The following is a 277,212-nucleotide window of genomic DNA, read 5'->3' on the forward strand; positions in this document are numbered from 1 at the left end:
CTCAGTGGTCTCAGCTCGGCTCTCAGTGGCTTGCAGCAGCCCTCTGCAAAACACTTTATCAGTTATTTCCCCTCTCCATGATTTTCCCTGCCAGGTTTTCTCTGGATGGCAAAGCTGAGTAGCTCTGCCTGAAATCAGAACTGACTCATGCCCCTAATGCCTACAGGAGACAGCACTTCTGTTCCACGAAGGGGGTCACTTTTCCACCAAATTCTCTTCACTTGGCTGTCAATATGTAGCTTAACTCCACTGTTTCGTTGCTTATCTCTAGAGCTGATGTGTTTTGCTAACGGGAAAGGCATCCTTCTCTTCTGCTGGGTTGGGTGGCCCACTGTGGCTATCTGAAGTACCATGAAATGTTAAGCTTGTACTGACTTTAATTTTAGGCTGTATCTGACTAGATGTTTACATGGTGATACACTCAAAATCTGTGCAAAATGCTCAAATATTAGCTTTACTAGCCCAGTGCAAAGTACAAGATTCAAACATTGTAACAACCCGGGAAGCGGTTGAGTCACCACCCCTGCAGGTATTTAAAAGACACGTCGATGTGGCACTTGGGGATGTGGTTTAGTGGTGGGCTTGGCAATGATGGGTTGTTAACTCTTGGACTCGATGATCTCAAAAGTATTTTCCAGCCCGATCGATGCCATGAATCTATGTCAAAAGCGACACGCTTACATTGCAGAGACCAGGTTGCCGGGTCCCTAGAGGAGGGTGGAGGATCCCTTGGGACTCTGACCGCCTGGGCAGCCTGTTCCCAGCTTTCGTGACTCCCCGCTCAGCTCCCAGGGCTGGAGTGAGAGGGTCCCCGCGCCGGGCGGGGCTGCCCCCGCTCGCACCGGGGCAGCTCGGGCTGTCACCCGGCTGCGGCCGGGACGGGGCAGCGCTCGCCTCCAGGATGCCCACGGGACACAGGGTAAAGGGGCGCACTAGGGAGTCTCCAGGGTGGGCAGGACCCCTCTGCAGCTTGGGGGACGCAGCACTGGCTCCGCGGAGAGCTCTTCCCCGGGGGATGATCCGCCAGGGCGAGACGCCAGCGGGGCCGCCGAGCACACACCCAGCAGAACACAGGTTTGGGGCGGCGCGGCGGAGACAAAGTTCCCCGGCGGGGCCGCTCCGGACCCCCGCCCCGCCCCAGGGTCGGGGCGGTGAGGGGCGCTGCCCGCAGCAGGGTCGCTGCCGTCCCCGCCGCAGGACGGCCGCCGCGGTAAGACCGAGCTCCGCCGGGGGCGATCGCGGGAGCGGGGTCCTCTCGGTCGGGAGAAGTTGGGCTGGACCCTCTGCCGGGGCTGCAGCCCGGCCGGGCATCCCCGCGCCCGGCTGTGCCGCCGAGACGGGCCGGTGCCCGCGGAGGAGGGAGCTCACCGGGCCGGAGCTCGGCGGGCGGCTCGAAGCTGTGGAGGGATGGCTGAGCGCAGGGGGATGGAGGCGCGACAGCAGCAGGGAGGTGTAGGTGGGACCCAGTTTGGGCTGCAGGTGCGGCAGCATCGCTGGGACGGGCCCCGCTGCCGCTTTGACGGTACCCGGGAGAGGTGGGAGCCGGTCCGGGCTGCGGATGCAACAGCGCGGTGTATGTGCAGGCGGGATGGAGTCCGGATTGTGGGTGCCGGAGTGGAGCTCACAGGTGGGAGCCGGTCCGGACCGCAGCCGCAGACACGCCGTGCGAGGGCTGCGGGCTCGGGCTGCCGCTGCTGGGTGCCGTTCGGTGCGGGGGCAGCCGCACGGTGCACGGGTGGGATGTGGTCCGGATTGCACGTGTAGGCGCAACGTGGTGCGGGCTGCAGGTGTGATGTGCAGGCGGGATGTGGTCCTGCTGTGCCTGGGGCTGGCACAGCATCTCCCAGCGCGGAGGGGATGGATGGCGTGCCTGCGTCTGCGCTGGGCCACTTTCAGGCTTTTATTTTGACGGATCCTGTTCTGTTATCCAGTGGTTTTCTGACAAGGTCTCCCAAGTCCTGCCCGGTTTTCCCACATAGTTCTCTCCAGCCTCATCCTCCCTTTTGCTCAATAACTCTGCAGTGATTAAATGGCTTCTTGCAACATCGGTATACAGAGCTGAATTCCAGAGCTCGTGGGCGGGGAAGGAGTGCTCAGACATACTGATTTTAGAAGAAATACCCCGAAACGGTGCTCGTGGTTGTCCCTCCCTGTACCAGATCAGCACTGTGAACTGTATGTTCTTTCTTTGGATTCTTAAGACTGAAGAATTTCTCCGGGTAAACACAGTGCAAGGCACCTCAGGCTCCCTGGTATACTGCAAGGAAACTTCTGGCTTGAGTTAGTTGAAAAGGAAAGTTGGAGTCAGCAGAGTTACAATAAGGTTGCCATCGTCCTACTGAACTTGCTCAGAATTTGGGCTGTCTGGCCACTAATCTCATTTCTCTTCCATCCACTTAAGCTTATTTTTCCACTAAACAGAGGCTGCCAAAACCAGAGGGCAGGGGGGAGGGGATCGCAGGAATCTGTGAGGATATGAGATTTTTTTTTTTGTCCTGTTATAAGTTAATAATCCCATTCTAGGCTGTCATCCAAAAATATTGCTGAAAAAATGCAAGCAGTGTACAAGACCCATTGTATAAAAGATAATCTAAACGTAGGACAGGAAGAGACCTGGCAGGTCAGCAAATCTAAACACAGAATGATATTATGCCTTATTGCACATGACTGTAATTCATTTGTTGCCAGCCTTCTGGGAAGGGGAAATTTCACACCTTAATTGAACTGATATTGTAATACTTTCTCCAATATGTGGCTTTTTCATACTTTGTATTTGCACTATGACTGCTTCGTTCTCCCTGTCTGGTGCTTTTCTCTTATCAGTGTAGAAATAGGAGTTGCATGCTTTTCTCTTTACTGTGCAATGCCAAACAAGCTACAACTTGCTGTCTGCTTTCATGAAGCAGGCTCCAGCTTCTGCTGATGCCTGGCACTTGTGAGCTGGGCTTCTTAATCTCTGAGTTCCCTGTGGATGAGCAGAGCTGCAGGGCTCAGAGGTCTGTCCTGTGCCTCTCATGTTTTGACGCCTCACCTAGAAATAAATCCCTCACCAGGTAGGTGCTGCAATTAACCTCCTCCTCAGGTTCCTCCTGTCCTGTGATTGGGGCTGGGAAGCTGGGATTTTCCTCTCCAGGTGTCCATCTGACTTCTGTTTTCTGCTGTCAGCTCTCATCATATTCCAGTCATTCCATTAATCCCATTTTTATTGCATATCCCCATGTTGTGTGCTGGTTCAGTATTCCCTCAGCTTTCTCCCACTTGCTCTGTCACGAAGGGAGAAGTTAAGTAGGGTGGAGTATCCCTCACTTGCAGTAGTGACCCCTGCTAGACTCAGACTGACCCCTTCCATTTCATTGCCTGTCTGATCCTTCTAGGTCTGTACCCTGCTTATTACAAATTTTTGTCTTTCATTTGCAAACTTCTGATTTCACTGGACTGCATAGCAAATGGCTTCAAATGTGTTGTAAGCTGAACTTTATCCCTGTCTTGTGTGCCAGGTATGCTGGATAGTTTTCCCAGAGTAGCTGAGCAGAAAATTTTTGTTAGCAAAGCAAGCTAAGTCGCATTTTGTCCTTCTTTCCACCCAATTTTCTTCCATGGCATCAGTTATTAGATGTGGGGTTTTTCTGCAGTGATTATTCTGTTGATGAGGATGTTTAATCCCACCATTGTACTGTAACCAGCTGTGAGCAGAAGATGGGTGTAATTCAGCAGTGGGGAGCAACACAGTGCTGCAGACTGGGCAGTGAACAACATTCATTGAGCTGAAACAGCTGAAGGAACTTCAGACAAACTCAGTGCTCATATCTGAGCTCAGGTTAAGCTCCCACTTGAATATTCTTGCTCTGAATATTTGCAGTAAGGTCTATCAATAATGATTCAGAGAAAATACCACTGAACCAACAAAGTCAGGTCATGGGGTTACACAGTGACACTGAACAAATCCAGCTCTGCTCAGTCCAAAATGTACTGCAATTGGTAGGTGCAGATAAACATAAGGGGTTATCCCAGCTCTGTTCATTAACATTGTACATTATTTTTTATATAACTAGGTGAAAAATAACAAAATATTTTGCAGAAGGTGGACTACAGCATGATACCCCTCGTGTTCAGTGCATAACATCTGCTTCTGAACTAATATATTATAATCCCTTTGGCATTATCCAAATGCCAACTCAAGCTCAAGTTTATTCCAGTGTTTCTCAGCATTGTCTGTGCAGCAGTTTATCATACAGTGTTCATGAACTTGGTCTTGCAGAGGCTGCCTTCATCTCCCAATGGCCAGAAAAAGCACTGAGCACCAAGCACTGCAACAGAGTGGGCAAACAATCTGTATTTTAATTTTATTGAGATTTCTCCAGTCCTGTGCTGCCAACCAAAATGCTAAGAACAAATTCAGGGCAGGAAACAAGTCACATCAAATTTTGAGTTTTGACTGTCTCCTTCTAGCAAAGGGCAGCTTCATGCTCACAGGTCTGGTGTAGGACTGTCACACCATTCCAGTGGCTCCAGTTCTGCAGGCATGCTTTAAGGACTGGACTGAAGCACAAATTGGAAATGCTTAAAGAAAGCATTCGGGTGACTTTTCAGTGCCTCTCAGATTCCTTGTCAAGGGCAAGTATCCTCTGGCTCCTTTTTCCTAGGAAAAAAATAATAATGAGCAGCAGCCAAGCTTTATGATTGCTACCAGAAAATGTCAGTGGTAGATGAGCTGATTTTATGAAACTGAATACGGAAGAAAATTGGGTGTGGGGTTCAAGCGTGGGGCCCTGAGTCATTGCCTGGCATCTACAGGAGTGCCCAAAATTAAAAGTTAGTGATTGTGTAATGTGGCAGATGAATGTTTGTTGCTGCTTTGTCAGCCAGCCTTTCACATCTGCAGAAAGCATCAGGAAAGCATCTAACAGCATGGTGGGTTTTCTGTTTGATGTAATGAACACGTATTGTTCATGGATTCAGCTGTTTCTACTATTTTAATACCTGAGCTGACATTTCAAAGTGCTGGGAGGGCTGGAGCCACAGATCAATGAGAATCTTAAGCAAGCAGCAGTGTTTGCAAAAAGCTCGGTAGCATTTGATGGTGTATTTCAAGGTCTCTGAAAAACCATCTGAGTTGATAAAGGACAACAGATAAAGCCAGAAAGGACTGAGAGACAGTGGATGAAGTCCTCATTCCAGCATTGGAGTCACTCAGCTGATTCCAAAATGTTTAATGACCACAAAAGAAGCAGCTCTCTTCAGAAGGAACATTGCTCCAGCGCTTAGTCCAGTATCACAAGAGCAGACAAATGAAGAGCTGCCAAATGCTGTAGTTGGTAAAGCCTGATGTTGAACTTGGCATGGTTGTAGTAGTTATCACCAGGTGGTGCTACTTGGCATTGGCTTCCCACTTGTTATTTTTACCAGGACCATTATTCAGCTGAGGTGTGAACAGTATTAATTTTGTGTAATGTTGGAGGCCAGAGCAGGGATTTGCTCTTTGCACCGCTGTTCCATTAGGGTCTGTGAGCAGGTGTCCTCAGTCACTCCTTGGTGCTGGGAGTTTCAGCTGATGGTTTGCATTGCTGCTCACAGAGTACCTACAGGCTCTCTGATTTCACCCCAAACCCAACTCGCAAAGCCTTTGTTGCCTCTGCTGCTCCCAAGCTGATGGCTAGTGCTAACATAGGACATCACTGGTGGCAGCTGGCCGCCTTGGAACTGTGTGGGTCTCCACTTTTCCAGATGGGAAAGCTGAGTCACATTTTAACAAGCAAGGACATCAGAGGAATTTGGAGATCACTCCAGGAAAGTGTGGGAAAGGAGGCATCCTGCAACCATAAAACCTCTATGTTTAGTTGTACTTTAAAATGGAAAATATTGGTGATTTTGGCATTGCAGAGGTCAAATGAGCTCCGCTCCCGTTTGCTCTGCACAGAGAGCCATGGCCACCTGTCCCACCCCTTCCCTGTGTTCCCCAGAGGGAGGGACATTCCAGCCCCACTGCTGTCCCAGGGACTGCAAGGCAAGCCCTTTCCTTGTGGGAGGCACAGCCTCTCCCTAGCACACCCTGGCCAGCAGAGGGGATGCAGGGAGGGAAGCAGCAGCAGCAGAGCCCCTTTCCTCTCTCCAGATCAATGAATGATGTTGGTTGGTATCATCTTGATTTCTTTCTTTATTTATAATTTTGGTGAGCAGCTCTGCTTTTGCCAATGCAGCAGGGGCATAACTCTTACACTCGCTCCGTGGGTTAAGTTGCATTATTTTTAATGAGGCAGCTATCTCCATGCTGCTTCTGTTCTGCTGGCTTCCCCTTTCTGGGAGCTGTCTGCTCTTTGCTTGTCCTGCTTTTCTGTTAAGTCATTGCTGAGCATGGGCTGGAGGCAGTGAGCTAAGCATTAGCTTTATTTTATGACAGAGGCCCCAGTTGGAAACAGAAGTTCCCATAGTACAGGGCAGCAGCTTTTTGTGAGCAGGGCTTTTCTTCCCAGTCTACCGAGAAGTCAAACTGTGGCAAATCAACTCATCCCATCGGCTGGCCCAGATCAAGGTACTTCACCTAAATAAAAGGATGGCCCCTGCTGCCAAAGGATTTACTGCCAGGAGTGGGTGCAGCTCTCACGGGCTGGATGTGCCAGCCAAGGGCTGCAGGAGGAGAGGCAAAGCCACACAGCCCTCCCTGGACCGTTCCTTGTGCGCGGCTCTTCCATCAGCACTGCAGTGCTGAGCCCATTCCCTCTGTCCCAGCAGGTCCCTTGGGGGCACAGGGTGGCTCTGGGGGGTTCTGGGGTGCAGCTCTGGGGTTTTGCCCCCCTTGCAGCCCACAGCTGTACACCCTGGGTGTCTGCCTTCACTGCATCAGCTGTGTGAGTAAGCCTCCCTCCTGCCCCAGAAACAGCCACAATCTCCTCTGTGTGTTTCTCACTCAGAAAAGGCTGATTCATTCTCTGAAGCAGATTAATTACTTCTGCTATTTAGAAAAGAAGAAAAAAAAAAGATAAATCCTTTAGAATTGGTCAGCTTAACTTTCAACTGCATGCACAATGCAGTGAAGCAAATCTTCTCTGAGCCAGAGCAGAAAAGTTCACACGGAGTAAGAAACTGTAAGAATGCAGTATTTACCTGTCATGTCAGCAGTGGGCTCTGCAATTTAGAAAGTATTTGTGAATGTGTCTTCTTCTTGACTTATATGACAAATGGTGCAGATGTGAGCCTGCCATGAAGGTGAACCAGGGAACAAATGTTTTTATTCCCTGATACATTTTATAACTTGCTTCCTTTCTGGTTTGTGTCATGCTGATGTGGCAGCAGGCTCCCTGAGTAGCTCTCATCTGAAAACTGGCTGAGCTGCTCCATTTCTCCCTTGGAAGGCTGCTTTCCAAGCCTGCCTGGCTGTGCTCACTTGTTTATGCACTGATGGGCTGTAGTTTCCCATTTCAGAACAAGCTGTCCAATATTCATGAGTTATTTTATATTTACCCAGTCCTGAAGCTTCTTTTATAAGCCTGGGGATAAATTTTGGGTTTTGTTGTTTCCATTACTGGAAATGGACTGAACCTCTGCAAACATTACCAAGCCTTAAATAAGACCTCTATTTATCTAGAAAGGAAGGGAAAGAACTAACACAAAGCTAAATTGATTTACAAGCCTGTAATTCCCAAACCTCTGTTCTGATAACACTTGTAAGAAAGCAAGCCATATGTGAAGAGATGAATCACTTATAAAATGATATCCTAATATTCATTGTATATTAACTTATCAGACAAATCTAGTGATTTTCCTCTTGAAGATTAATGACAGCCACATGTTCAGCTGGCATAAAGCACTGCAACTCGTTGGACTTTGCAAACCTGAGGATATGATTGAACAACTGATTTCTTTGCAAAGAACATAACAGTATCTAAAGTGATAAGGAAAAACTGAAAAAGGTCAAAACGATAATGATTAGATATTCTGCTTGTATAGGAAGGTCATTTTGACCAAGCATGAGACCTTTCCCATGATCCCCAGTTGGTTGGGCCATACTAAAATCTTTTCACATTAACACAAAGGCTGGGTTGGAACTGGAAAGTTAGGATCTAGGGGGACAATTTTAGGTCTTCTCAAAACAGCTGGAATGAGTACTGTAGCAAAATGAAAGGTAAAACTCAGTAATGTTTTAGGATTACTGTGTTATAAAATAGGCTCTTCAAACTTTTTTACCCAGCAGCAGGGAAAATACTCTGAAGGCATCTTTGGAGTGGATTAATGTTGAAATCATGCTAAGCCAGCCTTCTTCAAGCATTTGTTTTAAACAGCTCAAATGCTTAACTTCTTGAATTAGTAGCTGAGCAGGTTCTCTCATTAGCCTTGGTAATGTTCACATTCACACAAGCGAGCAGGAAAGTACCTGGGGTATCTGGGGCTGTTCTCCTTAATGTGTGCAATACCTGCTTCGCCCATGCCATTAGGAATCCTGGCTGTGGTCAGCCTTATCTGAACAAAAACACTCAGGATGTTTGCATTTGGGCTGTTCAGCAGATGAGATACCAGCCCCTGTGATTCAGCAGCAGCTGAATGGAAAAGCTGATCTCGGTAGAAGGGAATCGCATTTGCAACCTGTTTGGAGAACAGCTGGAAAAACACTTCTGCACCATTCTGGTGTCTTGGGAGCTCTGTTCAGAAGGGATGTCTGTAAATGTGGGACTGAGTAGCTCTTTAGCTTAGTGATGCCCTCAACCCTTTCTTCTGTGGACCTCCAGCATCAGACTGGTTTCTAGGGAAGAGCTACTGCCTGAAGATCTTCACCCTTGTGCAGGTGGGGAAGGTTTGTGCTTGTGCTGGAAGGATACAGCGAAACCCTGGGCAGGACCTGCCTGCCTCTCCCTCTGGGGCAGGGCTCAGAAGGTGTTTTTTCTGTAATTACATCTTTTTGCTGCCGCAGCACCAGCATGTGTACCAGGGAGCAGAGTTCAGCTGCCGTGGCACCCTTCATCCTGGCAGAGCCTAAGCAGTTCCCCTGCAGCCTTAGCATGGGTGCACCATATGTATGCAGGATAAACAATAAATATTAGCCTTCTTACCTATGCTTAGCAGCACATAAATCCTTTAGAAAGCTGTACATGGCCCTGTGCTCTGCTGGTGCACTTTGGGATTTTGGCAGAGATTTTTGTCAACACCTTTCCAAATTAAGCTCCAAGTTCCTCACGGTTCATGGATTAATCTCCTCAGGTGAGATGAATGTACTCATTTAATTTACCCATTTTGTGAGTAGTGTAATCTGTAGTCTCCCCAAAACACCCTCCCCATGTTTCTTTCTTGCAGAAGCTTCCTACCAAAAGAACTGCAGAGCAACCGTGAAGGATGTTTTAAGCAGATCAACCCCATTAGATACAAAGTTCCTGGAAATATGCTACTGGCAGTAGCAAAGTCCTTTATTTTTGTTATCTGAAGTATTCATCAGATAATGACTACTTCAGAAAGCTTTTTTTCCCTGCTTTTAACATCCTCTGAAGTGAATGCATTCAGCCACAAAGCAATTGGAGAGCTGGTCTGTGACAAGAGAGCTGGAGGGATGTCAGTCTTCAAGGAGAGTAGAGAAATTCAGTAAGAGCCAGCAGCAGTCAGCTCTGCAGTTCCTGTCTTGCTCCTGTGGTTTCCTGAAGATGCTCAGATGTCTCTGCTCCCCACAAGGGAGCAAACTGGCTGCTATCACTGTGCTGTCGCCATACCTGGGAAGGTCATCATTAGTTCACCTCATTTACATCCCAGTAGCTCTTCTGGCATCTCCTGCTGCCCTCCGTGTATAAGGTCGTGTTGTAAAGGCCAGAAGCAAATTTTACTTTGCTCTCTCCCTAAATTTGTATGTCTTCTTCCATGCCTAATTCTCCTTCAGTGTCATTTTAGCACTTTGTTTGACTCTGGTCCTTCAGCTTACTTAACTCAGAGTTCAGTTCTCAGATGAGCAGAGAAATTGAATTATCCAAGTTTATTTCTCTAATTTTTCCCCTGTAGGCATGTAGTAGTTATCACTGGCCCCATAGGTGCCAGAGTACCAGCAAAACCCATCACAGAGATGCAGAGGTGAATATTGCACCTCAGATTCTTAAATAACATCTGATGTTTAGTGATTTAGAAGGGAGTCATATGAGGCATTCTAGGCAGGATCACCTAGAAAGAGCCATTGCAGCAGACCTCTGGCTGGCACAGGTCTCCCTGCCAGCCCAAAATTAGCTGGGTGTTCCTTTTCCAAAACCCTTGACATGACTTCCTTGAAAAGACACTGGCATGGGAATAAATTTGTCACGGAAACATAGAGCAGTGAGAAGACACTGATTGCTGTAATTAGGAATAATCTAATTCCTAAAGGCAAATGGGTTGTATTTATGTCTGTTTAATTGAATTCCTGAATTTTGTGGACCAGCCATGTGGGCAGTCAAGCCATTGCACTGTGATTCAGAGGCAGCAGAGTGATACTCAAAAAGTAGAGGGTCTCTGCTATAGTTTACCTAAGATGGAACTAAACTCTTAGTTTGTGATGTAATCTGTTTGATTTTGGTGTAGTTACTATTCAGAGGACCACCAAATCATCTGCTAGAAAATTGGGGTAAAATTGGGCTGATTTGCTGGGGGAAAACCATTTAGCCCTCTCTCTGAGAAACTTGGAAGTTCATGTCCATGTGGCCTGCAGAGGAACAGTGCAGCCTGAGAGCTGGTTTTCCTGCTTTTCAGCCCAATTTCTCTGCTTCTGCTTTCTTGCTTTTGGTTTTTCTGGGGTTTTTTTGTGGTTTTTTTTTTTCATGCCAGAAATTATGGAACCTTTGTAGAAGGAGAAACATTTCTGTAATTTCTCGGATCCAGGCTTCAGATGAAACCTGATGGGACCTGACTGATAACCTTTTACATTGCTTCCATGGTTTTCAAGGACAGGAATTTGCACCATCACAATCCTTTCTTTGCAGGATTTTTTTTCTCTTACATTTTATCTTTTCCCCTAAAACCTGCTGTGAGCCTGGTCCTGCTCCCAAGAAACAGATTAGTGACTAATCTTTTGAGGCCTTGGGGATTACACTTCAGGGGTGCATGAGATGTGAAGGGACATTCATTTGCTGCTGTAAAACCCATCCTGAATTAACAATAGTCTTGGATTGTATGGGCACACCCCCAGAGTGTTTCCTATGGCAGGATGGGGAATTATGCAGAGTCATTTCCCTGGACATTACATTGTTATGGTGAAACTGTTTTAATTAGAAAGCACGTGGGCAGTTTGGCCTCTTAAAGGCCAACTGAATTTGGACCAAGGGGCAGACAGATCAGTGTATTTCTAATACTGGTGGAGTCGTGCTCATGTACACAAGGGTTGAGTTTCCCACCTAAGGCAGGAAGACTCTTGATGTGGGTTCCAACTTTTGATCTGGGAGGTTCAGTTCAGGGTAGAACCTCACAGAGTAAGTAATAAACATTTAAAGCCTAACTAACCCCTGAGCCAGGCAGGAGGCTTATGCTGAAATGGGCCATGTTGAAATATTCACAGTTTAATAATGACTGGGTTGCAGTTAACACCTCCCAAGAGGCTGAGTGGATGCATTTTGCAGCTGTGGCTCTCAAACTAGCTTTCACATTAAATATCAACCAGAAAGGCAGAGAGATGTTTTCTGTAAAAAAGAACTTTTAATGTCTTCAGAATCTGCTGAGCCCATAAAAGCTGGGCTGAAGCTCAGCAGGACCTCAGTGGTGCCCAATGAGAGCAGAATTCTTGTCAGTGAGCCCCTGTCCAGGGGACACTGCCTGAGCTCCCAGCCTTTGCTATGTGGCTCCTCTCCTAGGATGGGCAGCCTTGGGTGAGACATCCTCAATATTTTAATCTTTTCTGGTTCTTCCAGCATTGCAAAGACCCCGGAGGCCTTGCACTGTTTAAAGCTCTGGTGCCACAAAGCTGAAAACTCAGCTCAGCTTATGCAAGATGCCAGGGGCTGTCCCCACCCACATCCCTGCTCTCCATCCCACCGCCCTGACCACCCTGCATCCTCTTTTTTCCTTCTCATTCTTTTTCCTTTCCTTTGCCAGGTCGTTACCCTGCTTTGGTCATTTCCCTGCTTTGAGTCACCCCATGCCAGGAGTGCTTTTTCGTATTGGGCCACAGACATGGAGTGGGAGCAAGGCTTCCACCTTCCCAGCCCACGGGGAAGTGACACCAGCACAGGGTGAATGAGGATGACAAATGACATGCAAATACCTGCCCTGGAGGCTACAGAAGAGTCACTTCCTTGCACCTTTCCGGTGGTATTTGCATACTATCAGACACTGACATCCTGTTGAACTTTCTTAGAGTGTGTGGATTATAAAGACACTCCTTTGGGGATTTACAGTGTGTTGACTGAAGGTTGCTTGATGAGAGAAGGAGAAAAGGATCTGCCTGGGGAAGGGAGTGCTCACACAACTGGTTGAGAAGTATCCTTCCATGTGGGAGAGACAATGGAATAATTTGGCTTCAGCTCTGAAGTAGGAATTCTTCCCTCTGACAGTTTTCTTTATCCTCTTGGCATCCTGGGGAGGTTTCTAAAAACATCAACAAAAAAAAAAAGGCTATAAAAGGGTTTTGGCTGTCATATCTGCTTGTGTGACAGCTTCCCACAGAGCAGAAGCCAGGAGTCTTAGAAAGTTGCCACTGCACTGGCCATGTTGCTGGGTAACAGTTTCTGCTCCTCACATGACCCCAAATGATAATAATAAATTGCATCCCAAAATGCTGAATGGTGCTGAAATCACTGGCAGATGGAGCTGCTGCCCCTGCCTGAGTGTGTGGGCACTGGAGCAGGGGAATCTCCAGACCCACCTTATTCCCATCAGAGTTTTCGTGGGATCTGGATCTGGCTGGAGTCAGGATGCCCCTGTGGCTGCCATGGGGCTGCTGGCAATGGGAAGGACCAGGGTGAAGCACTGGTGCCTCTTTTGGTGCAGCACAGCTGGGGCTGGCATGGGGCCAGCTCTGGCCACCACCTCACATCCCTCCAGCGTGGAAGCTGCTGTGCCTGCCAAGGCCTGTGGTAGCACATGAGGGTGCCCAGGGTTCGTACCCACCATGGAAAGCTTCTGGTACTGGTTTGTCTGACTCACACAGATAAGCCACTTCCCCCCCCCCCCCCCCCCCCCCCAGTGGCAGTGGCCATTACAGAAACAAAATCTGACAGCTGCACCAGTGTGGTTTAAACCTGGCTCACCACGTTAAGGGAAGTGATTATTGTGTGTCTTCACACTTACAGCAGCAGAGTGGTTTCAAACCCATTTGAAGCTAAGCCCGTGGAACTTCTCATATAAATAAGGGTTTAGAGGCCACTGAAGATCCTGATATAAATGTCCTTGAGCATCTCACTTGAGCTTGATTTGTTTGTGGTCCTTTAGCAGCTCAATGAGAAATTTGTTTATTGACTGAGGAAGAATGCACCAGCGATTTTTTTTAATTTTTTTTTTTTTTTTTTTTTTTTTTTTTTTTTTTTTTTTTTTTTTTTTTACTGGTTGGGTTATACCTGGTGTAACTCCACCATGTCCATTCAATACATATTGAATGGACACATTTACCCATTTTGAGAGACATCACACAGTAGTATAGTTTGTAGTTGCCCGGGAGAGAAAAGCTGTGCTGGCACACAGTTGATAGTGCTGAATGGGACTGAGTCAGAACAACATGTTTTTCCTTTATTTGTGAAAGAATAAGCTATACTGGCAAAATACATACAAATTTATACCAGTATGGCCACTCTTTGTCTATGCACTGAAGTCCTGTTCTGGGAATTTGCTGCCGGCAGAAGCCATTGCCAGCCCAGTGCCAGGCCCACTCAGTGTGGATGGCACAGTTCCTGCCCACCAGCTGCAGCAGGGTGTGTGTCCATGCTCCCTCATCTCCTAAAGACAAAATATTCCCCATAATGGTTGCAGCTCTGCTGAGGCCACAGCTGACCTGGGCTGTGTTGTGAGAGCTCCTGTAGGCTGTGCCAAAGCAAAGCACAGTGTGCCAGAGACCTTCCTCAATGCTGAGGAGCAAGAGTGGGCACTCATCCCAAAACCTTTTCATTTTTTGATCATAAATCACACATTCTGGCCTCTGATACAGGTGATCTACAGAATATGTAGATCTAAAGACTGCTGAGGCTACTGACCATGGCAGCAGAAGGATGGAGCAGCACTTGCTGGGGCAAGGTCTGTTGTGCAAACCATGCCTTTGGTTTGCTTGGCTGAATTTCCCACCATGCCCTTATCCTCAGCTGTCCTGGGAGACTGAAAATGCTGCTGGTTGCTGCAGACACTGATGGGCACACACCAAGGGGTCAGGTTGCTGTCTAAAATAGAGATCTGTGGTTTCCCCCAGCTTGTCTTGGTGCATGGGAGGATGGTTTGTTGGCCTTTATGTGGGTGAGCTCTTCCGACACTGCACAGGAAAACAACAGCACAAATGAAAGCAAAACAAGAGGTGAAGGAAACACATCACACTTCCAGAAGTGACTTTGGGAAGCACAAAGCCAGGATGTTGATTCTTTTTAGGGGCTGAGTAGTCTGACGTGTTGCAAAATACAAAGGGTTGGCGTATTCCCAGCAGCAGAGGGAAAACTGGAGCTCCCCAGAAGCGAAACCTGTCAGCCAGGCAGAACAGGCTCCTGAGTGCCAAGAACAGGCATGGAAGGGAGGGGGACTAAGCAGCATAAAGGAGCTTTTCTCAGCCTGGCAGTCTTGTGGAGGGGAGCAGAGGGCTGGGAGGGCAGCATGTGTGATTGGGATGCTCCCAGAATTCTTCAAAGGGCAGCAAGGAGCTGCTGTTCCCCCTCACACACACCAGCCCCAAAGTCCCATTCTGCATAGGCAGTGGGTCTGCTCCCCAAAAAATCAGAATAGTTTTGACCTGCAGTTTTTCTCCCTTTTGTTTTCACTCAATTATACTTTGCTGCCCTGAGAAATCTCTTTTTACATGTCCTCCCCAGTCCTTGCTGTGATCCGTGTCATCCTGGAGGCATGTAATAATTTAGACTGAAAGCTGTGCTCTGCAGCTCTGTTCTCTGCAGCTTCACACGATGGAGGAAGTATTGATGTGTCCTGATTTATCTCCCACAGATGTCATCTCCCTAGGAGTGGACTTGAAGGACAGAGAGGCACAGAAAACTAAAGCTGGGAAGCACCTGATTTAGAAAGAAAGGAGGAGAAAATTTTACAGACCAGGTTGGATGGATGCAGGGAACATCATAACTTTGCAAACCCAGTGATCCAAAGAGTTGGCACCATGAATTGTGACGTTGCTGTTGCCACGTGCAAGAACACAAGCTCTCGGGATACCTTTATGTTTCCCAAAGGAATCTCCTAAAATTAAGAGTACATTTACATTGATGCTGCTTTAGACCTTCTAGCAACCTTCCAATAGTTAAGGGGCCCTACAGCGAACCAGAGGGAGACTCTCCATCAAGAACTGTAGCGACAAGGAGTAATGGGTACAGATTGAAAGAGGGAGAATTTTTTTGCTGTGAGGGTAGCTAGGCACTGTCACAGGTTGCCCAGGGAGGTTGTGGATTCCACAACCCTGGCATCCAGGCCAGGCTGGATGGGACTTTGAACAGCCTGGTCTGGTGAGAGATGTCCCTGCCCATGGTAGGGAAGATGGGTCTAAGTGATCTTTAGGGTCCATTCTAACCACTTAATATTCTGTGATTCCCCATCAGGGCTAACCAGCTTCTGAGGGTGAGAAGATGAGGAGAGGTTTGCATTTAAGGCATGCAGATGTGGCACTTGGGGACATGGTTTAGTGGTGGCCTTGGCAGTGCTGGGTTAATTGCTGGACTTCAATCTAAGCTAAAGCATTCTATGGTTCTTTGTTGTGGCTGTGAGTGTCCCCACAGCAGCGAGCACAGGCACGCTGCCAGGCTGTGCCCAAGGGAGCAGCACCCAGCCCCAGTGCTGAGCAGGCAGCTGGGGAGGCAGAGCGTGGGTGCTGCAGGCATGGTCAGACACAGGGTCTGGGGACATTGCTTCCACTGTCACAGCCCTGGGAAACAAAAAGCAAAGCTCCCCGTGGCCTTCTGCTGGCAAAAGGTGAGGTGTATTCAGCTGTCCTGTCTGGTTTTGTCAGGGCACTTTGCTTCCCTTGGCCAGCATAGTCTAAATAGCCCCTGTGAGGCAGCCAGGTAGATGTGTTCCATTTCAATCCTTGTCTGTCTTGCTCTGCTGAGGTCATCTACCTGCTAACAAGCTCCTGTGGTCAGAGATAAAAGGCAAAACCAGCAGCCCTTTAAGGATGTATCCGAACATCTTTGCATCACTTTGCTTCATGGAAAATATGGAAAGATGTAGCATTCACAATATATCACTCTTATCTGTGTTTGTAAACAGATTTATCACACCATCTGCAAAGTCGTATTGCCATCTCCTCCATATTCATTTCTTTTCCATTTATATAGTACAGCTCCTGTTTATTTTATTCCCTTTTTATAATTAGCTACATTAGCTACCTTTATCCTTTCCTACAAAAGGGGTGCACTCTCTGTGGGGAAGAATATTTAATCAGTCCAATTTGTTCATTTTAGTGCATGAAAACACAAGCCAGGACTGTTTGGAGAGGTGCTGCCCGGTTCTGTTTCTCATCTCTTCACATCTGTGCGGAGCAGGTGGGAGGGAAGGATAATTCAGAACAAATCTGCTGGTAAACAGGATGCTCTCTCGGTATTTCCTGCCTCCTGTTGCACTGGTGGAGCTTAATTTTCAGGAATCAGCTAAGCCTGAGGTCAATAATGCTGTTGTAATTTCTCTGACTTGCTGTAGCTGATACAATATAATACAAATACAATATAATGAGGCATTCGTACATCTGGGAGCAAAAAGTCAGCCTGCGTTGTTATCTGGCTGGATAAGAAATGTTTACACATGTTCAAATGAAAAAAGTGATTTGCTGGGTATAAATAAAGTCACACAAGAGAAGAGGAGCTGGCAGCCACTTCTGCAGCGGCAGACCAGCACCCAGGTCAGATGGTTCTCAGTACTGCCCCACACTGAAGGTCCAGCTTGACCCCAGCACTGGGAAGAGATGTCTGGGCTCCATGCACAGTGTGGAGCAGAATTTGACTGCAGGTGGACCTCTCCAGTCCATGGCTGTAGATTTGCAGTCACCATAACTGGTGAGAGGTGTAGGATGCTGCCCCATCCCCACGACTGTCAACCTGGGGACAGGAAACTTTTACTTCTCTCTCTCCAGTGAGGAAAGATTTCTCTTCTCCTTTGCATCAAGCCTAACCCAGATTCCTGGGCTTGAATACAGGGGAGGGACTGGGGTTGACTAATCCCAAAAAGAATTTTACCAAGAGTGAGTAAGGGCTCTGGACTGCAGGGAGTGATGACAAATCTTGGAAACTCAAGCCTGTGCTTTGGCAGGGAGGTTTGTTTGGGGATTGGTTGGGTTGGTTTTTTTTATGGTCCTTTTTTTCACTTTTCAGCTGTACAGTGTGTTCTCAGATGGTATATTTGCCACTTCATGGTTTTGGATCGTGACCATCATTTTTTCAGCTAACAGAACAGGGAGCAGCTGGGTGCTTGGCCAGCTTCTTTCCCATTGAAGCAAAAGAAAACTCTGCAAGAGGGTTTCTCCAGAGCTCTCTAAATGAATTTTCTGTCACCATATCCTGCTAACTCTCTGACCTCTCAATGCAGACTTTGATGCTGTGAGCTGCCAGAAAGTCCCACCATCACATTTTCTCAGGGAAAATTTTCAAGTGTCCTACCCCATCACACTTTGCATCTTTCCAAGAGGCATATTGAGGCCTATAATACCATGCCTGTCACTAATCAGTGAACAAATCTTTTGGCTGTATATTTGCCAAGGGGACGTTGCCAAAATGATTCTTTGGGTAAAATAGAAGCCATGCAGCTCTGCTGCAGGGAAGGAGCCAGGACCTTTCTCAATGGCACAGTCCCCAGGAAAAATCACAAGGCAGGCTTTAAAATGAGATTTTTTTTCCAACCAGTGTAAAGGGTCTATCCTTTATGTTGGCTTTCTGGAAACAAAACCTTCCAGAGATTACTTAGTTTAGATTTTTCAAGCATTTTTTCTAGTCACTGTTGGGCTAGAAAGCCTTGTGCTCGAGCTGGGAAGGGAAAATAAGAATCTCCCATAATCCCTTCAGTCCCCTAATTGCTGAATTTTGGGCCCAGCTGGCCCCAGGTTATTTTGAGCTCTTTGCAGGCTCAGCAGTCCCGGGGAACAGAGGTACTGGTGGTATGGCAGGACAGGGAGATAGCATCAATTTTTGTGGGCAAACTGTCATCTATGGGAGTAATTCAGCTTTGAAGCAGAATCACAGATCCACAGAATATTCTGGGTTGGAAGGGACCCACAAGGATCATCAAATCCAACTCTTAAGTGAAAGACCCATATGGGGGTCAAATCCACAGCCTTGGCATTGTTAACATGGTGCTCTGAGCTAATCTCAGTGGCCAAAACCATTGCATGCAGCCTTGAAAAGGACCTGCGTTGTGTGACTTGATCCCTGTGAGTCTGAAAAATAATAATCCTGCCTAAAACCATAAAATCTGGCACCAAGAGTTACACTTGGCTCTGCAGTTTCTGTGTGCTGAATCAGTTCCTGGCCTTCCTTGCTGCTGATGGCCTGGCTGGGCAGGCCATGTCCTCCAGGGAGACGGGCCATTGCTCCCCATCTCCAAAAAAGTGCTCTGCTGTTTCTGTAGCCAGCCTCCTGCTGCTGTACCTGCACTCACAGCCTGTCAGGCTCTCACTTTATCAGGCATAAACACCATGTGTACAAACATATTTGCTATTACAGCAGACAGGAAGGGATTAAGTGAGTGCTATAAAATTAACCTCAACATCAGTCAAAAGAAACAAAAGCGAAAAAGGAACAGGGTAATCAGATGCTCTTGTGAGCAGGATATGCTCAAAATTATTTCTCCATCCCATTACAAATGCTTAGAAACTGCACAGCCTCTCCAGCACAGTGAGATTTTGAAGTGGTTTAATGGGCATTAGGAGTTCAGAGCTGATAATGCTGCTTCCAACCTTTTCCTTTCACTGCATGAAAACAAGTAGTGGCAATTGACTGGTGCAAATTGGCTACTTTTAAAGCTGTATTTGCTGGCTTGGATGTGCTAAAAGTCTTTCCACAGAGTCTTAAGAGCCTGAAAGTAATGTGTGTGGTTAAGGTGGGGATATATAGAGTTTCTTCAACAGAGAACTGGTTCCAGTGTGTTCCCTGCATGCTGGAGAGCTGGGACCTGCTGTAGTTGGGCTTTACATCCCAGTTACTGGGTAAAAAGCAGGGCTACTGGATCATTTTTGTTCAGTCCAGACAAACTTCTCACTTTGGCTTTTCCTTTTCTTTCAGAACAAACATTCACCATGTCAGTCAAAAAGGAAGGTGCCCACAAGAAGTGGGCTGCCCTGAAGGAGAAACTCGGACCCCAGGAGACCGACCAGTCAGAGGCCAACCTGGAAAATGCAGAGCCAGAGCTGTGCATCCGTCTCCTGCAAATGCCCTCAGTGGTGAACTACTCCGGGCTGAAGAAGAGGCTGGAGAACAGTGATGATGCCTGGATGGTCCAGTTCCTGGAGCTGTCTGGGCTGGATCTCCTCCTGGAGGCCCTGGACAGGCTGTCAGGGCGAGGAGTGGCCAGGATATCCGATGCCTTGCTTCAGCTCACCTGCATTAGCTGTGTGAGAGCAGTCATGAACTCCCACAAGGGCATAGAATACATTGTGAGCAATGAGGGCTACGTCAGGAAACTCTTCCAAGGTGAGAAAACACCTTCCTACTTCATCCATCACATGCAGCACTGGGGATATGATGCATCCATTATCTCCATCATATGCAGATAACTTCCCTGTTGCTTATCCTCCTGCCCTGCACCAGGCTAGTTGGAAATAGTTGGTCGCAAGTGATTAATGAGATTGTTTTCTTCTTTAAAATAAAACTGCTATGAAATCACATTGCCATTTCCACAAGAATATTGTCATAGTTTGCTGTGAAGCTGGGGATAAACCCAGCCTTATCTGTATGCAGGCATGAGAAATCTTCAACCCTTTGGTTGTCAGCAGACATTTGCTATTCAGTCTTTGAGAGCCCCAAGGGCAGAGGAGAGGAACTGAAAGGGCTTGGAGTCTTGTGGCCTGTAAAGAGGAGGGAAAGTGGCATGTTTGGACTCAAGAGAGCCTGCTCTCTGTGCTGCTCACTCTGCTCCTCCTGGAAGATGGTGGGTAACACCACTTACATTCTCCTGCCATTCACTTGGTTCATCATTAGATTTGAAATTCATCAGGGCATCTTGTAAGACTTACTGTACAGCACTTAATGGTGCTGGAAGGATAACTTCTGTTCCCAGAAACCCTTATTAATAGCTTTTTAAAATGCATTTGGTTTGAAAGCTGACTTGCTTCCCCCTTCAGTTTTGAAGTCCCCTTCTTTCCTCTTCACCCTGTGTTTTCTTAGCTTATATAAAATATGGACCTGGAATTTTTGTATTGTGAAAATGGGGGTATATACTGGGTTTTCAGTGTTGGAGCTTCTTTGTGCTCTAATGTAGGAGAAATAAGACAGCCTAATGCACTCCCTCCCAGCTCCCAGGGCTCACAGAGAAATAGTGCAAAAAAGGAATACATGGGACCCACTGGAACAATTGCTCTAACTCATATGCATATTGAGCTTTTCTACACAAAAAATAACTGTCATTAATCAAAGAAAATTGTTCATCTGCTGTTCTAGAAAATACCCAGATGTGAAACTGGGAAATAAATTTCATGAGTGCTGAAAAATCTTGGCTGCTGTTGCAGCATGTCACTGGACATGGGAAAGATTAATAACTACAAGCTGCACCAAAATGCCAAAGGGATACCTGTAGCATTTACTGTTCCCACTAGAAGTTACCATCCCATAATGCTATTGGGATGGGATATCTGTACATTAAGATATTTCTCTTCCCATCTTCCATTGTAATGGGTCCCCTCCTTCAGTCTCTTTTCTACTACTGCTCATAATTCATGTAGCAGAAGACACTGAGATTCAGAACATTAATGTCATTTTAAAGTCTGCTTTGTTTTGTTCTGTTTTTCCTACAGCACTTGACACAACTAATGTCATGGTCAAAAAGCAAATATTTGAGCTCCTGGCTGCACTGTGCATTTACTCATCAGATGGCCACTCTTTGGCTCTGGATGCTTTGGACCATTACAAGGCAAGTGTTTGGTTGGAGCAGAAGGAATGGCTCAGCTTTGATCCATGCAGACAGATCCACATACCAGAGAAAAGGGTGGGAATAAAGCTTATTTTGCATTGTTTTGGTAAGAGAAGTAGGGGTTCATAAAGTGAAAGCTGTAGGGAGTTTTTTGTGGTCAGTGTAGGTCTGTGGTGCTGTTCTGTGACTTCTGTGGACAGATGACTGCCACCCTCAAGGTGCTTTCTGGCAGCAGAAGCACCACCAGATCAGCAGAATAAATGGTGCCACATCCACAGGTTTCACTGCCCACGAGCTCAGGTACATGCATCAGTTGCCAGAAAGCACAAAGGAATCCAAGAAGTGTTTTCAATCACCTTCTGTGCCAACCAGCCCCTGCTCCGTAATGGAGGAGTGCTGCTTTTACCCATGTCTGCCTGTCCTGTGCACAGTGGGATGAACTGAGGATTTCACATGCTGATTCCATCTGGGAGCCTGCACCACGCTCATGGGCATTTATGTCTGTATAGACCATCCTTGTCATAATATCAGTTGTGTTACCCACAGAGTGTGAAGAACCAGCAGTATCGGTTCAGCATCATCATGAACGAGCTGTCCAACACAGACAACGTGCCCTACATGGTGACACTGCTGAGTGCCATCAACGCCATCATCCTGGGCAAAGAAGAGCTAAGAACAAGGACACAAATCAGAAACGAGTTCATAGGTAAGGATGTTTGTTAGACCTTTCTCTGGAAAAAGTCAGTTACCAAATGGGTTTTTTTCAGATGAATCCATAAGGTGCCTGAAGAGGCTGGGGAGCAAAAGTGCAAATATTAATTTTCTTCTTTCTTTTCACCTTTATTCTCAACAGCCTTTCTGTGAGCAGATTTTTTTTTAAAACTTTGCTGCTTTTCCATAGCTTTGATCTTTTCTGGAATCCCAGCAGCACTGTATCACTTGAGCTTCTTCAGAATATTTCTATAACCAACCATCTTATATGGCCACATTTCCATATCCACTCTCTCCTTGTGAGAGTTGATAAAGTTTCTGCACTCTGTGTCTACTCAGTTGAGCCACAGAGGCTTTCCCATGGTTCAGAACTTTCCAACTGCTAGAATCCCAGGCTCCTAGGTACCATTGTTGGGATTCACCTCACATGCTGGGTGCATTTGAGTTGGTGAGCCTGGGCTCCATTTCTCTCCATGGGGACCAAGGAGCATTCCACTGTATCAGACTGATTTTAGATATGTCACTTGGACTGAGTGCCTCAAAAGTGCCTGTGTCACTCAATAACCCCAGGGGGATTGTGCAGTGGTTCACACAGGTGCTGCAGATGTGTGCTGTGGTGTCTCATCATTTACCAGATGACTCTGCCCACTTTGATAGATCCATCTGAAGATATTTTCACTTTTTCTCCCTACAAAAAGTTTTTATGAGCATAACATATATAAAGGTGTTAACAAATAAGTACCAAGAGGGTCATAATGCAACTATATTTATTTTTTTCACCTGCCAGGGCTGCAGCTGTTGGATGTTTTAGACAAGCTAAGGTAAGAATTTGTGCTTAAATTTTTTTAATAGAGATTCACAGTGAAGTAGCTTTGGAAATTTAATACTTATCCAGCCTTCTGTTGTGTGAAGTGCAGTGTGCTTGGGTGCAGTGGACCATGCTGGTATGCACCCATTCCATGGGAGCCAGAGGCATTTGGCCAGTGTTGAGATGCTCTTGCCAACCACAGTGTCACGGGGACAGCTGTTGGCACAGATGGCACACACACAGGCTCTGGGCACAGATGGAGTAGCAGTGTCCTCATTGAGGCTGTTTCAGACTGAACTGCAGCAGTGCTGTGGGCTCACTGAGCAGCTCACTGTGTTCAGCACCCCTTCACTGCTGCTGTTGGTCCCAGAAGCATCCAGCTAAAACAATTTACTAATGTATAGCTGAATGAAATTTAAAAATTATGTTCTATGGGAAACATCTGTGATAAATTCTAGAATGCAGTTTGTTTGAGTTATCCATGTAACTGAAATTGCTCCATCCAACACCATAAAAAATTAGGGAAGAGGAAATCTTTTATTAGGGCAGCAACTGTAAAATTCTAACACTGAGTAGTCTTGAGAGTGCTGAAAAAGTCAGTTTTTTAAAATCCAGTTTTGAATAACAGAGAAGGAGGTTTTTCAAATAGAAACATCATATTCCAGATTTGGAATTATTTGATATGATATTATATATTATAGATATATAGAGATATATTTATTTTTATTTATATATTTATATTTATATATAATATATATCATATGTATATCAAATATGTATCATGTATATTTGGAATTATTTGAAATTATATTATATATCATTTCCAAATTGTAGTCAAGACTAATTGACAATATTCCAAAATTGGAGTATTTTCAATTAGTCTTGGCTTTAAAAAAATTAAGGTGGTGGCCTGGTTTCGAAAAGGTTGGAATGCCACTCTGTTGTTACTACTCCAAAAATTCCATAGCAAGCCTGTGCTGGGCCAGGTTATGCCAGGAGAAGTCCCATTCCTTTCTATGTGTTGATTGTAGGAAGAGGTACATTCAGTTCAAGAAGGGATGCACTGGTGGCATCTCCTCCTTTATAAATCAGGCAGAGCTGGGTACTTTCAACACCAACTGGCTGAGTCTGAGAGGCAAAGAGATAAAAGCCATTTAACAAAAACAGTCATCTGAAAATTAGTGAAGGGCTCTCCACTGAAACGAATGCTGTAATATTGCAGAGACATCGAGGAGGAGGATCTGCTTATCCAGTGTGACACATTTGAGGAGTTCAAAATAGAGGATGATGAGGAGTTACTAAGGATATGTGATGGCATAAACATGAATGATCATCATGAGGTCTTTTCATCTCTCTTCAACAAAGTAAGTTGCCCCTCGCATGGGGTGCCCCTCACGCAATGGCAAAGTTAATCCACTTTGCTGGGAGCCAGCCCTGCTGTGACAGAAGCTGCTCTGTCTTCCAGGTGAGCCGCTCTCCAGTCTCTGTCCAGCTGCTGTCCATCCTGCAGAGCCTGCTGCACTTGGAACCCTCTCATCACTCCAGCCTCCTGCTCTGGGAGTCCTTGGATGCCGTAGTGAACAGAGCCCTTTTACTCGCCAATGACAGTAAGAATGACACATCCATCCAGCCTTGCACACTCCTCTTGTTTTCCCTTGTCCCATAAAAGTCTTTCCCCAATGTGCAGGAAGTAATCTGTGGGACTTGGTAAGAGCTGAACAGAAGCTGAGACAAAGCTATACCTTCTGTATAAGGTCAAGTGAATCTTCATCCCTGTGGGTGGCCACATTTAGCAGTGGGCTTGGGATTCCCAGTCTTGTTTTAATGGTTAATCCCTGAGCTTTGGCTCATGGGAGTCAGTGGGAATCTGTCCTCACTGGCCTCCTGCCACTGGTGCTGGCCTGTCTTGCTGGCAGGCATGCTATAAAGTGTTTGTGGGCTGGGCACATAGAAAGGAAATTGCCTGGAAGCCAGAAGTGTAATTGTGTAAAGTGACACCAGGAAATGGACTCTCCATGGCTCCAGATCTACTGCTTGGTGAGGGGTGAACAGCATGTACCAGCCTGTGGGCCTCATTCCCTTCCCTGACCCTGACTCATTTCTCTAGTCCAAGGGAACACAGTTGAAGAAGTCATTGAGAGGCTGCTGTCTATCAAAAAACATCCAAACAAGCAAAAGCGAGCTGAAAACCGCCTGTCTGGGAGTGCAGCTGGAGGTGTCCAGGCTGAGCCAGAGCCATGTGCACGTGCAGCTCGGTGTCCAGTGGGATCATCAAACCCCACCAGGGCACCAGCAACATCCTCAGGGCCACTGGTCAACGAAAAGAAGATCTCATCCTGCCAGTTCACAGCCTGCTGTGCTCTGCCAGAGAAATCTAACCCTCCCTCCAACACTGCTGCCAACCCGGCACCTCCAGCCCCACCACCTCCACCCTCTGGCACAGCAGCCATGACCCCCACATCCCCCATGACAAACACACCTCCAGCCCCTCCACTCCCTGGCATCCCTCCCCCTCCACCCCCACTGCCTGGCATGGGAAGTATTCCCCCTCCTCCTCCTCCTCCACCATTGCCTGGCATGGGGGGCATTCCTCCTCTTCCACCCCCACTGCCTGGCATGGTTGGTATCCCTCCTCCTCCACCCCCACTGCCTGGCATGGTTGGTATCCCACCCCCTCCACCTCCCTTACCTGGCATGGGTGGTCTCCCACCCCCTCCACCCCCATTACCTGGCATGGGTGGTATCCCACCCCCTCCACCTCCCTTACCTGGCATGGGTGGTCTCCCACCTCCTCCACCTCCATTGCCTGGCATGGGTGGCATCCCTCCCCCTCCACCCCTTCTTCCTGGCATGACAGGGGATCACATAGAAGCCGTGGTGGCCTCCCAGTACAGCTGCCCCCTGGGCTTGGGCAGGCCTCCCCACAAGGCAGTGAAGACACCCACGCTGAGAATGAAGAAGCTGAACTGGCAGAAGCTGCCCTCCAACGTGGTGAGAGGTGTGTGCTTGTGGCATAAAGTCACTGCTGCTTTAGGGGTGCTTTACACTGCTGCTTTTGCTTCCCAGGGGAAGAAATACTATCTTAAAGTTTGTCAGATGTGATTGACTGTTTAGATACAGAGCTTCCTGATTTCCTTTACTTTTGCCCTACAGAGCTGATATAAAAGTAACATGAAACTACTAATGCAATAGTAACTATTCCAACTGAATTAGTACTTTGGAATAGTTTGTTTATAACGAAAATACTTTGAACTTAAGAGAAAGGGATAGGAATATTTTCCTAATTCATTATGACGTGCCTTAGATCAGGCTCTGCTCTGACTTCCCCAAACTTTTATTATCCAGCTCATCTATGCTTGTATCTGGGTATATTGAAGTCATGAGTAAGAGTGCATGTGAGGATCACATCACATATCTCTTGATTTTTGGGTTACATTTCCCTCTACTAGTGGATTCAAAGTGGAGCATGAAATGTGAGAAGAAGCTTGGAAAAGCTGTGTCAGCTTTGTCCTAGACAAGCAAGGCATCCACTGCATGAAAGTAAGCAGAGGTGAAATCTAAATAAGGCATGTCTTCAATCACAAGAGCAGTAAAATGTTGGGATTATTTCAGTAGGGGCTTCTACAGGCATGTTAGGGTCATGATTTTTTGTTTTAAGATATAAGAAATTGCAGTAGAAATCAATTCAAGCAGTCTTATAGCCAGCATTATACAAGGAGACTTGAGTATAAAATGAAAAATGGAGAAGGACACAGTCAGAAAATGTCCCAAGTTGTGTCCAGTCCCTCTCTTAGGATGCAAGGAAGCAAAAATAATATCAACCAGGGAACTTGAAACAATATGTCATGCTGATCCAGTTTATGCACCATGGAGGAGAACACAGTTTTACAGGGAGAGATGGGGCTGTACAGCCCCTGTGTGCCCAGTGCTGCCTCCCCCTACCAGGTTAATTGCCCTTCAGCCCCTTTGGATCCCACCTGTAGCACTTGCCCCTCCTCAGTAATGACCATTTGTCCAGGACTAATATGGATAAATATGTCATATTAAGAGACTAATATGTCTCTTCTTGTTTCATTCACCTTCAGAAGAGTGTCCCTGCTGGCAGCTCACCTTGTCCCAGGCACCAGGAGCTTTCAGCCGTCCCTGCAGCCAGTCTGAACACTTTTTTTTTCTTTCAGAGAGCCACTCAATGTGGGCTTCTGTGAGCAGCAGCAGTGAGGAAACGATAGAGCCCAACTACAGCAGCATTGAGCAGCTGTTCTGCTTCCCACAGCCAACCCCCAAGGAGAAGACAGCAGCACCAGTGAAGGCAGAGCCGAAGGAGGTGAGGAGACCCCCTCGTTTTTTCAAGTAAAGATCCCTGCAGACAGCTTATCTAATATGAGATATCTTCTTTTTCTTTAATGAAGATCACATTTTTGGACTCCAAGAAAAGTCTCAATTTGAACATATTTTTGAAGCAATTTAAATGGTAAGATATGGCCAGTTTTCGTGACAGTTGACAAAACTTCGAGCAGGTTTTGCAGTATCTGGAAGGTCCTCATCAAATCTCTTCTAGCCAATGTGCTTTGGTGGCCCATGCTACTAAATCATCTGAACATTCCCCACTTTGTCCTACACTGTCTTTAAAATAATGAGTTTAGGTGTTTAATTATGTTTTTACATACAACTTTCCCATATGTTGGCAAAGGAGTTACATCTCCATTTTAGAGATAAAGTTGTGGCACAGACTCTTAGGGTGACACAGACTGTGAGACACACCTGGAGGTCAAATCCCTCCTCAAATCAGGGCCAATGGACATATGAAGTGTTCCATTTTCTTTTAAGTTAAAAAAATGCTCAGAGACAGGATCTCAGTTGCAGGATTCATCTCTGTCCTTGAATCATTTGATCAGGGCCAGAAATAAGATTTGGGTCATAGCAGGGATCCAGGTCCTGATTCTAAGTAAATTGTGGGGAGATCCCTTTCCTTTTGGATTATTGTGATTCTTTACTAGGGAAAGCACAGAGTGCTTGCACAGATAAATCTCTTGGTAGTGTATGATAATTGGAAAGTGGTCTTTGGTTGATGGCTGGCTCTGCTCCTCCTCCCTGCAGCTCCAATGAAGAGGTGACTGCCATGATCCAGAATGGGGACCGGACCAAGTTTGATGTGGAGGTTCTGAAGCAGTTGCTGAAGCTGCTGCCTGAAAAGCATGAGGTCAGGAGGAAAACACTACCCTTGGTTCACAGAGCTGAACACATAGAGCAGCCCTGCAGACTTGATTCTTTATTTCTCATTAGATAGAAAACCTGAAGGCCTTCAAAGAAGAGAAATCAAAGCTAGCAAATGCAGATCAGTTCTATCTTCTCCTCCTTCAGATTCCCAGGTAAGGTTGTTAGTCATTCAGCCCAATCTCTTTCTTGATTTACCTCTGGGAAGTTTAAATTTCTTTATAGGAGCCTCACAGACCAACACTGATGGATGTAGCTGGTGGATTCCCCCTTCCACCTTGGAGCTATCCCTTTCCCTCTTACCCTTGGATGAAGGGCTCTTCCTGATCCAGCACGTCCTCTCCCTCTGACGCAGCTGAAGCTGGCCCAGACTCAGGGTCAGATCTGCCCAAGGAGGCTCCATAACTTAGTGAAAGGCAGTGTGAAGAAGGGGAAACAGTGCCAAGAAGGGGAATCTCTTCTCTTTGCTGACCACAATGCACCAGCAGAACCCACATTCCTGCTGGTCCCCGGGGCCAGCAGCAGCCCCTCACCTCCCTCCACAGGCCACACCAGTGGTTTGGTGTGGATGTGGCTGACAGCACTGTGGGGTGGCATGGGCTTGCTGGTGATGTGGGCAAGGGGCTGCTGTGCTGGCTGAGATCCCAGTGCCTTCATGCTGAGAATCCATCTCCACCCTCAGCTACCAGCTGCGCATTGAGTGTATGCTGATCTGTGAAGAGACCACCGTCGTGCTCGACATGATTCAGCCCAAAGCTGAAGCCATCCGGAGAGCCTGTGAAGGTACAGATGACCTCAGCTTATTTCTGGGTCCGATTTAAGACAGGAAATTTTAACCCCCACAGAACTCCCGTGGAGCTCTGCAGTATTACTACCCAAACCCCAAAGAACCCCTGTGTGGTCCATTCACTGTTTGCTGCAAATGGGATGCAACTTTAGGTATCTCCACTGATGGTCAAAGCCTATAACAGGACCAAAGATTATATTCTCTCATTCTCACCCCTTTTTCTCTGCAGCAGATGTATTCCCCTGAAACACTTTGAATGGTGAAGTGCTGCAAGTTCAGCCCTTTCAAAGGAGCTGAATTTAGACAGCAGAGCTGGCCCTGCTGCAGCTAATTCATCCATCCAGCATTATTTCCCAAATTAAGAACTTCGTACAGCAATTTTCTCTTCTGCCAGAAAACTTCCCCCAAAAGCAGCGATGCTTTAGTATTTCTCTGCCTAGAAATGGAACCAGAAGAAAAAGGTTGTTATTTTGGGTTATAAATTGCTGATGCTCCAATATGCTGAGTACACAGAAAGTTTATGCAATAGATTTTGGCTTCCTATGGCAGAAACCTTTGGTCCCACTCCTCTGAGAGCAGTGTGCTCTTCTTGGCACTGTCAAGTGTCACCTCTCCCAGAGGGCCAGTTCCCCCAACTCCTGCTGGGGGTTTCTCCAGCTGGCATTACAGCTGTTTGCTGGGATAAACTGAAGCTTCCCCCGAAGTGACTTCCCAGCAGCCCATTTGTTCTTTTGGAGCTGCTCCTGCCTCAAAGCTGAGTGCTTCAGAAAGCACAGCACTGCAGCACCCTGTTGTAAGAGCAAGGACAGGGACTGTACTCTTCATGCCTGGTCAATAATCACTTCTACCATGAGACACCAGGAACAGGGTGAGCCTGTCTAGTTTTAGCAGCTGGCAGGTGATCGTAGTGCAGTCAGAACTGGCTTCACAGCAGCAGTTAAATAAAGATGGCAAGATTCAATTTGCAGCCCAGTTACCCTTGCCCACACTGGGAAACTTGGAAGGAAGGCAGGACCTTGATTGCTGTCAGTGAGGAAGGTCCAACTGCAGGTTATTTGCCATTAGGAAATGAGAGACCAGATGTAAAGAAAAAAACGTAAGTCAACAAAGACTTTGACACCCTATGGAACTGAATGTGCATGGAATCAGTTTCTCTGCCAGTTGGGCCTTGGGCTGCAAAGCCAAAATACCAAATTTGATTTAGTGGAATTCAGAATTCCAATTTCAATGCAGTTTAGGAAATGTTCTGGTGTAACAGAGGCTTTTGCTTAAAAGTCCCTTATGTTTTTCAGATCTTCTGACCAGTCATCGCCTGCCAGTCTTTTGTCAACTGATTCTTAAAGTTGGAAACTTCCTGAACTACGTAAGGACTTTTTTTGTCTTCTCCTCCCCCCATTACAGTCTGTGAATGATCTCCCTTAGGGTTGTAATTTGGATGGACACAGGAGTTACATCTGCTTTTTTTCTCTCTTGTAGGGAAGTCACACAGGCGATGCCGATGGGTTTAAAATCAGCACTTTACTCAAACTAACAGAAACCAAAGCCAACCAAACCCGCATTACACTGCTCCACCATATTCTAGAGGTACCACTGCCAAGTCCTGCACAGCAGGGAAGAGGGAGGGTTTTACCACAGATGAAACATTTCTCCTACTCTGCTGTTAGCTAATGCCACATGCTCATACTCACATCCTCTCTGGCAAGCCCCAGAGTGTCACAAGTCAGGAGAATTTGAATCACTTTGGTGACTCTGGTGGAGGCTGCTTGTGGGCACTACTCCTTATTTTAAGACTTGATCTGCTTCCCTCCAGCATCTTTTCCCACAGTGTCTGCAACTTCCTGCCATATTTGTGCAATCTGCACATCAGCAGCTGCAAACTACAGAGCACAAAGCTGTCCTGGCTCATCTGTACCCATTCAGCCTTTCCATGGACTTTCCCTTTTCCTCCAAACTGTGCTCAGGCTTTTCATGCTTCTCTCCAAGGCCCCATGGTTTTCCTATTCTCTGCAATGCTGTTTTTATCTTTTTTCTCCATGTTTTGCTCTACCATCTTCATTCATCAATGTCCCTTGGTTTCAGTAATGCATGTTCAAGCCCCGCTTTAGCTGGCAGTGGCTTCAGCAAGGACAGCTGTGAAAGTAAAGAATGCAAGATTCAAGGCCTTTTAGTGTCCTTCTGGGACTGTGGGAAGTGTCAGATTACATCAAACCATAGTCTTGCCTCCCTCCACGCTCAAGAAGAGCTCTGCTTTGCTTTGAACTACCAGTATTTCTGAGGGTTCAGCGCTCTTCTGTGTTTTTATAGCCAGGGGAAACGCCTTTCCTCTCTGAATGTGCAAACTGCAGACAGGGGGGCAGTAGCAGAACACAGCACAGTCATCCTTCCTGGACACTTCTGTCCATGTGCCTTTCCCCCAGCTTCCCCTCGGCTCCTGCCACACACCAAATAACATTTCTTTCTTTCTTCCTCTTCAGGAAGTAGAAAACAGCCACAAGGACCTACTGGAACTGCCAAAGGATCTTGAATATGTTTCAAAAGCAGCAGGGTAAAATTGTGTGTCACTTCCTTTGAATTAAAAACAAAAATAAATCCCATGCACATCAACAATGTACCAGAAATTAGGACACACACAGCTGGTACAGAGATTAACAAGATGGCATCTTACATAGTTATAACTGAAAGATTTGGCTGATGAATGTTGAAAGCCCTTTAATATATAATAATTCTACTACAGCTGGCAACACTTAGGGCTGAAATTTGCAGAGCAGTCAGTTAAAACTGCCTCCCAGACCCTTCTGAAATGTGCACTGCTTTTGTGGTGGTAGGAGCTGGTGGAGGTCAGCTACCCAGACAGTTCTGAAGTACCTCCAGGCAGGGGAAGTGAGCTAATGCTGAGCACAGGTGGAGAACAGCCTTTTGAGCAGCTGGGCTTTTTTTGGCATTCATCTACCCAATACACAGAATTCTAGGTAGGCCTGGCAGCCTTTCCATAAGTACTGTGGGAGGAAGCTGGTTTCCATGAGCTTGCACTGTATAGAAAGTTCAGAGCACAGGGTTCAGTTCAGTGAAGTGGTGGGAAGCAAAGGGGTGACCAAACCATCACTTCAGACTTATCCATTCCTTGGTCAGCTCAAGATGCTGGAGTGTCAGCTAATGGCAGGGTTCTGTGTGATTTCAGAATTAATCTTGATATTATACGCACGGAGTCTGGTACCAATTTAAAGAAGTTGCTGGAGCTTCAGCGGAAAGTCTTATCATCAAATGAGGATGTGAAACAACAGTATGAGAAACCCATCCAGGTCAGTAATGGAGCTGCCTTAGATCTCCCCCATTACACATTGAGAGGTGGTGCCTGGTACATCTGCAGCTGAGGAGCCTCACCAGAGGGGAGAAAATATTGCCACAAGACGTGCTCTCAAATTTGGAAATAGGCTGCAATGCTGCACAACCGAAATGTACATTTGGCAGCTGCACCCCAAACCTAGATACCTTTGGTGAGGCCACTTCTTAGGGTGTGTGCCCCAGCTGCTCTGTCCGTGCTTCTGTGTGACTCCTCACTTTAAGAGAAGATGGGCACCTTGTGTGTGGATCTCCAGAGTGGAGCCCTTTGCTTGGGATTAAGCTTTGCATGGAGCTTGCTCAAGCCAGACTGCCCTGTAAATTGGTACAGCACAGTTGCCAAGAGCAAAGATCATCTGCAAATCTTATTTCTTCTCACCTGCTTCCCAAAAGCTCTGCTGCAGTTAAAAGCCAGGACCCAGAGTCCTGCTCTAAGCTCTAATCCTTTCTCTGTGAGTGCACTTCAGTCGTTGTCCTCTGGATGGTGTTTTACTGTGTGCCTTCAATGCATTTCAGGACAGCATTGATGCCTCCAGAAAGCTGGAAGAAGAATTTGAAACCATTGAAAAGAAGAGAGAGGAACTTGCAAATTATCTCTGTGAAGATCCAAGCAAGTTGTCCTTAGAGGACATATTTAGCATCATGAAGACCTTCAGAGATCTCTTCATCCGAGCCCTGAAGGTTGGCACCTGCACACAGGAGCATCCCTAGTGCTGGAAGCTCTCTCCATTCCAATGAACAGGGGTGGGATGGGCACCCCAGTCCGGTGGGAAACTGGTTACAGCCTCCTCCTTTTGGCACTTGGCATCAGGTCTCCCAGGGAAGTGGTGTCTGATCCCTCCTCCACTGCATCCTCATGCAGTTCTGGTGCTGCTGGGCCTGGCCCAAACACCAGGCATTTGTGATTTTGTTGCAACTTTAGCTTTAGAGTCAAGTCACAAAGATGCTTTTGGGCCAAGTGTGCAAGTTTTAGAGAAAGAGGCTTACAAAACTTAACCCTTTGCTCCAGCCTGAGCAAACAGGCTCAGAGGGGGAATATGTAGTAAAAAAGCCACCTCTTTGGAAAATGCTTCAGTATCTCCCACTTTCACCTCAGCTAGAGGTCAGGCAGGTGAGCACACTGCAGGTAGCTGTGTGAGGCACATCACCACTGCTGCCTCTGACTGGGATGTGGCAGAGCATGGCCAAGTCAGCAGTCCCCTCTCACCATTTTAGTAAGACAGCCCTTATTCCCAATGCCCATTTTATTTATTGCACATGACGAAGCCAGGATTTCTCTTCCTTCATCTCTAGATCTCCTTTCTCTTCATCAGTTTCTTCAGCAGACATTTGCCCAACCTTCTCATGCCACTGTTACCTTCCTGCAGGAAAACAAGGACAGAAAGGAGCAAGCTGCCAAAGCAGAGAAGAGGAAAAAACAGCTAGAAGAGGAAGAGGGGAAGAGACAGAAGGGAGAAAATGGAAAAGTCAGTGAGTATCTGAAATGGCTTCAAAAATTAGAGATGGAGCCATAGGAGCTCTTTGGCCCTGCTTTAATGGACCAGTAGTGGTAATTTATTTTGTAGGTTTCTAGGTGCTGGCTGACTAAAGGCTTTTAGGTGTCTTACAGCCATAGCTAAGAATTGACTTTCCACAGTTGCAGCTGGGCAGAGAAGTTAATTTTAGGTTTGCTGACTGAACAGCAAAGAAGAAAGAAAATCACCACAAATTAAACATTTCAGTTAACTTTTCCAGTTTCTAAACATAACTTTTGAATCCCAAATCTAAAAAGAAACATTTGACTTATCCACCATCCAAGGTCCTCATATACACTTGAATAGTCTCTCTTCACCACAGTTGTCCCAAAAATCTTACATGTTGCTTAAATATGCCTTCTTCTGGATGAAAATGAAAGGCTGAAAAATGTAATTGGAAGAAGCTGAGAGGAAAGAAAAATCAAAATTATTTTTCCTCAAAAAAAAAAAAAAAGGTTCCCACCAACATTGATAACAAACAGAATATTTCACAGTCATGGAACAGCCAGGGACATGTCCAGGCAGAGCTGGTGCCAGGCTGTAGCACCTGGACTTGGGAGCAAATCCCTTGTGTTCACCAGGATGGGCTGCTGTGGGATGACAGAGTGCTGGCTGCTCCCAGGTCTGTTGTAGGTGCCTTGCTCCTGCCCGGTGGCTGCAGGAGCCGCCTCCAGCAGTGGCATCCCTGCAGTCTGCTCCTGGCCTGTCTCAGGGGCAGGTGTAACACCCATCTCTCTCCCCCAGTCAAGAAGGGGCTGGTGAAGCAGGAGGAGGTGTGTGTCATCGACGCCCTGCTCGCCGACATCAGGAAAGGGTTCACGCTGAGGAAGACGAAGAACAGACACGAGGCCGAGGCAGTTCCTAAACCCTTGTCTGCAGAGAGCCCAGAGGAAAGCCAGTCTGGTAAGGACACAGACCTGACTGTACCTGCAGCTATTCATTCCCATCTGCCTCTGAGCCAAGCATGCACCAGTGAGAAACTTCTGTGTTTGTATTTGGGGCATTTTATTTAAAAAGGCTTTGCAGCCAGTGCCAAGAAGAGGAGCAGAAAGCCTTGAGCTGTTGCTAGCCAGGTCTGTCCCAAAATTAGCAGGAATTTGGAGCAGCATGGCCCTGCATCTGTGTTGATAAACCCTCTGAGATGCTTGACCCACGTGTCAGCCATGGCACCATGCTGATGGGGCACTGCTGTTATACCCCACACAAGTTCCCTGCATGCTCTCAAATCTCAGTAGTACTGTGTTTCTGTCTTGGAGACTGCTGCCTCCCATCTTAGTCTACACTTGGGAGACTGAAGAAACCCTTTAAAAAAGATAAGAAACCCTATTTGCAGAAGTACCCAAGTCCTTTAGGTGCTTGTGAGGAGAAAGCTCATGGGTTTAGCTTTACTTTGGTCTCTTGACCTCAGTGTCTCATGTGCAGTTCGCAGATCCGAGGACATTGGTCTGTCCATGGCTCTCCTAGACCTGCTCTGCAAGGGCAGGTTAAGGCTGGCTGATGGGCAGACTTGAAGTCCTCACACAGGCAAGCCAACAGTCCAGCCTGGTCCAGGACCTCACAGGCAGGTTCTCTCTTCTGCTGTAGACTTTCAGGCTTCCTTGCAAGTCCCGGAGCCTCCATGGAAATCAGCCATTTTGTAGCAAAGACACATTAACAGCTGCTGAAAACAAATCAGGGGCTTTGCTGAGCTGGAGCCTGGACTCCAGCCAGGGTGACCACACGGGTATAAGGAGGGGAGGTACAGGGAGGATGAACTGGTGCTGCCTCTGCATAGCTGCTTTAGGGTCAGTGCTCCCTCCACAGGCAGCTGCTGACCTGTAACCTCTGCAGGGTAGCTGCATCTTGGCTCATTCCTGGTTAAACTTCAGCTGTGGCTGATTGTGTGTTTTCTGTTTAAAGGACAGAGCATGAAGGATCCACAAGCAGCAGGGAAGCAGATTGATGACAAGACCAAGCAAAACAAGGATGATCATCCCTCAGAAAACACTCCTCCCTCAACCACTGCCCCGATGGAGACAGGTGGAGGTGTTACAAATGCTTCAGCTTCAGGCCAGGTATCTGAAAACAGTGCTGGAGGAGGTCTGCCACTGGAGTCCCAGACCAAAAGCCCCTCAGAGAGCATGGTGGAAGCTGATGGAGCCAGTCAGACCACGCTGGGCCGTGGGATGGAGCAGTCCAACAACATGGAAAGCCTCCAGCCCAGCTCAAAGAGTGGCTCCCTTGCCTTCTCTGTGGCTGACATAGGCACAAGGATAAGCTTTGTGAGCAGCACTTCAGCCTCTGCTCTGAGAGACCAGCTCAGCTGGACTAACGGGTCCATGCCAGGAGGCCAGGACAAGGAATGCCCAGCTGGTGGCTCAGAGGGTGCTCAGCCTGCTCCCTGCAATGATGCCCAGCAGGCAGAGTCAAAAGAAATGACCAAGGAAAATGAAGACCCTGGTACAGACTCACTGTTGGACACATCTCAAGACAAGTCCTTCTCAGAGGAGCCGGCCACTGACTCCTCTTGCTCAGCAACACTTCCCCCAGAGCAAACTCACAGCGACAGGGAAAAGCAGAGGCCATCAGGGAAAAGGAAGAAGAAGAAGAGGCACAGCAAAAGCTACTCAGGTAGCCTATTTTATAAATAGCTCTCGGGGACTGACTTAAATGTGGGAACCTTCCTGATATATTTGTATACACCTGTTTCTTTCCACCTCAAGGCCCAATGCCCCCTGCCCCTAGAGTCACACTGTTTTATGCAGCTATTATATTTTTCAAACCTGAAAGAGCTTTAAAAAGAAAAACACAAGCATAGTTCATTCTGGTGACACATATAAGTAGTTTATAAAGGAGTAATGATGAATCAATAATTCAAAAGCCCATTACACATATGCAGTAAAAATGGCAATAAGCACATCTGTCAAGTGTGCTAAAGACAGCTACAAGGCATGGTTATGTGCAAACAAGAGCTCCATTAGGCTCCAGAGCAGTGATTAAGAGCAGTTAATACTTGGTACTTAATCAGCAATCACCCCCTCTGAACTACTTATAAACACATAAAAGCAGCAACATCAATGCTGCCTTGGGGTTGTTTGGTTTTTCCTCTCATTGCAGCAGCACTTTGCCTGACAACCTGCCCCAGGGGTACTTTAGGTGGCTTCTAAACATCAGGCCCTCAAACCATCACTGCAGAGGGAGGGGGAAAGGTCAGTCACTGAAAAAGAGCATCTTGCTGATGCTTCCACCAAGGATCCGTCCTGCAGCTGGGCTGCCCTGCTGGGGCTGGGAGGGAGCTCAGCTCCTGAAGCCACACAGGCCCCCCTCTTCTTACCAAAAGTCCTCATCCAGTCCTGGGAAGAGTGTCCAGGTCCTTTAGATCCTACCACCCCTGCGTGGGTACCTTAATCCTAAATTGGAGATGCCTCGTAGGGAAGACAGATGGGTCTGTAACCCTTTAGAACTTAAAATACAGTTTCCAAAGCCTGTTTCCTGCAAGATCCTGAGGTCAAACAAATGGGCAGGCAAATGGGAAAGTCTCTTTTTACCAATGCTTGATTTTTCCCTTTCAAGGAGAAAGGAAAGGAGGGTTTGAATACCCATTGCTGAGAAAGACAGCATAGGTTGAGCAGCTATCACAGAGGGACTTACCCTTTTAATGCAGCATGCTGCAGGGTTGTAGTAACTTACATTTCTAAACATGCCACTTTCCCCTAGTTAAAAGCAAGCCACAAATGAGAAGTGATTTCCTGTAATGTTGGTTCCTGAAGTTGCTTCTCCTGAGGAGCAGAAGCTGCAGCAATGGGAGCATCCTGTGCTCCCAGCCCTGGCAATGCTTTCCTGACATCTGAAATTAGGACTTCTGGCTTAAGAACTGACCCCAGCCTGCAAAAGCCACAGGGTTCCCTGGGCATCCAGGGATGGCATCAAGAGGGTTGGAACTAGATGATCTTTAAGGCCCCTTCCAACCCAAACCATTCAAAGATTCTGTGTTCTTAGGGACCTGTCTGCTACTAGATAGTATTTTCATCATAAACAATTCCCTGTTGTTACTCTGGCCTTGCCATGATCAGATACATTTAGTGTCTCTCTTTTGTTCAAAAGCAGAGGTTGAGACTGATACTGGAGATAATAAAACAAAAAAAGGTTGTGTGGCACAATGAGGTATGTAAACTCACGAAGATTTTTTTTTTTTTGTGAACTAACCACAGCACTGGGACTTCACAGACCTAATCAGTATTCAGCATATCACCTAAGCTTTTTGTCTTTGTGTCTAATCACAAACACATGTGAAATAAATTTGTTACTCTGATTTTTACTCTCCAGGGTGTTGATCTTGCGTTGAGTGGAGTCAGTGCTGATCTCCATTTGACACAGGGTCACAGCCCACATGTTTGTCCTCTGTGTCAGCAGCAGCCAAACTGCTTCTGCCTGCAGATAATTAAAAGCCATTATTCTAACCAAACAATCAGACTTCATGTGATGAACAAAGTCCTTGCTTTGATCACATTATTTTCTCAAAAACTGTAAAAATGCAATTTCAGTACCTACCTCCAGCAAAGAGCATTTGGTTTGCTTGTGGGTTACCACTTTCTATAGCACTGTTTAAATATGGGTATCTGGAAAGGGGAATAAAACATTGGACCCAGGGGCAAATACTAGCTGGGGCAAGATACCAGCTCCCACTCGAAGCTAAATTCAACTCCAGAGCTGCATCCTTCACTGATGCTGGCAACATATGGTTGCCCCTCAAAAGGAGTTCGAGGATGAGACTTTCATTTGCAAAACTTCCCCTGTTTTTACAGCAAGTGGAAAGAAAAGCAAGAAAAATAAACAACTGAAACACCCACTGTACTGAAATTGCATAGTTACGCCTTGTCCTTTCCATGCTGATGAGCATCTCTTATGGACTAAATCAATATCATTAAATCTCTTTGTCTTGCTTCCTGAAAGGAATGTATTTATTGTCCAGCATCCCCAGTTCCCTGGGGCTGGGAGCCCAGCTGGGAGCCGTGCTCCTGCACAGAGACAGGAGGAGTCTGTGCAGGATTTCCCCACAGGACTGCTTTTGTTCCTGCACCTGGAGCATCACTGCTAGCAAGTGAAAATGGGATATACTTTGGGTAGTTACAGTCCTCACTACTCCTGCCCTCCTTTTGGCCCTTTTCTTGCAGTACCATAGGAGTACCTGAAGTGGAAGTAGCTCTGTTGGTTAAAAATCTAAGGAAGATTTCCTGCAGGAACAGAAAATAGTAGCAATGGAGCATAGGTGAGAAGCACACCAGGACCAGTGGACATGCTGCATTGGAAGGGCAGCTGGAACCATGAGTTAAGCTTAACTCCAATTTTTTTTAAGCATATAGGCTTAAAAAAAGTCATATTTGAAAAAAAATACATGAAACACAGTTTTGTTTTGTCCTAGGAAGACACAGAAATGCAGCACAGACAAATGCATGGGCATACAATATCTTTATGAAGTCAGGCAGGAGTTTCAGTGCATCCTTGGAATGCAGTGCCTGGCATTGCACCAGCAGAGCCCACCTGAGCTTTGATGCCAGGAGGGCAGCAATGAGCTGCACTTCTCTTTTTCCTCTTCTTCTTCTGTATGTCAGCAAGGGCAGCAGAAGCAAAACCCCATTTACTTGTTTAAATCTCCTGCCAGAGAGCTTCCTCTCCCAAATGCAGCTCCTGTCTTGATGAGACAGATGAGACAGAATTCCTTGATAAGACAGATTCAGCAAGCCTGGAGTGTTACCAATCAATATTTTTCCCTAGGATCTTCCACCTGATTTTTTTTTTTCATTTTATGTTTTTTCCCAAGCAAACATAGTCTGTTCAGGTCTCCACTAGTTCTCTTTTGGTACAGGATATTTCTTTCTCTGGTGGATTTGCTGATGTGGAAGTAAATGTCTCAGTGAAGCCACAGAAATCTTCTTCCTTCTTGTGCAGATCCAGTTGCAGGGATCAAGACTCAAACTCCTTATGAGTTTTTAGAGCTTCCCTAACAGCAGCAGAGGGCAGGAACTCTGTGGTAATATTTCAGAGCAGTAAAAGACTGTAATCAGCTACTGAGTTCTGGCTTCACCTTGACCACATCTTGTTATGCAGCAATTTCTGTAATAATGTCTTTAAATGTCAGCTTTTACATCTAAAGAGTGGTATTCCACATTATCTTAATGTTCTTTAAAGAAATGGTTTAACTGTTTTTCCTCTGGAATCAAGGCACTGGTGGGCACCCTGTGTGCACCCTGGTAACATCTCAACTCATTTCCAACCATGTCCAGAAAGAGCTTAAAGAATCATTTTATAAAGGTGACAGTAAAAGAGAGGAGAGACTTTACAAACACGTGAACTCAAGACAGCTGCTCTTTGAGTGTGCCTGCCTTAAGCCCTAGAGAATTGCTACAGACAAATGTTCATGTCTGTTCGTGCAGCTCCCCTTTTCCTCCCCTCTGTCACTTGGAATGGTTAGGGGGAAGAAAAGCCTTGGAAGCACAAGTCCATGAGCAACTGGGCTTCAGCAACTGGGCTTTAGCAATTTCCTTTCTCACAAACCGACTTGATTTATTCCCTAGAAAGCAAAAGGAAAACCAAACCAGGAGTACAGACCAGCTCAGAGACCACAGCCTGGCGAGGAGGGAGGGAAAAGGCAGAAGGGCAGCTATGACCTGCACACAGCACAGTGGCACATCAACCTTCCCCTGCAAAGACACAGAAAGGATTGAGAGTCCAGGTTTTCCTTTAATTCTTGAGGGACAGATGATTCACCTTCCCTTCTGCAGACCCAATATTGTCTGTGGGCAGTTTTTAAACAGACTGTGAGAATGTCATCAATCTAATGCTCATCTTCCTACTAGACCTTTGCCTTCATGTCTGCCTTCAGAAATGGTATTTGATTCAGTTATGGAGTGAGACAGGCTACAGTGTGCTGCCCCATCCTTCTGACAGTCCTGCTAAATCCTCTAGATTTAGTTACCTCAGCAATTTAATACCTAGAAGGATACATGTTATTGGACTAAACTTAAAAGCACAGTTGCCCAAACTCTGGAGCATCAAGATTGGTTCTGGAAACATGAAGTTTTTATTAAGTACATCAAACTACCTGTTTTTAGATTATCTGAGGAACAGATGAAACTGATTTCCCTAGCAGCACCTCAACCATTAAATACATTAGCATGCAAAAACACCACTTTTGTTCATAGTTGCAAATAATTTGCTTTTCCCCCTCTTCCTGCAGGTGTCATGGCAAGGCAGAAGGTATGAGAGAACCTCTCATGTGTCCCTGGAGTGCTGCCAGCTTCTGGGACTCCAGGTTCTGCATCAATGAAATGCCACTATGGACAACTTCTTCCCCATGAAGACCCACAGTCTCTCCTCATGCCGCCTTTCACCCCCCTCCCCAGGACCTAAATAGCCTCCCCAGAGACTTTGGACCCCAGCCTGTGCCTTGCACTGGGCACCTGTGGGGGCAGGGGATGGTTCTGTGCATGGTGGTGGTGAAAGGGTCAGACCTGTCATCCACTGTCCTGGAAGCCAGATCTTTCAACCTGCTCTTAGGCCAAACTCCTCTTGAAATGACAGCTGAGTGTGGCCCAAGAACAGACTGCAGTGTTTAGCCCTTGAAGAAGTGTTAAAAACAGTAGTGCCTCAATTAAATTAAGGGTATGAATTAAGCAGTGGCTGTACCATCACAGGTGGGGGTGTGTTGTGTTAAGTCCCTCTTCTCATTGCCCACTGATGACTTATATTGGACCAGGTCCAAGACCCAGATTAGACAAATGTATTTTTACTCTCATTTGCTTAAAGCAAGGGAGATTGGTTACAGGGGAAAAAAAAAAAAAAAAACAAGTAAAAGAAAAAGTATGTATTTTACTAAGCATATGGCCATATAATCCTACATGATGCTTATGTGCAATTAAGTTGAAGTGCATCAGTAGTCTTAAGTAGTCTTGTCATACTCCCTGATGCATCCATCAGCTTTGGGAGAACCAGGGCCCTGGTTTCTCTTGCTAAAGCAACAAGAATAGGTTTTCCAGGGTGTTCTATTGGACACATTTTCAGCTTATCCTGTAGTAAATCTCTGGGTTTGACTTCCATTGTCAGCTGCTTGTACTCAAAGAGTCTGTGTCCAAGCTGCAGAACGTGTGGAATCATGTTACTTTGGCTTTAAAACTGGGACTGTGCAGTACTGTGTTTTCAAAATTCAGAGCTTTATTTCTCAAGTTTTGTAATAACACTGTATAATAATTTTGTACATAGCTGTCCATTTAAAATTATCTATGTTTGTTGAATCTATGGTGTGATATGTGCTGAAACATAAATCCAGTGGAAGAGCTGGGTACATTTCAGAACTGTTCATTTATATTGTAACTCACTGTGGCCAAACTAATGTGCAGGCTAAAGCTTATTTTGCTCTGCTTAATAGGGCTTGTAATGTCCTTGTTATACTGAAAAGTTAGAAGTGAAACCAAGAATTAAATCACTGGTTTGTTTAACCCAGGCATCACTATGATAATATTGAGAACTGGTCAACAGAAGCAGAGGTGAGTTGAGAACAGACACGTGGGCACGTTCAGTGCAGGAGACACTGCAGAGTACCACAGCCCTGTTGGAACAGAAAACTCCTTCCTGCTGGCAGAAGCAGGGATACCCCCAGCATTCCCTGGAGAACCATGTCACCCAGGTTTGGTTTGCAGGACTGTCTCTAGCACATCTACAGGTAACTCCCCTTTGTTCCCCTCTTTTCCAGTCTCAGAGCACATCACCCAAGCACCATATTTTTACTCCTCAGTCTAGCTCTGCTGCTCTCAGATTAGACTCCAGGCTGCAAAAACCTGAGTATTAAACACATTCTCCCAGCTCTGTGTCTCCAGAAGAGCCTGCAGCCCAGGCTAGCAGTGCACAGCCAGCCTCCTCCTCACCACCTCACTGTTTGATCAATAGGAACATCATCATTTGGAGATGCAGGAGTGGGGAACAAACAGGTTTTCTGGGTGTTACCTGGGGAACCTTTCTGCTGATGTCCCACTGGCTGCTCACTTCAGATACCACAGCATGTGTCCATTTCTCCATCTGGGTCTTTCAGCTTCCCTCATTTCCACCCAGAGAGAGCAGCTCATTGCCACAGCCAGAGTTTTTATTACTCTGTGTGCTTACCTTGGCCTTAAAAGAGAGGGGTTTTGGCATTATCTGTCCCTTGCTTTCAAGAGTTTACAAAGAAATGGGTTATTTTAAGCCACAAGAGGCTCTTTGTTCAGTAGTCATCTGTAAATTATCTGTTCAATCACATCCCAATCAGCAGCCTCAAGCACAACATTTATAATTTATTGCTCAGAGCAGCTCTGCTTCCATTACAGTGATTATTTCAGAAGAACAGAAGAAAAGAATCAGAGCAGGTCAAAGACTGAAATTCAACTGGGATATGCAGTTTTGTTCCATTTATGAGCTTGAAATAAAGCTCACGACCCTGAAGATTTTTCAGTGGTTGCAAGACCAAATTAATTGTTAATAAATTGTTGGTGAAAAGAATATAATGGCCAATTCAACAGAGCTTTTGTCTTTTAAGTCAACCATGAGTACAGACCTCAAAATAGAATTTCTGTGGTGTCTTACAGCAACTGCACACGGAGTCTGGTATGTAAACCAGGCTGTGACCACCACAAGCTTCTTGCTGCCAAATAAATGCATATTCTGTAATTAAGCATTGGCTATATGATGAAATGAAAGTACAGGAGAAATCAGCAGTAGTCTTTTCCAAATATTTCACATCAAAAATCAGATATGTTTAATGAGATGGATTTTCAGGGTTAGTTTTTGGGGAGTTTTGGTTGGTTGTTTTTTTTTTTTTTTCCCAATACTGAAAATATTTCAAAGTTTAGAATAAAAATAAATACTTGGTGAGTTTCTTTTCTCTGGTGGGATGGGGAAGACCTGTAATTCATGAGAATTCATCCATCAAAGTCCTATATTTTCCACATAGTATATAAAGCACCTAAGCATAATTGTCATATATGCAAATAATTGTCATATATGCTTAGTAATAATTACCAATTGTTTTGCTCTTCTGCCAGTTCCCTCAGTACCCTTGGGTGGATCCCATCCAGCCCCATGGATTTGTGAGTGCCTAAATGGCACAGCAGGTCACTGACCATTTCCTCCTGGATTGTGGGGGACCTGTTCTGCTCTGTGTCCCTGTGTGCCAGCTCAGAGGGCTGGTTGCCCTGAGGATAATTACTGTCTTACTGTTAAAGTCTTACTGTTAAAGACTGAGGCAAAGAAGGCAGCCTTTTCCTCATCTGTGGTGGTAGTGTTCCCCTCCACATCCCATAAAGGATGGAGATTTTCCTTGTCCCTCTTTTGCTGGCAGTATATTTATAAAAACATTTTTATCATCTTTAATAGCAGTGGCCAGATTGAGTTCTAGCTGAACTTTTGCCTTCCTAATTTTCTCTCTACATGACTTCTCACCATCCCTATAAATGTTCAAGGAACTACTTGATGTGACACTTAGTGCTGCAGTTTAGTTGGCACAGTGGTGTTTGGTCAAAGGTTGGACCTGATGATCTTGGAGGTCCTTCTCCAATGTTAATGATTCTGTGAAAAGAAGGAGAGATATAAATGGAGCTATATCTAGTTCATGAGCACCACCACAGACTTGCACTCTACCTGGAGCATGGCTGAAATCTCAAAGCTATGCCAGTATCTCTTGGGCTGAGTGTATCATTTGGTCCTCTCCTACATGCCATACAGCCAAGGGGGCTGAGAAATGCATTCTGTTCCAGTTAGAAAGAGGCAGAAGAAACTGAAAAAAAAGAAAAATGCATAAGCCTGTATTAGGAAAATTAACCAGTTTCAATTCCATCTTAATGTAAAACCTGGATCTAGGGCTTCATATTTCTTGTACACAGTGATCAAACAAGTACAACATGCAAACCTACCAAAGCTAAACATCAGCACTCTAGGAACCCTGGCTTATTCTGTCTCTGTCTCTCTTAACAGTCATGGCCATGAAATATGGGTGAACATGTTAGTCATGAGGTTATGTCCCCATAATGTGTCTGAAAGCAAATACAGCCGTGAACCAACTCCATCAGAAATCACATTTTGTTTGGTCACCTCACAATCAAAATGGGACAGGATATGATAAACAGCTTTCCCATTACTAGAAGAGTGACCACAGAGGGTTAAAAATGGGGTAGTGATAGTGACAGGACCTCTCTAGATGTTTGCAATTACTGCATAGTGTCAATCTTGCAAAATAACCGCATGATTTGCAGGATTTGCAACAGAAATCTAAAGAAGTAGTAGCAAAGAAAAATGTTTCCAATTCCGTAGTACAGAGCAGGTACTAGACCTTAAATACCAGGGGAGAAATTGATCATTGCAAGTTAATCAACATATTCAGACAGCTCTGTGAGTAACTCACCCCTTCATCCGTGCTGTGCTAGCACTTAATTCACATTAGGAACTCTCTAATGCTCTCTTTGCTGCAGCATAAACAACTCCTGCCAGAGCTGTGTGTGACAACTCACGCAGAGCCAGGTGTCTGTAGGAATTAGCAGGAGCCCTGTGCTTCCCTAATGGAGACTTTAGGCAGGCTCAGCTTGCATTAATCAAAGTCAGAAGACAAAAATCACCCTGTGGCAGTCAGCTCCTATCAAGTCAGTTTAGATACACTCCCAGCCTGTCAAAGTAGGTTTTTCTAAGATCAGCAGTCTTTGCTGATGACACCTACATTATTATGGTTATGGTTGGTTTGCCCTGCTCAGGGCATGCAGAACCTGGTGTGTTTTTCTGGTACTTATGTGGCTTCATACAGCATAATCTAGTCATGAATTAGTGATAATTAATGACCAAATCCATCAGTCAGAATAGATGAAGAAAGAGGAGAAGCAGAATCAGCGCAGGCAAAAAGAGTAACAGGTCTATGAAATCTGGTCCTGTAACCCTTTGAAACCCACAACTTGATTTTGTAATCTAAATGAAACCCTCAATAGCACACAATTCCCAGGACTCGTCCTTTGAGACCAAGAGGTTTTTCTGTACACTTTGCCACATTGTGTACCTCCATTTGTTCAGATTTTCACAGCTCACTTAGACAAAACCAGAGCAGCGATGATGATCCTCTGAAAGGGAGCTTGGACAAAACCATTTCCAGGGTCTTTCCCAACCAACGTTTTTATGATTCTCTGTTCAGCAATAAGCAGATACAAGAGAAGTAGAAAAGGTAGGAGTAATAAGAGTCCAGAAACCCTTTCAGGTCTGTGTGTTAATCCTCTTTGGTGAACCAGTGTTATACACAGACGAATATGCCCCAGGGGACGTGACTGCATTCACCATACCAACAGTACAAACCCATCCTGAGTCACAGACAAATGGTTTGTTTTTCTAAAATACCTCCTGAATTGGAGAGACCCCAGCAACAACAGCACAAGAAGGACGTTTTCTCCCTCCAAATATTTTCAACTGCTCTACCTTGGTAGAGGTCTAGAGGACAGAGAAGAGACCCTGATCTCCATAAGGCGTGTTCTGTGACACACACAGCTGCTGCAGAGGTCTGGTACAAACCATAGCACAAAGGTGTGTGGATCAAATGAGAGCCAGCACAGCAATCTCTTCAAACCATGACCCATCTCAAACCTAGCAAATATCCTAAGATTAAAGCTATTATGTCCTGCCTTTAATCCCTTTAGCTATACAAGGCCCAACTGAAGTAACTGTTGACATTTCTTTCAATTTTGAAGACTTCATCCCTGTTCTCTACAAATTCCTCTGTTGATCCTACAACACATCTCCTCCCAGCCTTCTGCTTCTCAGAGTCTGTCCCCATACTCTACAGACCCCTTTCCATGGTTCCTTGGACTCCTCACTGCTGCAGGGCCCAGAGACCAGCAAAGTGGTCCTAGCAGCAGTGCCTCCTAACATCTGCCGCCCACAGCTGCTGTGCTGGCCCCGGCTCCTTCTGCAGCACATCCCAAGGTTCCTGCCTTACCACCAGCTGCCAAAAAGTGGAGCCAGCTCCCTTAGAGGGCTTTTTCATTAACTCCATCCCTAGGGCAGAGTCCACAGTTTAAGCACACATAGTTCACAGCCACATTCCTGCCAGCAGCTGGGGCAGTTACGGAGTTAAAAGTGAATGCTTTCACTTTGCTTCCAGCTTTTTCCAACTGCTTCCAGTTTCCAACAGCTTCCAGCTTTTTGACAAGAGGAAATGGAGGCACAGCAGTAGCTGGATCCTAATGGGTGGTTCACTGCAAAGACTAAAGAGGGTTTTGACAGACAGAGCACTGAAATGAAATGTCAGCAACTTGGGCTACTGAGATTACTCATTTTCTGCCACTTTCCTAAGAGGCTGTGGGCAAGCTCAAAACCTGTGCCTCAGTTTCCCCATCTCTAAAATGGGGAGAATGGCTTCATTTGAAACACTTTGACAAACATTTATGAAAAATACCACAAGAGAAACATTGTTAGCAATAAGAAAAAGAAAATTCCCTTTTTCTCTTTACTGTTTGCAGCCATACTAGTCTCAAAACATAAGGAAGAGTGGAACTTGCAAGGAATTACTATTCTACAAAGGCCTCTCTGACCCTAGGTTGCAGAAAAACCTTGAAAACCCCTAGGAATTTATCTGAAAGGAAAAGAGTGAATCTTACAGTGAGAATATTGCTTGTGCAAGAAAGGATTAAGATTTCTATTTTCTCCTACTTATTTTTATCCTTGTAAGAATCATAACCATCACGAATAAATTACACAAGTTGCAAAGTCAACAGTGAGGCATATTACACCAGGAGCATCTTAATGCAAGTCAGTGCCTGAATCCAAAGCAGAGCAAGTGGAGCCCATCGGGAGCTAATGAACAACAGCTTTGTTCTAGTTAGGAAGCAGCTGTCTGCATAAACAAGTGACTAACCCTGTCCCCACTTGGGTTGCACCTCCTGCTGCTCAACTCCAGCCATTTGGTAAGAAATACATCTTCATATCCTCAAAACTGTCTTACAGTGCAGGTGTTGACTCTGTGCTTACACTTTTGGTGGTTACCTTGAATGTGTGTGGGGTACAGTTTTTAAACAACTTCCGCCTCAAGAGAAACCTTTTAGGTATTTATAGCACACAAGGGGAAATACCAGATCTTCTGAAACATTCATTGAAACCCCTGTTTATAGTGTAATAGTGACCAATGAAGGAAATTCCCATTACAAAGAAAATCAAATTTTATAAAACAAGGTAGCCCCACGTCAGTCCTTCAGCAACAGAAGCAGTGAAAAATTGGGAGTGTTTACATGATCCAAATTGCAGAGATAAGATTTTTTTTTAAATCTGACTTAAAATTCTAAACTCTATGTTGTCAAAATACAGCTTCTCTTTCAAGGCTAATGAGATGTGTGCCTATTTTTAGCATGTCAGTAGTCAGATAAAAAGTGGAAATGAAAGCCTGTTTGGTTGTGGTCCTCAAGCATCATCAGCTTTCCCCATAAAACAAAAGGTGGAGTAGTAGAGCACTGAAAACGGCTTCACAGTTAATTGCAAGTTAACTGATTCAACAGGATCATCAGAACTGGGCTGATGTATTGAGTCAATCCCTGTCCCCTGCCCTGCCTACGTGGTGCCAGTGCAAATGCTTGTCTGGCTGCACTGAGATGTGTGTTTATTTATGTATGTATTCACCGGGGACAGGAGGCTGCACTTTCTAAGGGGAAATTTCACACAGTGATTTCTTTTTAATATATACCCACAAGCTCATTTGAACATTATCAGCTATGTAAGTTACAGCTGCCTTGAAGTTAAACCAGAGCTTTAATCTCTTTAAAAGCATGGGGTTTTTTTACACAGTCTCTAAAGTATAATCTTTGGAGATACATTATTATAAGCCTATTTATCATTCAAAGCATATTAGCTGTTTCTTGTATAGTACTACTTGTTAGTAGGATTTTTAAAAATAAGACTTTTCTTTACACAAACCCTGTAGCAATTTAGATGAGCACTCTGTTTAAAAGAAAAAGAGCTTCCTAATTAATAGTCTTGCTGATTCTCCCTATAGCTTAATTAAAATAAACAAGCAGTAGAATTTTAACATGAGCATTTCTAATAAGATTTTTTCTTTTTAATCAGCTCATTTTACTCCTAATACTTTTAGCAAAAAATGGCTTATTTCTCATTAGGCTTTCTCATTTCTCATTAGGTTTTTTCATAGGGCTACATCCTTCACTTGTCCTGTTAGGGTAATTACAGACATATGTACAAGTTTATGTCAAAGATTGTGAAGTCCTAAAGGGGATACATTAAGTTGTTTACTTAAATTAAATGTAAGCCTGCTTTACCTTTGGGGAAACTTATTTGTGCAAAAAGAAATATGGAAACCAATGACAAATTAATTCAAGTAAACTGCAAATGTGGTTTACATTAATTTCCTATTATAGGCCTTTGACTTAGTTATTTTAACTGGTACCATTTAGTATGTAAATCAAATGTTATTTACTGGCTGATTTAACATTTAAAGCCATTTTCACTAAATTAAGGCTGAAAAAATATATCAAAATTTTATTGCTCTCTTTTGCCTTAGATGCATTGGTTCACAATTTTACTGGGGCTGTAAGAGCTGGAGACTGTCACCACTATGAGCTGCTAGGTTTCAAAGATAAACTGTTCCAAATTACAGGAGATGCTTTACAGGTATACTGTGGACTAGAGATGCATCCACGGCAGGTTTTAATGCAGCTCCCTTAATGAGTATTTTCTGTGTTAGTAACTGCCCAAAATTTCTGTGTCTGGAGGCAAATGATTCATAAGTGTTATGATACATGATAATATATCATCATTCATAGGTATTAACCTAGCTCTTTGAGAAAAAAATGTGGTGTATGTACCAAAAAAATCTCTCATGCTGCACTGGAAATGAAAATCCCCACCTAGTTAAGACTGCTGATGCTATTAATGTGTGTTTTCCTCAAGAATGGGATGACAGGGGGCTTTGTTTCTGTCTACATATAGTCCCTAAAAATGCTGCACCTACTGTGTCATTTCTGCAGCATTGATAGCTTGCTCACTGCTCCCCTTTCAGCACGTGCTGCTCCTGCCATTTTTGATGGTCGCTGCTGAAGATGTTATAGAGAGAGAAATCACACAGCAGCTCCGGCTACTGAGATTAAGTGTCCCAGGACACTGCTCATCCACAAGAAATGCAACTGTTTGCAAAGGCTTGCTCAGTCAAGCAAACAAAGCTAAGTCCTGAGCCAGCAAATGCTCCACTAACTTTGGTAGGACTGTCTCCATGATTAAAACTGGCCATACAGACAAGATAGGGACTTCTGCAGTCTTTTGCAAGAAGCTATGAGAGAAATTGTATAGTCTAAAGACAAATATAAAGACTTTCCCTAGATTAAAATTTGGTTTAAGGGCAAAATAGGAAAGATAATCTTATTCACTGAAATGCTTATAAGTCATTTCCATGTGTAGTTTTAAGTAGCTAAGCAGCTCATCCTGAATCCTCCCCCTCAGCTGTAGCTTGTTTACTTTATTAGGCTATTTTGAGAGTTTCTCTTTAAATCCCCCCGCACCCTTCTGCGCTTAAGGTAAATTGTGGCAACCTGGTTTTTCAGGGCTGACTGTGTCCCTGCTGTTTGAGATGTCCCCTCTATAGAGCAACTGCAGTAAGTTCTCCAGGAGGCATCTCTTCACCCCTTCATTCATCCCACCAAACAGCTGTCAACAGGGGAAAAAACAACGAGGTAAGGGTTTACTATGCAGCTAGAATTTGCTCTGTCTGTTTTTATGTATTATAACAAGAATGTAGAAAGATCAAGAGAAGTCAAAAATGAGCCTTATGGCCAGAAGGACTGCCTTGCTCCCTACTCACCAAGGTGAAACTTCTATAAGCTGTCACTTGTAAAGCAGTTAGAAATATTCCTGTTGCTCACCTTAATGTGAAGGCCACTGTTATTTCTGTGTCTCTGCAGGAATTAGAAGTAGAGAGCAGTTGTGAGGAACTTTGCTAATCCATGCATCCATCTTGTTGTCTTGTAGAGCAGGAAAATGGGACCGGGACAAGCCATGGAGAGCCTGCTATCAAGCATGCACTGCTCAAATCACCACAAAACAGTGCCTAGAAGATCTGTTCCAAAGGTGAACAAATGCACTGAAGTTAATATGGACTTGGAAGAGGAGAACCCCAGGGAAGATCTGAGCCTTTCTCCAACCACTGGCCTTTCTAGGAAGTCAGAGCATTGTCCAGGGAGCACATCACCTTCCCAGAAAGATGTTTCCTCTTCCTCCCAAGAACAGTCTGTCATGCCAGCTCTGCTACCACAGCTGCCCCCAGCTCCACCCCTACCCCCTGGGTGCAAGGTGCCTCTTCCCCCTGTTTCCATGCCTGGCATAAATGCACCATCACTCCCATCTCCTCATCCATGCAGCAATCCTGGGTGCAGCCATCCTAGCTGTGGATGTGGGGGGCAGCCCCATGATAGGAAGACACCATCACTGAGGATGAAGGTGCTCCACTGGCAGAAGCTCCCCTCTGACGTGGTGAGACGTACGTGCTTGTTTCTGACACTGGGCTGATGGGTTCGTGCGCTGATGTTGGGGGAATAAACCTTCACTCATAAGTCAGGTCACACATGTGGTCCCATTGCTTGCTCTCAACCATAATCACAAAATGAGTATGGAAAGGCAGTCCTCTGCCAATTAGTGGAGGAAATAGTAGTTTGGGAGGAGCTCTGGGCTGAGGCTCTGTGGCTGCTGAAGTTACCTTCTCTTAACCTCTCAATCTCTGTTATTTGTTAAAGGAATGTTGTGAGTCTGCACAGATAAAGGTTTACAAAACGCTCTGAGGGTGTGGAGTGGAAATATCCTTTGAATGGTCATGTTCTGTGGTTCTCCTTAATAAATTTCTGGTGCATCATTAGTGAGTAAAATCTCAGCTGATGGTTTTACTTTGCTTTTTATGTTCTTGCACAGCCAAAAGGTGCATCAGCCAAGATCTGAGGCTGAAAACTCTTGTCAGCAGGGCTGGGGAATGTGTACCCTCAGGATAGCCCCCAGCTTCATGTCATACTGACCACAGGCATGTGATTTGTGTGGTGCTTCACATACACACACAAAATTACCCTAAGAGTCTGTGGTTAGCATGTGCCAAAAGGGCTTGAAGGTCTTGTTCAACTTCCAGCAAAGAGGCTGGAAACACACCTCCAGTTTTGCTGCAGTTTTTAATGTTCAGTTCACACAACACAGATCTCAGTTGTTCTTCCTTGCTTATCTCCAGGACAAGGGGTCATAAGGGGCAAGAACTTGCTGCTATGACAAAATATATAAACACAGATGTAAAAAAACCTGAGCCATGGACCACTGTCTTGTGCAGAGACACAAACTGAGATTCATCCCCAATGCATTCAGTGTCCCTGTTGCAATATCTCCTAAAGCAAAAGGAGGTGAGATCGTGTCTTAAAGGTTCCCGTGTTGCACAAGATCATGTTTGGAAGTTCTATTTGTTTTTCAGATAGGTCCCAATGATTCTGGTAATAGTGTTGGGCTTGGGAGTCTTTATCTCTTGCAAAAAGAGATGTTTACCTAATTGGATGCACATCCCCTGTTTTGGTACCACAATCCTCCAATGTGTAGCTGGTCAGCAATAACAAAAACAATTTGGAGCAGCCATTAAGTTCATCTTCACTGAGCCTTCAGCTCAGTGAATTGAATGTGGCACTAATCTTCCAGGTTTAATTAGGCCTCAAACCTTTGGGATGCTCTCTGTGAGAGCTGTCACTCTTAAATAATTCACATTTGTCCAGGGCTAATGAGCATCATATTTCATTCATCCTCATTTTCCCTTTTACAAATCACACTGCCTTGAAAGTGCTCCTCAACCTCTGTGGTCCATCTTGAGCTTTTATTTTCTTGCAGGAAGCCACTCCATATGGGCTGTGATGCCAAGCAGCAGCAAGGAGCTTGTGGAACCTGACTATGCAAGCTTGGAGCTTCTTTTCTCTGTCCCATCAAGGGTCCCTACAGAGAAAACAGGACCAAAAATAAAGAAAACAAAAGAGGTACTTGGACTGCCCACTTTTTGTAGAAAATAGAAAAGTTCTTGGAAGTGAAAAGCCTCATTCTTTATTGTTGTCAATCATTTATAATAACAAAGTTTGAAATATTTTGAGATCCACTACCTGAGGCTCCATAAAAAAAAAAAAAAAAAAAAAAAACACAGGGAATGTTTAGAATGAAACAAGTTGAAGTAACTCTGCTGAAGGATAGGTCTTCATCTGAGGCAGGGAGGACATGGGAATTTCAATATGAATTATAAACTGGAATAAGCAAATCAATTTCCTTCTCTCTGCCTTTGCCTCTTTCTAAAACATATCTAATAGCTGTATTGTTGTCACTGGGATTTGATTAATGAAGGTTATAGATTATATTATTACCACAAAGGAATGAATCTCAACCAATAAACAAACAAAACCTCTAGAAAATCCATTAAATCCAAGGTAAATGTATTTCTAGCTGACTGATTTTTTTCCTTTTTACAGATCACATTCATAGGTCCAAAGAAAAGCCTCCTTCTGAGTATATTTCTGAAGCAATTTAAGTGGTAAGATTTGGAGGATAACTCTGAATTACTGATTTGATGTGTCTATGTGTTTATTGAGATATTAAATGAAATTAATTTAGCAGAAATACTTTACAAGTACTAGCTTTCTTTAGCAAGAAGTCAACTTTTTTCCTTTTTTTTTTAATAATGATAGGTGACAGTCTCTTTTCAGACAATATCATTTTTCAAATTAGTATTAAATCTAGAATGGTCTACAGATTCCTAAAGAGACAATGTTCATAAATAACAGTACAGTTATGTAGAAACATGTTTTTCTTTGGTATTATTGTCATAAATATCAAATTCTGGCAGGAACTGTTAGTAAAGATTGTTGAATGGATGTTTCAAGTCACTTCATAGCTTTTAAAGAGGCATTTCCAGGGGTTCAGATCCAAAATCATACATAGTTTTTATATGCAGTTTTTCTATAAATAGGAAACAGTTTGACTAATTAAACAAATGGAAATTTACCAAGTCACGGCCCTCCCGGAGGGGTGGGGGAAGAAAAGAATTTGTTCTAGTTTTTGGGAAAATATCTTTACTCTTAGGTTCCCTGAAACTATGGCAGGATGATGATGGATGTTCTGCTCTCCCTCTGCTCTTTTTGTCATGGCCCATGTTAAAAGGGTATCAAGAGGAAACTCAGCCAAGAAATCCCTTTTCATTAACAATAAATCAGAACGTGTCAGAGGGATGTTTTTAGTTACTGTTATTCTTTTTCCGACAAACTGCTTCTCAGTGGGGGAGAATGGTGCATAGCCTAATGCAGATGCTATTTCCTCTTCCTGTTTGATTCCCTGGGCAGTGGCTGAGCTCTCCTGGGAGCAGCTGGGATCGAAGAGCTGAGTCCCACTGCATTTGTGAGGGATGAGGCTGCTCTGGAGCCTGGTGCTGCCTCTGTCAGCTCTGGTGGCCGAGGGAGCCCAAACCACAGCAATCTGGAAGCATTTCAAACACATGTTGCTTGCCAAAGTTTCAGGCAAGAATTTGAGCTAAAACCTTCTGTGAGCCATTGGTTTTATCCTTGTCTTTGCCGCAGATTGTGGGGGAATTCAAATGTAAATACCTTCTCAGTGACACTGGACACCCACAGTAAAAGCAGAGCTTTGGGGTTTGCTGTGTAAATATGAACAAAGGCCAAAAAGCACACCTAAATTATAAGGAATATTGCTTTAGGCTTAAAAGAAAAAACCTTTGTATTTTCATATCTCCACTGTAATTTTGAGGACTATGATCCAAACTATAATGGGAGGCAAGCACAGTATGAGTTACTTCAGTTGCTCCTGGAGTGCCAGCAGAGAGATTGAGGTCTTTTTTGCCATGTTACTCCCCCAGTGCTCCACATAATTTCTCTCCTTGCAGCTCCAATGACGAGATTGCTGCCATGATTCAGAAAGGGGATAGATCCAAGCTGGATGCTGAGGTGCTGAGACAGCTACTTAAACTGCTGCCTGAAGACCAGGAGGTACCTATTAACGTGTCATTCTGGTGGAGTTCAGTGTTTTGTGTGCTCAGCCTGAAACACCTGCACTGCTGAAGCAAGTAGCTATTACTGCATCCCACATACTTCTGCTGCATCTAGGTCAATGAAATTCCAAGGCAGAGTGGTGGGAAGTCCATCCCAGCAACAGTCTGGCCTCTTCACACAAAGGTTGAGCTCTACACAGGTGTAGAAAAAGTTCTGCTCTCCATCCTGTTATTTTAATTAAGTGGATGAAGCAGAATAGGATTTGTAGACCTAGGTGAATAGAGAGCCTTTCAGAGCAAGTTTCAAAAAGGAGTAAGGGAAACGACCCATCTTTTTAAAGGGTTTCTGGGTAACTGTGCATTATAGCTTCCTGAATCTCTGCTACAGGTCAGGAATTCATACTAGGAGATGCTGTACAAAGGCAAAGGACCTTCCAGTCAAGACAAAAGCTACATGTTTGCCCTTGCAAACCAGTTCATATGTAGAATTTATTGTTCATCAGCTTTATTCCCATTGCCTATGCACACAGCAAGTTCAGAAAAGCAAGTTTCATGCCTGTAAGAAGAAAATGGCACCAGAAATGTTTGTGTGGTTATTTTCCTTGCTAAATTAAAATGTGTGGTTATTTTGCTCTTTTATTCCCTGTTAGATAAATAGCCTGAAATCTTGCAAAAAAGAAAAATCACAGCTGGCAAATGCAGATCAGTTTTATCTCCATCTTTTGGAAGTTCCCAGGTTAGCAAAATCTTCCTTGTCTCTTTCCATGAGTGTGGTTCTTACAAGACTTGTCCATAAAAATTAAGGCCTCTATTTCTTGTGCTAAAGGGATGTTCCTGACATCCAGTCTTCAGGATAAATCATCTGACTGCTATTTGTAGACCTTGTATAAGAATTATTTTTTTCCTTCCCAAAGGCCAGAGAGACTTTCAGACACCTTTGGCAAACTACAGTTAAAATAACCTTGGTATGAAAAAACCCTTGACTGTTGAACAGCTATTCCTGTGTGGCGTGAAGCTGCAGACTGAATCCTGTCACCAGGCTGCTGATTCACTCCACCCCTGGGCTACAGATCCCAGTTCACCCACTGGAGAGCCCACAAATCCCAGAGTGAATCACAGCAGTGCCTGTGCTTTCACCACCTCCCCAGTTTTTACCAAGTCAAATGAGGTGCACACAGAGAACTCTTTCTGCTGCTCACAAAAAGATGGTGATATATTATAATTAATAGCAGTAGCAGTCCATAAATCTGAGCAGTTGCCATGCCACAACCAGAGATACTTTTTTGAAAATGTGGTGGTGAAAATGGGGCTTTTCATTTTCTTAGACTTCTAGCTAGATTTAAAAGTACTTTAGAAAATATTTTCCTTTCACAATATTAATCTGTGATGAAGCATAAATGTCATTAAAGGACATCTCTGCCAAAATATTTCAAATTTGTTTGTGAAGTTAGAAAGAACTAAAATCCTGGCTGGTGTTGCCCAGGAATTGTAAAAAGTTATGGCCTCATTATGCAAGGTAGTCACTGCCAGATGTCAGTCCAGCATTGCTTTCTGAAAGTGGAGATGATAATAGTTTCTAGGACATCTTTGGAAATATCTGTGTTTGATTTATTTATAATCCAGCTCTCATATGAGAGCATTAAGGAGACCATAAGAATGTTGGTACTGCGCTTTGCCTAAAATGGATGATGCTCTTGCTGAACACAAGTCAATTAATCAGGCCCGTGGGATTTGTTTTTTGTGGTGTTTGTTGGGGTTTTTTCCACTGATCTCTTTTTAGCTACCAGCTGAGGATTGAATGTATGCTGATTTGTGAGGAAACAAAAATTCTGCTGGAGTGTTTGTGGCCAAAAGCACAAGCCATCAGGACAGCCTGTGAAAGTAAGTACATCAGTGCTGCACCAGTGCCCGGGTTCAGCCACTTTCTTTTACTTGATTAACATCAGTGGTAGCCTATGCTATAATCTAATCAAAATTAATCTTTTAATTGCTGAATGTGTAGTAAACATCAAAATGATTCTGCAAATTCCTGCTCCTAGAATACATTCTGAAAAACTGCAGTTTGTGCTGTTCTGCTCTGAAGTAGTAGTTCTGAAGAGAAATAAGGAAATTTCCTTCATCAGAGAATCACAAAATAGTTTGGGTTGGAAAGGGCCTTAAAGATGATCCTGTTCCAGCCTCCCTGCCATAGGCAGGAACACTTTGCACTAGACCTGCTTGCTCAGAGCCCTACCCAACCTGGCCTTGAGCACTTCCAGGGTTCACAGAATCATTTAAATTGGAAAAGATCTCTAAGATCACTGGGTCCAACCTTTGACCCATCAAAACCTTATCAACTAGACTTTAGCACGTAGTGCCAAGTTGTTTCTTGAACACCTTCAGGAATGGTGATTCTGCCTCCCTGGACAGTTCATTCCACTGCTTAACAACTCTTTCTGTGAATAATTCCTCCTGATGTCCAACCTGAACCTCGCCTGGTGCAGCTTGAATTCTCTCATCCTGTCACTGGGAGAAGAGGCTGAACTCCCTCTGACTGCAACCTTTCAGGGACTTGTCAACAGCAGTAAGGTCTCTCCTGAGATGGACATGGCAGTGACAGATCCTATCTGAATATACATTACATTTGTGTGTGCAGAGGAGATTTTTGTCCTTAACAATGAATCAATGCCAGTTTTTCCTGTAGCGTGCACTGATGCAGTCCAGCTTAGCTCTGTGGTGGAGCAGGACACAGTGACATACCAGAATCTGATGTGGCTGCCAGAAAAAGGCATCCCAGATGATGTTCACCAATATTTCAGGAGACCCCTCCACCCAAAATTAGCCCTGGTTTTAGTTTTAAGTTGTCTCTTTATTGAAGATACTCTTGCATTCCAGCTTCAGTTCAATGGTTTCAGAGAGTCATTGATCTCCTGTTAAACGCTTAAACTGCCAACTTTTATATTTATACAAAAAACAGGGCTCTGCCTGGATGTCTGATGTCAGTGCTGTGGTTACTCTTTACTGGGGTGCAATCAACAGCTCTTTGTAGTTCCACGCTGACATCCCTGCTCCCCCTCCATCCCATTGTGAGGGTCAGTGTTTCTGTTCTAATTCTGCCAAAAACTTTACTCTCACCCCAGATTCTCCTGTGAAAATGTGCATCTTTTGATCATCACTCTCACTAACAATGATAACGAGGCACAAAGCCCTTTGCTTTTCTTAACTAGAATAATATGTGCTGGGAATGAGGACTATAGACTTTCACAAGTTTATATACTTTCTTGTGTGTGGTCTTGTATTCTTCTTCATAGGGCTTCTGCAGGGTTGACGCATCTATACTCCAAACGTAATGGAAAAACTAGTTTTCCATCTACTTGTAAAAAAAAGATCACAATACAAAGTTATTCATTTGACTTCCATTCAGCTGATTTATTTCTGTACTGGTATTTTTCCAAATCCATAACAATGGCTTGACATAATCTTGGATGAAAATTTTGTTACCATCACTGCCAAACCTAATGAAAATCCTATTTCAGGTAATTTAATTTTATTTATTGAAAATGCCTTTCTTCTTATTCTTTAGCAATTCTTACCAGTCACCGACTGCCAGTGTTTTGCCAATTGATTCTTAAAGTTGGAAACTTTCTGAACTACGTAAGTAAAGTGATTTCTTTACTTCTTGTATTCTGAAGATAACAGAAAATAATGCAATACTTGAAAACTGAAGGAAGGAACTTTTTCATGTATCTTCCAGGGGCGTCACACTGGAGATGCTGGAGGTTTTAAAATTAGTGCCTTGCTCAAACTGACAGAAACAAAAGCAAACCAAAACAACATTACTCTGCTTCACCATATTTTGGAGGTACAACAAAACTGAGAAATTAATCTTGTGTGCATTAGTCTCAAATATTAATTCCCCAGAAGCTAAGAGGCTTTTACCTCAGTAATACCCCACTACAGGTACCTGGAGGGTAAGCCTCTGTGCTGGAAGTACCATGCAAACTTTTCCACAGCTCTCTGTGCAGATGAGATGACAACCATGCACAGTAATATTTAGGGAGGTAACACTAGGTTTCCTTCCTCAAGTTCACTTGACATGTCTGCTTGCTGTTTTCTTTCTCTTCTTCAACTGCTCCCTTGTGTTGACACATATCTCAAATGCATCTGTCAAATTAAATTTATTTTTGTGGTATGAAGACAAAAATCTCAGGTCAGCCTGCACACTGTGGCAGCCCATGGGATGTCAGCCTCAGCACTTAAAATGAGTCTCTTCCTTCTTTTTAACTCCCTGTGGATGCCAACATGAGAAAAAGAATGAACAAGACTAAATTTATCCCTACGTTTATAAGAACGAAACTGAAGTGTTAAGTTTTTAGTCCTGATGTTGTCCAGCTGAAAAACTTTCATGCTCTTTGACAGCCTCTATAAGATAACCATTTTTTTCTCTTCAATTTTAGGAGGTTGAAAAAAAACATAGAGATCTCCTGCAGCTTCCCAGAGATCTTGACTTTGTTTCCAAGGCAGTGGGGTAGGACATTATTGTTTGTTTTTGTCATGTATGAATTGCCAACCTCTTTAAAGCCAGCAAGTAGCTGAGTCATTTTATGATGGTGTAATAAGGTCACAGGTTTTCTCAGCTGTAGGAGAGAGTGGTTCCCTTCAGCACCAAACAGTGTTGAAATTTTTATAGTTCAACCTGGTTAAGACTTTTAGGTGGGGCTCAGTATGATTTTTCTTTCTGTGGATCCAGTACTACTTTAGAAGAAAACTTTGTAAACAGTGAATTTCCCTCATTTTCAAGGAGCAGAGTCCTCTTCCACATATTGCAATAGAAACATATCTTCCCTGAGGTTTCTCAGTCACTTCAAGAAGTGTTTGGACAATATTTTTGGGGCACACAATGTGACTCTTGGGGATGGTCCTGTGCAGGGCCAGGAGTTGCAACTTGAGGATCCTGGTGGGCCCTTTCCAATTCAGCACATTCTGTGTTTTTTAGGTGAATGTCCATCTGAAGGTACAAAGCTTATGTAAGAAGGGAATCATTGGGGTGGTTTACTGGCAACTGGGGGGACTTATCAGAGCTGACTATCAGCATGGGTTTCTAATACATGTGGGTAGAAAGTCAAAAGTCTCCAGAATCAGGTTTTTTTCCTTCTCCCATTGCCAGCTCTTTCTCTAACTCAAATGAATCACGTGTAGATATGTTCAATTACACCAATCAGAATCCACATTTGTAGCACCAGGATTAACATTTTTAATCCTGTTATGAATTCAGAGGATTCACAGGAACCTTGTAGTGATTTAGATTTCACTGTAACTCAAAGAAGAAGTAACTTTTAAATCTGCCAATGGATTGACATTTATTATCTAGCTGCTAAATAATTTTTTGAAAGTGTTTTAATTCCCATAATTAAACGGAAAAACACTGTGGCTTAACACTGTGAGTTAGCTTTGCAGAAGCTAAACTGAATGCTGTTTTTGGATTGTGTTATAACAGAAATTCTTTTCCTGACTGAAACTAGATCTTTCTGGCCAATGATATAAATGTACTCCTTCTATAATGTAATTGCCCTCTACTTTAATCAAACTCTCAAATTCACAAAATTGATTTGCTAATCAGCCTGTGGAGAACTGTGCATGGTGCAAATCCTGCAAGGGACTCTCCTAATGCTGCTCACATCTGGATGCACCATGAAACACCAAGCCAGGTTTTGCTGATTCAGTAAATTTTGTCTGGCCCAGAGAGAGTTCAGAACTACAGAAGATGTCGGTTTGGCAGTGGTTGTGTTTGGATCTCCACACAAGCTAAAGTAACACAGAGAGGAGATACAGTTTTGGACTATAAATAGATTGGGGAGAAAAGGCAAGGAGGGAAAAGAACCAGCTACATAAGGACAGTGTTGGCACAGGGGAGATGAGCTTGTGTTGCCTATGAATAAAAATAGGCTGGAATTTTTTTGGAGTTTTTTGAATACCCGGACAGTGAGGTTCTTCCACAGTCCATCCAGGGAGGTAGTGAGGGCAAAAGCATAGAGTCTTTATTAGATGATGGTTTGTGCACATGAAAAAGCATTTATACAGAAAAGAGCTACCTGCAAAAGCAGGTTCTGGGCTGGACAATTAATTCCATGTTCATATGCAGAGATGATAATGTTTATCATAACCTTTGAAGGGGTAAGTCTTTTGTTTGCATTAACTAAAATGTACTGTCCCTTTTGTGGACCTTTCAGAATCCACATTGACGCCATGCAGGCCGAGGCAGGTGCCAATTTGAAGAAACTGTTGGAAATAGAGAAGCGTTTATTTTTGTCGACAGATGATTTAAAAATACAGCATGGAAAATCTGTGCAAGTAGGTAATGTGAGTGTGACACGTTTCCCATCTTTCTTCCTAAGCACTCTCTTCTTAAAGGCAGTGTAATTCAGGTTACAACTGGATATAAAGCCCTATGGGAAAGGGGTCATTATACCCTCCCACTGTGCCCTGATGGAAGGAGTATCCCAGGTTTTCCTCCTTTCTGTAATGTGGTACTGGGATATGGAAACAGCTGAGGACCAGACAGATTTTTCTGTGAGAAAAAGAAAGGAAGGCCCTAAAAATGGAATGTAGGCTGCAACTATAAATGTGTATAGTGCAGCACAGAAACATGCTTTGTCTCTCTGTGCTTTGTGAGGAAAAAAGTGGATAGATTTGCAATATGCTTTTCCCTTTCCCCCCCCCCCCCCCCATCATATTTCCTAACATCCTAGATTTTTGTATGGGTCACTTAACTAAAGCTGTAAGGCAGAAATCCTGCATGTCCCTTGCTCAGTCATCCCAGGTTGTGCCACATTTACACATGGTTGTGTGATTAAATGAGGGAAAATGCAGATGATTCAATTCAAAAATAAACATCATACATTGTGAACCTATCTTAGCTGTTAGTTTTTAAAAAACTGACTGCTCTCTGTTAAGTGGCTGAAGTCTTCTGGGCAACTCAGAATATGCTACTTTTTAATATGTATAAATTGTGTTACAAAATGTGTCTCAGGGCAGCCTCAATGCTTCAAAGGACCTGCAGAAGGAATTTGCCACCATTGAAAAGAAGAAGGAAGAACTTGCAGATTATCTTTGTGAAGACCGAAAAAAATTGTCTTTGGAAGATGTATTCAACACGATGAAAACCTTCAGAGAGATCTTCCTCAAGACATTACAGGTGGTTTGCCCTTGTGACTGTTTAGAAATAGGTTGAGAACTATTTTTTTTTTTTTTAATCAAGCAATAACTTTTATTTCCTTCTACTCTAAACTGGGCTATGTAACCCTGGTTGCAGAAGTAAATGAAAGTAATGTGCTTGCAAACTGCAGCAGAAAATGAGTATGTGGGCAAATATAAAATTTGGGGCTTTTTTGTTTGTTTGTGGGGTTTAGTTTTGTTGATTGGTTGGGTTGTTTTTTCTTTTATTTTGGGTGGGGGGAGGAGGGGTTTGCTGTGGAGAACAGTTTAAGTAATTTCTCCCACTGAAAATTATTAACCAGACCTCAATGTAAGAGGACCTCTGTGGCATGTGAAAGAATGAGCAACCTGACATGCTTTATAGACTTTGCTGATAGACAAAAGGTAAATTTTCCAATATGCAAAGCCTAACTGGAAGGTGTGTTTATGTGTTGGTATTTCATTGTACTAGTTAGCTCCAAAGAGTGTGTTTTGTGTTCCACAAAACCCTTCTGAATGGATTACATTTCTTAACTTGTAGGACTTCACTCCTTGCAATAAGGAGTAAGAGAACAGCACCTTCACCATAAAAGTTGTGTAGAGCACCTTCCAATTTGTAAACGCTCTAGCAAAACTCTATTTCATTTCCCTTATAACACACTTCACACCTGGACTAACATACTTTAGGGTTTTCTTAATGCCAGGTGATAGTGGCTTCACATTCATACATATTTAACAGCAAGAATCACCCATTCCTGTGCTGACTCCAGGAGAGCCCCAGCTTGGATAAACCTTCTGTAGAGAAAACCATCTGCATTAGCAAGAATACACACAGCTCTGCTGCCAAGAGAGACTGGCAGCTGGGGCAGTCTTCAGGGCAGATCATAGATTCAGATGAAAACAATGAAATTTCTGAGGAAGTTCTAGAAGATGAAAGACAAAAAATATATCCTCTACTATTCCCACTACCTGCTTCTCCAGTAAAGCACTGAGCTGAAATTTTCCAAGCAATGCAGCTATCCAGGCTCTGAAATAATGTGATACTGCCACAGATAGTCTGGAAAATTAACCCTATAAACCACAGATGTTTTGGCAATATGCTTGATCCTTAAAGTTCCTAAAACTCTAGGCACCAAGGAAAGAACTAAGAGAGTCAAGAACATAATGGGTCAGCACCTGTGGAGAGCTATACTGGAAATTTACTGTGAAGGGTGATTTCAGCAATGGCAGTTCTTTCAAGAAACAATCCCAGTAAAGGTTATGGAGTGTCCTAGTACAGCTGCAGGAGATTCAAACTATATTTCTGGGTGCTTCTTGCTCACAGCCAGGTCAGAGCAACTAGAAAGAAGCTTCTTTTTATATCCCAAAATGTAAACTCCCTTTCATCTCATTTTGAGTTCCATTTCTCAGCAGCACCTCACCTCAAAGGTACCATAGCTAATAATAGCCATGTTGTCTGCACCTCTTTTCCACTGCAGACCTAGAATTAATCTCCTCTTCCTCCTGCCTTGCTTTCTTACTACTTCACCACAGTAAATACTATTTGTACTTGAAACAGCAACATGCTGAAAAGCTGAAGGTTTTAATTTCTAAAGCATCTTTTTATTCTGTGATTTTGATTTTTACACTAGAATCAGCCACAGGCATCATCTCTTCCCAGTGCCATTTATTTTAAGCTTTAATGCTAAGGTGTAACTTTTATTTTGAGATGAGTCTTCTGTGCAATGCAGGTCTCTTAGCACTGCCAAAATTGTTAGTGCTATCTTTCCATTCCCACATCAAATAAAAAGGGAAATAGTTTCGATAAATAGTGATTCTTCATTTCTCCTAAGCTTATCTACAGAGATTTGGGGTTTGTTACTTTGCTCAAACAAAATCTTTCTCCCTTCCCTGAGGGTTCTTTCTGACGTCTTGTCCTTCTGGTAACAAAAAAATTGAGTTACACAAATGGAATTACTTTAATAAGACTCTGCCATCTTTCTCTCCATCTACCTGGAGGAAAAAACCCCAAATCAACAAAGCCTTTCCAAATACCCAAATGATATCCAAAACTACAGTGAAAGGAAGCAAGGGAGCTGTTTTGTCACCCAGAGCTGATGACTCTTTCACCAGTTCTCAAAAAATAAAAGAAGCAGATGGCAGGAGGAAGGAGACAGGAAGAAAATAGCTCCTCAGCTCAAAGACAAAAAATCAGAAATGGAGTTTTGCTGAGAACTGAGTGGTAAAATTGTGGGGGAAAGAATCACTGTGTGATTATAGGGAATTGTGGGAAACATTTGATTTCCCTTAGCATTTGCAGCTGTTCATAGAAGGCACCTCCCAGCAAAGAGACGGTGTAATCTCAGGAAAAGGAGAAAAAAAAAATGTTTCACAAAATCTGCTCTAGGAAGTATTCAGTTGATGACAGAGGTTATACAGACAGCTCTGCACAGGGATAGCTCCTCTGTGTCCTCCCCTAGGATAACCATGCTGGAGCAGCTGCTCTTCAGGAGGGTGCATATGGTATTGAAACAGGATGTGCTTTAGATAGAATGGGGATAAACAGTTGTCCTGGAGCATCTTTACATTCAAAAATCAAGCAAGTATCTAACATCCCACAAAGTGCAAATCCAAAGTGACTCCCTCTTTCACTGAATCTCATCGCTGTAGCTGCCTTCACTAATCCAGGAAGGTGGAGAAGGGATTGTGAGTATTCATTTCTCTGCCCTACTACCACTGTACCTTTTTGGACTTTCTTGTGTTGAAAAAACTTTAAGTGTGTTTACATTGAATTGTTATGTTGTTTGGGTTTGGTTTTTTTTTTACAATTTTTCTGAAGAAAAATTTGGCTCAATTGATAAATTTATTCCTAATGTGTTTTAGCTTGCTCTCACTACTGTGTGTGCTGTTCAATTGGCAGAACAACATATTCCTGAATTCACCTCCTTTATTTCTTATGGCATATTACATATTGATTCTCCTGGGGCCCACAAATCTGCAAGTCTCTCAGCCATAGTATCTCAAAGATGTTATGCTAAGACAGCAGGAATTTATCAGGAAAGCACATAGGAGCCCTATACTGATGGAAGGCTTCTAGCCTCTCCATAAAACTTCCCATTTTTTCAGAAGCACCCTCTATTTGGGGCAAATGGATCATTTTCTTTCTCTGTCAAGAGTACACACTTTTTTTTTTTCTTTTCAAGGCACCCATTGACAGTTTCCACAACCTTGAGCTTCTAGTGCTCCTATATTTCAAACAGATTAACTCTGTTACTGCTCACAAGTTTTCTTTATTTGTTTGAAAGTTCCTTTGGACCAAAGGATCCTAGATTTTTGCTTTCTATAAAGGCTAGTTCTATAAACTTGTGCACATTTTCTTGGACTTGTTCAGCTCATCTTATGGAAATAGTGGCAGATGATCCATAGCAATCAAACAGATTTATCACTATCGTAGGAAATTGTATTTTTTGCTTCAAACTCTCTGCAAAGCAGACCACACATGTCTCATCAAAAATCTTGTCTGCACCAAACCGTCAGCATCTTCCTGGATGTCATTAGGTTGTGTGATATGACACAGCAGCCTGTTAAGTACTGATCTACTTGAAATGTGTGGATTAACTACTCACTGGTTGCAATCAAAAGCAGGCAAGCTTCCAGGTGGGATCGCAATGTTCTAGTGACAAATGCAGCTCTGGAACAAGAACTGCAGGAGCATTTAAGAAAATGGCTTTTATCATCTTTATGTTATACTACAGTTATCTCAGATGTTCAGAGCTACCTTCTCCCACTGTTGTGCTAGTTATCAAATGCCAGGAATACTCTTCCACTGAATAATTGTCTTCTTTTGCTAGCAGTAATCATTCCAATCCGTATTTCCTCCATTAATTGTACTATTCTGGTACCAGCAGCTCTGTGGAGACCAGAATCCTGCCTATCTACATAAATCCCAACAGGATTTATGCCATTCTGGCAATTGTATGAGTGGTACCAATAAACATCCAGCCTGGACTCTGGCCCTGAACTGTAGTGCAGAAATACTACTGGCAAATTTAATGAGAGCCTGAAGAGAAACTGTGAATTGCTGTTTAACACAGCTGAGCAGCTCCTGAAAATTCTGGTAGAAATTCCTGAATACAAACAAGGTTGCTACGGGATAAATCTCTAGAATGCTAATTAAGTTAAACTAATGTTCTCTATTGTGGACAAAGGGACTAATTAAGAAGAATGCATTTCAGTCCATAGTTGAAAGTTGCAGTTAAAGCTGATGAAATAGTTTGCTGGTAACATCATCACATGGATAAGGCCAAAGGGATTGACCAGGAACCTCTGTTCTGCTATTTACCTCAAACCCCAGCAGCTGAGAGTTTTAAGTGCACACAGGGCATGTTCAGAATACCTATTCATTGCAAACTGAGAGCTTCTTAACAAGCTTTTCCTTCAGAAACTCTTATTTATTGTTTTATTTGTCATTCTGTCTGAATGCAGGAAAATCAAGAAAGGAAGGAGCAAGCTGCAAAATCTGAGAAAAGGAAGAAATGTTTTAAAGGAGAAGATGCAAAGAGGCTAAAGGGAGAGTATGGAAAGTGTCATACATTTAGCAATTAATTGTTTTTATTAGCCAATCTTTTGTTAATTAGAAGGAATTTATGTTAGCTCTGGCAGATCTGATGCAATGAGAGTGACTTAGATGATGTAGTTATCAAGCAGATACATAGTGAGACATCAATTATCAATTTTCAAGTGCAAGTGAATGCTTGGAAGAAATCATGATAGGGATGTTAGAAAAAAAATACCACTCCCATTGAGCAAGTTTCTCCTACTTTGCTCAGAAGTGGAGGATATCCTGCTATTGTTCTGAATAGTTCTTGGGAGACTTTTAGGGTTATAGAAAGCTGCACACACTTGAACTTCATGCAGCACAGCACAGTGTTATTGTTACCACAACATCTGCCTTCCTCTGATCAGAGATCTGATTCCTTTAAAGGAGTTATGTCAGATCTTAAAGACGTGTCTGTGCTGATTGATGCAGAAAAGCACTTGCTGTGCTGAGCCTCCTTGGGTGTGAAGCATGTCCAGTGCTAATATTGGCATGTGTATATTTTAAATTTTCATTTTGGCAAAGACTTAGCATCCACTTTTATTGAAGGTTTCTGCCAAATAACATTTGGTTACAATTCTTGGTTCTTCAGAGCACCACTGCAAAGAAGCCATCAGAAGCCACTCCATCTGAGTGGAGTTCATGTAAATTTTATGCTAGATGCTCAACTCTTGGAAAACTGTTATTTTTCTTGTATCTGGTGTCTAAATAGATGGCTTCCTTTGAGATCCTTTTTCACAGATATTCACTTTTAGAAATATATTTTTAAGATACATAAAATCTATTTAAAACTGACCAAAACAAAGTTTTCAATATTGTCTTGTCAAGTTCTACCACAAATATGTTTTACATACTTTGTAATTATAACATACTTAATGTAAAGCTGCAGGTTAAAATAAAAAAAAAAAAAATGAAAAAAAATAAAAAAAAACCAAAAACTTTTTGCTACAAATACAAAAAAGTAACCTAGTATATGATAAAGTATATGAGAAAATAAAATCAGGAAGCAACATTTATCAGCTGTAAGAATTAGAGGTGTGCTTCAACCCGGTAAAGAAAAGGATCACCAAACCAGAAGAACCTTCTGTATTTCCAGGAGACAGTGTGGGTGGAACTGTCATTATTTTTGTTCCTTTTTGAGAAGGTGGATTTAATTCTTGGGGAGTATAAACTTGAACATAAAGAGCATTTAGAGTCTGAATTATTTTTCAGTACTGATTTTAGAGAACTTTGCATAGCAGTGGTGACAAAGACAATCTGGAACTTTTAAAATCTATTTTAATCTCAGTCAAAGTATGGTGACAAAATAGCAGAGGGTATCAGATGCTGAAGCTCATCTTAAAATTCTTCATTCTATGTAAAATAGGTTTTTTGGGGTTTTTCTAGTCATACAACCAGCAAGTTAAGGAACTCTTTTCTGAAGCACGAATGAAAAGACAGTAATCTGGTGAACCCCTATCAGCCTGTGCTTACAGGATTGTCAAGGCCTGGTTCCATAAAGAATGAAATAACCCTTTAACTTTCCAGGTATCTCCCTTTAATGCCAGTGCCACACAGCACACAGGGCAATCCTCTGCAGGGATCTTTAAAGGTCCCAATCCTGCAGTCTCTGAATCTCTGACCTTAAGTCCAGTCACATGCTCTGTCAGTGTGAATATCTGGTTTGTCCAGTTGTCTGAGGATCATTTCTCTGCAGCTGACAGATCTGCCAGGGACAGCACACAGCAGCAATGTCCCCTAGGGCCAGCAATAATGTCACTCTCTGGATTTCAAACAGGAGAGTAAAGTCAGAAGCACCCATTGCTGATGTATTCAGAGATTACAAGTGAGGGCTTCAGCTGCTGAGAACAAAACTGAATCAAAAACTGTTACCAAAATTCAAGTGGAGTGTACTATTTAGACAACCGAGCAATATCTTACTTGATTCCATACATTACAAACAACTTTTCTGTGAATAAGATTTAAGATAAGATTTCCAAAATAATTTGGTGACAGACTCATGCTGATTCCAGGGACTCAGGCATTCAAGGGCTGGGTTTTTTTTTTAACTCCTCTGGACATGTTTATATATGTTGGTTTGTTTTGTTTTGTTTATATATGTTGGGGTTTTTTTCTCTCCACATGCTTCATAGTGAAATAAGCAACTCCTCTGCTTTATTTTCTTCAGTTTCTGTTGCAGTAGCTTTCATTACTAGGCATTTAAATTCTTCTGGAGAATTTATCAGATAATTGCAAGGACTATATTTTATATGTTACTTCAAGAAAAATAACATATATTGTATATATGTTACTACAAGAGAAATAACATCTAGAGGTTTCTTTAGCTAACCGAGTGGAAAAATTGGGTGTTTCTAATGGAAATTTGGGGATACAGCTAATGACCAGAGTAAGCAACGGAACAAGAACGCTTAAGAACAAAACATGAAAATATGCATTTAAATATCTGCTGAGAATTTACATGTGCCACTATAATACTGTAACTGCAGCACAAAATGAAATGTTGTTAAAAGATAAAGAGCAGGTAAGTTTTGATGAACAGTACAGAAGTTCCAGAGCATAACTGCTATCATTACGCATAGAAAGCAACTGCAAAAGCAGACTCCTAATCCATTTCCATATATTGATATATCCAGGGTCAAATACAAGAGCTTTCTTCTTGCAAAATTCTTATTGTCTGTTTTTACACAGGACTTACTTGTTTGGCTGTAAGAAACAAGCTGATATATGATAAAATGTCACCAACACAAATTGCTCTTGCAACAGTAAAATCATCCAGTCTTCAAGAGCTGGCGGAATCTGCTGATATTCTGCTGCTAAAATCCTACTGAGTCATTGTTCTATTGCTTGAGTTGGCTTTTATAAAGCATGTTATAATGATTTAGAAACTGTGTATAAAGGATAAGTACAACTTTCAGTGCAGAGTTTACTTACAACTGCATTGTACTCCAGTATGTTTTTGTAACCCAGGATGAATTTTACTTTTGTATATCTTCATTTTAGTAAACAGAGCTAAACAAAATTTGTGAGGCTTATTAGTTTCAGATTTAAATGACATACTAGCAAGTGAGATCCTGAGCAAGTGCTGATAGTGAATACAGTAATGATATTTTTATTTTATTTAAGTGCAAATGACAGGACAGATTATCTGGATCTTAATCTCCTAAAAAGATGGGGAATAAATGAGGGGGGGGGAAAAGCTTTTTAATTGCATCTAGCAATATAAAACTGCTAAGCAGTTAAATTAATTCCCCGTGAGCTCTACAAAACTGGAAAAGTCTTTAAAATAATAAAAAAAAAATTTCTTGACCCTGTACCTGTAATCTTGTACGCTCTTGGGTGCCATTCTGTACCCAAGAGTTCAATGAGTGCCACAGTTTTTTTACCAAGAGCCTGGCAGACTTCAGGCCATGCTCTCACAGGCATAAATGAGCATAACCATACTGCAATGCTCCTTTAATTTCTTTTTAAATCTACATCCCCCTGCATAATCTCCACCTCTTTATTGGCTGGAAAGATTCGAGTTGAGATCATTTCATTTAAATGTGTCTTTAAATATTTCCACAGGCTTTATGACATCTTATTTCTGTGTATAATGTTTACTCAAATAGCTGAAATGATGTGAAGAAACCTCTAGTTTTGGTATCAGCTTGATTATTTGCTGGGCAGAGAGAAAGAAGTTATGGGTGTCCCTTCCCTGGGAGTATTCAAGGCCAGGCAGGATGGGGCTTGGAGCAACCTGGTCTGGCAGCAGGTGTTCCTGCCCATGGCAGAGGGGTTGGAATGAGGTGATCTCTAAGGGCCCTTCCAACCCAAACCATTCACCCATTAAAGGTTTCCATCTAGGATGCCAAGACAAAGTAATGTTCACATCTCTAGCTGGCAAAAAGAGATCTAAAGCAGCAATGTCTGTCACATCCCACCTGAAATCCTTAAATCCTCAGGCAATCTGGAGTGACAGTCCAAATACAGTTTTGTGGGGTATTTGCTCCAGTTTATACATTCAGTGTTCATGAGGGAGGGATTTGGCAGCAAAGCCACCTGATGTGAGAGCTTACAGCTGAATGGGGAGCACACTCCCAGTAAGTGAGAAAGTGATTGCAGGTTTAGGTGGCAGCTGAACAACTTCTTAAATGTTGCTTAACTGTTTGTCCCGGGCATCTAAACAGGTGTTCCTCTCAATGTACCTTTTGAGAGTTTGGGCCAATGTCTTTAGAAATTACCTACAGCTCTGGGACCTATATAGTTAGTAAAGTTGGTCTAACTCAAAGCAGTTAATGTTGAATCATTTCTACCTAAACTCTTCTCAAAAATACCCAAGGAAAACAGCAATCCTGAAATCTGGACAAGTTGCTGCTGTGCTCAAATGTGATCCTTATGAGTAGTGTTGGAGCAAAGATGGTCTTATTCACAGCTTTTTTTTCAAGCTTATTAAAGCTTTACACACCTGTCCATGCTTATCAGATTAGTTTGTTAATCTAATAAAACACGCAAACACTTTTCATTTCATCCTACATACCACAGAGAAAATACATTACCAGTCCCTTGTAATTTGCAGCAGGCTTTACATATTTGCAGGCTGTTATCATGTCACCTTTCCTCTCCTTTTTACTGGACTAACAGCTTTTCAGCCTAGGGCTTTTGTAGTATTTGCATCTCAGGATTTTCCACACCTGTGTTCATGCACTTGTGGATCTCTTCCTGATTTTCTTCAAATGGATCTCATCTTCCCCACTATGCAGTGCTGGATCTTCAGCAAGGTTCAGGACAGTGAAAGGACACCTGCCTGCATTTCAGAGATTGTTATTCCATCTCAGCAAGATATTTGGCTTCTTCTGCAACCATGTTAACATTTTGACCCTTATTCAGAGAGGTATCCTGCTCTCTAACATGATGCTTGTTGCTTTCATTTTCATTCACCTGCACATTCAATAAGTACACTTTTTTGCATGCTTCAAGTCTTTCATGGAAACGGGAAATAAAATGGAACCACAAATACTGCCTTTCTGATTTGATGTGTACTTTATCCAATTAATTAGTTCTTTATTACTTTCCAAGTATAGATCCTCATGAGCTTTTGCACCATTTTACTATTTTTATCAGGGATATAAACAAACAGGTGTTTGGTAAAAATGCAGTTCTGAAAAGAAACAGTATCGTTTGGGTTAATTTATTCTGAAGTAAATCTAAAGTGCACTGCTTTAATCACGTGCATGTATTTTGCTCTTATTAGTCACCCAGAACTAAAAAGCACTGCAGTTTTTTATCTGAGAAGGCAAATGCTTGATGTTTTCCCGTGAATTTGCAAAGGTCAGGTGTTGCCAGATGAATTGGTTTTAATGGAGGAGCTTTAAGGAACAGGGAGCTAATCTGAGACACCAATTCTGATTACTGAACTACCAGCTCATTCCCTTCTTTATCAGAGCCCAGCACCAGGTGACTCACAGGGGACAAGGCTACTGCCTTCCTGTGGCACTTACAAGTCTCATGCACTCTGCATGACCTCACTGTTAATATCTTACTAAATTTAAAAGTCAAACATTTGCTTTTAACTGAGCAAAATCTACCTTGGAGATCTGTTTGTTTTTTCCATTTCACACATCAAAATGTATTTAAATCCATTGATTTCAGTGGACTTAAGTTTCCTTTTCACTTGCTGTTAGAAGTGTGGCACTTGGTGTCTCGCTTCAGGTAATTAACCTGCTTCGTATTCTTTCTATGATTAGTTAAATCATTTGAATTTTTATAATGAGAAGTGTTCTCCTAGTTGATTAGTTTGCTTTCAAAGTGTCCAGCAGAACAGTTTACAGAAACAGAAGGTTTGGTATTGGTGGCACAAGAAAGAAAATAAAACTGGAATTTATGACCATCTCAGAAGGACAGTGAATGTACGTTTTTGGAAGATACATGGAAGTTATTCATTGTGGCTGAGGTCCACAAAGACCAAACAGCAGAAAAGTCTATCATCTCCTATCGAAAAGACTGGAGTCTGTCCTTAAGCAGGCCAATTTACACGTGGTCACCTCAGGATGATTTGCTTTCAAGAAAACCAGACCACAACTAAAACCCAACCAAATGCAAGAGCAACAATAACATTAATATGGAAAAATATCTGAGTCCTATACTACTAGGTATAGAGTACGATAAAGAGAGAAAAAAAACCAAACATGCAAGAATGGCAATGTTAATTATAAAAATAATAATAAATAGAACACCAGCATCCTCTCTGACTATAAAATGTAGCTGTAAACAGCTTCTTCTGCAGAGGAACACCACCAGGAATATGTATTTTTGAAGCAAAGGATGTATTTGTATTCTGTCTGTGTGGAGCTCGCAAGTCTTCAGTTTTGAGGAGAATTAGAGGAGAATCAGTGAGGGAACTGCTCAGTGATGCTACTGCTATATTTCACTGTCCTTGGGGCTCCTGTTTTCAAATTGTAAAAACAACCATAAACACAATGCCTGAAAAATATTTATTTCACAATGAGATGGCACAGTTTTTATTACTTTATGGACAAAATTATTTTATTATTAAATTGCAAAAAAAACCTCTGAAACATGCCAGAATGGTAAGGGAAGGTTTAGAAGAAATTTTTAAAGAAAATAAAGCCTGGAGGTGAATAAAACTGGGGTAAACTACAAAATGGAAAAGCAAAAGCCAAACCAGATCACTCTGGCAGTGGCTTCCTTTGACAGCTATCAAGACAGACGAAATGCAGTAGACATGGGCTTCATTAAGATACTCCATGTAGTGCAGAGTATGGGCTGAGAACAATTACAAAGGCAGCTAAAGAGAAGTCACTAACAATAACTTCTGTTGCTCAGCAGGACCAGACTGGCTGCATACATTTAAGGGGATGACAGGCCAGTGCAGAATGTTTTTAGATGAGGTCCACAAGCTGTCACTGTGTGGCTTGGAAGAGACAATGGCCAGTGCTGGGTGTTCCCACATGAGATGGAACAAGTTCAAGCTCGAGTGGTCTGATGTTGAGGACCCTTAGACTGCCTGGTACCAGGGCAAGAAGCCCAAAGAGTAAAGCCTGTGCTTGAGGAGTCATGGTGCATATTATACTGAAAGAATCAAATGTCTTAAAAGAATTCACAGTAACTAATTCCTGTATTCGGTCTGGCTGAGATGGAATCAATTTTTCCCATAGCAGCTCTCCTAGAGCTGTGCTTTGCAATGGTAGCTGGAAAGGTGTTGATAACACACCAGTGTTTTGTCTACTGCTGAGTGTTGCTTGCACATCATCATCTCTCCAACATTCCTCCCTTCACAAGTAGGCTGTGGGAGGGGACATAACCAGGACAGCCGACCCAAACTAATCAAAGGGTCTACTCAGGTAAAGCAAAGAGAAAGGAGGAAGGGGACTGTTTATTTTTTATGACATTTGTCTTCCAGAGCAACCACTAAATGTGCAGAAGCCCTGCATCCCAGGAAGTGGTCAAGCATCATTTGCTGATGAGAAGTAGAGAATCACATCTTTTTGGTTTTTCCTTTGCTTGTGTGAACATGACCTTTGTTTTTGCTTCAGAAAACTGCCTTTACCTTGACCCATGAGGGGTTTTATCATCTTATTTTCTCTGCCCCCATTCTGCTGAGGAGGGAAGCAACTGGCTCCAGCCAAGGTCAACCCACCACACATCCCTCAAACCGAAATAATGTTCAAGATAAAAATAAAGGTTAAAATTCTATAATGCAAAATTACAAAACCCAAGCTGGAGTCTCATCTCACAGGCCACAATACATCACACGTGGCATCTGGCTGTGAATATATGCATGAAATGCCAAGCAGCTGAATTGTGCATGTGAAGTGTGAATGGCAGAAAGAGTCAGCAGAATTTCAGTGTGTGAGATACCAGCACTGCAGTGAGGTGTGAGAAAGGAGCTGACTCTCACCACGTATGTGAAACTTGGCAAATCCAGGAATATCTTAGGTGAGATATTTCCATCTGAGAAGACTAATTGCCTGGTAGAAGGCAACAGGGAACTTGACATGGACCACAGCGTACAATTCTCTCTGCCCATATTCAAGAAACATCAAAAATCAGAACAGGTGCAGGGCTGGCAGGTGAGAATCATCAGCAGTTTGAGAGTCTGCCTTGAGAGAAGAGCAAAAAAACTTGTCTTTCTGCTGAACAACGTAGCTGGAGACTGGATGCAATTCTGTCTATAAATAAACACACAGGGAAGGGAAAGGAAGAAGTATTTAAGCTAAATGGCAACATCAGCATAGAACATATGGCTATAAATCAGCCAGAAGGCTGGAAATTAGCAGAGGTTTCTAACTAGAACAGCTCTGGAACTTATTCAATAGGAACAGCGAGGTGCTGTATGATTTCACTGACTGAACAAGCCTGAGAACTAGGCTCAAACACCAGGAGTTCCCTTCCTGTCTTCCATATTTATTATCACCACTGCTTCCTGCTACATACTCAGCTGGAGCATATAAGTGTTAAATTTTCTCTACCTCTTTTTTCTAGAAGAAACGCTCCAAATGCTAGAATTGAAGTAAAGCAAATGTCTCCTCCTTTTGCCATCATGAATCCCTACAAGGTGCTGGAGTCTGGATTATGACCTGTACATGCACATACAAAAACACATCCACGTATGTCTATAGCAATGGGTAGAGCTTTACATACCACATACAAGGCACAAATATGCATGTTTGAAGTGGGCTGTACACACTGGATATTTTTATTTCTCAGGAGTTCATTAGAGTATTCCAATAGTTTCTTTTCATCCTTCTGCCAGAGTAATAGGTTGTGGAACTACCCTTCTGTATTTTGACGACTGCACAAACTATGTGCTTGTGTAATCTCATAAATATCACAGCATCTCATCTGAGTCAGGGTGTAAGAGAGGGAATGTGCCACTGGAAAATGCTGAATTTCTGTCCCTTGCTCTCTTGGTAGGGATCACACACAGACAATTCCCAGGAGGAGCATGGACACAGCAGCTGGTGCAGTTCCCCCTGCAATGAAGCTGCAGCCTGGTATGTTCTGCTGTTTTGCCTCTATGCATGTGTGTGTACTGGTACATACAAGCATTTATACACCTCACACTAACACCAGTGCATGTGCCTCAGACTAGTCTGTTAATGCATTTCAACTCAGTTTTATAAAGCACACTGTGCCAACACGCCTGGAGCTACAGGGCATGTGCTGCAGAAAAAGCCAAGCCTAACCTGTGATCATGCATGGGGACTGGGTTATAGGTGACAGGCATGGTCTGTTCGCCTGTCACAACACAGAAGTGGGTGCTTAAATCTGTCCTTGTGACACAGCTCCACATGCCTCACTTGTTTATGTCTCTCAAAGGGATGGCCCTGTGGGGTTTGTTTTCGGGTCAGTGTGTGAGTGTATGTGTGGTTGTGCATGTGTGCCTCGCCAAAATAATCTCGAGCGTCTCAGGCCGTGGAACAGACTATTGTATGTGCCTATCAACAGGGTAAGTGCCAGTGCACTAACAACAGTCATATGTATTTTAGGCTAACGTGTGTGTCAGTCAAACTCAGAGTGCGCCTGCCCGCGTTTCTCTGGCCAGCGGCTGGATGTTTGTGTCTCATGATCTGTGTGTGCTGGAGCAGCTTGTGTGCTTGTCCCTTTGCTTCCAATTGTCACGTATCGCAGGGTACTCTGAGTGTACCTGTGCACATGCCAGGCTTCTCTGAGCGTCAATTCCCCACATGTCTGACGGCAACAGTCCCAAATGCCTCAGGGCAGCATCTGTCTTGCAGTGACAGCAGCCTGTGCTCCTCGGGCCAGTCTGTCTGTCAGTGACACAGGGTCATGTGCCTCAGGACTCTATGTGTGTGTGTCTCACAGGGACAACAGCTCCTGTGCCCCAGACCCTGACACCTCAGTAACAGTGACAGTGCTTGTGAGTGTCACAGTGACAGTCATGCACCTCAGTACGACGCGTGTCTGTACATCTGTGTGACACAGCCCCGCAGGCCTCAACCTGTGACAGACCGCTGTGACAGCCACACGCGTCGAACCCGTGTGCTGCAGCTCTGCCATGCAGCCCCCTGACAGAGTGACACAGCTTCAGACCCCTGTGTGAGAGCGCCTCACAGACTGATGTTTGTCCACCTGTATGTCTGTACCACAGGCTCATCTCAGACTCCTGTGTCTGCCTGAGGGTGACAAGGGCCTGCCTGCATCCCTCTGAGATGCCCGATACATGCATGCCCTGGGGCTGTGCACTCCTCACAGCTCCACAGCCTCTGTCAGCTGTGCCTGTGTGCAAGGGGACCGTGAGTGTGAGGGGACCGTGCTCGTGTGGGGTGCTCCGTGAGCATGTGTGTAAGGGGACAGTGTCTGTGAGGCACTACAGTGTGTGGGAGGGGACTTGGAGTGCGAGAGGCGCTGTGAAAGAGAGCGTGTGTCTGTGTGTCAGTCTGTGTGTCTGTCTGTGTGTCGATGTGTATCTGGACCGTGCGTGCGAGCGCGGCCGGGCGGGCGGCCGAGGCCGAGGCCGGGGGGCAGCGGCCCCGCACGTCAGCGCGGGGCGGGCGGTGGCGCCCTTAAATGCGGGCGGCGGCGGCGCGGAGCTGGCAGCGCGCAGGGCTCGGCGGCGGCGGGGAGCGAGGCAGCGTGAGGCGGCGGCTGCTGCTGCGGCCACAGCCACAGCCACCCTCCAGCCAGCATGTCGGGCACCCGAGCGTCCAACGACCGCAGCGGCCACCCCGCCGCCGGCGGGCTGAAGCGGGCGCGCAGCGAGCCGGGCGGTAACAAAGTGACGGTGGTGCTGGGGGCGCAGTGGGGGGACGAAGGCAAGGGCAAGGTGGTCGACCTGCTGGCCACCGAGTCGGATATTGTGTGCCGGTGCCAGGTGGGTGCCGAGCCGGCTCTTTCAGCCACTCCCTCGGCGCTTCCCCACGCTGCGTTCCCCTCGGCTCCCGCTTTCCCCCAGCTCCTCTCGGCCCGGCGCCCTCCTCCCCGTGCGGGTCCCCTCTGTCCCCCGCTGCTCCGCCTTTCCTCCCTCCAGCGCTCTCTCCTTCCAGCTGCAGCTCCTCGCTCCCGCCGCTTTTCTCCCTCCCCGCTCCCTGTCTGCAGTCCCCATCCCTCTCCCGCGGCGGGACGCGAACGTGCCGGGGCGGGCAGCCGTGTGCCGCACACATCCCCCGGCCCGGCCCGGCCCAGCCCAGCCCGCCTGCGCTTCCAAATGCCACTCGGAAAGAAACAAGCCCTGAGCTATAAATATAAATAGCTGACCCCTCACGATAAGCGACATTGAATCCCGAGGTGCCGGCGGGCGGGGGCCCGGGGAGGAGCCGCTCCGGGCGCTTCCCGGCACTTCCAGGCACTGGGCTGCCCCGGGAAGCCGAGCCCCGCGGCCCGGGGTGCGGTCAGGCTTGCGGGGATGTTCCCCCGCCTGTGGTGGGCTGGCTGGGTGTCTCCGGGCGTGCTGCTGCTCCGGGGAAAAGCCGGCCTGAAGGCCAGCCGTAATAAACCTCAGGAGTCTGCCGAAGTTTTACTGCAGGGGTTCTGTTTTGGATGGGCGGACTGTGCTCCCTGCAAAGCGCTTGGAAGTTTATTCTAAAAAATAAGTATAAAATTGAGCATGACTAAAATAGGGGGAATAATACAATTTACGTACAAATAAGGTTTTAGAGTTGCATGAAAACAGGAAACATCTTGCATGGCTTTGTTTATGGGTATTTTTGAGTTGAATACATTGTAAGGATTCCCAAAACAATGTATTTGCATAATATAAACGAAATTAGACACATACGTGACTCCAAATAGAATGGTAGAATGGGTTGGAAGGGACCTTAAAGATCATCTAGTTCCAATCCCCCTGCCGTGGGCTGGGGACATCCTCCACTAGACTGGGTTGTTTAAAAGCCCTATCCAGCCTGGCCTTGAACACCTCCAGGGACGGGGCATCAATAATGGTAATAACTTCTAAATAACTGTTTTCAAACATTAGTTATTAACATATTAGACCAATGCAGCTAATATTCTGTCTGTTGTCCCTTTAAACTATGTGAGCACATTAAAAAGTAGTCAGTTTTGTCCAGCTCAGCTGGTATGTACCATGAAATTTATTCTGCTTTAAAATGCATAATAGCTACTAAAAAGCTACAGACATCCTTGAATCCAAGGTAATAAATCCAAGGACGTTTTTCTAATTAAGTGTATTATGTAAATAAATGTTATCATGCAGGTTAAATATTTAGAAGGTGGAGGAAGTATTTTCGTTTGGGACATTAAACTCCCAAGATCTTGAATCACCTTGGGGAGAAGTTTCCTTGCAAAAGGTAGCTAATGAATATGCATTACCAGGACCGTACCTTTTATTTTTTTTCTATATTTATTTCCCCCTTGCCTCCTCCAGTAACATGTTACTAGGAACTTAAGCTTGGGTCTTGGAATTGCTTTGGTGAGAAAACAAAAAATTAAAAGTTTTAGCTGAGGAGGAGCATTTCATAAAGACCCCTGTCAAACAGTGAGTTCTCATGGGGTTACTGTTACTATTGCAAGGAGTTGTGTTGGTTCTTTTTCAGGCTCAGTTTTGCAGGGTGCCCTGAAGCTGCTTTCTGGATCTGCTTTCTTTGAAGCTGCCCTGGTTCTGCTGTCCATCCAGCAAGCTATTTTGCAAGCGTGGCCCCCAGGTGCAGCCTCAGGATGCCCTCTGAAGGATAGAGGAGTGTGTGTGAGCATGCCACAGGGGTTGGTGTGTTAGCAACAGGCTTAGATGGTTTAATGTGCTGCTGAGCACGTTGGATTGTCTTCCTGCAGCCTGATGAGGCCAGGATGGATGGAAGGCAGGTGGATCTAGAAAAGCACTGGGCTCTTTTCAAAAGTGTTCCCCAATACTGTGTGTGAGACTATAACAGGATTCCTGATACACTGGTTAGAAGGAGATGTCTTCAGGATTAGGGCCAACTAGAAAGCATTTGAAAAAGAAAATATGAGTCATGATTTACTTTTGAGTGGCAAATATTATGTAACTTTAAAGAGGACTGGATTTTTTGAATACTTCAGTGGGTGTTTTGTGCATTTGGTAATTTTAATTGTGCCATTTTAATAATTTAATATTTCGTATTTTCAAAGCCAATCATGCAAGTAGATAATGGTGTATGATTTTTGCCTCTGTTAGAAGTCTGTTAAGGTTTAGTAAAGATATGCACATATTTAAGGATGTGAACAGTACTGATGAGTTCTCTCAGTGTGATAATGGCAGGTCATTAACTTACAGATGTAATCAGTTTGAGGGGCACTTCATTAATCCTGTGTAGTGCCATGAAAAAGCTCAGTGTTTGGACCAGAACCTTGCTGCTTCACATTGCTCCTGGAAACTAAGAAAAACTTTCAGTGCCATAGCACTTGTGTATTAGAAGAAATTTCCGAAACAAGAAATACTGAATGACTGACTTATTAGAGATATTAGAGAAAATTTCAGAAAAATCTGCGCCAGACTTTTTTTGTCAGAATATGGTGATTGAAAGCATTATTTATTACCTGATGTCTTGTCCACTCAGTTTTCCAAGACATTGATGGAAAGGATGTTGAACAGCTTATTTTAGTCCTCAGTGAAATGGAAGCAGAGAAAGCTTGAAACTTAATATCTGAAAAACAGATTTTCATGTCTTCTGAAATCATGTCCCAGCTAGAGTAATTCTTCATCCTAGTAGAATACTCTTTGAGCTAACCTTTTAGAAAAGGTGGGGCTGCCCTCCTTTCTCTGTAGGGATTTAAATTCTGTGTAGGGATTTTCAAATTTGAGCTTGAAGGGGGTTTTAAAAAACAGTAATTCCCTAATGTTTCCATGAAAGGAAATAACTTTCATTAAATATTTCTCAAGTATTTTAGTGTGTTGGGTGCATAAAAATAATCTGTGACATCGGTTGCTGCAGAGGAAATGAAATTCTGTTTTCTAGGATACTAGAATAAAAGGCAAGCAGGTGAATGGCAACAGAAGTCCATCACAGGCACAAGGGAAGCTTTAAAGTATATGAAAAGAAAATTCTGCATTAAAACTCCAGCCTCTGTAATTTTCTTGAGCATTCAGAGTTTCACGTGAATTGATGATTTAATTCGTTGACCAGTGCTAAGATTATACAGCCTGAGATCAAAATAATTAGGTACACACCATTCAGTGACACTGAAATATATGACATAATTTAAATATGAAATATTAGTTTGCCAGAAGTAACTGATTTCATTTCACCTTTCTACTTGTAGCATTCTTTATGAAAGGGGGTGTTTCAGAGAGGATAAAAGATCTCTGAATGCTCTTATGGATGATGCTGTACAAAACTCTTCACAGACTGCTTTCATTAAGATACGAGATACACAGGCACACAAACCCATATAAAGCAGCAAAAAAGGTATTTCTAAATAAACTAATAACAGCAGGCTGTTAAGGAACTAAGTAGGTTTGATGGAAAACATCATAACATTTTTTTTCATGTAAACTGCTCTTTCAGCGAGCAAAGAATTTCAGAAGAAAAACATTAGAGGCAAATATGTCTTTCTTATTGTGGCCTCCTGGGGTATAGAGCTGTCACATGATGCCACACAATACTTTTAATCCCTGATATATTTTTAGGGAAGGGTAAAAACAAAGATTTCAATGGTAAATATTTCATTTTGATGTTTCTTTAAAAAAGAGGTTTTGCTTAATATTTGTTTAAAGCTTTTAACTAAAAATATTTGACATAAAGATGGGAGTTCACGTTTTATGTAGCCTCTTAGCATGTTGTCAGAGTATGAGATGAAGTAATTTGGATACATCTAACACAGGAAGAGAGCTTTGGTGTTGATCAAAAGCTGATTTCAGATTGTGACTTTATCTGTGATAGCTCTCATTCCAGATGTACCTTTCTCACATCACCTCATTGCTTGTTTTGTGTGTACCTTCAAAGCTAGAGCTGGTGGCTGGTGTTAGCTACCAGGGTTTTAATTAGCTGATTTCTCAGATCAGTTTTGGAGTATGATCAAACAGTCACCTGTCACAAGTGCCAAGGGGCCAAGGTGGTGTGCTTCCAGAGGGCCTGCTTGGACAAGAGCTGTTCCTAAAAAGTCACACATCATAAGTTCTCAGTTAACTGAGGCCAGCTGGTTGTCATGCAGTTCTAGCTGTTTCCTTGAGGTGAAACTACATAAGGTACACTGTAATAACAACTTTTCACTAAAAATGCCCCATAAACTTGATAAAAAAATTCGAAGGAAAGGAAAGATTTCCAAAAGCCTAAGGTGAAAGACAGAAATGCTATTGCTAAGTGTGTAGAGGCTCTATGATAATCACCTCTACCTGCCCCAGGTCACAGCATGGTTACTGAATAGATGTGTAAACCAGCTGCAACACGAATGCGTGCCTTTCCTCCCTTCGCACCAACAGCAGTGGCAGTGATTCAGCAGCAGGGACTAGGCCAAGGCAGCTTTTAAGAAATTTTTCAAGCTGTCATTTGGTGCTGCTGTTCCAGTGTGCCCATGACAATGCTGGATATGTCAGTCCTGTGACAATTCTGCCTTCTGGAAATCTGGAAACAACCTGCCTGATGTTATCTGCATTTCTTTAAGAACTGACTTGTAAGAAGCAACACAAAATAGTAAGACCGTGATTGCATTAAGAGCTGTTAGATTTCTTAAGCTTCTCTTATTAAGTTTCTGTTTTGCACAAAATATGCAGTCACTTTTTAAAATATTTCTCCTACCAAGTCTATGATTTCAGGTTAAGAATTGCTGTATTTTCAAAGATCATCTGATCTTTTGAGGCACATGGACAAAAATTACAGTTGATATTAATAGTGAAGAAAAGCTGAGGAGGTTGAAAAGAGCACCAGAAAAAATGGCTGTTAAGGTCTTTTGTGATTGAGTAGTTCAGAGTTCCTTGGACTGAGAGGTTTAACCAGGTCATAAATCAGGGATGTGGAGTGGCTTATTTTCTCTCTGTAGTGGATGTTAACAAATAAGATTGAGAAGGTTTTACCAGTAAGAAAATCCTGGCAATGCCTTGGGTTTGAGGAAAGCATTGCAACGTTAGGGAACAATTTAAGCAAGGGTGAAGGGATGTGCCCAGTGTTTCCAAACAAGTAACTGTTGTATATTATTGTAGGTTTCCCGATTTCCTTGTGCTAGTGTTTTAATGAATACAATGTCAATTTCATCTGTTTTAGTCACAGTGCTTTGAGGAATGCAAAGGAAAATAGTGTGGGCAAGCAATTGAATAATAAAACCCAAGCGTGGCAGAAATGACAGACCAGTAGTTTCTCTGGGTGCTTTAGGTGCGAGATGGGGAGGTTTCCTTTGTTCCCCTGTTGCTGCTGACAGGGCAGGGGAAGCAGCCACACGTTGTTGTGACATTTCCCTATTGATCATGGGCTACTGAAACTGTTTGCAACAGGGATTAAATTAGGGCAGTTTTATGTGATGATTATGTGGAGTTACAGGAGCTTGTTTGCTGCTGTTTTTCTCTGTGTGTGTCATGTGTTGCTCTCCTTTCAATGAGACTTAACTGTGATATTTAGTGTCATTTTTGCCTACAGGATAAAGTAGCATGGAAAGGCTTTAATCTCCTAATGATTTAGTGCTTGATGATCTTCAGTGAAGAGATTGATGACCTTGAAGTCATGAGTGTACAGTGACTGTTGTTTTTGATTTCTCAAATATTTGGGAAGGTTGATAATCCCATTTGCATGTACGCTCACACAGGTTTCTAAGTAATTTTTTACAAGATTCCCTGCAAAAACACAAGTAGGTTTTATTTCACTGTTCAACACAGGAGAGGATTTAAGTGTGAGTTGTTTCTTTAGGTACAATGAAGTAGTCCACCCTTCCAAACTTGAAAATTTTTTGTAGCAATTTGTCGCTTCTGCAGTACTTTATCCAATTTTATTTTTCATTATGCTTATACAAACTTACATGCCACACTATATCATTTTAAGCTTTAGAACAACATGGTGACACTGCTATTTTAAACTAGCCTTTCCTCTGGGCATCAGCAAGATCATCTCAGGACCACCAGGATTATAAATACTGTATGAGAAGGTCAGGTTTAAAGTTTCCAAATCTCCATAAGAAAGCAAGCTTAATTTTCAATCCCCTTTATAAAGCCTGATGAATTTATTATCCTCTACAACCATCAAAAGAAAACAGCTGAAAATTGCACTGAAATTATATCTGTTCTATTTCATTCCTGTTCTTAACTTGTTTACAGATATAAGAAAAGTTATGTTCATATCCTTGGATCATATTACTACCCACAGGGACGTGACTATGCTTCTTCAGCAGAGAGAATTAAAGGCGTGCAGACTTATCTAGGTTTTTTTCATGTTTGGTTTTCTTTTTTTTAATGTTCTGCTAGCATTAGAATATTTTTTTCCACTGTAGCATTTTCTAACAATACACCTTGAATTTATATTCTTTGCATCTGTTGCTGGAGTAAATATGTATTCTGTTATAGTGGTCTGTTGTGGTATGTTGTTTTGATGTGACTTGACGAAACAATGAATTCAGTTTGAGAGAAAATTGCTAGTGTTTGAATGTCTAGTTTGCCTGTGCTATTGTTGTTTGAAACCTGAGTTGAATTAGACTTGGCTTTTCCAGTTGCATTTTTCAAATGCTTAGGAAGACCAGGGCATCTGTATAAGTTAGGGTCATTTTTTGTTGTGAAGAAATAATACTACATTTTTGGTGCAGTATATGATATAAGCTTCAGGTTTTTTATTTGTGCTACAAATAATTTTATGTTCCTTTAAAGGGTCAAAAGTCTTGCTCAGTTCTTCTTAAGAATGTTTGTGTTTATAATCATACTGATTATCTCATGAGGTTTTAGAAGGTCTCCCATGAGAATTTGTGAGTTTTTGGAGAGATCACTGTTTTAGTTGGGACAGTGGGATCCTATGGATTTTGCTCCTTCTTTGAGACAGCAAAGGGGAACACTTGAACAGGGCAGGAGTCAGAGCAGTTCTGTGTGGAGTCATTTGTACCTGAAGTCATTACTGCAACATAGTCTTGGGAAAGAAGAGCCAAACAAACTAGATTTGGCTGAGGATGGTTGGAGTCTGGAGACAAACTCAGACCAGTTGTTTGTCACCACCACAGCTTTAAAAATCACCATTCCATCGGTTCTTGTGGTCTTAAGGATACTTCTGAATATTCCCAACCCACCTCTTCCCAATGGGTTGAGCTAAAAAATAAAAAAACTAAGTTATGGGCCACCTCTTGAAATCTGAGTTGGAGCAAGTTGGATGTTACTTGGCAATAGTTAAACTGGAAAAAAATAGTAAAAAAACCTTCCAGTTTTTACAGTCTAGTAAGGGAAACTAACAAGCAGCTGTGGCAATAACCTTTCAGCTGGAATGTGCACCACTTGCAGTCATTGACAGAAGTGTTCACACACAGGTGATTCAGTGACATTGTGTTGAAGGATCTACATCTACAAGCAGTTAATGTGTTGCAGTTGTCTGGCTGGATGTTTTTAATACCAATGATGCTCAAACCTCATTTGCAATGGTGTAAATAATAAGAAATCCCATGAAAGTCAATGCATCTATATTATTATAAAGTTCATGTCAGAGCCAGTCGTGCTGGTAGCAGTTATTAGCTACATTTATTCAAATTAGTTCCAGGCAGTTGCTGATGTAAGTTAGAAATAGCCATTGTTAATTAAATTGCAAAGAGAATAAACAATTTATGTAACAATTTTCCTTCTTGTTTATTCACATAAAAAATGCTATAATAAACTGAACAAAAATACTCAATTCAGGTAACAAAACTGAAGTATTTTGTAGCCTGCTTGATAGTATGATGAGAGAGGTATTTGGCCTGCAGATACAGTTGAATTTCAGAAAATGTTTTGTTCTGTTGATGGCTGGAATTAGCATTACTGGGACACTTATCACAGAGAGAGAGACAGGAGTCACAGCATTTGTTTTCAGATGAAGGCTTCCCATGCTGGTTTGTGGCTGGTATTTCAATTCATAGATTATAAATTCATATAATAATGCCAGAGGGGATCATCTTGTAATCTTGTCCCCGTACCAAGGACACAGTATTCTAGTGACAGTTGCACGACTGCCAAAAGGAGAGGTAATACAATCTTTCTACTCCTACTTGATATTCCCATTTATACACGCGAGGTCTGCCTCAGGCATGTCAGCCAGTACTGAAACTGTGTTCAGATAGCCCCATGTGCTTCGTAGCACTGATATCTCCTTGAACTACGTTTTTGTTTCTAATTTGTGTATTTAAAACCTAGTTGTGATGTTTCATGTGTTCACTGCATGTAGCAGTGACTAAGGAGCTCTGTGTGCTGCTGGTGTGTCACACCGTGGTGGTGTTGGCTGCAGATCTTCAGTAACCAGTTTCTCTTATTTCCCCATTGTTAACTGGAACAGGGTGAGATCTTATCACTGTGAGACCCATCAAAAATTAACCTATTTCTTGTTCACACTCTGGTTACAGCTTGAAACTATCATCCAGATTTAAGGTTTTATATGTGATCTGAAGATTTTTTTTATATTAATCTACTTAAATTGTGTTCGGGCATTGTGAGGAGCACTGGGCAAATGAAGGATGTGCCAACCAGGAGAGCATCTGGTAACACTCCTCCACACTACCTGCCTGGCAAGAGCAGCCAGAAAGACACATTTCTTTCCTGTCCAAACATGTATCATTAGGCTAATTGGGAGAATCAAGTTCCTGCTGCAGGTACCTGAACAGCCTCACTTCTGCTCTCAAAATAAATTCTCTGTCTTGGGATGTTTTGGCTACAGAAAATAAATAGATTATTTTAAAAACAACACAGGCCAAAGCAGCAGCCTTTAAGCAGTTTGGGAGGTGGGTTTGTTTCTTCATGGCTTTTGTAAGTTCTACTGTGAAGACAATGACTGTTCTCTGGCAACCTGTTCATAATAATTCTCAGTTCCCTGGTGCTGTTTATTCCAGCTACAGTTGTTAACACTGGTAAAATATAGCTTCTCAGTTTAGTGTATTGATACAGTTCTGGTGTTCAAGCACTCTGGAACAGTAATCAGTGTACATCAGTACATCAATCCAATACCACAAGTAGATCAGTATGTACATAAAAGCTTGGAAATTGATTTTTTTTTAAACAAAGTGCTGTACTGAAAAAAAGACTGTACAATGTTGCATGAGGTAGTTTAGTTCCTCTAGCTCCTTCTAGTACTGGGACAATATGTAATTTTGCACTTGAATTATTAAATTTCAGAAAATATAGATTAAATTCTTACAGAAAAAAAATCAGTTTTTATCTGAGTACAATGTATTCATTTTTAAAATATTATTTAAATATATACCCCAGATCCCACTGCACCTGTGGAAGGGACACACTCTGGAGCAGAGGAAGAGTGTGAGGAGTGTATATGGATGCCACTGGAACAGCTTCCCTCATGGGGCTTTCCTGGGAACAGCATTTCCTACAGCAAAATGGTTTAATGGGAATGCCTGGACTACACAGCAACTTATTGCTAGCCATACCATCATTTCACAATACAAGTCATGCCAAAATGGCACTGATGATTAATCCATTAGAAGCTGTTGCCTTAACATTCCCTTTGTTAGAGACGTTTTTTAAGAACTGAAGAAAGTACCATCTCTAGGGACCTAGGAACCTGCAAATGGTTGAAGATCAATTTCAGGTGGGCTCAGCGCTGCATGGCAGAGTCTGGATATTAAGTGGAAGTTTATGATGTCCTTGTGTTTGAAACAAGAGCCATGCAGAGGCTCCAAAAGTGTTTTGGTCTAAGAGGAAGGAAGCATCCTGAGTGTCCAGAGAACACTGTCACTTGCTGTTAGTGTTCACACCACTTGAATGAAATACCATTTGAGGGAAAGAGGGGAGCTCACACAGTTGCAGTGTACCAGGCAGTCCTCTGCACCTTCAAATGTGTAGTCTTCAAATAAACCCCATGGAGATTTTTAGGTTCACTTATATTTTTTTAGGAGAAGAAATATCTCATATAAGCCATATATTGACTCTCAAAACTGGAGTAAAATTAGAAAAGGAGTAGATGTCTCTAATATCTCAGATGTTAGGCTGCCAATATGCTGTAAGAATATCTATGTAACTGAACATGAGAAATTACTGAGGTGGCCAGATAATAAACACAAAATGTCTCATCAGACCAATGTAAAGTTTTGCAAGTGTGTGGTCATGTCTCTTGGGTAATTCAATGCTCTGCTATCACTTCAATTATATTTATAAAAAAATAATTAGTTAAGCTGTAAAAATATACCTGGAAAATACTTGTTTAGGAAACAGAGACCAACAGGAACAGTGCAAAATGCGGTTCCAGAGATGTCAACACTAGTTTTTAATTGGAGAAATGCTGGTTTAGATGGTCTGTCACTGAATTTTTGATGTGTGTTATCTATCCAGAGGGACTGAACTGTATCAGAGATTTTGGCCATTCAAGGATGTACAATATCTGATGATGTTTCTGTGCTTCAACATTTTTTATATGTGCCAACTTTCACAAGCTGCTTGATTAACATCCCTTTTTAAGCATTTGCTAAAAAAAGAGCATTTGTCTGGGTGTCAGTTGTTCAGGAAGTTTTCCAAAAGCATAAACTGTTTTTCATAAGCGTTCTCATACTAGTGTATCCACCTTCTGAAATTTTAGGATAAAAGAAAATACCTTTGACTGTAATTTAGGAATGCTGTTATCTCAGATTGTGAGTCCTCAAGCCTGACTTCATTTGTTCATATTCATGTTGATTAAGAAAGCAGAGTGTAACTATAGCATTGTGACAACAAATACTTTTGAAGCAGCCTGGTTCCCCATTTTCTGAGGAAAAGAGGAAATTGTTACTTGCAATAGAGGTTAAATTGGTGTTAAATGATGGAGTTAATTCTTTTTAAGTTTCCATCTTGCCATTGTCTATAGGGGAGCAGAAAAGGAAAGCTGGGAGTCCCAGAAGAAGTTACTAGCTTTTTTCTCAGCCTGATAATAAAATAAACCAGTATTTCAATCAGTGCCATCCACCAGAGTCAGACCTCTTAAATATCATGTAAAGTACTCTCCTGCCTGAGTAATTAACCTTCTAGATAACTGAGTGCTTTTAACTAGATCCAGATTCCTACAACTGATTTATTATATCTGGGAGGCAAGAAAAATAGCAAGGATTCTCTGGACAAGTTATAACTCTGCATTAGCAAGACATTTGGAAATCCTTCCTATCCCAAGGATGAGCTATCCCATCAGTTTTTCAGTCAAATTAAATCTGTGTGTACTATTTTTTCTGTTCTAACTCTTCAGCTCTCCCTTAGCAGGTTATCTCAAGGTTGAACTCAAAAGTTCCAAAGCATAAAAATTCTTTTTATCATGTTTGCAGACATATTTCCTAAGGTTCTCCATCACCCTGCTTAAAAAAACTTTATCTTTTTAAAACCCATAGTTCTTATTTTCTTAATGTTGTGTTTCAGCATTTATCCACATTTTGAAAGGATTTTTGCCATATTCCTGTGTTTTACATACAAGCAGGCAAATGAGTAAATGAAGAATAAATTAAGCTCTGCTTTAAAGTGTGTTCTACCATTCTTTTTCATAAATGACTGTTCTTTCTCAGCATTTTCGTGTAACTCCTCTCATTCATCCAACACTCTTTATTGTCTGCAAATTACCAGTGGCATTCTCAGTTCCCCTGCCAGTAGATGCCCTCTTTCTAGACAGTTTAAGTCACTCAGTTCTCATATCAAACACACAAAGATTTGCAGTCATTTGGGGAAACTGAAGGCCTGTAGCACCACAGCACATAAGCAGTCAGGTTTCAACCTTATCAGTAGAAGACAAACTTACATTAAGACACGGCAGGAAAAAACACTAAGCCTGCTGAGAAAACTGGACCTTTATTTCTTAATATTTCAGGTCAGATCAACTCATGACCTTGATTTGCTCATGTCTTTCCAAGTTTCTGTGTTGCCACATGATTCTCTTTTAAAAGAGTTTGTGGAAAAGCAGTTTAGTAAGTAAAATGCCAACTGCTGTTCTTGGTTCTGGTAGGTAATCATGTAAGTCATGAATTGTAGCAGACCATAAAGTGGTGGTGATGATGGTAAATGGGAAGATCATCTCTTGGCCATTTTCTGGGTTGGTCCTGTGTAGGGCCAGGAGTTGGACTGCTGTGGGCCCCTTCAAACTGAGGATATTCTGTGACTGACAAGGTCATTCAGTGTAGCATTCATGTCTGCACATGGTTCCAACCTGACACAGAGCCTCTGTCTTGAACACCAAGAGAAGCAGTAGCTGTTTGTGGTTGGGCAGGTGGGAGGAGCTTCTATTCAAAGGGAAATACTGGGCTTAAACTCAAGGAAATCTCCATGTACAGAAGATGCATAAAAAGGATGCACTTGTGTAGGCATGTCAGAGACAGGACTCCAAGGGTGGTAGTTAATTCCAGTTTCTTTTCCAGAAAGCTTTAGTTCTTGTCTATCTTATGCCACCACTCCTGCTATTTCCTGTATTAACTCCTGCTCTGCCCCAGCCCTGCCTTGACTTCATGGTATCCTTCTGCTTCACAATTCTACAGCCCTGCTGAACTCCTTTAACTCCCTCACTGTCCTGTTTGAGCCCTTTTTACAATGTTAAAACATGTTAAGAAACTGTAAAGTGGAGAAAGCAATGACCAAAGACGTGTATAAATAAAAAGAGATGCTCTTGCCAAATCATCTGCTTAGAGTTTAGATCATTATTCTTCACATGTTTCTTTCTCTTGCAGGGTGGGAATAATGCAGGCCATACCGTCGTTGTTGATGGGAAAGAATATGATTTTCACCTATTTCCTAGTGGCATCATTAATCCAAAGGCAATTTCTTTTATTGGTGAGACATTTTGGAAGTTATTATAAAAATGACATTGTGTATTGGATAGCTGGAACTGTACAGAAAGAAGGAAAGAAGAATTTGCTTCAGAATTTGCAGTCAGATTTGTTTTAGCTTCAGCTGTTTGACTTTCATTTCACTGCTGCTTTACCATGAAGAGTTACTCTACTTTCAGTGTCAGTTTAGTTTCCACTGTTAGAAAACTGAATGCAAGAACATCTTGTCATATCCTTTCTTATACTTTATGGTAAAATTTTGACCCCACCCTCTACTTGCACTCTCCTTTTATACTTTCAGAAGTATATGTGCTATTCTTTGAGCACACAAATGCCAGGACTTAGCTAAATAAATAATAAAAATTATCTCTCACATCTGTTTACTGACTTCCAGAAATAGGCCCCAAAATGCAGGACTCTACTTAGGAGGTCATTATCTAGTCCCCTTTTTGTTCATATCACCAGCTGTTTAGGGTGATGTTGTATTTTTCTATAAAGATACTTGGTGCAGATGGCATCATAAAAAGATTTGCAGTATTCACTGGACATTAAACTCATATTTAAATGGTAGGCAAATTTAAGCCTCTTGTCCAAAGTTTTGATTCTTTCTGAGAGAAATTATGTATAGACTGTTCAAGAAATGAGTGTAAGTTCTAGTGAGTCATAGAATTTCAGTTTTGTTCCATTTAATAATTTCCAAATGGATAACTAGAATCTATTAAACATTTTTTTCTCTCAGCTAAATATGGTGTGTTGTCTTGCTTTCCTATTTACTCCCTTGTCAATTAGTAATGACTATAACTTGAGTTATGCTAAATTTAGGCTGAGACAGGCTCTTGCATATATTTCTGACATTCCCAAGAAGGAGGCAGCAGCTGTTTCCAGCCCACTGCATCACTAATCCTCCATGTCTCGCCAGCACTGCTCTTTATTGCTCGTGGGTTCTATTTTGTAGCTCAAAAGCAGGGGGAAGGCATTGCTAATGTATCACAGCACTAGTTTGAGCTGGGGTTAAAACAGAAACCTGAATATTGAAGAAGATTTAAATATTTTCACCCAGGCTTGTCAGTGTGGTAAGGCCAGGGAGTTCTTTGAGCTTTTCCCTGTGAACAATTGAGGCTGAAGTTGCAGGGCAAAGTCCACCATGAACAAAGACAAGAATGCGCTTACCTCAGCTGGCTGTGCAGCAGCCTGGCGTTCACGCCTGAAACAAACCAGCTCTGCTTTTCCTGAGGTTAGCAGCCCAGCAGCTGCCTGCCCCAAGTCAGGATTTATCCAAAAAGTTCTCAGGATCTCTTTGTGTGAACTCTAGTTTTACTTCTTAAATAAAATTTTAGACAGCAAGTGTTTACAGGCCTTATGTCCTAAAAATAAGTGTCTTATTTCTTGCTTTAAAATAAATCATTTATGTTCCCAAAGGTAATGGAGTGGTTATACATTTACCAGGCCTGTTTGAAGAAGCTGAAAAGAATGAAAAGAAAGGTTTGTATCAAGTAATTTTTAACCTACCTTTATATTAGCAGCCAGATTGAGGATTTTTGTAAGCACTTGTTTCTGACCATAAATATGCAGTGCAGTAATAACGTTCTGGATTTTAAATGAGGAAACAGTATTTAAAATGTTGAAATGTGTGGTAGTCTTTAGACATATTTCCAAAAGCAGTCTTTTCATGGGTTTCATGGAGTTTTATGGCATTTAATGCCACATTGGAAAGAGAATAAATGCTGAAATGTGTGCTGAGCTTCCCTTGACCTCAAATAGGGATGATTTAACCAATAATTTTGTGCCCAAATATAAACTCATTTCTGCTTTAAGCAAGGCTTTAGACCCTATGACCTTCCAAGAGCCTCTACTTTTTCAATTGTTTTATATTTCTATGTAGAAATTCTCTATTTTCTGAGGCACAAATGGAGTTTAAGTGATGTATTGTGTAGCAAGTTAAGCAAGAATATTTATTTAAAGAATTTTGTGTAAGCCACAGCATTCTGGCATTTAAGAAGTATCTTTGTCCATACCAAAATGAGAAAGCTGATAAGTCAAAAATAAGAAAAGTTTCTCAGCAGAAACATGGCTGCTATTTGATATTTTCTTGTGGCTTATCCATTTTGTCTACAGTTATCTTAACAAGAAGCCATATAAACTAGCAAAAAGACAGAAAAAGTAAAAGCCAATGTCAAAGCTCAACCAGTCAGTACAACTAAAATCCTCCCTTTCTTCATCTTTTGACAGGTTTGAAAGATTGGGAGAAAAGACTGATTATATCAGATAGAGCACATATAGGTAAGTGAAGAGTGAAGGGGAAAAAACCCTCACAAAAGATTGCTTAGCTCATGAGGCTAAATGAAATTATTATTCCACAGAGCAGCTATGTATTTGATCTAACACAGCTTCTATTATGCTGTGTAATCTGAAGCATGATAATGGAGTCTGTGTCCCCTGAAGAGTGATGTTTTACATGTTTTCACAATGTTTAAGGACCACTCCCTCTGTTTTCACTTGAGGAGGCCTGTGCACTGTCAGTGACAGCAGAGGCACTTTGTCTTGAAATTATGGATGTCTGTGATTTAAAGAATATTTTTTCTCCTTTGTTCTCTCACTGTATCCATTTGATTTTCCACTGCAGTGTTTGACTTTCACCAGGCAGTAGATGGGCTCCAGGAAGTGCAACGTCAAGCACAAGAAGGCAAAAAGTAAATATTTTAACACCCTCATTTCATTAATAGTCACGCAAATTTGGAAAATTTGTGTCATTTTGGAAAACAGAAATGCTGTGTGTCTCTGAAGAGCCTTGTTGATGTTAATAATTCTGTGCTTCTGTTCTGTTCCTACTTATGTTAGTGAACAAACTGTCAGCCAGACTCAAGGCTTCATTAATTACTGAATACCACAAATATTAGCAATACTCATGCAAAACCTGAAAGGTGCTATATATTTTTTTATTATTATAGAGCTTTAATATGTTTTTTATGTCTCAGACATCCTGTCTGGTATATGATGTAGTGAAGAGCTTTGACAAAATTACTTGGCATATAGTGTACTTTTGCATGCATTTATATATTGAGGGGGGTGTTTCTTTTTACTTAGTATTGGCACAACAAAAAAGGGGATTGGACCAACATATTCTTCCAAAGCTGCACGAACAGGCCTTCGGATTTGTGACCTCCTCTCTGACTTTGATGAATTTTCTTCAAGGTACAACTATTTTCATTTGTAAATATTGTGTTAAAGACTGATACATTTTGCCTGACAGATTTGCTTTTAAGGAGATTTGCTTTTGGTTTTAATTTTGTTTTTAAATATGTGTCTGAATTTTGTATATAAATTGTCTAGAAGGAGAAGAAAACTGGAAAAAATGTGTGTGTGTGTGTGTATTTCCTGTACTTCACAGAGTTTCTCATAATTTACAATGGAATTTTGAACATTGGGAAATGCACTGGTTGAGGTGTCAGAGTCCTGAGTATTTTCTCCCTATAGTTTTCAGTATATATTGTGCAATTTCAGTATATATTGTATAATATAAACTGAGTTCTTGCCAAAGGTTCTGTGATTCTGTGACTATGTTCCTCATAGACACAATTTCAATTTTTACAGATTTAAAAACCTGGCACAACAGTACAAGTCAATGTTTCCCACATTGGAAATTGATACAGAAGGACAATTGAAAAAGCTGAAGGTAAGGGTTTATCACTTTAAATATTTATTTTCATTTTAAAAGATAAAAATGAAGTGTACTACTAATTGAGCTAATGTAGATGGAAAATGCATATGTTCATTATTATAAAAGCTTTTAATAAACATTAGCTATGCTTTGTAGTAGAATGTTCTCTCTTGCTGTAGGCATTAATGTAAGCTCTGTGGAGGATTTAGTTCTCCTATAATATTTTATTTTTTGAATGTTGTTTAAAATGACTGTTGTATCAAAGTAGTCAAGAGAATGCAGGGTGATGACTTCAGTTAGTGTCCAGTGTCAGTGGGACTTCCTTGCTTACTGAAGAATTGTTTGTGGAAGCATGTTTCAAGATCCTAGTATTGCAAGAAAATTATCTTTTTACAAATAAATACAGGAGACACTAGCAAAACAGCTTTCATGAATATGTATGAAAAGAGGATGTTAAAAACATCTCTTACGTTTCCCAAGTTTTTTTCTTATACTTTTTTAGAGCTGACACCCTGAGGATATTTTTTAACGTTCAAAAGGAGAGATATATATTTTTTCTTTTGGTGCTTGGACTAGTTCTAAGTCCCATTCTCAGTGTGGCTAGACTGCAGCACACTATCTAAGACTATAGCAACAAAATTCAGTGAGTTTACCACATCTCTTTTAACAGAAATGATACAGAAATGATGGCATTCTAATGTCATAATAAGTCATGTTTTCTTATATGAGTGGTTCAATAGATTGAAAGGAGTATAAACTAATGGTTGTATTTTTCAGGAAAATACAGTTATTGAGGCTGGAAGCTTAGACTTATCTGTATGTTTTGTCTTTCAAAAGTGAACACAGTGTTCCCTGCTTCCAGCTATTGTCTGGGGAAGCTGACATTTGTACTCAATTTGCAGGGATATGCTGAAAAAATAAGACCCATGGTTCGAGATGGTGTGTATTTTATGTATGAAGCTCTTCATGGCTCCCCAAAGAAGATCCTTGTTGAAGGAGCCAATGCAGCATTACTTGATATTGACTTTGGTAAGTTATATTCTAAATTCAGCTTAACTCCTAAGAGATCAGTTTTGTTTTGATTTGTGTTTATATTGACTTTGCAAACAGCAGGAAAATAGAGAAAATAGTGTTTCCTTAATAGGAACAGATCTCCCAGAAGTAAAGCTCATTAAAACAGAGATTGTATCATTAACAGGATTAGTGTTTAGGGTTTAAATATTGATTTTTACTGAAGTTTATTCCAGTGCAGCTGAAATTTCACTGCAGATATTCTTGTCTTGATTGCTTTTAAATGCGTGTGCACATTGCCAAACAATCCAGGTACTCATTGCAGTCAGTTTAGGTAATTCCTCTGCCAAGGGAGGAGGATTAAACTGGTGCAGCAACCTCTAAGCCTTGCCACTACAGTTGGTCTCTGTTCTGCTTTCTTACCAAAAGTCTAGTTAAATTAATGAAGAAAAAATTAAGGCTTGAAGAGATTCTCCAGTCCAGAGTCACTGTATAGAGATCATAAGTAACCTCTTAAGACTTAGACAATTTGTGGCAAATACTCAGAGCCACTTACACAGAGCACTGGGAATGCCAGTCTGTGACCTTTACACCAGGCTCTCCGTGAACGTAATGGAAATAATTTCTGTGATACACAGAACATTGCAAAAAAGCTTTACACAGCAGAAGCATCATATAATAGATCCCGTGCCTAATGGAGGTAGTATTGAGATGCTTTTGAATTTCTCCCTTGTGTGCAATCCTCGGTGAAAGTTGTAAAGGATGAATGACACATAATAAAAAGAATTTGCCTCCCTTTTTGGCTGCTGTTCCAGTTTAGCTTTAAAGCCAAACATAGAAGCGAAAACCTTCTTTGAACTGATAAAAACCAGTCTTTGTTTCTTACCGTTGCTGACAGAGGGCTGTGCTGCTGTGTTTTCCTGGCAGGCACGTATCCCTTTGTGACCTCCTCGAACTGCACCGTGGGCGGTGTGTGCACGGGGCTGGGCGTTCCTCCGCAGCTCGTGGGGGACGTGTACGGCGTGGTGAAGGCTTACACCACCCGCGTGGGCATCGGCGCCTTCCCCACCGAGCAGATCAATGTAGGTTTAGTGTTACAAAATGTGCTGGCAACAAGTAGCACTGCAATGGGGTAAGGGTTATTCCGCTGATAAATAAGCATGGTGATAATAATGCTGAGCAATTACACCCATGAAGAGAATATAATTACATTGTGAACTGAAGGTTTCCCATGAGAGGAGAGACACACGATTGTGATGATGTTACATTGCAGTGACCACACTTCTGTTGTAATGATCAATGTGAAAACAGATGTCATCATCTTATGTAACATCATTAGGTGTATTTCAGTGGAGAGAGTTTGTTGTGGACTGGAACTGTCAGTGCATCCCAGAAGAGCTTAAATTACAAGAACAACTTCTGTGCTTAACAGATTGTGTTCTGTGTGATTTATAGAATAAATGTGGTGTGTGTGTCAGCCAGTCATGCACAAATGGGTCGATAAAAAGAAGGGGAGGGATTTTAGTTGTTTTAGACTGTCTGCTGCATTTTCATTATCAAGAAACTAGAAAGCTCAGTATATTGATTAAGAGCTATGCATGCAGCAATCTCTAGGGCAGTGTTCCGAATCTAATTTAAGGACTTAGTCACTGAAATCCTTTCTCTAATGGCTCATATGGGTTGATGGTATCCTTTGGGTTTATGAATCATGAACCTAAAGTTTCTTCCTTCTTTATTTTTTGCCACAGTATAGCCACTGCCAGTCTGTGGAACAGCTGGCAGTCTCACACTGTGGTAGAAGCAAGGAGCCTTAGGTGTTTGACCTGGACATTGTACAAGCATTGGTCTTGTCCCAGGCATTAACAGTCTTGTCCCCAAAACCAAAAGATGTGTCAAAAGACCAGATGAAGAAACTACATGCAAACAAAATTTTATAAAGGACTGAATTGTCAAGAAAATCTTCCTATTGGATGAAGAAGTGAGAAAGGTCTCTCCTTGGAACACAAAAGTCATATCAAATACAAGATTTGAAATGCTAGTGATTGCAATACAAAAATCCTGTGCACAAGGGGATTTGTTATCTGCCTTAGTCCTCTCCTAGTAATTTACTTTTTCCTGGAAAATAACTTTCAAATTGGAACAACTGTATTTTTCTTGCTATTTTTCTATATTTGTTTGTATTGTTTTCCAGCCATGTTTTCAGTGAAACACCATCAGCATTCTCTCTGTCTTATTTTAGGAAATTGGAGATCTTTTACAGTCCCGTGGCCATGAGTGGGGGGTAACTACGGGCAGAAAGAGACGCTGTGGCTGGTTAGATCTTGTCATTTTGAAATATGCTCATATGATCAACGGATTCACTGCGTAAGCATCACAGATTTTGCGCTACATTTGGAAGTGATAATTTTGTGCTTCGCAGAATAAATATGTAGGTAACATTAATATAAGTCCAGTAAAGTGTCACATTTTAAGCAATGCAATAATGCACAGTGGGCAACTGAGAATTGTCTTAATCTAAAAATAATCTAATTCCTTTGACTTTTTTGTTTTTCACATTGAGTGATTTTGCAACATAATAGCTGTGATTTTTTTGGTACATGTTTTTACTTTGCTTTCATCCAACGACCAGTGTAGATTGGATCAATATATTGGTTTTCTAACAGTTTACTCCAGTGTTTTTGATCCAGTGCTTTCATACTGACTTGTGCCATGGTCTAAAACCTGTTGGGTTTGAGGTTTGGTTGACTAGTGGATCCTACTTGTAGGACCAATTCTACATCATTTGGCGCCACTGCCTTGAAAAGTGAAGTTAATGGAGTGATACAAGGGTACAGCAACTGGCACAGCTTTCATTCCAGTTTCAACAGGTTCATTTGTTTACAAAGGTGTAGTGAAATATTGTGTTATAAATTCTGCTTTTAAAGGGCTAAATTTTGTTTTCTTTGAGACCAAGTGGCTTCCTTGGTTGATGCATTCAGGCAAACTTGTCCATATATGCAAACATGTGACCCTGAGCATTTTAATATGTTATAGACTGAAACATGATTTAATGTCATTTATGCTACTGATATTACTATGGTCTTGTTCATTAGTTTATCAAAAGGGCTTTTTGGCTTTGGTGTTTTTTCTTAATTGGATTTATGTTTGCTTTAACTTATGCAGCTCTAGTTTATGTGGAAAATTTTAAGAAGTCATTAGGTTTCCTTCCATTTCAGCTCTGTACAATTACTGCACTCCTATCAACAAAACTATATCCTCTCTGATAACTGTGATAGCTAAAAAAGAAGGGGGAGATTTAAAAAGTTGAAGAACTGGCTCTATGGTGCTTCTTTCTCAAAAAGTCTCTTCACTTAATCCTTTCATTCATCATGTACTTTGTGAGCACATATAGCCTGGACTATTTTGCACATGCCTGTCTAAGTCCTTAGCTGCTCAGATTTTGTAGGCAACACCTAGAATATTGTTTTGGAGAATTTGACTAGTTTTAAAATGCAAATTTATTCAGATCAGTGAGTACTACAGTGTCTTCTTGAGGTTCCATTTTTGTCTACTGATGGGTTCATTCACAAAATTAATAAGGTTCATTAAAGTAACAGCACAGCCCAGGCACTGAAAGGCAGGATGGGATCCTTCCTAATGAACTGCACGTGTGGTTTTAGTAACTACACTATACTTGTTCTGTTATAAAAGTGTAATCAGTCACTAAGTCTGTCAGACAGTGGTTGTGAATCAGTAGGAACAACAGAAATAGTCCCTGTCAGTGATGTCATGTGTCATACCCATCCAAACCAGGCCCAGCAGGTGCCCCTTTCCACAGTCAGAGTGCATTTCCATGCACTGAGCTGAACACTGAGCTGAGCCTGTGTGAGCAGCCAAGCATTTGGAAATGTCTCGTGGTATCTGAGTCGAGTATTCATCCCAGAGGTGTGAATTCAGTTAACAATAGTTTAATACCTTTTGTGTATTTCTTCTGGCTAGGCTGCTTGAGCTGGATTTGTGAAAGGGGGGAAAAAAAAGAAGTATTAAAAAGGAGATCCATTATGTGTGTAACTAACTGATGTTTTTTGTGCAGTTTGGCATTAACAAAACTGGATATTCTTGATGTCCTTGATGAAATTAAAATTGGTGTTGCCTACAAACTGGGTGGAAAAAGAATTCCATATTTTCCAGGTAAGTTGTTAAACCTCTATGTTCATTTTTATCTTTCCTGCCTGTTAAGCCAATTTTGCTTTTTAAAATCAGACTTGATTTCTTTTTCACTAGACACTCTGTGGCAATTTATGGAGCTGCAGTCTCTGTGTAAAGATTGCTGTACCATTACACTGGCATTTTCCATTTACCTTGCATCTGTTTACAACAGCAAGAACTTCAGAACAAATAAAGTCTTGTGTTAGGGCCTCTATGTTGTGCCATTAGATTTTTTTATTGGCAAAAATCAGGAGTCTGAAAATCAGCAAGACTTGAGTCAGTGACTGTGTATCGTTGGCAATAGCATTTAATGAAGCAAAATTGAAATAAAAGCTGTACAAAAATGAGATGGAAACAAGCACAATAAAGCTGCTTCTGCATGATGGCTTTATTAACAACAACACTGTGGTTAATAAAAATATGTGTTGCCCCCTCAATAATGATTCACTTTTTAGGTGTAGTGATACATAATTTTTTTTACATTAATGATGTTTTCAAGATATGTGTAACAGTCTCTGCCAAGAAAAGGGGTTTGTTCTGTTGAGCTATAGGGGAATCCAGAGGCACAGGGTGGGTTTTAGGTGTAATGGTACACAATTTTTTTACATTAATGATGTTTTCAAGATATGTGTAACAGTCTCTGCCAAGAAAAGGGGTTTGTTCTGTTGAGCTATAGGGGAATCCAGAGGCACAGGGTGGATTGGCAGCCGCCAGCTTTCCCACCACTCTTGGTGGTTCCTGGCTGTGGACACAATGAGAATTCCAGTGGGGAAAAGCTTGTAGACATCGGAGTTTTTCACAAGACTGTTTTAACCTTGTTCTGTAAAGATGAAACTCTCTGAGACAGTAATGCCTTGTGTACTGTTTTATTCTGTGCAAATCTGAACCAAAAAGTGGAAGTACTGTAAACCTCAAAAAAATCTTATTTCCTCAAAAATAAAACTGTGGTGTTGTTGTTGACTCCATGTTCACAGCACAGAGTACATTCTACAGTTTTTGGAAGAGGAAACTGTATCCTAGATCCTCTTGAATCAGATTTGTCTTCCTGTATCAGACTTTAACCTCAATTAAGAATAAAGAAGTGAATGATTGAATAAACCAGTAAAAATACTATTTCCTCATATATCAGATTTTAATTGTTGTCAAAAGACTTTATTGGTCAAGAGCCATAGGTCTGTTCTCTTAAGGCAGAGCAGCTAAAATCAAATGTGACAAAAGTTGTTCTTCCACAGCTAACCAGGAGATACTACAGAAGGTAGAAGTAGAGTATGAAACAATGCCTGGGTGGAAAACTGACACAACTGGAGCACGAAAATGGGAGGACCTCCCACCCAAGGCCCAGAACTACATCCGCTGTGTGGAAAACCATGTTGGCGTGCCAGGTACATTTCTTTGTAGATGTCCATATGAGGATGCCACAGCAGACAGACACAGCTCTGTGAAAGTGCTCAATTTGGTAGTTGGATGTCACTTTATTTGGGCAGGAGGGAATGAAAGTACCAGTGGTTGGGCTGATGGGGGTAAATGACAGCTTGCCAAGAAGCAGCAAAGGGTGGTGTTCAGCAGGCAGGTCTGCAGTGCTGCAGGGAGATCCAAGCTGCTGCTGGCAAGGATTAACCAGAGGAAAGATAAACATTTGTTGTTCTTGGCAAATGGCCACCTTCTGTCAGTGAAAACTTAGGGGTCTCTTAGGTGCTTCGTGCTTCAGTGTGTAGTTAGGCTGATGTCCTCATCTCCCCCTTTCTCTTTGCATCCTGCACTACATCCCTGTTTGAACTTAGATGTTTTTGTTTTGGGGTTTTTTTTCCATTCTTACTTGTACAGGGAATTGTGTTGCATAACAGGTACAAGATTGCTTAGCCCAGTTCTTCCACATTGGAAAAATGAGAATCTTAACATCATCCATCTGCAAAGGTCAAGCCACCCAGTTTTCTTCAAATCTAACAGCTAGAGTCCTAAATGTGCCAAGAGTTAGGTGTGGCATGAATGGTGGAGTTTGTGAGAGAATTTCCACAGTAACAAGCTTAGACAGCTGGCATGTGTGCTTTTGTTTTCCATAAAGCACCTCAAAGGTCACTTCAGTGGAGTACAGGCTGGTTACAGCCATGGCAATTCCTGCATTGGTCACGGATCAGGAAACATCTGATAGCAGAGACTGAAACTCAGAGAATGGCCTGTGTGTGGTCAAGGACACACAAGGGATGCGTAAATACAGCCCCCCTTACCTTTATTCCTCTGGTTTGCTGTGCAAAGTCACGGTGCCTTGCTAGGTTTGAAGGCTAAAGGGGTCCTACCCACAGTCAATTCTATAGCATGGGCAATAAAACTGCAGTGGAACAGCTACAGTGTGGAATTTGGGGTGGCTGCTCACACTGGATAATGTTTATAGTGAGAGCCTTACATTTAAAAATATTACAGTATGTAGGCATCACTATCTCCTGTTCCACATCATGCAGACTTCAGAGTCTGGCACAGCTCTGGCTTCCTCTCTGCAGGGATGTAGCTAAACATCCTGTCCAAACAATTGCTCTTAAACCTGCAACAAACATTCCTGACCTTCTATTAGACCTTCCATCTGCAATGTTTTGTATTTATGGTATCATTATTTTATGTTTTCAAACTTCAGTATACTGCACTTTTAGTCCAGTAGTGCAGCTGGAGTAGAGGGATTTTTGACAATGAGACTTCCTTCCTAAAATGGGCCAGTCTGTAGTGAAGCATGATGAAAGGTGAAGATTATTCCAGTTCATTGATTATAGTATTTACTCTCAGTAATTGTTCTAACAGATGTGTTTTCCTCCCTAGTTAAATGGGTTGGAGTTGGGAAATCAAGAGAATCGATGATCCAGCTGTTTTAAACAAATGAAGAACTTCAGTGATGAGAAGCACAACTTGGCATTCATCAGTTCCTTGCAGCTTCCTCTTGAAATGGAAATGCTATTTAAAACAAATTCTTCTAGGAATTAAATAGAAAAAACCCCATATATTCTGTATTGTAACTTTTTATTTAAGTTCTCAGTAAATTCAGTGTAAAATCTCCTTGGTGTCCATCATCAAAAAAGTCAAAAAAAGTACTCCTAACAAAATAGGGAAATCATTTTTTTCAATTGATCCATGTTACTATTTGAAAGTACTTTACACCTTTATAGTATTTCTCCTTGCTGAAACCAGTATCAAGCCTTTTGCAGTAATTATTGGGTAACTTTAGAATTGTGAAGCGTGGATTGTTTCTTCAAATGTTAAAATATCTGTGTATCTGGGTTGGCAGTACTAGAACAGATACTATGCACTGAAATTGGTTGAATTGTAAAGATTTTCAGTTTATAAAATACATCAAAGTTAGGTGGGTATTTTTGGCTGCACAAAGCAAGGCAAACACGGTTACGTATAATTTTTATATAATATTTTTGATAGCCTACTAAAATGAATGGAGAGCAGCTAAAATGTAAAATGTATTTATCACAAAACCTATCCTAGTAACTGAGATAACATCTGTAAAGGGGCCAAATTGGAGAAAGCTGACCTGTTTAATAATTCTTTGAACTATTCTGTGTATTAACAGGCTGGAGACTGTCAGGTGTGTGGCCTTCCTTTTATGCAGTAGGAAAAGGAACAAGTGAAGGTGGAGGGAGGAGAGTCCTCAGGGTACAAAACACATGAGGAGAGTGGAGCTGAGACAGCACACTGCACTTTCTCCATGAACCTGGGACATTTCTTCCTGCTAGTCCTGTGATTGAAGTTTCCCAAGTTCTACAGTGGTACTCTGTTGAGGAACTTGGGACTTTGGCTCTGTAAGGCACTCGCTTCCACAGCTCATAGGTTTCCAAGAATAAATCAATGCATGACTCAATGATGACTGCTGCAGTATTTACACCCCTCACACATTTTGACCTTCCTCAGCAAAATGTAATGCCTATTTATAGAAGGGGATGACACGTGGCAGCCAGGGCTGGGACATGTAGAAGCTGTGGAGAGGTCCCAGAATCTTCAAGAATGTTCTTGGACTTCTTTGTGGATCTTCTAATTTGTAGTGGTTATGCATCAAGAGCTCTCTAAAAGGCCTATCTCTTGTAGAGGAAAAAGATCATTCTAGAGATGGCATTATTCCCGAACTGCGAAGTTCTCCAAGTCGATGTTCCTTTTTTATATAAGTCTCAGAAAGCTATAACAATATTTTTGTATCATTCCCATGGGCTGTGGAAATGGCATCACATCCTCAGTGGTGCCATTATGCTGTGTGTAAAAACAGCCCTTTTCTAACATGGTAACTCCAAGGGTACAAAACAATGACACTTGGCATTAGAAATGGAGAAAAAAGAAAAACCTGTCAGGAGGATGTTGTGCCGCACTCATCCCCTTTGTCTCATCTCACTCAATATCAAATAGCAGATAATGTTCACAACCTTTCCTGTCAAGAACACTTTTAACAGTACCAGTGCAAAGCGCTAAATGTAACTGTTTACGGATGTTTTGCTGCATGTAAGGCAGAATTCTTACACCATCCAGCTCTGGTGCAGTCTCTTCATGCCCCAGTTCATTATAGAGCCTGGCTTAATGAAAAAGCAAATACCCCTTTTCTCTAACAAAACCCAACAAAACAGATCCCAAATTTGTGAATCCTTACTTCTGTTTTAACTCCTTTGTCCATCTTTGACAAATTGTTTAATCTCACTGCTACTGGTTTTGTAATCTGTACAATTGCAATTAGTAATACATCCTCACCTCTTCAACACTGCCTTTTGGAGTTCCCTGGGTCAAGCCCTGCAGTCCTTGATCTGAATTGAGGAGGAAGCTCTCCCCATCATAGTTATAGCTGTTCTGATGAAAGACCAATGAGATTTCTGACCTTATTTAATGTTTGCAAAGCACTTCTGAAAGGTACTTGCTACATGCTAATTATCACAAGCACTGTGAAATGTGCCTCATTCATATGAGGTACTTTAAGCATAAAGATGCTTGGAGATACAGTAATTAAGTTTTGTTTTCCCATGGCTTAACCCTGTGACATTTGCCTTCTGAATGATCTAGAGCTGTTCCTTTTCTTGGCCCCATCTTCCTCTGTGCATTTGTGCAGGGAGGTGACCACTATATTTAAACTTTAGTTGATTTATAGGCAAAGTCCACAGTGACTAACAAGCCACTTGGTGTGCTGAATAACTGGATTAAATTATCAACTCTAAACTGAGTATTTGGCATATTGGAGACAATAGCTTTTATAACATAATTTTCACAGGATTACTTTCCACCTAATCTTTTCATTTTCCATTTTTCCAGTAAGTATCCATTAGATCCACATGGCTTGTCCTTGCTTTCAATGATTCATCAAAAAATCCAGTGATGTTGTCACTGAGCATGATGTAACAAGCAATTATCCCATGACTTACTCTGTTACCATAAAAATATCATGCATTTTATTTCATAGCATGGATATTTTAAATAAACGTTCTACTCCTATTAAATTTTACATACGCTGTCATTAAGTTAAATGTGAGTAAGTTCAGGCTTTTATGAAAAAGCTCTTTCATCTACTGAGAGACACAGTGCTTAACAGGAACATTTTAATGTAAATTTCCTTTACTTTTGGCCATTTTCCATATATGTTCTTTTGTGTTGTTTAGAATTTCATTTAATAACAATCACCATGATGAATTTAACTACTTCTTTCTCCCCAGCCAAATTCAATAATAATGGCTAAAACTGGCAGATGCATCATCCTGTTTGATATCTGGATGGAAGAATAAGGGAAAACCTTTATTGAAAAGCTGTAATTTGTGGTAAAGATTATAGTTTTTTTAAAAGTAGCAGTCACAGACTCACTCCTGCACAGTAATGTTTTTGAGATATTTTCTGACACTTACAATATGGCCTTCCTAGTGAGATTTACACTTCCTAACACATTCAGGATAGGATTTTGAAGCTTTTGTATTTGGCTATGTTTGGTCTTACAGTTCTGGCATAATGCACTTTATAACAGGAAAGAAAATGAAGCATTTCCATAGTAATGTGCAATCTATACTTACACCTTATGCAGATTTTTTTCAAACTATTTTTGATCCACACCTGTTTATTTTGTCCTTGAAGTTGTATTAAACAGATTTGAAGTAACAGTTCTTGGTCTCTATTTCTCTTATTTTTTTAACAAAATTAACTTCATACAAAACCTGGTTTAATTTTTAATGAATTTTAGAAAATAAGTAGCAGCATTAGTGAATGAAGGTGTTTTCTCTCAGTCTATAGATTTTCACTGTTTGGCCTGTCTTCACAATTCCACAAACTTTGTCTCCCTTTCCATTTACAAACTGAGCAGGGATCTACCTTTTACCACTGAGATTTGTGGTTAGTCATCTTTGGTTAACTCACCTGAATGACCAATGGTTTTATAACAAAAAATACATCTTCTAAGTGATGCAGAAACTCTTGCAATAAAAGTGAACTCCATTAAGATCTTTATCAGCAACACTGAGAGAAAGCAAAGGTTGATACTGGCTCAGATAAACAATTATCACCTCTAAAACTCACTGGGCTTCAGGTGAGTGTGTTAGGACTTCCAGAAGCCTCCATAGAAACCACTCCTTTTCTCCACTGTTTTAAAAGGAGTCAGAAACAGCAGGCAAGTGTCCTTTCCAGTAAATGACAGCAGGTCAATGCCTCACACACCACTCAGGGCAATGCCTGATGCCTCTGAGAGACTTGGTCTGCTAATTAATTAGTATTTCTTCATTTTCTTTGCATCAGTTATGTACATATATGCACACATATATGTACAATTTCACATAGAATGGTCTTTGGTAGCTGAAGCATCTTAGGTAGTGTAATCTAAATCCATGTCAGGCTGGCAATGCCCAAGTCAAAATACCAAAAAAACCCCCAAAAAAACACACACACAAAAAAAAAAGTTTTAAAAATACCCCCAAGCTGAAGAGCTATGTCTGATGTTTGGGATGGAGGAAAAAAAATACATTCCCCTAACCTCTGACATAATACTTTACATGCGGTCAAGCTCTAGCCAACTAATTATTCCCTGTGGAAGTGCCTTGATTCCTGTATAGTAACATGTCATGTCCATCAGAGAGCTGGTTTAAAGTGTTGCTGTTGGCAAAAAGGATGAGCTCACATTACCCTTTTAACTGGGCATCAGGCAAGAAAGGAAACCCAGCTCCAGCCATCTCATTTCTAGAAGTGCCTGTTTGTGGTAGTCCATCAGGGCTGTAACCTGGTGGTTTGTTGGTCACTAATGAGTGTGTCAGTGCTTGCTTTGTCTCTTTATTAGATCCAGATTGCCAGTGACAAAGAGGATGCCTGAAGCATGGAGCCTGCTCAACTGACACTACATGGATCTATGGCATGGGGAAAGTGGGATTGTACAGGCTGCTTCAGGGGGATAGCGAACTGGATCCTTTTGTTCCCAAATCACTGGTCCAACACAAATGAGCTTTGATAATGAGCGTGTTTTACAGAATGATTGCAAGATTTTGCATTTAAACTCTTGTATACTTACAGGAAATTAGTTGTTCTAAAATACTTTCATGTGTTATTAATATCTGTAGATTTCTGGAACAGACACTGTTCATTAAATATTTGCCCATCAGCTCTATGAGATGGTAAGAAAAATAAAACAGGAGAGAAGGTCTTTTGTAAGCACATACACTTTATATCTTCCATTCATGTAAAAACTTTTGTCCAGCAGCTGCATTTTTCAGTGGTTGAAAGCAGTACAAATTTGAACACTGTCTAAATAAATGTGTTTGGCAAGAAAATGTCTTTGTCAAGAAAAAAAAAACCCAAACATTTGTGTATTTTAATGTTTCCACAGTCTCAAGATAATGCACCCTTCCTGTGACAGACATTGCCTCTCAGGAGCTGAGTGTAGACACCAGAGTTTACATTGCAGGGCTGTAAATAGTGCCTCAGACAGCAGTGTTGGGTTTCAGGTGATCCTTTGCAGTGCCTGAGGAGTGGCAGAGCACTTCAGACAGTTTGGGTGGCTGCTGAAATCCTTAAAATACCCTGGGCTGAGTCACTGAAGACAACTTTTCTTAAGGACTGCAGAACATATATATGTCTGTCTTAAGGACAGTCAACTATACATGCCCTTCTAGCAGAGGTGGCAGTGTCCATTTTTCCCCAGAGAAGACAAAACTTTTCCTGCTAACTGGGCCTAATTCTTGAAATGAGAGGAAACTGTTTGCTACTGAGGTTTGTCAGCCTGGCTGGCCTGTAAATGGAAAAGATCCCAAGCATGTGGTGCTGGAGTCAGCTTTTGGTGATTCTGACAGAATGACAAGTGTGGAAATACAGTGTATTACCAGTCATGATCATAAAGTGGTGTTTCATGGTGTTCTTTGCTTCTGAAGAGGAAACTCACTGGGTCAGACCTATAGTAATTAGAGTTGTGTTTCCACTGAGATTCTTAAAACAGTGCAGCCCTCCACCATAAATGGAAACTTGCCCTTTGAGCTCTGAATTCCAGAACAGCTGAAAAATTGATAAGCTTGGGGGCTGGGCTGTGGGAAGCTCCTGAAGCTCAGGAAGAGGCCCAGGGTTCCTCACGTCTCAGTACAGGCTGGGGAGCACCTGCTTAAGGAACAGCTCTGCCAAGAATGACCTGAGGTTTAAATGAGATGTGAGGATGAGCATGAGCCAACAGCGCATTTGCATCTTGAATAAAGCAGATGGTCTGCTGGGCTGTAGTGAGGGGGATAATGGCCAGGAGAGGCAGGGAAGGTGTTTCCCATTACTCATGTTGATGAGTAGTGCCACAGATTCCTGCTACATGTCCACTGTAATGCATCCATTGTAATGGCATGTTTTGCATCCTAAACAAATGGGTGAAGAAGAAAGGGAGACTTGCCAAGATGATGTGATATTCTAGTTTCAGGACTCTGCCTTGCTACAGATAAGACTCATTTTGCTCCCAGTGCACAGTCACGTGTATGTCAGTACCACAGTCACAGATCTGCTGCTCAGTTACCACCCCACAGCATTGAAAACAGTTCTGATTTTGTACTCCAATTCTCTTCTGTTTCATTTCTCCCAGCCATTGAGGCTGTGCCCTTGTGGTGACCTTGGCAGTGACTCTTATCACTGTTTCATGCTTTCGTTGGAAGTTGAGTTCTTTCAGAACTCAGGAATGTAGTTTGTAGCTCTACCAATGGGGCCTCAGTTATGTCTGTCTGAGATAAAATATAGCTTGAAGACATTTACTGAGAAAGCTCACAAAAGGTTTGCCTTGTCATTCTGAAACAACATTAAATTTCTATCTATAGCTTCCAAAGGAGATTATTGGAAAAGGAGACTAAGACATCATACCCCATTCCCTGAGTATTTGGTCCATTGATTTTTAGTACTCTATGTTCTACAGAAAAAAATAATATGCCTTCAGTGATCTCTACTTGCGTATATCGGGTACTGGAATAAGTAACATCTCCAATTAGTAACATCTCTCTTCTTTGCCAGAAGAACTGAAGTTGGAATAAAATGGCAGGAAGCTCATGTGCTGGGTGCTGGACCTGGCCTGAAGAACAACTCATGTATGGGACAAACTGGGTGGGGGTTGTGAATTTTTAAGAGCTAGGAGGAATGTCAGGCTACTCTTCTTCATTATTCCATCAGTTATTCAATGCCAATAGCACAGTTTTACATTTGAAGCAGTTACTCTGGTGAAACATTTGTATATTTAAGTAACCCTTCCTACAGTTTAGGTCAGGATAATGGATCAGTATTAGAAACAGAGATAATACTGAACACTTCACCAACAATCTGGGGATCTTCTAAATCTTGCAGATAGGAAAGAAAAAAAGAAGGACAGGATTGTGACACAATATCTTCTCTGATATCCTCATGCAGAAAAAAATCAAAAAATATTAATGTAAATACATGATAAGAAGCTACTGAGCATAAATACATAGAATAAGTTATAATAGATTCTAATATACATGGAGAAAAGTCAAGTGAAAAAAATAAAATAAGTTAGCTAGTTAAGGCATTACAAATAGGATAAGGCATTTTGACTATTCGAGATTGATTTGCCTCACACTATGTAATTAAAATACTAAAGCTGGTACTGATGAAAGTCTGAGCCCTATGCAAAATGCATTGATGATTTCCATGCAGAGGAAACATGCCAGCAGCACAAAAAGTCTCATTCTATTAATTGGCACCCTGGATGGTAGGCCTAGGATTGAGCATTACTTTTATAACTTATACCACACCACCCATGCAAACTGCTCAGCAGAGAGCAAAGAGAATGAGTGCCTTCAAGACTTCCCTGCATAAATGGATTTCATCTGCAAAGGCAGAAATTTCCACATTAGCACTTGTGATGGTCCCTGTAGCTGTGGCATGTTATCCTGGCAAGATTCAGGGAATCGCCTTGACTCTGTGCAGCTTCTGTTCTGTGCACAGAGATCTTCTCTGTGCAGGGCTGACAACACAGCCACACACATTTAAAATAAACACACTTTGTGGGCTGCTGCTGGGGATGGTTTGTGAGACTTGGTGAGTGCAGAGCTGGGTTCTTGGCCAGCCTGCACTGACACACGGCCTCTTTCACTGAGCAGATGCACCCTGAGTTATTCCAGCTGAACGGCTGCTCTGGGGAATGGAGAGAGGAGAGCATACCAGGAACAACATAAAGCTGTCTCGAAGCAAGGATTCACTTCCACAACAAAATAATAACAGCAGGGCTGGATGCGGCTGCAGCATGGAGGGAGGAAGGTTTTGCCCATCCCTTCCCAAGCGATGTGTGGGAGAGGATCTTTGTACTGTGTGGGGATAGTGAAAGGACAGAGCTACCTCTCAGAGCCTCTCCCACGTAAATCCACACTCAATAATGGATAGCACTACTTGGATAAAGATTTAAAGAATTCTTAGGACAACCACCTAGAATTAAATCAAAAACACTGCTGCCTGCAGAGAAAGAAAACAGAGCCCTTGGCACTATGTTAGGTCAGTGATAGCAGTTCTCACTGTCAGAGTTAATATTCCTTTTTTCATGACAGATTAAAATAATCTGGAAAGAAGCAAACTGAAAGAAAACAGTGCAACAGAAATGAAAGCACACTATGGGAGGGCCAGGAACAACAACAACCATGAAAAAAAAACCAGGGAAAGTAGCCCTTTTGTAAACCCCTGTCAGCAGAACAATAACATCTTTGTAACAGCAAAAATAATTTATAGTTTTGAGGGTGCCCTCTAGTGAGTGGGACCCTTGGGCGCTCTGATCTGCTGCAGCACTGGTGCATCTCAGGGCTGCAGGAACGAAACATGCTCTGAAACTCAACCATGCTGTGCTAATTTAAGAGCAAGCACTGGCTGCAGTGACAAGATAGCAGAGTCTTCTCTTAATAGCAGCATGTCTCAAGACCCCAGCCCTTAATCCTGCATATCATAGGCTTGTCAAATATTTTATGGATGCATGAACCTCATCAAGAGCTCATCAAGATGAGGGCATGAGTTCTGTGCTAGCAAGTCCTCATGAAACAACATGCTCTTGTGAACAGATAATGTCTGAACTAGGTGTAGCCCCCTGATCCCAGCTGTAAACATGTCTGTTAAGGCTGATGTACAAGGAAAGGGAACACAACAAAGAAAACCGCCCCTAGCCCTTCCAGTAAAAGCAGTTTTATGCAATAATAGTTTTTTTATCTTCAGATCCATATTGCAGAGCAGAGAAAGGACAGTGCAGTGGGGCTGGGCACATAGGGAGTGGTTCTTTACCCTAGGCCCACCAGGGGATGTGTGCCCGTCCTGATAGCCCATCCCACATAACACAGACTGCAGGCTGGCACATGGCCAACTATATCAGCTACTATCATATAATTTCCACTTGAAAGAATTCCCAGATTATTTCTTTAACCGTTTTAGCATGAAAACATTAAAGAAGAACCAGTGAGTTTGCCAAAAGCCATTCATTTTATACCAATTCAACTAAGGAAACTCCCTATTTAAAGAGCTGTGGGAGGCAGAGTCCCACCTCTATGTGATGTGCTTTGAAATCTTTCTAAATGGCTTAGAAATGGAGGAATAGAAAAAAATGGGAAGTTTTACTACAAGGACATGGAGAGGAGGTCTTTGGTATAAGTGAAGCTGAAGGGATTGATAAAGTATTTTAAGGCCTGGATCACTATTTATCTACTTCCAAATCATCAGTGGATCTTCCTCAAGGCTCATTGCTCTGGAACTAATAAAATGCTCAGCACCATTCTGCTGGGTAACAATTCAGAAGACAGGCAGGTGAACCAATTCCCTCCTCAGGATGCTCAGGCCTGCTGGTACAGAGCAGTCAGAATTATTTTGCTCTCATAGCTTGCAAAGAGGAGAGAGCTGGTCAGTAGCAGATGTTGGTGAAGGTGAGTCTTACAAAGCAATTAAGAGATGTCACCACCTGAGGCTGACTCAGAGCTGCAACAGAAGATTCCTGCAGTGGGGTAGTGGTGGCAATGTGTCAAATGTGATCAGCCCTCAGCAAAAGCTGGACTTGATGATCCTTGTGATTCCCTTCCAATCAGAATATCCTGTGATTCTGCAAAAGTACCCTTAAATTTACTCTTAAGTGTAAAGCAGCACTGTTCCAGCATGAACTACTCCCTTTCAAATCTACTTCATATTTGAGATCAGTGTTTCAGAGCACTCCTTCCCCACAAGTGGAATGGTGCTTTTAGCTCTTTTTTCATATTTCATCCAGTTATCAGACAGCTGAGTTCCATCCATGTTTATCCCATGCCACGCTGATGAAACATGTGTGATCCACTGTCCTCTATCCTGTCAGGGCTCTTTCCAACTGCAATTACATTCTGATTAACCCCTATTCCCCAGAGAACTTCAGGGACATCAGAGTGTCTAGCTAGTGAATATTTACAAAGTAGTTTCCTTAGAAAGAAAAGGCCATGAGTTTTCCATATGCAGTTGGAAAATTCTGCTGAACATCCTTAAGCATGTGTTTGCAAGTATCTGCAGAAAAAGCCAAAGCAGAAATCATTGCAGATAAAGAAAGAGTGGCAGGAGTAAGATTTTGGAGCTCAGAAGGGATTTTTGGGAATTGCTGTGAATTACAACCATGGCTTCTGCTCCACAGATCAGAAGGCTGGGCTCATCAGCTCTACAGAAGAACAATTAAAAAATCAGATTAACCTGTATGAAACCAGAGTGGTTGTACCTGCAAACTATTTGCAGTTCAGCAACTCACTCTCATCATTTTGGGGTTTGAACAAGGCTCTCAGGCATTGGTGTGATTTTTAGGGCTGTCCTCGGTGGAGCCAGGATGCAGAGCTTGATGATCCTTGTGTGTCCCTCCCAAGTCAGGATAGCTTGTGATCCTACAGCCATAGTTAGGCACTGTTCTTAGTACCACTCCTCTTGGGGTTTCAGCAGTTTTGGAAGAACTCGAGCAATGAAACCAGACAAGAGTTAGTCCATTAGGTATTGTGGCCCATTTTCAGCACATGAATCTATGTCATTCTAAGTCTTGTGCTAGTATTGAAAATGTACATTGAAAATGTACATTTTTATGAGTTTCTGAATGAAAGAAAGGCTTTTAAAAATACTGATTCTATCACTACTTTTTGAGAAGGTTGTTATTGTTTGGGTTTTGGTGTTTAGAGTGTTTGTTTCTTTGTTTTTTTTCAGGAAGAAACATAAGTCTTTACTTGATAACTTGTTTTTGACCAGAACAAAACAAAGAAACCAGGAACAAGTCCTTCACCCTTAGCAGACTGTAAGTTCCTTCATGAAAAAATCGCTCCTGTACTTGGCTGTGATTCTGTCCACAGTACATACAGAGGAAGTTTTGAATTCAGAGACCTCTGGAAGAAATAGAACTGTCTTGACAGATCACCTTCAAGTGACACAAAACATAGCATGTAAAATCCAACACCAGTTTTAAACTTGTTTGCCCTGAGGAAAACAATGTATTTTCAAAATATACATAGTACCCAGACTGGCTGCCACTTGAAATGGCATCTGATACTTTAACCCATGTAACCACACCTGCGGTGCTATAGAGCCCATCTGTAAATAGCTAATTAATTGTAGTAATTCCCTTTCACCGAAGAAGGTCTTGGAGAACTCCAGATTTAGCTGAAACTGGGTCTCAATTCTCAAAAACTCATTGTGCCCATAAGTGGTGAACCCACTCCTGATGTTGGCTGGTGCTGAGAAGCCCACCAGAGCCTCCTGGCCAGGGATTCTCCAGCCTCCTTGGTGGTATTTCAAAGAGGAAATTCTCAAGCTTGTTCACATTTTTGTTGGTTCCACAGCCCAAACCTGGGCAAGGCTCTTTTAGGCTGCACAAAGAGCACAGTGTAGTGTGGGGGCCTGCCAAGAAGGGAAAAGAGGGTTCATAAGTTGGATGCAGCACTGGAAAGGATGCTAAGTAGGTTTACAGATAAAACTGGGAAGAGCTATTGATTCCCTGGAAGGCAGAGGTCTTGCAGGCAGACCTCGACAAATTAGAGGGCTGGGCAATCACCAACTGTATGAAGTTTGAAAGGGAAAATGCTGGCTTCTGCACTTGGAACAGGGCAACTCTGGATGTAGAAACAGACTGGGGAACTAGGAGAGGGACCTGGGGGTCCTGGTTGATGGGAAGCTGGGCATGAGTGAGCAGTGCCCTGGCAGCCAGGAGGGACAATCTTGTCCTGGGGGCATTAGGAACAGCATCTCCAGCCGGGAGAGGGAGGGGATTGTCCTGCTCTGCTCTGGGCTGGGGCTGCCTCACCTTGAGTGCCGGGGGCAGTTTTGGGTGCCACAAAATAAAAAAGGATTATATTATAAGAGAGCTTACAAAGGAGGGCCACAAGGAAGGTGAAGGGTCTGGTGGGGAAGCAGTATGAGGAGCAGCTGAGGGCACTTGGCCTGCTCGGCCTGGAGGAGAGTCAGGGGAAACCTCGCTGCAGCTACAACTGCCTCATGAGGGGCAGAGGAGGGGCAGACATTGATCTCTTCTCCCTGGTGACAACGACAGGACGTGAGGGGAATGGGCGCCAGCTGTGTAGGGGAGGTTTAGGAAAAGGTTCTTCGCCCAGAGAGTGGCCGGGCTCTAAAACAGCGTCCCCAGGGAAGCGGTCACAGCCCCACGCCTGACAGAGTTCAAGAAGCTCTCAGCTCTCAAGCTCTTTGGACAACGCTCTAAGGCATAGCTACAACTTCCTCATGAGGGGCAGAGGAGGGGCAGACATTGATCTCTTCTCCCTGGTGACAACGACAGGACGTGAGGGGAATGGGCGCCAGCTGTGTAGGGGAGGTTTAGGAAAAGGTTCTTCGCCCAGAGAGTGGCCGGGCTCTAAAACAGCGTCCCCAGGGAAGCGGTCACAGCCCCACGCCTGACAGAGTTCAAGAAGCTCTCAGCTCTCAAGCTCTTTGGACAACGCTCTAAGGCACATGGTGCCAGTCCTGGACAGTCCTGTGCAGGGCTAAGAACTGGACTCGATAATCCCCGTGGGTCCTTTCCAACCCAGCATATCCGTGATTCTAAGTTTATCGACAAACTCGAGTCCCAAAAGAGGTTTCGCTTTGTCCAGCCGGCTCCGCGCCGCCGCTCCGGGCGCACGGAGGTGACGCCTGAGGGGCGGGGGCAGCGGGGCCGGGCCGGCGCCTCTGCCAACCCCGCCGGGCGCTCGGGACGCGGCGGGAAGAGAAATTTTCTGCTGCGGACGAAGCTTTCGCTTCCCTGCGGAAAGAAAGGAGCGGCCGCGGTTCCCGAGCGCCCGGGCCGGGATGTGAGGGAGGCGGTGGCGCGGCCGTGACGCGGCGCGGGGCGGAGCGGGCGCCGGTCGGTCCGGCCATGCCGAAGCGCTCCTGCCCCTTCGGGGACGCGGCCCCGCTCCAGCTGAAGACCCGCGTGGGGCTGCGGGAGCTGAGCCGCGGCGTGCGGGGCGAGGAGTACCGGCGGGAGGTGTTCGGTGAGCGGGGCGCGGAGGGGAGAGCGCCGGGCCGGCCGCCCCGCCGGGGGGATGTGCCGGCCCGCCGCGGCCCGCGGGCATGGGGAGCCCGCCCCTAATTCTGCTCTCCTCTCCCGCCGGCAGAGAGGACCCGGCGGCTGCTCTTCAGGGGTGCCCAGGCCTACATGGAGGGCGCGGCTGCCGCAGCCCGTGCGGCGGAGCCGGGGCCGGCCGGGGAGGCGCAGGGCGAGGGGCCCCGCTGGAGCGGGCAGCTCCTCATCGGCCACGACGGGAAACTGCGGCGGCGGCCCGCGGACAGGGGTGAGTGCCCGGGCCGTAGCACAGAACTGCGGGATACCCTGAGCTGGGAGGGACCCATCGAAGTGCAAGTCCTGTCCCGCCCGGAATATCCCCGACGTTCCCACCATAAGCCTGAGAGCGTTGTTGGAACGATTCTTAAACTCTGGCAGGGTTGGGGCCGTGACCGCTTCCCTGAGGAGCCTGTTGCAGTGCCAGACCACCCTGTGGGTGAAGAACCTTTTCCTAATATCCAACCTAAACCTCCCCTGACACAACTTGAGGCCATTCCCTCTGTTCCTGTCCCTGGTCACTACAGAGACCAGTGCTGTCCCTTGGCCTCCCCTCACAAGGAGGTCTGTCTATGATGGGTAGTTTTGTGGTGCGTAGTTCTTCTTTATTGACTTTTCTTAAAAGAAGTGTTAGATTTGAGCTGACAAATTTCAGAACTGCCGCGTGCATGGTCTGTTTTAGTATCCCTTAGTCTTGCTACTGAGAAAGAACCAAGAAAGTTCCAAGCGGCGCTCCCTGTCCCTTCGCATTCCCGAGCGTCCTGCCAAGTGCTGCCACCTGTAGCTGTGCACGGACACGCCGCGCTCTGCGGCTCCTGGGGCTTCCAGCTGCTTTCCCTGCCTTGCTGTAAAGCTCATCCCTTCTTTTCCGTGTCTTTGCCAAGCAGTTCTGCCGGTGGGAGCGTCCAGAGCCTGCTCGTCGTGTGTGAGAACGGCCGATGTGAAGGAGGCGTGTGCGCAGTGTGACCGCTTCGTCTGCCAGAGCTGCAGCAGGCTCTGCAGCTGCTGTAACACGGTTACCTGCTCTTTGTGCTCCGCTGTTGAGTAAGTGCCTTTCGAGTTTGAAAGCTTATTTTAATTACACGTGGCCTGATGGTTGGGTGCAGCAGACATCTAGCTCATACACATAAAGGAGTTAAACTCTTGCCACGCTTTAGCAGCAGTAAAACTGTCTGAAACGTGCAAGCCAAGATGCGTGTGTGAACACTAATCAACCGTAGTACAAGTCTAGTTCAGGTTCTTACTTAAATGCTGTAGGAGGCAAAAATTTCTCTTGCTTTCCCACCAACGATATTGCGTGCTGGCTAGTACTGAATGCATGCACTTCCAAGGAATAATCTTAATTTTTTTTCTCTCATTGTTAACAATTCTGTGGTATAAAGAAATACTGAGTGTGCTGTGTGGGAGTCCCGTGGTTGCAGTTGATAATGGAATAGTATGCCATTGTTATGTTCCAGAAACATTACTGACTTTTGTTTCTTCTGGTTTTTTGTGTTTCTTTTTTCCCCTAGTTATGGTGATGTGGGAGAGCAAGTTCTCTGCAATGGTTGTTCAGTATTTCAAGTCTGAAACTTGATGGCTAAAAGTCTGAACCCTTGTGGTTAAAACATCCATGAATTTCATGAAGTCTTCTCCTTGCAGCTGGTCAAATAATCCTTTTAGCATGTGAATTAGTTATGGAATTTCTATGTTTTATATCTTTATATTGTACTTTTAAATATTGTAGCTAAATAAACATTTATATTTTAAAGCTTTTTAGATTATTTTGAGTTGGCTTTCTCCTTTTCCCTAGTTGTGATATGCCTGTCTGGAAGGGACCACTCTGTGCTCTTACCTGGTGTTCCTGATGTGGTACAGGATTCAGAATATTCTCTTTGCTTGTTGGTCATGTTAGGACACACTTTTGTGGGATCAGAATAGAAATCAGTTGCTCCTTCTGTGCTTTCAGGTGAGTGTGACTCCATTCTAGACACAACATTTTCTTTGTGAGCTTACTAGGAAAATCAGCCAGGCCTGAAGGCTTTTCCAAATAAGAGAAAGGTTTGCTGATTCTGGTTATGTTTTTTTTAAGCTATCACAAACATCTTGTGTTTACTGACAGCTTGAATGGTTTTAATCTTTCTATGGTAACTTTGCTAGAAAGAGCAGTAGCACACCAGGCTTGGAGCAGAAAAGTTTTTCTCATTAGTAAATTTTCCAGTACCTCACTGAAAGGTATTTCTTGGAAAGCAACTTATCTCTATGAATTTATCACCTACACTGTAAACTTCATATTGTTCTGAATACCCACTCAGAAACAGCTCATTAAGTGGTCTGAAAAATGGTCAGCACTCAGGGGTACCTCTCCATAAACCAGCTCATTCCTCATTTCCAAAATGAGAAAATTCCTCATTTTCTTTTCAAATCACTGCAAAGGATTAGTATTGTTTGTGCTGTAAGAGGGAAGTAAAGTACTACTCGACAGCCCCTCAAAATAGTTTTCTTTTACTGATTTTGCTGTGTTTCATTAAAAAAACCCACTTTTCATCTGGCAAACCAACTGTGCCTAAGAGAAAACTAGTGGTCTTTACCTCAGGAAAATGCTGATTTGAGTGGCTGATTTCAGACTGTAGGATAAAAGGCATAGGTTTGACACACACAAGAAAAGAAATCCTTGTGGCACAGCTAATGGTCTGTTTCTCAAATTTTTTGCCCTGAACTCCTGAAGCAAAGCCTGCCACTCATGCTTCCCAGTCTTCTCAGCAGTAATTAGTATGTTTTGGGTGGAGTAACCTTGTTTTACCTGTTTCCCTCCACTTTAGCCATTTCTGTTTGAAGAGATGGAAAGTCCATTGCAGTGCAATTTGAGAGCCTGACTCCTCCCTCATGGGGACACCTTTATTTGACATTCTGTTGGAGCTATTCCGGGTATTTGCCTGTCAGAATCCTGCAGCTACCCAGAGACCGGTAAATGCTTTAGCAAAGGGTGGGGGTGTCTGTTGCTGAGAGCATCTCTTCATAGCTGCAGTGTCATGGCTTTGGGTGTATCAGCCACAGTGAGGTGCAGGATGACATCCTCTCTAGCCTGTGTAGCACTTTGTATAACTATGCAGACACACTTTAAAAGCATTTGTGCCCTTTAGGGTTTCCTCAGGGATGTCACTTTATTCCCAACCTTCTGTGCCAGCTTAGACTGACCATCTGTACCAGCCTGGACATGCTGATGGATCTGGTTGGTTTTCCTGTTCTGCATGCTTTGGAGCCAGTGAAAATGGGAGACTTTACTGGTTCTTACTCCAGTCTTCGTTTTGAGCAACTCTGAAATGTGTGTTATCTTCGTTCCCATAACAAACAAAAAAGTCTCAAGTCAGGTGACTTGGTAGTGAAGGAATTAGTTGGAATGTGCAGGAATTCCACAGCATTATCTATCTTTTCAAAGCTCTAACAGATGAAGTCAGAATGGTGGCAGATCTCTGGTGCAGTTCCCAGCTGGTATCACAGGACAGTCCTGTGGCAATCATTTTAAACCACAAAGCTGAGTTTTATGGATGGAAAGAACCTGTGGTTTACTGCATTTAGATATTAGTTTTAGGAAAGAGTTTTAAGACTTGTCTTTGTTTCATTTGAAGCTTTAAGCAGTGAACTAAAGTGTTTTTCAGTCAAGTATATTTTTCGAAATGAAACCTTTAAGTATGTGTCTGCTTTTTCTTACCCTCTCCTGAGGGTGAGAGACTGAAAATAATGTTTTGCTTCTAGGCTCTGGGAGAGATGAGACATGTTGTTACAAATGATTTGTGTTTCAAACTAGTGACAGAAATGTTTTTTTGGCTCATTTAGTCACTGCTGTATTTCATAGAAAGCTGTCCTCTGTAAACAATGACATAAATTTCATGGCTTAATGTTCTTATTTGTTATCCTCTAGCTGCTTGAAAGATGGTTGTGCATTAGGATAGATACCCAGTGCAGCGTGAAGAGCTGGGAGAAGAAAAGCAGGAGGGCTGGAAGAAGGTTAGAGGCTGGGAGGGGGAGGGCAGGAGGAGCACTGAACAGCATGGCCAACTCTTGCATAGTGGAGGTCCTTGATACATGTGAGAAATGGGGTTTAGTGGTTACCACATCTGCTTATGTGGCTTCAGAAGGAGAGAAAACTGCCTTGTCTACCAAAAGACTCAAATATTATTCAGGAAAGTTCTTTTTCTAGTCCTGCAGTTCTCAGATAAACAATGGGAGGTAAGACTGGAGACTGTTTGTAAATCTTTATAATGCCTACAGAAAAAAAAACCCCAAACCTGTGTGATGGGAAGAATCTTTGGGTGAGAAGTATAAAGATTTTTCTCTTTGCCTAATTAACTCCTCCTCTCAAGGACTTGTCTGTTGCCACTGATCACTGAGCTGTAATAGTTACAATGCAACACATAGGGTACCCCTAGGACTGTAAATGAGAGCCAGAGAAATTGTCTGGTTTATTAGCTGAGCAGGAAATTGGGTTTAATCCTGTTATGCTTTTTTGTTGTAATTGTATGTTCTTCCCCTCCCACTCAGTGGCAAGTGTCAAAAATCAAAGTTTGCCTGCTGTTCCAAGGGAAGGAGATCCCCTGAGGAGCCAGCATATTGATGGGTAAAAATATCCTGCAATAATGATTTTACAGATGGATGAGAAACTTCTGAGGCCTGTGTATCATTACTGGTGACATATGTCTCAAAAAGCAGATCTTTATGTCCAAAAGGATCTGATCTGATCAGGATAAAACGATTTCTCTTAAGACTGATGACTGAGCCAATTCTAGAAATGTGTGGTTTCATAGACACCAGATATTTAAGGACAGTCTAAGGTGGTAAATTACTGCAGTAGTCTCCAGTATCTCCAGACTGTATTAGAACAAGCCCACAACCTTATAAAAAAAACTCACTGAAAAGAAGAAATACACTTGAGCTGTCTCCTTCAATAGCATTTGTCCTGTGCACAAAGGAATGCCCAAATATTTTACAGTTCAGTCCAGAAATCTGCATTCTTCCAAGAGAAAAGTGAGCCATTCTACATGTGATCCAGACAACGTGAAAATTAAAAATAAATAAATGTTAGCTCTGCATTCTGTGATTGATTTGTCTTTTGTTTAATACAGCCAGCACCTCAGCCTCTTCCCCTCCTTTTTGTTTTAGTGTCCTACACATTTGGGCCCTGACTTGTAGCCAGTTCAAAGGCATTTTTTGTATTCCTTTCTGAACAGGTGATAACTAGATGCAGCTGTATTTTATCTCAGGACAGGACATAAAGCCCAAATAATGCAGGTGAGAGTGAGAGACAATGTCCTTTTTTTTTTCCTTACAAGTATGGGTAAGGCATTTGTGCTTTGCTTCAGTGCCGAGTTTGCTGCCATCAGCTGTGGCACTCAGAAGTGGCAGCAATATGCAAAGGGCTTAAATCTTCTGAATCTTACTTTGAAGAGGTGCAGCCAAGAAGTAGGAATGGAAGCAGTTTTCTTTGTCCCCAGGTTTGTTGGGCCTGTTTTCTTTTGAAAACACTCAACTGGCCTCTGGCTGGATTGGTGAGACAGCAGCAAATGCCAGCACCATGCAAGGAATAAATACTTCTGTCTTTCACCATGCTCCCTACCGGTGGTGGCTTGGTGGCTTTGGGTTTTGGCAGGATCAAACTGGATTAAAAAATTGAATCCCAGCAAAACTTACCTGTCATTAAGCTCCCAGGAATGGAGTATGTGTACAAACTTGCATGTACTGCTGCTCTGTAGCTTTTGGTTAGGTGTGATACTGTTTCATCAAGGCAAATTCTGCAACTAAAAGCTCTTTGTGCTGCCTTTGCCACCTATCTGGATTCCAAGAGCACTGACTGCCTGGACACAAAGCCCTGTGTGCTTGGGGAAGCTCCAGCTGGGAGAGAGTGTGGCAGTATACCTCCACAGTTTGTTCTGTGTCTGTCAAGGTTTGTCCTCTGTTCTTTGCAGAGCTTTACCATGAACTGTCAGACTAAGCTTAGATCCAGGAACATGTGGGGCTGTCCAGGGAGAGGGAGGAAAACCTCAACCCACCAGCAGCACTCAGACATGTGCAGAGCAAAACTGCTGCAGCAGCACAGGGATTCCAGAGCCCAATCTGGCAGCACAACCTCGGGTGTGGCAGCTTGGAAAAGGAGAGGGATGTAGGGGCCACTTCCCAGAGAGCATCCTGCTCCCTGCAGGCTTCTGAGTGAGGACAGGTAAGGCTGAGGAAGATCACCTGTACCTGCTCTTTCCTCCACTCTCTTTAGGGTTTTTCACTACCGGGATGGGGAAGGTAGCAAAGCTTTGAGCATTGTTCTTAGTGAGGTAAATTGGTTAACCTATTAAGAGCAGCCAAGAGGCCTCAGAAAATGTTAGTGATTCTTTAAGAAATAAGTAGGAGCTGTGTAATTTAAAGGCAAATATTTGTGGGTGGAAAATTGGAATCAAATTCTTCCAAATTCTTTTTATTTTACATTATTAAAATTGCAATAGGCGAAAGTGATCACACAGTGTTGTATATTTTAATGGCTAATACACATGCACACACATATATAACTTTTTTGTATAGATATTTTATACTGATAGGTATTAAAATACCATAGCTTTTACAGTTGATTGCATTTTGCACTGCTCCAATTGTAATACAAGCTTTAATATTTGCTGGTGGTATGTATTCTGGGCTTTTGTTATTTTGTTTTCTTCCTCTGGGAAAAAACTCAGCTGGAATCAAATTATTATGTCTTACACTTTTATTAAAAGTTTTTATTCTCATGGCTGTGATTTGCATTAAAACCCTGTGATAGATGTTAAGTTACTTATCTCTTGCAGAGCTTATTATTGCTTGAACATTTTGTGTTATAGGATTTACTTTAAATTTTAGGATTTATTTAACTGTATTTTCTTACATTGCTTTGCTCAAGCGTCGTAGTTTAAATCATGATTCCCTTCTCATTTATTTGTTCTGTAAGATGCAGCTGTTTTTCTGTTTCTTCTTTCCCTGACAAAGACGCAGTTGAAGATTTTGAGGGCAGGTGTCCCCTTGATAGCCTGCTCAGGTTATCAGAACCGCGATGGTGTCACCAGTACTGTCCTGATCTGTTCTGTACGATTTCTCTTAGACTTGCACTGAATTCCTCCAGCTGCCAGCGGCTCCTCCTGCAGAAGGGCTCTTCAATCCGATTAGTTTTAAGATAAAACAATCCCTCCTCCAGCCTTCGCAGCCGAAGTTTTATCCTCAAGCCACAGGGTGGCAGCACGACGTTGGGTTTATGGCTATTGTTACCCAAATTCTTGGGTTGTTTTCTGAAGTCCTCACTGCTCAATTGATACTGTAGTAATTGGACTGCTAATGTGGAGAGGCAGTGTGTTTTAAAATATTTCCCTCATTAATCTGTAGGTCAAATAGTCACAAAACAGATTTGTTTTTAATCCCAGATGTTTTGTACCATTCATAAAATATGGCCTGAAATTCAGACCAGACCACAAAGACAAGAGCAAAATGTAAATCAAATGCAAAAGCATTAATTGATCCCATTTTTTTCTTTGAATTCTAATGTATCAGTATGACAAATAAGGGTGATTATGTGCCAACATGTAAGTTATATCACACTTGAAAAATAAAGCCCAACAACAATAAAAAAAACCACACCACCAAAAAAACCCCCAAACCAAATATTCCCATTGCACATTTCTTTGTGTTTAATTAACATCCTACTCGAGTTGCTTCTCATAAAGATGCAAAAGAATACAGTGATGTCCATGCCAAGAGCAGGACTGTGAATCTGGACCAGGAAATGCACAGTGGGATGCTGACTGGCAGTGGCACCTCAGGGATGGTCCTGGTGGTGGAAAAAAGGTGAGAGTTGTGCCAGTCTTTGAGGAGAAAAATTTGGAGAACGATGGGCTGGTCAGTGTGACCTCAGCCCACAGGAATGTTATAGTGTGAATCCTCACAAAAGCTGTGTCCAGCTCCACATCCAGGCACAGGAAGGGTGGGAACATAATTGGGAACAGTCACACAGATTTATCATGGACCTATTGCATGTGACCAACCTCACTGGCGTTTCTGATGAGATGAGCAGTGCTGGATGACAGGAGAGAAATGGAGGTGTCCTTGCCAGGGGAAAGGCAAACCTTGTTGGGCTGCAGGAGCAGGGGCAGCACAGACCCTCCTGTGCCAGAGATCCAGAGCTGCTGCTGCTGCTGCTGCACACGAGGCTTTTGTGGCCCTGGAGACCCTGCAGTGCAGAGAAACCACAGAGGGGAACACGAAGCCTGGTGACTTCCAGGTCACACATGGGGCACATCAGTGCTCTTCAGAGTCTGCCAAAGCACAAGGATTTCATGAGTTTCTGAGCACTGCAAGGCTGTGTGTTGAGGTGTGGTGCTTTTGGACACGCTTAGGAGTTTATAGTACTGTTTATAGTACTGTTGAAACTCTTCAGCACTCTGAGAGCAGCCTTCTTCTGTTCTCCTGAGCATTGATTGCTGCTGCCAGAAATCAGAAAGCGGTAAAAGGCTACGAGTGTGTCCACTCTTACATCCTGTTTACTCTTCTAGAACTACTGATATGATCAAGCTTACTCATATCCTTAGGTGTTTTGGTGGGATGCGCTGTAGAGTGCAGCACTTGGCTGAATATTGATTTCTGAACCTAAAGAAATGATTCAATTTTCAACCAAGTCGTTTACATACAGAATTTAATGTACTTTTATGTATTTCATCCCAGTGAGTTTCATTTCATTCATTGGAGCTTGGTTCTCCCACGCTTTCTTGCACTGAGTAATACCTCCCCAAATGAGTAATCTGATTGTTCTCACTTTGCTTTCCATGATAGCAAGATTATTTACTGCCCCAAAATAGATTTTGAATTTTTTTTTTAAATGGGGTAAAAACAAGCTTAGAAACCTGGGATCAGTTGGGATAACCAGTATAAGGAGTTCAAGTACAGTAAAATGTAAGGTTTAAAATATGTAGTCAATATGCAGATTTTCATGGTGTCCTCCCAAAAATGTTAAGAAAGCCAGTTTGAATATTTCCTTCATAAAGTGTTTTCTCTTCTGTTGAGTGGTTTCACTCCAGGTTGTTCTGGAAGTCCTCACTTCTCTAAAAATGAGAGAACTTGGTTTCAGTTGGGTGTAGTTGCCTGTACTGCTGCTTACAGAGCTGGTTTGAAAAAATTTGTGTACTGAGATGGGTCACAGGAATGCAGGATCTTTCTTGCCCAACTAGGGCATGGAGAAAAGAAGTATTATAGGAAACTTTATTCCTGTGACTTTGGATCAGCACTGCTGAACACAAACTTCTATAAGTCCTGAAAATACCTTTTGTTCCTCACCTAGCTGTACTGGACTGCGCTGTCTTGGTGAGACCAAAAACTAGAAGTTATTGAACATGGAGTTAGAGGGACTTCCTTTCTTCCCTGCACACCACTTCACTCTGTGCACTCTCCTGTACCCTCCCAGTTGTGTTTGGGATCACCGCTAGATCAGTTTTTCTTACATCTTGTACTGGCTTTGTCCCTTCTGTGCTGTTGCTGCTGTTAAGGACACAGGGACAGCCCGTGCACTTCTGTTCCCCTTAGCACTAACAAGCTTCCCATTTGTGAACTGCAGAGCTGTCCTTGTTCTGCTGGAGAGAACATCAGTGCTCGTGATGCTGTCCCTTCATTGCTGCTGCTGCTACTTGTAATCTACTGCAAAACAACACAACCTGGGGTTCTTTCCTCTTTTCCTTAGTGCCAGACATTGTGGCAAGTGCAGCTTCATGTGCAGGAGTGGTGGCTCTGAGCTGTACCTGAAATGGCTGTGATATTAATTCTGTATGTTGTTGCTTCTGCCCAAGTTAAATGAAGACTTCCACCCTAACGAGCGCTGCCAGAAGTGAGAGTACCCTTTAAAGTTTAGTGGCGTACATCACTTGGACATGAAAACTAGTTCCAACCTTAACACTTGTTCTTGTATTTTCTCAAGAATTTCAGTTCTTGTGAGGCCTTTAACTTAGAATATTTTCTTAGTTTGCTTAACTCCTGCTACCATCTGTTGTTCAGTAACAACTCGGAGCCAAGGCGGCTGATGGAGATCTGAGTTCTCCTAGATCAGCACTTGGCACCACAAGCTTTTTCACAACCCAACAAGCAGTTCCAACAGCTGCATGCATGAATCACTTAAGTTATAGTACCCTGCAGAACCCTGTAAGAATGGGTTTTGACAATCTGGTCAGATGCCACACAAGCAAAAGTGTGATGAACTGAGTTCCTTGGAAGGTGTAAAATAAATTTAAGATTATTATTTTGCTACATATTTTAATGCAACCTGCTCCACAATTTCATTACTGTTCAGAAAGTTCTGGGATTACTTAGATTGCATGTAAGAGTTTATAATTACTGAAAAAATTCAGTGGGCTGGGGTGTGTGTGTGTTTATTTGTTGTAGCAAACTATTCTGACACATTCCCTGTGGCATTTCATATTACTGAGAGACAGTTTGCCCCAGCAGTAGAACAGCTCTTCACGTGCTTTTGAGTCAGTCTATATTTAAACTTGTCTCCAGCAATATTTTATTTCAGTTGTTTTACTCTGGTTTTCCTAGCTGTGGATGCATTCTTGATTACGATCTGTGTTTATTGAAAATTTGCTGTCACAGAACCATAGAATCATTTCGGCTGTAAAAAACATCAAATCCATTCAATTCACCCAGCACTAAACTCAGTCCCCAGGTGCTACATGTACACAGCTTTTAAATACCCCCAGGATGATAGGTGACTCCACCACTCCCTGGGCAGCCTGTCCCAGTGTTCACGTCCTGCTCTTCCACAAACACTGCAGAACATCCTTTCATTCAGAGTCTGGCCCTGCAAGGGCACCCCTTAAATCTCTGCAGGATCGTGTGGATTCCAGGTTGGTTTCATAGCAGGCAGCACCAGCACCGAGGGACCAGTGTCAAACAGCCTGGTGTCACTGGGCTGCACAGCTGAGGATCTGCCCCGTGTGCAATTTGTGTTCTGCTCTAGTGGTGTCATTATTTGTTTAATGATAACCATTGCTTGGACTGAGTGTTTAACACAAGGCCATTTACAAAGGATTTATGGAGTCCATATGTTTGGATTTCACTTAGCTGCCCAAAGAAGGGGGAGGGAGCAGAATGGAGGTTGATTTTATTTTGAACCTGCATCTGCAGACTAGCTGGAGCCAAGCAGGGTAACTATAGGATGGGACAATATCATCCAGGAATAGGGTGTTAAAACTTCTTGGGCAACTTCCACAGAGCTGCCTGGCAGGAATTCCCCCTCAGTTCCTCTTAGAAAATGAGATCAGTGGATACCCAGGGGATAATGTGGGCTGGGTGCCAGAGAGGGGAAGCTTTCCCTGATTCTGCAGTAGGATTGGAAAATACATTATTAAGTCTTGAGTTCCAAGAGTTTTATCAATATTGTTGAGTTGGACTGCAAGCCTTTCACACCTAGAAAAGTGGGTAAATTGGCCTCAGGATGTAGAGGCTGCAGACTGAAGCAGTGAACTTGAGGATGCTGAAGTAGCTTGGGTTTAGTTTCCCACATTTTGAAGTGTTCTTAAATGTTGTAAGAGTTTTAAAGTGAAGATGTAAATATTTTCCATCAGCAATTTTCAGTTAGTGTCTTATCAGGTACTTAACTCTACATTTTTAGAGAACTCTAGATAGGTTAAACTTGATAGTTCATACCACAAAGCAAAGCGAGATAAAGGGCAGACAAATTTTCTGTTTTGTTTTCCCCAGGTTTTTTATATTTATCAGGTGGAAATTCACACAAATTTAGGTATGTCCCGTAACAGAAATGGATGCCAGACAGTAAGGGGTAACCAAATATTTTTTTAAAGCAATCAAATCCCTTCTAACTCTACTAAAGGAGCAACAGTGTGTGACAAAAGGCACTGGGCACTTATCTCCTCCTCTTATCTGTAGCAGAATTGATATTAAAAATATCAATAGAAATAGGAAATCACTTTAAAACTGAATGGGAGACTTGCTCTTTTCTTTGTTTAGGCCAGTATTTCATGCCAAAATACACCAGTCAAGAGTCTACATGAGCCTTGAGGACATGGGTCTGTACAGATAGTGTAAGTGTTCCTATGGAGTGGGGTCAGATGAAGTCTCCACAGTGACCCAAGGAGCATCCAGCATGAGGAAAATAATTATTTAAAGAGATATTCTGTCAGTTGATAACACACCCTCCAGAAGGGGCTGCAGAAGATGAGAGACAGGGTAAGGCACAAAAAAAGAATTAAAGCAAGGGAGAAGAGGAGGAAGGAATCCATTGCTCCTTGTCTGCTGGGATAGATGGAAGAATGATGTCATAAGGCAAAAGGCAAATAAAGAGAACTGGAATTCTGGAAAAAAAAGATACTGAAAAAATGGAAAAGGAACTCAGTAGTGCAGGCTGGTCTCTACAGGTACCACCCAGCAATCTGCACCCAACCTCCATGTGCAGGGAACTGAAAGCCCACCTCCATGTGCCAGCTTTTTTCCTGCTCCCAGGAGAGGAGATCTGCTCAGCAGAAGACAGATGGCATTGCCATTGCCTGTGCTCCTGTGGGGGCTTTTTCCAGATGGGGAGTTGGAAGCTTCTTTGTGCTGCTCCAGCCTTCCTGTGCAGCAGCCCTCGGGTGCTTGGGGCTCCACCAGCCTGCGTGCCCGGATCCAGTGCTGCTCAGAGAAAACTGCAGCTGAACCCACTGGGAAAATAAAGGGATTGATATCCTGGGTTGTCTCCCTTTGAGGTGTCCTTGTTGACTTCTCCTTTCTTGTGAGGAGAGATTATTGAGAGATTGCTAATAAAAGCCAAATTACTGTCAGTGATCTGAAAAGAAAGTTGACACAACTGAAATGCACAGGGGAACCCCAGACAGCTCTGTGCCGCTCACACACTGACCTCCAGCCAAACTCGGGGCTTTCCTGCATTGCCGGGATGCCTCTCCTACCTCAAGCAAGGCACAGCTATGAGAAGTTTCTCAAAGTTACCTGAAAAATCACTGGGCAGTCCAGGAAGCATCACACTCATTACAACTCCCTTTGCCGCTTGTGGGAATTTAAAAAAAAGATCATTTTAAATACCAAGCAGCCACCTTTGATCCCCACTTCCTTTATGCTGAGAAAGCCACCACAGAAAGTAAAACTTTGGAGAGGTAACCCGATTCTAAATTTTACAATCAAGTAAAGGGAGATACTAAGTTTAATCCCTTTATCTTAGTTACACATTAAATTTATGACCTCACCTGCATAAATAAGTACATTCTGTTCTGCTTTCTTCCACTTCCTTTCCTCTGCAACTTTCCAATCTGCAGTTGCTCCAACAGACTTTGTTCTCTCTGCTTTTTACTCAGTTTCATTCTACATTCATTACCAGACACCTGGGCACCAGGTATTCCTGTCTTCCTGTTTAGTTTCATTTCTCCCAATATCATCAGAATAAGGAACAATCACAACAGCTAAAGATATCATACTGTGTGCTGCAATCATCCTAATAATATCACTCCATTTTTTGTTCTGGAAGTTCACTGAAGGGCTAACGTTCTGATCTTTCTGCACATCTATAAAGCGTTTAGAAGTCACTGGAGCAATTTATCAAGTATGTGAGAAAAATTCATTAGCTATTTAGAAAAAAAAACCACTCAAATGCTGTATGAACTCCAGCCCTGTGTGTGGGAGAAGGTGCTGGAATCGTTCTCTGAAGTCAGATCTGTGCCCTAGTAAATTAAAATAAAAAGTCAATTTCAGAGAAAGGAGTCTCTGAAGTGCAGCAAGTCCTAATGCAGAGCAGGATCACAGAATCACAATAAGCCAAGTTGGAAGGGACCCACATGGACCATCGAGTCCAGCATGTTTAAGAATGGATTTCATGTTCATTTTAATCCAATTTCTATGAATTCTCAGACACTCTGCTGAAGATCACAATCGCTATGTTTTGTTCTGATATAGATTTTTTCAGTACTACACAACTTCCTGGGTAACAGCATCAGTACTGTAAGGACACAGCAGCACAAAGGAATAGGTACAGGGAGTTTACCAATAACTAAAGATCACAGCATTTGGGGAAGAGTTTGTGTGTCCTCTGTGAAGATTTTTCACTCCAGTATAAAAATAATTATATATTCTGCAGGGTGAATGTATTAATATGTAGAGAATTTGGGAGATCTTCAGAATCCAGAAAATACAGTAAATGCTGTGTTGCCATTTGTCTTCTTGAAACAAACTCAAAAGCCCCGATGAAACGCAGCATTGCAAGCAGTTACAGTAACCTGACAAAAGACATGAAGAAAGTGTGGAAAACAGGGTTACTCTTAACACAAAGCCCATCTTTGAGGGGAGGCAAAAAAACCCAGTTACAGGCAAAAAAAACCCATGTGAAGCAGCACTTCAGCAAATGGGAAACAGAACTGAGCTATGTGCAGGCTCAAAAACCACAGAGGGAAGTAGAGTTTTTACACATGAATACATACCTTGATTTGGTCCTTAAGAACACACCACGCTCACAAAACCAGGGTGGCGACCATCAGTTACAGAAATTTTACAAAGTGTCAAGCAGGAACTACTGTAGCAAATTGCATTTGTTTAAAATGATTTTGGGCAGAGAGCAAGCAGCCATCACCTGATTAGAATGCAGCATATGCTGCAGCAGACAGCGGGCACACGGCTGCACTCTCAGCTGCAGGGGGATAATAATCCTGCTCACTACAGGCACTGTGTGTTCCTTGCGTGTTACTCCTCGTGGCAATTAACCTCCCTGTTATTACAAAAATTGAGCTCAAAGTGGAAGACAAACACTCATTTAGATCCTTTACATTTGCCTGTTTCTTCAAATTTACCCCTGAAGCTCTTTTAGATACAGTGAAATAAAGCAGACCTGCTAAATCACCATTTCCCAAACTTCTCAGGCAGAAGACCTGTACAACTTGCACAGGCACTTTCTGTGTGTGGGCTCCCCCCCTGCACCTCTGTCTCCTTGGATTTTGCACTCCCACTGTGGGCTGTGACCTCTGATCTGAGACCACCATCCACAGCCAGCTACTGGAGATACAAATCTGTTTTGGCACGTGCTCTCAAAGAAGCAAAGGGTATTTTCTCTGACAAGGATTGAAAAGGCCCCACAAACACTCAGGAGTATGAAAACAGTGCTGGTGTACTGAGCACTTCAACACATGGGCACAATCCAAAGCAGCTGACAAAATTTCCCACTAGTTAAAGAAAGGACGGTCCAATTCAAACAATCCAGGCTAGTTTTTGCCCTCAAACCTCTAAAAACTATCATTATTTGTTTCTCAGGTGGAAAACTGTGAATGAATTTTAAAAACAGGTGGAACTCGAGGCCAGTATGAGAGCTGGAGAGCAGGTGGAGGTCACCTGCTGGAGCAGTGAAGGTGCAGAAAGAAAAATGAAGAAATAGTTGCTTATTGTACTCATTGTGGGGGGTAGTGGTCAGTTTGTACAAAGTTTGGAATGCTATGAACCAGAGTTATCTTCATCCACTTTAAAGGGAGAACAGCCTGTCACATCCTAATGGGATTGTACTGGATGCTTTAGTTACACCAGGGAGTATAAAAATGGAATTTGCAGAATTACCTGGCTCCAGCCCATGCCTCAACCCCAAGCAGCACTCAGAGGAGTGTATCTGTTTCAACCACTGCCCAGCTGACCTCAATTCCAGAGTGCAGTCACAGGCACACACAGAACTTGCTCATGTGCTCTTGCCAAGGGTTTTTCCCCCTGTTTTTCTCCAAGTTCAAATTTACAACAACATTCCTGGGCAGTAACATAGATCCACTACTGGTGTTCAGAACCTGGGATGCACCATCTTTGCTGCAATGTGCAACACCAGAGCAAGATGACATTTTCCAATGCCAGAAGGAAGAATGGGGAGGTTCTGCTGTAGAGATTGCTAGAAAAGTTTTGAGGTTTCAAACCAAAGAGCTAAAGATACATGCAAGATTTAAGCAGTCTCTGCATACATGGTACAAACAGAATCTGAGGTGAATGACACTCAGGTCACAGGTTTTTGCAGTAGGATTTTCTGTGTTAAAAATGTAAAGAACACATTTTATGTTTGCAGATACACAGCTCTAACAGCCATAACCATTCAATTATGGACAATAAGTAAAGTATTTAGAACAACCACTGGCAAAATGAGGGATGTGGCCAGAAGACCCAGCATTCAGGTGTGGCCCTCACAGCTCTCAGTTGCTAACAATATTAAGATTCAGAGATCTCTGCCAGTTTTTTTTTTTTAGTTCCATTTTATATAAGGGAATTAAAACAATCCATTAGCAGCTGGCAGAAAAATAGTGCAACGTAATCAGCCTCAACAAAACAACCTGATCCATGCCTGCTCCTGCATTTGACAGAGCAATTTTCCTGGGGCAGATAATGGTAACCTTTGCTCAGTAGTGTTGCCTATATTTGGATGCACAAAGTTGTGTTGGTTCAGAACTTGTCAAGACTTGTAGATTGCAGAAGAGTTTCCTTGGACTTGGTCCCTGGGTTGGCTGGAGATGTAGATGAAGACTTGGAAGCAAAGGAAGGAGAGCAGTTAGATCAGACTTGCTGAACAGGACAGGCTGTCCAGCACCAGTCACCACAGAGGCACAGATCTCTTCTTCCCCTTCCCTCCTTGCATAAACACGCAGTAAATTGCACTGGGAATTACAGCTCATTCTTTGAACCAAAAACGTGCTGGATGTTTAATGGCCTACCACGGTTGCAACTCCTGTCACTTATTCTGAAGCACACTGCAGTTGTTCTTGGATGTTCAGATCTTGTTCTTTGTATTCTTGTTTGAAAAAGGACATTCCAGCCTTCGGTAACCACCTCCCAGCTGTGATCAACATTAGTGCCTGGAGAGTGTTAGAGATTGTGCAGCACAGACTGGCCCAAGTGGTGCAACAGAAATACCTTTGCAGATCAGGGCCATTTGCTGGCACCAGGAGGGCAGCAAAACAAGGCCAGTCCTCATCCACCTCAAAACAATTTATTCCTGGCACAGGTTGCTTTTCTCTGAACAAGCGTTTTCCAAAATTATCTTTGCATAATGATCAGCACAGAGATGAAACAACTGAGGAGGAACAGAACAACATGAATCCCTCAGTGATAGGCACATCAAACCTGAGAAACTGGAGCAGTTGTTGCATCTCTACATAATCAGACGGCTCCTACCACAAGAAATAAGAACCTAACTTGTTAAAGCAATTTTATTTAAGTAGTTGGAGGGAAACTTTCATATAAGGAGTAAAATTACTAGAGCTGAATGTTTTTAAAAAGAAAGTCAACATGATGGGCTCCCTGTGCAAGCACTGCAGTGTCTGATGGAGAGGGGAATGAGGGTTTTCATAATATAATTACTTTCAAATAAAAATATTAAATGCTACTTAACTGGAATACATGTCATCATTTTTTATACAGTCAAAAGAATGAAGAAACAAAAAAAAAGCGCAATTTAAAGAACGCAACCTACAATGGAATAACTTTATTTGCAGCAGAGACAGAATAAGACTGCTTTTATGAAAATTACAAAGAAACATGATACAACAAAAATAGGGTGTGGGGAATTTCCCACTAAGATTAAAAATGAAAAACAAAAAAAGAGTTCACTTTTTGAACACCATTATTATTCAAACACATATGAAGTTTCAACCTAGTTTTTTTTATACATGGGAAACACTGTTAAACTGAATCTTCAAGAGTGAGAAGGCACCATGAACTGTTGGTTGATACCTTTAATGCACACTCAAGAAAGAAGAAATGATCTGGCATGATGCAAAAATTCATTAAGTGTTTATATATATTCATATATCTTTTCATAAAAAAAAAAAGCGGCAACAAGTCATTACTTCAGTGCCAAATGTACTCGTGTCTGGCTGACTTGCTCATGAGGATGATTTCTCACTTAGACCTGTGTGGTATTTCTGTACAGTGGTGGAAGTGGGTGATTTTGTGTTGTTGCCTTTCATATTAGATTGGTAAATCAAGCGTTTTCTAGGTTCTGAGAAGCCAATCCTATGAAGTATTCCTAGATTCTATGCAAAAGGAATAATTAAATGCACTGTCTAGAATGAAATACTCATCTGTACGGCGTGGCAATCCCACCGGATTCAGTTTGATATGTAATGTCTTGTAGCAGATGTTATAACAAAAATAACTTTTGCTTTTTGATTTACCTCACTGAGGCCATTAATGCTGTTCCTATAGTTGGTTTTCTGGAGTTGGATGACACTTCACTGCTGTCCAAAATGAGTTTGAACCTTAACCCTCCAGAGTTTGTTCACTTTGTTGCTTATATTATTGCACTAGCTACTAACGTCTTATATCTTCCTATATAAATCTAATTGATCAGAGTGCAGATTCTGTATTTAGATAATGAACTGTATGAAATAAATAAAATAAGGGGATTTTCTGGTCAGAGTTGCTGATATGTTGAATACCTTAATTATTTCTAAAGTAAACAGTTTGGTGTATATTCTTAAAAACCTATGGTGATTCAGCATAAAAGCCTTGACGTAATACTTAAAGAATGGATTTGTTCTCCTTCTCAAAAACGCATCAAAGAATTGTTTTAAATACAGAATCTGTGAGGCTTCCTACAAATTCATCTAAGTCGTAATACAAACACAGTTTGTAACTTGATAATATAGAAAGTTCTCTAGTGTCCATTGAAGTAAGGTCCCCAAAATGCAGTCTGTTTTGTTTCTGAATGGCAAAACATTAAGCGGTTCCGCTGGCTGAGTAGGAGAACTGAGGAAAATGAGGTCTTCTCTCGTTATCTACACAATCCATGCTGTCATCTGAAAGAGGAATAAAACCCCATTAGGTAACATTAGCTACCTTTAGTTTTATTTTCAGCAAATCAACAATAAGATAACGCATGGTAAAGTTATTTCAGAAAATAGATGTTCAGGTGTCCATTTAAAATTGCTAGGAGCTTCACTGCTTAAATCCACACTCTCTGCTCTGAATTTTTGGCAACTGCTATTTGAGAGCATCAAACATGCTCAGTTATCACAAAAATACAGTATTTTGATGGGACATTAGCCTATGCTCAACTGACTGCTTGCATATACACAGTGCATGTGGATATGGACATGAGCTAAACAGAATTACCACTGATTTCTAGTGGGAGTGTGCAGATTTGGAAAAGACCATAATACAAATAAGTTCACTCTTATTAAGCAGATTTTTCATTTTACCAACTTCTTGGTCAAATACATATGGAAAACCCTCAAGTTTAAACTGGTACTTTTTTCATACGGGCTGAACAGACCCATCATAGCAAATTATTTCTGGTGGTGCGGAGAACACAGTGGGAAACATTTGGAAAAACTTTACCTTGGTCAGGAGGAGTGATTGTTATCATCTGTGCTGTAAATTCTTCATCAAAGTATCTTGTATCTGTTTCAGATGTAACTTGTGGCTTGAATGGAGGTACAAGCTAAGGAAAGGAAAAAAAAGTGTCCATTTACAGGTTCTTACAGTGCTGCTTGAAACAAGTAGAATTTGACATAGTTATAAGCTACAGTGCCTTTTTACCTTTCTAAAATGTCTAAAAATCACCAGTTCACAAAGAAGGAAGCATATACAATAAGAATACTTACTTAGGTGTGCACTTACTATTTATGAGGCATTTAAGGCATTTTTTTTTCCTTATGATTTAACTGCACAAAGAAAACTTAGAATCCTAAAATTTCTTCAAGTAATACCATGCTGACCAGTGTTTAAAAATAACAACACATACTAGTTCCCCACATAATTATATGGAAATTGTCAGCCTCATCTAGTCAGATTTATGCTTAAGGAGGATGAAAATGATGAAGAAAGATGCTTAGTATATGAAACTTATCAGCTAACCCTGTGTATCACCACAAGGCTTTTAATATTCACCAAAAAGTCTCAGCTACAGCACTACTATGCCCATGCAGCTCACACTGGATGTCTGACCAACCCAGCAGAATCTAGGCCAAGGCAGCAGCAACACTAAGCTTTAATACTCCTGGTCCCCAAAAGCAGTTTGATGTCAGCTCTGAACTTGGAAAACCTGGAGTGCTTACAAAAACCTGAGCCCAGTCAGCAGTGAACATCCTCCTCTTGCTACACCAGGAGCTGCACTTGTTGGGGTTTATTCCTGAAACTGAGGCAGACAGGCTGGAAATCATCCATGTGTACCTAGGCAAGCTCTGGCAAGAGCAGCTCCAGATGGAGCAGAGCTGCCTGACTGGGGCTGGAGGAGGAGCGCGCCTGGGAAGCGGGATGGGGAGCTGGCTGCATACAGATGCACACTCTTGGAACATGGACAACTCTGGAGGGCACTGGAGCTGGATTAAGACCTTGCCCACTTTCCCCTGCATGGGGGGGCAGAACCAGGATGTGAACAGGGCTCTGAGCCCTCCCGAGCACAGGGACAGCGCCGGATCCCGCTCGCCCACCGCCGGGGTTACGCGTGGCCATCTTTTAATAGCACACAGCCACACCGGGCAGCAATTCGGGAGCGTGACTGAGGAAGTGTCAAGCTTCCAATCCAAAACTGCAGGGAGAGGTTTAGCCAGGTGGATGGCAAATTGCTCCAACTGGAATTATGCAGTGACCCCAAGACATGCACTTCTGCATTTGTACAAACAAGAACTACACCGACAGAAATCACTACCTGGAAAATATAGCAAATCTGGAACACACGAAGCACCTCTTCCCCACCCCTGACTTTGCCTCCTGCTTGGATGTGAAGAATCATTTGTTTGTCAACTTTCAAGCTCCCTATCACCAGGATGGTCTTTCTGATCTGTTTTGAGAGCACCTAACAGTGTCCTGTCTTATAAACAGCAATCCAATCAAATGCATTCATTTTCAATGCAAAGACTATAAGAAATGTAATGCATACGTATGGCAGTGTTCTCACATACAAAGAAGCATTTCCTGTTTAAAATCAATCCTTAAAAATTTAGGAGCATAAAAGCTCAGTTTATTTTAAGAGAACTCAATTACAGTATATATTCATCATCTTTTTTTCCCAATTACTCACAATTCTCTGTGCCCAAGAATGGCTTAAAGGAGCTGGGTACATTACCCTTACAAAAAATATTAGGTCCTTAGAAGTGGTTTTTATGTCCTGAATTTAAAAAGGAAAAGGAAATAGGATATCCCGAAGTCAGGAGTTACTATAAGCCTTGCAGTCCCCTGAAGCTAGTGAAGAGGGAATGCTTTGCATTATAATGTTAGTAACACTTCTCAATCAAATCACACCAACATGTTACATATAAAAGCCCTGTGGAGCAGGAAGATTCTTCCTCATGTAACTCTATTCTCTCTCTCCTTGCAGCAGTTTCTGCCTACTTCCCAAAGCAACCCTGGGTTTGACAGGCTGTGCATGTGTGTGTGAAGCTCTATCTGTCCTTTTAAGCTAATGCTGGTTTTGGCACTCACAGTGCCCCCAGTTGCTCTGCTTGCTGTGCACAGCTCGGAGTGATTTAGGACTTGGGCACTGCAGCAGCCACCTGAACTGAGCACATTGGAGCGACTCGGAGCAGCAATCCCAAGCCAGCACACATGTGGAATGGGCTAGCGCTGCCTGTATCATTTTCCTTTTTATTTTAGTATCTGTTAAAAGCAATTTGAGACAGATTATGATGCACCCACAAGACATCTTTTCCCCCTAGCTGTCAAATTCTGAGCGCTAAGCTGGAAACAGAGGGGAAGCCGCAGAAAGCTCCAACGCTGGCTTTAACAAGCAAATATGTCACTTTACTGGAAAGCTGTCACTGCAATAGCTCTGCAGTTCAACTGGCAGGGAGGTGCCACCTGCAGCCTCCCACGGCTGCAGACCAGCATTGGTACCCACAGGCTCATGCTGGTTTAAGAAAGAAAAAGGACCTGAAAAAAATCCCCATGTGATTAAAATCTCTTGGAGTATGTTTTGCTTGTGGGTGGGCAAAATGCTGCAGATTAAACTGCACCTTTCTCTGCACCAGAGACAGACAGCATTCTTCCAAGTGAGCCTAATAAACATTTTAAATGTGGGGGACAACCCCAGTTATTCAAAGCTCCTTATAATTTAAAGCAAAGCTATGTTTCCAAAAAGCTTAATTACAAAGCATACATCCTGAATTACCCAAGCCCATACTCATACACATACCCAGCATTACTGGAGATGGTGAGGAACCAAGCTTAGCACACAAACACCTCTTGGCAGCTGACAAAATGCATGGGACTGCACTTCAGGTAAATGCTGCAAGGCCCTCTTTGGACCACCAGAATGTAGGCAGCAACTACTCACAGGCTCTCCATTTGCACAGTGTACCTACCTCAGGTGCAAACAGTAATGGGACACGAGCAAAGCCAGGACCTAGACTCCCTGCCTAGGCCAAGGTCAGGAACAGTCTCACAATTACCACACAGTTTTCTCTAAAAGATGCAAATATTTCAAATTTCCTAAGAGTTTCCAGAATAATCTCTATCATTACCACTATGGAACAATTTATGAAGGCTTTCTCAGTCCTATGGATAAATAAAACTGCCTCCAGCTTGTGCGATTTCTCTTCTGTTCAGGGAACTGGGACTACTACCAAATTACAAATAACTTTACTCAAAATATTTGAGCCCCACTATCAGCTTTTTACCTTAAACTGCACAAACCCAGCAAACCCTCAAGCATTCAGCTTGTCAGCTGGGTGAAAATGGGGACAACTTCCTGTTTAGAACAGGAATTCAGATCTACTTTTCACGTTATACTGAATAAACTCCGTGGAACTCTCTCCTGCTCTCATGACTGCATGCAGCTCTCCCTCAAGGGATGCTCTGAAAGGGCTGAGGTCTTAATGTCTGTCTTATCCACACTTTCAAGGCACAAAAACTTGTTTGATGATTTTTCAGTTCTTTTAGCCACACAGATCTAAGGAAGTGAAAGAAGAGAAGGAAACAAAGCCCTCTCTGTAGCTGTATACAGGCACTGGACAATGCCCCCACTACAATATGGAAACTCGGTTTCTGCCAAGTTTCTTACCTGCTCCCACCAGCTGGAGGGACAACCAAACTGTATTTAGAGATCAAATGAGATCTGATACCAGGAGGGACTGCTGAGGGAAGGAGGGAATTCAGGAAAGGCTGGGACTGACTGAGATCGTGTGGCACCAGTAGATGGGAGCCTTGAATCAGCAGACCCACTTCTGGCTGCATTTCACAAGTGTTATGAAAATGTGGCTGTTGAGAATTGAACTTGAGAGGACAACAGCACACCACCCTTAGAGCACAAAGCAGGGCATCTGGGAGGTGTGAAATAGTTATCTGAGAAAGAAGGGGCAGTGAGGCACAGAGAACTGATGAAACACATTCTTACAGGAAGGGCTCTTTGACTTCAGTGGCTCCCACTGGAAAGCCAACAAACCCAGTGGGTCTCAAAGAAAAGCCATGAGAAATACCATGAAGTGCAGACACTTCGTATCAGTCCTTTGCCACACACAAAAAATAGTATTAGGCTTGGACTGATGTAAGAGCCTACACTTGTCTGGACTTGTCTTGAATGCTGACAACATTAGATTGAAAAGGTAGGAAAAATCCAGTGGGAAATAAGAGCCCATCTTCTACTACTCCCTCTAGGAAGTTTGGCTTCAGATGCTCAGGAACCAGCAGCAACTCTGGGCTTGCAAGGGATGCATCAGCCAACACAAGGAATGGCAGCAAGAGCTCATAGGAAAAGCCATTTTAAAAGCTTATATACTCTCTAAATTTGGAAGCTATTTTGATTACATCCTATTTATTGAGCCATAAAACCATATATCTCATTAAGACATACTCCTATCATTGCAAAATAAAAATCCAGAAGTAATCTGATTACAGTATTTTAAGTTGTTGCTAAAAACAACTACAAACCTTTGCTGTGGAGGGTTTCTGTGTACCTTTAGAGAGCAACAAAATTTGAAACATTTGATATATCCACAGCTACAATTCACCTTGAGAGAACAGTTGTATAAATACCTTTTTCTCGTATACATCTTGCCAAACAATGCCAGCAAAGAATTTGTGCTGCATGATCTCCTTGGCATCATCAGGACCGCCACCTAACCTGTAGGAGGCAAAGTAAGTAAATAAATGTTTGAGTACGGTTATTTTTTCTAATACAATTTTTATTGCAGTGTACTGAAGAAATTCTGAGTTTATATAATGCATTTGGGAGCAGTTCTAAAGCATTTGCTGTGTTTGGCTTTTTGTGCAAGGTCTATTTTAGGCTTCAACACGGTTCCACTAAAAGATTTAAAAACAGGCTAACCAACAGAATTAGAAAAAATGTCTCTCTTAGACAAAGAAAAAATATCACTGTTCAAAAAACCTGCCTTTCAGGAATGATGCTGTCCTGGGGACCACAGCAGATCCTGTAAAGTAAAAGGTCTGAGCCACAGATCCTTCTCTCTACATTAACATGCAACTACCCCTTACAGTCCTCTAGAGCACAGTGATGCCAGCAGTAAAACTAAATTTGAAGGGAAAGAGAGACAAGGCTTTTTAAGGCAAACTGATTTATGCAACCTGATTTAAATTTCCATTAAAGAAAACAGTTGACAACTGCAGTGATAATATCACAGCATATGCAAATCTTTCCTCTTCCTTGGCTTCAGGAAAGCACAAAGGGTGTTTTATTGACTTGAGGTATATCAAGATAAAGCACTTTTATTCCAAAATAAAACTGTCCACACAGCTTATAGATGCAATCAGTTTTGCTGCAGTGTTGAGCTAACTGATGCTTAAATTTTGCTGTGGAGGTTAAAATGTTCTCTAAAAGACTGATCCACATCTGCAAGCAAAGGAGGCATAGAGAAAACAAAACAGATACTGGGTGATCAGCAGCAGACTCAGGTAACAAGGTCAAAACAATGCTCAGGTGTTACCATGTTCACCCAGGCTGATCTCTAGGATCTGCCTATTCTCCCATGCCTGGTGCCACTGAGATACTGACCCCAATTCAAGAGCTTGAAGCAATGACTGTAGAAGACCCAGGCTAGAGTTATGCTGTTACAGACATCAGGGACAAGGCCTCTTCTCTGGGCCTGAAGCCAAGACCTGGCCAGGCCTCATCCATTGTGCTCAACATCTGGCCCTGAATGTCCTCTGGGCCACCTGTGGTAACTCCATGCCCCAGTTCATGATTATCTGGGGATAGAGGGGAGGAGTTTGCTCTAGAATGCAGCACGAAAGCACAACGCTGTTGGGACACCACTGGATGACAGTTCAGCACGGAAAAGTCAAATACTGTGACACTTTGTTCTCAATGCTCACTGGGAATGGATCCTGATGCATCCAACCCCTTGGCCATGCCTGAGCAGCATCTGCAGAGAAGGCAAACTGCAGAGGCCACAGCTGTACCAGAGGCACCCCGCAGCACAGGTGCCAGGGGCTGTGCTTGCCTCCTTGCCCCCTTCCATTACAGTGCCACAGTGACCTAAGGGGTTTGCTCCTTATCATCCTTTAGGAAATGTGCTGTGGAACAGCTCCCCAGCCTTCCAGAACCTGGGTGACTTTCTACTCCCCAGGTGAGCTCTAAGACCAACCCAAGTCCACCCTAGAGCCCCAGGGGCCAAACCAAGCTGGATGAGGGCTCTCCCATCTGCCTGGCAGCACTTTCTACAGCTGCAGAGCAGCCTGGAACAGAGACAAACTCCAGGGCAGCCTGGGAACAGAAACAAACTCTGTGAGTAATCACTTCTCGGCTGGTTCCCTCCAGGTGTAGTGGCTTTGCCAGGTCTCTGCCAGACTCCTTGTTGCTTCCACAGCACAATGATGATGGCTGATGAAGAGGGTGGAGTCCATCCTCTATCACAGACTGCACAGGAGCTCGGCAGTGACTCTGGGCTAAGAAGCACCTGAATGTGCTCTGCAGAAGCAGGCAGGAAGGCTGGCTGCTGCAGCCATGTACAAGTGCTTTGCAGAATATGTTATCTAATGCGAGCCTGTGTTCCATGAAGGGCAAACACATTTTCAGGGAAATGCCAAGAAAGACTCCAGATGCTTTACTTACCTTTTAAAAATTACACAAATCCAGTCAAAGTGAATGGCAAAACAACAGAAACCTCATATTTTGTATATGGATTTATCCCAAAATATAGTTTTGTTTTCCAGAATTATTACAAAAGATCCGTCTCAAGGACAACACAATTAAATTGGCAACTAACACAAAAATCATGGTTAAGCACCAGTGAAAATATGAAGAGCAGCAGGTTTGTCTTTTATAGGGACATGCAATAAATAAAGTAAAATGCAGCAGAAATAAGAGCTCTGAAGAGATTCCTGGATAATAAAGTTAAATTCTGAACATTTAAGTCCTCAGACAGAACCAAAAATACAATATATAAGACTTGAAAAACCAAAGCTACAGAAATTTACAGTATATAAAGAAATAGAACAGATAGTATGGAGGCCAAAAAGCAATTTAAAGAAAAGCAAGAGAAAACATCCCCCAAAATCTAACCACCAAACAATTCTGGTTATTCATTCAACTTCTATCTACACTTGAGAGACTTTCTTATTTTAGTTAAATTCAAAAGTGAAAATTATTAATAAAGTGCAATATCAATATTAAAATGAAATTATGTTCACATTTTAAATTTTTATGAAACTGCATATTGCTTTTAAGTCCCTTTAACCATTTAATGACAAATGTCTGTGCTCCATAAACTGAGGGAAATCAGGCATCATTCCACAGATAGATCATATAGAAATAATTTTAAAAATTTGCTGTACTGAATTTTTAACATATATATAAAAATATATTCTCTAAACACATAGGAAGATTGCAATAAGTGGATCACATGCAAAATAATTGTATCTCCATTTGTCCATGTAGAAGTAAACAGTGCTCAGCTCACAGGTCCATTCCCAGCTCTTTAAAAAGAAACCTGCACACTTCTCGTTTTCCAGCCCTGTCTTCACGTGCTTTCTCTGAGTCAGCCCTGCCCCCAAACCTGATTCTGCCATGGCACAAACATCCCACCAGGCTCAAGAACAACAGCCCAGCAAAGGCTGTTGGTGTTCTGCAGCTCTGAGCACACAGACTCCTATTTCTCCTTCTCTGATACAGTCAAGATGGACACCAGCAGCTTATTTTACTATGGCCCTTACTGTCAGAGGCTTCTAATAGCCACAGGAAGGATTTGGGAGCTCCATCCACATCAGCTTCTTGTGACTGGCACTATCAGCACAGAGAAGCTGTCTTTGGCTTTGAGAACAGCATGATTTGAAGACTCCACATTTGGAAGGAAAAGGCCACATTCTTCCCAAAGCCCCATACACAGAGTCTTTGGGTGCTTTCCTGCTCAGAGATTAACACTTTTGGAAACCTAATGCAGCTAACTCCCAGTTCTTTGCTGAGCTTTACTTCCCCACTTCTTCATTAACCACATGCATGTGACACAAACATGGCAGATCCAAAAAGGACTGAAAAAGCTCCCACTTCACAACATCAGTAATCGAGAGAAGTCATGTTTGAGGTTGGTGAAGCTTGGGAAGTCTCTAAAATAGTAATTTCTGGAAAGCTGGGAGAAAATAATTCTTTAAACTTGCCTTTTATGTTTTTCTCAGCTTCAATTTAGATCTCTGTGGGAGAGCTGTTTGAGTTTGTCTAACTTGCTGTGGACAGAACTGATTTAGACTAAAATTATCATATGCAACAGCTAAATCTCAGCCTGTCTCAAAGCACCTGGTGAAACATGAAGACTTGAGCATTTTGCACTTCAGCTGATACACAGGACCCTGAAGCTGTCTGGAGACAGAAGCACTTTCCTACTCAAGCACACACTTTTCAGAGTGAACACAAGTCACCTGTCACGTGTGGCTCCAAAACTCAGCATGTCCACAAGGCATCCAAGTGTGCTGTCCAAGAGGACCAGTTCTTCAAGGTTACCTCCTTCTGCTGGCCACCAGCTAGCTGGGACCACCTCCAGGCCCCTCATGTCCCCACAAGGGTCACCTCTAACTCTTCCAATGCCAGCAGTGGCTGTGAGGGCTGAAGACCTTCCTGGGCCTGAGAGCAAGGGTGCTCAGGAGCCACCTAACCTTCCTGTAGCAGGGCAGCAGTGAGGACACAGACACACAGCTTAACTACAAATCTCCTCCTTTCACTAGGGAAAAAAGCAAGGAGTTATACAAGTAAGGCTTGACTGACTTTGCCATTCCTGAACATCTGTGACCAAACTTTCATGTGGATAAGGAAAGAACCATCATGGCTAGGGAACAATCTAGTCACCAGATCTCCAGGTGACTGCAAGAACTGGCCAGCAGGTCCCAAGGAATACCATCAGCTCTCCAAAGCCACAACTGCAACTCTCTGAAGTCATCAGATTTTGAACAAGTGTTTTTGAAATGCTGCATCATCTTCCTCTCGTTCTTGCTGAATGGCAAGGTCCAGCAGCACCACAGAGGCAGGTGAAGCAGCCTGTGACAAACCCCACCTGAGAAGAGGCTGAACAGACCTACGGCAGGGACTAAGGCACGTAGTGAAATTCTACGATCCAAATTCAGATTAAACCATCCTGAACTTCTCTCAAGTTAAAAACCTGCCAAGATTCAGAGCTTGCAAGACACTGATTATAAACCCACCCACCCATCTAAACTTAGCCTGCTTACACGGGGTGCTCTGTTCCATGCCCACTTTCACAGGTTGCAGTCTCCACAGCCACAGGAAGAACAATGAAAGGTAAAATATTTGTTGTTTCATGTATGAAAAAATGCTCTGATTACCTTCCTTCATTTGATCCATGTCACAAAGCAGCAAAGGGGAATTTCAGGTCACATTAACAGGAAATATTTACAGAATAGATTTTTTCCTTCTTAGGAAAATTAGGGCTCACATTACAAGATTAATAAACTTCTATCAATCCCAAAAGAAACTTCAAAATTCCTTTTCTCTTACAAAATGGATTTCATATGACCAAATTTAGAAAACAGCCATGATTAAAAGCAGAATGCAATTTATTGTTCTTCACATTTTCTCCATATGCCTGGGAGTTTGAGACTGGTATTACTGAACACAGTGTGCTAACACTGTTTCAGTATATCCAGCTCAGGTACAACAGGTCATTTTGAAGATTTAAGTGACTGATAGAGACCACAATTACCTAGCTTCCTGATATTCAACCTAAAGTATCCTTGGCACTAAGCTTCAGTATATCAACCTTTATTGTTGGGTTGGTCAGGTTTTTTTGATGATTTTAGGGGAAGTGACAACATCTCCCAGTTTCCTTTTTCTCATGGTTTTGGCTGCCTCCTCCATCTCACTCTGAAGTTCATCCAAAGTTATGCTGCCAATTCTGACGCTTTCTGCCACAAGCATTACAACGACACCAACTTCTGTCCACCACTGGCATTTCTGTTGAATTACACAGTGGCTCCCCAAAGCACAGACTATCACACATTATGTAACTTTTCAGTGAATATACTTCAGTAGCTCTCTGGCTGGTTTTTGTCCATATGGCTCCATGAGCACACTGTGAGTCAACTACCAAGTATGCCAAGCACCCTCCCCAGCACCCAGACCACCCAGAAAAAAGAACATAACACTGCAAGGGCAGGATGCAGGACTGCTGCCTCCAGTGCTTCCAGATCAGTTCTCCATGCTGCCTGAAATGTCACAAAGTGCAGGGGATTTGCTGAACCATTGCTTCAGTTAAAAAGTTATGGGAACAGTGATTGGGTAGAAACCAGTATTTAAGAACAGTCCATGATCCAAAAAAGCTTGGGAAGCAACAGTGTAATTAGGCATAATTACAATAAGGCATTTGTGCAGGCTTGTCTAGTCAACAGTTATTTCTATCAGCAGCATGAAAATCATCTGTCCACCAGATCAGAGCAGCGCTGCTTCCAAGGCTGCAGAAGATACATGTGAAGAAGTGGCTATTTGTATAAAGTGAGCATATTGTGGAGTAATTATTGGCACTGGGAAAATCTCGTAATTAGAAACGAGTGGGCATTCTTTGTTTGTAAACAAATTGCATTTTGGTTCATCAGAGATGCTCCTTTAAGAACAAACTGCAGCAGATGCTGCTTGTGTTCCCAGTGATTGAAAGGCCCCACCTGAATAAGCTATGAAAGGGTCACAATTGCATTTAACCCAGCGCTTTACTGGACAGGAATGCTGTTGGCAGGGGCTGCAGCCAGGCTCGCAGAGCAGAGCCTGGGGCTGCTCATCAATTACTCAACCTTCTCCTGGAGGTCCCCCCGCAGGCGCCGGGTTCAGGAGGGGGTGCAGCTGTTGCCACCTTGTACAGGGCTGGCCACGTTCCGGGCCGCAGCCTGCCCCCACCCCCCAGCACCACCAAGATGAATCCTCCAACATTAAAAACCGTGCATTTGCATTATGAGACCTCCCAACAGGATTCTCCATCAAAAAATAGTGAAGGAAATAGCCTACAGTGATGACAGAAATCCTTGCTACAAGTATCCAGGTAGTGGCAAATCCCATTTTCCTACGATGTGCACACACATGCACGGAGACTAAATAAACACCAGAACGTAAACCGGAATTCTTTGCTTGCACCTCACATGAAAGGTTTCCTATTTGGGGCCTATTAACAGTGGAAGGTTCAGGACAGGAGATCAGGGGCAGAGTCACGATATTATTTGTTTTAAAAATGTCTGGGTTGACAAGATGGCAGGTTTTTAAACTGATGTTTATCTCTGTGAAGGTCAACATCCTTTTTGGATCTTGTTCCATGTTTTATTTGTTAGCCATTCGGGGGTTTTTGTGTGGTTTTTCTTCTGTTTTTAAATCAAGGGTTATTTAAAAAAAATACAGCAATAAAAGAAAAACAAAAACAAAAGGAGAAAATAGGAAAAGTCAATTGAGCATGGTATAAACTCCACTACAAACACGGTACAAACACCACCACCTACTGTCCAAAGCAGGACGCTAAAACACTGGCACAGATCTAGACAAAAATTCAGGAAAGGGATAGCAGTCTCAACTGCAACAGAAGGTAAAAGCATTTGGAGTAGAGCATCCCAGCAGCCACTGGATTCATTACAACCAAAGGCAGGGTTAACTTGCTTTCTCCCAGGCTACAGTTTTACTTTAATGGCAGTCACCATACTTTGAAGTTTAGCACCAAAGCTGCTTCGTGTCACTATTTACACTGTCAGCTCATTAAAAAAGTTAAAAATATATGAGCAGATCCATTTGCTGCATTTTGCTGGATAATCAATTCGAATGGATTAAAAATTAAATTACAATTTTGTCTCAAATACCTTAAAAAAGTGCAACTATTAAGCAACAGCCTCACCTTTGCTTAGGATCTTTCTTCAGCAAACCTGACAAGAGGGATTTTGCTTCAGGTGACAATGTGCGTGGAAATCTGATCTCCTCCATAAGGATGAGTTCAAAGAGCTTTTCATGGTCCTGATTGTAGAAAGGGAGCCGGCCACACATCATTTCATACATCACAACTCCTAAACCCCACCAGTCCACTGCACGGCCGTAGTCATTATCCTCCAGAACCTGCAGATTGTAAGGAAAAGGCTTTAGAAGATACTCCCAAACCAGGCATGAACACAGAACTCATGAAGCAAAATTCATCCCAGCAAGTCCATCTTCCATGACACAGCCATATCTACCAGGAGAGTATTTGCAGAAGAAGCATGTGAAAAGAACTGGCATCCATGCTCACCATCCTGAGTGAGCAGAGGGGGGAAAAGGAGGCAGCAGGTATGTTACAGCAGCTTCCTTGTCTTCCTTCTCCCGTCCTCCCTCATGTTATAGTCATGATAAGCACAACCTTTGAAAGTCCAAAGGCCAAGCAATGTTCTCACATTACAGAGCTAGCTGTTAAACTCTCACTTATTCATCACAAACTGTTCCAAACGGGATCCAAGTTTTTAGAAAAAACCCAACCCCCCAAGGAGCCAGGGAGAAAAGGCCATCAACCTGCTCCTTCACAAACAAAAAGCCAAACATATCCATCATCTTACCAACCAACACCCCAAAGAGGTGGTTCTGCACATCCTAAAAGACCACCCACAAATACTCAATGATTAATGTATGTTAAACACGAAGAGCCAGAACAACACTTCTAACATTTGACCGGCTCTACGGTTGTAAAATGGCAGCCAAATTGTCTGGAAATGTTTCCCCTCCAACCCTTTGCCCCTCTCCAAAGGCACTCCTGCCTCTGCTCAGAGGGCTGCAAACACAGGAACAGTCAGTGGGGTGGATTTCTGCCAGGTCTCACGGCAAAAGGAGCCCAGCACAGCTCATTCTTCCCTTCCCTTGGGTACTTCTACGTAGCAAAGCAGCAGCTGTGCAGGGACTCAGGACCCCAGGAGCGCTCTCCACGTCTCCCGCTCGCTCCAGAGAAGCCCTGCCACAGAGCATTTCTGACCTGCTGCACAGCGGGCTGCTGAAGGGAGTGGGGAGTGTTTTGTGGCCTGTGCAGTGGATGTTAGCAGGACTTCTCTAGACTTCGTGTCTCCTATGCAGTTGTCTGTAGCTGACACCAACATCTCATGTTCCAAACCCTGTCCTCAGGTTTTAGTTATCATCTTTACTCCTTGCACAGGCCTGCACTGAGCTGCTTACTCTTGCTAAGAGCATGAACCACAAATGTACCACCATCCTGTTTTCTTACTGGACAGTGTCTGTGTGAGGTTTACATTCCTGTGATTCAGAATACTTAACATTCAAAATTAAAAAGGTAAAAGAGCCCAAGTCAGTGCAAGTTTAAAAAAAGCAAGACCTTTACACCTTATAAATCTTGATATAGAGGTTTTGCACATAAAAAAGAAGCATCGAGGCACTTCATATAACAACTGTTTGCACTCTGCCTCTCTTTATTCACTAATTATTCCCCTTAATTATCTGAACGAGGGAGAGGGCCTGCAGTAAAAATCAAAAGGCTGCCAGGTATTAGATTACCCCACGTCGGTCTATTTCCAGCATCCCCGGCCGTATGATTCACACCAAACGACAGCTGGCTGTGCAGCTGCCCCCTCCATGTACACGGCCGGCACAGCTGCCGCCGGCTGGGATTCCAGGAGCCAGCCCCGTCCTTCCCGAGGCACGGCAGCCCTCGGCTCACGGAGATTGTGTGACAATGCAGTTCCCGCTCTGAGTCACCCCGCTCACCCAGCGCTTCCTGTTCACACTCCCCTGCACTTGGCTTGCCTAAAATAAAACACTCACACGGCCTCCGATTTGTATTTTTGTTTTTTAAACTGCTGCAAGAGATGCAATAGGAGACTGAAAGAAAAAGAAAATCACAGAGGCCTTTGTTGAGCACATAGTTAATGTTACAGGTGCTTCTGAAATGCAGTAAACACTTCAGATGTTACTTTAAGAAGTGCATTAATACTCTGTATTATAAACTAGATTACTAACTACAACAATTTCCTTCACCTTCATTAATTTTAAACAGAATATAAAATGCTTATTTCCTCAAAGTTCTTTAGCACAATGAGCACATCATCATATTAGTGACTGCATAAAAGAGAGCAATGGTGTGAGTATGAAAACTGCACCGTAACAGAAAAAAATATTGTACTCATCCATGACTTATTGCAAGACACTGGATAGCTGGGGAGCAGCAAAGTAACAAGGTCATTTCACTTAAATTAAGGGATCATAATTTCTTAACGAGCAGCTCTAGACTGTTGTGAGATGGAATTCCAAAGAGAAGGCAGAACAGCTGTACACATCACAGCCATTGATGCATCTGACACATCAAAGTTGACAAGGCTCAGTCACTGTCATCCATGCATGAGATTCCAGTATGAACCTAAAAACAACGATGCAACAACTGTACGGACACACTGCTGTGCTGGACTCGAGTTACAAATGCAGACAGGAGCACTGACACCCCTGCTTTTAAGGATAAATTTAATTATCTTAATTTAAGATCATTTGCACACAATTTCCAGATTTTTGCATGCTATCAACCAGATGACAAAAACCTCCCCAGAATTTAACACTCTAACTCACAGATGGGATTTGCAAGTAAGGGAGAGAACTGAGTTAATCAAAAAGATTTGTCCTTCAGGGTTTTTGGATGAGGCAACTCATCATAAATATTAAAAAAGAAAAAATAATAGCAAGTAACAGAACAGAATGAACAGCCCAACTGCCTGCACAGGGAATCCCCACATTCCAAGTTAGGAAAAACCAAAACAATAAATATTTTTAGCGTCCTCACAAAAATCCTTGATGAGAAACTGAAGTTCAGCAATTGATTTTAAGAGGGAAGCTAAAATAAAGGGCATGTTTATGAATAATAAACACTCCATCATGCTGCTAATTACTCTCTGCATCAGTAAATCTCAAATTGTGGTGCATGGACCCCAATTTAGATTCACTGAAGACTTCTGGTGATCCATGGAAAAGCTGGCAGTCATCATGAGACTGCCTCCGCCTCTTTGCTGCAAGCTACTTCGACAGGTGCCCATGTTCTTCATTATTACAAAGGACTGGAGGCCCTTGAAAGCAGCTGGGAGTTAAAAAAAAAAACCACACAACAAAAACCAAACAAAACCCAAGAACATGCTGCCACCACTGTGAAAGCAGGGAGCACAAAAGCACTGATCAGCAAAGACATCAGCTTGCAGCAGAAATATTCCTCCTCCACGCTGGTTTTCCATCTTTGTTACTTTTGCACAGTTCAATTCAAGGCAGGTTTGCAATGCTCAAGTCTCCCAGCTCAGAGGAAAGCTGTGCCAACAACCCATAACCTGCCAGCAGCCCAAGGCTGACTTCTTCGTGTGCTCTGAGCAGGATGGAAATACAAATGCCACAGGAAGCAGAGCCCCACTGCAAGGGAAGCAGCCTCGTGCAAGGCACCCCACTTTGGCTCGGGCTTCGTGCCCCACGAGTCCAGGAGTTTCTTCCACACAGCTCGGAGCGCGGGCGGAGGAACCAGCGTGTGCCTGAGCACCGAGTGTACGCGCACCCCTACAGCCTGACCTCACTTCTCATCTGCCCCTAACTCACCCCCATCACCTCTGCTGCACAGCTCAAGAGCGCTCCCAGGAACAAACCTGAAAACATGCATTTGAATTTTGCACTTGAAAAGGAAAAAAGAAAAAAAAAATCTGCTCAAAAAAAAATGACCCAAAACTGTTTGGGAACAGAGATCCCCTGCCTGGACTTACTTCCTCTAAAACTGGAGTGGTCAAATTAACACTAAGAAATATCTTGTGCTTTTATAGTCACAAAACAGTCAGCACATTTAATGCATGCCATGCTAAATAATGTACAAACAGCTTGGTCTGTCCTCTTTCTTCAAAGCATATCACCTTTTACTGTCCTCAAATAGTAAAAGAATTGGACAATACTTCTACTTCTCAAGTGAAGTCCTATTGATAATCTTTCAAATAGGAAAACACATAACAAGCTGCAAAAAAGACAATCTATCGTGAAATATTTGAAGTGATTAAAAGGGCTTTTTTAAAAAATATGTATTTGATACAAGAAACAAGCACTGTTCCAGTAAAATGTACATATTCTGTCAAGTGGAAGAAACTACCCCGCCAAAAAATTATCATGTATCATTATGCTAAAGATGTGTTCCAGATCATGATGAATAAAGGAGTCTCAGGATGTGTAATTATATAACAGCAGTTAGTGCATGAGCACATCATGGCACAGGAATTATTCTGTACTCCTACTGCTACCACGGAAGGCGTGAAAGAAGGCAATTTAACACAACAGCCAACATAAACTACCTCTGGTGCAAGATACTCTGGAGTGCCACAGAAAGTCTTCATTGTTGCTCCATCCTTGATGCCTTCTTTACATAGTCCAAAGTCTGTTATTTTTATGTGTCCATCTTTATCCAGCATAAGATTTTCCAACTGGGAAGAAAAGCCAAATTAAAAGACATGATTACCTGTAACATACACTAACCCTGAGCAGAATAATCAAAGACATGATTTTTGCAGATCAGTTTTTGAAACTCATCCTCAGTGGGATCAGAGCCACAGCAGCTGCCAGAGCATGTAAAATGTAAATATACATTTGTAACATTTTGCTCAGTTCTTTAGGGAACTAGGTAACTAATTTGTAGTCTCGGGGTAACCAACCATATATAGAGGAAGAATGCAGAACATGAACATTGTATTTATGCTTCTACAGTATCATCATCAATAGAACAGCAGTTGTTTAGAAAGTATATTAAGTATTCCCCCTCACACAACTTCCTGTTTTCACTCTGATTTTATTAAATAATCTGTCCCAGTAAGCAATAGCATAAAATAAATAAAACAGAAATCATATGCAAGGTTAAGGAACCACTTCCCAAGAGACTCTTCAAATGAGAATCATGATATACATTTACTCAGCACATGGTATTCATCCCACCCTGAGCCGCTAATTTTTGAGGAATTCACCCAGGTATTAGGACAGTTTCCTCAGTGTATCAATAAAGTGCATTACAGGGGAATCACAATAATATGAAGACAAAATCCCAGCAGAGATCCCAAAATTACTCTGACATAGTCTGAGAACATTACAGAGCATACTTCATTTTGGACTGCCCCTAAATAAACTACCACAATCCCTTCATTCTGTTCTGAAAACTCTTCTCAGAAAGAAAGAAAATGATATTGCATTTTCCTCAAGAATTTCTCAGGTTTGTTTGCCCTGAGATACCTTGTTTGGTTGGGGTTTCTTTTCCCCTTCTGTGCTAACCAAACAAATGAGTAACTTGAAGCATAGGCAGTTTTCCAACTGCAAGCAGCAACTATGAAGATGATGTGAGCACACTGCAAGGAAGCACAACATCCATGCTGTGTGAACTTCCATCTCTGGTAAGACCCGGATTATGCTCCACTGTGCAGAAGCACCAGCAAAGTTTCTCTCAGAACATAAGAAGGCAAGTGAAAATGAAACCCTGTAGCCCAGTAACCCTTCATGTTCTCTGAAATGCTGCCAGAGTCACAATAAATGCCTTATGCAGCTTCTTCAACTATCAAAGGGTTTAGACATCCTGTAAAGTCCAGCCCAACAGCTGCAACAACAGTTTGGATAAAGTTCAGTCAGGAAAGGATTTCTTAATAGTTCAGGATCATTTGCTTTTTTAACAACAAACAAAAAGGCAAACCCTAAAAGCCTGAAAATGATTTTTCTACGTACCTTCAAATCTCTATAAACCACATTCTTCTCTGAATGCAGGTAATCCAGCGCTGAAACAATCTCAGCCCCATAAAACCGAGCTCGGTCTTCAGAGAAGACACGCTCTCTTGACAGATGGAAAAACAACTACAGGAACAGTAATTTGTTAACTTTAAATGTTTCTGAATCATGTCTTGCAGTTCACAAGCCATCCTGCTTGGAAGATGCCATTAACTAAGAGAAAACCCCTTCCCACCCTCACACAGCTGTGTTCCCAAATGTGTTAAAAAGCATCATAAATTAAATGATTAGATAATTATGTCTCATATTCACAGACACACACTGATAACCAGTTCATGTACTACAGTCTTACAGGTTCAGAAAATTGTAAAACTATTTTTGACTGAACTACAATTACATATTAAAAGTAGAGCCTAATGCATGATTTAAGAGAAATGTTAATATTCTGACTTTTCCTTCCTGACTGTAATAGCAGTCAGCAGTTTCTAGTTCTCCCTCCAAGTATACTCACAATATTAATTTAAGTGTTAAAACTTGTCTGACAGCTAGAGCAACTAGAAAGCAACCTTGCCTTCTTGAACTTCTAAATGTCAAATTACAATATAATGCTGTCATGTAAAATATGAACCTATGCCCAAAACCTCTATGTTCTAAAAATGGAGTTGAAAAAATTAAGTCTTACTTCTTCATATTAGTTAAACCTGTGAACAGCTCTGTTTAATTGGGACAACTTGGATTAATTAGAATTGCAAAAATGGGCCTTAGCTAAATAATGTCAAGCAAAATTAGTAGTAGAACAGGAAAATCCTAAAGTATTAAACATTATTGTATTTCCCTTACCTCCCCTCCATTAGCATACTCCATAACAAAACACAAGCGATCGTGTGTCTGAAAGGAATACTTTAAAGCCTGAAACAGATTTAAACCAAAACTTAGAAGACAGATCACAGTGACAGTCAGAAAAGCACTTTTAATAGATTTTCAGAAGCAGACATGAAAATTTCTATTTTAGTGAATTTTTTGTCCTTAAATCTTATATAATACTTCTATTTTCCTGTTGCAGCTGAGGACCGATTCACTGCCAACTTATTTCACTAAATAAATTTAATAAAACATCAAACAAATTCACTGCAGAAGCTATCATCACCTACAATGCTGCAAAACCAAGTCCTGGCCCATTAACAGGGACTCAAAGTGTACCAACAGTGACTGAAGTTTCCTCCTCTGGCCACAGGTTCAATTGACAGAAAAGAGGCCACAACCAAACCCTGGAGCACAAGGTTTCACCACACTGGCTACAAGACCTCTCATATGAAACACACATATTTCACACACCAGCCCCCTGGCCTCTGCCCTGCTGCCTGCAACTGCTCCCTGCTGACAGCCTGCCAGGGGATTGGCCAACACTGGCAATACCAATCTGTGAGCAATTCACAAAAACAGACCAGATGGAGGCTGTGATGGAGAGTCACAAGGTGCCTCTGTATAGTCCTGTCACATGTATTCCCGTGGCAAGAGTAACATAACTTGTTTGCCATAATATTAAGATTTTTCATCACAGAATATGCTGAGCTGGAAGAGACCCAAAAGGATCATCAAGCCCAACTACTGGCCCTGCACAGGACCACCCCAAGAATCCCACCAGGAGCCTCAGAGTGTTGTCCAAATTTTTCTTGAACTCTGTCAAGCTGGTGCTGTGACCACTTCCCTGGGGAGTCTATTCTACGGTCCAGCTACTCTCTGGGTAAGAACCTTTTCCTAGAACCCAAGCTAAACCCAGTCTTGTAGGTAACGTCTCAAGACAGCCCTTATTCTGGAGACTTGGGTTCATAAAAGCATTAAAAAGAAAACACTGAATATGATATGTTGGTCTTCATTGCAAAGGGTGGCACTTTTAAACCAGTCACATTTTTTCCGTAAAAATGAAGGATCAAGTTTTAGACATGTCAACATCATTGATTTTACTCAATATAGCAATATTTACTTCCAGAGGTCATGCTAAAAGGTCTGAGTTCCAGCTAAGCCCTTGTACCTGGTAGACACCAGGATCCTACACAGTCTCTTAGAGGCTTTAAGCAGTCGGAAACAATTCAGAGACAACTTGTAATACTTATTAGAAACAAAATCTTGAGATGGAACTTGGATATCTGAACTCAGCCCAGAGTATGGATTGACTTTACAATTCAAAAGGAAAGCAGTAGATAAAGCACAGTCCTGCTCTTCTCCTTCCCATTCCACATGCTCCTACCACTGTCCTTTGGCTGGCATTACCAGTGCTCTGATTCTACTGGTGAGCTGTATCTGGGAGCTTAAAAAAAAACGAAGACAAAATCGCAGAGTCACCCTGACCTCTCCTACAAAGGGGAGACGAAACATTTGAAGGGCAAGGAAAGCAGATACTCCTCTCAAGACAGCAATTAAATGGGTGAGCCCTAATGTCAAACCACAGCCTGAAACACTGTCTTCAAGAGGTGCTGAGAACCTGCCCTGGAAGAATCAGAAAACTTAAAAAAGTATTTTCATTTATGCGCCCCTAAAATGGAAAGCTACAAAACTACACAGCCACTCTGCAAACACAGACCTCAGATGCATTAAGTAACAGAAAATAAGGAAAGCCTTGGTGGTGGTGATATCAAGTTACACTGTCCAGAGGCAGAAATGCTTACTGTTAGGAACGGGTGCCGAGAGTTCTGTAAAACCCGGTTTTCTGTCAGCGTGTGCGCTACTTCATCCTGAAATGCAAGGAGAAGGAAATCAGCAAAGTAATTCCCCAACTCAGGGGTCCATTTCAAACACTAACAGAGCAATTACTTACAGCTACTCTGAGAATCCTTCCCCTGACTTTGACAAAGGCTGTATCGAGGGTAAACCACATCCCTAAGTTTCCCATCTACTCACCTTTGCTACAATAACTTCCTTCTTCAGAATTTTCATAGCGTAATACCGTCCAGTTGCTTTTTCTTTAACTAAAATGACCTTTCCAAAAGTGCCTTTTCCCAGTAGCTTAAGGTATTCAAACTCATTCATGGTCTGTTAACGATACAGATAAAGAAGAAATGAATTACATGATCTAACAAGAAGTGTATTATTCTCAGACCAGAATTTCTCATTCACGTGAGAAGCTATCGCATATGTTGCGCATGTGGGGTTTTTATCCTTTTGTTTAGCAGAATTCAGGAGCAGAACTGATTCTTCCACAAAAATGAATACCAGTGCACTCCCAGAGATAATCAATCAAACTATCTACAGAAAACCATAAGCTTTCAATTAACTGAACACTCTGTTGCATGACTCAATACTGAACTGTACAAGTAACACTGAACATATTAATCCATAGCCATTCTGACCTCTTAGCCAGTGCAGACATTCATTAAAGGGCACATGCTGCTCTGATTCCAGGGATTAAACCCACACCTTTTTTCTGATGCTCCCCATCTCTCTAGGAGACCAGTTCTCTTGAGCTTCATTAAACAGTACCAAAAACCAGAGACAAAATGACTCCCTGTAAGGTCTCTATCTACTCGCTCAATGGGACATTCAAAAGGGCTTTCCAGTGGTTCATGCACTCTGAGTTGGGCACATGGGAGAAATACCAACCAGATATTTTCATGAGGTCAAAACAACACAAAACATTTACTGGCAAACTTTAGAAAATCAGGCAACTTTGGCACAAGGTTTACTACAATATCCAATCAACATAAAACACTTCTCACAGCATTAACTTGGACCATTCACCTTAGCAAACTTAAAATCCATTCAATGGCAAGTTACTCAAAATATTCCAACAAGAGGGAATGAGGAGAAAAAGACAGGAAAGATCTAGAGAAGCACACATGCAGCTACTAGCTCCTGAATTCCAGCTGTGTTCAGAGAGAAACTCCAAGAACAGGTAGGGTCTAGACAAGGTGATGGCCTTGTGTTGGACCCTAAATATCCCTTGGCCTTCATGGGTCTTTTCCCAGGTGGAACTTGTGGTCATTTGGCCTTTCAGGAGCTGGGTTAGGGGAGAATGGAGCACTGGCTCTGGTGTGTCAGTGAGTGGCAGCTCTGCCAGGCTGGGATACGGGCTCTGGAAGGTGTGGGGCACTTCACTGTCTCACCAGGCCTGACTGTCCCCTTCCCCCACACACATGCACCCCAACATTTCTTGCCCCAAGACAGGACCACAGTAATGGTACCTCTCCTCTTGTGGTCTAATCTAGCAGACAGGGCAGAAAGGAAAGAAGAGGAAAGTACACTACAACTCATATAATGGGCAACTGCTATTCCAAGAACCAAAACACAAGTCTAGTTTATATCATCCTATGCAGTTCATTTCTCCCCACTCCCTGAGTCTCTAGAACTGCAGGTGAGGTGCAATGCAAATCAGGATCTGGGGGAAGAGTTCAGAGCCATTTTTTCAGCTGCAGTGCCTGAAGAGTCCAGCAGTTTGGTTTCTGATTTCCTGCGTGTTCCTTGAGACAGCGCTCTTTGTCTGTGAGGTTTTAGACAATTTTATACAATTGGTTTTGGTACTTGCTGGACCTGTAAGCTGGGTTCCAAAACAGCTGGATGAGTTGAACTTAGGATTCTCTATGACTTATTGATAGTGCAATACATGGCTCTCCTTGTCAAATTCTGTAGGGATCAATAGTTAGGCTGTTTTGCCTTTTGGAGTCCATTATCTTGTAGGTCCAGGTATCAGCACCACCTGAACAAATACACATGTCCCAAATTGCCACTGTTATCCCTCCCACCAAGCAGGTTTCAGGGGGATTACCAGAACCTGTACCCAGGGAAAGAGGAAGAGGTCAGTGGGCACCATGGGAAAAAACATTCAGTAAAATTCTACTAACTAATCATCTGAATTGCCTCAGGGGTGGGGTCCAATATATAGCAACACTCAGTCATTCCAACCTCTTCAGCACATAATTTTAGTCAGGATCCTGAGTTTGGACCAGATACTTTCCAACTTTACCAGACTCTTCAGCAGTTCTCAAACCCCAAATCTTTTTTCTCTTAATCACTTATGCCTTCTTCATCTACAGCTGAAACTTCCCAGCTCCACATCAGTTCCATTGTCAGCCCCTTTTCTCCTTCATTCCAGGGCCACCAAGAGTTCAACATCCCAGTCTTTTGTACAATCATGCCTCACATATCGCTTACCATTACTACACACGCTTCCCTCAATGCACTAATTTTATACTCTGCACTGAGAAGAAAGGAAGAGGCACACAAACTTGTTTTCCATCATCATATGAAATCCTATTTGTGAGCTCCCAAAACTAAACTGGAGGGAGGAATCTTTCTACTCACTCGGGAAACCAGAGGGAAAATATGAACATCTCAAAATATTGCAGCAACAAACTTATATAAACATATATGAACATAATTATCTTAAAACCTTTCAAGATAAAAACATGTAAGCACTGATGCAGCAAAGGACAGCAATTCCTCTGTCCTAGCACCACTTCATCCTCTCATGGAACACTTCTAGAAGGGGAAACCTTGGTCCCACTCAGACCTACTTCAACAAGAGGAAGCATCTAATTGGCAATCTTTTGTGTTCTCTGCTAGAAAGTTTCATTGAATAATTAATAGTCTGTGAAAAAAAAAACTCAGAACATACAAAAAATGCAACCATCACTAATGAAACTTAAGTTACCTAGTACCTTAACAATACTGATGAGCATTCTTAGCCACATAGGTCAACCTGAGTTAGAGTAGCCAGCCATTCTTTTGAGGCCTTTTCACTTTAGACAAAACAGTTTTCATTGGATCTACATATTCTGTTATGTCCAATTTTGCAAATTTGGACTCCAATCCAAAAGCCAACTAATAACACAAAAGCCAACTAATAACAAGTATTTGTTCTGTGTGTGTGATGTTAGAGTGGTCCTTAGGGAAAAGGACACCACTCTCTTTTCTTTCTTGCTCACCCCTTTAAAACCATACTTGCTACTACAATTTTTAGGTACAAGGTCCTGCTAGGATGGTTGACTAATCCAGGAGCAAACAACTGTGCTGGCATACCGGGGACACTGTTCTGAAAATACAATATGATAAACCATTTAATGTATTTCATTTTAGATTTCAGGTTTCACTGCAGCTTTATCTCCAATGGATTTGCTGTTTACTATATTGTCCAATACAGTCCCTCTTCACTCCTCTTTGTCCAGAACTGACTTTATTCACATAATTTAAATGTCTCCAGCTGCAGATCTCACAGCTGTGTGTATAGTTAGAGTCCTTTCCACTTCTGCTTAAGCACCTCTTTACTCCACTTCCAGACATACACTCAAGTCTTTTGCCTGGTCAGGATATACTTGAACATGCAGACTTTTTACCAAAACAACAAACTTGCACAATGACAAAAGTATTTCTTGCCCAAGAGGTTACAGATTCTGCAGTCCCACCTCTGGCCTCTAGCGGCGGGCAAGGCTCAATACCCACTGCTGCCAGGAGGAGGCAGTGGAGGAGGAGCTTGCAAAGTTTCATTGCCAATACAGGGAAACTTTGAGGGTATTTGAATGCACCACTCTCTCCCACTTTTTGGAGCTGGCACAGTTTTTTGTCTCAAGCTTGATCCTTAAATTTTGCAATAAATAACAACTACATTGGAGAAGACCAAGACGGCACTGGCTGTCTCCCATGCACTGGTTGGAAGCCCACTGCCTGCCATACTCTTCCAGCAATTTACTACATGTTGGAGTGGGGACAGGGATGAGTTCTTCCCCCTCCAACAAATAAATATGTACTCCAACAGGTTTAAACTTTTCACACAATAGGTCACTCCCTCCTCAGAAAGCTTTATTTCACTCCCCATCAGTGAAATTTTCAAAACATTCTCAGTTTTAATCTTCCCTTGCAAATTAACCAGCTCTGTTGCAGAGTGTGATATCACCATCGGCTCTGTCTCTGGATAGCAGGGCTTGCAGTGGGGGGCAGTGGGGTCTGGCTTTGCTGAGTCAAACCCCTCCTCCAAGGAGTGGAGGGAGGTGACATCACTGACATCTGCTCAGGGAGTCTCACCTTCTCATTCTTTTACAGATGGGCGGAGTTTATGGTTTGGGGAAGGTTTGACTTTGCTGCATCAAACTCCTCCGAAGAGCTGAGAGGGTTGAAATCACCTTTAGGGAGGCACAACTCCTCCCCTAGGCTAGAAGACCCTGGCTCATCCTCCACAGCTTCCTCAATGGTGTTCATTTGCAACTCTAAAGCTCTTTGGTTCCTGCACAAAGTTGTTTAACAGGTTTCTCAGGTTTCGGGCTAGTTGCTTTTGGGCTGTTAATTCTCACTCCACCCTGAGGCCAGCTATTGTTTCAGCCTCCAAGGCAATTTGAAACTTCATCAGCTCTTTCTCTGGCCCTCCAACACGTGCTTCTTTATCTTTCTGGGCAGCCATTTAGGACTCCGAAGTGGAACCCCTACCAGGCAGTTTTTTGCCTTCTTTTGACAAAGCTCCAATATATACCTGCATTTTCTGCCAGTTTTTCTCAGACCACATGTTTGTGTCTGATCAAGCTTCTATACTCAGGATTCCATGACCTTTTTGCCAGAAAACACTGGTTTTGACCGAAAACTACCTTCTTATTCTGAGCTGGACACATGGAAGAAATACCAACCAGATATTCTCATAACAACACAAAACTTCTCTGGCACATACTCATATCATGGAAGGCCATTCCTTAGCTGGCCCTCTGCATTCAGACTATGTAGTGCCTAATGCAAAACCCCAAGCTGTAGGAGCACTATGGACAGACACTGCAGTGGCTGGCTGGAGTTAGCCTAAATCCTTAATCCAGAGCAATTAAATCCATGGACCCACCCTAAATCCTACAAAGCCATCAGAATACTTCTGCACCAGCCTGCAAGGAGTTTAGAGAGTCACAAGGTCCAGCAGGAACTTTGGTTTCAGGCTCTGTACCACAGGAAAATGGGCAAACCAAACTCAGACCTGAGCTGGCCTTGAAAGCCATCCAGCAAGAACACATGAACTCAGAACTCTGGCAGACCCAGACAGGCTCTGCTCAGCTGAGACGATTGTTTCCTCCAGAAGCTGCATCTACAGCCAATCATATAATTGTCAGAGGTACAGACATGGCTTGATGGCTATTTCTTGTCTATACTTGAGAAGACCTAAAAAACAGTCAATCCTGCTACACCCACTTACCACTTTGTGTTTTGGCTTTGTCATAGAAACTTCCATTTCTTCGGCACCTGAATTATCACTGGGAGAGCCAGATCTGAAATCCATCATCTCTTCCTCTTGTTTCTTGAGGCTGTCTGCTACTGTTTGGATGGCTTTTGTCCATTCTTCCCTGGCAAAATATAGGCAAAGACATTAATTACTTGTGGCTTTAGATTACCACCTGCCATGGCAAGGATTACCAAGGAATACAGAGCCAATAATACTCTCTCATGAATCAATGGAAGATATGATTAATTATGTGCATTTTCAAGCACTGTAAAAATGCATTTTTAAAATCTTTATTAATTGTACTAGAAACAAGAGACAACTGAAGTCCTCCCAGCCAGGACACAATACAAGGCTTTTTGGATAACAATTTCTAATGGGCAGTCAGTCAACAGCTCAGGATATGACCTGGTGACAGAGATTTACATAACCAAAACAGACTTCCCAAAAGCAAAAAGCAAAAGGCTTACATGACACACAAAGCTATTAAAGACAGTTTCTACATTTCTGTGGTGCATTGAAACACACATCCAACTCCTGGGGACACTATGGCACCTCTTCACAGACGTATACCAAATTTTAGTGGCTGCAGTGGCAAAAGATGTTCTTGGAAAAGGTCTTAAAGCTCAGGACACTTAAGTTATTCTTCTGTTCTAAAGATGATGACATTAGCACAGCAATTGCTGTGTAAACTTTAGCAGAATGTCAGCAAAAGCAGTGACATTTCATCTTAGGTGCAGGTCTTGATTACGATAAAGTTTCCACAGCTGTTTCAGCAACCAGTGCTCTAACAGTGACCCCTTCAACTCCCATGGAGACAACTTCCACTCCAGTGTCCTTTGGGAGATTTCACACCTTTGAAGCTACTGAAGTGAAAGTCCTTGGCCTTCACTTGATTTCACTGCAAATTTATTGAACATAAAGAATACAACTCATAAGGGCTTCCAGGGTCTTGGGACAGGCTTTAAAGACACACACAGGGGCTGAAGACACATCCAGTGGACTATCTGAACTTAACATGTTTATTGTCTTTTGTACAAGCAGGGAACAGGATGTAGTGATTTAGTTGGTGTTTTCTAGGGACTGTTTAAATTCTTCTCCTAAGGACATCCCAGGTAAAATATTTTGCTACTACAGCAGGATCAGCAGCAGCCAATGCTGAACAATTCTGTGCACAATCTGCAGTGCAGCCGTGCCATCCTTATCAATTTTTCAATGGTCCTATGAAGCTGTTTTTTTAAAAAAAATATATCTGAACATGTGAGTTTCCATTTATAATGGGTGCAAGAGGCACATCATTCCCCAGAGGAAGCAAAGTCCGTGGGAAAAAGTATCCAACACAAGATTTTAACAAAAATTGCACCGCGTAAGGTCCTTCCTGCCTTGTGCATTTTTATTTTGGATTTTGCTTGAATTGTGCACAATCGTGCACAGCCCTGTCTGGGGCAGCAAGGTAATGTCAAACATTCAGAACATTCTTGCTATACTCCCAGCACAGACTGCTCCATTCACCATCCCTAACACGTTCCCTTATTTACTAGTCATATTTTCACATTCAAAATTATTACAAAAAGAACAACTTCTTCCACTTTTCTCTCTCCATTTCTTTCAAAAAAGCAAACATCGGTTCTAAAAGCATATAGAAAGCTAAAGGCATATTGACCTTCATATCTCTTTTGTTACTGACTTGGTTGAGATCTCAGCCCTCCTGAAGTGAGTATATTTGATTTCTGGGAGAACAGAATTTCACCCTCAGCTTTTATGTCTCAAGAGTACACAACAGAGGTGACTAACACTCTGAGCCCTGAAGTGTCACAAAGCTGACTTAATTGGCTAGGAGGGAACAAAACAAGACTGAAATACAATCTTCCCCCAAGTGGAAACTGCTATTCACTCCCTTTAGGGTCACTGACCACGAAGTTCCTAAAAGAAACAAGGACCAGTTTCTTTTTCTTTGCTTTTAATTTGACTAAACCTTCTTCTGATCACTGTAACAGAATCAAAAGCAATAATAAGGAGCATGCGAAGTGCATGCAAAGGCTGCGAAAGAAATAAGTGAGTAATTCTTGGTAGAATTTACTGGTCTTCAAAATAAATACATGCTAGGATCATATCTAGGGAGGACCAGGGTTTTAAGACATCCACCCACTTAGGGCAATGATACTGGAATAATTTAAGTTCAGTTTCTGAAGAGCAAGTAAATATTTAAATACTCAGTAGTTGTATTATAGCTGTGCTGGAAAACTGTTCTCTCTGGAGGTAAGAGATCAATTATTCTCCAACGATGAGAGCACAGGATGTAGCTCTTAGCTTTGTTTCCTAAAAGATGAAACAGAAATCTGCACCTGCAGCAGATAACGATCACCTTTATTATCTAATTTGCATAAAACATTAGCAATCAGCAATGATACAACTAACTTTTCCTTTAGAAATAGGGTACCTAAATAGACTTTAAAAGGTCACTATTTTGATACAACTCAACTCTGTCTAAATCTCTATTTCACTTGTGCTCATCCTTCCAGAAACTCCCAGGTCAGAAACCCTTCATTTTACAAAACACAACATTTCCAGCGAGAAATGAACCTTACATTCCAGAAATAACTACCTGTGTGCTGGTACACACCTGCACCTGTCCATTTTGGATACCCAACCTAGCAACAATTCACTTACAAACACTGCTCAAAATCCACTCTCTGAAACCCCCCCTTCAGGGCTGCTTTTATGCTGGAAAACGCACTAAAACTGAAGGCACTCAAAAATTATTTGTCACTTTTCAGTCCAGACGTACATCATCTGATAAATAAGAGCTTCAGCAGAGGACTCACTATTAATGCTGAACACTTGCATCTGCTTTTGCAAGGAGTTTATGCATTAAATATGAATGAAACATACCGCTCCTCTGGAGTCTCCACATGAAATGTTCTTTCAATTACTGTGGTCCACTGGAGGCATCTAATGATAAATGTGTTTGGTTTAGGTCGCTCTGTCTTCATCAGCTGGCACTCTACCACAATCAAGGAAGAAAGAGTCATGGTACATAAGCAGGTTTAAATAATCATTTGTCTTTATTCTTATCTAGCAAACTGTTGCAATTAATCAGCCATAGAAATCTCTGTAAGTACTTCTTTAGGAGACTTGAGACAATTTATTGTGTTGATGAAACCAATAAATAGCTTGAGAGATAGCCATCTAAGCAGCTCTGAAATCAAATTCTTTTGAAAGGCTCCACATTTGGTCTGGCCACAGAGGTAAGCAGAAATGTGATGTGATAACACAAGCCATTCAGACCCAGGTTCCCCCATACTCTAAAGGTCATCCAGAGCACAGCACATGGCCAAAGCCATTTGATAATGTAGCAATTACATACACTGAAACTGAAGTCAAGCCCTCACATTCCCTCCTATTAACTTTCCCACATAAAACCCTGTCCATGGGTTCCAGGGAGCTGCAGAACATCTGATCGTTTTGCAGCAGCCTGATGGAGATCAGACTCAGCATTTCCAGTCCTCTATGGGTTCCAGGGAGCTGCAGGAGAACATCTGATCGTTTTGCAGCAGCCTGATGGAGATCAGACTCAGCATTTCCAGTCCTCAAACACTAGAGGGAACATCAAACTGCAGAGGCATCCCCTGAGAGGACCCCGTTCCAAAAGCCCACAGGAGAGCTGCTGCAGTGGGATGCTGCACGGACACGCAGTGAGCAGCTTCCATCCCTGACAGGGTTTAAGCACAGCCTAAAAAGGCTACAGAAGTACAGCTCCATGCTAAACCACCACTTCCTTCATCAAAATGTTCTGCTGAGAGCTGAGTGTAAATTCTAAAAATTTTTAAATTACATCTACTACTTTAAGCTTCTTAGGATGTTACAAGTGTTATCCTTCAAATTTGGGCCAGAAAATGCTGCTGGGTAAAGGGTACATTTTAGGTCTACTAACAGAGAACCGAAAAACAAAAGAAAATCAATGAAATAACAACAGGAGCCAAACCACTACATTTTTTGGATACATGTTAATAGAAAAGGTAATTAATTAAGCAGATTCTGCTAGAGGAAAGTCAAATTAAGAAACCAAGTGAGCAGGGGGGAAAAAAACTATAATTGTGGGAGTTTTTTTCTTGTGTTAAACTCTTTTCCTTGCAGTTAATGAAACCACAACCTTGCTGTTATTTGGTCTTCAGTTTCTAAATAGATTTCTAAATGAACAAAAAGGCACTATGAAGACAATAAGAAATTTCTGTTTACTGCTAGAGCTACGAACTTCCTCAGCAACCATCAGCAACATGCAAGTGGAGGACAGAATCCACCAGAATAACAGTATACATTACTAAGGCTACACTGGTATCATTAGGTTAATTTCATTATTGTGTGAATTTAGAATGCTCAGTTTTTAAGTTCAAGCTCTTAATTAGCACCAAGATAAAATATTTACTGCCAGTGTTTTTGAGCACTGTATTTTTGGCAATATATTTCATGCCTCATTTGCTGCTGGAATTATAAGCTTTTCAATTAGTAACTCTGCATTTTTCATTACAAGAAAATATAATTTTTCTTTAATAGCACGCTGAGGTTATACTACATCCTACTAAAGCACTCCAATTAGATAAGAGAAAGTTTATTCACGAGTCATGCAAAGGCTTTAGTGCAATAAATGGCACTCCTTCTTTCAGATTAAACAACTTCCACGCAGCGATGTGGCCACGCTGGGTTCGGCCTTGCAGCCACCTCTGTCCTCTCAAAGAACGGCAGCCAAAGCCAAACACAACTGCCCGGGCTGGGCTGCGCCAGCCCCGTGAGCCTGGGGCTGATAAATTCCACTCAAAACATCTCACTCCTGCTTCCAGACCTCCACCTCCGTTTAGCTGCCCTTCTTTTTTTGTTGTTTGTTTGTTCTGCCTCCTGCTTTTATCTGCTTAACGTGATTAGATGAAGGCTGGGGTTGTCCTCCAGGAGCCTGCACAATGCAGCCCTAAGACACCGAATCTGGCTGAAGAACAACACCAGGCTACCTCCTAACCTTGTGCTAATCCAGAGCTGCTCTCCCATACTTATCCCTAAGTACAGCATCATAAAGAGATAAACATAGAGGTTTTGCTTAGATTTTAAAAACACTTTAGATTCATATTATGAAGTAGCTGCATAGATATTTAAACTAGCCATGAACTCTAGATTTAACCATTTAATTTCAGCATGATGAACCACACAAGGCTTTTTCTGTCAAAGACAGGGACCAATTACACATCACTCTTCCCCTAAATCAGCTGTCCATTGATATTTGTTAAGCTTGCTGATCCAGCAATCTTTAAGGCATACAGCAAGATGAATAATAGAGATTTGTCAGTTAATAACCACTATAATTCAGGAATGTCACCCAGAATTGTTTTGTTTAGTGAACAATATGCTGTCTAATTACCCTGCTCAATCATAACAGCACATATCAAGAAATACAGAAGCCTTTACTCTACCAAAATGCTATACCATATAGGTTGCAGAAAGTTTGAAACTACCACTTATTTCTCACCATGTATGATAACCACATGGATTTTATCAATGAAACGAATGAACAGGATTTTTTTTTCTTACTTTTAAACCTGTGTGCTCTTCACTGTAGCTGAAGTTAGAGAAACACCAAATCCACCTTCTGTAATCATCAATATATTACTGCAACGTGCACCACTCCAGCAGAGCACAGAGATGCTGTGTAGTAATAGGTCTGATTTAGGGCATGTTTGGGGATTCTGCTATAAAAACATTCAATTTCAAATAGGAGTTGAGGGTCGATTACCCTCTTTGAAGGAAGTTTTTCCTATGAAACAGGCCAACGTAAGTATTCCCCATTAGCAACAGAGTAGGTACTATAAACAGCAGCCTGTTAAAAATTATTTAAATTTCTCTAAAGAACCTCTTGATTCTTTCCTGCCGTTTGGTCTTTTAAAGTAAGCAGGACAGAGAAATTGTTCCTACCAGGAATAGACACCAAGGCATTCAAATGTAAATTACCATTTTGTATTTGAAAGACACTTAGTATTATCCCAGTGACTTTCTCAAATGTCACAATATTTGCTTTCCCAGCACTTAAGCTAAAAGGCAGATTACTTTCGATGAAAGTGTCAAACTCTGCTCCCTATATAATGACATCACACTTTAAAACAATAATGTCAAGGAAGAATCCTTCCTATTCCTGCTTTGCTTTCTTTAAGGAAGGGTATGAAGAAACAGAAAAAAAGAAAACAGATTAAAAAAAAGGAAAAAGGTAAATAAGGAAAACAGAATGATGAAGAAATAAAACTTTTGGAAGGCAAACATGAATATTATGTTGAAGTGTTTGTTTTCTGCTAACACCACTGGATAGGTTCAACTCTGAATTGTTCAGCATGGCACAAGTGAGGGGCCAGGAGCACCAACTTACAGACCTGCACGAAGGTGGCTCTTAGTAACAGCAGACAAAAATCCAACCACTAATCTGGCCATCCTGTGCCCTCTGAAAAATGCTTGACTGCAGACACACAGTCCTGTCCCAAAAGGAGCTCTCATATTGTTGAGCAATTATGTTTTCAGCAGTACAACAAAACCACCACAGTTCATCTTCCTTTTTGACAGCCGGGAGCAATAATCCCTTTCTAACAGGAACAGCCTCTCTCTCCATGTGGTTTTTCACAATATACTGCTTTTCTCAGCTATATGGTTTTAAAGGCTTATAACCTAATAGGGAGACATACATGATAATCTGAGATTACAACTGGTATGAAGGCTACTTATCTCACAGATTTACAACTCAGCCTCTACTGGTTATTCATCTGCAGGAGCTCTGGAGCAGAACTTCTAGGTACAGACTTTTTTATTCTTTCTACTTTATTAGTAGTAAAGTACAGAACACAAAACATAAACAATATTGAAACACGCATCATGTTTCACGAGTGTTACTTTGGGTTCTTCTGTATTTTTTTTTTGTTTGCCGTTAGCTGTTTTTTTTTTAATAAATCATCAATAGGTTAATTCCAGAGAAAACAAACTCCTTTAACACAGCAAACATTAATATATGGCTATTTTGAAAGGAAAATTAGGTAGAGAACAAGCTATTTAAAATAAACAGCAAGCTTCTCTTTAGCTAGAGGAGATTAGAAACAAGTTTTCAAAAACATACGTACAAAACCCTCACAGACCAAAAGGAAAAGGCCAGTGTAGGAGAAAGAAGGGACTGTCAAGCACATGGAAATCACACATTATTTACTGCTAATACTTTTTTCATACCCATTAAAAGAAAAGACAGGTGACCATTAGTTGTTATCTTCTGTCATAGCTTTCTCATTAATTATTTCCAACTTCTCACGCGCTGACAAAATCACTCAATATGAATTTTACACTACAAGTAGTAAAATTCCCCTTTTAAAAAAACCCTCCTTTTACTTGCAAAGATAAAAAAGCCTACATTTTTGTACAGCAGAAGAGGGTAAAGATTTTAATCAGAAACATGGGACCACTTCCAAAGAACAGACTGACAGAGACAGCCTGCCATCTCATTAAAAAAAAAAAATCTGTTTCACTAATTAACAAAATAAGTCAGGACTATCATGGTCTCTTGGACAAAAAGAAAACAGAAAGATTAATTTTTACAAAATATTTAATCTTAATATTTAAAATAATTCATTTTTTTTACAAAATAATTCATTTCCCCCACCTTTCACTGGCAGGAGGCTTCTACAGGCCTGTGCTCTGGCCTGAGCCTTCCTCCAGAGACAGCTCAAATTCATTCACACTAACACAACATGTTAACCTAAATTGAAGGATCAGGCAAGCAGGTTCAAAGGGAAAACCTGTGGTGCAAAATACATCCAAACAGTGATCTCTGAGATGAGCTGAGCTGGTTAGAGCCTGGTGCTAATAACACCAAGCTTGCGGGCTCAGTCCCCATATGGGCCATTTACATGAAGAGTTGGACTCGATGGTCCTGTAGGTCCCGTCCAATTCAGAATATTCTGTCAATCTGTGAAAGTGTGGAGGGCACCCAGAAGGGACAGAAGTGGTGGCAGCACTGCCTGCTACTGCCTACACAAGAAATTAAATCCTGGTGGGGAAACAGCTGCTTCTGTGGGCCCCAATCCACAATAATGACTTCTAGCAAGGAGGCCCCACTCCAATCTTCAAGGCCTTCCTGAGCTGCCACGAGGCAAGAGCCACTGCTAGGAACATCCTCCCACCCACCACCCAGCCCACAAAGCCTCTTACAGGCAACTCTTACAACTCATCTACAGGCATGTGCTGTGTCTTCTCTGACAATGTTCCAATGCCATGGTAACAAACCTGTTTATCTATAAATGCTGAGACTGATGGGCTCAATCTGCCAAAAAAGCACCATATTCCTATTGTGAAAACTGATTTAAGTTAACCCATTTTGAAGGCAACTTAGACAAAGAAAAGGCAATGGACACATTTTTACTCCTTAGCACTGAGCTGCCCAAGTAATGCAGTTAGCAGCAGCAAGAGGATGGAAGTGTCCTCCAGAAAGTGCATTTGTTAAAAGCCTATGGCTAAAGACAAAGTACTGAATTAATTTATGAATTAATGGCTTTCTTCTGCTTTGCTTTACCTTCTTGATCTGTAAGAAGATACCAGTTTGAAGAGGAAAGCACCATGTCATTACTGAAATGAAAACACAATGAAAATTCTGCCTCTCAAACGACACAAAAAGCCCCAAAGCACTCTTGGAATCCTGCACAGAGGCACCAGGCAACAGCATGTCCATTATGTATTCCCATCATCACTCAGAACAGGTCTATACTGCTACTGAGGAAAAATAATGAACACTTCCATTAATTCCTACTGTTGCCCAGCCCTCTTCCAGCAGCAGGGTGTTTCAAAATAAATACCTGCTTAATGATCAGCTACAAAGATGAATCCCCTGTATTCTGAGCTACCTTGTAAGGAAGAGGGAAAGCCCCTACCCTCCTCTCTGCAGAACTTTGCTTCCAGCAGTCACCAGGAACACAGAACAGATCATTGTTAATAACAGGTGCCACAATGATCTATTTTTAAGTGGTGGAACGAGACACAGGCAGATCACGAGACAGGAAAGATTAAGAACAGGAGAAAATAAAAGCTGGAAGTATACAATGAAAAGTTAAAAACATGAGCAAGAAAAGGAAATTATCTTCAGAGTCTTCTATCACATCCTGTGCTACAGCACCTGAGCAAAGTCGGAAACGTTTGCATAGTAGAGAGTGCAGAGGTTAAGAGATGTTATTATTTCCAAACCCTTTTGTTGGCTTTGATAGAAGAACTATGGGTTTGTGTTCAAAATTAAGAAAATCCAAGTGTGCTTCATTAAAACATGTGCTCACTCTGCATTCTCTAATGTTAACAATTAAATAACTGACCAATGTCAGTGCCACTGGAATCCAGATCTGGTGGCAGAAATGCTTCTGCTGTACCTACCCACCAAGTACATGCACCTGGGTGAATTTTCACTTTAAAGCAATTTCCTGACTAACATACATAATATTAACAAATAAACCCATTTTATTCAATAACCAGAAACACTAAATTACTAGAAAACTTAAAAAACAAGAAAAATAAGCAGAGCATCAAACCTCCATGTTACAATCATTGCTGAGAAACACAGTGGGATTTATCAGCTCAAGTATACACTTAGTGTTCAGATACAGCACTCTGGGCAGATCTGAATGTTACTGATGCAGCTTACCAGCTATGGTACAAGAAGACATCAACCCCAAACTGGACAAGGAAGCAGCTAAAAACACTTACGAGCTACTGAGAAGTTATTTAAAGGTGATTCCCGCTGGTCAACATCCTGTGGCCGTTCCTTGTAGCCAATGAAGGTGCCATCATTCTTCAACAGAAAATACCGCGGCCTCCATGTCTTGATGTATTCTCCTGGAAAGAGAGGATGGGCAAAGGCAAACAACATCAGAAAACACCCCAAAATACTGACACTCCAATAATTTCTGTTAATATTGGAACTACATGTCACCCTGACAGCAGCAGTTTTAAGAACATTCAGTTCAGTCTGATACAAACAGTGGAAAAACACAGACACTGAGTCACATACTGATAGCTATGTTAGCCATAAAAATGGGACTTCATAAAAGGTAAACAGCTATGTTTTGTTCTTCCATCTACTTCCATTTCCATTCAAATTCTGCAACATCTGCCTTAAATGCATTTTAAATTTAAAAAAAAATCAGAGCAGATGTCCTATGTATTATTTTTGCTATTGTCATTTTTCATACTGACAAGTGGAGAAATTTTTTTCATTTACATTTTGCAGCGCAAGTATTTTAAACAAGAATGGGTAATTTACTAATTAGTCAACTGCTTTATCAAACCAACAGTCACTTTCAGACCATAAGAAGATAATTCTCTGCTTATGTTACATAACATCACTCACTTCTCTCACAACATCTCAAGCATGAAACACAAGATGATATATCACAATATGAAGAAGAAAACACTGGATGATGTATAGCTACCACAAAGTCGAAAACAAACATCTACTCAGAAAGATATGCCACCTTTCTTTGTCTGAGGAAACACCCATTGCTCACACCATGCTACTGCTCATCTGAGTAACCTGCACAGGTGACACTTGCGTGACTGCATTACAGCCACATTCAAAACGTTCAGCAGTAGAGTAAGAAGAAAAGAGTTAATCAAAACCTCAGTGATTTACTGGATTTATTAAGATCTTCAGGGAAGGTAGCAGAAATCCCATTGATGGCTCTTCTGGATGACTGTCAGCATGCCTGAGTTTTTTGCTTGTTTACCAGATCATTGTTTTCTGAGGCAGTCTCAAGAACCTCAAACAGCTTTTCATGGTGTCAAGCTGCCCCTCTAGGTCCTAAAAGGTCCTGTTTCTACTCAACTGAGTCACAAAAATCTCATTCAAGGTGTTATTCTAAACACAGTACTGGTCACACTTTTCCAATTCTGCTTACCCCAAAAACTGATTTAAAAATTTTAAAAGCAAGTGGTCAACTACAAAGCACCCACAGCTGCACATCAACCATGCCCTCCTCCCTTCTGTATGGTTTCTCACTGGTTTCTTTAACAGTGGGGAGAAGATGAGAGAGCACACTAGGAGCTGAGCTCCTTTCCAGCCGGCCACAGCAGGACCACAACTGTGCACCCTGCAATGCTGCCCTGCAGTGGCTGGTGCCCATTGCCTACAGGTTCACCTGATGGCAAGCTCTTCAAACAACCAAGAATGGTGAGAGGAGAAGGCTCACCAGATTTATTGGCTCTGGCAACCTTCTGCTGCTCGCCTCTTCTCCAAGGCTCCTCTCACACTTCCCCGCTGCTCAGCTTTCCTCCACTGGTGATTTCTCTCCCAGGAAAGTGCACCCTGCCCCAGGAACTCCCTTGCAGCTGCTTTGTCTCCTTCCTGTCCCCACAGACCTCCTCTCCATCTGTGGTGCAGTTTCAACCTGCTTTGGGCAGCAGCTGTGTCACTTCTCCGTTCACACTCATCCTTCTCCCTCCTGCACACAGAAGCAGAAGCAACCCTGACGCCCACACAACACAGACACGGGTATGCACAGCCCCCACCAGCTGCTTTCACCTCTTCAGTCCTCACTGGGCTTTCAATTTCCTCATCTAAAAGAAAACACTAAGAGCTACTGAACTGTTAGGGAGAGTCACACACCTCTGCAGGCCATGTCTGCAGAAAACATCCATCTGAACTAATGAAACAGGTATGGGGCAAGAAAGAGGACAGGAAAAGGAGCACAGATCTTCTCACTCTTTCTTTTAGAGATGGCTGTTACTGCTCTAAGTGTTACACCAGCCTACAAGGCGTTTACAAAAGCGTCATCATTGCTCCAGGAATTTCAGAACTCACCTGTCATGGTTTAACATTTATAGGCAAGGAGGTAAATGTAGAAGGTTTTGTTGTCATCATCTTTTTAATTCTGACCTTAATTAAATGCCAAAAACTTTCTGGGATCAGGAGGAGATTATGAAGCCTTTCACATTTAAATTATCAGTCCAACTCGGCCCAGATCAGTGAGATTGGAGTAATCTCATTACTATTACACCACAGATGTGACTACAGGGATGAGAAGACACATGGCATGCTCAGTCCAGCTCTTGACTAGAGGTTTGCGAGGTAAGCAGGATGGGAAAGTTGCTGCCTAGATCATCAGGATTTTGGGCTGTTACATACCTGACCCCTTGGTATTTTCTTCTCTTCAATAAAGCACACCTAGGAGACCTAACGACCATCACACACCCCTTATCATATCCACATTTAGGACTAAATCCAGATTGGATGGGACAAATAATATCTGAACAGGGACAAGACTGAGAGTTTCTACTTCCCTTACTCCATAATTTATGCTACACATCTTCCCCACTGGCATTTACAGATGGGACAATAATTTTTTGCAGATTCTGAAATTATTATCTGGTTATTTGCAGTGAAGTATACATAATTTTAAACAGAATTACACTGTACTGTCATAGGAGACTTTCTCTAAGATTAGATGCTTATGTTTGGCTCTCATACTTTCTTACAGCTTTATCCCACCGATCTGCTTCTCTGTTAGAAACACATCCTCTAACAGGATTAATCACACAGTCTTTAAAATGGTGCATTCCATACATATATAGCATCCTCCTCCACACTCACTGCTTCTGTGTGAAAAATCAAGGATTTCATTACCACCAGCCTTTCTGCAGGGAGCATTCTACTTGGATCTTCCTTTAAAGCTGGTTATGGTTTCTGATCCACCTTTTTAATTTGTAAATAAGTAATATGATTTTATTTCAAATATTCTCCACATGTCTGGAGCTTAATGAATACTGCAATATGGCAATCCAACATACTATTGATTATTGTTCTTGCCAAGGAGAGTATGAGGCACAGTGCAGCATCTGTGGTACAAATTTTTATTATATAACACACTGAGGTTGTACTTCTGCAACCTGCAAAAAAGTGGCAAGACACTGCCTGGTGTGTGACTTCCTAAAGAGATCATCTCCAAGTATAATTTTACATTCAAGCCTCAGCAAGCTATCATTCCTCTGCAGAAGCTCGGAAACACAGATTCACCAACAGTTATCAAAAAGATGTACAAAGTGTATATTCTTAAGGAACAAGTCTATATTTTTATGATTAGGTAAAAGACTATAAATGGCCTACAGCACACGAGGACCACATCAAAAGGTGACAGCAAATCTGAGTACTGGAGGCAAAAAAGGAGTTTGTCAATACAGACAAAAAAATAATTATGTGGAACTGCTGGGACAAAGCTGTCTGAAAAACATCAACACCTTTTCCTTCCTCCGATATACTCAGCAAGCTGTCATGCCTCAAGAGTGAACTGAGCTGTTTCAATTTTTGCCCTGTGTTCTTTGTTCCTGTTGCGGTTTTGTTTTTAAGAATCACAAGAAGAAGTTACTTGAAGTCACTAATATTAGCAGTTATGTAGTCACACTAGAAAGAATCATACAGAGTACAGTAAATGCAAGCATGTGTGGCAAATTCTATCAGACAACACTAAAAAAAAAAAATAATGATCCACCACGGAAAAGTGAACAATTTACAAAGCAAAACATTTTTTCCTCTGTGATTCATTGCTTGTGTAATGCCCTGGCAGAGCCTTCTTTGTTTTCAGTAACAGAATGCTAACACTGCAGAGACAGGAAAGCAAAAGCATGGGTTATAAATCCTACATATAAAATCCTGGAACCAAACAGACTCCTCTGTAGCTTGCTAGCTTTATTATTTAAAATCTTTATGTATCATTCTGTTTACTCCGAACAATTTCCAAATTGCAAAGATTCCCAAACTGTATATATCTGGAAACATACACAAAGATTGTTACAGACTGATTTCCCTTTATTGCCTTGTGCCTGCCCCCACACACTGCACATTAAAATACTTAACACACACTCAGAATGTAAATCCATCTCATGCCAGAAAAGCTTTTTCGCTGTAACACATACTGAAAAGCTCACTTATGCCTGAATATTTCAGAAAAAGTTAAACACAAAACTCCTTTGGCTCATGAAAAGTTAATTCTACTGAGGATTTACAATAATGCAGGGTTAGATTATTTTCCTCTCCTCTCCACAACAGTATCTCACCGAATCTGGAGCTGTCTACCACTGATAGAGTGTCTAACATCAGAAACAGCTGCCACTCCCTGGGAAGCTCACGGGGTAAGTGGAGAATAATGAGCAGCAAGCACCAGTAGAACAAAAGAAAATCCATCTTTATTTACCAACTGCTGCATGCTTGTTGCTGCATCAAGCTCACTCAAAGCCAACACCACACCCTTTAATTCAGAACAGACTATATTTAAGAAGACTCTGCTTTTGTTTTAATCAACTCATACATACCAATGGTTTGAAAAAAAAAAATCATTAGGTTAACCAAGTCAGCATCCAGTGCTACCCTTGATATTTACAAAAGCACCCGACCGACTATTAACTTTCTTATGGCCCAAAGTAACCAAGTAACAAGCCCAGGAGCACTGACTGAAAACAAAGTCTCAGTTATATGAAATTCAGTCAGGTGGCTACCACAAATCTTCCAATAAATAATGCATTAAACTTTCCGCTCTGAGCATAAGAAGTAGCACCTTTAATTGCATTTAAGCATAACACTCAAAAAATTAGAGCTTTTGAGTTATGCAAGCCTTCTCTACACATTCCCACACGCTCTGATGATGTAGGGCACTCCCTGCCTGTAGAGCCCCAGTTCCTGTCCGAGGGAACACGAAAGTTATGCCAATCGAAGCGCTAGTGTGCCACCCATCAAAGGCACAGTGACTCATTTCTGAGCCTCAATGGCCACGAGAAGTGGTCTGCATCCTGTCGGCCTAACAAGGGCTCGGAAAACAGACGCCAGTTTCCTTAAAGATGTGAAGCTTTCAGGAGCTACCATCTCGTTCGTGCTGAGGAGTGGGATTGGGATTTACAGTTAGTTCTTACTGCTTGAGCAAACTGAGTAAGTGTCCACTCGCTTCAAAACCAGCTGAAATCAAAACAGATTTGGAAAAAGAAAGCAGGGCTTGAAAACTTGCCATTGCATTTCTAAAGCACTCAGAAGCAAGCCCTTTCCAAGTGGAGGGAGCTAATTCTGGATTTTAACGACCTGACACCAAACAATTAAGTCTAGGGTGACCTGAATGAAAACTCTCAGCTCAAGTATGCTTCGTTTTTTACAAAAATAGCTGCACAGACACCCACCAGGCTGGTGCACCACTCTCCGCTCCCCCGTGCAAACTGTCAGAACAAGATATTTAAACACAGTAGATTTTCGGTAGCTTGGGGAAATTAAAAAGAAAGGGAAAAAAAAAAAAAAAGAGGTTATGTTAATGTCTTTCCCAACACGCTGGCGGAGGGAGGAGGACCTCTGGTTTGTCTGCTATTCAGAGGCGCGGCGAAGGGGCCGGTTCTTTGATGATTTTTTGGGGCCCCTCTCTGGATGCCTCCTCGGCCACCGCCTCCAGCGTACAGCTGCAGAGGCGCTCCCTGTGCCTGGAATCTCAATGAGGTGGCTGGGGCTGCCGACGGGGCTGCTCCCCGGCGGGGAGGTCACCCGCAGCCCTGGGCCTCCGCGCCAGGCCAGCGCGGGGTGAACAGCTCGGCTCCTCTGGGCACAGCCACCGCCACACCAGGCCAGCCCTGCACAGCTCGGCTCCTCCATGCCTGGCACGGCCCTAGAGTGGGGTCCCACAGTCCCGTGGGCTGACTGGGGCACAGCAAATCAGTTCCTGGCTTTCTTCCCCCGCGGGCAGTGCGACGGCTGTGGGGTGCACGGCCGTGACTGACGTGACTGCCAAGGGGTTCAGGAGAAATGCCGCCTCCGCCTCCTTGGTTTCAGCTTTTCTAAACCTCGTGCCGCTTCTCAAGCTCAGGGAGAGTTGCAGTTCAGGGCACCTGCTTCATTATCATATCTTGGGGGAATATGGGGAGGGGGAGGTGGGCACTGGAGGTGTGGTGAAGGGTGATGGATGAGCCGTCTGGCCTTCGAGCAACAAAGGGAGCTGTGGGAGGACAACTCCTGGTCACCTGGCACCCCACATCTTTAAATCAACTTCAGAAAGCAGCACATAGCCTTGGCTTTGGGCTTCCCACACAGCTATGTAGAAAAGTAAACGTACTGAAAGCTGCCGCTGTCTGTAGTTACACAACAGCGCAGGTGGGGAACACCTAAGGAAGGCAGCGGGTGCTCTGATTCACAAAGCTGGCCATGGGAGAGATGAGAAACCAGATTAGAGAGAAAGAAAAACAGATTATCACCCAACACTTTCTCTGTGCAAGGGATGGACAATTACCACGTTCTCAGATTCTATCTCTCCCAAAGGGTCTGAGATCACCAGCCAACACCACCACTGCAGAAGATGACACCCCTGTATTTTTCACCACTATACTTCAACTGTATAGTTATGTAAAACTGAAACATGGAGGTTTATATTTTTCTTTTTCTTTTTTTGCTGAATTTCAGTTTAGAAGGTCAAAAATGTTGCCATATTGCTTACAGCAATCAATTTAAGCAATACCAGATATTCCCAAAGGAGCAAAAGAGAATTAATCAGCATGTAAAAAACTCCTTACTCCTACCTTTGGCACAGCTTAGTCAGGCTAGTCCTAACCTACAGCTGTCTCCAGTGGGAGAAGATGTAAATGAAATTTCATTAAAAACAGCAGTTTTAAGGATAGCTACATAAATTACAGGAAAATATAAAGTGATTTCTTAAGCTATACTGAAAACAATCTCAGAGTGAATTGCATCTTCACTACCTCATGGTGTGAACAAAAGGACTTAAAACTACCATGAGGTGTCCAACATGATTAGAGAGATCTTCAGAAATAAACTTCAAAGCAGATACAGGACTTTAACAAAATAAAACATTCCTGCAACAGAAAGTGCCATCATGTATTTCTCTGCTTTTGACAGGTGCCCAACTCTCTCCCATTTTTATAAATAAATAAAAATGACAGAGGAGGTGTCAAATTCACTGAACTGAATTAAGCATACTTAGAGCAATTATTTCTCCCCAAGTAATTTTTACCTTGACACTATGATGGAAAACAGCACATGCAGCTAACAAGGCACTTAAGCTAATAAGCCTCTGCAAGTTTTTAAATAACTTCCCTCAGAGGAAGGAGGTAACTACAACTATTCCTCAAGCTCAAGTCTGAATATGGTCAGTATTCCTGCAAATCAGGCTCTTAAATACACCACATGTACTTATACAAACAGCGTGACTTGGTCCTCCAAAGATTTTATGTCTACTACAAATACAAAGAAAAATAAAAACTAAATCAGAAACACCAAACACACCACACCCCGCTGTATTTGAACAAGGATGGCCTTTTCTAGACAGCCTCTGAAAGTTGATTCAATGATTTTACCTTTTTGCCTAAGAATCCTCAGGCATGACACTTGTGCTTATCTGAACACATGCCTGATTTGAATATCACAAACCCAGTTTTGTTCTTTAGTAAATCCCATCTATAGACTGGCAGAGTGTCTGAGGGGATAAAGCAAAAAAACATATACAAACCAAAGCTCTTTCAGAACAAATTAAGACTGAAAACAGTTTTTTAATTTTATTCCTCAAGCGACCTAACCATAGGGGATGCTCAGGAAAAGCATCATTAATTGATTAAAAATTATTTTAGGTCACTTCTCTCACTCTGCCCCATTAAAAAAAGATTAGGCGAGTCAAAGACGTGGGCAGGAGTGATTTTTATGATGCATTTACTTGTTTTATGAACATTAAACCTGGAAAGTACTCAGCAGAGGTTCCTCATTAAAATCCCAAAGTTGATGAGGCTGAGAGATGACCTGGTAGCTTGGGGGGTGGAAGCCCATGGGAAAGCAAGACCAGGGGACAGAAAAAGCAGGACACGGCCACGAAAAAACCAGAAAACATCCACACTGAGGATGTTTTCATCCACCACTCCTTGAGTCCCTGGCTTGCTCTTCTAGGCTCCCATTACCACATCATTGTGTCATTCACAAAGTGAATCAAAACCTCAGGGAATTGTAAAGAAATGGAGGGGAAAAAAAAAGGTTAAAGGACATTAGGGGAGATTTATGGAAACAGCAGCATTTCTAAAATAGATATGAACCAACTACAGAGGCAGCTGGAAGAGGGGGAAAAAAGCTCTCTTAGTAAGAACTAATCTGCAGAACATGGATTTCAATAAATAAGCAATTTATGGAGAGTAAGAAATTAACACATTATATTGTTATCCTTTAGCTTCTGGGTTTGAGTCCTAATTTTCAACATAAATGCACAGAGCTGTTTTCGGTCACTTACAACAAAAGCTCAGTCAGTAATTGTGTGATCATGCTGTGCACCAGGAAATTTCTTAAAAGTGCCAAGAAAATAAAATCAGTGTAGAATTTTCAAATGTTTATACAAACTGATAAATATTTCGTAGAAAGATGAATGAAAGCTAAGTTAAGCAAACATTTCAATGGAAAAAATAAGAAACAACATTAAAAAAGAGGTGGTGTCTTTATAGGGCTGGGGCTAATTTGGATTTCCCTTCTTCATTTAGTCACCAGCAAGTTTACAAAATCCTGGAGGAGCACAAGGAGACCATGTTAGTTCTAATAAAAAGTTTCATTTATCTGGAGGCATTTAATGGCCATCAATGGAAAAATTAGGAGCACTTCCCAGAAAGCAAGTCCTAATATTTGTTATCATGGCAACCTCCTGGTTACGCCTCCAAATTTAGTATTCCGCAGATAAGTTTTACTGAGTCACTACCCCAAACTCAGCAATGAAAATCTCCTCCAGATAACAGGAGTGCTGCCTCACTTCAGAGGAATTTTGCAAAGTAACTTAATTGCATGCTGAGAATTTATTAAAGCAACTTCACCGCTGAGCAGTGAAAGAGCAGAACAGCCACTGCAGCTCTGGTGCTAAGCTTACCCGAGTAACACAGGCTCAAGAAACTCAGCCAAGGATCTCTGTGCCTTGAACTAAGGTGTGCTGTCACTGTAAAGCAGAGCACAATCCACACTGCTGCTTCAATAGGGTCACAAGCTCAGTCAGACACACTATTACATCTCATTTATTTTTATAATAGACAGCAAAAATATTGATATAATAATATAATCAAACAGCAAAATTTGTGCTGGATTTCAGTGGTACCACAATTTAGCCCTGTGACATTGAAACATGTTTAAAATACAACCAAATCCACATACATATAATCAAAACTATTTTTTAACCTCAAAGTTATCTATTATATTAAGCTCATTATACTTCTCTATAACAGCTCCAAGCTCTAGGAGAGAATGCATTTCAGTCACACAAAGATCTGTTTCTTACACAAGGACGAATGAAATAAAGACCAACCTGAAAAAAGACACAATAAAGACCCACCTACTTTGACACTGCTACCACAAATTAATTTTCTTGTTGCCAACAGCATCTTGCAACACTAAAGTCACTTTTCATTTTAAAAATAGCATAAAAAATGAACAGTGTATCCCACACAGAATTGGGAAGCAGATGGACACAGAAGATGGGAGCCTGAATTAGTTTCCAGTCTGCAGTGCCTCTTACTTTTGCTTTGGGAGGACATGGCAAAAAATCCATTTTCTATTCAAACTGCTCCTATAAGCAGTGTTAAAATAAATATCACCCCCAGACTGCCCTAAAGTCACACCAGTTTCTGTGGGCATCAAATCTGGTACTTGCCTCACTGGATCTTCTGAGGTCAGGGACTGCAACATCGGCCCCACCTTTCCTCCACACCTGCTTTTCCAAGCACAACTGCTCCTCACCACACATATTCCTTCATCCACCTGAATCCTGAAAGCCCCATCCCATAACTGAACACAGTCCACTTTCTGTAGTTCCATCTTCCCAGTCTCACTAGGATATCCCCAAAGAACAGAAGCCAAACAAACTCCAAAGCACATCCCTCGCCTAACCGCATTACAGCTACCCATCAGGTGTAGAATTTGCAACAACTACAACAGCTCTCCAGGAAAGTCAGATTTCCACACTTTGAGAACACCAGAAAGCCATAAATAAAACTTTAAACTTTTAATTACAGCTTTTTGCTTTTTTTTTTTATTTTTCCATTTTCTTGTTTATTAATTCAATTTTTTTTAAAAAAAGGAGAGAGAAAGAGCCCTACAGGTCACCTGGGGTAACATTCCTGAAAGCCAGGTGCCTCAGGGACTTCTGGCAAGGAAGGTACAGACACACATACAGAAAAGCCTGTATGTAAGCACTGTTTGATGCTTAGCACACCCTGTTTTACAGCATTTCCTGCCACTGGTCCCTGAGCTGATGCTTCCAGCTCAGGTGGCAGCTGCTGGGGGCTCCTCTGCCGCTATAGGGGTCAAGCCAAGCAAGGCCACCCTGCAAACCCTGCTGCTGCCAGTAAGGTGGGAGAGGAGCTGGAGGAGAAAAGGGGAGGAGGGAATGAATAGAAGCACCTTTTGGAGGCAGAGAACTGTGCTTGACATGAGATAAGACGTGGCTACAATTGTGGCTGAAATAGCTGCATCGAAGCAGTGTTGACAAAGGGACAAGCTGTGTCCCTGGTGGGCAGAAGGGAAAGCACTGACTGGGCTGAGAGCACAGGCAGGGCAGGGAGAGGCTGCAGCCTGACCCCCACCCCAGCCAGCTGTGCCTGTGGCCACCACCAGTCCTCTCCTGCTCCTGTCCCAGCACCAACGCAGACAGCTGGAAGCACAGGTTGTGCCCAGCCTGTGGGGAGAGTATGCTCCCCACTCAGCACCTCCTTGCTGACATGCAGCCAAATCCAAGTTGGAATCTCAAAGCTGTATCCTTCAGATACACACAGACACGTAGGTATGTTCCACAGAGCTAACGTGGAGCCTGGCTGGGAGCACAGGGTCGCTGCACTGACCCTGCTCCTTCACAGGCACAGCCAACACTCACAGGAAAATCTTCCTGGGTCACGCTGCCCACAAAGACTGTACCACCCTCTGGTCTGGGGAAGCTCTAAGGTTTACATTATTCCCCTATTTACTGCTTTTGCACATTTATTTCCCCATACCCTGTGAGAAAACCTTTTTAACTTCAGAATTACAGCCTGAGTATCAAACTAAGAGACAAAATGTTTCCAAAAAGCAGTCACTGAACACTTAAAAATTTCATTTATCCACAGCATACTAAATTAACCTTGGTTGTGGGCAGACTTATTGAAAATTATAGTTTTCCAAATGAAGACACATTTGGCTATAGAAACTGGACAATACAGGTAACACTCTCTTCTTTGAAAAAAAAGAAAACAATTTTTAAAAAGAGAGAGAACAAAGGACCGAAATTAAAATTACTGTCCTGATATTTTATTTGCTGGTAAAATTGCAACTCATCTACAATATTAACTAACCACAAGTCCACTACTGGGTCACTATCACTGGTTTGAGAAAATATTTTTCTATATTTTCCTTCCCCTCATCAGAGAATCCAAATTTCCCAGTTTAATAATTTTCCCAATTTCAAAAGAAATGGAAGCCTTTCCAAGCAAGGAAGACATCTAGTTATTTAATCACAGATGCAATACAAGATTAAAAAGGTTTTGAAAAATTAATCCTTTATGATAAAGTTTCTCAATGAACATTAAATCAACAGGTACCAAATTTCAGGTACAAAATCTTATTGAAATTGCTGCTCTGCAAAACTACCACATGCTCCTGCCTGTCCTTACTGAAAATGCAGTTTAAATTGCTACTTCCATAAAGAAATATATCCAATACTAACAGGAGTTCTATGAAAAATTCTTGATGGCCTGCAAGGATTGTTGTACTTAACCCAAAGGTAAAATTTACAGTAATTTATATTACGGAAATCAACTGCTCTGCAGATATGCATACAAGCAGGTTCTTGTTTCATTGTGCACTTGGAACTTCTACCAAATTTTGGGTGGTGGCAATTAAACAGCTTCATTTGCAGTCCTCTATTCTTTGCACCTAATTCATGACAGCACACAGGATGGAGAAAAAGGTGGTTATGGCATTTCATTAGGTATGCCTCCATGTCTTAATCCTTAAAAACGAAACTGCAAACAGTAAGCAGCAAAAAGGATGATGATGAAAAAGCAAAGAAAGCAGGGGTGAGGGAAATAAAAGGATTTTTTTTTAAATGGAATTTAGGATTATAAACATCAATGCCTTTTTCAGAAACAGATCCATCCATATTCCTCCTTTCTTTGTACTGAAGTTTAATAACATTCCCTCCAAGTTACCAATTTTGAGAAAATCACTGGATAAACACTTGTGTTAACCCAGCTACATGGCTCAGTGCCAAATGTAATGCCAAACTTCCCAGTTGCAAAACGAGCTGTTTTTACACACCAAAGTAACCACGCAGCAGGCCTGCCGAGCCTGAAGACAGCTGACAGAGATGACTGTTGCTGTCCCCCCATTGCACCGACATCCATCCAAATACCAACATCTGCTGTGCTACAATTTACTTTTTACACAACATTTAGCAAAACAGTGCCTCTGACTGCAACATCATTAAGGAAGTAACAACAAATAAATCGCAAAGTCCCATCAGACAATTGTAAAATTAAAGCATAGTTTGCCTTGCATACACTCAGCTTTAGTTCAGACGTGTTGGACTTCAGAAATGATAAGCATTAAAAAGTGTTTTCTTTTATTAAATGCACAACACAAAATTCTGTAAACCATGACAAGTGTAATCCATCATTACAGTGTAAATTACAATTCTGAGAATACTGACTCGACTCAATCGGCAGAGAAGCAGATGCCTGCGAGGCAGCACGGCCTGCCCCGGACCATCGCAGCAGCCCAGACTCCTAACAGGATTACCCCGTGCCTGGGAGTGCAAGCTCTAAATTCAGGGTCTGCTCCTTTCCAAACACTCAGAGCACGTATTTGTGCTTGCAGAGTAAGGAATTAACATTCCTAGAAACTCAAGTGCCCTTTGCTTTAAAAGCAGGGCTGAGCAAGGGGGCCAAGGCAATCGGACACCACAGCACAGAGCGAGGTGGGCGCTGGTAGTGAGCGCTGTTACAAATTCACAGCGTGGAGGTTCAAATCAGATTTTGGCTCCTGAGTGCAAACCAGGTCTGCTGAGTGGTTCCACTGCACTGCACAACACAGCTCACACCACGGAAGACCCTACATGATCAGTGTCCTCCAATCAGTTGTCCTTCACACCCTCACCACTGAGGGTACAACTCAAAATGGGGCTGCACTGCCACTCTGACATTGCCACACGTGGCTCAGGCTTTTAGTGGCAGAGGCAAAAGAGGAGGAAGAACAAAGAATTTTAATCTTTAAAATTGTGACCAATTTTCAAAACCAGCTCTTTCCTCCTTCTATCCTGCAGCAATTCTATGAATGCAAAAATAAGCCAAAAAAAAAAAAAACGGAAAATTTATCACTTTTGAATAGCAGATACTGAAATGAAAATTCTAATGAAAAACAACTTGAATTTTATTAGGCATCACTTAAAGCATTTTCCCTCAATCTTTCTGCTCCACATCACCCTCTTTAACACCTTTAATTAAAAAATGCTTCAGTTACAAAAAGCAACATTTTTTGTTGGAACAATCAGTCCCCCTACATCTCCAGACAATGTGTCTGTCAGGAACAACAACATACCCAACACTCAGCTCGAGATACAAGAACTTGGCAGGCCGTATTTCAGAGCAGTTTCACCAAAACAATACTGTTTCCCTTAAATCCCTATCAGCTTAATAATGGAAGACCATAATATTTCAGATAACACAGACAGCAAGCATTTTGGTCAATTCAGTGGACATTCTTTATCCAATCCAAAAATAGCCAATGTTCACAGCCAGATTAACAGAAATGCTACTTCACCTTAATTCATGCTAAAGGCAAGGGGTTAAAGCTTAAATACTTCTGGGGGTTTTGGCCAGTGTTGATCTGCATGAAGCTATGTATATATGCACACACACACACAAATATATATATATTAACATATATATATGCCCATTGCAGGACACAGGAGAAGCCATGCAAAGCACAGCCTGTACCCAGATCCTCTCCCAGGCAGGCTTTTAGAGGACAGACTCCTGTGTGCTAGCTACTATGTGTTTGCACAACACAAGTCAAGGTCCAGTTGGAAACTTATCTGAAGAGTTGCTCCTGTGCAAACTTTAAGTTCTGAACCTCTGAGTTCAGAACTGAAACATTATTTGTTTGTCCATTTATCCCCTGGCACGGTTGGCTTTTTGTCAGACAGATGTATGCCACATGCAAGTCATTTCCCAACCTCTCTGCTCCACCTCCCTCCACACACTCTGCACACACTCTGACCCCTCAGCAAATGTTGTAAAAGAGGAGGAAGTGTTTCTGACAGTTTGCATACTCTTCACAACAACTTTATGCCACAGTATAAATGTTTTCTCCTGCCCTCCAACCCTACTTGTAAGGAAACAAAGCAAAACAAACACCACTTCCCAAACAACTGAATGCCCTAAACCTAGCAGCAGGAAAGGAAAGGGGAGGGAAGCGGTGGAGAGGAAAGGACAGAGAGGATGGATTACACTCAAGTTATTTTTGTCCTGTTCAAGTGGATGGGCAGAGATGACTAAATATAGAATTTATCAAGGCAGGTGAAGAAGAAAGATGACATGAGCCCCATGTTCCAAGGAGTAAGCAATAAATGAAGTATACTTCTACCTCATGGCCCAAAAAGCTTCCAAAACCAAACTTATTTGCGTGACCAAGATCCAATTGAACAAATACTAAACTCACTGCCTTCCTTCCCTTCAGACACGTCACAACGTACACATTAAGCAGAAGGTTTCCTGTCTCTTACCTGCTTGTACTATATATAAACAAGACTATAAAGTCCACATTAAAATGGAAAGGGCTTCACTCTGTGGTGACTCTGGACAGAAATTCTTCAGAAGAAAGTATGCTTGCATGTACAGCTGGGTAATAAAGCTTTGCTTGAAATCAAACATTAAGGAATGTTACGTTGTCAGTGGCAACACAGAGGATGTGGTTTCTATGAAATTTAACCAGTTGTGTCAGGGACAATTGCTTTCTTCTGGTCACACTGCATCCAGGGCTTGCTCAGAGTAATTGCTACAGCAGTCTGGATTTTGCAAGTGAAAATCCATTCATATGTATTTTTGACTCTTTCCAGGGTGTGAGTTAGTCTGTGAAATGCTGGGTGGCTGGTGCCAGAAGCACACACTCCATCCAGTAACTGTGAGCAGGCCAGGCTCGAAAACAGACAGCAAGAGTCACCCAGGCTCCTGGGGTCAGTGAGCCTGCAGCCAAGAACCCAAACAATCACATCCAGGAGGACGTCAAGGGCTTTCCCTGTTGGCACACGGAAGGAAGGAAACCTTTGAAGGGAAGACATGGCACCAGTCAAGCCATGACTTCAGTGGAAGCCACACTCACATCAGTGCCATAATCTACCACTGGGCTCAAAGAACAGAAAGCTTTTATGTGGAACATTTCCCTTCTTCCATCTGTGCTCCCAGTTACCACAGTATCCAAGAGCCCCACAGCTTGAGCTGCATTTGTCCTCACAACATCCCCACAAAGCAAGGAAGTGCTGTTATCACCACTTTACAGATAGGGAACTGGGGCACAGAGAGAGAAAAATAACCCTGTCCGAGGTGATTGTATAAGGAGGAAGTTTGTGGCAGAGCAGGGGAAGACTGGGTTCAGTTCTCAGTTCCAGGATGGTACTCTCCTGTACCAGACACCTCTTCAGCTCCTGGATGCTCTGCCTTCAATTTCACTGACCTACCAAGCTCCTCTGGGCCACAAGGAATAGGTAATGGATATGCCTTTTAGCAACAGCATTTCCAGCCCAAGAAAAATGGAAGAGGGTATCAGACATAATGGCTGTTAGCATTCAAAAATCCAAACCTGAACAAGGAAAACAATTTCCAAAATAATCACCACTATCCTGGTATTGTGGGAAAAGGAAGGAAGATGTATCAAGTTTTCAAAGCAGAAAATTAAAAACATCCACAGCAGATTCTAAGTATAATTTTAAAATAATTAGTGAAAGTTTAACAGGAAGCTGGTATTAAACATGCATCCTTCAAGAATCTCCCTGCTCTAGAGAGTTTAGGTTACACAACAATAAGAAATAAAAAAAAGTCCCTTTGGTACTACAGCTATCTCATTTCATACACAGATCCAAACACAGGGCTAATGTAGTTTCATATGGAGAGCTTGGCTCCAGACTTCACACAACAACAATACTGTCTCAGATAAAACAAATTCCAAAGGCTGCATACTACTCAAGGTTTCCCATTCCTGGCTGAGCCAGGCTTCAACCCTGCCCTCAAAGGCTCTCTTTTCTAAATGAAACAGCACATCAGGTCCAAAATTTACTCTGTCCTTTGGGACTCTAGTTGCAACCATGAAGAGAACCTGTTATGAAATAATCTACAACTTAAGGGCATTCATAAAGCAGCATTTAACGTCAACTGTTTGAGGTGACTATTACCCTGGAACAAACAGCAGAGATCCATCACACTATGGATCACCGGGTTTATCGAATCTGACTTCAAAAGGTGACTGCTCATCTCAGTGGCCAAAAAATGACAGGACTGCTACTAAACCATCAGGAACAGGCCTTAATGAATTACACAGTCACTACACTGATTTGGTCAAAGGAAGAAATTTGTGAGTCAGTGGTTGCTGAGGACACCAGATCAGCCATGATGAACTTCCAGGTCACTTCTGCTATCCATGGACTGTTCTGTCAATTGCTGTTGATAAACTGGATCTCATGGCTCAGGCCTCAACTTTCACAACAGGCTGTTTCTGTAAACTCGAGCCACCAGCAACACAACATGCATCTAAAGCAAACCTCCCCTGCCTCAGAGTCTGAAGGAGCTGTAGCCAACCAGCTTCTTCTGAAGGCAGCACCATCAGGCACCTGATTTAACTGCTGTCAGTGACAAAATAGAAGCCCTGCTTGAAGGTGCCCAGAAAGAACAGAGCTAGTTCTACCACACATCCTGCTACACCCAAATTTCTCCCCTTTCTTTTATACCAGGACTGTAAAAAAGTGAAGGAGAAAGGCTGGGATGAGGTTAGAAACATTTCTACTTTCTGACAGCAAGCCTCACAGCAACAAGAGCCAAATAAACAAATGAAAGCAAAACTTCCAGCAGCTTCACAGCTACATAGCAATCTTAGTAAACTAGACATTCTAGCAATTAAAGGAAAAAGTAACTTTTGGGTTCACACCCAGAACACTTACAAAAAGTAGTAAATAAGCACAGTTTGTTTATTCCAAGTTTTGAACCTTTCCCTTGAAAAATCCCAACTTCTGTATATGAACAGACCAGTCAACACTGAAAAATTAAAAGGCCTGTTGAAAACTGAGGAACTGTTATTTATTTTCTCTTTGGTGGCCATCACAAGGAATATGAAAAATAAAGCCAAACACCTCTGCATATGAAGTTGTTAATCTCCTTCAAAATCAAGGTGGGCTTTGCATGAGATTCCCAATATCCCAGTATTAAATTGGTTAAGAATCACGGAATACTTTATGCTAAAAAGAGCCATTTGATGTGATCTGGTCTGATCACCCTTCCCAAAGTAGGGCCGCTCAGAATGCTACGAAAGAACTCCAAACACTAATACTGCATGTAGGTAATACAGAATTAAAAAACATACAAACAAAGAAATAGAACAAATGTAATTTTATCAAACTGTAATTTTCAAATCAAATTTGAGGAATAAAATCTCAAGCCTGCATGGGCACGTGCCCTCATTTTTCTCTCCTTACCTCCAGAAACTGGTCTGAGCATTTTAAAAGTCAACAGAAAGATGAGTATCAATACATTCTCTGTGTGTTCTGGGCATAAAAAGGAGAAATGAATCCACTGTTCCTCCATGGTTTATTTCACCACATGAATGATGAGAGAAAAAGCACAGGATTGTACATGGTCACAAAGGTATGCATGGCCTCTGAAGCGTGAACATATATCTACAACCACACATCCTGTTGTGTGTCATTCCATTTCTAAAATAATGCCTGAAAAGAGGAAAGTCTCCAGAAACATGAGGTTTTGCCATAAGCACACCCACTCTATTCACAGGAATAAACAAACCTCTCCAAGAAACCAACAAGAACTGTTATGAAGTAGCCCATTCCTAGTAGCCTGGAGCAGCTCCCAAGAAGAAAGCTTTCCTCTGGCCACAGGAAAGGTTTCTTACAATGTGAAGAGAACTTAATATATATCCATTTTTTGCATGATCCTTCCAGTAACATGACAGAGGATTAATAAAAAAAACCCCAAACCCTTAAAAGTGCATGAAACTTATTACAGTGTATCTGATTTTTTCCCTGTATTTTAGATGCAGCTTTTCTGTAACATAATGATTTGTGTAACTGCAGTACACAGCAACTTCAGATACACATCTGGATCTGAGCCACCTGCTGTACACATGGAACAACGAGACAGTCCTGTTCTGGGAGCTGACTGTCACAGGACAGGGACAATGGAAAGCCAGACACAGACACACACAAAGAGGGGACCGATACTGGGCATTGCTGGGAACAGCAGTCACAGCACACACACATTACAAGTTCATTGGGGCCTTTTATAAGCAGCACAAGGAGCCAGAGCTTTTGAAGAGGATAATAAAGCAGCACTGCAGCTGTTTACAGGGACCATTTCCCAAGTGTGAAAGGGTAGCACAAGAGAAAGCACGTACAACTGCTTGCTCGCCTCTCCGTTGTAGTCACAGTATAGACACATGCTAGGCTAACGGGAGGCAGAAGTTAACATCTTAATAGCAAATTAGAGATGGTACAAATAGGTATGAAAAGCAAAAGCAGCTGGTTTTGTAGCTCAATGCAACAGAGGAACTAGTGGTAGGGACAAAGCAGCAGCCTAAAGAATGAGCTCTGCTCTGTTCAGAGCAGCACTTTGAATGGGACATGGTTACACGCCAAGCATACAAAGATGCAAGATGATGCAAATCTTAGAAAAGTATATTCCCCCCCTCCGTGTTTTGCTTCTGTTTTCCATTTTCAAGAATAACAGTACAGTCCAACAACTACAGGAACTTATAAAAAAATCAACTCTGAAGATTAAAAAAGCCTCTGCAGCTGATCTGCTTAGAGCTGCTGTAGAGCTGAGACAAGTCACTATTTTTCAGGAAGAAATCTGGCCACCTGCTGCTTTAAGCAGAAAAGGCGGGATACATGTAAAATCACGCTCTCTCAGAAATTACAACTGATATTACCCAGGAAACACAGACTAGACTGGGAAAAATATGCATTAATTCCAAATGGTGCAGTGTGCTGAACTGAACTGTACATGACTGGCTAGCAGTCCTCATAGGTTTGCTCATCTTAAAATAATTTTATATTATTCCCAATGAACAATCTTCTGCAGACACTTTAGACCTGTGGCTTCTGTTCAAGTCAGAGTGTAGATATTGGTAAGACTGGGGCATCACAAAACCCCAGGTATTAACAAAAAGAAAGTTACAAGAGTTATTACAGAAGGATGAAACACTTACAGAACAGAAAGTTCCTACTGCAGCAAGAATAGCACATTCTAACCCAATAACAGCAATCACCAAGTCTAGTCACAGAGCACACAAGAAATCAGATCAGGCCAATTACAAGGTTTAAGTTTTAAGCAACTGATCTTAATGCAGCTGTGCCACCATGGCTGAAGGGAAGACACTGCTCCACTGCACCTGTCTTTAACAGTGATGTCCCACTGTGCTCAAAATGTGAGGTCACATTTTGCTGCCACATCTTTGCAACCCCACTGCATAAAGGGTGAGAATTAACCCAGCTTGTAAAAGCAACAGTCTGGAGGAAAAATGCCTCATTTTACCTGAACATGCTGCATCTGGCAAGAGCTGACAGGGAACACACAGAACCCTTTAAAAATACACAGCATCATTTATTACACTGGAACAGTACTTTGTGTTGCACAATCCAAGCTTTTGTTTCAAGCTAGAAAATGTTTTCTAAATATTTTGTCACCATGACAGTCTAGCCCTGGACTCTGATTCTGCCCTTGGTTACTCCAGAAAACCCCAGTGAAGTCAACTAACTGTGTTGCACAGCTCATCACTGCATCCCAGGCTGCCAGGAAGGCTCACCTGGCAGTGCAGCCAGCAGCATCCTCTTGGGCCTGTTTGTTCTGCACAGCTCCTTCAGCCTGAGTTATTGCCTGCCACAAACTAAGATCTGTGTGAAGAAACAATATCACATATAAGAGGAAGCGAGGTTTGCAACTATGAAGCACCAAACATCTTCCCAACAGGTTCAGCTTTAACTAAGACTGCTATCCTGAGATAGCAGAATGAAAAATCTTAAAGACAGAGAGAAAATGAGGCACAGAAAAACATCCCAACTTTGAGGGCCCTGTTCCAAGTAAAAACATGTCTTTCAGGGACATTAATTTAGAAACTAAATATGAGCAGATACAGCCCCAAGTCCACAGCACAGCACCAAGAAGAGCAGTGGAGCATTTCCGTATGACTCAGGAAGCCCAGCAAACACTTCTGCAGAACAAGATCAACAGGGTGTTTATATACAGCAGCAGCGTCATGTGAACGGGCGGTTTAGTTTGTGAAATGAATGTTTGCATTGTCATTAAAAAAAAAAAAAAAACAACAACCCAAACCAAAAAACACCCTCTATTCCACACTTACAAGTTTCCAACATAAAAACATAGCAGGGGAAGGAAGTACTTGAGCAGCCAAAATTTACAAATTCTTACCATAACTTTGGCACAGTAAACTTGTCCAGTGTCACAAAGGCCTATTCTTCAGGGGGCTTGGTTGCCTTTTTTTTCAGAAGGACTAATCCACATGTGAAGGCTATTAAAGAACACACAAAATGCCAACAGAAGCATAAACACACACATTTTGTGTGTGTCTGTTTTCCAAGTTATATCTGTTTTTCCTTACACAGATACCTAAGAACAGCCTGGAGGCAGGTATTCCCGCTTTCTTGCTTTTTTTGATGAAGCTCGGTGAGCTTTTTCCTTTCCCAAAATGACAATGCTGCTTTTATTTTAATTCATTCAAATCAGTGAGAGAGATTCACCCTCTTGAGCTGCACTCAAGCGATCAGGCTTCAGGAATTTAACAAAGAATGAAGATTTTAATACAGAGGGGTTTTGCTTGTTAGTTTGACTACAAAAGAAATTCCTCACAGTAACCTTTCAATTGTTTGAGAGGCACCTTACCAGAATTTCAAAGAAAATGCTTAATACTCTAAGTTACACTTGGCATTTCTGCACAGCAAAACAAATTCAAGCTCTGAAAGTCAGCATTTTTCTCCTCTTATTATCTGAAGCTACATAAAAGCTCTAACATAGATTTGAAAGAAATATAACAGAAAATTCTGCCTGATCAAAGTACATAGAGCTAAATTTATCCTTCAGTTTCCAAAACACCACTTGGAGATTGGGCATTTAGAGTTCTATTCACTGGCTAGAAAAAAGCCAAATGGTACATTTTAAAAAAGTGACTTTGAAATATTGTTATGAGAACAGGGACAAGCTATGTAAACCCTAAAATTCTGTTGGTCTTTGTATTCACAATTATTGTCACAAACTAAAAGGCTCATATTCCCTACTAAGCAAACATTTACAATTAAATCCATTCTGCACAAAGCATTTGCATTTTGAGATAGAACAGTCAGTTGTTCAGCTGCTGTGATTTAGATGGATTGGTTCATTATTGCTGCAGTTCGTTTTCAGCTACACTGTATAACAAAGGGGTGCCAATGTAGTCGTGAATGGCTTTAAAGCTAAGTACGCTGCTATTCTTCCATGATGATGTGATTTAACCATCTTCCCATCTCTCAGATCAAGATATCTTGACTTTACAAGCTAAACTTCAGCAGAAACAACAGAAACAAGCTGTCACAAGTGTTCAATAGGCATTATAGAGATACTGCAAGTCAGCTGGAGGTTGTTGCCATCAAGTTTGCAGTGGTTTTCAACAAATGAAAATGCAATTTTTCCCTAATTCTTATTTAGAATAAATGCTTTTCTTATCATGCAAGTGATAAGGCAACTTTTACTTCTACATCAGGAGACACATCAGTTATATACCTTTTACATGTTCCTGCTAGAGTAAAAATACACCTACAGAAAAGAAGACCAGATTTTACAGCTATCCCTGATGCAAAGAAAACTTCAACTTGAAAAAGTCACATAATATACTATTCTTTCACTGCTTGAAAAATAACCAAAGACAGTATTAAAGTCACCAATTTATTCTTTAAGAGGGATTAAAGAGAGAGTGACTTCTTACACAGGCAGACAGTGACAGGACAACAGAGAATGGCTTCAAATTAAGAGAAAAGATTTAGATTAGATGAAGTTAGAAATTCCTTAGGTTGAGGGTAGTGAGGTGCTAGAACCAGCTGCCCAGAGAAGCTGTGAATATCCCATCCCTAGAAGTGTTCAAGACCAGTTTGGATGGGGCTTTGAGCAACCTGATCTAGTTAGTGGAAGGTGTCCCTGTCCATGGCAGGGGGGTTGAATTAGACGATATCTAAGGTCCATTCCAACTCAATCCATTCTATGACTAAAGCAGATAAAACCATTTTTTTAGTAACAACCATGTAAAAAAGGCAGGATTTATTTTTAAAAAAAAATTATGGAAAAAAACCCCATGATGATCTGAAATGCAGTCTTCTCCATATGTTGCCCCAGCAGCACAAAGACCACTTCCCATAAAATTACTTCATCAGTGAATTTATACTGGCATAGGACTCATATCCTCTGCCCAGAAATCAAAGTCCGCCTAGAAAACAACTTCCAAATCCTACAACAAGCATTGTCAACACAGATAATCATAACTGGATTCCAGACTGCTCCATGCACAAACTTCCAGTAGAATAATAAATATTTAATACAGCTAAATCTACGCAGCTACACATTTGAGTCTTGACTTATTCCTTGGTGTTCCCAAATTTTCATTCTATTTAATGAGCATAGGAAGGTAAGGAGACTGCATGATCAAGTTAAAAATAATAAAACAAGACAAAGAAAAATCTACATTACAAAGAAAACACTTTCAGTTAGTTAAATGATTGCTATTTATAGATGGTTTATTGACGACAGACAGGCGCGGGGATATGTATGACATGTAATAACACCAGTCCAGACAATCCATGCCTGGAAGCCCCTGAAAAGCAACCAGCAAATAAAAGGCTGTATTCCCACTCTGCTGAGGCCTGGCAATGGATTTTGAGCTGCTTAACAGGTCGTTCAAGGCTATAACTATTTACTAATACTCCATCTGAGAAGCCCCAACATAGGCATAAAATGAAAAATACACAGAATTGTGTGCAGTCTTGTAATTCTGGGCATAAACCCTACTCAGTGTTAATATTTTCCACACCAGTTTAACTACATCATTCTGCACAAAGCAGCAATACGTTGTCATTTGTAATATGGCACGTACAAAGGCGTGTACGGGAAGACACGACAAAATTTTAACTAAGTTTTTTTTCTCTTGAATCTTAAGATTTATTTTAGGAATTTGATAAATAAAAAAGCAGTTCAAATACAGTTTCATTTCTATGTTTCTATTGATAATTATACTTGTCAAGCATCTTGCAGGTAATGAGAAATTTATTTTTTCATATTGCCTGCTTTCTGAAGTGTAATCAGGATGTGTTCTGTGATCCCCAGACCCTCAGACACAATTGTAGAAATAGCAGGGTACTAACACTGCTAAGGCTAGGAGGCCAGAAAAACAAAAACAAACACGACAAATTATTTCAAATCCTCTAATTTTTGAGCTTTTTTTCTGACAAGTAATTTAACAGCCTTTTTTGTTCTGCTTAGTCAAAACCATGAAGGAGGCACTCAGGTTATCTTTTCCAATTTTTCTCAACGTCATGAGGACTAGCAAGCTTCTCTGCTTCAGGAAATAAAACAGGCAAAACTTTCAAAATCTTGTGACTTCTACGGATGGGAACTGGTTTATAAAGCCAACATAAACATAAGGGCTGCATTTAAAATTTGAGAATTAGTAGCAATTGTTGTAAGCAGCCTGACCTCCATCAGCACCTGAAGTTCACTTCAAGGTACACCAGGGCTAACCTCTTGACTCTGCATCAGCAAATAATGCTTATCTTGAAGACCTGTCCTATGGAGATAGGCTGAGAGAGTTTGGGGCTGTTCACCCTGAAAAGAGGATGCTCTGGAGAGACCTTACTGCTCACTTTTTATATACACTGAGGGCTTTTAAGAAAGACTGAGAGAGGCTTTCAATCAGGGCCCATTGTGACAGGAGACTAGATTTAGACTACATAATATTTAATAAATAAATTCTTCACTCTGAAGACGGTGAGACACTGGCACAGGCAGCCCAGTGAAGCCGTGGATGCCCCATCCTAGAACTGTCCAAGGCCAGCTCAGATAGGGCTTTGAGCAACATGGTCTAGTTAGTGCAAGGTGTGCCTGCCTATGACACAGGGGCTGGACTAGATGATCTTCAAAGGTCTCTTCCAACCTCAACCATTCCAAGGCTGGAGCTCCCTCCCAAAACAGGTATCTCCTGTGAAGGCTGTGGTTCACCACCAACACAAAGCCCACTTTTCTAGCACTTATCCTGTGGTTCTCATTAAGAGACCATTAGTAAAAGCCCAGGCAGAGGAGACTGATTTGACAGTCCTATAAATTACTCAGATGCTGCACTCAGTCTCATTAAGAGCATGAAATACCACTGCAGCCATGCACAGAACCACTGACTCCAAAGTGTATTTCTACATGCAGTTCACCAAAGGCCTGGGTTTTGGACAGCACTTCAAAACATGCTCTCCCAACTTACCCAAGAGGCTCAGGGGAAACAGTAACTGACTTGCCCACAGTCTCTGATGATTGTTTACCTCAGCTGTCCTCAAACATGACCATGCACTTTTGAATAAACTGAAAAATTTCACAATGTTATTTGACCAGCTATCTTTTTCACATTTTTGGCTCAACTTGAAGAGGTGGGAGAATAATCCCAGAGGTCTGTAGCATGCTTACCAACTGCACTCAGAGTCAGTCTTCATTATTTCCCCCTTTCAGCTGCAATAAATATTTCTCACAAAAACACACTACTTCACACCTAATATGGTGCTTTTCTCTCTCCATTCTTTTTCTTCCTCTTTCCTCACATAGTTTCCTGGTTTTTGTTCCCCCTTTAAGAAGCACATTGTACCTACAACATAATGCATCTGAAAATAATAATCCCTCTTCTGTCTTCCTCCATGAGAGATGACTTTTAAATAAGGCTTAACTCATTTTTTCCTTCGTAAATCAGCTACTCCAATATGTAAAAGGGGGAAAACCCCAAACAGCTGACAAGTATTTGGTTTTTACAATGCTCTCTCTCTTTTAAAATAGATCAAAATTAAATGTTGAGCTATTAAGTAAATCCTTTTTTTTCTCCCAATAGATATCAAGGTCTGTCTCCCAAATGAATCTGACACCAACCACCACCCCAATTTTTAAGAGAATTATTAGTTACGTTGAAAGTGTATGTAAGGAGAGACACCACATGTCACCACGTACTGCTCTAAGAGCATCAAATCCTCACCAGCTTTTTCAGACTGCAGAACCTCAGGCTACGAGGGATAACCAGGAGCAAGTCTGGGCAGGGGAAGCCACAGGCACAGACAAGGAGTGCAAATGACAGTGCTTACACAGTGGCAGCAGCACCAGCTGGAAGGGAAGGAACCTTCTGGCATCCACACAGGGGCTGCAGGGGAAGACATTTCCAAGCGAGGACAAGGCGCCAAATTTTAAGTGCATGGCACGGCACCCTGCCTAAAACCACCCCTGCAAGAACGAGCAAGCTTTATTCTCTTGCTCTCTACCTCAAAATAGCATACTCACTCAGTACTTCTTTCTTCCTACATCCAAACCTGATGACTTCTCAATATGCCTACTGAGAGAAAAAAAAGAACAGAAAACATGGAGAGCGTTTTTTTTTTTTTTCCCAGAGGCCTACCTTTCCCTTTTTGAAAAGCAAGGAACCATGAAAAAGAAAATCAAAGCCAATACAGGCACTTTCTACATGATCCACTGTAGCAAGCATTTCCAGGCTTGCTTTTACAGGGCTTGCAATGTCCTAGATCCCTCATTCTCAAATCCCTTTTAATAACAAGTAACATTAATCTATGACGCTACCCCACTTCTAGAGATAAAATTGAGACCTAGTTTGTTTCGCTTCTGATGTGCAATAAAACAGAATATGAAAGTAAACTTCCAGGACTGACATAAATAACCTGGGCATCAACATCCCAGCTCTTCCTCTTTGTCATTCAAAGAGAGAGTGTTCAGTCTCACTTCCAACTAAGTTCCAGTCAGTTTACAATCAATGAAAAACACATCTAACCCAGCATCACTTCTCTAAAGAACTGAAAGTGTTTTGTGAAAATGTTAGAATAAAGACTTTTTGGAAGTAATTTTTACTGAAGAAAGAAACATTTGGATGTCACCCTTCAAAAATGTGAAGCTGTAGAATAAAGAATGGGTTTCATGCAAAAATGTTCTGGAAGACAGTTTTCTGAAAGGTTGCTGGAAAGTAACAGAAACACTCCAAGACAAGTAGTCTGCTCTGTGAAAGGAAGATGAGCCATTTCTAGGCTACACCAGCTCTTTCAAAGATGAAGTACAGTACAGTTACACTGCACCAGCTGATTCTCAGTTTCTGACTTCCCCTGTCAACCAGAGCAAACTTTTTAGAGTACACTGGATCCAGTCTGTTTCCTATGATCTCTCCACAAATAATTTCATCAGATGAGATTACCCTCCAAAAGTCTAGCTGACTAGCCATTATCAGCTCATATTTCTCCAGATGTTTTGTGATCTCATCCGTTCTTAATGTCTCTAGCATCTTGCCTACCACCAAGGTCAGATTTATTAGTTGACAATTTCCTGGTTCCTCCCCAGTCCCCTTTTCCCAGAACAGGGCAAGCAAAATGAAAGCAACCAAGAGCTAGAATTGCAAAACTATTGCCCCTTGTGTTGAAAAAGAGACACACAAGGAAAACCACAAACTGACACAGCTTATCTTTTGTTTCCAACAAAAAGAGCAACAGATTTCCCTATAAACCCAACCCTTCAGCTCTAGAAACAGCACCAGCTTCTTTCCCTCTGACACAACTTCCCCACTCCATTCTTTGTTCAGGCCCGCTCCGTTTTTTGTTCAGCCCCTATCTTGTTTCTTACCTTTCCAATCCCCCCAGCTTTTCCTCTGAAGCAGCTGTGCCCTCTATAGCTGGCATCTTCAGAGTTCAGATGGCTCTTAGGATCCTCTGCATCAAGTGCCACAGCCATTCTTTGAAATACCATGAAAGCCAGACGATCCTTGAACTAATCTGAATCTCAAAGGTTCTGACTACACAGGTCACCAAGACAGTGCATCACTATATCCCAGGGACAGACAGAAGGCAAGGTAATAACAAAAAAACACCCCAAAATAAAACACACACACACACATACAGAAAAAGAGGTAGGGAACATGGTGAGAACAGAAAAGAGAGAAGAAAGAAGAGGTGAAGAAAAACAGCAACACCAGAGACTCCCTGGCTTAAAAACATATCTGGTCATACCTCGTAAAATCCTCTTTTGATTCACACTAACAGAATACTGAAAGTATGAACCTGTGCTCCAAATAATAAAGGTAAAGTTCACCATCTGTGCTATTCTGCTAGGGAAAGTTAAAAGAGCAACAATCAGCATTTCAGTCCTGGTTTGTATTTTTCATATGGATCTTGCATCCACTTTATGCAATGAAGCTATAGCAAGAAAAATCACAATGGGCCACTTGTTATTTATTGTTGTCTGTATCACTCCATTCATTAAAGAAATAATTTTTTAACCAAAAGAAAAAAAAGGTATTATATCCAGAAGTGGAGTAGGTATCTTATGTATTATTTCTCATTTTAGGGCCTCTATTAGATTTGGTCAGCTTGTACAGACTCCCATCAGTCTAATAGTTTTACCGGCCTGAAGTCCATAAAAATTGGCATTTGGAGGACATGTTATGGTTTTCATGGTTAAAATTACTATGTGGTGTTAATATGCTATTTAAAAACAAAATAGCTCTGCATTTCCTGCTAAATATTAATGGATGAATACACAGGTCTCTCCAGCTCCTTATAATTGCTTCTGATTTCTCAGACTGAGAAATGGAGATTTTTCAATTTCCTTTCTCAAATGTCAGTGTATATTTTTCCCTCCTCCTCTTTCCCTGCTTCCAAAAGACTCCTTTTTTTCATACAAGTTTATGCCCTAATAAGAAAACCGGACATACTAGGGAGGACAGAGATGACAGAGTATCAAAACGCACAATCCCCTCTTTGTTAGCCATGCAGAAAGACTTTAAAAAAAAAAAAAAACAGGATGAAGACTGAAAACAATAGAAGGACCTTTACAAACAGGGATCAGAGCAGAAAGATGCAAGAAATCCAATGAGATCTTTAAAATGGACCAGTAAAGCAAGTAAAATACACTTGGGAACACCTCTGTTCTCCAAAAAGTCCCCCCCACACAACCAAAATTAAGGATCCTCATGACATACATTCAGAAAACCTATAATCTCGGAGCTCAACAAGCAGCAATTTGGGCAGATAATTTTCTCCTTCTCCCCTCATATTCAATCACAATTATAGCACCTCTGCACCGAACCATTTCCCTCATCCTTTCCCACTAAACAAAACCTTCAGCATCACACAAGCAGGGACTGCACACCCTGGATGCACACACACAGGCTGGATGCACAAACACAAGCCTGAGCTCCTTCACACCTCCCACCTGCGTGCTGGAACAGTCCAGCCACGCAGTTTTACAAAGACTGGTCACAAGACTCTATCCTTGCTGGGATTTGAGTAACAGCACGGAGCACTGCAATGGGGAAAGGGATGGGGAGGGCAAAGTTCATCCATGAATTGTTCTGTTTCTGCATGGTTGAGGTTAGACATGTCCTGGACACAACTGGCCCCAGCACAAACAAACATCTGCTCTACTGGAAGTGGAGCTTCCTTCAGTGACTGTCTTAGAGAACTGCCAAGAGCTCTCAGTCAGGCAGCAATGTTTAATTTCATTTCTCCATTTGTATTTTTAATCTTGGAAACAAAAACATAAATGTAAAGCATGCTGACAGAAGAAAACAACTACACAGTTCTAGAAAGCCCTGCTACTTCCCTGCCAGGCCGAAACACCTGCTCCTGCTAATGATGGCTTTATGCTTACTTACACCTGCCATCCAGAAGGGCTCCAGAGCACTTTGCAGCCTGATTTATACATACACAAATCATTAAAACCACCAAAATTAAGCCACTGCTGAGGTGAGATGTGGCAACTGTTTAACTGCACGCAGCCATGCTGTTTGACTGCTCAGGACAGGAACTGTAAGAGACACCAAATCCAACCAAAGCTATGGGGAACGTTAGGTTGAGAGAACATCATTGCCCAATCTGGATTTTAGCCAGTCACTGCCTAATATATTTGCATGTGGAAAACCCTAGGATCTTTAAAGAACACATGAAGTGCAACCTTTGGTTTTATAAATGATCTAAAATACTATATATATACACACACACACATATAGATACATTTATATGTATATATATATATATATACACACACACACACATATATATATATATGTATGTTTCTAATATCTGAAATCCCCCCCTTTAGCAGTCCCTCCCTGCAGTAATTATTGTTTATGCCTTGACTTCAGAAGCTCACCGTATCAGACATCAGTTTTGGAAACATCCTGTGGTTGAAGCACTTAATTTAGCAGAGCAAGCAAACTGATTGTGTCTGGTAATAAATGCAGATTATTAAAAAAAAAAAAAAGATGCTTTACAAAACACACGCATACACAGAGTGGCTAAGCTACTCCCCAGCAAAGACAGAGCCAAATGAACTAAATTTGTCAACCTATCCCTGAACAGCTACAAAAACCAAGAGATTCCCAGGGCTGACACCAGCAGGCTGAAGAGAAAATAGAGCACTGCTTTCTAAAAACCTCCTCATGAGGACAACACCGAATTAACAGTTGCAAAGTCAATGGAGTGGAATGAAATAGGTGTCACTGCACATACCAAGAGGGCAAAAGGACACTGGGAAACAGGTTAAAAAGATTAGGAAACCTGGCATCCAAAAAATGCCAAGGTATGTTTAACAGTTTAGGAGTTTGAGCACAAATTTGCAGCATCAAATATGCGGAACATGCAGAGTAACATTTTGAAAATGGGAATGTGCTCAGCACGTAATCTCATCATAACATTATCAGCAATCCATCAGAGATAATAATCTGTTTCTCTAAGGCAATTTTAAAACAACAAAAAAAGTCAGATCAGGAGATCCGGGCATCTTTTTACTAAGACCTTCCCCAGAGGTCTCCTTACTTGAAAGCAACTTTATCATAATCCTAGAAACAACAAAAATTCAGTTCTCAAAACTAAACACAGACAAACCTGAAATACAGCATGATTGTTTAAAAGTTTCAGACACATGTGCCTCTGAATCATCCTAACAATGCCTTTTCCATAATGTTTAAAATAAATGTTTGTCCCTCAGACTTTTGTGCAGTGCTCCTCAAAATAACAGAATTTTTTTTTTAAATTACAGGTAAGTGTAGGAAGAATTGCAACAACAGATGATTAAAACCCCTAAGCCTGAAAACACTGTTTAAAATTTAAAAAATAAATCTCTGATTTGAAGAGTTTCTAGATTCATAAATGGGAATGGGAAGTACAATCCTGTGTTTCTTTCTTCTATTTAATCCAAACACAGAACAGTTCTCAAATACTTTGTCAGAACAAAGCAGCCTGGGTACACCACAATTACTGAATGAGCTAGTTAAACTAATGAGTGCAAAGGTGTTTCCAACTGAAATAAACCAGACCAAAAAAACCCCACACATCCCCCTAAAAAAACTTGAACAAAGCATTTGTACATCAAGCATCAATCTGCTAAACTAAACTGCATAACCAATTGCTAGAAATATACACTTCCACTCTCTTAAATAGACATTATCAAGATGTTTTCCAAATTCCTAGATATTTCTTATTGTTGTGGAAGAACCACCAGCCTTTACTAATGTTATGATAACGCATTTCAAATTTCTTCCATAAATATTTATGCTACACCTTTGCACCTTCAGGCAAGTTGTTGCAAACCCTCTAGAAAAATCCTGAGTCTGCAGAACCATGTAAGCTTCCCTACTGCTGGAGCACACAGATTCTGGTTTTGGTCCAAAACAATGACACTATCATGGAAAGTACCTAACACTGCTCTCTCCTTTCCAAGAAACAGTAGTAGAATACAAAGAAACAGGTAATATCCTATAGAATCAATGCTGTGGTACTTGAAAATGAGCACCTCCCAAAAAAAGTGTTTTGGGAAGGAAACACATAAGAAGGCAAAAAGCCTCACCATACATGTGACTGTCTTTTCAGTTTTGCCACTCTGTCAAGAATAAAGACTTCTTATAGAAATCAAATGTCATTCATGGTACAACCAACTACAGAGTGCAAAAACTCAAGGCTATTCTTCCTGTCCAGGACACTGGTACCCAGAGCAGCTTAGATACACACAGAATAGCACATCTTCTAGCAAGTCTGCAAGAGCACAGCATTGCTCACAAAATACAGGCATACTTTTCACTGTTCAAAAATGTTAATCTTAATTCTCCCTTTTAGCACAAAAAGAAAAGCTACAGACCTACATACAAACCAAAATTATTTACTACAGTTTAACCACTAACACTCTAAGTAGTACCTCCTTCACTTGCTACCTTTATCATCATTCTCAAAGCACTTGACACCAATTTTTGGTGAACACATGCACACACACACACAAGAAAACCTCTTATACATGCATTTTCTAAAGCTTGAAAAAAAGTTAGGTATGCTACCTCTGTGCTGTTTCCCACTAGGATGAACAGGAAAATAATGGATTATTTGAGAACATGCTGCTAAACACCAGACTAGAGAGGGATGGAGTCATTTCACTGTCCAGAAAGGGAGAGTCACTTACCTCGTTTGTGAAGCCAGCCTTCTTTCACTATCGCTACTTCATTCATAATGGCAGGAATGTCTCTTGAAAACCAGTTTATGGCAAAAGAACACTCAGCTGAAATTCTTGAACTCCAGCAGAAGGCTCCACAAGAGGGATGAGGGTTTTTCCTCCGTTTTCCTCCTTTTCAGCTATTTCTAAAAGAATCAAAAGAAGAGTATGCCATCATTTCAAAGCATGTCGCAGATGTACAATGTATACAACAGGGAGTAGTTTTCATTGCTGCATTGCTGGTTTGGGATTTTTCTGTTCTATTATTATTACAAATCTTAAACAAGGGCTTAGCTCTCCACAAGAATTTATCTTGGCGGGTGGAGGTGCCAAAATACAGGCTTGCTAAAGTCCTGCTTCTTGACTGAGTAGGCTGATCATGGGCAGACTCACAACACTACGAGGTGCTGTCTGAATTACAGGTAGATTCAATACCTTACCTAGTAGACCTCCATCTCTGCAACACCACCTCATTCTTTGCAACAATAAAAATTCTGAAATATCACAAAAAACAGTTTTCAATGTTTCCTGGTAAGGGAGACTTCCAGAACATCTCCTGGAAGGTTTCTTTACAGCCTGATAATAGTCTATTAACCAGCAGTGTGTCTTAGAGATAAACCTCTGACAGTAAATATTCTTATCCTGCTTCAGATCTTCCTACCTTCAGCATCAATCCCCTAATCCCACTCAGATCTCCTTGACTCCCCAAAAAGTATCTCCTCTAAATCTGATATTTCTAACTTCTACCTCTCCCAGAGGTATATAAACAACCAGAGATAAGCTCATGTACCTTACTGTTATCCCAAATCAGCCCTTACAGCACCCTGATCAATTTTATTTCTCTTCCTTAACCATGCTGCAGTTTGCTACTGCCTTTCTCACAATGAAATATACCCAAGCACAACTTGGGACTTTTACCCCTCTGCTTTATGAGACAAAATCCCTCTCTAAATAGCTCAGGATTGCCATTTCTTATTGAAAATGTGCCTTGCTTGTGGCTGACTACCACAGAAATATTCTGTGCATTTCCCTCCCTCACTGAATATAATCTCTTCCCAAATGCATTAGCTTTTATTATTTTTCTAAATTGAATCTGATTACTTTTCTCCTTGTGGTGCAAATATTCTCTGTTTTTCTTTAATTCTTCTATGCTCTCCGAAGTGTCCATGCTGCCATTCAATTTGGTATTATCTAAGTGATCAAAAAACCCAACTGGTGACAAATTCCCAGCAGTAACCAACAAGCTTAATAAAACAAAACCCAGCAGCATTTGTAAACTGCCACCAAAGACCTGGCTGTTACTGGAGTCTCTCACTTACCACAGAGCCATCCCATTCCCACCTGACAAATATATACCATCTCTGCATGCATTTGGCACGTGTGCATCAATTATCCCAGAGCATGCAGGTGATAGCCATCCATCAGAAACTAGATTAAACAGCAACTAATTCCCCATAACTCACTAAGACACAACACTGGATGGAAGAAAACAGGTGGTCAAAATGAATCCAGCCTAGAACTGAAACCCCAGCAGGGGCACAGGGCTTTGTACTACATCCGAGTGATCTAAAACAGGCAGCATTCAAAGCACAAAGCTCGAATATGAACAAGTTCCATCACTGCCAGCAGAAATGGACGGAGAAAGGAGGTCACTCCCCTGACACTCTGCCTACAAACCTACACTGTTTGTTACTGTTCCTCAGCTTTTCCAGTTAGCAGTTTATGTTGAAGTTCTCCCCAGAAACAAGGTGAGTTTGGATTTTTTTTCCAAATTATAAATCTGCCGATCTCACTAGTTAGAATTATCAACTCCACGAAACAGATGTTTGCCTGAGGGAAGGAAGATACACAAAAAATTACACTGGAACAAGTGACATGTAATAATTCCTAATTTCATAAATAAATATGAGAACACTGTATGCTGCAGAATAGAGACCAGTAATCCACAGCTGCCAGAGATACCTTGGAACAAACTCCTTGAGCTCCAGAGCAATTAGGATAGAACCTGACAAACACAGCAGGCTTGCTCCTTTCAAAATGGCCATGCACAATGCACGACAGCCATGCAAGCTAGACTTGCTTGCTGATGTCAAGAGGAGACTAGACCTCACTTAGAGGCTTGAGCAATTTGCAAAGTGTTGAACAAAACCCCCAAGATTATCACAGCTCGAGTATGGAAATGCAACACCTCGGTGTGAAAGTTAACGCTTCTAACTTTGTGTCATACAGGGTGCAGGGACTGTGCAATCCTACCTCTGCGTCCTGAATTCAACCATTTAGAGGCACCAAGCAATCAATATCCTTTCCAACAACCATACATAAAAATGGAAGCTACAAGACAAAGTAGGCTGTAGAAAGGGCAATACTATTATTAAAAATGTAAAAAAGCATGAAGGACAGAATTCTCCAATCTGCAGCTAATTTACTCCAGGTTTTCCTGCATTAACACTTGCCAGGATTACAACTTGGCAGCTTCCTGCTTGTCATCAGCTAAACTGTCATTTAATAATCCAAATTTGAATGACAACAGAGCCAAAAAAAGCAGATCAACCAAGAAATACAAAGTTCAGAGGGACTATTTTTTCTACTCTCTGTGATGTCCAAGCAGCTTGGACTGCCTTTTCCCTATCATTTTTACCCAAGAAATATTTCCCACTTGCTACTGAAGCAAGTGCTTTCAGGGATGTGTCTTTACCTGCCCACCTCCTTTCAGGGGAGAGTGGTGGTGAAAGGGGTGGAGAGTTTTGTAAAGAAGCCATGGCACAACAAATTGGAAAAACATTCAACATTTCCTGACACCAACCTGCATCATGGGTCCCACTTCAGTCCTTCAGTCAGCCATGTTAGAGCACTTACTTCACATGGAGAAACTTAAGCTATTTTTAATTTGCAATGCGAAGAGCTGGGGAACCCTTCTCACTGTCTAACAAGATGTCCATAGGCACAGCTCCAGCAGCAGCAAACCTGCTCTATCTACTGTATTTTAAAACACACATTCAAGCTGTGCCTAATACATCTATTTTAGTAAGAGACGTTATTGAAGACAGTGGCAGCAAGCAAGAGTGATTTCTCGGAATAGAAGAGCAAGTTAACTATAGGTCAATGTACTACTGAAGATGTGTAAACCAGAAAAAGTTCCTTTTCCATAAAATCCTTAGAGGGGAAAAAGAAAAGGAATGATTACAGTCCTCATTTATGGCCATCTAGGAATGGTTCCCAGTGAAGAGAGGGCATCTGAGGTAAGTATGACCTGGCTGCTCCAGTCTGTGTCTGCACAGGACTGAATACTGTCAAAAGCTAAACAACTTGGTCTTTCTCTTAGTCTTCCCTTTGCTTGTTTTTCAATATGCATTTCTGCAATACTTTTTTTAACACTGCAATAGTCCTCACACAGCTGAAGTGCTGTAAAATCATGAATGGCATGACATCAGCATTGTATCACGGTGACACCGGTTTTGCGTACATATTAATTCCTTAAAGGTTATTAACTTCTTCATAAATAATGAGATAACTCACTTCCGTAGGCACTGCAGCAATGAAACCTGCTTTAAGGAGTCAGTCAAACCAACCATCCAACAGAAGGTGGAGCAGAACCACCTTTTCTGTATTTGGGAGAGTTGTGTTAGAGCTCCTTCTCTCGTTCTCCTCTATACGTTATCCTCACCTTTTTTCTCTAAGAAAGCAGAAATATTAATTTGTACTTCCTGTCCTCTTTCCAATGCAAAGTTTTATATTTGTTTCCACTCACACCCTACAGCCGATCAGGAAGAAAAGGAAGTCTTCAATTAAGTTTAAGCTTATGGGAGCACCTATGGTAATCACCTCATCTTCATGAGGGAGAGTAAGCAAGGGACTAAAGAGACTGACCCACCAGTCTGTCCTGGCATGTGTGTCTGGGCTGCACTCGTTAGCCCAGATCAGAAAGCAGATTACAAAAAAGCATTCCCCTGGGCTAACACTTGCCCGGTCACACACCAGTTACTGATGCCCACTGCCCTGGTGTAGCACATTCCTGATTCTCCCAGGGCACTCCGAGCCCAAACATGCTGCACATCCTTACATGCTCTCATAATGCACAGCAGCAGGACCTGGCAAAGCAGGATCCAGCTGCCCAAGTTTGCCTACTGTGGCCACATGACATTGTCATGAGAGAGACGACGTACACAGGAGCTGGACTGGGCCAGGGCGGTGCGCTCAGGCCCGTTACACGCGATGCCACGAGCAACCGACGCTCTCTTCCCAGTGCAAGCTCCCAGCTGACAGCCAACTGCACCAAAACGGCACAGACACAACAAAGTTGGGCTCCAGCCAACGTTTCAAGTGGAGCGTACAGATAGATGTTCCCACCAGGCTTTGACCAGTGAAGTACGTCTCCTGCCTTACGCAAATCCTGCCCTGTTTGTTTCATGTGAGCAGCAGTGATTCCAACGTGCTCAAGGCCCTCTGAGCCTGCAGCAGCTTCGCACCATGACCCAGTTACCAAATCTGGGCAGACAGCTTTCAAGGAAGCTTAGAAGGACCAGGTTGTGCCACCATCTCAGCTTCCCTTACAAAAAGGCATTGTGGGCCACTACTTAGGTGTGGCCACCAGTATTTGCTAGTATGTGCTGTGTGTCCAATGACACCACATCTAAACTGGAATTTCATGGCAGCAAGTGCAGCTGATCACAAGGTTCACAAAGGATTCTCAGATACTAAGTTATAGGGAAATGGTAACTGGAAAACAAAAATCTCTATAGCCACATCCCCCCCTTTTTTTTTCCAATCTATTAGCCTAATCTAGGTTTACAAAACTGTAATTTGAAATATTTGTGCTCTCCTGCCTCTGCTGATCAATAGACAGGAGGTTAATGCTGTTCAGGTAAGGGGCCACAGTTACGACATCCAACTGTCCACGCTGCAAACACAATAACAGTTTGATAGGACAAACTAAGCTATCTATTTCAAAACTGACTGATGGCAGAAAAGTGACTTCTTCATAAGTCCCTATGCAGCCCAGACAAAATCTTCTTTATGTTCCAAAACAAGAACAAGTCTTTTTACACTTTATGCTCATGTAATTTAACAACTGTGCTGCTCGGAACTTTGCTACCGACCTGAGATATATTTAATCAAATTCCATTTTAAAGTATTTGTAACTGAAGTGTTGTTCTGTCCCCAAAGAAATCGAGACAGTTGTGAAACTATTTAATTGTTAATGTAATCACTTACAGAACATTTTTGTAGGACTGTAAGTGAATACTGGAGCTGAAAGTGACTTGTGGACACTGGATCAATTATTAAATTTGATTTACTGCTGCTGCACACCAAAAACAGTTCCATAAACACCACACACAGCACAAACTCTACTATTTAAAAAAAAAAAAAATCAAAGGTAGTTCCACAGTGTCTTTAAATCTGCTAACGCAGACAAATGTTGTGGCTGTCACCATGAAACTAACTACTACATGAAAGTAATTACTAGTCATGCAGTATGTCAAATTTATTTACCTGCAAACAAACACTCTTCAGCATTAAGTGTTAGTAACTCCCTTTTATAACTGTATTTTGAAATGTACATCCCTCCTGTGGTATAAATAAAACAAACAAGCAAAAATCATGGATTTGTTTCTTACATGATAGGTGGTAGGAAAACAAAGCAAAACAGTTAAATATTTCCCAGAGGGGTGGCGGGGGGGCCCACACCACCAATACGGTGCAAGCTGTATCTGCATCAGTAGCGTCCTGTCAGTAAAATAAATTGAAAGTACCAGAACGTTTATATGCTTGATTATGTGTTTTACAAAGAAACAGACACAAGTCCTACAAGTCTCTAAGAACATTTCGGCAACTGCTTCACCTGAGGGGGCGGGGGGGATTCTGCAGACAGCTCCCTACACCTCTGCAAAACACGACTGAAAAAAAAATCAAGTCCACAAGCCACCTACACACGCGAAATGCCCACGGAGAGAATCACACCCCCGTCGGCAAACACTCAGTGGTCCGCAAAGCGGAGCTGGGCTGAACAACGCGGCCGCAGAAGACAAGGGGAGAAAATGGGGGCGGGGGAGCTGGGAAAATGGGGGGCCCTCGGCTACTTTGCTCGCCGCTGTTTCAGAAATATCACAAGCCACCCCCCAGCCGCCCCCACCGCCGTTTCCCCGGGGGATGCTCGCGCAGGGGCCGGGGCGGGGGCAGGCCCGAGGGGAGACCCCCGCCCCGCCGCCCTCTCACCCACCGCATCCCCGGGGAGCCAACAGCTTCCTGTCCGCTCCGGGCCCGCCGGCAGGACGGACCGACCGGCCGGGGCCGCCTGCAGCCCGGGCCTCCTCGCCCCCCACCCCGCCTGGCCGTGCCCGGGGGCCGGCGGGGCAGCCCACGCCCGGGGAAGGCGAAGGGAGAGCGGCCGCCCCCTTTCCCGGCCCTTCCCTTCCCTCCCGGCCCCGCACAATGCGGCCGCGCCGAGCAGGCCCCGGCCCCGGCGCTTCCTTCCCCCAGCCCTTCCCAGCCGGGGAGCGGGTCACTTACATGGCTGGAGCCCCGGGAGGAGGCGGCGGCGGCGGCAGGGGAAGGGAGCCGGGGAGGGAGTCAGGGGAAGGGGAGGGAAGGGGGGAGCGAGCCAGCGAGCGAGAGAGCGGGGGAAGGGGGCGGCCGGCGAGGCGGGCGGGCTCTGCGGCGGGCGCCGAGCGAAGGCCTCACTGGGCTCCCGGCAGCCGCCGCCTCCTCCTCACCATCCCCGGGCGGCGGGGCGGCTCCTCCTCCCCCTCTCGTAGGCGCTCGGCCCGTGGGGTTCGCACACCCGCTCCGGCTGCCGGCTCGCCTTCCCCGCCGCTCCGCCCTGCGAGGCCGCCCCTCGCCTCGCTCCGCCGCCGCCTCCCCCCGCACCCCCGGGCCGCGCTCCCGCCGCCCGCGCCGGGCTCGTCCCGCACGCGTCTCCGCGGCGCTCGCTCACACCCTCCGCGGAGCGGCCGCCGGTCCCGCCGCCGCTTCCCGCCCGTGCCGAGAGGCCGCCCCGCTCCGCTCCGCGCCGCTCCCCGGACGGGGTTCGTGGCCTCGCCGCCCTCCGAGCTCCCACAGCGCGGCGGAGCAGCGCCCGCGGGCCCGGCCCCCTCCGCCCACCCGCCGGCCCGGCCCCAGGCCCCGGGGGCGGCGTTTCCTGGCCCCGGGCGGCCCGGTGTTCCCCCTTCCCCTGGCACCGGCCCGGCCCTGGAGCAGAGCGCTGGGGACGCTGTGCCCCGGCAGGGGAGGGATGTGGCCTGTCCTGACTCGGCCTGTGAACCTGGCTGCCTGGAGCATGGACAATTTCACAGAATCCCAAAATCAATTCGGTTGGAAAGGACAGATCATCGAGTCCAACCTATGACTGAACACCACAGTGTCAACTAGACCATGGCACTAAGTGCCACATCCAGCCGTTCCTTAAACACGTCCAGGAATAGTGACTCCACCACCTCCCATTGAAATGGGCAGCCCATTCCAATTTCAAAATACCCTTCCTGTGAAGAATTTCCTGCTAATGTCCAACCTAAACTTTTCTCAGTGCAGCATAAGACACTGTTCTCTGGTCCTGTCACTGATTGCCTGGGAAGAGAGACCAGGCTCCACCTGGCTACACCCTTCTGTCAGGGAGTTCTAGAGAATTATAAGATCTCCTTGAGCCTCTTTTTTTCCAGGCTAAACACCCTCAGCTCCTTCAGCTGTTCATTGTAAGACTTGTTCTCCAGCCCCTTCACCAGATTAGTGCCCTTCTCTGGACAAAGAGCAGCCCCAAGAAAGAGGGTTCCTGCCCTACATAGATGAGAGGCTTAGGCAGCTCCAGCATTTCAGACTCTAGGAAGGACCAAGCTCCTTTAAACCTCTTGGGGGGCTTCCAGCAAGCTCCCCCAAAAGCATGGAGTGCCAGTTCTGCTTCTCTGGCCTCACAATTTTCCCTTACACTCCCCTAAAATACCAGATGATTAACTAACGAGGTACCACAGTACATTGGAGGATGCTCCAATATCCCATTCCACATTGGACAGGCAGAATTAAGGAATTGCCCATGGAGGGGCCAGGGTAGTTATTCTGGATGTTGCACTCAAGGCCGTCCTGCTTTCACAGTAGGAATGGCTCAGAACATGACAAATTGCTTCAACTATTGCTTACAGCATGACAATATTTTTGGTAAGGTTTTTGAGAGCCATTCTGCTCTAAAAAACAATGTTGTGGAAACAGCAATGACAGATTAACGTTTCTCCGCCCTTCCACTATCAGAATTTGTCTTCTTTGGTCATTAAGAGAGCTTGCTTATTCTCAATTTGACAGTGCCATAAACGTTAACTGGGTTGTAAGAACTGATTGGATTTCTTCAGAAACATACGATCACTGATGATCACATTTCTGCAATCGGAAGCTGGTTGGAATTTAGGAAACAGCACATCTTCCCACAGCTTTGCACTGTTGGCAACATAAAAGTCCATAAAATGCATTTACAGCAGTAAAGCTGGGGAATACAGCTCTGCCTTTACAAACCTATTACATATAATAAGAAGCTTTTTTACCACATCATTTTGATGATTGTAAACGTTTACTGAAATTCACGTTCTTCTTCTGTTTTGATCAGCTAGGTCTGACTGATCATATCTGTCATCAGGGTTCCTGAGCATCAAATGGATTCCTGGATTTTGGGGGCACTGGTGTGCTAGAGGAGCCAACGATGAGGCAGAGAAGAAATGTTTCACTTTTCTTCACGGAGGGTGAAGAAAGAGTCATGCCTCCTTTTCCACCAACATACAGAGCAATTCCTGCTGGCAGAGCAGCTACACCAGTGTGGGATTTTCTGTGCATCGCCTTTAGGTTTACTGGGGCATATTTCAGCACAGTTTTAAAAATGTACCATTCAGGCACTTTAGCAGAGTAAGCAGGCCCCGTGGTACTGGCCCAGTTACCCAGGGCAGAGTGGAATGGCTGTGGGAACTCTAAGATGTAAAGGTAATGGAAAGCAAAAATCTGGGTTTGTGATCACATTTTGACCTACCATGCATTACTTACAAAATACTTAGTGTGTATTAAAATGTAGGTAGTCCTTAAAGATGTATTTAAAATTAAATTCATCATCAGTGTGCAAAACTTGCAAGCAGCTCAGAGGACCTGTATTTTACTTAACAAAAACAAGGACAAAATTGATTTATCAACTAATTTTGAGCCTTCGGGCTGTAGTTACATCTAGAAGTAAAGAGTGCATGTAAGTATAGGAGTTCACTGGCCGTGAGACAGTGGGGGTAGGGGGATCTCTGGTAATAGATCTGATTTCAGGAGAGCTTTCTCACCTTCCTGACAAAACCTCTCCTGACTGATAAGCTCCCAGGCTGCGTAGTGAGCAAGGTCATTAGGACTTCCCCCTGCAAATGAAGAAGCAGTTTAAAAAATAAGATCATAGAGTAAACAATTTTCTGTCCTGAAGAGAAGAAAATAAACGTCCGTTGTTTGCTAGAAAGGAAGTACAATTAAAAAAAAAAACCCTCCAGATTTCAACATGAACATATTGTTTAGATTTGCCAACTGTTGATTTACCATGATGAAAGACAGGCCCAAACTAGAAAGTTTGGATCCCGATCTGGATCTGACATTCCCCAAATCTGAGGGGGAAGTGTGATTCAGAGTCTGGAGTAAGGGCTTATCTCTCAAACACAGCAAAGTACTGTGGATAAAAATACCCAGGTAAAGTAGGAAGTGCCTGGTCTGCAACAACAAGAGTGACTTTGTATCAACAATGAACAAAAGCAGCTTTTTTTTTTTCTTTGAGAACAATGAAATCACTCAAGAATTGTTATAAATACAAACAATGTGGGTTTTATCACTCAGCTATCATCAGTGGGATTATAGTCTATAAACCCTAATTTTCAGGGAAGTCCCTAGATTTCCCTGAGCGCTTCCTCAGATTTCACATCTGTTAACTCTAGTTTATTAAGTGCTTCAGGATAAGGTGCATCAACTGAGCCTTGGTATTACATTACCTGAAAATACTGAATGTAGGTGTTAGTGGCAAAGAATGGCTGATTTCCAGACAGTGTATTGATACCACGCCAGAAGAGCAGGCACTTCCCATTCATTTTTAACACATATGTAGGTAAGAATTCGTTCAGCATCACGTTTAAAAGTTATTTCTAAATTTTTAAGTTATGAAGCTTTGGATAAAATTGTCCAGTCAGGCATAAGAAAGATACCATGCTAAGATGAAGTAGAATTACTGAGTTAACCCCCAGTAGAACAAGCTCTGTTCCATGATTCAAGTAATGACAGCACCACTGTGGGCCAATAGTGAATTTGTTCCTCCCTTTTTACAAGGTGGGTTGTACTCAGAACATACTCAGAAAAACTCTATGACATCTTATTAGAATTACAGAGCTGGTATCTCAGTCTAGGCATTAATAGCTTTTAAACAAACAACTGAGTTTTGGTTTCAGAGAAAAATCTATCTCAATAAAAATAGAAATTAGAAGTGCTTTTCACAGTGCCAAATATAATAAACATAGTTGTGCTTCTAAACTGAACTAATCCAATGTTTGAAGGTATATTTCTCAATAGCAAAACAATAGCAGGCTCTCTGGAAAAAAATAATAAATATAGTCATGCTGAAACATTGTGCATTTGCATTTTAGAAATTCATCTTGAGACTAAATAGATGTATAAGTGTGTCTATACTTCTCCGATGAATTTCCTACAGAACTGCTGTCAGCTGAGCTGGTAAGGTTGCTGGAGAGCAGCACTGAAAGAGGCCTTGCTGCTCTTCCTCATGGCTTGCTGGAAGTCCTGGAATAGGCTGGACAGGAGACCTAGCTTTGGTTTCCTGCTTCTGTTCCTGGGATGCTGAAGCCAGACAGCCCTAGGATGGCGGGGTGTCAATGCTGTTGGCTCCGAAGTGAGAGCAGTACAGTCCTCTTCACCAGGAGCATGATAGCCATGACAAGGGGCAAACGTGATGTGGGGAGTTTGATACATAAACAGAACCCAATTTGTTTGTATAGAAAATGCATTAAATGAAGCACACAAAAATAGCAACTATTCAGTTCTGTGCCGTACCCCACTGCAGTCACTTTTGTTGTTACAAAAATAACCACAAGTCTCAGTCTGGACTAGGCGCCATTAGGGGCTGTAGGCACATCAGAAAACTTGGGCTTTGATGTGAAGGGACTGAAGTTTGCTTCAAACCTCTGCTTTTCCCCCTTCCTTGTAAAGTGACTTGTCATGGATTCTTAGATCAGGAAAGATACCTGAAAAAGCTAAACTCCAATGATCTGTGTGAGACAACATCACGATCTTAACTATAGTCAGATAGACAAATCCTCTGAGACTGAAATACTGACATTACAGATACATACTAAAAGAAAAGCAAAAACTTTCAGGTTCCTGTTGCATTCCCAACCCTCACACACCGAGTGCTGATTATGTTCTTCACTTAAAATTACGGAGCTAAGCACAGTGTGAGCATATTAACCTGGGGGCCATTTCAGTGGTTGATTACCCCTGCAGATCCCCACATACAGATCTCTGTGAAAGGAGCAGCAGCCACTCTGCTGGATGAGGACACAGCAGTGGGTTCTTGGAGCACTGGTTCTGGCCACATGGATCTGCAGATGACAGCCAGCACAGAGCAGCTCAGTCTTCCTCATGACATTTGTAGTTTCCTAAAGAGCAAGGGTGGCAATCAAGTTTTTAAGGTTTTGAGCATTATAGTGACAGGGGCTTCCTATATCCTTTAAAGAGTATATACCCATGACATTTACCTGGGGGACTAGCAAGTGTTTTTATCATTTTCATAATAATGCTAGAAGAGAGGAGATTGCTTGTAATTTCTTCAGTGTGTTTTTAATGGCATCTGCATGCACGTATCAATCTGCTATGCTTTGAATCACCTGCTCAGAATTATATAGTTTGGAAAATTAAGGGGAGAAGTGACTGTTTCAGCATCATTCTGGTCTGACACTCTGGCTAGTGCAACCACAAAATTGTGCTTACTGATGTCTTTATCTATATTCATATTCTGCTTTATTTGTAATACAAGAAGCAGTCCTGTGAAAGCAAGGTGCAGAAATAATTTATATATTATAATTTTTTGTTTGTTTGTTTGAGCATCTCTCTCCTGTGTTTCTTTGATATCTAAGCTTATGCTTCCACTTGCCTTCAGCGAAATCACTGAGTTCTTCTTTTCTGCAAGATGTCTTATTGTCACAAAACTTTTGAGTGCTTTTTCTAGCCTTTGGCTACTTCTGTACTGGTTTTGTTTGCTGTGCCTAAGATAGGCTTGTGGCTGCTGCACTCTGTGTCCAGAGTGAGTTATGTCCATCCTGCTCTGAGGGGGCTGGGCTCCTCTCCAAGCCCAAACCCTCTTCCTCTGCCCTCAGCCTGAAGTTCCCTGAGAGCAACAAGCTGCAATGCACTTGGTGTGTGTGAGCAGTAGTGACCCTGGAGGAGTGGTTTTCTGGAATAATTCTGTGGATGTTGAGGACCCCATCTCCAAACCAAAGGTGTTTCAGGGAAGTGAGGGTGCTTCAGGCTAGCTTTAATGGCGTCCCATGGACTTTATACCCAGTGATGGCCAGAGTTCATGTGAACTGCTCTGGAGGATCACACTGCTTTAGGTTCACTGCAAGGGCGCTCAGTTCATGCACTCCCAGACTGGTCTGTGATACAAACCTAACAGCAATAAATCAATGTGATCTGGAGGTCTGCCTCAACAACACAGTCCTGACTCAAGCACGCTAGTAGAGGGTAAGGCAATTGAAACCAGAAGTTAAGTAGATATTATGGAGAAGTTTAAGAAGATATTAGGAGTAAGAATCAGACACAAGCACTGCAAAATTCAGGGTCAAAACCCCTGCACACATGCTGATGTAACAAGTACCTATTTCGTTGCCCACCCCACTCCTCAGCATACTTGGCATGTAGCATCTGTTTTCTTGGGCATCGCTTGTCTGCTGAGCTTCCCATCCCACCTTGAGCAGAAGGGCTCATGCATTAGCTGGATCCAAGAGGAGCCTGTGTAAGCCAGGACAGGACTATCCCCCAGGTCTGTGTGGGACAGAACCCACCTCTCCACATGTCCATGTCCAGTGCTGAGCACCATCTCTGCAGGAGCTTCTTGGTGCTCATCTAATATACTAACTTTTAAAATAAAAAAGGCAACCACGAAAGAAATCAATCTGTTGACTGGCCCTGCGGTCTTCACTGCCCTCAGCCTTGTCATCTGCATTCAGCTGGAGGAGCGACTGCTCCTCAGGCATTTATTCCCTGGCAGCCCAGAGGGAATCAAGCCCACTGTGTTCCTCTGCCGCATCCAGCCTGGCTCTCACACAGCGTTCCCGCTGCAGCCCCGGAGCCTGCCAGGACAGGCTGGCAGTTGTAGGGAATGATGTCACCCAATGGGCAGGGCTTCTTTGCCACCGATAACATCTTAGCAGATGTCCTCCAAACGTGCTCACAGTTCTCCCATTATAGCATCTTTATTTTCCATCTACCTTTCACAGTCATCTTTTCAGCTAGAAAAGAGGTTACTCTTTGCTAAACACTGTGTCTAAAACTGGAGAAGAGCTTTGCCAAAGTTGTTTTCAGTGTTTTTTATTTATTCTTGGGCAGAAAAACTTTACATTTCAGTAGAACACAACTACTGAGATACTTCGAAGCTTGTAGGTACCAGACTATCACTGAAAAAGTTTATGATTCTCCCTCATTCATTTACCCTCTTCCAAAATAAAACAAGGGATAAAAGAAGTTGCTACCCATTACCTATAATGGTATGTTCCCCATAAATCCTGCAGGTTTTACTCCCACCTACTGTGCCTCATCCCTATTTAGAAAATCAGATCTACCCCAGGGTATCCTTCTGGACGTGTAGAGTTCCACTGAAATCAGCAGGGATCTGTTTAAGGACATGCTGGCAGAGAGTATCTGTTATTCTATATTTACACAGTACCCAGCATAATAGGACATGAAACCTGATTAAAGCCTCCAAACACCACTGCCATGGAAATCAGTCTTGTTATTGACTGATGACTCAACATGTCTGGATTTAGATGGAAGAGGGCTACTTTCAATTCCCAATTCTTTTATAGACTCTCTGCATAACCTAGCCAAGTCATTGAATCTCCATGCCTCAGATACTCCTGTATTTAATGCAGAGAAAGTCAATCATTGATTAATTCCCTTCTCCCAGCCCATTCTGCGGTTTTTGATTATAAGTTCCTTGGGGCAGGCATTGCCTCTTGTGAACTGTGAGGACAGCACACAGCACCAGGGAGCTCTGGCAAGTCTATAAATGATAAAATAACAATCACGTGCAGTAGCACAGAAGCAGCTGTTATTGTCCTAATATTTGTCCTCACAGAGTCATTTTTAAATTGAAAGCACACCTGGGATAATTCAGTTCCAGAAGATGCTTGACATGATCTTGGGATGATGACAACCTCCAAGTAACCTGAGCTACAGCACTGCCTTTAACAAAATAAGAAAAGGTAAAATGAAGAAGAGTAATAGTTTTGTGGGTTTTTTGCAAAATGTAAAGCAATATGGGGTCGATTCAAACCTTAAATAAAATACCAGCAGCCACACAGCTTTCCCTCTTCATGAGAACAGATGTGGAAAGCCATTATTATAATTTGCAAATAATGTTACCCCCTTATGTGTGTCATTGGAGCTTTTTTATGACATGGTTTCAGCTAGAGAGTTTCTTACATAACACCGTTATTCTGTTTTCACTTCAGATGTAGTTCTCAGGTGATGGTTTCTCATGTAAAGTTTCTATTAATAAATAGCTATCAGTTACACAGCTATTTAGCTCTCAAAAATCAGTATCCTGAAATTGTGAAGGTATTTCCTAGGCTGGAATATTTGCCAAAATTTAAGCCCAGGAGCAAGGACAGATTCCTGCAGGTAAACCACACAACTTGCACAGACAACCATTATTAATATAAATCACTTCAATTAAAATTGGCATGTGAGCTAATTAATAGGATGTTGATTGATAAACAAGACCTTGCTCGTTTTATCCAGGCATTTGTTAATTACCTGCCCGATGTCGCAGCTGACCAGAGAGGACACACTCCTGCTCTAAGGAATGTTGTGGGGTTTGTGCACATTCCATTTTACCAGGTATTGGCTATACCTATAAAATAGCAGTATTGCTTTAGCCGTGCCGTATGAAGTTTTGTGTCTGCCTGCATCGCAGATGGGATGCAGTATGCATCAGTTCACTCACAATAAGGTAAATAATACCTGCCATGTGATGCTACAGCAATTTTTTATTTGCTCACAGTGTGTACCTTTTTTTGTCTTCTCTATTTCCCCCCTGTTTCTGAGTGCGCCGGCAGCCTCCACAGCGCTCTGTAGCAGCGAGCACACTGCGACACTGTTGCAGGGGTTCCCTACAGCAGAGCCTTCCCAGTGCCATTGATCAAGCCACAAGCACTAGTTAAGTAATGCAAGGTTGCTCTAATTCCCTGACTCATCTCCTGCTCCCCCTGGAAATCCTAAATGTGGTGCTGGAAACCAAACTGCAGTCCTCTGCAGCAGGATGAAGTAACTTTGATTGCTGAGTCACCACGCTGACCCACACAGCTCAAATGTGTAGTTAGCAATAGTCAGAAATGCTCATTGTAATCTTACCACAGTCGAGGTGCTAACTGCATATTCCCTGGAAATGCATTCAGCCTGGCTTTCAGCTTGGGGCTCAGATTCCCCAAATCACTATTTGTGTAGTGTTTACAAAAACACAATCCATTTGAAGTAGCCTTGAATTATTATATTCCTGGGGTCCTTTTTTTTATGCATATGTCATCTTAAGGCTAATCAGCATTCTGCTCTTGCGTTTGCAACTGCTGAGAAAGTCAAATCTTAAAAAGCCATAACTCCTTGACAATTTCTGCCCATTGATAGCTTGTACAAGCTGTTTTGGTGTAGAAAGTAACGCAGAGGAAAATTGAAGATCAAATTATTCGCACGTATGAATTAAATCTATTGCTTTGTAGCCGCCAACACATCTCCTTGCTGTGCGTGGTGAAATTCTCCTCATTATGTACTGCACGCTTTTACAAACACTGCTGTCCTCCTGAGCATGATCTATGTTTCTGTGATAGAAATCTGTGTTTTGCCACAGTGCCATCACTATGGAACACTTCTGATAGTGTTAGCTGTGAGTCCCACTGCTTTAGCTGCAAACCTTTTCTTGTGGTCCGTGACATGACGTGGAGTGTGTTTGATGTGAGCCTGACTGCAGAGACAAATGGAAGAGTAGCAACACTTGCATGCTACAGTTTGTTTCTAAAATTGATCTTGACCAGTCAGCATGAAATTCATAATGTCAAAACAGTTGTCATGATGCTCTTTCCTTAGGAGAAACGATTCCTCTTGGGCACAGGGCAAGCAGGAGTTGAGGGGGATGCCTCTGCTGCCCCTTCAAACTGGCTGACAGACAAAAGTCTGCTTGCAATTCAAAGCAAATTATGAAAACAGATTAGTGTAAATAAAGATGAAGGAAGAGGGGACTCACATCAGAGAAGACACAAATGAAAAGGCATGTGACTGGTTTAAAATACGAATAAGCTTCTGTTAAAAGAGCTCTTGTCAGTGACCTTCTTTCCTGCCATGTGACCAAATTCTTCAATCAGGCACTGTAGAGGAATGCTAAAATTGTCTTTATTTTCATTTCAGATCTGACCACATTAGTCTATACTTGGTGTATTCATTAATACCAAATAATCTCACTTTCTGCTGAAGTCAAAGGGTATTTTTCTTGAAACTCCTCTCCTGGGTCTGCTCTGGGTTTCAGTGATGGTGCCTGCAAGCTTTCAGAATCCCAAGGACCTGGGGAGGCCAGATCTATGCCATTTCAGGCCCATGTGGGAAGGGTGCAAATCGTTAAAGCCAGCAAATAGCTATGGAAGGAAGCTGATCTCTGTGCAAGGTCCTGGGCTGAAGGGCAAACATCTCTGAAAACAGCCAGCCCCAGCATGAGCAGAGGGTCCCTCTCTGGAGTTTATATTTAACCAAGACAAACGTCCTAAAAACAGGCACAGTGGGTAACTGTATCTATGCATCTTCTGTAATTTCACAAAATCCCTGCTGAATCCCAAACCCAGACCTGGAGGCAGAATTCACTTGGTTGCACCAGGTGTGAAATGCAGCAATATGGCAACTCCTTCTTCTCCACTCCCCCCCACTTAGACTTCCAAGGATCACAGAAGAATTTCTGACGTGCTCCAACATTGAACAAAGCAATCTCTGATCTTAAGGAGAAAAAAATAAAAAAGAAAAGAAAAGCAGGGTTCAGTTTAATACAGGCAACTGGCAGAGATTCAAACTGCATCTTATTTTAGCCAAAGCTGTTCACCAATCCTGAGGAGAGATGTGAATTTTCAGCTCCAGTCAGATGCCTAATTATTCCTTGCTCCTTATCTTGCTTTTAAGATCTTGCCAAGGCTGCACCCATCCCTCTATCTCCAGGCATTTGAATACCACTCAAGAACCATCTGAACTCTGTGGCGTTCAGCCTGTTTCCCGTCACCGTGTAACCTCTCTGGAACCCCTGCAGATGACAGTGTCTGACAAAGAGCACCTCGTGCTGGAATGATGCTGCCTCTTACCTGTAGAGGTACCACTCCATCCAGAAAGGATCTCTGGGGCTGTCAGCCTGCTCTCACCACACAGGAGCACACTCTTTTCCACGGGCTGTTTAAGCAGAGCTCCAGTGTGACAAATAATAGCATCCATTTTGCTCTAGGCGGGACCCAAGATTGAATCCTGTTATTGACTACACAGTGGGGGCTTCCTCAAATTGCTGAGTCTAAGTGAAAGGGAATGGCAAAGAGGGTAAAACATGCAGGTTGTGCAGCACAAAGTAAAATTTCTCAAAAATTCCGGTTTTGTTTTCCTTTCTACCCAACTTTCTCATCTTCCATTTCCTCCCCACCCATGTTTTCTGCAAAGGCCCATTTCAGAGACACACCACACACTTGTTTTCTTCAGAGCTTGACTTCAGTCTCACCAAAGTCTGTGTCAGTCCTAAAGGATGTGAGATGATCACATCTGGGCCCCAGAGGAGGGACACTTTGGCTTCTGGCAGGGCATCAATTATAGAGTCAAAACAGACTTTTTTAATGTGTCAGTTACAACCAGAGGAGTGATCTGAGTGATGGATAACTCTTGTGTGGCTTTGCACAGGGGCCAGGTTCACCCAGGTAAAGGTTAGCTCCCCTAGGAGAGACTGGTGGCATTTTCTGTTGCCTGGGAGACATGCTGTACATGCCACAGGACTAGTTTCTTAACATATCATGTAAGAGGATGCTATGGTTTCCTATATCACCTTCCACTTTTAGATCTGCTTATACTGTATCAGTTATAAAAGTGATTATTGTTTATTACCTTTGGCTTAAAAAATGGCCACCTGCCACTTTAGAGTACAGGACATGCTAAGAAACAAATTCATTTCTGTTCCCTCTCATTTATTAGCAGCTTTGTGCTTGGGCTTCAGGTTTGGGTAAGGAAACATTTAACAAAATTCAGACTGGCTAGTGCAGAACCAAAGTCTCTTTTTTGCCCTTACAGACCTTTCTAAAACACATCAGTTTGTGTGATCCCTGCAGAGTGTGTGACACCAAAGCCCCGCTCTGAAGAGCTTGACTGTGTTTCTCTTGCTTTAGACAGAGCAGACATCAGTGACATTGATACATAATTGAGTCACCACCTTGAGGGTACATTAAATTAGTAAATTCCCTAATTTGCTACGAATTCACATAGATGAATTGATGATTAAATAGCTGATTGAACTGAAGAACCCAAATGGAGTAGTTTGTTTCTAATTTAAATGCTCTCTATGTCTAGACCACTCTCCTTGTTACATTCTAATTGACCTAATTATTTCCAAAAACACCCTTTTAGTCATTTCTTTTGCATTTAGATCGTTCCATATGGGGGCTGGATGTGGGAGGAGGGCTGTTCTGGCGTATTCCAACAGCAGAAAGTATTTTAAGCATTTACTTTGGATAGCAGCAGCAGCAGCGACTGCTTGTGAAGCCGTAGAACTTCACGTAGAACTGGGGAGAAGATTGTGGGCTTCCTGTTTGAACTTTGCCACTGCACAGCCACAATCCACTTCTAAGATGTCTGAAGGATGACCACATCTCTGGAGAGGTCTCAGTCGAGTTCCTGCCACCTGACAAGCTGCTGCCTGCCAGCCCAGCCGCGCGGGGTGACTGCTGTAACCATGGCCCTGCTTTGCCTCCCGTAAAGGCAGCAGAATGGCACTTGCTTGTGGTGAAAGCAGGGCTGAGATAGCACGCTGCAGTTGCTGTAGGGAGCTATTGTTATTGCTTGTAGGAGCAAGCACCCACAGAGTTGCCACATCTCAGCTGACGTGAGGTGGCTTGTTCGCTCGCGGGAGCTGGATCATGCATCTGAGCCCCACGGGGACCTGGGCTTCCCTCACATCCTACTGGTATCTTTAATTTAAACTAGTGAGGACTACAGCTGTTGGATACAGGAAAGCTAAATGTTAAAAGACATTTCTAGTCCTCTGGATGCTCTGTCTTTAATGTCACAAAAAAAGCTAGGCAGCCTGTGAATCTCTGCATGAAGAATCCACCATGTTTTCTGGCAAGCTGTTACAGTGGTTCATCATTTGTCCTGAAATCATGTTTTTTACAGTCATGCTAAACTGCAAGTGTTTCACTTTCCAGCTCCTGATCTTGTTGTTAAATGTTCACCAGAGTTACATGCAATCATCAATGGAGCCAGAATGGCTGTAATTATATTTAACTCTTCTAGAATGCACTGGCAGATATCAACTTGTGTGACCAAAACAGCCTTTTGTTTCCCTCATTTAGAGAGAGAAACTGAGGTGAGGGAAAGAAAAATTTACTATCCCAGGTCCTACACAAAATCAGTGATGGTGCAAGTGGGGAAATTTGGATGGCTTGGTTAAGAGAATGTCTCATCAGGCAGAAGCATTTTAACCAAAATGCATACCATCTTTAGCCTTCAGTCCTTCACTGACCTCAGCTGAGTTACTCCTGGCTCACTCCTTGTGGCTGAGAGAAGAGAACGAGGCTTAAGATACACAAAAATGCATTTTGTTATCCCCGATGGCTGCTTTGGTTTATATCACCTTTCTGTAGCTGGATATGTGTCAGTCAGAAGTTGTGCCAGATGTTTCCCCTGAACAGTCACATAAATGAAATAGCTGGAACAAGGTAGGAACATACCTGATTGCCAACTGCCTGCCAGTGCCTGCTGACTGGGTTTGGCAACCTATGGCTCTGCTCTTCTTGCAGTCAGCCACAGAAGTCTGGCCCATCCACGGGACCCAGAGCAGACGGTCATGGCCACAACAACTGTGAGCAGACAATTACAGTGGCCACCCTGGTCTAGGCTGCCCTTTCCCTCACTCCCTTTTCAGGAGGTCAGGACCAGCTGGCAGATGCTGGTTGGTGTAGACTCATTTCGTGGCAATGCTGGACACCTGGACAGAGGGGCAGTTGCACAACCATTGACATGAAATAGCATAAAGCTTCTTGGTATAAACAATCCTGCTCCAAATAGCCTTTCAACAACTTTCCTGTAAAGTTTCTTTTCCAAATCCAGAGTGCCAGGAGGGTGTTTCCTGGATCTGGGGCTTTAAGGGAGGTTTTCAGCTTACAAAGCACTGGATGTTTTCTGTCGCGTCAGGCCATGAGAAATTTCTGTCGTGTACTCATTTCTCAAATCAAGTACATAAAAAGATGGTGCAGGCAGCCAAGTCTCACACAGATCTGGCTGTGTACTGCCAAACCTTTACACGCTGCCACTGACCGATGCAACTGGCAGCCAAAAGTGGCTGCTAAATCCAGCAGCCTCCTCTGGAGGAGGCGCACGATGTGCAGATGCAGAGCGTCCCTCCTCCCCATGTACCATCAGCCAGAGGCTCCCCAGCCTGGCCCCCAGTTTCCTCATCCTCATCCCCCCATGTTAATAGCAGTGAACTGGGTCTTTCCTTTTCCTCTAGTCCTTTCCACCCTTGGATACCCCAAAAACAAAAAATTAAGCCTTTTTTAGGGAATTTAGCGATAAAAATTGGAGTAGCAGCAGCCCTGTCCTTCCAATACCTTGTGCATTATTATTCACCATACCTTTGAATGTATCTTAGAAAGATTGTTATTTAGGGAAATCAACCATCAGCTGGATCAATATCCTGCATAAACCCTCTGATTGCATCAGTGATCTCTGCCCATCACAGACTTCACCTCCCTCTTTTGGTTCTTCAGGGAGATCTTTGGTCTTTTCCAGGTTTTCTGTGTCAGTCCTCTGCTCATTTGCTATGGTTGAATTGCAGTTAAATCCTTAAGGTATTTGCAAATACCTTTTCCCTTCTTTTTTTTTTTTTTTTAATTGTCACTTATAGCATGAGTTTTCACTTATGATTTTCTCAAAACTTCAGAACAAAAATTCTTTTTATGTGTGCATAGTACTTTTCTCTGAACAATATTTCTGCATGCAATTAAAAACCCCTGATTCTGTACATTTTATAAATAAAGCCTCTAGACTTATATTTAGATTACAATGATCTCTTGGGCATGAACTGTCTTTCCAGTCTCTATTTATGAAGCACACAACACTACAGTAACAATAAAAGCAATGTCATCTGGTTGCATTCAGACAGCAAAGATCTATCATCATCTATATCTGGATATCCTCCTTTCATCAGCAGCATGTGAAAAAAAACTTACATGAAAATTTCTCACTTGAAAAAAAAAATTAGTTTTCCAACAAAGAGAAATATTCTTGGGAAATTTCAGTTTTATTTGTTTTCTTGTTTGCACTGGAAAACTGGGCACCTCAAACACCGCACAAAAAGTTCAGTGCAAACAAAACATAGGGATCTGGCATGTTAAGGTAAAAAAACATACTCTTTGGTTTCAGGCCAGAACTACCAACAACAGAGGATGTTTTTTAATTAAAAATCAAAATTTCCTCTAGCTATTCTTTTGTTTTTCAGTAAAAACTGCCGAACAACATTTTCTTGCCAACTCTAGCACAAATAACCTCTCTTCTGGTTTTGACAACTTCCTTGGGATTATGTTGCTCTATTTCAAGTTCCTCCTTGTTTTCTTTCCTCTACCTTAATGCCAGTGTTGGCACTGAAGCTTCCCTTAATGATGACATATGTTCCTCACTCATTCAGAATATGATCTAACTCTTTATATAGAGCATCTGTTTATTTATCTGTGGGACATGTGGCTAGAACATAAACTTGAATGAGCTGTGGGAAAGGCCAATTTTAAATATGAAAATAGACTAACATTGGTGTAGTTACAGACACTTGCAGCTCCCTAATTTGATTACTAGTCACAGAAAATGCTTAGACATTCTCATGACAATTAGTATAAACATTCCTCTTTCCATTGGAAAAAAAATATTATCATAGCTGGACAAATAAACCGACCCAACTTAAAAATGAATGTAATTTCATTGCCTTTGAAGGCATAATTCAGTAGTGGTGCTTAATATTCTCAGCTGTCATCAACCATGCAGTAATTAGTTTTGTTCTAATGAATATTTATTTATATGAACAAGGTATAAGAATTGCAAATATCATACCTATTTGACCACAGTTTATGGTGATGATATTGTAGGATTGCATGTATGTATTCGTTATTATTACATGAATATTTCATAGATCAGTGTGAAATGTAATTACACCCCAGTATGTTTGCTTAATGTCAGTGTCAACAGTTTGAGCGAGATTAGCATAAAACCAAGAGATTTTCTCAAGTTTCTCATCTCTGGTACCAGAAGCCAGATTTTGGGGATCATAAATAACAGTGAGGTGCCCAGAGCACTTTTCCACAGCTTGAATCGCTTGATAGAAGACTCCTCCTCAGCTCAAAGACAGACATAGGAGAAGGGGAGAAAATCATGTTTAGTCTTCTTGAATGCTTAACCCTGGATGAATCAAAGATACAGAGCTATCAGAGTTATGGAGTGTGCTGTGAAGATCTGCACTCCATTTAAAGCCATTTATCCATTGCTCTTGCTCAGGTCAGGAAGAGTCCTAAACACAAACAGTCTTTGTATCCTGCTGTCAGTAAGAATAAGATATTGTTTCATCGCATGCTAACACCTAAACTCTCTATTACATCAGTTGTTTAAAAATTTCCCATTTGCCTGAAATGTTGGAAGTTCTCTGTAATCACAAATATCCCCTAAAAATGAAAGATCAGAGAGAAAATAAAGCACTGCTTTTCTATTTTTGTCGGTGTTTACTTTGTTCCCTTGTTCACATGTCATGCACGAAACCATTTCAGTTTCCTCTGTTGAGACAGTTTCTCTTGCACTTTCAATGTCTTTCTCACAGAGCAAGACAGCAGAGAAAACATGTTTTAAAAATAGGAAAATGTGATTGTAAAACCACAAACTTGTGTTTTGTACAGAGAAGAGGTGAAGATGGTCAGAGAGCTACTGCACAGAAATCCCTTTAATCTAAGTTTTGAATTGACAAAGTCTTACTAAAGATGAAACTCTTCACTTCTATACTCATATCAGCCTTGGTATCAGAACCTGTGTACATTTGCATGTAGGAAATGATTTCTCAATATTATTCAGCTGCATAATTTCTCTTTTTTCTTTGGATTCCCCAGTTTGAGCATCTTTCATTTGCAGTACTGCTGACCCAAATTGCCCATCCTTTCTGAAATACCTCTGCTGAGATCCTAAATCATGCAGATTTCACTGTATTAATCCATCAGTGCTGCAATGCCACAGCAGCTCTGTGAGACTCAGCTCAAGTCCATTGCTGGCTTAGTGTGTTTGGATGCTGCTCTGTGTTTGGGGGGGCTTGTAATGCTGTTGGGAGGGAGTGCAGGATGGGGAAAAGACTCTTCCCAAGGACAGGGTCACAGCCAACTTGTTTTTCTGATCCTCTGAGCTGTGAAGCATGTGCTGACATTTTCTGCTGGTTGCTCTTGACAATCACTGAACGATGTATATGGGTTTGCTTAGGACTTGACATTTTCTTGCTCTCCCTGTGTATAAGGCAGAACCCCATGTGTCTGCAAGGGGCATATTCTCACCAACAAAACCTGCAAGTGCTGCTCCCAGTCCCATTCTCCCGAGCATTATGGATCCAGATAACACAAGGATTTCATCAGAGGTGGGTTACAGAGGCACAGGAAGGCCTTCTGATGTTTGGGGTGTGGAGAAACCCCATGGTGGGAGTCATCTGATGGCTGGAAACCTCTTTTGAGGCTGTGAGTGGTGTGCTGTCTTGGAAGAACTGATGGATTTTTTGCTGCTTTTAGGAAATTATTTTGTATGGAGGAGTTCTGGAAAAGGAGGCAGGATTTGTCTTTGCCTAAAGTCCTTCTAAGTCATGCTGGTTTATGATGTTGAGATGGTTCCCAGGTGTTTGGACTGAAACCACCAACTAAGGTGACAGTATGCACAGTTTGTCACAGCATGACGTGCATAGTGCCTGGCACAGGCTTTGTGACAAACTGAGTTATGGTAAGAGAGTGCCCAGACCCAGTGTCTCTGATATTTCTCTTTAAAGGGCCACCAGCTACTGAAGCCTTGAAGGGTGGTTGGCAGAAGGGTGGCAAGAGCCACAGGCTTTCCAGGCACGCTGATTTTGGGAGTGTGTAGTACTCCATTTTCATCTCACATGGGCTGTTTTTCTCAGTGTATGAGGTTGATTTCAGCACTTTGCTACCTTGACTCTATCAGCCATTCCCACAACTTCTGCATAGCCAGCACTGGTGTAATTTCGGCTGCTAAACCCTTGGCTCTTCTTGGTTTTAATCTTCCTATCCATTTTCCTGTTTCAAATCACAAAGGTCCGTCCTCATGAAGAACAGTCCTTTCCTCTTTCTGCTACTGCTTGTTCTGCAGCTGAATCTTTTCCTTGATGCTTCCCTGGTGCTTTGTGTCTAAGGCACAACACAGAGACATGCAATGCAATGTGCTCCCTCCTTATTAATATAGATTGATGTTGAAAGGAGTGCTGGATGTAAGATTTTAATCAAGAAACTGCAGCAACTTTATGAGCATTATATATCTCTCTTAATTTGGCCAGCAATGAAAATATGGTTGGCAGGAGGAAAAAAGAAAACTCTCTCTCACCAATGTACTTTCCAACATGGAAAAAAAAAAAAAGGATTTTGAATGAAGTGGCAATATGGATGCATTTGAAACTGCAAAATGTGATTCTTAATTGCTTGTGATTGTCTCTCCAACAACTGGTAGGTTAACCACGGCAGGCTGACAGCCTGCACTAACTGACAATCAATATTGTTGAAGCACAGAACCTTTGCCTGCAAGACACAAAAACATTTCATTTTCAAACACTACAGGACATCTGCTTCTGGAGAGAAAAAGTTGCTTCTTCTCGGCAATCTGCACCAACTTGTAACTTATTTTTTCTCCTTGCTCGGAGGAAACAAAAGTCTTCTTTATACCATATCCTTTCCACTAATCTGGCAGCTATCCAGTGTGGGTTTAAACAGATGTTCTGGAAAAAATATGGCATATACAAATGAGATGGAATCCAGCAATTCAGTCATGGATTATTACAGATATAAAATGTGAAGGGCTAAATTCTTCCCAGATTCACTTTCTGTATAATATTTGGCACTAGATGTAAGAACAGCACACAAACAAATCATTAATACCCTCATTATAATAATTATTATATATTTAGCACAAAGACCCCAGGCTGGCTCAAACCCTACATGTTAAATACTGTACAGATGCATGTTCAGGCTGAGGAGTTTATTCAAATGGCTGCTTGCACCAAAGACTTAGATAAGTAAGTAACTTTCCTTGTGCATGTTTACAGGATTAAGCCCCACATGTGATTGTATTATTGGCAACAACAGGCATTTCTTACTTTCCACGCTGCAGCTTTGAATAAATCACACAATAACGAACAATTTGATGTTAAAGGGAAAGAATTTGATTCTTGCTGCATCTAAGGCTACTAAGGGCTGCCACAGGGTTGAAAATTTAGTGGTATAAATTGTATGGACACGCTCTTCATAAACATATATTACACACAAGGCAATGAAACTGATAAGTTTATCTTTTTAAGTGCTGAAATGCATTATACAGTCTCCTGATGTGAAGGGCAACCACCTAAGCCCCTGGGATGACTGGTGAAAGCATCAGGGAAGGAGAGCTCCTACCTCAGGACAGATGCTGGGTGGGACTGAGGGATGCTGGCAACTTTGGGAAAGGCACAAAGAAATTGCTTTCAGCTTTTACTGATATTGCAGAGCCAATAAGGTCTGATGGACTGTCTAAAAGCAAGTGTACCCTTATGGCCTGTGGAGAGTCAGGGTTCTGATGCTTGTGGGGGAATGCTTGTCTCCCACATTCAGTCTGAGCTCCTGGTGACTGGGACTGTGCTTACCATAACCTGCTTTTCTTTTTTACTTTTCCATTTCCAGTTGTTGAGCAATGAAGCCCAGTGCTTATGGTAATAAACTAAAAAAACAATTACCTTTTTGAGTATTCACAAAGGACACTTGATAACTTGATAAAAAAGTCTGTTTCCTATTATTGTTATTGCTGAACAAAATAAAATGAAAGATGTTGGGGTGATGCCAGGGTGACAAATGGGAGGGATTCACTTGTCCCCATTTTTCTGGCTGCTTTTTCTTTGCAGTCTCTAACTTCTCATCATTTCAAGAACTTCAAAAAAGTTTCAGGGAAATTAAATAGAGCAAACTTAGGGGTAGCTTTTCTACCCCTGTACTTTTTGAAATGAGAGCTCACTTGATGGGTTGCAAGGGAAGAATAATGAAAAAACATAAATGAGGAAAACAAAGAGCTGGGCAGGTTATTTTTTCCCCCTGCATTGAGGGTGAAACACTAAACATCAGACCTTGGTAAAATCCAAAGATAACCATAAACGACCATCTAGGAAACATCCCGAACACAACTGTAAAAACCACTGCGTGTGAAACACCATGAAAGAAAAGCAAAAAGAAGAAATCAAAAAGAAGAAAGCCAAAAGAAGAAATCAAAAAGAAAGAAAATCAGCCTGCACTTTTCCTTGCAGGAGCGTTCCCTTTCCCCGCTGCTGCCTGTTGCTGTGAGAACAATTGCAGGAGCAGCACTGCTTGAGGCCAGTGGCCTGTGCCAGGGCAGATGTTCTGGCTCTTGCCCAGATGTTCTGGGAAAGCAGAGGTGCTGGCAGTGCCCGGCCAGCCCCGTGGCTGCACACACCATCCCCCACACACACAGCCTGCCCAGGATCCCCATGCACTCGATGTCTCTGCAGAAATGCTGGTGAACAGCCACATGGAGATGGCTCCAGTGCACACTCTTGGGCAATTTTAATAAATTTAGCAACATAAGAAGGAGCTGAATTGAACGTGCGGGATGACTGCTGCAAACTGCCTGGTTCTGGTTACAAGCTCCAGAAATCGAGCGAAATAACATGCAAAGCTTAGCTTATCCCATCTAAGCCAGAGAGCAAGTCAGGCTTAGTGGGTTATTTGATGATATTTGATTCTCCTTTTATATGAATAACATCTGCAAATATGCTGAGTCTCTTTGGAATTGGATTTGGTTTAAAAGAATTTGTTATTTAGATCATTTCAATCAGTCACTCCCTGCCTCACTGCTTTGGCTGGTCACAGTGTCACGTTTGAGCCTTCCCATCCCCTGCCTCAAGAATCATCAACCTCATAATAATCAGGTGTTTGTAATGGAAGCCTCCAAAGGCAATGGGAGAGAGCACTGATGCTGTAAAACCACTGCTAAGGGCTAGAAATGAGAATGATGCTAAAGCAGGGAAAAAAGACAAAATTAAATAAAGAAAAACATCTGATTTCTGAAACTCCACTGGCTACATTCAGACGTCTCAGCAGCAGGCAGCTCAGTGCTAGGCTACTTCACATGTGCACCCTGCCCCGTGTCAGTGCACCCACACTGCTGCTGTGGCAAGGCCAGGGACACTGGCAGTGTTAAGCCTCCCAGACATCCCAAAAACTTCCTGAACAGCAATGCCTGGTCTTTCTAGGAAGGAGCTCAGGCAGAACTGTTTGTCTTTTTCACCCCAGTCAAGCCACAGGTGGGTGATGCTAGAAAAATTAGTGGCAACCACACCTTGACTCCATCAACTCCATCACACCTTACCTCCATCATTTCCATCACACATCTAGAGGGCTTCTGCAGCTGCCACCCATAGCAGAGTGACAGGAAGCTTTCTTCTCTGTCTCAGGATAATAATGTAAAAAGGTCATCCTGGGACAGAGCAGAGGTACATCAAGACTAGTGTCTTCTCTCCAAAAAAGAACAGCAGTGATGTGGTCAGATGAATGTAAGAACAGGGTAAGCAATCAGTGATGCTGCACCAGAATTCATGCTGTCAGCACTGTGTGGCTTTATAAACCAAACCTGTGCATTGCATTTAACACCTTTTGATGAATTTATTAACCATGAAATTTTCTCATGGTCCTCCAAACCCATGCAGTCTTGCTGTATCAAGGAGATGTACACTGTAACTACAATCCCATGGAGAATCACCTCCTTTAATTCATCCTGAACCCACAATCTTAAGTCTTTTGCTGTTCCTGGTTCTTATCCTGGAAGAAGGAGGGAAGGCCTGATCTCCCCATAATGATCTGACCCTGCAGTGTCCTTACACCCCACCCTGAGTCACCTCTCACAGAGGCTGCAAGAGCTGTCCCTCGGCAACCAGCCTGAGACTACCTGGCCATGTCTGCTAGGCTGGACAGTAAGTTTGGGATTGGGAATGATCTAGACACAAGCTCAAAGAGAGTCTCCTGACTGGTGAGAACTTAAGCCTCACTCAGGCAGTGTGGCTTAACTCCTCAGTGCCCACAAAGAGTGCAGGTACCCAAGTGCCATGCATAAGAGCCAGCAGCGTGGCAGCAGATGGAGCAGACAGTACCCCAGCCTCTGAATGTGTTTAGACAGACAGCAGCATTTTGCAACAACAGTTTTTTCACAATTTGCCCACCCTTACCTCCTCTTTTTTTCCAGACTTTAAGGTAAGCAACCTTAAAAGCAGCTCCAGAAGTGGGCAGGGACTAAAGAAGAAAGTCCCAGAAAAAGCATCTGGGCAGGGAGAGGTGGGAGGGAGGCACATGCCCATACCCACCATCACCAGCCTGCCTGAAAAGAGAACTAATATCATTTGTGTGGGATTTTCCTCCCCCTCCCGCAGATCAAAAGGACAGCAGCAATGCAATCTGCTGTTTGTGTAGGAAATGTGTCAGAAGAAGGAAGGAGGGGATACACATGGGAACATCTGCTCTAAGAAGCCACTTGAAAATTAACCATTTACGTCCTGATCCAGGCAGCACCTGCCTAGAGTTAAGCCTCAGTGACACCGGGGTGTGCATGTCCATGGCACCTAATGCAAAGTCCTGGAGGAGGATAAGGGTGATGAGCAGTTCTTCCTCAGGCTGGGCTCACGCCGGCAGAGTGGAGCCCTTCCTGCTGCTGCTGGGCAGGTACATGCAGGCTCACTCTGATGGCTCTGCTGAAGGTGTGGGAAGAGCTGTGGCTGGCCAGAGTTCTGCATCTCCATCGAGGCACACCTGGACAAGTGCAAGGTTTGCAATGTGGCTCCCTGAGTCACTGGTGCCAAGAGCAGGGCACAGGGGAGACAGGACTTTTTATCTCATTTGTCAGTCAGGCTTTAAGCCCCAAACTCCTCCCTTCTACTGCTCTACTTGTTGTTCTCTCCCTCTTTCTGCAACAGCTGGACCTGGCAGCCCACAGAAGAAGCAGAAAATTAAGGGTGAGAGCAGCACATCTGTCTGTGACTATTAGAAATGCCCTGATCACCCACAGCCACCCCTTGTGACCTTTGCACAAAAACTTGTCACTGGAATAAAGTATTTGCTGACCTGGCCTTGTAACACCATCACACATAAAGATAAGTACAGTGGAGAAACAGAAAAGTAAAAAAAAAGAAAAAAAAAAAAGAAAAAGGAAAAGGTCAAATTCTTTCTTCCTTCTGCATATAAAATTAAAAATCTCACATTGTCCCAGTGCAACAGAGTTGAGCACAAAAGGGAAAAAACAGCCCCTTGTTGTTCTAGGCCAGGCGCCAGAACAACTTGTGTGAGTTTGTGCTGGCAGCCGCGAGCTCCGGCCGAGGGTCCGCGCTCGGCCGCCGCACCGAGCCCTCACCACCGACCCTTCCTCCCGGCCTGAGTCACCTTCCTGCCAGCCCCCCGCCACCCTCAACATCCCAGGCACTTCGGCAGAGGTTGCTTTTTTGTTGTTGTTTGTCCATTTGAGTGGTGTGTCCTGTAAGACGTGTCCCGTGGCTGTCGTTTACTGCCCAGGGTGGCACACGAAAGACTGACGCCTCTGTGAAAACATCAACCTTAACCTGGTTTTGAACACAGTCCAACAAATCCTTTACCCAGAGAAATACTTCCACACAACTATTTAAGTCAACAGGAATCCTTGCATGAATAAAGGAATGTGGGATTTAGCCTTTACCCATCTTATTTTCCCAGTAAATAAAATTTATTCTTTTTTTGCCATTTTTCTCCTTTCACTGTTTCTTGGTGTTTGCTTATTTCCCCAGAGTTCCCTACAATTCCAAACATCATTTACCTTGCAATTCCTTTCTTTCTCATCCCTGCTCTATATAAATTTTGCTACTTTTACCCACCTTACCTGTACACATGAATCAAATGGGCAATCTGATCTGCAAATTAGACGAGAGAAATTGTTTGGATTTCAGCTTCTCCATCAGAGCTGATCTCAATATTGACTCCACATCAAATGTAGTGCTGGAGAGCTGGGGGAATTCAGGTAACTCTCAATAACCAAATTTAAAAAAAACCCCAAAAAACAAAACAAAACAAAACAAAACAAAACCCCACAAAACACTTTAACTATATTTTTGTTAGAACTGATCTTAAAAGGACCTCTGTTTTCCTTTTCTGTCCCTGCCTTCTTAGGAGTCTGGTCTAAATGTATGTAGTCACAAATCCTCTCCCATATTCATCACTAAGATGCAGCAGAGAGCCTGAGAGTATCCTGATTACAAAGGTGTAGTTTGAACATTGCTCTGGACTAGAGCTGGAGGCTATCTCTACTTCACTCAGCTGAAAGTAAGTACTTAGCCTTTTGGACTATGGAATTAAAGGCAGGCATGAGCAGCAGCACATCACACCGTGTACACTGCTGGCTACAGAAACCTTGGGTCCTACAGCCACCCCAGCCCAGAGGACCCCCTAGGCACATCATCAATTCTGGGTCATGAAGGTCAGACAAAAAAGGTAAAAATCACAGGGTTTTGAACCACTGCTACTTCTGCAACACTCCCAGTCCATTTAGTTTTACTTTTAGTTTGGCCCCTTCTCTGTCCGCTGCAAAGGAGCCTTTCATTGTCGTGCCAGCTTCTACAAAACCCCTTTTTGTCTGCAAATGGACACCAGCACCATTTCCACGGCAGTGCTCCCTTCATCCCACCGTGCTGTGACCAGGTGCCATCCTAGCAGTGACACCTGCAGGTCCCCGGCAGGTGATCACCATTCCAGGTTGTTCCTTTCACTTATTAACTGCTATGGGCTGGCCTCCAGGATAAGTGTGGTGCTGAGTGTCTTTTGCTCTTTAGCAAGTGTCCCCAGGTTCAGCAGATGAGACAGACACTTTGCCAAAACATCGGGAGTATATCTTAACAAGCCGGTATTTGTTTCCTAAGGCTTTGTACATTTTCTGACATCTCTACCATCCCACTTTATTTCCCAGAGCAAACTACTGAAATCCTTCTCCTCCCTGGGTGCAGGTGGAGCTCAGGCTGGCTGCTGTGTTGCAAGAGGAGCTCAGTAAGGTGATAGCCTGGATCTCAGACTGCAGCCTGAACTTCCTGATGCAGTGAAGTCTGTTGCTTTGTTGGGAAGCCATGATGCAGGAGAAAAGTGTTAAATGCACAAGTGCAGGCTCTGAAATCAAAACTCTTCCACAGGCAGGGGTCTACCTGCATTTAAATTCAAGCTTACTCAGGTTTCAGGGAGTCTGTTCCCCCTCACTGCACCTTGGTACTAAGAGCTCATCCTCCCACAGACCCAGTGGGGTGATCAGCTTCAGGTATCCAATTCTGCAGCCACATTCTGAAGCTTAATGTTATTCACATCTTTCAGTGATTCATTAAAGCAGGACTTACACTGAAAGTCTAATTAAGACTGAAGTCCCACATTAATTTCCAGAGCAGTAAAAGGCAAGTTATGTAAACTCACAGCAAGTAATTCTTCTTTTACCAGAAGAGCAACATAAAAGCATAAAATGCATCCATAGGCAAAACAGTAAAAGAGGGGAGCAAAGGTTCTGGCAGACAGTACGTAAGAGAAGGAAGTCTAGAAAGACATTTTTATTTGCATTTCTTACATGACATTCTCTGGACTTCCCCTCCACCTGGAATACATCAGAGGGAAGTGGAGCAACCAGTGTGATGGCTACTGTACAGCTGAGACAAAAGCAGCTCATTTTGACTAGAAAAATGGTCTGTCTTGCTCTCCTCATGCCCAGCCTCCCATTTCTCTCTCCATACCTGGAGCTGGGCTGCTCTCAGAGGCACAGGTTTGGAATTCAGGCTCCCTAAGGAGTCAAGCAGAGACAGCCCTTTGGGCCCAGCTTCTCTCTGCACAGAGCTCCCTGGGTCACCCCAAAATCCTTCCTACCAGTGTCACCAAAATCTTCATCCCAGCTCCTCTGACTACATTGTGAGCCACATCAAGGCAAGGTTGAGGCATGGCAAAGAGCAGGACTTGCCTTTGCTGAAGGAGCCAGCACAAAAACGTTACGAGGGTGAGGGAAGAGGAAAACATCCTAGGAGGGTAAGGAATAGGGCTAGAAGATTCTACCAGCATGAGCACTCCAAGTTACAGAGGGTCTTGGAGGTGGGAACAGGCAGCTTGGTTCTGATTCAGTACCTGATAAAAAGATAAAGGAACAGTAGAGGTGATTGCTGCAGCTATGGGGGGATGTGTTTGGGAGGGCAGGAGTGGGTGTCACCGACTGGCATCGCAGCAAGGACAGTCTGAACTGTGTAACAGGGAGGGTTTAGTATGGGCAATGGAGAAAAGTGAGATGTTTGGGATTTTCTTATTTTAACAGGCATCTGGGATACTTGCTTGTTTGTACTCAGGCTAGGTGATTTGGAAACCCCATGGAAAAGCAAAAGAGAAGGCTGATATTATATAACCCACATGTGTGAAAAGACAGAGTGTTTTATGTCCTGAGATTGTTGATTTATCTAATGAGGAGCTCAGCACTTGTTCCAAGAACATGTTCTGCCAACCCCACAAGTCCCAGGAGGGGAATGGATCCTGCTTAAGAGACCTTTTGCAGATAGTGGGATAAATATGGCAGATCTCTGCCTTAGTAGAGGCAGAGATGCCTACTGAAGGCAGTAGTTGTAGTAATACTTATCTGTCCTGAGATGAAGTGTTTTCTGAAGAACTGCTGCAAAAGTTGTATGAGAACATTTTTAGAATGAAAGCCCTTTATTCTAGGTTATATTTTTTGCTTAGCAAGTATTTTCATCCTGAGATTTCCCAGTCCTAATCTAGCAAAACACTTCTGCTGTATTAAGGCCTCTTCTGGGAGTTACCAAAATAAAGTGCATTGTTAACAGGGTGCATTATTTGCTTACAAATAGAGCAACACCAATCAAATTCTCTCCTTTAATAAGAAATTAGTAACTCTACACTGGACTCTACACTACCCTTATTGAGGATACAGCAGGTTCTGATTTAAAGACCTTTGTCTGGGTCTGATAAATTTTATGTCTGGTCCCAAAGCAGACACCAATTTTGTCTCTTACTGTCCACTGATATTTATGGTCTTTGACTGTCCTTCTCTATATATCCTGCTACAAAACTTCTATACACCTGTTATTTTATAGTGTGGGTTCTCAAGTTCCTTCTTGGGCATTGATAAATAAATAAAACAATATTAAAAAGGAAGGAACCTGCTTAATTTTATTTGAATTTTAAAATTAATTTGGCAAAGAAAACGCAAACATTGTTAAAATACAGTTGCCAGGGTGACGAAAAAGAGTGAAAGAGGAAAAAAACTCTGAAAGAAGAGTGTGCCTTGTCAATGCCACGCAAATTCCCTTCACCATTGCAAAGCAAGAAGCGTGCTCTCTTTACTGAAAAAGCAATGGCTTTATAAAGGCTGAAAAGGTACCTTCATTTACCATTTCTAGAAAAACAGAGCACAGCAGACTGTAAAAAAACCCAAACAAGCAGAAGCTAAGGGTTAGACAAGCTGAGTGAAACTATGGAAGATGAATAACTGAGTGAAAGCTGCCTCCCAGATGCTGACAGGGGAGCCAAGGTACAGGTGTGATATTAAATGCCTGGCTGGCTCGGACAGGGATGTTGCAAGCTCTCACTGCAGAGTTGAATGTGACCTGTGCCAGTGATACCTCTGCAGAGCCCTTTTTGATTTTAATGCGTGCTCCTAGATTGATGCAGCCTTATTGACAGCCACGTTATGGCAAATAGAGCAATATGCAATTTATACATGCAGCTTAGTGCCACCAGCCTCTCCATTTCACAGGATGATTTGACAATGGCCCTGGCTGCTCCAATATATACTCACAAATACTGCAGCACACGCAGGGTCTCGTTATCGGGGAGAAATCAGCAGGACAGCCATAAAACAAATACGACTCACATAAGCACACTGCTGAGGAGACTGTCTGCAATATATGCTCTGATTAATGTCTGGAATGGCAGCAGTGCAAGTTAATGCTTTCTGGAGTCTTGGATGACATGCTTGAAAAGATCTTTGGGAAAGTCGTGCCCACTTCTATGACTTGACTGCAAACTGAGCAACCCCCCAAATGCTGACCTTGGATTTGACTGCAGGGTAAGTGCTGGAGGAGATTGCTAATTGGGGAAGTCCCGTGGATGCCAAGGGCAGCTCCTTGTCTTACCACCAGCACCTCTGCATCTTTTGGGGGTTAAATTCCTCCCTGTTTCAGAGGAGAGAATGAAGCATTCTGTCCTTCTAACGCTCACTGCTGTCTGCAAGGGATGAAACAGCCTTTGAAAAAGTTTGGAAGAACTTCTGCAAATAAACCTCACTATGACCAATGCACTTAAAATAGCTTCAATCCTGCAAGTATTAGACAGTCTCAGGCCCTGACTCTCCCTCTGAAATACAACTGGACTATAACAAAGAAGATGTCCTATTAAAAAAAAAAAATGACATAAAAGCACTGAAATCATGTAGAAACAAACACAAAGAGGCTTCTGCCCAATGTGGTGAGAGAGAAAACGATTAAATCACATGAAAAACCTGTTGCTACCACTTCTGCATCTGGCCAACAAAGAGGGCTAGAGAGGCCCCACTCAGTAAATACCTACTCTTGTTGGATCAAAGGGGTAAGAATGGAAGCGAGTCCTCAGGCTTTATGGACCTGATCCAGTTGGTTTTTCTACTAATTTCTGTGGGCTTTGGCTGGTGTCCAGGCAGCAAAAACAACCAGGAGCAGGGCTAGCCTTGCCTGGCAAGTGGAAGCCCTGCCAGCACTACTGATTTTTACTCTCTCTGCCCTAAAGCTGGGCTTTCTGCTCAACTCTGGAAAGCTCCATAGGCAGCAAAAGGCTTCTTGGAGCCCAGGAGAGTTTTAGCCAGACCCAGGAACGCACAAGGATGCCCAACACAGTCACTCCCAACAGCCCTTCCATCAGTCCCCATCCACATCCAGCCATCCTGCTGTTTGGTGGCACGGTGGTTGTGATCTCCTCCGAGCACAGGCAGCAGTCACAAAGCTCTGTATTGGCCAAGCAGCTCTGCCTGGCTCTGCTCCACTGAGGAAGGACTGAAAACAGAGCCTTCTCTGGGCTTGGTGGGAGGGGAGCCCTCAGCCTGAGAAGGGCTCAGGGGCCAGGGAGAGGAAAGCAGATAGTTTCTCACCCTGTCTTGCTCTCACGAGGGCAGTCAGAAATGCAGGAGCTCTCAGAATAAAGTTTCTGGGGCAGTTCTTCCTGTTGCCTTGCTTCCAGTAATGACTTTGTGCTTGTTTACATTAGCAAGTTGTACTACCAGTATTTTATACAGCCCTAGCTAAATCAGTACAACACCTGTATTGTACCCAGCGTTGCCTTGGTGTGAAGGTGAGTATAGTATGTCTGAGTCCTGAAAAAGCAAGCCAGCAACATGCCAAATGGATACTTAGAGGAAATGGGAATGCTGTTGTATTTTCTGACACTCAAACTTGATAATGACCACAGACTTACTGTGAAATTGTAAGTGGCTTCTTAAAAATAAGACACTGCTAGATTGTAGACAATTACACCTACCTTGCAGCACCCAAATAGGAATTAAGACCTGGGTTCTTTTTATAGTCTTGTTTTTTTGTCAATTTATTTATTAAATGGGAGAGGATAACATGAATTATTACTTTCACAAAACAAGGTATTTCTGACAAGAAGCCTAATTCATACAAGTACGAAATTCTGCCTAACATTTCCAATGTATAAAGACAACAAAACTCCACAACTTAGCAAATCCACCAAGTAACTTCATGGAGACTGCACTTGCATTTTGAGGAAGAAATTGCTCCAGTTTTGGTGGAGCCTACGCAGGCTGTGACTGCAGGATGACACTGTCTTTAATGGACAGAGCTCCCCAGTCCTGTCTGCCGTGGTGGACAAACAGATAAAGCTCTAAGCTTTACAGAATGGTGACAGATTTAACCCCAGGACCTTTAACTCTTTCACTGAAGCTGGGCACCTCTACATTCTGAGCTGGAGTTTTCCAATTTGAACCTTACATCTGACAGTATTACCAAATAATGTTGCTCTGAGAAGGGCTTTGTGACAACGCAATCATTAATGCTCAAACTCACCCAAATATCCTGGCATTCACTGCCAATGGAGTTAAATAGTTGAGGTTTGTGGAAGAAAAGTGGTGTGGGCGATGCAGACCCCAGCTCCTGTGACAAAGACCCTTAATATATCAGAGATCCAAATTAAGTTAGATTAAAACCAAATTAAACCTGATGTTTCAAGGTGGTAATGCTACCATTGTAGAAAAATGTAGGGAAAATGGATTAATTGAAAAAAAAAAAAAGTTGGTATTTTGCAGATATTACAATCTAGGCAAAGCAACCTAGAGGAAGGGAAGGGAAAGGAGTTTTCCTGCTGTACTTGTTGGAGACTAGAGCACAGTCTGGAGACTCCAGCTGGCACCACGCACGGCATTCGCAGGGGAGCTCCGAAGTGCCCCCGGTGCTCCGCGACCCCTCCACCCCTCCTTTCCCACCAGCACTCTCACATTCATCCCTCAAAAACGTCAACATCCACCTCGACCCGGAGCCTCAATCACAGCCCCGTGCCTCCCCTCGGGCGCTGCTGCAGCCCCGGGGCTCTGGGACGAGCCGGAGCCGCGGCATCCCGGGCAGCTCCCCGCGGGGCCGCAGCGGCACCGGGGCTCGGGCGGCCGCAGCTTCCCGCGGCTTTCGGCCGCGTCTGCCGGGTCCGACCGGGGTGGGAGCCCCGGCGGGAGCCCCGCGCCCGCTCTTCGCAGGGCGCTCACTTCTGATGCGATTACAGCTAATTAAAATTTAAAATTCAAATCAACTATCGAAAAGGTCATCTTGAAAAATCCGTCGGCATTTGGTATTTATCAGCTGGCGCGCAACTACAGACAGACGCGGGGTGTGAATGTGTGTGTGTGTGTGTGTATGTGCCGGGGGGGCAGCGCCGCGCCCCTCGCCTCAGCCCCGCGGCCGCGCTGCCCCGGCCCCGCGCTCCGCGGCACGTCGGGCTGCAGCGGGCGGGCGGGCGCGCCCTGTCCGCGGCGGCGCAGCGGAGTTGGGAGCGGGACGGCGGCGCTGCCAATGCAGCGGCCAGGAGGGGAGGGCGGCAGCAGCGGCAGCAGCAGCAGGAGGAGGAGGAGGAGGAGGAGGAGGCGGCGGCGAGGGGGAGGGCGCAGCCGGCAGCGCGCACCGGCCGGCGGCGGCGGGGCTGGCCGGGGCGGCGGGGCCATTGTGTGCTCCAGACGGGGACACGGCCGCTCGCCACCGCACCCTCGCCCGCACCCGCGGCTCGCAGCAGCGAAAGTATCGCGAGAGCGGCCGGCCAGCAACCTGCTCCGCCACAGCCCCGCGCCGCGCCCGCGGAGCGCCCGCGCCGCCGCCGCGCACATGCGGACGCCGAGCGCCGCCGCCGCCCGCCGGTGAGTAACGCGCGGAGACCCGCGGAGCGGGGACGCGCGGGGGGAACTCGCCGCCACGCCACACCCCGGCGGGGGAAAGTCCTCCCCGCAAAGTTGGGGAGCGCGGCTGTGAAGGGGGGAGATCCCAGAAGCGGCTCCGCCGTGCTTCCCCTCGCCGGCCCCCCCAGCGCTGCGCGGAGCCGGGCACCGGCGAAGGTCACAGCGGCGGGCTGCGGGGAGCAACTTTGCGGCGGGAGGTGGGGTCCGGGCTGGGGGCTGGTGGTGGCGAGAGTGTCGGAGGAGGGGGGGGCGGGCTCGGGGCAAGTTTGTGGGATTTAATCGCGGGCTATAAATGGGGCTGCTGGAACTTTAAAAGGCAGCAAGCTGTGGTTGGCTGGTAGCGAGATTTGGAGTAACATATGGCATTAAAAGGCGCACAGCTGGAGGTAGCATTTCCATCGCAGTGAAGTCAGAGCAGCTGACTCTCCAGCTTGCGGTGTAATTAGCAAACCGAGCACTCCTCCTTCCCTCCCTCCTCCTCCCTCCCGCCTGCCTCTCTCTCTCTCCCCCTCCCTCCCTCCCGCCGCGCCTCGGTCGCACTCGCACCGCGCTCCCTCCTGCCCGCCCGGCTCCGCGCCCGCGGCCGGCCCCGCCGCGCCCCGCGGAAGGTAAGCGCCTGGCCGCGGCACGCAGCCGGCTGCAGCCTCGGAGCTGCCCTCCCGCCGGCCTTCCGCCGCTTATTTTCCTCCTTGCCTTTTAATAACTTCAAGGGAAACTTTTTTTTTCCTCCCCCCTTTATCCCCCCCCGCTCTTTTCGCGTGCGGGGGCCGGGGCCTCTCGCCCCCCTCCCCGCAGAGCCGCCGCTCCCCCAGCGCCAGCCGCCGCTGTTTTGTTGTGATTCGGTGCATAACGACTGAGGATAAAGTTTAAATGTGCGTGTGTGTGTGTGTGTGTGCGTGCGTGACGCGGGGAATATGCTTTATTAAAAGATGCCCCAAGTTAGCGTTGCTGGGAAGACAGCCTGGGAGTTGATGCTTTTTTTCTTTTCGGGGGTGTGTGTGCGCGCTGTCCTCTGCATAATTTTATTAAAGTGCTTAGTGGGAGAAACAAAGGTTGGAGGGGCTGCTGCTTTACTAGCTTTTGTTTACTTACAATCAAGTTTTTCCTGTTCGGAGCAGGTGCGAAAGGATGAGAAACATGTTGTGTTGGTGGTTTTTTTTTTTCCTCCCCCCCCTTAATAAAACTATTACAGACAATTAACAGTAAATGTTATCTCCAAGGCTGTTTCTTTGGCTTGGGTTACCAAAAAGCCGATCTGTTTGTTACAGCTGCTAGGAGGCTTTAGTTTACAGTAGCATTCAAGTTTTTCCTGTTTTGAACAGGTTATGAAGGAAGAATGGAGTTTCCAGACCATAGCCGCCAGTTGCTGCAGTGTCTGAGTCAGCAGCGTCACCAGGGCTTCCTGTGTGACTGTACTGTTTTAGTTGGAGAAGCTCAATTCAGAGCTCACAGAGCCGTTCTTGCCTCTTGCAGTATGTACTTCCATCTTTTCTACAGGGACCAGTTAGACAAAAGGGATATTGTGCATCTGAACAGTGACATTGTCACAGCCCCTGCCTTCAGCCTGCTGCTCGAATTCATGTACGAGGGAAAGCTGGAATTCAACAGTCTCCCAGTGGAAGATGTGCTGGCTGCGGCGAGCTACCTTCACATGTATGACATTGTGAAAGTCTGCAAGGGCAAGTTGAAAGATAAAGAATTATGTTCGGAAGAGAAGATTAATGATGAGGCGGCGAGTTTGGAGAAAGCGGAGCATTTTCTAGACGCCGGAGTGCCCCTGGTCCACGAGTTTGACCCAGGAAACAAACAAAAATTCAGCGTTGCAGAATACGAGAGAGCAGCAGGCAAAGAAAAGGTCAGCAGTCACCCCGCCTGGTCCTCTGATCATATAAGTGTCAGCTCTGTGCCGACAGAGGCAGAACCGTGCGCCGCAGCAGCTGGAAAAACAAAGGCTAATGTCAATAGTTCCACAGGACCTTTGTCCCAAAGGTCTGTTAACCATCCCCTGGCTTCGAGTGATGTGGACTGCGCGCTGGATTTGTCTTTCAAGCCCGTGCCGGGGAGAGATTCCTTACACCCCTCCTATGTCTTTGGACAGCTGGCTTCCGACAGCCAGCAGCAGGGTACCGAGCCACTTGTTAAAGATGAACAAGACTTGCTGTCAGATCAGGAGGACAGCGAAGCCAGGAGTCCAGAGAGTCAGCATTTTGGGAATTCAGCCAAAAGCCTAGTGACAGGGTTAGGACACATGTTCGCGGGGAATGGCAGCTCTCATGCCCGAGAGGAGGATATAGATCAAGAGCGAGACGAGAGCGAGGACGACATGGATTCGTCGGACATCTCCTCGGGCGTCCTCGTGCCTCCTGGGCATATCTGCATTTGTCCCCTCTGTAGCAAGGTGTTCCCGAGCCCGCACATCCTCCAGCTGCACCTGAGCTCTCACTTCCGTGACAAGGACGGCTCCCGGACCCGCCTGTCCCCCGACGGGTCGGTCCCCACTTGCACCCTCTGCGGAAAGACTTTTTCCTGCATGTACACGCTAAAGAGGCACGAGAGGACTCACTCGGGGGAGAAGCCCTACACCTGCGGCCAGTGCGGGAAGAGCTTCCAGTATTCCCACAACCTCAGCCGCCACGCGGTCGTGCACACCCGGGAGAAACCGCACGGGTGCAAGTGGTGCGAGAGACGCTTCACGCAGTCCGGGGATCTGTACAGACATATCCGCAAATTTCATTGTGGCCTTGTAAAGTCCTTGGTTGTTTGAGATGTGTGACTTTTCTTTTGTTTAGTTTGTTGTTTTTTTTTTTCTCTTCTCTTTATTTTGTTTTGGTGATATTCACTTCAGGTATATGATCTTTAAAAGATGCAGAGGTATACACTCCAGAGGCCTTTTAATGCAATCCTTCCACCTCTCCATCTCCCCCCTTCCCCTGCCACCCTCCCTTCCTAGCACAGTCCTTTAGGTCTTCTCTTGTGCACCCATGTTACATTATTAATGTGAAATGATCTTAAGTAATTCTGCAATGATTTAGCATCAGTTTTCACACTGGAAGTACTTGCTTTGTGGTCAGGGTTTTCTTGGTTTGGGTTTTCTTTTCCTTTTTTTTTTTAACCTTTTTTTTTTTGAAAAAAGATTTTCAGCACATTCTGGAGAAAAATTTGGCTTCCATTAAGCTCCCCAAATGCCCTCTGTCTGTTGCAGAGAAACATCTGAAGAGATGAACTATGATTTAAATACATTTTGGTGTAGAGAAACCTGTCCGCACATTACAGAGTGCACAAATGTACTTTTATTTTATAGAGCTAGATGAGACATCGAATTGGCCCAAATTTTAAAGGGGTTGAGGATTTCTGGCTGCATCTTTGGTACTGGTCATTTTTTATTCTCTTTATTCCATTAATACTGTTCTGCAGTTAGTTGGTCCTAAAATCTAAATGAGAAGTTTTTGCCTTGGGACTTGACTTCAATTTTCCTTTCCCACCCATCCTCCTCACTGGGCTGACCTGCTGAAAAGCTGCTTTTGAGCATAAAATGTGGATGGAAAAACACTTTCTGTCTGCAGCGTATTCACTCCCTAAATGTTGAAGGATGCACGCTAGGACATACAAAAAAAACTGTATAATATGTGAATATTTTCATTCCCATATCAACATCCAGAGGCTGATCCCATCACCCTGGAGGGGACAGCAGCTACAAAGTGGCCAAATCCTGTTACCAGGTTTCTGGGGTTTCATAGCTCAAGGTGACTCATGCCTTGTGCATTAGGAGATGCCCTCCTGTCTTGCCCGAAAAGTTTGCTGCCATGCTAAAACCAGCAGCATGAAATTATATTTTATTTTATTTTTATGAAGTTGGCAATTCCCTCTGAGCCAAATTGTGTGCAATTGCTGGTGTTCCCGAGAGGCAGCACGAAGATGGAGGGAAAGCCTGGCCTGACTTCTTCCCCAAGTCCCACCTTTTCAGGGGAAGTTGTTGGGGGTAATTTTTTTATTTTTTTTTTTTTAGTTTATTTGTAAATTGAGGCTGCCTGTAACTATAGCCAGTTTTACTCCAGATGATTCACTTTCTTGCCTATTAGATCACCATTTGGTCTGTGCATGTTGGTGGATATCACTTTGTTCCCTTCCAGTCAAATTACCCATTCAAGGTACCTGTACATGGGACTGAAAGATAATAATAATAATATCTGAGGGGTGTGAATATCCTTCTGCTGCATTAGCATTGCTTCACCAGCTTTCTTGACACTCCTGGAGTTGTTTGGTGAAACTTAAGTATGTGTTTTGAAATGAATTTGAAGCACTGAGTTAGATTATTTTTAAAAGTTGTGCTTAAAATACTGTATTGCATCTTATGAAGAAAAAACTTCCCAATGCCTTTCCCCCTCTGGTCCTAAAACTGAGCACTACCTACATAAATAATATGGGATTGAGTTTTGGTTTTGTTTTTTTTTTTAAATAAGTACTTCCTCTTTAAGGAAAATCAGGATATACTTGTTACAGCCTCTTATTATTCATCTCTTAAACTATGAATGTACATGTAATGTGAAATTTTGCTTTTATTTATAGTTTTGGGGTTTGTTTTCAGTTTAATTTCTCAACTGTAAAATATTTTTGCTGAACCTGTTACATATGAAAGTTGTGGGAGAGTACTGTATCTTGAACATAAGTGGCTTTGGTACTGTGGTCTTATTCTACTTAATCAGTTTTTTCTTTTTTTTTTCCTTTTTTATTTTTGCTGTGATTGGAAATAGCACTGAACAAAATCTAGTAAAATTAAGTTATTTTTCTTTCTACTAAAATTAAGTTATTTTTTTCTCCTGAAGATACTTGATATAGTATTTATTAGATTTTTTTTTGTTTTGTTTTTGAAGTGGAATTATTACTGTTAATCTATTTCAAAACTAGTTAATTTACACTTTAAATTTTATAACAATGGGTTTTGCATGTTGAGCAACATGTAAAGAGTTTAATGTAGAGTCAGCATTACTGAAGCTGGTAATCTTAATTTTGCATTCTTGTGACACTTTTGTTTGCATTTCAGTCTTCAAATACTGTTTTGTTTTTTTTTTAGAAGATCATAAAATAGGATGTGCCATAAGAACATCATTAGCGTATGGAGCAGGGAAAAGTTGAAACAAGTTTTTGTCTGATCTTAGTATAGAAATAATTCATTAAACTGATGCTATGAGCATGCTCTGTGCTGCAGTGAATATGGGGCAAAAGTTTTGTTTTGTTTTTTTTTTTTTTTTTAAATAAGAAAAAAAAAGAGTTTCTCATCCTTGACTACATCATGAACACACTGTTCTCAGAGTCTGGTATTTGTGTTCCCACTCCTCTTAGCTTGAATTTCTAAAGTAAAGAAATGTTTGCACTTATTTTTGTTCTTAAGGTGACTTTTTTTTTTGGCTATTTCTCTGTGTCTCTTATTTTTAAGTTGCAATAGCTCGGAGCATGTTTTCAAAATGGTTCATGGCTCTACGGAGAAGTACTAAAACATGGCACACTTAACGCTTGTCTCTTCATAAACTATTTCTCTGTGGGGCAGTTGCTGTCTCCATAGGGAACAGTCCTGCTCTGCATTTTAAACACTGGATTTGTCTTCTACTACAAACAAATACTGTGAAGTTAATGTAAGAAAAAAAAAATCATTGATATTTTTAATTGTTTTTAATCTTGGTGCAGTTCAGATTAAATATGTATATTTAAAGACACTAATTTTTGTGGGAGAGTTTTATAGTATACAGTATGTAGAAAAGCTATTGGAATGGAATATATTTTATAAAAATGTTCTATCACTGTTTTATAGTGAACTATTTTTCCTTCAGTGTTAGTGTAATACTGTTAGTCTAGATACGACAATCGCAGGAAGAGTGATTCAGGCTACTGTTAGCGCTTAGTTTTGCGTGGAGTTCTGTTTGCAACTGTATTGGTATGTGCTGTACAATGTGACAATCGTGACTAGGATTGTTGTCTTTATAAATTTACATGAAATAAAACGTGCTAGAATTGTAAGCTTGAGCTTCCTCCACCCTTTAGCAGAAGGGGTGTGGTGTTTGCCATTTTTTATGATGTATTAATAATGATTACTTTAATTGCAAGTATTTTATAATTTGCCACTTTAAAAAAAAAATTATTACAATGTACTCTAATAATTTCTTTCTTTTCCAGGGCCATCTGGAATTTTAGGCGTGTAAGGAGCTGCCGTGTCTCAGTCAGAGCCTGACTGAGCATTTCCTTAGTGACTGGGCTGGACCTAGCCCAGCAGCACTTCTGCATTTTGTCCGGGGGTTTTGGGGCCGTTTGAAGGGGCGCAGCGCTGCCTGGGGGAGCTGTGGGGAGCCCTGTCCTGAGCGATGCTGGTGGTGGCCAGGTGACAAAGCTGTGAGCACGGGGGTGACGTGGTGTGCGAGGACAGCCTGGCACCCTCGGGCTGACCCAGTGCTGGCTGACTGGCATGAGGCCGTTCTCTGAAGTGCAGAGTCTCCCAGCCTTGGGGAGCTGAGCTCTGACCCACTCCTAACACTGCCTCAGTCCTTGGGCTGAGTTTAGCAGGGGCTGGGACTGGGAGGAAGAAGGCACGGGCTGTCCGTGCTGGCTGCTGCTCAGGGGACGTTTGCACCGTGAGCACTGTGTCTTGTGCTTCTTAATTATTTGGAAGCAAAAGGTCCTGGCAGAGTGGGACTGCCTCGAAGTGGTGCTGGTTAGAGGATGAGCAGGTTATGGTTAATGCTGGTGTGGAGGCACAGCTATCGCTCCCCTCCTGCTACCACGGGGCGGTTTCTTTGCAGTCATCTCAAAATAGGTGGGTCTTTCTTGCCTGCAAGCATGTGTCCTTCCTTGGAGATCCTGTGCCTGCATCCCCATCTGTGGGGAGGGCTGAAAGCTGCTGAAGATGCGTGGTGATCTGCTGCAATGTGGTGAAGTGTTAAAAACTAAAAATATTTTCCTTTTTAGTGTGTTTTTTTTTTAATTTCTACCGCTGAGATTTAGGTGTCCCTGCAGCTGCTTATTTGTGGCACTCTGTTTCCAGTCTTTTCTGCTGTTGTGGATTCAAAGGTGTTTTATATTACCCTTGCCTCCCCAAAAATTAAATAAATTTGCCCAAATCTGAGTGTGGTGCTGGGCAAGGAGGAGGCAAAAGGCTTTTCTTTGAGAGAGAGGGTGCTCAGAAAGAAGCAAGCTTGAAGCTAAACCTGGGAGGTGGATGGCTTGCAAACAGGCTATAAATAACCGTGAGTAGATTGAGGAGAGCAGCCCACATCTCCTCTGGCATGGGCATGCTGTGCCCATTTTCTTTGTTGATAGCAATTGCTAATGTGAATTCTGGCACTCCAAATCCCGATGCCTGTTGTTCTGATAACATAATTAAATCTTAGGAATGTGAAATACAAAAAGCTTCGAGAAGAAACCAGGCCACTAAGCAGATACTGGGAAGGGGGTGTGCAGGCTCTGTATGTACCAAATAAGCCATGGGGTTGCTCTAGGCAGGATTCCCTGCCTGCCAACTCTTGGCCACCTTGGGAGAGAGATCCTGCGACCTAAAGGAAAGGGGGTGACCCCCAGGAGCATCTGCTGTCCTAATCCCATGCTGCAAGGGCTGTCATCTTCCAGGATTACAGCACCTGGTGTGCTCCTTAGGTTGGCAGGGGCCAGCTGTGCCCATGCCAGCAGCTTGGGTTCATGCTGCTCTTCCAAAGCCTGGTTCTCCTTGGGATGAGTGTTGGGAAATGGTTTTGTTTATTTTTAACTTTTGTTTTGAAGTCTGAGTGCCTTCTGGAAGTGGTCTGGTAGGCACAGAGGTGGCTGTGACTATCTAGCCATGTGTCACCAAATGCTGCCGTGCAGCTGAAGACCATGGAGAAGTGGCTTTTTCCTGACCTAGGTGATGGGGTCTGGGTTTGGACAAAGTGCCTCTGAAGCATGAGGAGGGTTCATGCTGACCCATAAGAGTGTCCCTGGTGCTGTTGGATTCTACATTGTGGGGAAGCACTGTGATGATGGATCTTATTTAATGCTTAAATTGATTAAATTCTTGCATGAATTTAAGGAGGGAGGTCCCTCACACAAAGTAGTTGGGGTAGAGGGATCTTTGTGTTTTTGCCCAGCTGGTTGGCAGTACTGTCACCTTCCAGTTTCTACTGTGCTTGAGGTCAGCTCGTGCCACCCTGAGCTTCACTTGCCCACGAGAGTCTTTCTGCGCCATTGTGCTGAGCAAGGTGAACAGCAGAACATGAACAGCAGCTGTTTTATGAGGGAATCAATGGCAGGTGTGACCCAGCAAAAACAGCCTATGTAGGACAAAGCTGGGCTCAAGTGAAAAGGAGTCAAGCTTACAGTGCAGTTGGTGTGTGAAAACGCCTTGTCCTGGGAGGAGGAGGAGGAATCATGAGCGGAGCTGTGACCGACTGCCTGGATGGAGACACGTTATCTCAAGTGACTTGGTGTGTTGTGCCAGGGAGACCCAGCTGCAAGTGCTGCAGCTTGTGCAGCCGTGTCTCCTGACAATCAGACCAAGGGATCTCGGGTTCTTTTCAGAGGTGGGATGCCAAGTGCTTTCCAAGCAGGCATGCTCTGTGTATGTGCTGTAGCCCTCTGCTCTTCCTGACATGCTCTTTTCATCCCAATAAAAAATAAAATAAAAAATTGCTGTTTAACAGGAGGAGAGTAAGCAAACACATTGGTTATTGTTACCTGTTTCCTGTTTGTTGTTCTCTTTTGTACAGCTGCTCACTTCTGTGCACAGCTGTCTCCCTTGCCCTTTCAAAATTATCTGTTGCAGAAAACTGAAGTATTTGCCAACCTAGCTCTAAAAAACCCCTCAAACAACAAAAACACAACTTCTCCTAAATCCTTCTTAATATTCTTTGGCCTCTAACACATCAGTCTCCTCTGTACCCTACCCCAGCTAGAGGAGCTTGGTTCAGGCATGGATGAAAGCTGATGCTCCCACCAGCAAAGCAACCTGGGCCTGGCAGTGCTGCCAGCATTTCCCAGTGGCAAAGAGTGGGCTCTGGCATCCCAGTGGGTTTTGAAGGCTTTTGCCAAGGGGGGTTTTAAACAATGTACGTTGTAGATGTCAGGATACAATTTCTAGGAAATTAATGTTCTCAGTCTTAATAACACAGGAATTTGGGAAAACAAAAGTTCAAATGCCGACCTTATCCACAGGTTACTTACCCGGGGGATAACCCAGCCCACACACTAGGTACTCTCCGTTCCCCAACCTTCTTTATCTCTCTTCTGTGCTATCCAGGTGGTGTTGCGAACCATCTGCTGCAGTGATTCAGCAGAATCCATTTAGCGCTTTCCCAGAGAGGCCGGCATCTGCCAGGCAAGGGGGAGACCGTGGGGAAGCCCGGCACATCTGCCACCGTGTCTGCGCGCGGGGCCGGGGTCAGCCGCAGCCTCCGCGGGGTGACGGCACCGCCGCCTTCACCCTCCTCGCCCGGCTCGTCTGGCTCGGCCCGGGTGGTTAATTATCAAATGGCTGGTTTGGCTTTGGGAGGGAAGAACTTCCCTTGCACTTTGTGGTGTCTGGCTGGCGCTTGGCAGGCGCTGGACTTCCTGGCTGGCGCAGGATGGGAAGGAGACGGTGCCATTTTCGTTCCCAAGGTCGTGCTGAGAGTGCTTGGACTGAAAAGCACCAGAGTGTAAAGATCTCCAAGGTAGGGGCAGCAAGGGGATGAATTCCCCTGTGGGGACATAAAGCTCCAGTCCAGCAGGATTTTGCAGAACAAATGCGGGATAGGAGCGGGGCGGAAAGGGTGATGCCAGTTCTGCCTTGGGTGTCGCAAATTCCTTGGGGTAAGAATTTGGCTTGGGGTAATTTGCATTGCCTTTTGCCTTCTCTTTGAGTGTGAGAATCACTCGAATTTTACTCTGGGATGGGGGGAAGATGATCTTTTAGATAACATGAAGAATTTCATTAGCAGTGCTGACTTTCCAACCTATTGGTAAGAGTCAAGTAATGCTTGGCAGGGACTGCCAGCAAATACTGAGTCAGTATAAAAAGTAACTACCTGGCAACGTGTTTTCAGTGCCTGTGTGCATTTGAGCCTCTGGCAGGAAACATAATAGATCTTGTGTTCAAAAATCCATCACATCTGTGCAATAGGTTGTGGCAATGAGCACTGAAAGAGGACCAGGAACATTAAATTTCTCATGTACTGGAAGGTGGTTTTAGCTCATGGAGGACCAGTGACATTTGGAGAAGCAGAAGCTGCTTTCTTTCTCACTCTGTAAATTAAATAAAAATATCTTAGTTTTAGTAGACGAGGAATAGTCACACTGACTGGGGTTTCAACCCTTCTGATGTCTAATCAGCTGTCAGAAGAAGCTGCTTTCCTTTTAATCATTTCCTCAGAGAAGTTTTTATACATCTAACAGTTTTGTTTCTGAAAATGTTTTGTAAGCAAAACCGTTTGCCATGCTGCTGTCAAAGGATATGCACAAAATCCTTGGCACAAGAGGGGAAAAGACCTTGTCTGGGATCTGGTCTGCCCTGCTCCTGGTGAGAGGCAACTTGCCATTAGTTTTACCTGAGGAATATGTGTCTAACCTGCTTGTAGGAACCTCCTTGGGCAGTCTGTAATGATGCTCACCTCTCCCTTAGCTTAGAAAGCATTTTTTCTCACCCTAATATCTAGCACGGGTCATATGCTCTGATGTTTTACCTTTTTAAGTGGATAAAGAGGCAGGCTCTACTGTCAGTGTGATGCCTGAGATGTAAAAATGGTCTGTGTGGGGGACTGACCCAGTTTATAAACTAGACCTGGATGCAGTCTCGGGCAAAGCAGCTGAACAGCAGAAGAAGCTTATTCTGAAGCCCCCTGGGTGTTTTATTTCACAGCCAGGAAGATCTAGGAGGCCCCAGGGCATAAGCTGCTGTCTGTAGGTGGCCAGCATGGGAAACAGGCTGTTGGGTTAGTGCCTGCACAAGTGCCTTCAATACAACCTGCAAGATTAAGGCTGCATTTGTTCTTCAGGACACTTAGGGACTGACCCCTGCTTGGCCAGCAGTAGGCTGAGTTCTTCTGGGCCTTGTCTTAGACTTTTGCTTAAGGTAGAGTTTTGATCTCTTTTTAATGAACACAATTTAAATTTTTAGAGGTGTAGAGGGGAAACCCCAAGCGAGATTGCCATCCCTTTCTTGTAGCCTTCAAACTGATCATCTGGTTGTGACTTCAGCAATAACCTCATTAGCCTCTTACTAATGAAAGTAATTTCTAATTCATTAATTCAAAACGAGGGTATTCAGACAGAGCATGCTAGGAAAAGGGGGACAGGGACCAGGTTACACCAGGGGTTATTAACCTTGTGAGGCCTCTTGGGCTGGGGCTGCGCCAGTGTGGGACTGTGTAGCCTGTGGTGGTGTTGGCAAGTAGATGAGGTGGTGAACGTGAGGGTCCTTCCTGCCTTTGGCCTGGTAAGAGCTGAACACTTCAGCTGGCAAGAGTTTGGTGGAGAAACGCACTGCCGGGGGGAAAAGGATCTGGGTCTGCTGGGGGAGTGCAGAGAAACTCCTGGTCTGTGAGACCTGGTGCTGCAGGTGCCCGTGCCTCTGCTCTGCCTCGGGCTGATGGAAGGGTGCAGCAGGATTAATCAGTCCTGCTCAGTCATCCCCTGCTCTGGGCAGCACTTTGGCTCCCAGTGCTTCTCCTACACCTGGCAGAAAAACTTTCAGCTCCATGCCTCTCAGGGAGTGTGACAATTTTCCTTAAGCTCAAGTTTACCCAGGAGATGGAGTTTTGCTTTAGGTCTGGAGCAGGTCTGAGGGAGCTCTGTGGAGCCACTCAGCTGAAATCCAACCCTAGTTTCAGTGCCATGAAAGTGGAGCACTGAATTCCCTTCAGTTCCATGTATCCAGAGGTGGTACTGCCTCAAGAACTTGATGTGGTCTTGTCTGGACCTTTTTGAAGCTGGGGAAGGAAAGGACATGAAGTCAGTGATGCCATTCAGTGCAATAAGCCTGAGATAGCAGCCCTTGCCCAGCAGGGATCCCCTCCTGCAAGGGGAAGACTTGTCCAAAGAGAAAGAGAAGACAGCCAGGCCCTGCACCCACTGGATGAGGACAATTTTTTTGGTCGAAATCACAGTCTGAGGTTGCAGACTTGAACACAAAAGGTGTGATCGTTTTCAGAGCAAAGAACAGGGCTCTGACCCTAAAATCATGGTGACAGTGCTGCTGCTTCTTGTTGCTGGTGTAACAGGACTGAGGTGCTCTGGCTCCCAGCAGCCCCAAATTCCAGCAGGGCAGAGAAGCTGCAATACTTCCAAAGGCTGCATTTATCTTCTCACCATCAGCAGAATCAGAAATGCTTCTTTCCCCTAATATTAGGCTAAAAAGTCACCTGTGACTTCCAAAAAAAAGCCACCTGTTTTATTGGGCTCAGGTTTTTTAGCCTTGCTGCCTGTAAAACCAGAATTTAAAAGATCAGACAACACTTTGTTCTACGATATTTTCAAACATCAAAAGATGACAAAACTTACTGAGCAGTGCTCTGAAGTTAGGTATGAGCACAGTGCCTTCCTTGTGGTGTTCACTGTGCCTCCAGTAACATTCTGGCAAGTTCTTGCAATGCTTTGTGTTCACCTTCAAATCAGAAATTCTGGCTTTTGTTTTTTTGTTTTTTTTTTTTTTGTTTATTTCAAACTCAACAAAAAATGTCAACTGCTTTTGGAATATGGAAGCTTAGCAGATTTATCTTGGAAATGATTTTTCAAAACATGCCTTTTTGTGTGTGTTTTTCTCTGCTTACTGGGTCTTCAGGGTATGCAATGTAGCTGTGCACAGCTGATGGAGCACAGGGGAGTGTGGGGAGGTATCAGGAATGTAACTACAAAACCCGAATTTGTCCCCCAGGATGATTTCATGCACAGTCATGATATCTGGATCTCTTAATTCTCCTCTCAAGTTGACATATCTAACAGCCTTTTTGCTAAAATGTCAGTGCTGGGAGTTTCCCTGGGAGAGCCTGTCTCCACATCATGACCTGGCACAAACTCCCTTAGCTTTTCCAACTGTGTGGTGTTAAAGGGTTCTGTGGAAGGAAAATAGATGTAGTGAGAGCTCTTACTGCATCGCTGGCTTCTGGCGCTGCAGCAAAATCTGACTGATTCAGTCGGTTTCAAAAAATGGGTTGAAGTCTGATTTTTATTTTTTTTTAAATATTTTTTTTTCTCTTTTAAATCTGCTAAGGAAAGTATTAGATTGGCAGCCTTTCAGTTCAAAGTCTGCAGGTTTGCCATCCCCGCAGACTCTCACGTGCGCAGGTATCAAATTGCAGAAAATAGAAAGTGCCTGGATTGCTGGCTGTATCCTGCGGGGCTCAGCCCCGGGTGGGGGCAAACTCCAGCTCAGTGGTGCAGAATTTTGCCCACGAGAGGCTGCGGAGAGGGCTCGGGTGTTGCACAAGGTCCGGAGCCGGTACCTGCGAGCCTCTCCCTCTTCCCTGTGTACTTTGAAACCCCGAGGGAGGGAGACGCGGAATGAGTAAGGCACCGGCAACAGATGTTGCACAGTAGCAGCGAAACAAATATTTTGTGTTTATGCTACTTCCATTCAAGGGTAATGTTAACACCGATGTGTCTGTGTTAACTTGCCCTTTTCTCAGCAGAATCTCAGCAGACCGTGGGGATTGGTTGCTAATAAAAGTCTGCTTGGAGCAGGGTGAGTGCTGGGTTCCTGAATATGTGTGTTTGGTTCCTAATTCTGCAAAGTGTGTTGCTTATTCCCTTGCTATGTGTCATTTCTTCCCCTGCCGGACCTGTTTGCTCTCCCCCTGCTGCCAGTGGCAGTTTGCTTTGCATAAGGAGGAAAAGCACTACCCAGAAGGACTCCAATTTTTTTTTCCCCCAGCTTTTATTTATTTCTTTTTCCCAATGGAGTTTCTGAGCAAGAAGCAGATACCCTGGTGGGTTTTTTCACCTGCCTATTCTTCTTGAGGCTTTTTCATGTAGATATGATGGGCTTGGGGTGCACAGCTGCCCCACCATCCCCTTGTTCTCAGCTCAGAAGGCTGGGAAGTGCCTGGCTCCCCAGCCCTGGAGGATACTATCCCTGTGGCAGCATCTGGCTCTTGGCAGACTCTGTGGGCAGCCACACTGGCAGGGTTTGGAGTTCCCTTTTAGTTTTGTCGTGTGGTAATCTGTCAGCTGGCTCTTCAGGCTCCCTTGTTCTCTTGTGTGCCTTTGCTTTTTGACAAACCTCTTAATTCAGAGTAGGTCAATTCAGAGTTCTGAGAACACTCCCTGGAATCTCTATCTACAAGGCATTTCTTTTACTTCACTGCAAAGAGGGGTCTTTTGGCAAATCTTTGTTTTATTATAACAATCAGGAAAGGGAAAAAAAGTTGATCAAGTTCCTGGTAGCTCGTGGAATCTGTTAGTGTCAGTGGACAGGATAATTTGCTAAGCTGACTGATTATTTACAGTAACCCTCAAGCATTGAGTCCCTCCCCAGGAAGGAAGCACTGATGGTTTTAAACAGAAATAAATGCTTTTAAACAAACTAAGAGTAAAACACAAAATGCCAGTTCTGCCGATGGTCTTGAAAATGAGTGGTTTTGGGGACAGACCTCAGCTGAAGTAAATCCCACCTGTCCCTTGGATTGTGTCACTGTGCACTGTATAAAAACTGTCCCCCAAGGATATTACTATTATTTTCTCCATGTATGAATAAGCCACTTACAAGGCATAGCTGCTATATTACAATTTCCTAAGAGGTGCTGGCATCTGGAGAGATTACATTCCACTGGCCCTTGGGATGGAAAGAATGAGTTCAAGAACAAAGAATGAAACTCTCACTTCTGCACTCAGAAACCCAATATTCACCAAAGTGTAGGGGCCAGCCAGTAACCAGACCTCAACTTTGCCACTGCTTGGTGCAACCTTCCCCTTCCCTGCCAAAACTGGGCTGCACCGAACCATCCATAAACTTAAGCTCAATACTACTCGGGCTGAATTTGGTGGCGGGGAGGAGAGGAGGAGAAAAAAAAAAAGACTCCTCTGCGCGGTGAACTTTGCGACACCGCAGCGTGTAGGATTAGCAGCTCCGGTGTCTATTTGCAGGACTGGCACGGTTCACGCCGTGGTCTTGGCACCTTGCTCTGCAGAGACACCTTTGTGGGTGGGAGGAGGATGCTGAGCGCCTGGCTGCCCGCCAGCCCGCGTTGAAGCGCCACGCAAATTGCAGCGGAGCTGCACAGAAAGGGAGATCGCCCACTCCGAGCAGTCTGTGCCATCGGCTGTCTGGCAGGATTGATGGTTGTCACTACCGAACGCTGCTGAGCTGGAGCCAAAATCAAATGAGTGGATGTCCTTGTGAGCCTGCTTGGGGGAGAGAGAAGAAGAAGAAAAAAAAAGCAACTTAAACTAAGAACTTTTTTCAGTTTAGAAAATGAGCTAAAGAGGCTTGTTCCACTTTGTAATAGCTGAGCTGAGAAGAAGGGCTGGGAAGCGTTCCTGCTGCATGCAGAATTGGAAGGCCACAGGTTTTTGTATTCCTTGGTACTGATTTGTAGCAGAAGAGACTGTGAGGAAGGAGGGAGCATCTCATGTTAAACTGTCCATAGGGCACAGAGGAATGTTTAACCATGGCCAGCCCTGATCTTGACAGGCATGGTGTAACGTTGATGGTGGCAACAGGGGATGGGCTAATGTCCTTTAATGGTTTTCCCTCTTCCCACATGGACAACCAGCCCTAGGCATGCTCCAGGTCATGATCGTGGCCATGGCTGATGCACAGTGATAGTGAAGTGACTGGTTATAACCTCCTTGGCAAATCATAGAATAGTTTGTGCTGGAAGGTAACTTTAAAGATCATTCAGTCCAACCCTCTAGTAATGAGCAGGAGGTTCTTCATGGAATGCTAGTATAGCTGGGGTTAGAAGGGACCTTAAAGATCATCTAGTTCCAGCCCCACTGCCATGGGCAGGGACACCTTGTGCCAGACCAGGTTATTCAGAACCCATCTAACCTGGCCTTGAACACTCCCAGGGATGGGGCAGCCTCAGCTTCTCTGGGCAGGGTGTGCCAGTGCCTCACTGCCCTCACAGTAAAGAACTTCTTCCCAATGTCTAATCAAAACCTGTCCTCTGTCAGCTTAAAACCACACCTCCTGTTTTTCCTATTGCTATGTGCCCTTTTATCTGATCTTCAGCTGGGTAAGATTGATCAGAGCCCCATCTCAAATGCCCTTCAATGTTCCCCAGACAAAAAGAGAGGACTTGGTTTCCTGAATCTGACTGAGAGGTGTTACCAAAAGAATTTTACAAAATCACAGTAGAAACACAGTGTTAGAGCCTGGTTTGTCTGTAAGGGCTGGATTGAGCCAGACTTACACCAGTAAAGCAGAGATGAGGCCCTTCCCCTGGCATGGGATCAGCTCACCTTTCAGTCCCCAAATTGTTCACAAAATGGACAAGAATCATCTGGACCAACATATCCTGAGGGACAAGAACAACTTGGAAAATGAAATGCATTAAGCTCTGCTCCTTCACCTCTTGAGAGAGGGACAAAAGGAAGAAAAGCAAGCCAGAAAGGAAAGAGATGTGCTTCCTTTTCTCCTCTATGTTGGGGGAAAAAAAAAAGCTTACTTGTCTGCCTGCCTCCACTTTCCTTCCCTCATGTCCTTAGTGTGGTAAGATACAGAAAATAAAGTGTTTTTCTCAACTATGTGTATCAAATCCCTCTCCTGGGATTGAGGTGCTGTGGTGCTGCTGCTCACTGGGCTGAGGAGTGCTGGCTCTGGTCCTGCCTCTCCCATTGTTCCTGCTGATACTGGTGATTTATTCTTTGGGGGTAGATCTGAACTATCCAAACTAAATCCATGGGCCTTGCTAGAAAAATGGGGCCACACATTTTTGAATTGCATCAACAGATGTGATGCCAAAGGTATCTTTGAGCCTGCTTGAGCTGCGGAAAAGCCTCCTGCCTGGTGATGTGACCTCTCCAGGATCCATCCTGTTGTTTTCTTCTGGTGTGGCTTGAAGGGACTGATCCTGGCAGGGAGGTACTGCTGTGGGGACATCCTTGTGCCTGTGGTGGGGAGCAGGGGGGGACAGGGCACGCTTTGTTCGTGGCATTAGCAGTGCCCACATTGCCTATTCCCAGAGGATCCAAGCTGTAGAGCTAAAATGCATGGTAAGCACTGGCTTGGCACATAGCAAGACTGTGACTACAGTGAGGTAAGGACCATGGCCCCTGCCCTGCAGCCCAGCACTTCTTTGAGGCTGTATCCTCTGAGAGATGATCCCTCCTTGTTGTCCAGGCAGTGAGGTGAACCTCTTCTTTTCCTCAGAGCTCCTGCCCTGATGGCCAGGAAACTCCACTCTTCCCATGGGCTATAAATATTTAAAGGAGGAAGCATAGGAGCCTGGCCATGCCAGGCCATCACTTCCATGACTTACAAACCCAAATTACTCCTATAAGCCGAATTCTTGCTTTGGAGGGTGTCTAAACAGCGTGTTCAAACACTTCTCACCTCCCTGAGCAGGCACTCCCTCTCTCCGTTGGCTTCAGGAAGGATGCTCACCCCAAGACATCTCCTTCCTGACTCTGGCTCAGCCTGGCTTTGCAAACCCACAGACACCTTCAGCCTGAGGGATCCTTCCATCGCTTCTCTGCTTCAGAGAAAACCACGGCCAAGTGCTGTGTCTGTCCCTAGGCAGGCATGTGGAGGATAAACTGGCTGTCTGGTTGTGTCTGGTCAAAGATGTTACTTGGTTTGGTTCCTTCTCCCTCCTTTTTCCCTGTTAGTCCAACAGTATCTTTATATTAAGCAGCACAAGAGAAGAATAAAGATTTAAGCTCATTTAACCTTGAACACAGCCATTAGTTAAGCAATTAAAATTAAAGGGTGAGTTAATGGGCAGTGTTAAACATTCAGAGAAACATCTGTTGTAATAGAAGTCTGCCTTTTAGTTGATGAATAATTGATCCTCTGTTTGTCAGCACCTAAGCCCAGGCAAGGCAGGAGCACTGGCACTGCCAGAGCATCTCCAGTGCCCCCTGCCCAGCCACAGGCTCCAGGAGGGCAGCAGGACCCAGCCACCCCCACTTGGAGGTGCATTAGGAAAACCACGTGCACTGCAGCCCCTTGCTGAGCTGGTCCCTGCTGGGTCTCTTGCTTAGCTGGGACCAGACGTGTTACTCCAGGTCTAGAGGAATCCACGGTCTATTTTTAAGTCTTTATTAATGCATGTGTGGCTGGATGCAGTGTCTGGACACCCATAGCCAGGGATGAAGATGATTCAAACTGCTTTGAATTGAATCACTGAGTTAAATTTACTTGCTTTTTGGCAAGCAGTGGATGTGAGGGAATGTCTTCACTAATGCATTGAGGGCAGCACTGTAAATATTATCCAGAGTTTGAGGAGTAAAGAGCAGAAAGGGTTTGTCTCTTGGCTCTGGTAGAGCCAGTATTGCTGGAGTCACTTCTGCAGTATTGCCATCTCCCACAGACATCCCTCTCTCCCTAGAACGGAGAACAGCAAAAGATATTTGGGTGAAATCTTGTGTCCTGTGAGATGGGGGAAAGCTCTGCTACTGCCAGCAGCAGGGTGCCCTTGGTGCCTGGTCCTGCACAGCCATCTGGAAAGCACTTCCCAGCCCGAGCAGTCTCCATGGGAGGCTGGAGTGCCTGAGCAGGGTGGGGTGATGGAGCAGGGTCTGGTTCCTGTGCTCAGCTCCTCGTGGCTGGGGCTGGGAGATGCGCCAGAGCGACCCAGAAACCGAATCGAGGATATGAAACATTTGCAGCGTGGGATGTGGGAGAGGAAACCTGGGTCACAGAGGATTCTTGACGTGTTGTTTTCCATATTACCTCTCAATCCCTTCAAAAAAAAACAAAATCAAACTCAGCCTGTTGTGCAATTTTCCATAATTTGAGCACGCAAAACTGTGCAACAAACTGAACTAAATATCAAAGCCACTGTCACAGTCCAGCACAGAAGGGACAGAGGGTTTTTAGCAAGCCCAGGTGAGCCCCTCCACCCCCATATGGGGGATGCCATGAGCACAGACCCCTTTATAGAAGGCAGTTGGGAAAAGGCAGTGGGAAGACAACAAAAAAAGCAGAAGGAAATTATTTTGAAGGTACCTCAGAGAAGAACATTGTCAGAATGTGGGTTCTACCCCTGCCTCAAGCTTTGTTAAGCCAAGCTTTTGCCCTTTGAGGTAAAAAGTAATACCCATCTGGCTCTTTGTTAGGGAGAAACACAACAAAATCACCTCCACCCTCCTAAATAAATCAACTGTATAAATACTTTGGTTTCATACAATTATCTTTATGTTTCCCCTCCAAACTATCTGTAGAAGTTGAATTTATGCAAGAGTTCAGGATTTGTTTAAAATTGTGTTAATCAGTATGTGTATCATAAGCATAAAGAAAGGGAAATAAACTGGGATGGGAAAATTATCTGTGTGTTTTCTGCTGGTTTTAGCTGACAACAAACAGAACCTGTAGCTCAGTTTCTTCCCCCTCTGCATGTAGAGGCTGCCTTAGCACTTGTCTGCACATTTGCTGCTGCTTCCACTTCCTTCTCTGCTTCTTTGGAGTAGAGCAGCTCTTTTTCAATTTTATATTGAAATTTCTATTTCAAAGTAAAATTGTCCCTGCATTATTGTCAAGTGTTGGAAGCCTTTTTCCACTTGTACCTTTCATTAATTCGTCAATATTGCCTTTAATGACATGCGAATGCAAACAGACTTTGCTCTGAGGCCTGTGTACAGCAGGCAACAAATGTGGCTGTTCCAGAGTTCTTTAGACAAATTGTTTTTAAGCAAAATGTTAACTGCTGAGGTTATGATCACACAAACCAGCCCATCCAACTGTGTGTAGGACGTGCACAGAAGAGATGTTCATGTTGATCTTAGTGTGGAAGCTTTTTTAAATCAGAGATGACTGTGAAATAAAGTAAAGGGTGGGATTTTTTTTATCCTAGATGAATTTTGTTTGAGAAAATCAGACCAGTTATTAATGAGATTGTATTCAAAACTGTAATTCAGGCATTTTCAAATATGAATAGCAAAACACCCCTCAGAAACAACATCAGCAACAACAAAGATCTCAGACCTCTGACTTTTCAAATTTACTTATTCCTATGTTTGGCTATATTATAAAGCCAAATGTGTATTTTCTAGCTTCTCCCCAAAATTGCATATCCATATCTCTGCCTCAAGCCCACCCCATGGTCATACAAGTGACACTATTTCCACTCTAATAACCTGGTTACATTTTCTTGGCCACAAAACTACAAAAAATCATAATCATACTTTCACTCAAATATTTTGAAAGAAGGATCTATGAAGAAATCTCTGCTAAGTAGTTTAGCTGAAATTCATGTTTTTTGACATAAATGGAAGAAGATTTGAGCCTTAGGCAGGCTGCGGCCCTTCAGATAATGTCCCCAAACACCACTTTTTCATGTGTTTTCTGAGCCAGGTATTTTCTGAGCTGACTTCCTTCCAGCCCTCTGTTTACATCTATAGACAACAAAAGGAGAATTACCCCAGAGCTTTCTTGCCTCTGATGAGCATTTGCCCCCTGCACACCACATCTTCTCAGAGAAGGGAGCAAAGCAGTGCTGATTTATCTGAGGATGCAGGTTGCAGGAACAGCTGTTTTTTTTAAAAGTGGAGTTTATGTACATGAATAGGGGGGAGTTGAGAGCTGCCAAGTAATCTGCTGTAAGCTTGCCCTATACATGGTTACAGCAAAGGATTTGGGTGGTAATTCTTAATTTTTAATTGCAATTTCATGAGGATTATCAGCTAGTTATTTCCCACTCCTGTTGGGAGTGGCTGGGCTGCAAGGGAGGCACAAGGGCATCCTCAGCCTGCTCCAGCCTGGTCCAGCCAAACCTGTGTCACTATCCCAGCAGGGGCAAATTCAGTGCCTCTGCCTGAGCTCTGCAGAGCCCACGTACAGAACCCCTCAAGCAAAGGCAGGGAACTTTCCAGGAGCCCTGCAGATGCTCAGGAGGACAAAGTGAAGTTGGGGATGAAGGAGGAAACCTCTTGATATCACAAGGACATCACAGAGTCACAGAATCATCAAGGCTGGAAAAGACCTCCAGGGTCATCGAGTCCAGCCTTTGACCCAACGCCACCTTGCCAGCCAAACCATGGCACTGAGTGCCACATCCAGGCATTTCAGGGATGGTGACTTCCCCACCTCCCTGGGCTGCCTATTGCAATGCTTAACCACCCTTTCAGTGAAAAACTTCTTCCTGATGTCCAACCTCAACCTCCCTTGGCACAGCCTCAGGTCAATTCTCCTCATCCTGTCACTGGCTGCCTGGAAGAAAAGGCTGACCCTCACCTGAGTCCTTTCAGAAAGTTGTAGAGTGTGATAAGGTCTCCCCTGAGTGTCTTTTTGTCCAGGCTAAACACCCCCAGCTCTCTCAGCAGCTCTTCATAAAACTTACTCTGAAACTAGCATCTCCCTCCCCAGAGATGCTGCTCAGGCAAGTCAGAATAATTACTGCTTTGTTTCAAAATAATAGAGGATTGATTTGGCATTTTCTTCTGAAAAGCTGCTTGCAATGTTAGCAACTACCCAGGCAAAACAGAGGAGAAAGGTACAACTTCCCAAGCCCTGGGTGTTCTCCCCCTGCCCGTGACTGACAGCTCCACTCTGCCTGTCATCTGCAAATGAGCTGAATTCCTCACCATAACAACAGTTGGAAGAATCTGTTTTTCTAGCCTAGAAATAGGGATTTGGCCTTGGCCTTTTTGGGTAATCTGTTTGGAATTTGGTGGTGGTGGTGATGATCAGCAGTTGTTCAAAGCTGCTGGCAGCCCACTGGCCTTCACGCATTGACTCGGTGGTCTTGGGCTCTTTCCAGCACTGTGCATTAAACATTGCTTTCCCATGATGCAAGAAAAAGGGTGCAGTCGATGCTAAAAGGCAGAAAATTTAAATCTGATGAAAGGAAATGCTTTTCCACACAATTAGCCTTTGGGATTTGTTACCACATGGAGCTGCTTAGGCCAAACATTTCACATGTCTTTGGAGGGAGGAAAGGGTGTCTGGGGATTTATATGGAAAGCAGATTTTCCAAGGAAAAAGGTTCAAATTTGAATGAGGGGTCTGAAGCTCAGAGCAGGAGTTTTAGCTTCAGTTTGAGTGATTAAGATGCTCTCTGGACTGCAGCAAGGTCTTGAATTGCAACCTGCAGTCAGTCCCAAGTGAGCATCACAACTACCAGTTATGCTGATAACCTGCTTTCGTAATTGTTTCTCCCACCACCAGTTCACCCAGCAGCACAAACTTCCCCACCAGAGGAGTTTCAGCAGTGGTACAGTTTGTTACCTTCCTCCTTGGGGTCATCCCAGCACTATGATGCACGGGGCTTGATGATTTCATATGTGGGCAGCAAAGGCATTAGTGGCTTTCCTCATCACTCCAGCTGATGGGTGACTTCGTGCTGTGGGAGAGGTCAGGATGTGCCTTCCCTTCAGACCAGAGCAAACCACAGGAAGTTTTGTGTGTGAAAGAAACTCTGCTGGATGGGCTGGCAAGGCTGAAGGCTGGAGGAAGCCTTCTTCCTGGGAAAGGCTTCTCCTGGCTGTGGCTTTGCAGGTGCTGGGCCCCTGAAGAGCCACCTGAGCTGGAGTTTTAGTATAGTTTTGATGGACACAGCCTCCTGTAGTCACAGCGTGTTGAAATTAATGTGCTTTTTAATGGTTGGGTTTTCTTTCACTTTTGTTTTGAGAATGCCAGGACCATTTTTAAAAATCAAGAAAATCCCCCCTGGGTTTTCCAACTTCCCCTGAAATATCAAGCCCTTCATTTAAAATCCATTTTTGTTATTAGTTTGGATCTCACTGGACAGTATCAACCTGCATCCAGTTATTTTGTTAGACTGGATTTTTTCCCGTGTGCCACAATGAGTTTCATCCTGCAAAATGAGGTAGTTTGCAGAAAAGGGGGATTTTAGAGGAAATCTATCAAACCAGAAAAATAAAACCATGGCAAAGCAAGAGACTATTGCCATTATACACAAGAGTTTGGTACAAATGCAAACATCTGCAGAAATTCCCGTGTTCCAGTGGGAGGGGCTGAAATTCAGAACATTCACTCAGCCTTGGGAACTGTTGGGAGATGGGTGCTGTGGTGGGGTGGGTGCATCTGCACAGTGCTAGAGAAATGCATAACAACCCCAAATTTCCTCATTTCCTTCCTTGTTGTCTATGATAAAGGGGCATAAGGATTTATAAGCGTCCTTTAATTTGCCCCTTATTTGCTGTGAAAATCACAGAATCACAGAATGGTTTGGGCTGGAAGGGACTTTAAAGATCATTCAGTTCCAAATCCCCTCCATGGGCAGGGACACCTTCCACTATCCCAGGCGGCTCAGAGCCCCATCCAGCCTGGCCTTGAGCACTCCCAGGAATGGGGCAGCCACAGCTGCTCTGTGCCACAGTGCCAGGGCCTCAGCACTCCCACAGTGACAATCTTCTTCCTAATGTCTCATCTACACCTGCCCTCTTTCAGCCTAAAGCCATTCCTCCTTGTCCAGTCACTACTTGCCCATGTGAAAAGCCCCTCTCCAACTCCCTTGTATTCTCCTTTAGGTACTGGGGGGTCTCCCTGGAGCCTTCTCTTGCATCCCACATAATATCACAAATAGATGACTGAAAAAACCCCAGCAAACAACTATCGGCCTTATCAAAGTCCCTGCCTGCCTCCACACCGGTTTTAAATGTATATTGAGCAGTAATAGTACAGTACAGCATTGCAAAAGTTTAGCATTGCACTGCAAATAGTACAGCGTTGCACAAGCAGGGTAAATAGTTTTTGTCACTACTTTGTCACTTGCATTACACTTTTGTACGTGTGAACGTTTTCTTCTTATCTTTCTAAGCCTTGAAACACCGCCTAAGCCTCGGCTAAGCCTTTGTGAGCCTGGAAGCCGCGCGGATTGGGGAGGGAGAGAGGCGGCTCGCCGCTCACTGCTGACCCAAGAGCATCCTCTAGTGTGGATGGGAGGGAATATCACACCTCGCCTCGAAACGCCGCACCGGCCCAGCAGGGCAGCAAAAACGCAGCTCCGAGCTCGTGGCAAAAGGCAGCACAGGGGAGGGAATGCAAACACAGGCAGTGGGTGCTTGGCCCCAGCACCGAAACCCCCCTGGGCTGAGCCTCTGAGGTGACTGGGCAGCTCTCTTCTAGGAATCCTGACTGAAACAAGTGCCAACCATAATGTTAAATGTACCTCAAAAATGGAAGTCTTGCAGTAGGCAAACACCTTAAAATAATTTAAAATGTGTATTATGCACTTATAGATTACAGTAGTTTCTGTAAGGGCGTGTTTTGAGTATAAATGCATTTTGCTAAAAAAGGTAAGTGAAAACACCTTTGAGGCTGTGGGGTTTTTGGTTTTTTGGTTTTTTTTTCTTTTTCTGTGAAAATCTACTTTTTTTTTGGTAACAGCAAGCAATTTTTGTGCACTGAGCAACCAAAACCACATTTTGATTTTCACTGCACTGTAAAAAATGTGCCTCCATTGAGAGCAGGAGGACTAGATCCAGCAGCTGCCATGGTCCATTCCTAGGGTGTAAGGGGATGCATCTCCAGTAGATAGAAGGCTGGATAAATAATGAAGAGAGCGACTAAAGATTTCTAAATAGTCATTACATGGCTATTATGTGGATTTATGCTATTATGGTATTATATGACACTGATCTAGTCCCCCCGTGCCTTATTTTTTGTTCTGTAAAATGGAAAAAACAAGTTTAATTTCACTGCCTCAGGAGGGGATAAACTAATTATTCTGAGTATGCATCTGAAAGATGATGGGGAGCTGTATAATTATTGCAGGTGGGTGTACACATGGCCAAGCACAGAGTGTTACCTTCCAAAGCCTGAACAGGAGAAATGAGGCCACGCTTTCCTTCCCCACCTCACTGCACCTCGGAATCACAGAATCACAGATTGGTTTGGGTTGGAAGGGACCTTAAAGGTCATTCAGTTCCAAACCCCTTGCCATGGGCAGGGACACCTTCCTCCAGACCAAGTTGCTCAGCCTGGCTGGGCCTGGCTTTGAGCACTCCCAGGGATGGGGCATTCACAACCTTTCTGAGCAACCTGTGCCAGGGTCTCGTCACCTTCACAGTAAGGAATTTCTTCCTGATATCTAATCTAAATGTACATTTCCTTCTGTTTAAAACTGCTAGCCCTTGTTGTGTCCCTACACTCCCTAATCCCTCATCTTTCTTCTCCTTGAAGTGCTGGGGTGGTTGGGTTGTTTCTGGTTGTTGCTGTTTGCTAAAAGCTTGCAGTGAAACCTTCTGCAGGAAGGAAGGCAGCACACACGCTCTGACCTGGAGAAGCTCACATATTAGGACAAGTAACACACTCCATCTGTGCACAAATTTGGAAGAAGTAGAGAGGAAAGGTGAGATCAGGACAGACACAGGTTGGAGTAATCTCACCTCAGTGGGATGAAAGGCTTTGAAAGAAGCTTTGAAGGGATAAGTACTTATCCGACATGGGAGCAAACAGAAAATGAGATAAGATCCAACAGAGCTTACCCAAAGTCCACCATGCCAGCCTAACCTGCTAGCTTCCTTTGATAAGAGAACTGATCTTCCAGATAAGATCTACTGCATCCATACACTGCTTGCCTGGTCTCAGAGCAATTGATAAAAGTGCCATTTGGGAAATTATGCCCTCAGATGGGAAGTGGTAGAAATGTTGTGGTGAGGTAAAAAACTGGCCAGGGCAATGTGAGTAGCAAGGAAAGCCTTGGGAAAAGCTGCTGGAAACATTCCACAAGAAGACTGGAAAGTCATTGCCAGTACAGGGGAGATGGGGTGTCCCAGTAGAGCACAGATGGAAAAAGTAGGAGAAAGGGAGGAAATCATTGCAACCAACTGGAACTATCCTATTCTATTCTAACATCTTAAAGAGAACTAACTGCTCGGCATACCCCAAAATTTTGAGCTTACTTCTTTTGCTGACTTGTGATTTTATCAGATCATAGAGCTAAACACAAGATAAACAAGCTCAAGCAACACAGATCTTGAAAGTCAAACCAGAAATGTTAATGCCACCAAGGATTTTGCCCGTTCAAGGTGCTGAATTGCAGGTTGACAAGTTCTGTTGACTGATGCCCTCCCTTCTGCAGCTGGGGTGGTTCTGTGCGTTTGGAATGTCTGTGTGGACATCTGCCCATGGACTTGCAGGGCTGATTGCTCACTTCCTGCCCTGCCTTGCTCTTGTGTCCTCTGAGTAACCTGCTGCAATCCCACCTTGAGAGCACACCGGCAGCATCCAGTTTGTGCTGGCAGTGGCTTCAGAGGGATGGTGTGGACAGTAAAAGCACTGCAACAGACAGATAGCATGAATAGACACAGGTGGGGCCAAATGATGTGTCATTTGGTCAATAAAAAACCTCTTAATAATACTCTGGGTAGAAGAACTGCTGCACAGCAGTGGTGAGGGGAGGTGTTGCTGAAATTATGCAAAGCCTTGCACCCCTCCTTCCCTGTTCCATCATGCCCTGCTGAAAAGAGCAGCAGCTTAGCTCCTGATTGGAATGAGCATTGGATTGGGTGCTGAGGAATGCTGTGTATTCTTCCACTCTCTGTTTTGACTGGCAATGCCACCTGCAGCACTGTCTGCCAGGTTTCTCCCTAGACCCCCAGTGATGGTGCCCCTGGTGCCTTAGAGCATCTCTCTGCCTTCTCTTCTATCTTTCTAGCCAGGTTTTTACTCATTCACCCAGCCTATACTATTTGCCCCATGCCTGCTGCGGGAAGAGAGGCTCTGGAGTCAATGCTGTGTTGCTTTTTGGCTCTTTGGCTTCTGTCATTTTTAGGAAATCCATCCTACCTTCCCAACACTCAGACCTGTCACCCAAAACCAGCCTTCTAGCTATGCCATCTCCCTTCAAGTCCAGAAGTTGCTTTTCTCCAGCAACTGAGCCAAGATTGATTTGTAAAGTCTATGGTTCTGATTAGTGCAGGCAATTATTTAATCTCTTTTAAGTCTCCCACCTACCCTAGAAGGCTTAGCAGTTGCAGGATCCCTTGTATTCAGCTGATGGACTTGCTGAGCACACCAGTTGTGGTGGGAAGCCCTCCAGAGCCACACTGCCTTGTGCATGACTCCACTCAGGTGAATCACTAAAGCTCAGTGCCAAGAAATCACAGTAATTGCAGAGAGGCCGGGAGAAAAACTCTGTGCAAGCTTCCAAATGCACTGAGCCCTTCCAATACAATGTCCTCAATCCCCTCTGCCTCTGCCAGCATCAGGGAGCCTGCTGTGCCCTGGTGGAGGTAGGCAGGACACGACCCCATGTGCCTTATTGATATTCCAAATGATATTGCAAATGATAAAAACAATTGTGAGTTTAAGGAGAGGCTGGGCACATTCACAAAAAGCTGTTTAGAAGAAGAAAACCACACACACCTCAGGAAGGCTCTGGCAGCCAGGCTGCACACAGGGCAAGTAAGAATTTTTGCATTTTCCTCCAGGAATTTGCTTTGGCTGTGGCCAGGGAGGCACAGGATACAGCCATTAACAGAAAAGCCATTACTTTGCAGAGCACCTGTGAGCTCCTGGGTCTCATCACACACAGCCTCTGCCTGCCCATGGCTGCCCTCAGTGGGAACAGGTCCCCAGGCTTTTGCAGTCTGGACCTTCCTGCTTCACATCTGGAGCAAAGCAAAAGTGGTGTCTGAAATGCAGCTGGCAGTGCTAGTTCTGGGTCAAGAACTTTCAGTTTTTCTTCAAATAGCAAAGGCTCCAGTTTAAACCTTTTCCTGAGTACAGGGTGATGTGTGTTCCTGACAGACAAGAACACAGCATGTGAAAGCTTTCCTTGCTGAACTCATCAGGAATTTACCCCTCCACACGGATGAGGGGCTTTTCTGGCCATCCCCCACCTTTCTATTGCAAAGGAATAGAGAGATCTGGTCCCACACAGCAGTCTCCAGTCAGCAAATCCTCCCATTGGGAGCAGTGAGTTTATGAATTTTCATGATATCCATTAGTAGTAAGCAGAAGTTGCCTTGAGACAGACTTTTTGTTAATTAACTTTCTGAACACGCACCTTTCTTTCTAGCTGGTGAATGAATTTGTTGTTCAAAGTCTTTCTCACATGCCCAGGCTTTTGTCTTTTTCTCTTCCAGGTTAATGGCTTTATAATTCTTCATGGATAGTAAAATAATCACCAAAAGGCAAGAGCAATAATTACACGGAGCTGAATAAATGGACGTGGTCACAACCTCAGCTAACGTAAAGAGATTTCAAGGGATCTGTTCCTACTAGATCAGGGTGTTCAAAGATTTTCCTGCCCTTCCTCCTCCTCAGAAGAGGAATTTGGAGTGTGTGTTCTCAAGGATGTGAAATTGTGCTGTGTAAGGCTGTCAGCATCTTCAGGTTTACTTCTCAGCTTTTTAATTTTACGCTGTCTAAGAAAAACATTCAGGGCACAGATGAAGCACTCAGATGTGCTAAATACTCCCAGCACAACTGCTTTGGTGACTGAAAACCAGAATTGCTGAGCCTCTTGCACTCCAGTGGGTCCATGAAGATGGATGGTGGCACAGGGGGCTGGGAAGTTTCCAGGAGCAATGCACAGGAGGACATGACTCAAATCCAGCCAGAGAGGGATCTCCTGAGCTGAGAAGGTTGGAGGGATATCTGGGGGCTCTGCATGGGCTCAAGAGTGGAGCAGTTCAGATCACCTTGCTTCTCTGTCTGACCAGCTCTCATCGCTTCTGCCAGAGTCCAGAGAGAGGCCCCAGGGCTGAGCTCCTGTCCTGCACCCCTCTGGATTTCCTAAACCCCGAGGGACCAGCTGCAGACCAGTTCTACAATGATATTTTCTAATAGCCAGTAGCAGGGAAGGCAGTGGTACAAAACTGGCTTCAGCTGGCACCCCTACAAACCAAGACATGCCCATGATTTTAGCAGGAGTCAGTTTTACACAAACCACACACCTTAGAAGAAGCAGCAGATTGATGCTGGCTGCAGTATCCAAACCTGGTTCATTCTGTTTCTTGCCAAGTCTTTACTGAGGCCTGTATTTCACTTAAGACTTGCCAATTTGTCACTTAATTCACCTACCTTAATGCTATTACTGATTGTGATAATTATTGTAAACAATAAAGCAGTCTGCAAAAGGCAACTATCTTATATCAGTTCAGAAGCTGTTATCAACCAGGCAAATAATTTACAGAAAAGATGAAATCAAGCATCTTTCACAGGACCTTTTTCCTGTAAATTGTGTTGACCCCTACTATGTCCACTGACATTCTTTATTGCTGACTTCTATACTAATATTTCATTACTTTGGCCAGAATGGCTGACTGGATGGCTTAGAATTACTTACATTTCCCTAGTGATTTCTTTAATAATTTACCCAAAATGCAGCATTTCACCAGTCCTCTAAAACATTTGCAGTCCTCCAAGATTAAGTGGGAGTGGGTCAAAGATCCCTTGAGCCAATTCATTTCAGTTCTGAAGATGACAGTTGTCTGGACCTGTTAAGGTAATAATGTTTATCTCTAGTAATGCTGTTTAATAGCTTCCTTGGTTACTAATGGGATGGAAAGTGCATTGTCCTCACGACATTTGTGCATGATTCTTCTTGTTTCCAAATTCAGAACAAAAATATTTATTGAACACCTCAGTCCTTTTCACATCACCATCAACAATTTTACCATTTCCACCACGTGATTCAAGTGTTTTTGAAGTGAGCATCAACTTAAATGTAAACCAGAGCCAAATGCCAGCTTATTGCCCTGCTCTATTTAATGCACTTGTGACCGATTTAGGACTTAATTGTTCAAGACTGCAGCAATATGAAAATCCCACTAAAATCCTAGAGGATCTTCAGGGGTGAACTCAACTACCCAGATGCCAAAATTACTTAAAAGATTAAAATAGGCAGTGACTGACACAGCATACCAATTGGCCTTATTGATTTTGTTAAAGCTAAAAATGGCTACAATTCAAGTTTTAAATTAGTCTGAAAGGCAGCATGGTACTTTTATTAAGCCAATGGCATTCTTAAATTTATTTTCCACAGCAAGCATCTTTCATATAATATTTTTAAAAGCTGGTCTCTATGTGCAATCCTTTCTAAGTGTTCCTAATGTTAAAAAAATTAACCAACTGTAGATCAGAGAGGGAAGAAAATTGCTTAACTGCAACAGCACAGCACCGAAATGGCAGAGAGCTCCAAAAGTGCTCTGTAAGAAGTGCCCAATGGCCAGTGACATCACTGCTGCCACTGTTGTCATCCACAGTCTGTGACCTAACCTGTGACGAGGGCTGTGCAGGGACTGAAACACCTTCCTGTGGGTTATGTTACATCAGGCAGACTTCTCTCCTCCTGGGCACTCCTGGGCTCAAGCTCCCTGCTGCTGTGGGTGCTCCCCACCAGCACAAAACCTCTCCTGCTATTCCCTGTGCAAAGGGCTCAGTGGGCACTAGGACTGATACAGTTCCTCTGTCCTCCGACTGCATCCCCCTTTTCTGTAAGGAAATATAAAATGTTTTAAACTATAGCTATTTGGGAGGGTTGGTTGGGGTTTGGGTATTTTGGTGGGGTTTTTTTGGTTGGATGATTGGTTGGTTTGGAGGGTTGTTGTTTAAAGCAGGAAATGCCACGTCTTTGAAAGGTGTTGTGCCCATTTCTGTTTGCAAAGGCAGATCTGTAGGGGCAAGGAAGTCTAAGCCATACTTCTGCATGATCCTTTATCCTGCAGGGTGGAACAAAGTAACCTGGCAAATTATTGGCCGACGCTCTAGGCAGAGTTCAAAATGCTTTCAAGTATTAACTGGAAGTTTCGAAAGTCCTTTTGTGTCACCAGTACAGTATTGTATTGCTTATTTTCCTCCCCTGAAAGGCTTGCAAAAGACATTTGCATAGGGTTTGCTGAGCTCACTGTCAGAGGGCACGGCGAGCTCTCCGCAGAGTCTGTTCACCTCAGCTCCTCTCCTTGTCCAGACGTGTCCCCAGCAATCAGCTTATGGCTCAACAACAGATCACAGGACCAGTCAAACTACACACTGGAGGATTTCCTTTTCATCTTCTCCTTGCACTAATAAGATGACTTGTTATAAATGTGATCATTTTCTGCTCAGCTATTACCAGTCCAACAAAGAAAGAAATTACAGACCATGTCATCAACCTTAACTATTTTCACCAGTTCTCTCCCCTCCTCAGTTTATTGCCTTAGATAAATTCCTGTAAGGCATTATCTCTGGTTTACCTTGGGTCTTAAAAAGGTCTGATTTACAGCCTTGCCAGGTATACACCTGGCAGCTTCTGTTGAATGATTATTTATATTAGAGGAGTGCTGAGAAGCTCAATGCATAGTACAAAAACATTATTTAAGACAGTCCCTGATTAAAAATGGTTTCAGTCTATCTGGGAACCAAAGACCAGAGGCAAAGCTATAACGTGGGACAATTCTTATGTTCCACCCATTGTTGCTGCCTCTCAGTCTCATACAAGATCTATGTGTACTGTCCTCAGAATTTTTCTTGTTCTCCTTGTATTTTCTTTTGCACTTGAGTTTTGCTGACCACCCTGTCTCAACCACACCACTTGGAGAACCTCTTCATGGCATCTCTCTGCCATGCTGGCTCCTCTGTTCTCCATCATTTGAGCTGATGCATAGGCAGGCCCAGGTACTGAGAAATGTCTCTTGTAGAGTGGGGAAAATAACTCTTGGGAATGAATGAGAAATTAAGATAAAATACAGTGCTAATGAATGTTTCTGCATTCAAAGTTAACTCATGGTTGTGGGGGGAAAGCTCTAGGATGTTTCTTCAAGATCCCAGGAGAAGAAATTTGACCTGTAGCAGCTAGTGGCAAAGGCAGGATGATGGGAGGCATGACTGAGATGGGGATCTGCTGTGTGGTACCCGCTGATGTGATGCAGAACCTATTCTGCATGTCCCAGGACAAAAACAACAACAACAACAACAACAACAACAACAACAACAACAACAGAAGAAGAAGAAGAAGAAAAAAAGATGGCTAAAATCCTTTAGTGAGAATTAGTAGTATAATCTGTTCTCATCCCTAAGTACTCAGCCTGTGGGCAGGTGTGACCAGCATTGACTGGTGTGGCAGTCACTGTTTTTTCTTAGAGAAAAAAACTTGCTTGCTGGTTTTATCCACCTCCTTTTCTTCCTGGAACTACAGCCAGGGTCTTTGAAAAAAGGAGAAACCTGCACAGATCTGCTCTGCCAGAGGGAAAGGAGAGGCATAAGTCAAAGCTGGTGACTGGACCCTCCCCTGAGAGCTCCTGCACCCCCTGACAGTAGATCTGGGCAGAAAGCTACAACATGGTCCTTCTGCCTGCAGTGCCCAGATGTGCTCAGTTCAGAGTTGTTTCTGCTAAAGCTTTTCCTGCAGAAAATGCAATCCAACCCCAAACACTGAAGCTGATTATTAACAAAAGGAGTTGTATGGTGCCATTATCTCCCACAAAGCATCCATCCTATAGGTATAGGTATTGAAAGGGCCCAGAATTTTATTAATCTTGAAAAAACTGTGCAAGATGGTGAAACTTAATAGAGGTGAGAGGCATTCTGAGTCTCTTCTGGACAATTTAAACAAAGCAGCCTGTGTGTGTAGGACGTGAACAGTTGCTCCATGCTTGCCAGATAATCAAGACTGTGGTACCTCTCTTTTTTTGTTCAAATGTCACTTAGCCTTCCTCAATCAACTCTCTCAACCTCCCACAACTCATTTTTGGGAATTAATTTCACCCGCATGGAAATACCCAGGAACCTGAGTCTTGCCAGGAGTGTTGCAATGATACAGAGATCTGTGCCCAGCTTACCTGAGAGCTTGTTTCAGTCATAATCACTGTTGCCTGAAATGAAGGGAGCTTCTACTCACAAACTCTGCAGTGAGGACAGCCATGAGCTATGTGTGTGCAGTTTCAGGGTTTTAAGACAGTTTAATGAATGTGGAACACATGGCAGTTCATGCACCTGCTGACTAAAGAAGATTATTCTAAAGTACCCTGAAGCTTTTAAGAACCTGCATGTAATGAAGCCACTACTACATTTCAAAAATACCGCTCTGTTGGTCTCCTGCTTGTGGCTTTTATTCTCCAGTGATGCTGATAATACAACTGTTTTCCCCAAATAAATAAATATTACTCTGATGAGCTCTCATAAAATGCCTGACAAGCATATAAATCTCCAGCTGATGGCTTGTATGCTATAAATTACTAAAGCTGCCCCTACAGTTGACCCCATCAAAGTGGGCTGGCTCCTCCTGACACTGCTGACCTTTTCTTCCACATTCATAGCATTCTTCCACCATTCTCAAGTGAAGAAAGAGCATCACTAAAGATCAACACAGTGGAGTATGGTTTTAACTTCACAGGGCAGAAAATATGTGAATCTCCAAGTGATTCAATAAATTATTCCCTGCAGGGCAGCAAATTATGAACCTTCTCTTCCTGAGAGGCCTTTGACACTACACTGGATATTCTTCAGACATATTCTTCAGTTTAAGGGAACTATATTTTTTTTTTACATGTACCTATTAAATATTTCATCAAAGCTTTTCATCTTGCAGGCAAAAATGATAATGCAAGAAACCAAGAAGAGAGTTTCAAGCAGAACTGACATTTTCATTAAACCAGAAGGTCTAGTGTCAGTCAGCAGAGCAAACACTTGTTTACAGAGGCAATAATAATGATTGCTTTAGAGATGAAAGTGTACTGTTACCTAAAATGTTCTTCTTTATAACATCAGCAAAGTAAGTTTATTGGTCTTGGATTTCCAGTAAAATGCATGAATTTGCTCATATCATACAGGAATTACTTCTTTTCCAGAAGTTCTAATTTACCCATTCCTGAGTCTCTAAGTCTTGTCTTAACAAGTCTCCTAGGCAAGGAGCAACCTTGAATAGTTCATAAATCAGTGAGACGCTGTTGAATGACAATGTTGGTTTTCTTTGGTGTAAATGGATGTTTCATTTTGAACTAGGATTTTTATAATCCTCATGAATTTTAATCAAATGGCCCCACTGAACTAAATATGAAGAGGATTTTCCTAAAAATGCACAAATTTGAACCAATGGGGGAAATTTTATAAAGAATCTTCTGACTAAGTGACCCTTGGGAAAGGGTAGCAGAGGATCACCTGCATGGAACAGAGTCTGCAATGAAAGTACTTGCAAAATAAACCTTGGGCCAGATTGGAAAATGTGCAAGGGCAAGAGTGGAGTACTAGGGAAGAGGAAGGAAAAGAAAAATAGGGGGTTATTGCAGCAGAACTGCTTAAGGAAATCCTGCATTTCTGGCATTCAACCAAATATTCCTGCCTTAGCATTATAACAACAAGCACAGAGGAAGAGGAGAAAGAATTTGTTCATGGTTGGGAGGGCAAAGTACAGCCCTCTGGCCATGTGTGTTGTGTTGGGTTCCCCAGGCCATGTGAAATCATTTTTCTGTTCAAGTAGGCTTGCAACCTTTCTCTTAAGAAATACACACATATATGAAAATTAATTGAACGAATGAGAGGGAAAAAACCCCTGAAATAGAGACGATCTCAAGCTGCCTGTTGTTCCCGTTCTCCCACACAGGAGGCCTCAAAACCCTGCTGCTTCTCTTATGAAACCAATCAACTTTCCCCGAGAAGCTATTTCTTTAAATGTGATATTGAAATGGCTCTGAGTTGCCATAAGGTGATTCCCATTTAAGATGCCACACCATACAACTATGTATAATCTGACCTAATCTCATCAGACAGCACGACATCATCATTGCTGAGCTTTTACTAATTAAACCCCCCTAAAACGAGCTCACTTAAGCGTATGTTTTAATTCTTTCAGTGAAGTTTTATACCACACAGATCCTAGATGAGACATTCTGACAATGTTCACACTAAACCAGCTCCATTCTTTTATTGCACTGATAATTCTTCCTGCTCCCCTGCCACAAGTTATGAGGGTCATAAATTAAAAATAGTTGTACAAATTCCTCTCCATAATAAAAATAAGATATTTTTTGAGGGTTAGCTGGGGAATAAAAGAGGATCACTGGAGAAGGCCATACTGCACTTTCTGAAAAGAAGTGTTAATACAAATGGGGTTTTATTTTAGTAAATTCCATAGTAGTAATATTAAATTTCATGTTAGTATGTAGTACTATGCTGTGGGTAAAAAAAAAAAATACAAGTAAAATTCTCCAGCTGGTGTAAAACAAAGATGCCAAACTAAAGCTCTTTTGGGCAATGCTACTACACTCCAGCTAAAAATCTGTCCCTATAGCTGGTTAATAAACAGGTTAAAACCACAAGTATTGTAAAAAGCCATCTTGTAGAACCATCCAAACGACAGAAGGCTGTCCCAGTCAGACTGCATCTCTGCAAACATTCATGCCAGGGAATAACCATGAACATGAATGGTCTTATTGTTTTCCAGTTGGCTGGGCAGGGTTGGGGCCTGTTCCTGGCTATACAGGAGAGGAGAATGTTGGCAACCAGCACAACTGAGGTACTGGGCAGAGTGAAGGACTGGTGCTTAGAGAGGAGGGGCAGATTGATTTTGTTGGTCCAAACTCAGTTCAGCAAGGTTCCTACACCAAGGTAACTAAAGTTAAGATAAACATCCATTTAAAAATAATTATTTTTAGTCATTTAAAAATCATCAATCAGCAAGAAATGAACAAAAAACCCCAAAACCTGAAATCAAGGGAAATATTTTCAAAACGACACTAAGAAGGTGTATATTCAGAAGGGTGATTATTTGCATGTTATGCTGATCCAGCTCATGCTGATAGCCAGAAACAGTGATGAAAATCTTTGGTCTCAGGCTCCATAGGAAAGGGCTCAGTGCTGCCCTTTCTGCTGGCAGCCAACAGCACCATTAGCTGCGTGAAGTACACAGGTCCAGACCTGCAGCATTCCCTTGCAAAAGATCACAGATCTTTCCTGGTTACAGTAAAGATCCAGGCAGAAATCCTGGCCTGAAGTGAGAATGCTGCAGGCACACATCTCCCTGCAGCAAGGCTCAAAGAGCTGGCATGGGTCCAATTTTGGTTTCCTGGGAAAGAAAGTAATCACTGAGGAGTGGAATCCATTCGAATGAAGAAGTGGTTAAGAAAACCTGCATGACCTATTTGTGAACCTCTCCTGACGCTTCTCAAAGTGAGTTAACAAAGAACAAATGAAATCATCTCGGGGAATAGTGATTGACATCTACTTCTACAGCCCTTGGATGCAAAGCACTCAGGAATTCATGAGCTGCACATGTGCTCATGAATGTGTGTGCCTACAGATGTGCACAGTGGATTTCAGCTAGCCTGCAAAGAGTTAATCAGGCCACGTTCACTTAGCAGTCCTGCACACCTTCATTTATAAGCTACCCACCATGTTGATATCTAGCTCGTGGACAGGGAAAACTGCCCTTCAGAGGGGAGGCCAAACAGGACATCTGGATCAGGCTGTGATCGCTCTGGAGCAGAAGCCTCCTCTGCAGCAAGATGCAGCTCTTGTTTGGCAACTCTGTCAAAAATCTCATTCACATCAGAGCCTGCCAGCAAGAACTTGATTTAGCTCATGTCCTTTGGGGATGGTGGGATCTTTGTTTTGAAGCAGGGATCTAAAGTGGTTCTGCTCCAAGCTGTGGGTTCAGGATGTCAGACAAAGTATTTCAGTGGAACAGATGACCTGATTCAACAGCTCTGGATACAGATTGCCCTGTGACCTGTTATTCTTCTGCCTGGACATTCTACCTTGCCCTCAATCTCCTTGTTTAGTGGGAATATGAGTGCTCTGGGACAGGGAC

The 277,212-nt window shown here is 43.1% G+C and overlaps 5 protein-coding genes across 13 annotated transcripts; 4 read left to right on the forward strand and 1 right to left on the reverse strand.

Annotated features, from left to right (window-relative positions):
- Positions 1 to 869: 869 nt before the first annotated feature.
- On the forward strand, positions 870 to 41,380 carry INF2 (inverted formin 2). 5 transcript variants are annotated; one of them, XM_041398839.1, is made up of 23 exons: positions 870 to 919; positions 19,326 to 19,733; positions 21,053 to 21,168; positions 21,715 to 21,874; positions 22,667 to 22,700; positions 23,910 to 24,051; positions 24,153 to 24,294; positions 24,795 to 25,685; positions 26,866 to 27,011; positions 27,097 to 27,158; positions 27,785 to 27,887; positions 27,971 to 28,056; positions 28,584 to 28,684; positions 29,981 to 30,051; positions 30,165 to 30,272; positions 31,163 to 31,233; positions 31,867 to 31,987; positions 32,544 to 32,708; positions 33,395 to 33,497; positions 34,286 to 34,444; positions 35,441 to 36,151; positions 37,625 to 37,684; positions 40,758 to 41,380. In XM_041398839.1, the coding sequence occupies exons 2-22, from the start codon at positions 19,340 to 19,342 to the stop codon at positions 37,681 to 37,683; spliced, it is 3,945 nt and encodes a 1,314-aa protein (XP_041254773.1). In that variant the 5' UTR covers positions 870 to 919; positions 19,326 to 19,339; the 3' UTR covers position 37,684; positions 40,758 to 41,380. The 5 variants fall into 5 exon arrangements, with proteins under 5 accessions (XP_041254773.1, XP_041254764.1, XP_041254782.1 ...); XM_041398830.1 differs by lacking the exon at positions 870 to 919 and adding an exon at positions 1,130 to 1,210; XM_041398848.1 differs by lacking the exon at positions 870 to 919 and adding an exon at positions 1,130 to 1,210 and having other exon boundaries at positions 37,628 to 37,684.
- Positions 41,381 to 76,858: 35,478 nt separating this feature from the next.
- ADSS1 (adenylosuccinate synthase 1) lies at positions 76,859 to 105,072 on the forward strand. The gene is made up of 13 exons (XM_041400642.1): positions 76,859 to 77,149; positions 90,010 to 90,112; positions 91,528 to 91,590; positions 92,338 to 92,388; positions 92,732 to 92,798; positions 93,193 to 93,300; positions 93,700 to 93,781; positions 94,669 to 94,795; positions 95,705 to 95,859; positions 97,017 to 97,141; positions 98,850 to 98,947; positions 100,198 to 100,347; positions 101,771 to 105,072. Exons 1-13 carry the CDS (start codon positions 76,964 to 76,966, stop codon positions 101,821 to 101,823), a joined length of 1,368 nt encoding a protein of 455 aa, XP_041256576.1. The 5' UTR covers positions 76,859 to 76,963; the 3' UTR covers positions 101,824 to 105,072.
- A 9,468-nt stretch (positions 105,073 to 114,540) lies between these two features.
- Positions 114,541 to 116,686, forward strand: SIVA1 (SIVA1 apoptosis inducing factor). Its single transcript, XM_041398217.1, has 4 exons — positions 114,541 to 114,864; positions 114,988 to 115,164; positions 115,820 to 115,976; positions 116,444 to 116,686. The coding sequence occupies exons 1-4, from the start codon at positions 114,747 to 114,749 to the stop codon at positions 116,499 to 116,501; spliced, it is 510 nt and encodes a 169-aa protein (XP_041254151.1). The 5' UTR covers positions 114,541 to 114,746; the 3' UTR covers positions 116,502 to 116,686.
- Positions 116,687 to 132,384: 15,698 nt separating this feature from the next.
- AKT1 (AKT serine/threonine kinase 1) lies at positions 132,385 to 209,293 on the reverse strand. 5 transcript variants are annotated; one of them, XM_041398294.1, is made up of 14 exons: positions 208,721 to 209,293; positions 202,184 to 202,359; positions 169,943 to 170,071; positions 163,079 to 163,190; positions 160,163 to 160,310; positions 154,909 to 155,040; positions 154,677 to 154,742; positions 152,851 to 152,919; positions 152,011 to 152,136; positions 150,603 to 150,731; positions 146,177 to 146,391; positions 138,888 to 138,975; positions 134,256 to 134,358; positions 132,385 to 133,714 (listed from the first exon to the last, which is right to left on the reverse strand). In XM_041398294.1, the coding sequence occupies exons 2-14, from the start codon at positions 202,227 to 202,229 to the stop codon at positions 133,635 to 133,637; spliced, it is 1,443 nt and encodes a 480-aa protein (XP_041254228.1). In that variant the 5' UTR covers positions 202,230 to 202,359; positions 208,721 to 209,293; the 3' UTR covers positions 132,385 to 133,634. The 5 variants fall into 5 exon arrangements, with proteins under 5 accessions (XP_041254228.1, XP_041254243.1, XP_041254252.1 ...); XM_041398309.1 differs by lacking the exon at positions 208,721 to 209,293 and adding an exon at positions 208,431 to 208,553; XM_041398318.1 differs by lacking the exon at positions 208,721 to 209,293 and adding an exon at positions 207,704 to 207,718.
- Positions 209,294 to 240,123: 30,830 nt separating this feature from the next.
- Positions 240,124 to 243,225, forward strand: ZBTB42 (zinc finger and BTB domain containing 42). Its single transcript, XM_041401965.1, has 2 exons — positions 240,124 to 240,388; positions 241,750 to 243,225. The coding sequence occupies exon 2, from the start codon at positions 241,764 to 241,766 to the stop codon at positions 243,189 to 243,191; it is 1,428 nt and encodes a 475-aa protein (XP_041257899.1). The 5' UTR covers positions 240,124 to 240,388; positions 241,750 to 241,763; the 3' UTR covers positions 243,192 to 243,225.
- The last annotated feature ends 33,987 nt before the right edge of the window (positions 243,226 to 277,212 follow it).

Source organism: Onychostruthus taczanowskii, unplaced genomic scaffold (assembly GCF_017590055.1).
Source record: "Onychostruthus taczanowskii isolate IOZ18803 unplaced genomic scaffold, ASM1759005v1 scaffold1, whole genome shotgun sequence".
Taxonomy (NCBI): domain Eukaryota; kingdom Metazoa; phylum Chordata; class Aves; order Passeriformes; family Passeridae; genus Onychostruthus; species Onychostruthus taczanowskii.

Bases quoted from the DNA above. Each gene is read 5' to 3' on its own strand.
- AKT1 (XM_041398294.1), bottom strand. From the start codon at position 202,229: ATGAATGAAGTAGCGATAGTGAAAGAAGGCTGGCTTCACAAACGAG. The intron at 163,191-169,942 runs GTAAGTGTTTTT...TGATTGTGGTAG, and splicing joins AAATAACTTCTCAGTAGCTC to AGTGCCAGCTGATGAAGACA. The intron at 134,359-138,887 runs GTATTTATACAA...TCCTTTCCTTAG, and splicing joins AAGATGTATACGAGAAAAAG to CTTGTACCTCCATTCAAGCC.
- SIVA1 (XM_041398217.1), top strand. From the start codon at position 114,747: ATGCCGAAGCGCTCCTGCCCCTTCGGGGACGCGGCCCCGCTCCAGCTG. The intron at 115,165-115,819 runs GTGAGTGCCCGG...TTTGCCAAGCAG, and splicing joins GCGGCGGCCCGCGGACAGGG to TTCTGCCGGTGGGAGCGTCC. The intron at 115,977-116,443 runs GTAAGTGCCTTT...TTTTTCCCCTAG, and splicing joins TCTTTGTGCTCCGCTGTTGA to TTATGGTGATGTGGGAGAGC.
- ZBTB42 (XM_041401965.1), top strand. From the start codon at position 241,764: ATGGAGTTTCCAGACCATAGCCGCCAGTTGCTGCAGTGTCTGAGTCAG.
- ADSS1 (XM_041400642.1), top strand. From the start codon at position 76,964: ATGTCGGGCACCCGAGCGTCCAACGACCGCAGCGGCCACCCCGCCGCC. The intron at 92,799-93,192 runs GTAAATATTTTA...CTTTTTACTTAG, and splicing joins CAAGCACAAGAAGGCAAAAA to TATTGGCACAACAAAAAAGG. The intron at 93,301-93,699 runs GTACAACTATTT...CAATTTTTACAG, and splicing joins TTTGATGAATTTTCTTCAAG to ATTTAAAAACCTGGCACAAC.
- INF2 (XM_041398839.1), top strand. From the start codon at position 19,340: ATGTCAGTCAAAAAGGAAGGTGCCCACAAGAAGTGGGCTGCCCTGAAG. The intron at 27,888-27,970 runs GTCAGGAGGAAA...ATTTCTCATTAG, and splicing joins TGCTGCCTGAAAAGCATGAG to ATAGAAAACCTGAAGGCCTT. The intron at 30,273-31,162 runs GTACCACTGCCA...CTTCCTCTTCAG, and splicing joins TGCTCCACCATATTCTAGAG to GAAGTAGAAAACAGCCACAA.